At 37.3% G+C, this 261773-nt stretch overlaps 19 protein-coding genes, 1 long non-coding RNA gene and 7 other non-coding genes across 45 annotated transcripts; 11 read left to right on the forward strand and 16 right to left on the reverse strand.

Annotated features, from left to right (window-relative positions):
• Positions 1–2060: 2060 nt before the first annotated feature.
• On the reverse strand, positions 2061–2153 carry trnai-uau (transfer RNA isoleucine (anticodon UAU)). The gene is given in 2 exon segments: positions 2061–2096; positions 2116–2153. It is a non-coding gene; the product is annotated as a tRNA-Ile (tRNA).
• A 263-nt stretch (positions 2154–2416) lies between these two features.
• On the forward strand, positions 2417–2509 carry trnai-uau (transfer RNA isoleucine (anticodon UAU)). Its single transcript is given in 2 exon segments — positions 2417–2454; positions 2474–2509. It is a non-coding gene; the product is annotated as a tRNA-Ile (tRNA).
• Positions 2510–3312: 803 nt separating this feature from the next.
• Positions 3313–3405, reverse strand: trnai-uau (transfer RNA isoleucine (anticodon UAU)). The gene is given in 2 exon segments: positions 3313–3348; positions 3368–3405. It is a non-coding gene; the product is annotated as a tRNA-Ile (tRNA).
• A 429-nt stretch (positions 3406–3834) lies between these two features.
• Positions 3835–3927, forward strand: trnai-uau (transfer RNA isoleucine (anticodon UAU)). Its single transcript is given in 2 exon segments — positions 3835–3872; positions 3892–3927. It is a non-coding gene; the product is annotated as a tRNA-Ile (tRNA).
• A 3388-nt stretch (positions 3928–7315) lies between these two features.
• On the reverse strand, positions 7316–7408 carry trnai-uau (transfer RNA isoleucine (anticodon UAU)). The gene is given in 2 exon segments: positions 7316–7351; positions 7371–7408. It is a non-coding gene; the product is annotated as a tRNA-Ile (tRNA).
• A 466-nt stretch (positions 7409–7874) lies between these two features.
• trnai-uau (transfer RNA isoleucine (anticodon UAU)) lies at positions 7875–7967 on the reverse strand. The gene is given in 2 exon segments: positions 7875–7910; positions 7930–7967. It is a non-coding gene; the product is annotated as a tRNA-Ile (tRNA).
• A 1314-nt stretch (positions 7968–9281) lies between these two features.
• Positions 9282–9374, reverse strand: trnai-uau (transfer RNA isoleucine (anticodon UAU)). The gene is given in 2 exon segments: positions 9282–9317; positions 9337–9374. It is a non-coding gene; the product is annotated as a tRNA-Ile (tRNA).
• A 1080-nt stretch (positions 9375–10454) lies between these two features.
• On the reverse strand, positions 10455–18507 carry cdhr5a (cadherin-related family member 5a). 5 transcript variants are annotated; one of them, XM_060886835.1, is made up of 14 exons: positions 18309–18507; positions 17770–17945; positions 17402–17464; positions 17128–17217; positions 16886–16972; positions 16694–16798; positions 15623–15811; positions 14492–14582; positions 14157–14254; positions 12967–13173; positions 12754–12867; positions 12597–12663; positions 12339–12496; positions 10455–12161 (listed from the first exon to the last, which is right to left on the reverse strand). In XM_060886835.1, the coding sequence occupies exons 1-14, from the start codon at positions 18397–18399 to the stop codon at positions 11610–11612; spliced, it is 2088 nt and encodes a 695-aa protein (XP_060742818.1). In that variant the 5' UTR covers positions 18400–18507; the 3' UTR covers positions 10455–11609. The 5 variants fall into 5 exon arrangements, with proteins under 5 accessions (XP_060742818.1, XP_060742801.1, XP_060742811.1 ...); XM_060886818.1 differs by having other exon boundaries at positions 10455–12175; positions 12314–12496; XM_060886828.1 differs by having other exon boundaries at positions 10455–12182; positions 18309–18506.
• Positions 18508–38612: 20105 nt separating this feature from the next.
• drd4b (dopamine receptor D4b) lies at positions 38613–48804 on the forward strand. Of its 3 annotated transcripts, XM_060865392.1 has the most exons (6): positions 38613–39222; positions 42688–42800; positions 43027–43619; positions 47572–47740; positions 48052–48166; positions 48753–48804. In XM_060865392.1, exons 1-6 carry the CDS (start codon positions 38986–38988, stop codon positions 48777–48779), a joined length of 1254 nt encoding a protein of 417 aa, XP_060721375.1. In that variant the 5' UTR covers positions 38613–38985; the 3' UTR covers positions 48780–48804. The 3 variants fall into 3 exon arrangements, with proteins under 3 accessions (XP_060721375.1, XP_060721367.1, XP_060721382.1); XM_060865384.1 differs by lacking the exon at positions 48753–48804 and having other exon boundaries at positions 48052–48332; XM_060865399.1 differs by lacking the exon at positions 48753–48804 and having other exon boundaries at positions 47572–48185.
• A 4608-nt stretch (positions 48805–53412) lies between these two features.
• On the reverse strand, positions 53413–60025 carry sirt3 (sirtuin 3). 3 transcript variants are annotated; one of them, XM_060865412.1, is made up of 8 exons: positions 59802–60025; positions 58965–59067; positions 58085–58246; positions 57757–57989; positions 57127–57227; positions 56834–56995; positions 54856–55060; positions 53413–53649 (listed from the first exon to the last, which is right to left on the reverse strand). In XM_060865412.1, exons 1-8 carry the CDS (start codon positions 59875–59877, stop codon positions 53612–53614), a joined length of 1080 nt encoding a protein of 359 aa, XP_060721395.1. In that variant the 5' UTR covers positions 59878–60025; the 3' UTR covers positions 53413–53611. The 3 variants fall into 3 exon arrangements, with proteins under 3 accessions (XP_060721395.1, XP_060721410.1, XP_060721402.1); XM_060865419.1 differs by having other exon boundaries at positions 53418–53649; positions 54848–55060; positions 59802–60024; XM_060865427.1 differs by lacking the exon at positions 59802–60025 and having other exon boundaries at positions 58978–59068.
• A 675-nt stretch (positions 60026–60700) lies between these two features.
• On the forward strand, positions 60701–69325 carry LOC132856957 (26S proteasome non-ATPase regulatory subunit 13-like). 2 transcript variants are annotated; one of them, XR_009649467.1, is made up of 14 exons: positions 60701–60845; positions 61151–61229; positions 61324–61358; positions 61844–61899; positions 62302–62345; positions 62434–62520; positions 65006–65177; positions 65291–65370; positions 65474–65599; positions 65705–65767; positions 65865–65945; positions 67611–67727; positions 68080–68950; positions 69085–69325. XR_009649467.1 is itself a non-coding variant. In XM_060886861.1 (13 exons), the coding sequence occupies exons 1-13, from the start codon at positions 60745–60747 to the stop codon at positions 68173–68175; spliced, it is 1137 nt and encodes a 378-aa protein (XP_060742844.1). In that variant the 5' UTR covers positions 60701–60744; the 3' UTR covers positions 68176–69324. The 2 variants fall into 2 exon arrangements, 1 of the variants encoding a protein (XP_060742844.1); XM_060886861.1 differs by having other exon boundaries at positions 68080–69324.
• A 1184-nt stretch (positions 69326–70509) lies between these two features.
• On the forward strand, positions 70510–78776 carry jph3a (junctophilin 3a). 2 transcript variants are annotated; one of them, XM_060886884.1, is made up of 6 exons: positions 70510–70893; positions 70984–71723; positions 74447–75209; positions 75389–75513; positions 75609–76936; positions 77189–78776. In XM_060886884.1, the coding sequence occupies exons 2-6, from the start codon at positions 71342–71344 to the stop codon at positions 77267–77269; spliced, it is 2679 nt and encodes an 892-aa protein (XP_060742867.1). In that variant the 5' UTR covers positions 70510–70893; positions 70984–71341; the 3' UTR covers positions 77270–78776. The 2 variants fall into 2 exon arrangements, with proteins under 2 accessions (XP_060742867.1, XP_060742858.1); XM_060886875.1 differs by having other exon boundaries at positions 70510–71723.
• Positions 78777–80474: 1698 nt separating this feature from the next.
• On the forward strand, positions 80475–85176 carry LOC132856980 (zinc finger protein 319). Of its 2 annotated transcripts, none has more exons than XM_060886898.1 (2): positions 80475–80685; positions 81510–85176. In XM_060886898.1, the coding sequence occupies exon 2, from the start codon at positions 81624–81626 to the stop codon at positions 83394–83396; it is 1773 nt and encodes a 590-aa protein (XP_060742881.1). In that variant the 5' UTR covers positions 80475–80685; positions 81510–81623; the 3' UTR covers positions 83397–85176. The 2 variants fall into 2 exon arrangements, with proteins under 2 accessions (XP_060742881.1, XP_060742890.1); XM_060886907.1 differs by lacking the exon at positions 80475–80685 and adding an exon at positions 81122–81212.
• Positions 85177–85481: 305 nt separating this feature from the next.
• On the forward strand, positions 85482–91742 carry csnk2a2a (casein kinase 2, alpha prime polypeptide a). Its single transcript, XM_060886919.1, has 12 exons — positions 85482–86551; positions 87008–87119; positions 87741–87842; positions 87958–88008; positions 88183–88242; positions 88316–88399; positions 89388–89498; positions 89579–89680; positions 89802–89902; positions 90699–90847; positions 91001–91091; positions 91177–91742. Exons 1-11 carry the CDS (start codon positions 86442–86444, stop codon positions 91072–91074), a joined length of 1056 nt encoding a protein of 351 aa, XP_060742902.1. The 5' UTR covers positions 85482–86441; the 3' UTR covers positions 91075–91091; positions 91177–91742.
• Positions 91743–93445: 1703 nt separating this feature from the next.
• kiaa0895l lies at positions 93446–100528 on the reverse strand. The gene is made up of 7 exons (XM_060886931.1): positions 100374–100528; positions 97798–98560; positions 97044–97187; positions 96811–96943; positions 96238–96543; positions 95646–95743; positions 93446–95563 (listed from the first exon to the last, which is right to left on the reverse strand). Exons 2-7 carry the CDS (start codon positions 98521–98523, stop codon positions 95402–95404), a joined length of 1569 nt encoding a protein of 522 aa, XP_060742914.1. The 5' UTR covers positions 98524–98560; positions 100374–100528; the 3' UTR covers positions 93446–95401.
• A 1729-nt stretch (positions 100529–102257) lies between these two features.
• nqo1 (NAD(P)H dehydrogenase, quinone 1) lies at positions 102258–113445 on the reverse strand. The gene is made up of 6 exons (XM_060886938.1): positions 113290–113445; positions 104715–104879; positions 103558–103688; positions 103329–103442; positions 102953–103054; positions 102258–102862 (listed from the first exon to the last, which is right to left on the reverse strand). Exons 1-6 carry the CDS (start codon positions 113291–113293, stop codon positions 102560–102562), a joined length of 819 nt encoding a protein of 272 aa, XP_060742921.1. The 5' UTR covers positions 113294–113445; the 3' UTR covers positions 102258–102559.
• Positions 113446–119257: 5812 nt separating this feature from the next.
• LOC132857008 (beta-1,3-galactosyltransferase 2) lies at positions 119258–122690 on the reverse strand. 2 transcript variants are annotated; one of them, XM_060886953.1, is made up of 2 exons: positions 122547–122690; positions 119258–122276 (listed from the first exon to the last, which is right to left on the reverse strand). In XM_060886953.1, the coding sequence occupies exons 1-2, from the start codon at positions 122579–122581 to the stop codon at positions 121151–121153; spliced, it is 1161 nt and encodes a 386-aa protein (XP_060742936.1). In that variant the 5' UTR covers positions 122582–122690; the 3' UTR covers positions 119258–121150. The 2 variants fall into 2 exon arrangements, with proteins under 2 accessions (XP_060742936.1, XP_060742942.1); XM_060886959.1 differs by having other exon boundaries at positions 119258–122298; positions 122547–122637.
• Positions 122691–124186: 1496 nt separating this feature from the next.
• On the reverse strand, positions 124187–128753 carry kcng4b (potassium voltage-gated channel, subfamily G, member 4b). The gene is made up of 3 exons (XM_060865440.1): positions 128686–128753; positions 126788–127616; positions 124187–125401 (listed from the first exon to the last, which is right to left on the reverse strand). Exons 2-3 carry the CDS (start codon positions 127538–127540, stop codon positions 124580–124582), a joined length of 1575 nt encoding a protein of 524 aa, XP_060721423.1. The 5' UTR covers positions 127541–127616; positions 128686–128753; the 3' UTR covers positions 124187–124579.
• Positions 128754–142108: 13355 nt separating this feature from the next.
• Positions 142109–161078, reverse strand: dpep1 (dipeptidase 1). 4 transcript variants are annotated; one of them, XR_009649473.1, is made up of 12 exons: positions 160891–161077; positions 160660–160786; positions 159493–159625; positions 157717–157867; positions 157437–157506; positions 156731–156907; positions 156448–156532; positions 156283–156358; positions 148425–148560; positions 147429–147634; positions 143130–143186; positions 142109–142923 (listed from the first exon to the last, which is right to left on the reverse strand). XR_009649473.1 is itself a non-coding variant. In XM_060886979.1 (10 exons), exons 1-10 carry the CDS (start codon positions 161004–161006, stop codon positions 146074–146076), a joined length of 1176 nt encoding a protein of 391 aa, XP_060742962.1. In that variant the 5' UTR covers positions 161007–161078; the 3' UTR covers positions 145173–146073. The 4 variants fall into 4 exon arrangements, 2 of the variants coding, with proteins under 2 accessions (XP_060742962.1, XP_060742954.1); XR_009649472.1 differs by lacking the exons at positions 142109–142923; positions 143130–143186 and adding an exon at positions 145173–146178; XM_060886979.1 differs by lacking the exons at positions 142109–142923; positions 143130–143186; positions 147429–147634 and adding an exon at positions 145173–146178 and having other exon boundaries at positions 160891–161078.
• Positions 161079–170211: 9133 nt separating this feature from the next.
• sult5a1 (sulfotransferase family 5A, member 1) lies at positions 170212–174366 on the forward strand. The gene is made up of 6 exons (XM_060886998.1): positions 170212–170440; positions 170549–170757; positions 172566–172692; positions 172786–172883; positions 173242–173422; positions 173536–174366. The coding sequence occupies exons 1-6, from the start codon at positions 170302–170304 to the stop codon at positions 173691–173693; spliced, it is 912 nt and encodes a 303-aa protein (XP_060742981.1). The 5' UTR covers positions 170212–170301; the 3' UTR covers positions 173694–174366.
• A 10218-nt stretch (positions 174367–184584) lies between these two features.
• LOC132855474 (putative nuclease HARBI1) lies at positions 184585–185391 on the reverse strand. The gene has a single exon (XM_060884473.1). The coding sequence runs from the start codon at positions 185389–185391 to the stop codon at positions 184585–184587; it is 807 nt and encodes a 268-aa protein (XP_060740456.1).
• Positions 185392–189263: 3872 nt separating this feature from the next.
• Positions 189264–192810, reverse strand: hp (haptoglobin). Its single transcript, XM_060887006.1, has 4 exons — positions 192681–192810; positions 192441–192526; positions 190655–190923; positions 189264–189842 (listed from the first exon to the last, which is right to left on the reverse strand). Exons 1-4 carry the CDS (start codon positions 192686–192688, stop codon positions 189333–189335), a joined length of 873 nt encoding a protein of 290 aa, XP_060742989.1. The 5' UTR covers positions 192689–192810; the 3' UTR covers positions 189264–189332.
• Positions 192811–203699: 10889 nt separating this feature from the next.
• Positions 203700–206768, forward strand: LOC132842657 (adenosine receptor A3-like). Its single transcript, XM_060865452.1, has 2 exons — positions 203700–204114; positions 205385–206768. The coding sequence occupies exons 1-2, from the start codon at positions 203847–203849 to the stop codon at positions 206248–206250; spliced, it is 1134 nt and encodes a 377-aa protein (XP_060721435.1). The 5' UTR covers positions 203700–203846; the 3' UTR covers positions 206251–206768.
• A 9587-nt stretch (positions 206769–216355) lies between these two features.
• Positions 216356–224561, reverse strand: dhodh (dihydroorotate dehydrogenase). 2 transcript variants are annotated; one of them, XM_060887026.1, is made up of 9 exons: positions 224451–224561; positions 223152–223364; positions 222697–222896; positions 219534–219616; positions 219271–219455; positions 218478–218591; positions 217954–218107; positions 217091–217250; positions 216356–216911 (listed from the first exon to the last, which is right to left on the reverse strand). In XM_060887026.1, exons 1-9 carry the CDS (start codon positions 224466–224468, stop codon positions 216812–216814), a joined length of 1227 nt encoding a protein of 408 aa, XP_060743009.1. In that variant the 5' UTR covers positions 224469–224561; the 3' UTR covers positions 216356–216811. The 2 variants fall into 2 exon arrangements, with proteins under 2 accessions (XP_060743009.1, XP_060743001.1); XM_060887018.1 differs by having other exon boundaries at positions 219271–219458.
• A 3700-nt stretch (positions 224562–228261) lies between these two features.
• Positions 228262–243721, forward strand: LOC132855548 (polycystin-1-like protein 2). The gene is made up of 22 exons (XM_060884605.1): positions 228262–228601; positions 230503–230622; positions 230814–230879; positions 230979–231037; positions 231138–231200; positions 231294–231437; positions 231553–231671; positions 232661–232778; positions 232869–232997; positions 234013–234226; positions 235264–235448; positions 235537–235767; positions 236443–236544; positions 237140–237318; positions 237516–237659; positions 238289–238491; positions 238992–239182; positions 239747–239882; positions 240021–240216; positions 240737–240953; positions 242885–242969; positions 243081–243721. The coding sequence occupies exons 1-22, from the start codon at positions 228262–228264 to the stop codon at positions 243131–243133; spliced, it is 3294 nt and encodes a 1097-aa protein (XP_060740588.1). The 3' UTR covers positions 243134–243721.
• Positions 243722–244205: 484 nt separating this feature from the next.
• On the forward strand, positions 244206–245856 carry LOC132842663 (uncharacterized). Its single transcript, XR_009648059.1, has 3 exons — positions 244206–244292; positions 245624–245708; positions 245820–245856. It is a non-coding gene; the product is annotated as an uncharacterized LOC132842663 (long non-coding RNA).
• Positions 245857–248640: 2784 nt separating this feature from the next.
• On the reverse strand, positions 248641–254153 carry ist1 (IST1 factor associated with ESCRT-III). 3 transcript variants are annotated; one of them, XM_060887036.1, is made up of 10 exons: positions 254027–254153; positions 253177–253277; positions 252902–253082; positions 251838–251925; positions 251662–251745; positions 251458–251568; positions 251198–251371; positions 250981–251094; positions 250185–250233; positions 248641–250103 (listed from the first exon to the last, which is right to left on the reverse strand). In XM_060887036.1, exons 2-10 carry the CDS (start codon positions 253262–253264, stop codon positions 249937–249939), a joined length of 1056 nt encoding a protein of 351 aa, XP_060743019.1. In that variant the 5' UTR covers positions 253265–253277; positions 254027–254153; the 3' UTR covers positions 248641–249936. The 3 variants fall into 3 exon arrangements, with proteins under 3 accessions (XP_060743019.1, XP_060743029.1, XP_060743036.1); XM_060887046.1 differs by having other exon boundaries at positions 253177–253274; positions 254027–254094; XM_060887053.1 differs by lacking the exon at positions 254027–254153 and adding an exon at positions 253613–253682.
• Between the last annotated feature and the right edge of the window lie 7620 nt (positions 254154–261773).

Raw genomic sequence — 261773 nt, forward strand, 5'->3', positions numbered from 1 at the left:
ATCTGAATCCCACCAGAAGTTATTTTTGTGATTTTTTTGAGTTATTTTTATTTTTTTAATAATTGATGTCCGTTTTGTAGCCAATAGTTCAATATTTATGACAAATATTTCCAACAGAGGGCGCCAAAACACTGTCAAACTGTTAATTGTTTGGGGGGGTGGGGGGGTGAAGTAACACTAATGGATCTAATTGAATGAGAGGCTAATTGAATGCAAGAATTGCCAGCAGTACTTAACCTTTTAATCGAACAGCTTAATGTGTAGATATTTAACTCAGTTTTCCTGTAATGTCTGCACGAAACTGAGAGAAACTAAACACACATATTAAATGTGTAAAAAAAAGAAATGTGTAAAAAAAAGAAAATGACTTTTTATATGGGGTTTACCAAAAGGTTTTATTTAAATCCTTAACCTTTAGGTTAACATCTCATGAATAGATTGTAGAAAGTTGTCCTTGTTGGAGTTGTTTCATTGTAATTCTATGATGCACTGATTAAAACATTACTAATGGAAAGACTCTGCAGTTTCTAAACTGTTTGCTCAGTCCTCTGTTTCCTCCTCCATATTTTGTATTTATTCATTGTTATACATTATTAATTTGCATTTTAATCAGACAGTTTGACCTTTAATGCCCCTCTTTTTTTGGTGCCTGTCACCAGAACAATCTGTCTTTTAGAATAATACGATTCTCTCGCTTGTGTTTTTTTTTCCCCTTTTATCCATTACAAAAAAGTGACGTGCTGATGTGAATCAGTTTCTCCTGCGTGGTTATAAAAGATGAACCTCTTCCTGGTTATGTTTTGAAAGGTCAGGTCCAAATGGAGGCAGATAAAGTTATATTTAATTGATCTGAACATTTTGCATTGAATTCTGGGTTTTGGGGCAGAAATGCACAAATCATACACTAAAAAAGTGATCATGGTCTTATGTAGCTTTTACTATTTATAGTGTTATAAACCTCCATTATTTAACTTTTTGTTAAATTTACGTAGTAATACAGTAGTTCAAGTCAAGTCAAGAAGCTTTTATTGTCATTTTGACCATATATTGCTGTTGCAGTATACAGTGAAATGAGACAAAGTTTCTCCAGGATCATGAAGCTACATAAAACAAAGACAGACTTAGTAAGGATTAGGTAAGTTAGTCATAGATACATAAAGTGCATCTGTGCAACCTGGTGCAAAATGTGCAGGACAAGACAGACAAGACAGTGCAGGACAAAAATACAAGACATTACACAAAAGACAATACACAAAAGACAATAAACAGAAACAGTGATCAGTGTAAATACTGTATGTTCAACAATATTGCCTGTGCAGAAATACTGGAATGAACACAGTATTATAGCAGCAGTTACCTGAGATATTGTAAAGTATTGCGCAAAACAGCAAACAGTCCATACTGTTGATGTGCGTGTGTGTGTTGTGCTCAGTAAAGTTCAGTTCAGTCTGATGGCTTGTGGAAAGAAACTGTTACACAGTCTGGTCCTGAGCCATCAACATTTCCCTTACATTTCTGTCACCACGAAACGAGGTGAGCCCGTCTTGAGCTCATCTGGAGGTCATCTAGCTGAATGGCGGCGTCCGGAACTCGCTGAGCCACGTCTCTGTGAAAACAAAGACGCAGCAGTTTCTAAACTCTCACCATGTAGTGCGTTCGAATCGGATGTAGTCCAATTTATTGTCCAGAGAGCAAACATTGGAGAGGTGAATGGACGGGAGAGAACATTTTCCTTGAGGTGGGAATGCAAACTAGATGGGATGCCAGTCCATAACAAGACACCACACACAGTTATTTGTACCTACTCATTAACATAGCCATTCCACCTACAGAACAGAAGCCTTTCTGGAGCCACATATACATTATAGTACAGTGAAATTCTCTCTTCACATATCCCAACTTTGAGTGTTGGGGCCAGAGCACAGGGTCAGCCATGATACCATAACCTGAGAGCAGAAATGGGTAAGGGCCTTGCTCAAGGGCCAAACAGTAACAGGCCTTTAACCACAATCATTAACCCAGACTCTTAACTGTTTGAGTCACCACGGCCCTAAAACTCATGCTCCAGGTGAGGCTCGAACTCACAACCTCGGCATTGCTTCACTTGTACTGCTGTATAAGTACCGCGCGCTAACCGATTGCGCCACTGGAGCACATGTAGACATCTTTTTAGGAGATCTGAAGAAACTGAAGAACCCAGAGACATGCTTGGCCAGTCCATCACCTTGACCCTCATCTTCTGTAGTAAGGCAGTGGTCATCTTGGAGGTGTGTTTGGGGTCCTTACCTTGATGGATTACTGCCCTGCGGCACAGTCTCCGAAGGGAGGGGATTATGCTCTGCTTCAGAAAGATGCTCCTTCACTCCATCTCCATATGTCTGAAATCGGTTACCTTCCTATCTACTTTTCTGGATGTGCTCCAGTGGCGCAATCGGTTAGCGCACGGTACTTATACGACAGTACAGGTGAAGTAATGCCGAGGTTGTGAGTTCAAACCTCACCTGGAGCATTGATTTTAGGACATCACCTTGAGGCTCAAGTGATTGGGATTCAAGCCCTATTATTGCCAAGCTGTCACTGTCCCGACCCATAACCGTCTCTGCTCCAGAGGTACTGTATCAAGCTGACCCTGTGCTCTGACCCCTGTCAAATAAGTTGGGATATGTGAAGAAAGAATTTCACTGTACTGTACTGTAATATACAGGTGCATCTCAATAAATATGAATGTCATGGAAAAGTTTATTTATTTTAGTAATTCAACTCAAATAGTGAAACTTGTGTATTATATAAATCCAGTACACACAGACTGAAGTAGCTTAAGTCTTTGGTTCTTTTAAATGTGATGATTTTGGCTCACATTTTAAAAAATCCCACCAATTCCCTACCTAAAAAAGGGAGGGAAGCTGAGGTTTCAGAAACTGAGCAATTGTTAAATTTGGTTTTATACAATAGTGACACCAAGTGTTTAAATGAAGAATAAAAAAAGTTCTTACCAAATTTCATTCATTTATAATCATTATGCTCTTCACCCTGGTCAGGGTCATGGTGGATCCAGATCTTGTCCCAGGGACATTTTGCTTAAGGTGGGAATGCAAACTAGATGGGATGGCAGTCCATAACAAGACATACTGTACAGTGAAATCTTCTCTTCACATATCCCAACTTTGGAGGTTGGGGTCAGAGCACAGGGTCAGCCATGATAGGGCACAGGGCTCAACAGTGACAACTTGGCAGTGAAAGGCCTTTAACCCCAATCTTTCAATCAACAACCCAGAGCCTTAACTGTTTGTGTCACCACTGCCCTAAAACCTATGCTCCAGGTGAGGCTCGAACTCACAACCTCGGCATTGCTTCACCTTTACTGCCATATAAGTACCGCGCGCTAACCGATTGTGCCACTGGAGCACAAAGATACAGTTTTTTGGGAGATGTGAAGAAACTGAATAAAAGAAACTGAATAAAAGAACAAAGGTGAATTCTGATAGTTAGGAAGTGTTGGCATAACTATCTATCTATTATATATAACTATCCATATATATATATAGTATATATATATATATATATACTATATATATATAGTATATATATATATATATATAGTATATATATATATATATATATATATATATATATATATATATATATATATGTATATATGAAATATTAGGATAGTTATGCCAACACTTGTGTTTTTATCATTCCTATTTATCAGAATTCACCTTTGTTCTTTTATTCATTCAGGATTTAAATTAATGGCAGAACTACTACAAACATGATGGATAAAGTGTAGAGTACTTCAGTTTCTTCACATCTCCCAAAAACCCGTATCATTGTGCTCCAGTGGCACAATCGGTTAGCGCGCGGTACTTATATGGCAGTAAAGGTGAAGCAATGCCGAGGTTGTGAGTTCGAGCCTCACCTGGAGCATAGGTTTTAGGGCAGTGGTGACACTATATATATATAATGATTGTTTAAGTCATATAAGGCTGAGAAAACCTATTTGGTTTACTCAGTATGACAGTCTGGAATGCCTGGTTGTGTTTATATAATGATGCTCCTTCTCTCTAACTCCATATGTCTGAAATCGGTTAGCGCCCAGCTATGTCAAATACTTATGCGGAAAAAAAATCGCAGTGTGCTTCAAAAAACATACAGTCAAGGAACACAATAAAACTAGAAAGCTGCAATTCATATACATATACACGCCTTTCTGTAAGTGCTCCAGTTGCGCAATCGCTTAGCACATGGTACTTATACAGCAGTACATGTGAAGCCATGCCGAGTTTGTGAGTTTGAGCTTCACCTGGAGCAGAGCTTTTAAGACAGTGGTGGTTATGGCTCTGGGTTATTGATTGTGGTTCTAGCCCTATCACTAGCAAACTGTAACTATTAGGCCCTTAACGATCTCTGCTCCAGAGGAACTGTAGCATGTCCCTGTGCTCTGACCCCAACCTCAAAAACTGGTAGTTCCCAGAATTTCAAAGTCTGCTAAAGGCAGCAGAGGGTTCTCGTGTATGCTCCCAAACATTGGAATGTCCTTCCTGACAGTGTTGGGGCTCAGACACATTCTACCAGTATAAATGTAGATTAAGGACATATATCTTGAGCCAGATATACACGTTATACATCCTGAAACCGTGTGCTCCAGTACATCTGATCAAATGTACATTATCATGTAGTGCTGGTTATTATTATGATCAGCAGCTACATTAATTCCTCTCCACTTGCTTCTCTTTTTCTACCCATTCGTGCCTTGAGCAATTCACCGAACCCCCCCAAATGCTCCCAGGCTGCCACAGCACAAATGGTTGCCCACTGCTCCGGGTGTGTGTTCACGGTGTGTGTGTTCACTGCTGTGTGTGTGCACTTTGGATAGGTTAAATGCAGAGAACGAATTCTGAGCATGGGTCACCATACTTAGCCGTATGTCACGTCACTTACACTTTCACTTTCTGAGGCATCCGGAGGTTGTTCCAGCTCAGGGGCGTAGATTATGCGGGGGACACGGGGGACATGTCCCCCGCTCTTTTTATAAAAAGTAAATTCATCCCCCTCACTTTTTTAGTGGAGAGTTGTGTTCACGACATGTTGAGGTTTTAATGGAGCCATGTATATAAATGCAGAGTGATTTAAAATTCAAAGAGACAAGAAAGTTTAAGATAGTCTATACATGACGATCACGGCAATCAGTCACTCACTTGTCACGTCATCATCACGCGCCCCCAGTACTGTAGCTCGAGTCGCATCCGCGGTCCAGCATTCGGTTACGGATGAGCTCAAAGCGGCAAAAAACGCTTCACTCCTTTTTTATAAAAATGTGAAGCAGTGTAAGTTGGCATATGGTATCCGAATTGTGTTGCTCTTGTTGAATAATTAGCAAGTTTTAATTTAAAGGATTATAAGGAAAAATAGCTGCTTTGACAAACGTTATATAAACTCTTTTATAACGTCTTTTGTTTTAACAAGTGTGTTATCAAAACCCTTCAAATAAGAATAAAGATAATGTTGAACTGAGATTTTACAGCATGTTTAACTGCCAATTCCACATAATATCAAGTGTGTGTCACTGTATGTACACGAAAGAGACGTGGACGACGAATAGTGACATTAAAGATGTCATTTTAATAATAAGGAGCAGGTAAATCACACATACATACAACGTAGTAAAGGCGATAACCGACAATGAGTGAAGACAGTGGTGATGAGAATAAATAGAGTCCGGGTGAACAGACGGGAAACAAACATGGTGGATGACGGGGTGCAAAGGATGATGGATAATGTAAAAAATGTAAATAAGGTACAAAGATGTCCTTTTATGGGTACTGTCCCAGTGGCAAGCTGTTCTATTTCTTTCTTTCTGTTTTATAATCATATATAATCATAAAAATCATATAAATCATATAAAGCATGATTAAAAAAAATCATGATTAAAAATAAAACCTGTCATTTACACAAGGGTTAACTGAAAAAAAAAAACAACAGATAACAGTAGACGTTTCATCCCCCCCCCACTTTTTAAATGATGGCTACGCCCCTGTTCCAGCTCCAGTTGTGTTCCGCTCCATGAATACTTTCAGAACTTCAGTGAGAAGAAGCCAACGTGGTGAAGCATCTAGAGATGTGCCAGCTCCATTTGGATTCTGCTTTATAATTTCATACATTCAAATGGAAGATTTGTGGTTGTGATTACATGTGGTCTTTGAGAACAACAACATGCTTATCAATACACAACTGTCTGACTGTATCAGACTCTAGAAAGGATATTATTCATAATAACACTCTCCAATGTTTATAACAGTTTATATTTAAACCTTCCAGTGTCACCCAAATGGGAATGAGGTTCCCTTTTGAGTCTGGTTCCTCTTCTTCGGTCACCTCAGCCTTGTTTATTAGAGATAATTACAAACACATTTAAATATAAGTCTAATAATAATCTTGAACTTTTGTATAATATTAATCTTTGTTTAATTAACTTTTTGTACTATACTTATTATGTTCTGTAAAGCTGCCTTGAGAAATTGTCACTATGTACTGTGTCAGCTGTATATGGTCGAAATGACAATAAAAGTTTCTTGACTTAACTTGACTTAACTTCAAATACCCCCTTATGAAGAATTCGAAAACAAGGTCAGTGACGTCGGGGTATGGCGCAACCGGGGCCCCACCCTGGAGCCAGGCCCAGGGTTGGGGCTCGCATGCGAGCGCCTGGTGGCCGGGTCTTACCCCACCACCTGCAGGAGGAACCGTAAGGGGCCGGTGCATTGTGGATTGGGTGGCAGTCGAAGGCGGGGGCCTCGGCAACCCAATCCCCGGACACGGAATCTGGCTCTAGGGACATGGAATGTCACCTCGCTGGGGGGGAAGGAGCCTGAGCTGGTGCGGGAGGCTGAGAGATACCGACTAGAGATAGTTGGGCTCACCTCCACGCACAGCTTGGGCTCTGGAACCCAACTCCTTGAGAGAAGCTGGACTCTCTACTACTCTGGAGTTGCCCGCGGTGAGAGGAGGCGGGCTGGTGTGGGCTTGCTCATAACCCCCCAACTCAACCGCCATGTGTTGGAGTTTACCCCGGTGAACGAGAGGGTCGTTTCCCTGCGCCTTCTGGTCGGGGATAGGTCTCTCACTGTTATTTGCGTTTATGGGCCAAATGGCAGTGTAGAGTACCCGACCTTCTTCTACTGGGGGACTTCAACGCTCACGTGGGCAGCGACAATGACACCTTGAGGGGCGTGAAGAGTGATAGGCCTTTAACCCCAATCTTTCAATCAACAACACAGAGCCTTAACTGTTTGTGTCACCACTGCCCTAAAACCTATGCTCCAGGTGAGGCTTGAACTCACAACCTCGGCATTGCTTCACCTTTACTGCCATATAAGTACCGCGCGCTAACCGATTGTGCCACTGGAGCACAAGGATGCAGGTTTTTGGGAGATGTGAAGAAACTGAAGTACTCTACACTTTATCCATCATGTTTGTAGTAGTTCTGCCCTTAACTTAAATCCTGAATGAATAAAAGAACAAAGGTGAATTCTGATAAATAGGAATGATAAAAACACAAGTGTTGGATGCCAGTCCATAACAAGACACCACACACAGTTATTTGTACCTACTCATTAACATAGCCAGTCCACCTACAGAAAAGAAGCCTTTCTGAAGCCACATATACATTACAGTAGAGTGAAAGACTCTTTTCACATATCCCAACTTTGGAGGTTGGGGTCAGAGCACAGGGCCAGCCTGTGGAGCAGAGATGTGTAAGTGCCTTGCTCAAGGGCTCAACGGTGGCAACTTGGCAGTGATAGGCCTTTAACCCCAATCTTTCAATCAAAAACCCAGAGCCTTAACTGTTTGTGTCACCACTGCCCTAAAACCTATGCTCCAGGTGAGGCTCGAACTCACAACCTCGGCATTGCTTCATCTTTACTGCCATATAAGTACCGCGCGCTAACCGATTGTGCCACTGGAGCACAAAGATGCAGGTTTTTGGGAGATGTGAAGAAACTGAAGTACTCTACACTTTATCCATCATGTTTGTAGTAGTATATATACGATTATTTAAGTCGTATAAGGCTGAGAAAACCTATTTGGATTACTCAGTATGACAGTCTGGAATGCTTTTTTGTTTATAAAGATGCTCCTTCTCTCCACCTCCATACTGTATGTCTGAAATCGGTTAGCGCCCAGCTATGTCAAATACTTATCCAAAAAAAAAATCGCAGTGTGCTTCAAAAAACATACAGTCAAGGAACACAATAAAACTAGAATAACCATAAACTGTATTGAATTTAGATCTTCAATTTCATGTCATTTGACTTTAATAGAGAATTATCTCTGAAAGCTGCAATTCATAGAGGTACCTTTCTGTAACCGCTCCAGTGGCGCAATCGGTTAGGATACAGTACTTATACAGCAGTACAGGTGAAGCCATGAGTGGGTGGTGAGTTTGAGCCTCCTGTGGAGCATAGCCTTTAGGGCAGTGGTTGTTAAGGCTCTGGGATATTGATTGGGGTTCAAGCCCTATCATTGCCAAGCTGTCACTGTTAGGCCCTTAACCATTTCCAGACAGAGGAACTGTATCATGTCCCTGTGCTCTGACCCCAACCACAAAAACTGGTAGTTCTTATAATATCAAAGTCTACTAAAAGTGGTAGAGTGTTTTCGTGTATGCTGTAGAAAGGACATTATTCATAATAACACTCTCTGGTGTTTATAACAGTTTATAATCACACCCTCCCGTGTCACCCAAATGAGGATGAGGTTCCCTTTTGAGTCTGGTTCCTCTCAAGGTTTCTTCCTCTTCCATCTAAGGTAGTTTTTCCTCACCACAGTCACCTCAGTCACCTCAGACTTGTTTATTAGAGAAAATTACAAACACATTTAAATATAAGTCTAATATTAATCTTGAACTTTTGTATAATATTAACCTTTGTTTAATTAACTTTTTGTACTATACTGCCTTGAGAAATTGTCACTATGTACTGTGTCAGCTATATATGGTCGAAATGACAATTAAAAGTTTCTTGACTTAACTTGATATCCATTATTACCATGGTTATACAAATAAAATTGAATTGAATTGAAAATCATTAAAAAAAATTCTGCACTATTTAACCTCCAGAAACCGAATCTTGATATCAAAATTTTGTTACTTCTTCCTGAACGTTCTTTTATTAGGTTATATAATATGGTTATTATTTTTGGGATCGTTTAAGAAACTAGCTTGAACCTAAATCAATAACCCAGAGACTTAACTACATGAGTCACCACTGCCCTAAAACTCATGCTCCAGGTGAGGTTTGAACTCACAACCTCGGCATTGCTTCACCTGTACTGCTGTATAAGTACCGCGCGCTAACCGATTGCGCCACTGGAGCACATGCAAGCTTGGTATTGGGAGATGTGAAGAAACCGGACAACCCTGCAGAACGCTACACAGTGATGTAAGGATTCTAACACAAATATTAATCTGCTGAGTGTTTAGAGAAAAAAATAGTTTTTACCATTGTTACGCATATTATTAATTGTTTCCGGGAATGGTATTTTGTTTTTGTTTTCTTCCCTTTGTTCATTCTGTGGCAAGGTGATGCGACTACCTGCATGGTCAATATGTGTCTGCCAATCACCGTGACGACAACGCGCGGATTCACCAATGAGGGCGCCCTACTGTTGATTAAAAGGCGCACCTGTTCAGGAGGCGGGAGCTCTCTGGCATGCCACACATGTTTTATTGGTTGTTTGGTCGTTGACTCGCGTGCTTGTTTTGCCCTGTACCATCCTTGCATTCATTTGTTTGTTAAGTCGGTGTTCTTTGATGAGTCAGTGGTTCGTGGCTCAGTTTTGGTCTTGTCTCTCTGGTGTTTCCTGCCGTTTGTTATCTGGTTGATCAAATGACAGTACTAAACGGGGGAAGAAACAAAGACCAGGTAGGACGTCACGTGACATACATGTGCAACACTGAGCCATTGATTGCTGTCTAGTACACTAGGTTAGTGACACGTGCCCCTCTTTGTATTTTTGTTTCTAGTAAGTGTAGTGTATTTAGGGCGTCTTGGACGCAGAGGATTTTTCTTTTTGTTTAATGGATGGGTTATCGTGATGGTTGAGTTAGAATAGAAGTTTTGTTTCCTGTTTTGTAAGTTTGGTTATGTTTTGTTTCTTTCTTTGATTTGGCACGGTCTTGTTCTTTTCTCTTGTCCCCGTTCTTTTGAGAGTTATTTTTGGGTTTTGTTATCGACTGTATATAGTTTGTAAATTTATGTACACAATATGTTTTGAGGTAATTGGTAATGGTTCACCAAAATAAAAGACATCAAGGTTGACTTTATGGTTTCCAATTATTTTTCCAGTACACATTCAGTGTTTTAATGTTGCACCCTTGTTCCCTAGACAACAAAAGGGTTGTAACAACCATCATGATCTGTGACAAAAGTCAAGATACAACACATTCTCTTCTTTTTTATTTTTCATTTTTGCACTTCCAAGATAACAGATTCACATTTATATAAAATATTCTTAGAGTCTTTATCTGTATCCGTGTATACAAAATGTTATTCACAGCAATGAACAAATTATTCTGACTGGACAGAAAAAAAACACCAAGCATTAAGCTACCGGATAATTATTCATAATTAGTCCTTAGTGCAAATGTTATGTTTAGTGCAGTTATAATATGATTCAAAATAGAAATGTTGATTTTTGTTGTTCACATTAGTATCTCATTTAAAAAATATACATAGTCAAGATGTAAATTGGCCATTTTTTTTTTCAGCATATTTATCACAGATAAAAGATTTTCAGTACCCTACTGTACCATGTGAGGACACCAGTGAATTGGGTTTGTAAGGCAATGCACCTCATCATAATTAAGCAATGCTTGAGTTTTTGGTGATTCCATGATTGTGGTGCCATGTGTGCTTTAATTTTTTGTCATTTTTCAACAATGAATTCCAAAAAATTTAAACTAAAAACTGATCTCTGATCAACTTCAAGATTTCTTGACTGTCAATGGCTCATTTTGCTCTTAAACAATCAACAGGGTTGAATTTTCATGTATCATAGCAGATTCAAATTAGCAGATTCTCAAAATATAATTAGTATAATATTATAATATCATTTTTAATAATGATATAATAATTTATGTTGTGCTCTCAAAGCGACTTTCAATATCGAGGCAGTATCACAATATAATTGGAAATAAAGCAAAAATAGCGAGAGAATGTATTTCACTTCTTTCCATGATCCCCAGGAAATTTGTATTTACCCAACTGAAACATGTGACTTCTGAAAAATTCCAAATATATTTAAAGGGAGGGAAGATGTTCAGAATGTAACTGAAATGTAAAGAAACTAAAATTTGCTGATTTGTCAGACATAAGACGTTAAATGGATTCACAAATAAATGAAAAAAGTGTTGGCTAGGACATATTAAAACATTTTTTTAAAGCTTTTATAAAGGTTATTTATTTTTAATTTACATTCAAATTTGTAAATGTAATATCACTGGGAAATCAATGGCACCTAAATCATGGAAACATTCTGATATCAGCTCAGGAAAGACTGATTTAAGTCTTATAGGGATTTGGTTCACTGATTTGAAGCCCCCGTAGCACTCACTGGCCTGTTTTATTTGGTTCTGGTGGCTCTTGGTGGTCAGAACCGTTTTCCTTCTGCTTGTCAAAGTCCTGGATGTTCATCATAGTCAGCTCACTCAGTTCCATATCGCTGGCATTTAGAGCAAGAGAAGATGATTTGACATCCTCTTCCTCTTTATGTTTAAGCCCTATGTCATCAGGAATGATCTCTACTTCGATATCTGAGGAATCCTCGCTCTCTTTAAACCACACCGTCTTCTGTTTGTCCTTTCTTCTCTCTTTAGCCAGAATGGATCTGACTTCATCTTTAGATCCTTGGGCTTTGGGGTGGAGAGCTGGGCTGCTGCGGTGCACGTGGTTCGAGTGGACTCGCATGCCACAGGAATCGCAGCGTCCTTGCCTCTCACGCGGTGTCACTCTCACTCTCCATTTTGACACCAATTCCTGCTTCCTGTCTCTCTTTTCTGGTCTCCTCATCGCCAACCTTCCCATGTCTGCTTCGTTCATGAAGCCATCATTGGTGAACTGCATGCTGTCTCTTGGTCTTAACCCGTCAGTAGGCTGAGTTTGCTGCAAGCATGGACCTAAACACTGAATTGGGTGTCAGATCAATGCCACTTTTTTCCTATTACAACTACATCTAAACACATAATACAATGCTGCATTTATTTTATTTGCCACTTTGATGCCTCTAGAATATGATCATTCAGAGCTGAACTCACACAGCGATGATGAGAAGATGCTGACCTCTGATAACTTGAGCGTGTCTGGGTTCCTTTTCTTCAGACGTGAGATGAGATAGCCAATCACGATGAGGGAGAGAACCAGCAAGGCGGCCATTATGAAGCCCAGCAAGGCCATATCTCCGGCACGGTATCCCTCTGAGGGCGACCGGACACCTACGGCTGTGAAGAAGAACGGAGGGGCATTAAAATCCATGAAACAGCAATGAGAGCTATGAAAGACAGTTATTGAAATCATAGCAGCCATAGAGAAAGCACTCACGTGGTAGGACGATCACAGAGAGAGCCGCCGTCCCCGACTCACCAGTTGACACATCAACAGCTCGAACCTGCAAGCAACAAAATACATACAGTATTATTTACTGAATAATAGTCCTGTATATGAGAAAGAAAATGTTTGCAGAAGATTGTGTACTTACTTGTAAAGCAAAAGATTCGGTCCGCACAGATTTCTTCAGAAGCACAAATCCGTCTGTGGTAACGTTGACATAACTGCTGTACTGTACTTCATATCTTATGTCAGGATTTATTCCCTGTCCGTGCAAACACATTCAATTCACATAATATACTGTAAGTCCACATATACCATTTATAATGCTCTACATTGATAATAACAATACATTAGAACATACACTGGCAAAGTCATCATCCCTGGCTCTGACTCTGAAGGGTTTATTAGAAGTCCTGTCCTTGAGCACCATGTTCTCAGGGCCTGAGTTGCTGTAAACATACGCCTCATATCGCTCCCTCTCGAATTTTGGTGGGTTCCTGCTCTTTTTCATCACTTCGATGTTGACTGAAGTGGCAGCGTACTGGTCACGGTTTGACACCTGGGAAGCCTGGATAAAAACACCACTTGTATTACAATGTAGTGCAGTATACAGTATGTTGCTCAAAGTAACCCGAGATGTGCATTGCCGTCTTGCTCGCAGGAATATGTTCTGGATCCATGGAAGATGGATGGATGCATGGATGGATAGATGGATAAACAGCTTATTCCAAAAGTCACTATCTGCTAAGTTTTAGTCTTTGACAGATGATTAACTGCTTCATGCTAACTAGCTAATTGTTAAACTAGCCTTAATCATCGGCTAGTTTATATGTGCAAGCAATAATGTTCTCATAGCATGAACTCAGAGCGTACTGAGTGTTCATCTACCTATTTCAATGTTACTACAATTTAGTAACATTGGAGAAATTAGATTCATTCCAAGTGCAAAGAAGAGACCAGTTTACACCAAATTCAATGACTGTTGATATATCAGTGCAGTAAGCTACAGCTTCACTTAATAATATTGTAAGTAGTAAGTAAGTAAGTAAAGTTTATTTATATAGCACCTTTCACAGATAAAATCACAAAGTGCTTTACAAAATATAACAATAAAACTTAAATGTACAATAAAACATTCTTGCAAAGTATAAAAAGAGAAATTATTAGAGACAGTAAACTTCAACTCTAAAATAATAAAACACGCTACAACAGGGATGAAACCATAAAATATTGCTAACTTCATGTCATAGCAGTAGAGAATCATACTGAAGGTACCAACAGCTGGTTAGTTAACTGCTAATAAACTAGCTTTCTTTTACACCTATCAGAAAAAAACATAGGCATTTATGGTCTAAGTTTCACTTTACAACCCAAATTCAATTTAGATTGAGAAATATCTTCACACATTGAACTCACACTTCAAGAGTTGGAAAATGGAAAAATTCTTATTTATCGATGAGAAGTTTTTTACCAAATCGCAATTTCAATTAGTGAACACAAATTGTATTATTTTGCAAATAATAATTAATAGTAATAATAATGGCAATTTACCAAAACTGTGAGAAATACTGGGCCTGCAATATCCGCTGGCTTTAGCATGGTTATGTTTCCTGTGCCTTCATCTATTTTAAATATGTTGTCTTCATTTCCTACAAAAAAAAACAACAAGAGAGTAGGAAAGAATTATTTCGTACACTGGTAACCTACAAGAAAGTTAATCTGGATCTATCTATCCTTCTACAGATAGATCCATATAAACTTTCTTGTAAATAGCCGATAGATAGATAGATAGATAGATAGATAGATAGATAGATAGATAGATAGATAGATAGATAGATAGATAGATAGATAGATAGATAAAGAGGAAATTACCAAAAATGTTTTACCTCTAACAATTTTATAGCTAATCTCTTCATTTCTGCTTTTGTCTCCATCTCTTGCATAAATCGGCCCAGGTTGTAACTGCAGCGGTCCTTCCTAAAGGTTTATTATATTAAATTATTTTAGATGCAGTTTGGAAACACAAAATGTTAGAAAAATAATTTTGTGAAAAGGTGAATGAGGAATATGGATGATCATAATAAAGAACTAAACCGCAGACATTCCTATGGCAGAAAACGTACTGCTCGTGACCACTGGAGACTCAAATAAATGACAGAAAATTGAATCAAATCCACAAACATTTTTCTTTGTTCAATACCTACATGCTTTTAAACGACTAGTCTTAGTGTACTCGGTTCATCTGTTATTTAAATCCAAAGAAATGAGTTGTTACTATAGAAATGACAAAGCTTTAGAACTTGTACATTCATACAATTGTGATTCACATTATAATAGCATTTAATTCTGGCCAATCAGAACCAAAGGCCGTAGTATAACATTTTTACAATATGTTATGAGACACAACACATTGTAAACATTTCTATAAGGTGATCGTATAAAGTATATCAAAAGCATGCCTAAAAGTTTTGTCAGGTTTCAATCTTAGAGTTTGATGTAAAAGTTTGTACACCCTTAGGATGAAGTTAAAATAAATAAATAAATAAATAAATATATATTTATATATATATATATATGTATGTATGTGCGTGTATATATATATATATATATATATATATACATATACACACACACATACATACATATATATATAAATAAATAAATATATATTTATATATATATGTATGTATATGTGTGTGTGTGTATATGTATATATATATATATATATATATATATATATATATATATATATATATAATTTTATCAAGAAGTCCTTTAATGGTTATATAGTGTATGTTAAGTCCTATGTCTGGCAATTTGATCCTCATGGTTGGAATATTCACCCCACATTCTTTTCCTTTATATTATTATTATTACTACTTTGCTTTATATTTCCATTGCAATGCTGCCTGATGATTACAACAAAACATTTTGTTCCAACTACTTTTTCTACTACAAAGTCTGTTGACGTTCTTTTTCTTCAAAGGAGAGGAGGATTTGAAGGATAAATCCTTTACCTGTTTTTCTGTTAAGGTGACTCTACCCTTATACCCAACACTCAGGCATATTTTGGCAGTACCAATAGTTATTCTCGTGCATGGCTGGAACCAGGGTGGACGGTTGTCAATGTCTTTTATGTTGATTACAATCGTCGTGGTGGCTGTGTAGGTGATTTGGCCTGGCAATGGTGACAATGGTGGAGTATCCTGTAAAAAAAAAAAAAAGACCAGTTAGGTTTTCTAATTGTAAGTGTATTAGCATGTCAGCAGTGGAGTACAGAAAATAGAAGGCTTTGTTTTTGTCATATATACATATACAGCATTGTGAAATTCTTTCTTCACATATCCCAACTTTGGAGGTTAGGGTCAGAGCACAGGGACAGCCATGATACTCAAGAGCCCCAACAGTGGCAGCTTGAACCTTAACCTGCCAAGCCACAACCCAGAGCCCTCTACCATTTTACTCACCAAGATTCAAGATTCTGTTATTGTCACTATACTGAGTACAGTGAAATTAAAGCAGTCCTTACAGTGTAATACACATGCAATTTGATATTTGAATTAAAATAATGTAAACATTAATACAAAATAAATAAATAACAAATAAAACACAATTGCAGTCAAGGTTATAGTTATAAATAAGTCGATTATTGTAAATTATGTATTGAGTTATAAATAAGTATGTAAATATTTCATATACATAGAAGTATATAGATATAAATAACTTTATATATATATATATATAAATATATATATATATATATATATATATATATATATATATATATATATTTTATATAAATAACATATACTAGAAAAATATGTAGCAACTCATTTTTCAGAATGTCTACTTTAAGCCAGAAGTATAATGTATAATTAATTTTTTCATTCATTTTCTACCGCTTGTCCGAACTCCACACACACAAGGCGGAGGCGGGAATCAAACCCCCAACTCTGGAGGTGTGAGGCGAACGTGCTAACCACTAAGCCACCATGCCCCCTAATGTATAATTTAATAAAGAAAATGATTTCCTTGCTATTAATAATCCATGCTTAATCAGGTCTTCAAACTCTTCTGTCCTTGCATACCTGCACATATAAGGTCAGTGTCACCTGCTGGACGACTTCGTAATCCAAGGTCTTGTTGACGAGAATATTTGGCTTGTACATATTTTCCAGTCTGAAATATGGGTTCTGCAAAAAGAGACAGGATTCATAAATCATTCCTGCATTAAGATCAGAGAAAGACAATAATACAAGATAACCTAGTTAACTGCCTACCAGAGCTGGTTCCAAAGCGTAATATAAAACTCCTGAATCATCATCTTTTGCTTCGATCTGGGCCACGCTGGTGTTAACAGGTGTGAGCTGTGAATGAGGATAAAATGAAAATTCCTGAGCTCATGCATAGATATTTTGCAGGACATTAATGCTCTATGTTCCTATAAGTAATGACATCACACTAACTTTAATATAAATGGAAAAGTTCTCAGTAGCTTTAGAGAGGCACAAAAAGTTCTCACCTCATTAACATCTAGAGTGTATTTACTCTGGGCAAACAAAGGAGGGTTGTCATTAATGTTTTTGACTTGAACAAGCACCGTCAAAGTAATCTGTGGATTTAAACAAATAAATAAGGTCAGATATACTCCAAGACAGCTTTTGGGAGAAAAAAAAATGCTGCAAATAGAACAAACCCCGAAATAGAAATTCAAGCTGTTCCTTGTGCTAAATTGATTAACAAAGAATTAATTCTGTTGTAAGTGTGAGAAATGAAGCACCATGTGAGACACTTACACTTTTGGATCCTGTTTTATTACAGCGGATTTGAACCGTGAGCTCCTCAGGATTTAACAGAGTCTGAAAAAGGAAATTAACATATTGATGTCACAGGCGTTCGTCAAAACCTCTTCAAGTTTGCTGTTAATTTATTTAGAGTAGCTCAAGATATTTTATTTTTCAAGATCTTATATCTGAGGTGGTGGAAGGTTCGAAAGGGTGGAAAGATTTCGAGAAATGTTCTGGGAGCTGTGACCTTTATCGTAATTGTGGGTGTAAGTTCAGACATGCAGAATTCAAACTCAATGTGTTGCTGTGTCACTGGTCAATAAGAGGAAAGGATAGTTAGAGTCACATTTTGAAAAGACGAACCAAAGGAACCATACTTCAAAATCCAGGCGTTTTTTCAGGATCAGATCCAAGCCCCTCAGGTCAAAAGCATTGTCTGGATTCTCGGTGAGAGTCAGTGTGACGTTCTTTGTTGATGTGTTAATACGGACAACAACGGCATCGATTGTGTTGTTCTCTTTAATAGTCACAGGCTCTGAGGGAACTGAACAAACTGAAGAGAGAAGGCAAATATCATCGTGTTTAATGAACCACAACCCGGCCTATGAGTAAACAACGAAAATAAACAACACAACAGAATTAGTTCAGAATTAGATTTGAACATTTACAGTATGAGCATCAGTACACAAGATCGTGTTGCATTTCTGAATTACTGAACAGTCAGTTTAGTACATTTTCTACAGCCTGACATGTTTTTAACATCCAGTTCAATAAGACATCAGTTAGAACCCAGATACAGCCATTTATTATTTATTCAAATACACCAAACCAATATGTAAACCAATAAGCATTATACAGTCCAAGTCAAACACGTCAACAGCTGACTCGAACAAACTCAAAAATAAGCCGTACTTACTTTTTTCAGCAAGGCAGAATTTATGAAGAAGGAACGCTAGAATGCAGCTGACGGCTGTGTTCAGGGATTTTAGCTTATATTTCCTTTCCATGTCCCAATATGTGATGAAGACAAATAAGTATGGAGGACTAGAAGGGACCGTGGCACCAGCTGGTACTTCTTCACATAAAGCACTGTCTGTGTTAGGGGATGAGTGGGAGTCAACTCTTGTCGCAATGTTTGTGACTTCATCTTACGGTCATATATTGCCTAAAGAGCTTGCCAACAACGGACTGCTCCCTCCTACAAAAAATACTTGCATTTGCTTTTGAGGGGGGAATTTTGTATTAGTGCTCAGCATAGCAAGAGCACAAGAATGTGCCTGCAGAAAGAAGGATTTGAGCCGTGCTGTTTTTGTGAGGAACACACTAGATTTGTCCCACTTTGCAAACTGCTTTTCAGAATGTAGATTAGACCTGATCAGGAATCCAAGTGATATATTTCAAAGATATTAGAGCACAGAATTCTTAAATCTGATTGCTGTTGGATCATTTTGCTTAACCGCAACCCTGAGTGTAGCGTGTTAATGTTAATGTTTCGATACGTTATCCGTAAGTTCAGGTCATTTATCGTGTAAACAAATAATAACAACAAAAAAACAAATGGAACTATGGATACGAACGGAGGCAAGAAATACAGATTCAGGAATAAGAATATGGCAAATATATAAACAGCTAACAAAAACAAGATTATAACTGAGACAGAGAAATACTAGAACTTAAATAATGGTTCTAACAAGACACAGGTGAGGAACGTGTGACTAGATCGTGTGACATGCGGACACTGGTGGTTACTGTAGTCCTGCCATCATTTGGCACTACCATGACGTTACAATAACTACTATGGAACCTTCACAGGGACTTGCGTATATGGAGCTTGATCTACATAATTTAAGTATAAATTATAATATAATATATAAGGAGTTTCCAGTGTCAGTGCTCAGGCAAGTTTTTGGCCAGAAATCCCCAAGATAAAATGTAACTGTAAACCGAAAAATAATGCAAAAATACAGTGTGATGATAAATGAGTCATAAACAAATAAAATCGTCATTGTTGGCAAATCGCTGCAGTATTAAAGGTTTTATTTATATGTTATTGAAAACTTCAGTATGGAAACAGTCAGAGACTCTGCTTTGTGTTGGCCTGTGTGGCAGCACCTGCTTTTTGATTCATTTCCTGTAACAGCGTTTTCACAGTTATGTTATAAAGGTGCTAGAAAAGATCCCATACAGCAACCTTTAATTGGATGAGACTCAGTTATGTTAGACACGCTTAGAGATAAGGAGAGTCTCACTATGTGATGCCGCCTCGCTCGCATCCCCCCTCCCACTCCTTATCCTGCTGCCCTGCTGCTGTGTGTGGGAACAACGGATACACACATACACAAGAAACACACATTGTGCATCCATGTAGATGCCTGCTAATGTCATGTGTTCAAGACCCGCATGCTGCATTGTTTCTTGAGATTGCTTCTGTTGAAGAATAATCCTGATACTAGCCTTCATTATTTACAGCGATGTTGGAGTATAATTGGTCAAAAGGTGTTGATTATTTTTCTATAACAGCAACTCGGACAGTAGTGCTGCCGGTGAGCCTAGAATAACAGCTTACAAATGGTTTTGGTAGATGTGTCATATAATCAAATCTAATAATGAACAGAATTAAAGTGTCTTGTTATTTGCAATTGATTTATTGATAAGGTGAAGTGCTGTGCTGAAGTGCAAAGTCAGCACTTTGTACCCATCCTGAGGTCATTTAAATTCAATTTATTTGTATAGTAGCTTTACGTAAGTATGGAAACGGGGAAAAAAAAGGTTTAAAACCTTTAAATATCTCTAACAGTTTTCCCTAATGATCAAGCCTGAGGTGACAGTGGCAAGAAAAAACTCCCTGAGATGATACGAGGAAGAAACCTTGAGAGGAACCAGACTCAGAAGGGAACCTCATCCTCACTTGGGTGACACTGGACACTGGAAAAATGTAAATGTAAATAATGTCCTTTTTACAACAGTTTGTAGTATTGTGGAATTAAGCAACCACAGACCCAAGTTCACCACAGACCCAACACTAATTCGTTTTTCTGCTGAAATCTTCATAGTTGAAATGACAATAAATACTTCATGACTAAACCTGTGACTTGATTTGGCAGGTTTGGCATCAGAGGAAAGTTTCAGGTCGAGGATGTTGTGTTTTATGGTTTCTCAAGATGTACCAAGAACAAGGACATTTGGTTTTTTAGAGTGTGTGTGTGTGTGTGTGTGTATGGGGTTGTCTGTATGAGAGAGCGAGTGTCTGTAGCTGTTATAAAACAAATGAAAAATTAAACTCAGTAATGATCCTGATGCCCTACTTCTGGTTGTAGTCTCGTCGCTTGCTGCTGATGGCCCACATGGACAGTCTGGATGTACAGAGGATTGCTTTGGATGTTACCACTTAGAGACCATGAAGACAGCGTTGCAATGCAGTTGATACCAAAAATGTTGCACTACATTAGTGAACAGTTGATTTTGTTGAAATTGACTTCATGTTAAAGCTTTTTGACCATATAGTACACAGTTATAGAAGGGAAATGATTTATAAAACCATTCAGTGTCACCCAGACAAGGATGTTTCTCAATGTTTCATCCAGCTCTGGCTTGCTCATTATATATACATTAGAATGTATACATTTCTAAAAAAAAATGAAGGTCATAGCACATCACACCACCCTGTTGGTTATTTTACAATAGCATCATGTCATGCTTTAATCCTTGCTTGACTTAGTCCCATGTAATACAGAATATATGCCAAATAATTCAACAAGTCAGAAAAAGGTTTGACATGAAAGTGATATATTTTTTTCCCAGCTCCTTTCTATTTGGGGTCACCACATCAGATCTCAGAAGCAGCACTGAGAGCTCTTCGGTGGCTGGTATAGTACCCAGGAACCAAACCCAGGTCATGCCAATGAGAGCACAGGATCCTGCCACTGGACCGCCTTTCTTTGCACAACCTCGCTTCGGAGGTTGGGGTTGGAGCACAGTGTCAGCTATGATGCAGCAAGATGCTCCTGGAGCAAAGAGGGTTGATGGCCTTGCTCACAGGCCCCACAGTGGCAGTTTCGTAGTCCCAGGGCTTAAACATTAACCACTTGAGCTACCACTGCCCCTCAGTAATGATGTCTTTAAAATATGTGTTATTTCACAAGAAAATATGTAGCATCTGTATTGTAGGAACGTTTACAAATGGTTTTATTACAGAATCTAATTTGGATATCATACTGTATGAATCAGCACAAAGAGGAGTTAACATTGTTAAGGAAAACCTGTTCAGGGATTCATCAGGACATAAGGGAGTGAATGGACTAAATGAGGCAGGTTATTCTGAGATACTGTAGCAGATTTGGAAATATGTGCTTTAATACACTGATTATTGTATAGGTTTATCTGAGATGGTCAGGAGTTCTAGTAAAGGCTTTTGTAACGAGGCAAATCTGCAGCTTTTGCAGTATTTACACCAGCAGACGGCAGCATTGTCCCTTAGATGGAAGAGGAGGAAACCTTGAGAGGAACCAGACTCAAAAGGGAAGCACATCCTCAAAATATAAATTATTATAAACACCAGACTGTGTTATTATGAATAATGTCTTTTCTAGAGTCATATACAGTCCAACAATTGTGTATTGAATAGGAGGTTGTTATCCAAGACTACATGTAGTTACATGTACTACATGTAGTCTCTGGATGCCTCAGAATGGGTAGAAAAAGAGAAGCAAGTGGAGAGGAATTAATGTAGCTGCTGTTCATAATATTAAACAGCACTACATGATATTGTGCATTTGATCAGATGTACTGGCGCACACGGTTACAGGATGTATTATGTGTATGTCTGGCTAAAGAGATATGTCCTTAATCTACATTTAATCTAGGAGATTATTAAATACACCTATACACCTGTTTATTCGTGCAGTTATCCAAGCAGCCAATCATGCGGCAGCAATAAAGTGTGTAAATTCATTCTTCGAGACATCTCTCAAACATTTTTCATTGTTATATAACCACACATATTTTGTTCATGACTGAGAGAAACCATTTGAATGGAAACCATTTAAAAATATTGTATAAGTACAAAAGTTCAACACATACGTTCTAGTCTACATGTTTTACTGTCCAAACAAAAACAGAAAATATTACTACTATGAATTACATTTAACAAACACAAAACTCCTCCTAACTAATGAAAAGTGTGAATTTCTGACAGAAATCATCTATCAGAAATTTTTTAAATATAGTGGGAGTGAAATGGACTTATTCTCCAATATTACTGGTATAGAATTGATATATTATACACTCACCGTCCAATTTATTAGGTACACCTTACTAGTACCGGTGTGGTCTTCTGCTGCTGAAGCCCATCCGCCTCAAGGTTCGAAGTGTTGTGTGTTCAGAGATGCTAAGTAACGAGTAACGAGTGGTTATTTGAGTTACTGTTGCCTTTCTATCAGCTCAAACCAGTCTGGCCATTCTCCTCTGACCTCTGGCATCAACAAGGCATTTGCACCCACAGAACTGCCGCTCACTGGATATTTTCTCTTTTTCGGACCATTCTCTGTAAACCCTAGAGATGGTTGTGTGTGAAAATCCCAGTAGATCAGCAGTTTCTGAAATACTCAGACCAGCCCGTCTGGCACCAACAACCATGCCACGTTCAAAGTCACTTAAATCACCTTTCTTCCCCATTCTGACACTCGTTTTGAACTGCAGCAGATCGTCTTGACCATGTCTACATGCCTAAATGTATTGAGTTGCTGCCATGTGATTGACTGATTAGAAATTTGCATTAACGAGCAGTTGGACAGGTGTACCTAATAAAGTGGCCGGCGAGTGTATATGATAATTCATCTACATTTTTTTTTAACTTTTTTTTTTTTACAGAAAATAAAAGGTTGCATTTTGAGATGGGAAGTGCCCGATGGCTCAGTGGTTAGCAAATTTGCTTTGTTTCTCTGGGCTTGGTGGCTCAGTTCCTCACCTCTGCTCCGGGTGTGTGGAGTTTGCATGGTCTCTCTGTGCTTCTGGGGTTTCTTCACGGTATCTCAGTCTTCCTCCCCCAGTTTAATAGACTTGTGTTATAGGCTTTAGAGATTGGCATCTCTAAATTGTCTTTACTGTATGTGTGATTGTCCAGGGTGTTTCCACCTTGGTAAAGTCTGTAACCTAGTAAACCAGCGTTAAAGTATTCATTGATAGAGACTTAAAAGCATTTGTGTACATTGCTCTGGATAATGCATCTGCCAAATAAGGTATTTGTAAATGTTTCCACCTTTGTGTCACATGTCTCCTGTGACCCTGTATAGGATAAACAGTATAGGAAATTGATAGATGGATAGATGGATAGATAGATGAATGGGTGGATGGATAGATGGACTCTATTTTGAGGTTCAGGGTTCAAAATAATCAACTGGAAATTTCTAATAAAGACTGGTGGAGCATTTAGAAAATTTTAATCTTCTCACTGTAGGGACAAAGGAGACAGTTTTATTGCTTTTATTTTCTTTTCTCCTATTCACCTCAAACAGAAGGTGAAAAAATCCCCATGTGTTTCAAGTCATTCACTATTTTTAGATCGCAGTTTTACCCTTCAATTTACTTTAAGGAACCATTTGCCCGTTCTGCTGTCTTGACACACTTTTTTTTCACTTTGGTCATTTTAAGTTAAGAATAAGGGTACAATTCTGGCCCAGTTTCAAATATTAAAGTGACATTGACATTGCTGGTGAATTGTCTGTGATTTGTCTGAAGGCCTACGTTTAATATGATGATCTTTGTATAAGCGGGCTTTGAATACAGATAGCATTAGACGAGAGTTTATGAACAATATACAGTAGTTGTACTTTGTGTGTGAAAGTGGGATGAGGATAAATTATCTGGCCGTTTCTTTGATAAAAACCATTAAGCAAAGGTCCTAACTGGACAAAAACATGAAGCTACATAAAAAGCCTTAAACCACATGCTGCATTTGGGAAATTATCTGCTAGAATGCAAATTTCAAAAAGATTTCCAATGCACTGATTGTGATGGACATGTCTGATTGTTTTGGTTTCGCAGAACCAAAGGTGACTAATGATTTCAGTTACAGGGTCTTTATGTCATGGCGACATCATTTAAACCCTAAATTAGATCCTATGATTGGCTTGATTGCAAACACATACCCGTATTGATTGTCCTGTAATGAGCAATGACTTCCTTGATTCGCTATGTTATTATAGCAAACACATGCATTCCCGGTTTTGGCAAAAGCAGCAGAAATATCCATTCTTTAAAGTTCCAATGAATGATTGAGATAACAGAAAATTAAGAGCAGCTGTTCAATCTTTTTTTTGCATTATACAACCATTATTATGTTGGCTTTGTAGAAGCCAACATTCTGTTTTCCTATTTAAGCTTAGACAAAAGTTTATAAAATTTAATGTGGCCTAGGGCTTTCAAGCCACATGCACCAAATTTGGATATGTTGTAGACCCTGGTCTGAAGTTTGTTGCTATTACTTTTTTAAGTGATCCGAGTACCGGTACTTCCGGTACCGGGTCTCAAATTGGCCTTTTTTCCCATAGACTCCCATTATAAATTTTGGAGGTTTATAACTTGGCAAGCTTCCGAACTATCTACACCAAACTCGGCCAGCTAATTTAAGGGTGATACTCTGAACAAACTTTAAAATTGGTGTACCGACTGGCCTTCCGGTTGTCCCGCAGCCCCGCCCCCAAAATATGCAAAATCAAAAACATTTTTACAACATGGACATGTGACACTCAGAACAATGAGGGGAACTTCCTCACGGGTATTCTAATGATGTCACATGACGTCACGTGAAAATAAAAATTTTTGCACAACATGGGCATGTGATATATCAAAACACTCAGCCCAATGAGGGGAACTTCCTCAGGAGTATTCAGATGACGTCACATGCTCATGTCCATCTTTCTGTCCACTTGCCTAACACTGTAACACTGACCCTTATGTCCCCTTTGCGAATACTTGCCTCATCAAAGCCAACATCAAAGTTTGTCGCGACGAACTTTGCAAATCTAGTTTTTAAAATCCAATACAGTAGTTAAAGCAGTTCATACAGTACGATCTGATTTTGGACTATAGTAATATAGTAATAGACTGACATCAAATGGGTTGCTAAAGATCGTTGGTGTAAATAAAGCTGAAACATCACAAGGGTCAGCCATGATAAAGCACCACTTGGCAGTGCTGTGGCTTGAACCCAGATACTCTGATTAACAACCCAGAGATTTAACTGCTTTAGAAAGCGATAGAGCTATAGACAATTGGATACAGACAGAAAAACAGATCAACAAAACCTAACTCATCCCTTAACAACCTAAACACTCCATTTTCCATTCTCAGCTCAGTGGATTAAATAAAACAGCAACTTCAAACACATACAATTTCTTTCCTAAGCCTGAAACCCTTCTCAGCAACAGGACATGTCTTATTTTCAATCCACTAAGGTTTCTGTGTCCTGTACAGTGTGTGAAAGATGCTGATGTAATGACAGCATGTACTGCAATCTGTACATGTCTGTACTGCATATTCTGTATTGTACATACTGCAATAACCAGTATAGTAATATGAGTCAATACTTTTAATGCTTGCACTCGTATTCACTGTAAAGTCTTGCCAATACTCTCTTGTAACGGCTATTACTCACTCTCACTCATTTTCTACCGCTTATCCGAACTACCTCGGGTCACGGGGAGCCTGTGCCTATCTCAGGCGTCATCAGGCATCAAGGGCACACATACACTCTCATTCACTCCCGCAATCACACACTACGGACAATTTTCCAAAGATGCCAATCAACCTACCATGCATGTCTTTGGACCGGGGGAGGAAAACGGAGTACCCGGAGGAAACCCCCGAGGCACAGGGAGAACATGCAAACTCCACACACACAAGGCGGAGTCGGGAATCGAACCCCCAACCCTGGAGGTGTGAGGCGAACGTGCTGACCACTAAACGGCTATTACTGTGATCTCATAATCTTTAGCCTTGCCTTTCGTTGTTTGAATAATCTTCTGATCTGCCCTTTGTCTAGCATTTTTGCTGTTCCTGTGTTTGACCTGCTTCAATATTATTCTTGGGCTGTTGTTATTAAACCCTCTGTGCATGGATTCACAATAAGTCCTGTTCCTTACAAACAGATAATTCATAGGGGCTTGTATGGTGGACTCTACATCATCTGGATTCATCCTCCTAATCAATACACAATTAATTATCAGACTGTATCTGATTGTGGAAAGGACATTATTTATAATAACACTCTCCGGTGTTTATAACAGGTTTATTATCACACTCTTCAGTGACATCCAAATGAGGATGAGGTTTCCTTTTGCATCTGGTTCCTCTCAAGGTTTCTACCTCTTCCATCTAAGGGAGTTTTTCCTCCCCACAGTCACCTCTATCACCTCAGGCTTGATCATTAGGGATAAATACAAACACACTTAAATATAAGTCTGATATCAGAATCAGAATCAGATTTACTAGCCAAGTGTGTTGACAAACACAAGGAATTTGGTTCCAGCCGTTTGTGACTCTCAAAATTACAGACATAAATAACATTATAATATACAAACTATACAAGAAAACAATGCAGACGATGAGATACAATATAGACAGAATGAGTATTAAATATGAATAAAGAATATGAACGATCAGTTATGTACAGTACATACTGTATATTGAGTAATATTATTCAATTCAATTAAATTCAAGTTTATTTGTATAGCGCTTTTTACAATGGACATTGTCACAAAGCAGCTTTACAGAACATAAACATAGAACAAAAGATAAACATAAGGAGAAGTATAAAGAATTAATATAATAAAAATTCAAGATATATACAGTTCACAGTGTGTATGTATGTATGTATGTGTGTATGTGTATTTGTCCCCAATGAGCAAGTCTGAGGAGGCTCAGGCAACAGTGGCAAGGAAAAACTCCCTTAGATTGGTAAAGGAAGAAACCTTGAGAGGAACCAGACTCAAGGGGAACCCATCCTCATATGGGTGACTCTAGATGGTGTGGTTACAAATATACAAGTATCACAGAGTCCAACTGGAGCCGGTAAATCTGTAGATGTCTCAGGGTTCTCACAGAGTCAGCCTTGTCTCAGTGGAGGTCCAAAAATTTCAACGCACGGAAGACGATCATAGCATGGGTGTCTCAGCATGGGTAGAAAAAGAGAAGAGAAGAGCAGTGCAGAGGGATTAACATATCTGCTGTTCATAAGAATGTGCAAGTCTAGTGTGATAGTGCACAATATTTATGGGATGTATTATGTGTACGGCTGACTAAAGAGATGAGTTTTCAATCTACATTTAAACTGTGAAAGTGTGTCTGAGCCCCGAACACTATCAGGAAGACTATTCCAAAGTTTGGGAGCTAAATAAGAGAACGCTCTACCACCTTTAGTAGACTTAGATATTCTGGGGACTACCAGGAGTCCTGAGTTTTGTGATCTCAGAGAGCGTGAAGGATTGTAACGTGTTCGAAGACTAGTTAGATACATGGGAGCTAAACCATTAAGAGCCTTGTACGTAAGTAGCAGCAGTTTGTAATCAATTCTAAACTTAACAGGTAGCCAGTGTAGAGATGATAAAATTGGGGTTATATGGTCATACTTTCTTGTCCTAGTGAGAACTCTGCCCGCTGCATTTTGGACTAACTGTAGCCTATTTATTAAAGATGCAGGACAACCACCTAGTAATGATTTACAATAGTCCAGTCTAGAGGTCATGAAAGCATGAACTAGCTTCTCAGCATCAGATACAGACAGGATGTTTCTCAGCTTGGCAATATTTCTAAGGTGGAAGAAGGCTGTTTTTGTGGTTTGGGTGACGTGATTTTCAAAAGACAAGTTACTGTCTAATATAACACCCAGGTCTTTCACTGTCGAGCTACTAGTAACAGTACATCCCTCTAATTGGAAATTAAGTTGTGAGAGTTTCTGTGTACTAGTTTTTGGGCCTATAAGTAGTGTTTCTGTCTTATCAGAGTTTAACAACAGAAAGTTACAGCTCATCCAGTCTTTTATCTCTCTAAGGCATTGAGTTAATTTCGACAATTTAGTTATTTCATCTGGTTTTGATGAGATGTATAACTGTGTGTCGTCAGCATAGCAATGGAAGCTAATCCCATGTCTTCTAATAATGTTCCCTAATGGAAGCATGTATATCGAGAAAAGCAGAGGTCCTAGAACTGATCCTTGAGGGACCCCATAATTAACTGGTAATAAACTGGAGGATTCACCATTTAATTCTACAAAATGGTATCGATCAGACAGGTAGGATCTAAACCAACTTAAAGCCTGTCCATGAATACCTGTGTAATTTTGTAAGCGATCTAGGAGAATGTTGTGATCTATAGTGTCGAATGCAGCACTAAGGTCAAGTAGAACTAATAGTGACATACAGTCTTTGTCCGAAGCTAAGAACAAGTCATTTGTAACTTTAACAAGTACAGTTTCTGTGCTATGATGGGGCCTGAAACCTGACTGAAACTCTTCGAGGATATTGTTCTCCTGTAAGAAGGAGCTCAGTTGAACAGACACAACCTTTTCTAGTATTTTAGACATAAACGGGAGGTGTGAAATCGGTCTGTAATTTGAAAGTCCATTAGGATCTAAATTAGGTTTCTTAATGAGTGGCCTAATAACTGCCAACTTGAAGGATTTAGGGACGTGACCTAAAGATAACGAGGAGTTAATAATATTAAGAAGAGGCTCACCGGCTTTATATAACACTTCTTTCAGTAGTTTAGTTGGAATGGGGTCTAGTGAACAAGTTGTTGATTTAGCTGTAGTAATAAGTTTAACTAACTCTTCCTGACCTGTACTTGTAAAGCAATGTAGTTGTGTGTTTAGAACCTTAGGTGAGACCGGGATGCTAGTTGCTCTCATATGTTGAGCGTCACCTATTTTATTCCTGATACTTTCGATTTTATCAGTGAAGAATCTCATAAAATCGTCACTACTGAACTGTGATGGAATTGTGTGTTCAGATTTTTGGTTTTTTGTTAGTCTAGCCACTGTGCTAAATAAAAACACTGTGTCTGGCAGTTTTAGTAAGTAAAGTTTTGTAGCGCCTGCCAGAAGGGAGGAGCTGAAAGAATCTTGAACCTTTGTATAATAAACTGTTTGCACTCTATTTCTTATGTTCTGTAAAGCTGCTTTGAGACAATGTCCATTGTTAAAAGGGCTATACAAATAAAATCAAATTTTTAGTTTTTAGTTTTTAGTTTTTTTAGTTAAAATTTTAAGACAAAAAGATAAAACAAGGTGATAACAGAAACAAACTTACCAAGAGAATGTTACACAATATTAAATGTAACTGTGAATGATTAAAAAGAAATGAGTCGTTCATTAATAAATTAAAAATGAAAATAGTGGTTGCAAATTGCTATGGTGTAAAGCAAAGAAATGCTTCAGGACCAACTGTTATTGGAAAATTATAATAACTCCTTTGTGTTTTGTTTCATGCAAAATCTCAAGATCAAATATTCTGATGTAAGATATGAGGAGGTGAGCAAGTGATTTGGTACTTTTACACATTTTAAACAGCCACATGATTAAATTATCCCATTAATATTTCAGGAACTTACACTAAAATTTAATACATCTCAATTATAACACCACATACTGTCATGGTGGATTAACCTCTCAGGTTATTGTGCAGTTATTCAGCATATTATTTGGTAACTACTATGAAATATTGAGCAACTAGAGTTGTAATATAAATTCGGTTCTGCTGAATGTTTCTGAGAGTCTAACAGCTTGCACAATTCCCACATATTCCATATCACTGTCTTACAAGTCCATTCATTTGCAGCTGATTTGAAATAAAGTTCTAGACTTGCTGTTGTTACTATAATAAATCCACTTGAGTTATAAGCCCAGAATAGCATGGGTAGGAGAACCTGTCATATGCTGTGAACAGTTTTTACTAATTGTGCCATAAACTATTTTTGTTATTCAGCAATTAACATCAAGCAGAGACACAAGTGTAGGAAAATGCAGCTGTGAAAAGGAAGCAGTAATACATTTAACTCCTTAAACTCCTTGCTTATTATTCTGTTGTTGTCTTAAGTATTTTATTCTGTAACTACAATGAATTATTCAGGAACTACAACATAATTAACGTCTTTTGATCCTCACACAGAAGAAGAACATTAACACATCAAAGATTTTTTTTATCTGGATTTCCTTATGATTGTGAGCAGATGGACTACCTGTAGGAACATGGCTTTAAATAAAACTTCTACAACCGTCTTGATCGTATTAAACGTCGGCCCTTTAATATCCTGTAGAGTACCTAAGAGATTTAAAAAGCCTTGAAGGAAAAGTCAAATATGAGAGGATAAACGTAGGCCGAGTGTCTACTCAGTGGGATTCTTCTGTGTCTCATTATTGCATTACTGTTGTCCTTACGTTTCTCTGAAAGCATGTGTAAGAGCAATATTTATAAAAAAAATTATTTTAACAGAGATGTTCTAATGGTACTCTTTGTTAAAATCCAGAAGATTGTTCCAAGTACAAAATGATGCTGATTACAGGGGTCAGTGTTTACCTGAGCTGAAAGCACAGTCTGATATCTAAATGAACATACATCACAAAAGAAACATCTGACTACAGCAGCTGTGTTCATTACACAGGACCAGCTGGTTTAACAGGGTTCCACTCAAATATATAAGAGAAGACAAAACATACATTAATGATGTTTTACATTTTACTGTAGTTACAGTAGAACAGTTTTCTTTCTGTGATGGAGAGGAAACATAGTTTGTCTATAGAAAAAAATCACATGAAAAAGTCATTTTTTCACACACATACTGTACATAAAAACTTTCACATGAAAGAATAGGGCCAGGACTTTATTATAGATAGTTCTTTAAGCTAGATCATGAACCCAGACATATCTCCCAATGAACACTAAAATATATATAGGACACAAAATTTAAATTTCAGGCAACATGCCCTCCATGCATTCAACCCTCTTGGTTTCGTCCCACTTTGTGTCCCACAATTCAATTCATTTTCTACGCTTATCCGAACTACCTCGGGTCACAGGGAGCCTGTGCCTATCTCAGGCGTCATCGGGCATCAAGGCAGGATACACCCTGGACGGAGTGCCAACCCATCACAGGGCACACACACCCTCTCATTCACTCACGCAATCACACACTACGGACAATTTTTCCAGAGATGCCAATCAACCTACCATGCATGTCTTTGGACCAGGGGAGGAAACCAGAGTACCCGGAGGAAACCCCAGAGGCACGGGGAGAACATGCAAACTCCACACACACAAGGCGGAGGCAGGAATCGAACCCCCAACCCTGGAGGTGTGAGGCGAACGTGCTAACCACTAAGCCACCGTGCCCCCCAATTCAATTCAGTTTTATTTAAATAGCTCTTTTAACAAAGGAGCTTTACAGATATCCAAGATACTGTATAGATATAGATTTATCCCCAATGAGCCAGCCAGAGGCCTATAAATGAATGACCGAACAAACAAATAAACAAACAAAAATATTATGCAGTTATCTTTGGTATATCAGTTTCTGGAAATCACTATCCGTTGCATTGTAAGACCTATCATTCTTTCAAGGTTCAAATATTTAATGTAAAAGTGTCAGTCATAGTGAAATTTACAAATAAACGATTGGACTAATTATGGGGTTATAAAAATAGTTTTAAAAGAAAACTATAACTATACACTATTTCAATGTGTTTCCTATTTGTTAAACTTAAAACATCACTTATTGCTGTTTACTGCAGCTTAGTGGCTAAGGCTCTGTTTTGCTGATCTGAAGGTCAGAGGTTCAAGCTGCCACTGTTACGCTCTTGAGCAAGGCCATTACATGCTTATGCTTCAGGTGTGCTGTATCATGCCTTATCCTGTGCTCTGAAGCTGGGATATGCAAGGAAAATAATTTTACTCTATTGTAATGTATACTCTATATGTGACAAATAATGGCTTTCTCACAGTATATTAATTTTTTTCTTATTTAGTTTTCACATAGGGGGAATTTTGACAGATTATTTCACTATTTTAATTACCCACATACAGATTATGACAACAGCATCAGGTGGTTTTTACATGACTTCCCAGATCATTACAATCCTGTCTATGGCTCATATGACCTCTTAACATCATTGGGACCATGTCTATGGCTCATATGACCACCGCACATCATCCTAATTGTGTCTAAGCTGTTATCACAGAGGTATTATCTTTAGACAACACACACTGTAATTACACAAGATGTGCTGACCAGCTGTCTTGCAGTACCAGCTGTACAGTGTGTGATGTCCATCCTGAGAGAAGTAAAATAAATTGGACAATTATACTGATTTTTATGTAGTGCTGGAATCACTTTGTAGAGCCATTTGATGTGTAAAATGTCAACGTAATCATGATTTATGTAAAATACATCCTATATGAATATGCATTTAGACCCCCCTCTCAACTTCTTTCCATGATTAGCTTCTGACAATTATCCTGCTCCTGTGGTGAAACTGCAAAAGAATGACAAGTCATCATTACTTTGTCATAAGTGCAGGTCAGAATTTGTACAAAGTAAGGGAATATTTAACGTTTTAAATTTTTGTACATTTTTTGCTGTTTTCTTCTGCCCCGATTGGATTAGATGTGACTTTGTTGTAAGTAGGTGACATTGGATAATATCATGCAGGAATTAGGTCTCAAAAATAGTTATCTGTGCAACAGAAAGACGTTCACAGGTTACTAGGTCTTGATGACGCATGTGAGAGTAAAAGAAGTAAGTTATTTAGAGCAACATTAGCCAATTGTGGGGTTGTGTAAGGTCATGTTTGAACTAGTGGGCAGTTAGTATCTCCAAGTGTGGTGATGAGCAGTGCTTTCAAAAAAGGAAGGAAGTTAATATTTAGCTTTCAGTTTTTTTCCTTGGTAGCTTTGTGTGCAAGAAATCACCTAGTGTGTGCGAATTGCCAATAAAATGAGAAAACAGTGTAAAAATCTAACTAATTATATATTACTATAGCATGCTCAGAACCTAAAAACTGAATTCGAAGACATCTCTCCTGCTCAGCCTCTTTGTGTCTTTGCTTCTACTAGCCCATACATGATTTTTAGTGTTACATCTTTTTGTTATGTTAAGAACTGTGTGCTGAAAGAATAAAAGGAGTGAGAACAGTGACTGGATGACAAAGAGATAATGATTTTCATCAGTAAAGCTGTTACATTTATGGCATTTGTCAGACAATTAATTGTCAGATAATTATCCAGAGCAACTTACATTTGTCTGAATTATACAGCTGAGCAATTGACGGTTAAGGGCCTTGCTCAGGGGCCCAGGAGAGGCAGCTTTGTGGCTCTCGGGATCAAACTCACAACTTTACAATCAGCAGGCCAACACTGTAACCACTGTAACCTAGTGTAGTCTCAATATACATGCTATAGACTTTTCTGGCAACAAGCTTCAGGATCTTGATGTTTGTAATCTGACTGGCTTCAATATTAAATAAAAATGTGGGATACTTTTTGGTGGATGATTATAATCACTGGATTGGTAAAAAAAAAAAAAAAAAGCCTCATAGTGACACATTCTCTAAAAGTTATTCAAAATAACTTTTTCATTTAAAACCCATTTGTTTGTGGATAAATAAGATATCCAAGCATTTTTTGTTTACATACTATGAAAAAAAGACTAGTCGCCTTACTATGAAAATAGGCAGATATTAATATCCATTAATGACTACAGACTGACAGTTTTGCTAGAAAGTCTGATACATTTTGAAACAAAGCCAAGAAACACATGTTTTCATAGGAAGTGGCCATTTGCCTGGCCTATTCCACAGCATGTCAACAATATGCTAATATATCTTATTGACCCAGTAAAAACAAATGGTTTTCAAGCAAAATGGACCAGACATTTGATAATATGCAAATGCACTAAAGCTTTGCGGGAAAACATACTGTCTCTCTTTTCCATCGATGACACAAGGGTGCTTACACGGCCAAAGAGACGCTGCAGCCAATCGTTACGTTAGCCGAAATTCCCTCACAGAAAATACATTTTATTACCTTTTAGAAAAAAAACAGACTTTTATATTTAGTCCACAGCAATCTGCCAGCACAAGCACTTCACCATCTCTACCACTACTCTTCTTTTTTTTCTAAATTTGTTCATAGAGGATGTTCGCCTGAAAGTTACGAAGATACTTATGGATACGATCATGTATAAGAAACAACATGTTAATATAAAGATTATATATTTCACAGCAACTGACAAAGCAGCTGTTAGAGAAAATGAATCATCGCCTTCTGAGAATTCAGCAGCATTTTGGTATAACGCTCTTTAATCTTATCATCACAAATAACTGAAAACATGTTGGAAAAAAAAGTCTATTTGTGTTGTTAACCCATTAACAACAACGACTCCAATTAATTAAACCTTTTTAATTCAAATTTATCAGAGCATAGACGGTGAACAGCACTTATGCCCATAAACACTCTTCACACCATCTTTTTAAATCTTAAAACAAATGTCAGCGTGTTTTGCTTGTGTACTCTTGGCGTGTATATGATTACAATGACATTAGTAGCAATCAGTCTCCCACAGGCCCCAGGCGAGGCGGATAGACAGAAGCATCTGCCGGGTCCCGAAGCAAGCAGAGGAGAACGACAAATGCAAATGAACAATAGCGCAGATGTTCAGCTGGCAAAGCTCTCACAGGCGTAAGGGGGTAAATGAAAACTGTGCTCGGGATTTGTAAAACCCGATCTGCCTCATCACTCATGACAGTCGTACATAAACATGACAAGTTTTTTTTGTTTTTTGATTTTTAAAGCAGTTATTAGTAATGCAGTAATACAGTTATTAGTCCAACAATGTCTGTCTAAGTGAAGAATGAATTTTCCAGGCTTTAACAGTGTATTTCAACAAGTTTTATACTGAACGCACTACAGTTGTGCACTACAGTTATTTATCTGAGAAACCACATGTGAATGTAAGATTGCTATGAAAAAACTGAACGGATCCTAGCAATGCCCAAGGCATCATTTGGTAAAAATACCCTTATTTGTATACAACTGAGCTTAATTGAACTTTTAAAACATTTCAGATGCTATCCATAGTGTTTTGAATTATTCGATAAACACAGGCATACCTTCATATACGGTGTGTTCAATAATCCATAGCGCAGTCACTGAGTTTGATCCTTGTTGAATATAATGAACAGGAGCTTTGTCTTACTCTTGCTCAATCGACACACGAATTGCTGGAGGTTAATACTTCACCATGAAGTTTATTTCCAAAATGAACTCATTCAAAACCGGCAAATTAAAGTTTGAAATTATAATCATAGTGCTCGATCAACAAAATACATATTAAATAAAGAAAAAATAAATATAAAATAAATTTTTTTTTTTATAAAAATAAAAATAAAAAATATAGAAAATTAAATACAGCGTTTAAGAATAAATATCAGAAATTTGTATATGACTCTTACAAGCCTTGCTCAAGGGCCCACAGTCAGCTGGACATAGTGAGATTTGAACATGGTGCAGTCCAGCAGCCTCAGCACTGTATTACTGAGCGATGGCTCACTTCTCGGGTCAGCCAGTGACACTAGCCGATTGAGAGCGTCTGTGATTGATATGTTGAGCGATTAAAAGCCTCTCCCTCGGCGGTTACCGAGTTGCTGTAGTGATGAACGAGCTATAATTAGCATTTGACTGAAACAAGAGCAGACAAGCATAACTATTCAAATGTGACTTATGCGTTTAGCTCGAAGCATTTCTAACTAACAGCGATCAATTTTTTGAGTCGGATGAGCGAAGATGCTGCAATAAAAAAGAGGTTATATTCTGTAAGACTACTTGAAAAACCTGTAGCACTCTTGAGTCACAGATCACTGGGACAATTTGAGGCTAGAAGTTACCTTGCTTGGAGAAAAAAGGGTTGGAGGAAAAAAACAGATCAAACCGTACTACTTCACAGTATAAATGTGTATCACTGATGCAGTACAATCATTACAGTACAACACAGTCTTTTTTTAAACTTTGGTCTGAATAATAAAATCTATCGTTCACCCCGAGAAAGCGGCCTTTAAAGGTCATTTAAGGAATATAATTAGAAATCATTTTTGAAGGATACATTTACAATGTACATAACCTGAGCAACTAAAATGTCCTTTATTTCTGACAGTGCTGGACATAATCATACTATACTATTCATCATAATTTCATGTAATTAGATCACAATAGGCTCACCATAGGCTCACGCTTTGTGACCCCTTCCAACTTAAAATTATGAACAGACGGCAACCATATATATATATATATATATATATATATATATATATATATATATATATATATATATATATATATATATATACATACTGTATATGTACAGTGGATATAGAAAGTCTACACATCCCTGTTCAAATTGTAAGGTTTCATTCTAAAGTGAGATCGTTGTCCGCATTTCATTTGAGACCTGTAGTATTCTTTGTGTAGATCCATTTCAATCCATGATAATGTATATAATAAAATGTGTGTTATTTCAGTACTGATGTTAATTCCAGGCTCTGTGGATTTTGAACAGCTGATTCACTTTAATTACCATGTGAAAATGTAGGTAGAATGCAAATACTGGAAGAGTTGGAACAGTAATGTGTTAATTAAAGGTTAGAAGAAGTAGCATTGTAGATTCGACACTGAAATAAGTAGCACAGATGTGTAGGTATTCATTAAATCTGTTTAGGCTTAATTCAATCTGTGTGCACTAATTAAATGCTGGAAAAGATAACTTAATGTGTTCATTTCATTTAGATTTTTCAATATGAAAAGAAGTGGGGGGCACGGTGGCTTAGTGGTTGGCACGATAGCCTCACACATCCAGGGTTGGGGGTTCGATTCCCGCCTCCGCCTTGTGTGTGTGGAGTTTGCATGTTCTCCCCGTGCCTCAGGGGTTTCCTCCGGGTACTCCGGTTTCCTCCCCCGGTCCAAAGACATGCATGGTAGGTTGATTGGCATCTCTGGAAAATTGTCCGTAGTGTGTGAGTGCGTGAGTGAATGAGAGTGTGTGTGTGCCCTGCGATGGGTTGGCACTCCATCCAGGGTGTATCCTGCCTTGATGCCTGAGATAGGCACAGGCTCCCCGTGACCCGAGGTAGTTCGGATAAGCAGTAGAAAATGAGTGAGTGAGAGAGAATATGAAAAGAATGGATGCAGTAGTTGAATGCAGGAAGATTTCATTCATTTAAACACTAGTAATTCAACTATTAATTCAGGTCGTAATTCTCCACTGGAAGAAGTAATCAAGTTATCTACTATGGGTTAATTCAGCACATGTTTTAATTATGTGTACGAAATGTCAAGGACAGTTGTATATACTGAAATGCTTTTTGTGAGACTAATACAAAATATATACATAAGAAGATAATGGAAGAAGGAGAAGAGTGAAGATTATGTAAAAATGTTCAATATACATGCAGCGTACACTTGAGGAATCATTGTGAGGAACCTGCATATTCAAGCACGTATTTTATCAGCCAATCATGTAGCAGCAGTGCAATGCATACAATCATAGAGATACAGGGCAATTGCTTTAGTTAATTTTTGAATCAAACTTGAGATTAAAAGAAAAATCTGGTCTCTATGACTTTGATCATGGCATGATTGTAGGTACCAGATAGGCTGGTTTAAGTATTTTATAAACTGCTGAGCTTCTGGGATTTTCACACATAACATTCTTTAGAGTTTACACAGAATGGTGAAGAAAAAAAAAAAACATCCTGCAAATGAGCGAAAGAGAGATCTGAAAAATGGCCAGACTGGTTTGAACTGCCAGAAAAGATTCATTATCATAATTTACAATCCTGGTGAGTAGAAATACATCTCGCTATGCAGAAAATCTCGAGATGGATGGGCTACAACAGCAAAAGATAACACCATGCTTTACTCCTGTCAGCCAAGTACAGATATCTGAAGCCATCATGGTTGCAGAAACTGAACAGTTAAAGAAAGATTAAGGAAAATCATCTAATGCTTAATTAATGCATGTAGACAATCTTCTCCCCTCAAAGGGCTCTCTATCCACTTCACATGAAATCACCATCATCAGCATCATCACCTGCTTCTTTTTCTTCTTCTTCTTCACAACGTCATCACCGGATCACATGGAACCGTTAAATGATGTAAAGCTGTTCCTCCCACGCGGCGCACCTGAGCAGGATGTCTGAAAGCACTCACAACTTAGTGTGAGGGCGCAGAGTCTTCACAGCCCTCAGTGCGAAGCTTCTACGTGGTTCATCCAGCAAAAAAAAATCGCTTGCCTTTCACTGGACCAGCATATTCAAAATATAAAAGCGCGAGCAACGATTATATGTGACTTTACGCAGCAGTGCGTCAGGAGACATGGAGACATGGAGATCTGCTCATGAGCTGCAACGTTAGACATGGGGTAGTTCTTTCCTCCCCTCCCCCCAAAAAAGCGCGTCAGAAAGATGGTTGCGGATGTACCAAATGAACCTGATGTTTGGGTGAAGAAGACGCACTGGTTTGGATAAGAAAAGTTGTCCATGTCGATGAGGTTTCAGGATGAAGAACCTGAGCGAGCTGAATATCACCGCGCCGCACATCACGGTGCGCAACTTCCCGGCGCTTATATTCGGCATTTTTCTCATCGTAGTCATCATTTGCGGCAATGTCCTGGTCTGTCTTAGTGTTTACAGGGAAAAAGCTTTAAAGACCACGACCAATTACTTTATCGTAAGCCTGGCTGCGGCTGATCTTCTGCTGGCTGTCTTAGTGTTGCCGCTGTTCGTGTACGCCGAGGTAAGAGGCAAACGAGCAAATATATGTATATATGTGTGGACCTGGAATGCACAGGGTGAAGATAGTAAAAGTTTGAGTAAATTGTCGATAATATATCACCCAAAACAACTGCATAATATCCTAACTAAATGGCAGGGCTCCAGTCATTTTCAGTTATGTATTTTAAAAGCAAAGTGGTTTCTTTCTTTTTTATTTTAATAGAGAATTTTAAAACTGATAAGTGCCCATTTCTGGCCCCGCTTGTCCATTAGTCCATTAGCACTCTAAATGCAGAAGATTACTGGAAGATCTTTTAGAAATTCTTCACAATACCTTCATGAGGGAAGCATTAAAGCCAACCTTATCTTCTTAAAATATTAATGTGATTAAAAAGGCTATACTTTAATGAGAAATATTATTCGCTTATAAACTCTATGGCCTTTTTTTATTCTGTTCATACTTTCTTTGGGATAAGAATACATTTGGAATACTGAAAAATCTGAGAATGGAAAGAACATTCTTTAGTATGCTTAGTCCATTGGTTACCGTCATATCCGGCCTGACTGTTATGAGACCTTGAACATGTGCATGAAGGGGATTCATGCTCTGCTGGTTTCATGTTCCTAGTAACTGCAAAAGAGCCACTGTTGGGCCCTTTCCTGGGTTGTGTCCTATCTCACCTGTATTGCAAAAATGCCAGTCAGGTGAATAAACATAAACGTGTATAGGCACACAAAGTGGATATTGCATGTCTGGTGCTTTAACACCAAAATGTTTCAGACATTACTACAATTTCTGTATCATGACTCATAAAGAGTGGATTTTCAAGCAAAGTAATATTTATAGAGCATTTAGTTAATTTATGAATCATGGTCAAGATGAATCTGTAACCTACCCCAAGAACACGCGTACGTGGTGGTGACACACATTCTGAATATTATAGCAGTCTATTGCTGAACACACTCATACACGCACACACACACACACACACACACACACACAAACACACACACACATTCATGTACTCTTTCACACCTACTTGCATGGTTTTGAAGGAAACCGGAGAACCAGAACAAAACCACACAAAAACTAGGAAAACATCCAAAACTCCAAATAGACAGTTCCCCACACTCGGGATCAAACTAAGGACCATGGAGCTTAAAGTGTAATCTTATTTTACCTCATTTTATCCCATTTACCGTTTTGTATTGTTCTTTCTAAACTGAACTCTTACAGTAATGTGTTATAGTTTACACATAAAGATCCATACATGTCCTATAACCCTTCAATCTTGGACAAATGTTACAAGATTGACTCATTCGTTCAGTAAATGCTTTAAACCTGGTCAGGATCATGAGATCATATTCCGGGAGGCCAGGCTATCGCACATCATCATGTGCACCCATTTGTACACACATTGATGTAGGGGAAATTTAGAATAGCTACATGCATGTATTTGGGATTGGATATGAGGTGAACCTGCAGAAATCTGTAAAGACAGTAACCTGAGCCTGGCAAAATGTTTCCCTTGAAATTACCAATCCTTCATCGAGAATCTTCAATCCATTCTAATTTTATCATATTCACCTGCAAATAATCTTATTCTCAGTTACCAAGTTAGGCTTAAAGAACAGACATGAGCAAAGTATTTTAAAAAAACGGTATTATTACTTTACCTGAATTCACTCAAACTACGTGAAAAGTGTTAAAAAGGTTCAATAATGTTATAATTTTTCATTTTATTATAATAAATTGGACTGCATAGGTAACATTTTTTGACAAAGGACCAAGAGCGAGCATCTTAGTAATTTAAAAATAATATACATGGTAAAATAGTGACAATGGTGAAACGGTGACCACTCAAAATGCCTATATTGAACCTAAATAGCATCTAATATACGGTGCAAAATTTTGCATACACTTGGGACAAAAGACAAGAAATTTGATACAATGTTCAATTTCAGTACAGTTTCAGAGATGTTTCATCCAATCTCACAAATAAAAGATTTTTTTTTTATTCTTAAATTATTTCTATTTTTAACAGTCACAATAACATGTTTAAAAATTGATCTCCTCTGACCAGCTTCAAAGTAAAACGGGAAGTAAACTTTACTTTTGTTATTTCCTTATATTTTGGATTGTTTCATGTTTCACCATGCACCCATATTGTATTTTTTTATTTGTAAATTGTATAACAGAGTCCAGAATCCATGTGTACAAACTTTTGCATTCAACTATACAAATGACTAGAGACAGACATACAGAGAGAGATGCCTGGAAATACCTCTGTCCTGTTACGTGTTTATAATTTAATCCATTTATCTGATCCCATTAACCTTGGGTCACTAGCACAGATTTAATCTGTCTGCCCTGTTGCATAAAACAGGAGTTTAGTAATGCCTTAACAGACAAGATGAAAGTCAACCCTACTTTGAGGCTCCTTACAGTCATTCCACACACCTTTATGTATTACAAGGATTTCAGACAAAAACCGAGAAAATCCCTTAAATGGGGCATGAATGAAAAGATTAACCTTCACCCACTTGGTGTTTGTACACAGACAAATCCCTTGAGTGGCGCCGATACCTGCAAGTTTTATATAGCTAGGTTCCTAGAGTGAGAAAAATAAACACAGCAGGACTTAATAACACATTGTCTTAAACAAGTTGTTCAGGGGGAAAGAAAAAATATACAGATTTGACCTTTACCTCAGAGATATGTAAAAATTGAAGATAAAGAGCATCCAAAAGGAGTTAAGACACCAACATTAGACACAACAATATGTAGGATAATGAAAGCTTATGAGAAACTGCAGGCAGATGTGATCAAACACTTTTCCTAAACCATGCTGAGGTGTTCAGTATAAATGAACCAGTAGTATATAACTTAACTGAAGCCTATAGCAGAAGCCCAGTTTAAACTTGGAAACTGTTGATGTATAGTATATAGTATATTATACAGTAGATTGTATACTCTGTATATTATAGGTAACTGTTGGGCCTTATCCCAGTAAAAAGTATTTGATCAACTCCAACTGAGTACCTTGAAAAATATACTGTAGCCTAGTTGACTAAAATATGACAAAATGTTCCATGGTTCCGGCTGTTTCTCCAGCAGATCCTATATTTTAGCTATTCATAGGCACTCAGCTCAACGCAGCTCTTCGGACCTCAGAGGATGGCACAAAGAGTTTTATTTTTTTCACCTAATTTGGTCTGATTAGAAAATTCACAACATGGCTTAGTAAATATAAGGTGACAATGAAAACAGAGTGTTCAAATGATTGGACAGAGAATGGAGTATGGGTTCATTCTCTGCTAATCGAAATGGAACGATACCACCAAAGTGTTTACCTATAGCCATGGTCTAGTCACTATTTGTTAAGCTTTAAAATGATAAAGACGTACCCCTGTTGTAGATGAATGCATTGAGGTGTGCTTATGGCAAATAAGGAACTAGTTTTAGATTAGACTATATTCTGTCTAGTTTCAGGGTGGTGTCTGGTCCTTGAACACGGTCATCTGTGATGGGTTGATGGCTATGGATGTGATGCTTTGCACAGCCTCTATATTCAACCTATGTGCAATCAGCGTTGACAGGTTTGCATTTTCATTTTATGTATATCTAACATATCCAGGAACATATTTTCTTAGTGTTTATGAATAGCTTAATTGGCCATGGAAAGGTTCTGTAAAATGTAGCAAAATAGCACTTTTTAGAAGTTGAACTGTATAGAAAAAATTGGAATTTGTCATCATGACCCCAAACAGCTCTCTATATGTGTATATTGAAAGTTCTGGTTTAACATCTGTGCATTATTGACAGGTTCATCGCAGTGTCTGTCCCACTGAACTATAACCGAAGGCATGTGGACCATCGGCAAATCGTTTTACTTTCGGGCACTTGGCTCCTTGCCTTAGCTGTGGCCTCCCCCATAATTTTTGGCATAAACAATGTCCCAAACCGTGACCCAACAGTGTGCAAGTTGGAGGATGACAACTATGTAGTGTACTCTTCTGTCTGCTCTTTTTTCATCCCGTGCCCCATTATGCTCCTGCTGTACTGTGGGATGTTCTATGGCCTCCGTCGCTGGGAGGAGGCCCGGAAGGCCAAGCTGAGGAAGAGTATCCAGGCCTGCTGTAAGCTTCAGCATGCCGCTGCTGCTGCCGCTCTTCCGCCGCTGGCAGCCTTGCCAACCCCTATGCCTGCGTTGCCTCGCGTCATCCAGCAAGACTTGGCTCAGTGTAACGTGGATGAGCTTGATGACGACATGCGGCCAAGCTGCCCCTTACCACCAGAGTACAGCACCATTCATACTGTTGCCTACGCTGAGTTTCAAAGCACAGCCCAAAGAAAGAAGAGGGCCAAGATCAATGGCAGAGAGCGGAAAGCCATGAAGGTCCTACCTGTCGTTGTGGGTAAGTGTTCAAGGATAATCAAGGATGGCTTTAAACAAATATGGGTAATGCAGTATGTATGCATGTCTTTCAGTAGAGCAGATATAGCCCATATATAGATTCAGGGACCTACCAATAAAGCAGGGATCTTCAAACTTATCCACAAATCCTATGGCTATAGGCTTTCATTCCAGCCAAATAGGAGGCACATTTGACAGCTGATTGTAGACCAAGATGAGCTGAATATACAAGTGGAATTGGCTGAAACCTCTTCATAAATAGCAATACTTTTAAGATTGTACTTTCCCCACAAATGTTTCCTTTTTAGAACTATTTTGTCATGTTAGCTTATCCTAAATGTCTAGCTGACATACATAGTATTTAAAACACAATATTATTTTTAACATTCTAACCATTAATAACAAAAAATCCTTTAAGATATCCTACCAGGTTAGCATATATTAGCTAGCTGGCAATTTTAGCCCCAATATTTATGAATATGGCTTAAAATCCAATCTGATTACCTCTTTTTTGCCAGCTGGATTTTTACTAGCAAATATTATGAACATTTATTATGAATCAAAAATCCAGTTAGCAGTTATTTCATGTTAGCTAGTGCTAGCAGTAAAGAACATTCTCATCTGTGAGTATGAATTAAAAAATTGTATTTGAAATCCTGTCACTTGACTCACTTTATTTCATGTTAGCTATTGCAGTAAATATCAGTTCTGAATATAATTTTTAAAATCTCCTGCAACCCCTTTCAAAATGGTGCATGTTACCTAACATCCTACTAGTGAAGATTATATATAGTTTATATTCATAATTAGGTAGCTGGTTAGGTGTAGCATTGACCTTGAACATTTATTATCATTTAGCTCAGGTTAGCTAGTTTAAATGGGTGTCTTAGCAGTGATAAGCATGAATATTTAAAAATATGGCAAACATCCTGTCAAGTAGGAGTTATCTCATGTTACATAGTGAAGGTTATAAACATTTATGAATGAATAATTAATTGAATATAATCGTAAATTCTGTCAGAATTTTCTTGAAAGCTCTCGAAGCCTGAAGCTCTTGAAAGTTATCTAGATACAAAATATGTGGAAAATAAATAGCAGCATTTATCTAATAGAAGTTATCCATATATGGACAGAGCTGCATACCCTTTACCATATATGGATTTAATGGCACATTCACATTTCCATATATGGACTCAAAGACATGACTGCTTTGGTCTACAGTCTAAAGAAAGATACTGTTTTTGTTGTTGTTGTGGTTTTTTTGTACTGTACCATGCAACATAATTTTTTAATAAGTCTTTAATAAAGATGTCAGCTGACAATCATTTCTTAATAAACTTAAAAAAATATCTTGATAAACTACCAGAGGCAATGCGCAATTTTGTATAATGTAATCGTGAAGCTATATGCAGATACTGTGATGGGCTGGAAACCCGGAAACTCTCTGCATAAATAATTTGAGTCATTCTGTGACTCATGTCGGCAAGATAGATTAAATTTTTTATGAATACTGCTTTGAGCAGATTTTGTATACAAGCATATTAGTCTTTCACAAAAATATATATATATATATATATCCACACACACAAATATAACTTACTGTAGAACCCAGATGTTAAATGTCACATTATTTCTATTTCTAAATGGATTAAACTACGAACTATGCTAAATAGACTAAACTACCTGCACCCTGTAAATTCTTAATCTTTTAAATGCATACCTCAATCTTACCTATTACCTTCATTATATTTGTTTGGGTTTAAAAGGTAAAAATTCACATCATCACTATCCAGCCATCACTCACTCGCAATATTAACCCAATAGCAAGGATAAACAAAGATAAATAACAGGTTACATAATGCCCCAGTTGGATTAAGTAGGTTACTCAGTTTGGTATCATTTCAGTGAAAAACTCAAATATTCACTCATCTCTAATTCTGATCCTGGAAACGTTGGCTGTGTCTAAAGAGAAGCTGAGTGATGTTCACTGTAGAGAGAATAATAAACACACTTAATGAAGACAAACCTGAAAAAAAAACAAAAAACAAACTGACACATACACCTCAGTGTACTCCTGTTATTTTCTTTATATTAAACCCGTCTCGTGGCTTAGTGGTTAGCACGTTCGCCTCACACCTCCAGGGTTGGGGGTTCGGTTCCCGCCTTGTGTGTGGAGTTTTCATGTTCTCCCTGTGCCTCGGGGGTTTCCTCCGGGTACTCCGGTTTCCTCCCCCTGTCCAAAGACATGCATGGTAGGTTGATTGGCATGTCTGGAAAATTGTCCGTAGTGTGTGATTGCGTGAGTGAATGAGAGTGTGTGTGTGCCCTGCGATGGGTTGGCACTCCGTCCAAGGTGTATCCTGCCTTGATGCCCGATGAAGCTTGAGATAGGCACAGGCTCCCCGTGACCCGAGGTGGTTCAGATAAGCGGTAGAAAATGAATGAATGAATGAATGAACCCGTCTCCTGACCCATGTCTTCCCACAGTTCAAATCATCTCATGATTCAGAATGAAAAATAATTGTAATCACACCTATGATAGAGGTGACACCTTTAAATGAAACACAGACCAAGCTGTCAGATTCAGATAGCGTGTTCTGCATTCACACTCCTCACCATTTTCTACTTAAAGCTATGTTTTCACGGTGTGTCAAACTTTTTACAACCTGGAGTCATTTAAACAGCTTTTTCATTTTTACCTTATTCATTTTTTAATAAGTAAATTACCTGATTATATCTAACACTTAATTTTTCCTCATAGGTCACAATGATGAAGTTTTTTATAATAAGAAATTAATACTTGGGCCTGAGGTTATTGAGGTCTCCCTCTACACAAGCTCTCGAGTCTGTTTTACACACTATAGTTAGTCAGTGCATTGTAGTGCCATGCAATACAGAGTCCAATATTACTTTACTTTCAGTATACCTAAAAAAAAAATCATGTCACTGGATGCAGGATGTATAAGATACTTCTCCATATTTCGAAACATGATCTTACCTTTTATACAACCTGGGCCAATAAATATGAGACAGATAGCATTTGAATCTTTGATTTAGCATGAATTATTTGAATAATTCCCCGAAAAGGCCTGAAGCAATTCTTCCTTATAATACATGATACCAGATATATACAGCATGCATTACATCAAAATGGGCATCCATCCAGTTTAATCAACAATTTCATTTACAGGTCATATACAAAAGATGAGACCAACTGAATGCTAATAATTCGTGTCCGAACCCTGGAGATTACTTAAAATACGTCATATTTCAACGTCACATTTGCTGTATCAGAGTCCAACCCCATTAGTGGATATTTATAGGAATCCCATCATCATTTTTTTAAATAATTTAGCATGACATACATAAGACTCATTCATAAATCCAATTTATGCATACGGACCATGCTTTTCATGACATTATTTGAATTTGGACACTAAGGTCATGTTCACAATGGGCTCATGTGCCGCAGTTGCATAATGCAGAATAAAAATGTGTGTCGCCAGTGGCATTACTGAATTATCTAAAGCTTTTTGTGCAAACTGTGCTGTAATGCGGGCTAATTCTAAGACTCAGACTTCTCATCCTTTATAAGAAGGGAAGGGGGGCATACTGCGGTCAAAGCATGCTGCCTTTTCGTGTTTTGCTCCACGATTATGAAATGACATAATGTGTATCTCTTTCCTGATGCTTGACTAAATAAACACTCAGAGTCTTTCCATGACTTCAACTGAACACAAATAAACGCTGTGTATTCAAAGTTTAGGGATTAAGTCTAAAAGATACAGTACATCAGTATTAGTGAGAGGAAAATTTTACACACAAATCAATGGAAGTACGACTGGCTGAATCAGTGTTATGAAATCATGATGTAAGTTATTTTACTTTATATTCACATTTCCATATATGGACTCAAAGTGAATCACATTTCATTTAATTCTCTTTGTCTCCAGGTGCCTTCCTTTTCTGTTGGACTCCATTCTTCGTGGTCCATACCACACGGGCCCTGTGTGAGACATGTGAAATCTCACACTACCTAATGAGCACAGTGACATGGCTGGGATATGTGAACAGTGCGCTCAACCCCATCATCTATACCGTCTTCAACACTGAGTTCCGCAGGTTTTTCCAAAAGTTTCTACAAAGCACCTGCTGTTACTCGGCTAGCAGAATGGATGAGACTATAATGATGCCATGAACTATTGTAAAGAACGTGCATACTGTAAAAGATTTTAAAAAAACAAAAAACACACATTTGTATGCACGTTTATAAAGCGGTGCCAATTATCATGTACACACGACTATGAAGCTATACACACTGGTCATTTTATCAGGACCTACAACAAATTCCAATAATAACCAATTATATTGTATCTGATGGTATGCAGAATTAGTCAGCTGACCTTTACTCTGCCTATAAATATTATTCTCAGTGCTGCAGTGGTGATGGTCATGTGGTGGTTCTTCACTGATGCAACAAAGTATAAAAAGGGAGCTGACAACTATTCAAATATACAGAAGGTTTCTATGATAAAATCGATAAAGACGGTAAGAACTAAAAAACAGAGCGGTTGCTGTATTAAGCATCAGCTTGCTGTAGCTAATCCCATTTTGTTGCTTTTTTTTTTTTTACAGTATATCAGACTGTTGCCAATACTTTATATGCCTTCGAAAACAAACTGTATATTTGGCCATTGAATTAAATGTGCCTAATATTTACCAGATCCACATTTCCTGTGGAGATCATTTTAAGTAAATATACATATGATGTATACTCATCTGATGACTGAGATTTGTTTTATTCGATTTTTGTTGTGCTTGACTAGCTGATTTTAATTAAATAAGCATTGCGGCACTTTTATTAGATATCCTTGAAGGATAGTATATAAGGAATACAATACTTGAAGCCATGCTGCTACAGAAAAATAAAAATACATATATATTTTATATATATATATATATATATATATAAATATAATTAAAAAAAAAAATAACAGTAGCTCAATACAAAGCAGTGTAATCAAATATATGTCATGTTGCATTAAATGTTAGATTAGAAATTTAGTCACTTACATTATATCAGCTGTAAACAATCAGTTCCTCACCAGTCTCCTTTTTTTTCTCTCTCTTGAAGATAACATGCAACTGGTCATGTTACTGAGAAGCCCTTCTGAAGATTTTCCATCGGTGCTAAAACTTACTGACTTTTAACAAAGCGCTGACACTGGAGACTCCTTCCCTCTGGCATGTTACCTAAATGTCTTTTTTAAAAAGAGCTTATTGATGACAATACAATTTCCTGTTAAATAACTTTGTTTTTGTATTAGTATTGGTATTATTAGCATTATATAATGTGCCATACACTTGTTGCTCTAGAAACAATAGCATATTAGAATGAGCGCATTAATATAAAGCTGAGATTTGAAATAAAGTCAGAGCTGGTTTTATAATCAAATGAAACCCCCTTTGGACCAATCGGAATGGAGAATTCGGCAGCGTTTTCGTATATCACAAAAATATTTTAAATATTTATGTATAGAACCTGAATAAAAAACAGTTACATGACTGAATAGAATACTAACAGTTTTTAGCTGTTCATACTGTGAAATGAAAAAGGTGAAAAGGTATGAAAAGATATTTGGACAGTTCTGACTGGTTACAACTCTGTAATGAAGTTTAAAATCTGTTACGTGCGTTCCAAGACAAGGCTTAACATGCAGTATGGATGTAGTAAAACATCAGAAACTGTCTAATTAACTACTCTAAAAGTCTGTCACATTTCCAGTGGAATGTATTAAATGGCATATCGTATTCTGAGACCGGGAACCTTTACAGAAGCCACACTTTTTCATTTCTTGTTGAATAATAGATCAAATGTCTGATCAAGTGAAGCAATGTCAGTTTGCTGAACTGGCTGGTTGGAGAAAATGTGACCTTCGAACCACGTTTAACAGTTTCTTTGTGAAGTGAGGAGCTTAATCATATCCCAGAAGACATTTGTATATAACCTTCAACTATTTACTACAATTCTACACTATTATTACTTTAATGAGTGCTGAATAAAGCTATTTATTAAACCCTGCTATTACTCAAATTTCCAACTGAGAGACCGTTTGGTATCAGCTTAGCATGTGTTACTTACTCACTTCCCAGACTGGTATAAAAGACACCAAAGTGGAGTGAAAACCAGGCTAAGATCTGGTTAGACAAGCTAATCAACATGCTAAATCTTAGCAAACACTTTCACTGATCGTCCTTTAAGGTTACTTAATGAATGATTATGAATAATTAAGGTTACATGTATCCAAATATGACAATATATCCAATACATGAACATGTTTAATATGAAATGTCACACTAATGTTAGCTTCTCTCTTCTTGCACTAACTTTGCATCTAACGCTAGAACCAGCGATACTTTAATAGACTAGTGAAAAAAAGCTGTATTGTAAGTGTAAAATTTGTGTAAGAATTGTGAATTAGCAACAACTAGCAACTTCTTTACAAGTGAAGTTAGCACGCTGGTGTATCTTGAGCTTTTTCCTTACATGAAACAGATTTTAATCTCATAAACAACATGAACCACAAACTGAGTTTTTACTAAACTGAAGTAGAGCATTAGCAGAATATTGCCTTCCTGGAATGCAGTTTAATGTACTTTAAAGAGTACTTACTGTACTCGATGAGCAGACTGTTTAGGCATGTGCATTAAGATGGCTGGACTTCGTAATGATCATCAGTTACTGGATGTTTGTACCTATTTTAAGCCCAAGATCCAGCTTTGCCAGCTGCATTTGGGCTATTTGTGTGAATCCTTCTACCATTATGTCACCGTATAACAGCTTTAACAGTTAATATCTTGGTTCATGGAGAAGACAGATGTAAACGATTCTGTACAAAGGTTGTGTTACATCCTGGATATCTTTTTTTTTTGGCTGTTTTTTACTTATCCATCCACCCATGTGTAATGACACAAAGTTTTCAAGCTTCCCACTGAAGTGTGAAGGGAGCAGGTCATGCTTTTGTAGCTCATTAAAACCTGACATATCTGTGAGTCAGTTATCTGTGAATAGATAAACACAGATTTCTCACTTCCCAAAGCTCAGCTGCTCCATCTTAAGTGCTTCGGATAAATTTAGAGTGTTGGCTTGTGAAGTGCAAAATCTTTATAACAACTTGTCAGTGTATGATGTCAATGGTTTATAAGGTTTAAATGGGTCTTTGTAGTCAGTAACAGTCTACAGACTTTGTGCCTGTGGTAATCAGTTTGTGTTTATGTTGCTCAGTGAAAATTTCAGAGAATGTGTGTCAATAACAATCAATAAAGGTTAGAGACTTATTGTCTTTAGTCGCCAGTGGTAGTCTAGAGACGTTGTATCAATGGAAGGAAAATGGAAAATAGAGAGATTTGTGTCTGTTTCTCAATGAAAATGGATAGAATTTGTATATATGGTAGTCAGTAACAATCTAGAGGCTTTGTGTATGTGTTTCTCAATTCAATTTTAGAGATTTATTTTCTTTAGTAGTCAGTGATAGTCTAGAGTCTTTGGGTCTAGGTTAATCCATATAGAGACTTTGTGTCTATGGTAGTGAGTGAGAGAAGATGATAAGGTATCAGAATAACAATAAGACCTCTCTCACTTTCTTCAAAGTAGACTTCAAAGTAAAAAAATAAATCACAGACAGGTTGGTGTGGTGTGGTGCAATCTGATGAAAAGTGGAGTAAATGCTAACATGGTAACCTGCGACCATTTCTCTTATAACACAGCATTTCGCCAACAGTGACACTGTATATTAATGAAGGACTGGCATGAAATCTAATGTAACCTTTATTCCTTTTCGAGGTACATTTAATGTTGTGGAACATCTGTTAGACCCACAAGTTAGTCCCTGTTTTTACTTACGGTATATTTGGTTTCCTCACCAACTTTTGCTTTCTTGAAGATAATAAGACAAAAATACATTCTAAACTCTAAACTCTTCTCTCCTGAAGTCTTTCTATTGGTTGAAATATTTTACCTCAAATCTTTACCTCTGACTGTTAGAAATCACCGAAAATGGAGCCTCTTTCAGACTGTTGCGTCTCATTCAGCTCAATCGTGTACACAAGCTGGCACACTGGTAAGGACCCTGGCTCATGATACATTGGGACACTCATGACTCATGACCATGTAGTGCATGTATTTTCTGACATGTATGAAGTACATTTAGAGCTTCAGCAACAATAACAATCTACTTAGATTTGTAGAGTCAGTTAGCTGAGATTCTTCAGAAAATATGAAGTCACTTCTAGTAGTGAACACAGCAGTGCATTGTGTGATTTTCTGTGTGGGATCTGTTCACTGGATGGATTTCGTAATTGAGAGACACAAGCTTTAAAACGTCCGATTCCTTGAACAGTGCCCTGGTGACTGAACTACTCATTGAAAATATGTTTATTATTAGCTGTGTATTATACATCCGCCAAGTATAAGTAGTATAGAAGTGATAACGTATCCGAATGAACGCATTAATATACAGCTGTCAGTTGAAGTCAGTTTGTGTTTAGATCAACACCTTCTCATTCAGCATTGAGAATTCAGTTTAAGTAAAAATGATTGTTTTTTCAACAATCCTTTAGATTTTGTTTTTTACTGGGCAATCTAAGCAAGAGATACATTTTCCCTCAAACTACAAGCTCACCGAATGGAGACTCAGAAGATGGTGAAAGCACGTTATGGCAGCACTCCTGACAGCTTAAGCTGCCTTCCTCAAATCTGGAGTGGTGACTAAGGAGCTTTATCTCAAAGCAACAGAGAGAAGAAGGGGTGATATTTATCTGTGTTCGGTCCACTCAAGTGCGATTTAGCTTAGGTGCTCAAAGACCCCGAGTCAGAGGTGGGTAAAAGTTTGTCATCTGATGATATTTTTGGTGTATACTGTTGAAATGAACCAAAGAGCTTTAATACCAGTTCCATTTTACAGAAAATCATTTTAATGAGTAATTAATAAAAGAATCAAAAAGTCGATAATAAGATTATCAAAGGCAAACTTACATCTAACTTTAATCCTCTAAAATCTTATAATTTTTTATAAACAGAAGTTTTGTCTTGGATTTCTGCATAATCCCGTTTTCCTGTTTTTTTTCTATTCCCAAATGACACTTCTTAAGATCTTTCAGTCTTCTTTAAATGAATGAATTATTGAAAGATTTTGAACTGTATGACCTTTTTCATGCCTTGGGTCTGACTTAACAAAGCAAACAAATGTGTTTGAAATTATTAGATACAGTACCTTAAATGAGGTACATTCAAATCAACTAACTAGAACAGGCCCACTTCCAAAGAAATAACAGTTATTATGGCTATTATTAATTGCTTTCACGTTTAAACTCTATGCAGTAATGTTTGCTTCTCAGTAGGAAAACAATTAAATGAACACAGAGGTCTATTTTTCATGCAAAAACCATTATATCCACACAGACCCAGATGAAAATGGTGAAAATGTGATGCAATGAAGTAACAAACATGTGCACAGTCTACACATATATATATATATATATTACACCCTACTCGCTTCATTGCACGACTTTATTATTTTGCTTCTCGGAGTGACAGAAGTAGAGCTCCTATTTTGGTATATTTTAGTTTTTTAGGGCAGCGCTGTGGATTTTGCTGATATTCAGATCTTTTCTTAGTCCACCCTAAATATAGGCCAGAATTCCGCTTTGGGAAGGAAGACAACAGGAAAGTGACAACTTCCAGAGATTTTAATATTAATATATAGGAATAAAAACATTTCCTGAAAACAATGTCACATTTAAAACAGCTCATCGTGCACACCATTATCCATATGAACATAGTACCCATAGTTCCATATGAACGCCGAGGCTGTAAAACATTAGTGTTCATTAAACTTCGACTCTGTAGAGGTTGTCATGGTGCCTTGGACGTCGAGCTGAGACACATCACAGCCACGAAATGACTGAGAGGATGCGACAAATGAAGCTAGTCTCTCACATCCGCGTAGTCATTCCTCTCTCGTCTTTGAAGCCTGCAGAAGAAATGGAAAGCACTGTAGGTTCTGTGATGTCTGATAGTTCTCTCTCATTTCCTGCCTTTTTCACACCAGAGAAGCTTCACCTCCACTACGTTCTTTACAAGCATCCATCCTGAGTGTGGTGAAGCTGAGCCTTATTATTATTATTTTATTTTTATTTTGTTTGTATAATAAGTGTTTCTCAAGATGCATTGTGATGTTAAAGCTATAAAATTGGGTTTATTGTACACAGATAATTTCAATTAATTAACTATTTAAAGTTAATCCCTGGCTTTGTTGTTTTCCTCATATTATTATTTAACTAATTATAGCTAAAATAAATTAAGTGAATGATGAACACATGAATACTATTATTGTTACTTTACTTTATTGTATCTATCTTTACTTTCTACAAGTATACTGTGGATAGATAGATAGATAGATAGATAGATAGATAGATAGATAGATAGATAGATAGATAGATAGATAGATCTGAATTTAATTTAATTTAATGTTATAAAGATAAACAATAATTGTAAATACAATGCAAAACCAGTGTTGTTGTTGGCGTTCGTATGGTTAATGATTTATTAAATACTTTATTAAAAAATGTAAATATTGCAAGTGCCATGAAATTAAAATAATGACTCTGATGGGGAAAATCCAGAAATCTCAGAAACCTGCTTTTCTTTTTCATTCATTTCAGATTTAAATACAAAATTGTTCATTAGGAATTATATTTAATTATATTAGCAACTACTATCTAAAAAAAGTAGAATTTTTGACATATTTACATAAAATTTAGATGGTGTAAGTATTTGTTCCATTCCATTTGTGCTGTACATTTGAACACCTACAGGCTCCATAGGTTTGTGCCGAATTAATTTTCATTTAATTTATTTATTATGTGTTTGATTAAAAATTCCATCTGAACATGTGCTTCAATGAAAGGGATATAGTTCTATATTGTTTTATTACACAATTGGCATGGGAACAAGAAATCTTGAATACTATAAATTTAAGTTATTGAACATTTCTTATTTTGTTGTTAAATTTATTTATTTCTTACTCAATGACCCACTGGTATTTCTATAGTACGTCTTGGATTAACATAGACCTGTGTTAAACCACTGGCATACCACTGTCTACATATACTTCAAATCTGCACATGTAAATTTGGATATAGATCTCAAAATTATTCAGCATCACTGACCTTCTGACCTTCATCAGCCATAAGAGTTTCCAGCTCAGGCATCCAGCCCAAAGCGTCTGCCAGGTTCCTGACGCCACTCACTACATCACCCAGCTCTACCACGTCACTGTGCCGTGAAGGGCCCCAGGCAAAGGGTCCCACCAGATCACGGTTTATAAGGAGGCGAGACACAGAATCTCGCACAGCTCCGGATAAGCTGGCAAACGGTTCCACCTGCAGAGAAGCAGCAGTTAGAAAGAACTAAACAGTGACATCTGCTAGCCAAACTGGGTAACTACACGGCATGGCCCTTAGGGCCAAAAAAGATTATACAACAGAAGCATAAAGAGTACGTTTGCTCCTTAAATCAAGTTTGTATACATGACTGTTTTTATCTGTTTTTACAGTTAGTGGAATTGTGGATTGATCCAGATTCTACTGTGTATCTGTATTTTAAACAAATAGTTTATTTGAATAGTATATTTAATTTACTCACTCACTCTCACTCATTTTCTACCGCTTATCCGAACTACCTCGGGTCACGGGGAGCCTGTGTCATCTCAGGCGTCATCGGGCATCAAGGCAGGATACACCCTGGACGGAGTGCCAAGCCATCGCAGGGCACACCCACTCTCATTCACTCACACAACCACACACTACGGACAATTTTCCAGAGATGCCAATCAACCTACCATGCATGTCTTTGGACCGGGGAAGGAAACCGGAGTACCCGGAGGAAACCCCCAAGGCACGGGAGAACATGCAAACTCCACACACACAAGGCGGAGGCGGGAATCGAACCCCCTATATTTAATTTATATATATATTTTTAAAATTTTATTTATTTATTTATTTTTTTAAATGCACATACAATCGTCTCAGAAAACAACAAAAAAAATTTAATTTTAAATATTGTGCTACTACATGATGAGAGGGAATGAATAAAATGTGTTATTTTAAATGAAATATACTATACAAATAAACTGTTTGTTTAAAATACAGATACACAGTATGGATAAATCCAGATATATATATATTTGGTTCAGACAAAATTGTTTTACCTTTCTGTCATTTCCTGCTACGTCTTACTACTTACAAGTAGCACTTGGTGATAAGTTCCTTTTTATGTGACCCTAAATATTGTTAAATTATATTATACAGGATATTATACTATAGTATATTTAAACAAAATTTAGATATATAAAAAGTGTTAAAAAATAGACCTATATAAACAGAAAAACAAACAAATAAATACAAACAAATAGAATGAAAAGGAATGTCAGAATTTGGTTTAGAAAAATGTACAATAAATTATATTACTATGTTTAGTATTAAAAACAATACATAATACTAATAATACTAATATTACAATGAGTGCTAATAATAGTATATATGCAAAATAAATGATATATTAATTAATTAATATGAAATAAAAATATTTTAATAAAATTAAGGCAAAAAAACCTACAATTATACCATCAGAGTAAGATAAAAAAAAAAATAGAATTACAAAATATAACAAAAACAGAATCCAGTATTATTAAATGAAGCATCGATAAATAAAAATGAACATTTCAAATAAAACATAATAAAACAAAGTAAATCAAAATATAAGATTAATGCCATGCAAAACAAATCAATAAATGAAATAATACATTTTATAAATGAATAAATAATAAATTAAATCTCAAATAAAATGAAATCAAACCAAGAATCAACATAGGAAAAAAAGGAAAAGAATATATATTTTATAAAAGAAAATAGAAAGATCAGTGGAGTACCAAAATAGATAGATAATTTAAAAAGATGGTTCAACTGCCAAATACTGTAAATAAAAATATCTAAAAAAAAAAAAAGATATTAATTTAAATATTGTTAAAATATTTGATTTTGTATGTGATTAAATTAAAATAAGCTCTTATTGGTATTTACAAGCTCCAGCAACAGTTTCCCTGTAAACTCAGAAGGATGGAGTGGTGATAACATGATCACAGAGTCTTCGCTCACCTCTAAAGATGTTCCCATTACAATCAGTAAGTCTGCCATGGGGAAGTCGGTGAGGTAGAAGAAAAAGTTCTGCGGCAGTTCTTCACCAAAAAACACGATGTCAGGCTTGATGACTCCTCTACACTGAGAGCAGTGAGGAACTGTTCCTTCCATTATATCACTCTAGAAAAGACAATATTTCACACAACCTTCAAACGTGATTCGGTACGAAAGAGGAAAGACGTCAAATTATCTGTCTTTCTCTTTATAACCTGATGAGTTTACAAAGTAATACGATGTAATACGACACTCACGCGTAGCTCTTCACCTTGGTATTCTCGTAGGCAAACCGTGCACGTGGCTGTCGCAAAGGTCCCATGTGCTTCCACTAACTTCTCAGCTGGGATTCCTGCCACTATAGATAGATAGATAGATAGATAGATAGATAGATAGATAGATAGATAGATAGATAGATAGATAGATAGATAGATAGATAGATAGATAGATAGATAGATAGATAGATAGATAGATAGATAGATAGATAGAGCTATGTGTCTGTCTGTCTTTCTTTCTGTCTATCTATCTATCTGTCTGTCTGTCTGTCTATCTATCTATCTATCTATCTATCTATCTATCTATCTATCTATCTATCTGGCTGTCCATCTATCTGCCTATCATCCATCCACCCATCCATGTATCAATCCATCCATCCCTCCATCCATCCATCCATCCATCCATCCATCTATCTATCTATCTATCTATCTATCTATCTATCTATCTATCTATCTATCTATCTATCTATCTATCTATCTATCTATATCTAGCCCTGTGTTTACATCGATCAGTGGAGGTGTTTATCACTGTATGGATTTATATTGTCTCAATTTCATAAAGAGTGTTAATAATTCTGGAGCTGACTGTTTATTTAAAGTCTAGAAACTCACTCCTCTCTAGTCCATCAATGTTCTGAGTGTACATCCTGAGCAGCTGGCCTTTGTCATGAAGCAGCCGGATGAAGTAGTGTGTCAGATTGGGACGATAATTCCCTGGATACAACTCTTTAGCCAAGGCAAAGAAAGGTTGAGGGTTGTGATGGAAATAGTTAATCTCAAATATGGCCTCTGCATAGGGAAGGTTATACTTTTGAAGGTTGTCGTAAAGGCCACTTCCAGGTGACCTGTCAGAAGAGATGGATGAAGGAAATTAGTAAAAAATAAGAGTAATTGGACTTGCTGTAATCATGTTATAATCAGTGCTTCTTCACATGGTTACCTGAAATCTGGAATTCCACTTGGAGTACTAATCCCTGCTCCGGCCATCACCACAATCCGTTTGAACTCTCGTTCTCTGATTCCTTTCGCAATGTCCTCTAAAGTCATAATCTGTTTCGAACCGTCATGGCCTCCTCCAAAAAAACTTCTAAGGAAGCTTTTCCTACACCAAAACAATAATAAAGGAAAGGAATGATATTTACATTTACAAGCTACACATTATGAACAAACATTTGTGGACACCTGACCTTCACCTTCATATGTAGTTCTTCCCCAAACTGAAGCACACAGCTATATAGAATGTATATGATTGCTGTAGATGTACAATTCCCCTTCATTGAAGATAAGAGGCCCAAACTGAATCTGTTATAGTATGACAATGTTCCTGTGCACAAAGCACAAATCTCCATGAAGACACTGTATGTTAATGTTGGAGTGGAAGAACTCGAGTGTCCTGCACAGAACCCTGACTCTGACTCAACCCCACTGAACTGAACACCTTTGGGATGAACTGGAACACTTGAGTGAACACCAGACCTCCTCACTCTTTTACAACATCAGTGTCTGATCTCACTAACGCTCTTGTAGATGCATGAAAACAAATCCACACAGACACGCTCCAACATCTAGTGAAAAACCTTCTCGGAAGAGAAGAGTGGAGCTGATTATAATAACAACTCTAGAATGAGCTGTTCATCAAGCACATATGAGTGTGAGGGTCCTTATAAAAGCTTAGTGGGTAAGGCGTTAGACTACAGATCGGAAGGTCATAAGTTCAAATCCCAGGTCCACCCAGCTGCTCAGTTGTATAAATGGAAATAAATTGTAAGTCACTCTGGATAATGGTGTCTGCTAAATGACAGAAATGTACATGTATTTACCAACATCCCAAACCTGGGTGTACATGTCCTTCCTGGTCCAGCTTTTGAACACCGAGAAATTTGTCTGAAACCTTCCTGTGGTCAAGATGAATCCATGATAGACCTAAAAGTTGAGCAGCCAGTAAACACAGAACATTTCCCAACAGGAGGTTTACCTTACAAATGAATTATGAAAATATTTAATTATTATAAATTTTTACATTTATAATAAATTAAATTATTATTTATATATAAATATTATAAATTATTTATAATAAATAAATTATTAAATTTATTATCATTTGTGCCATGTCTGAGAAGACAGTCTAGGTGCAGAAGATGTTATAAACACAGTCTATGTGTTGAAGATGTTATAAACACAGTCTAGGTGCAGAAGATGTTATAAACACAGTCTAGGTGCAGAAGATGTTATAAACACAGTCTAGGTGCAGAAGATGTTATAAACACAGTCTATGTGTTGAAGATGTTATAAACACAGTCTAGGTGCAGAAGATGTTATAAACACAGTCTAGGTGCAGAAGATGTTATAAACACAGTCTAGGTGCAGAAGATGTTATAAACACAGTCTAGGTGCAGAAGATGTTATAAACACAGTCTAGGTGCAGAAGATATTATAAACACAGTCTAGGTGCAGAAGATGTTATAAACACAGTCTAGGTGCAGAAGATGTTATAAACACAGTCTATGTGTTGAAGATGTTATAAACACAGTCTAGGTGCAGAAGATGTTATAAACACAGTCTAGGTGCAGAAGATGTTATAAACACAGTCTACAGTATGTGTTGAAGATGTTATAAACACAGTCTAGGTGCAGATGTTCACTTATTTATAACTTTACCTTTGCCTGTAAATATTCCTCCATTATTTTTGATATTTATAGTACACCGTCTCAGTAAAATCAGCAATGAGGTCATGTTGTTGGGATTAACAAAATAACGCTGATAATCCAGATTATTACAGTGTATACATAATATGTCACACAGTATTTAATATATTACAAAAATATAAATCGAGTCCAACAGAACTGTTGTGGTTATTCTAATGACGCTTAATGGCGCTTTACCGTAATACCTGAAATAAATACACAGCTAATGCTAAGAATAGGCCTAAAACATCGACAATAAACAACATTACGTTTCTTTTGGTATTTCAAAATTATGTTCTATTTCGACAATTTAATTTTACAATAAGTTATATCATTATACAGTAGAAATTACTATCATTTAATGCGAATGCGCACGTATTACACTGTTATAGGTAGGTGTAAAGAGTCCGGCATTACATTTATAATCTGTATTAAATAATATAATATATATCGTATATATTATTTTATATAAATATTTAATTTATAATTGTATACGTTTATATTAATTTTAATTGTTTTTTTAGTATTTCCTACGTCGCTGCTCCGTATCATTAAATGACTTTTATTATGCAAAAAATCTCATGTGACTGGCTGTGTTTCATTCCGCGTGCTACAGAACTAAAGAGAACTAGATATTTCAGCTAGTGTCCTTACTACGTGGTGCTGTTTGTAACAGAGCCCTTTTTTGCAATTCGTTAACAGAATCTTCTTTCCTGTGCTGTGATTGGCTAATAGGTATCTCCTTACGAGCGATTGGATCGTGACAGTGATTGACAAACAACCAACCAATCCCACAGCCGGAGGCGGGATTTGTCTTAACACTAGGGGGAAACAAACTAACGCCGGTGACAGCTAGGGATACAGTGTCAAGTGCATCAAATTCCAACACTAGTTTAAATTAAATACCGGTTAAAAAATGAAAGATGTTCAGGGTTATTTGGTTCTTCAGCAAAGCACGAGCGCCAGCCCTGAAATGGCGGCACAGTGGCACGCGCTTGAAGATTTGTACAACAGAAAGTAAGGCTGCTGTTAGCGTTTAGCATTAGCCAAATATTGTCATTGTCATTTCCCCCCTCAACATTTCACACGAAAATAAAACTACTTGGTCTTTACACATGATTAAAGTGTTTTACATCATATCGATACTATTATATTAGACAATATTATTACTGCAGCCTGTAAAATAGATTTAATAAGCAATATCAAGTTACCATGGCAATAAAATTAATAAAAACAATCCTTTTGATGCTTATGTTATCAATATCTTCATGGCATGTGTATTTTATTTATTTTTTTTATTTATTTATTTTATAAATTATTAGATTGTGGCATCAGTTAACTTTGAAGTTGACTGAGTTTGTGAAAGACCCTTATTTTCAATCTGGAGACACTCTCATCCAGGTGAGGCTGTTACCATGGTGACCAGGTTTGTTTGTTAGTTTGTTTGTTTGTTTAATGCCTTAGTGATTCAGATCAGACTATTTTTCCTCTGCAGCTTTATGAAAACTTTCTCTGCGATTTTGAGCACAGGTAGGACGAACACGTAGATAATTCCTGTAAAGAGTCTGTAATCCTTTTGTCCCTGATAGACTCTCTATGGAACATACATTTTTATTTGATTCAGGCTTAATCAAAATACAAGGTGACCCAAACATATATGAGATATATAAGAGAAATAAACCAGTTTGACTAAAATGCTGTGCTTGCTATCTTTCTTGTTCAAGTTCAACACCGACCACCACAAAACCTTCCTGATCCACCACCAGAATGATTTCAATACACGAGGCTCATAAAAAATATTTAAGGATTTGACAAAATAATAGTAATAATAATAATAATTTCCCCATTTTACGTAGACTTTTTGGAAATAATAATTATAATTATTTTTAGTTATAAAAGAGCATTTTATGAGATAAAAATTTTTAAAAACTCTTGTTACATTTTTAAATAATTTGAATACTGTTACTTAATTGATTTCCTTGATTATTTCTCATTGCACTCATTTATATTTACAGAATAAACCCTCTCTCTCTGGTGGAAATTGTTCTCTATGTTATCAGTCAAATCACAGGTGAGCATAAAGCACACACAACACCACCTCAAATGATTTTTTTGTCCTCCGTTTTATTGTGCATGATACTGATATTGTGCAAGTTAGGCAGTATTAAGTCCAAGCTGGTTTATATATATGCTTTTGGATAATTACAGCTAATAATAATTATTATGATATTAATGAAAAAAATCAATCATTGGAAGAAATGTGGCCGATACACACTCAGAGAAAATGTTTGATTATTATTATTATTATTATTATTATTATTATTATTATTATTATTATTATTATTATTATTATTTAATATGATGGGGGAAATATTTATAAGTTTGGATCATCAACATAAATTGAGTTCATCAATGTTTGTAACAGTAATACAAATGCTAATATTCCCTTATATTTACACTTCATCCTCGACAGACCCAAACGATGCGATTACCTTTCTTGAAAAGACAAAAGAAAAGGTAAGAATCAAATTTCTAAAGGTTTTGTAGACCAGCAGAAATCTCCATTTGTTACTGGTTCATGCTGTATGCTCTAATTTGTCGACAGGTGAAGTGCAGCGACGAAGCAGTGATCTTGTGTAAAACGGCTATTGGGTGTCTGAAACTAGAGGTCAATGAGCTCATTGCGACAAAGGTACATTATAACCAGAAGAGATGGAGGAAGGAATGTGAAAGCTATTCACTAGATATGATTAGGATACTGATGGATACCCATTTGTGAATATTTAAATAGGCTTTTGTCAGACACCCTACATTTTATCTCATTTATACAACTGCAACTGAGGCTTGCTCAGGGGCCAAGCTTGATTAGACACTGTTTAGCATCTGGGGGCGGAGCTTTGGATACATGACATAGTTTGTAATCTATGAATGGGGGTGGGGCTAAAGGAGTCAAGAAGTTTACTTTTTTTTAATCAGCTAACTCTTAGAGAGCTAATCTTGAAAAAAGTGGAATAATCTATCCTGATACATATTTAAGTGTAGCACCATGGTGTTGGACCTGAGTGTGGGCGGGGCTTATTTAAAAAATAAAATACGCTTAGTCCAGGGTTTGTCCGAAATGAACAATCATCCAAACAACTAATGTATTGTCTTAATATGTAACTTGCAAAGCATCAGTATGTATAATATTTTTTCTGTAGGTTTATATTATTTTCCTGAATGTAGCTCACAGAAACCAGGAACTAGCTTAACTGGAATAGCTTCATTTGTTCAACAGTATTTAAGATTATATTATATCACTATACCATCTGTAATAACAGTATGTCTTCATCACTAATTAGAAAAAACATCTGGCTTAAATAATCAGACATTACTGAAAGCAGCAGTTAGCCAGATCAGATGTTTAATCCTACACAGTTATGAAACTGAGCTCAGCAGGTAGGCATCACACGCTGGCACAGAGGGTAGCGCTTCTGCCTCAACGCTCCAGGGTTTGTTCCTGATCCCAGGATACTGCCTGATGTTCTACCCATGCCTCTGTGGGTGATAGACGATACACAGCGTATATCATAGTACATATTTTTTTTGCAAACAAACCGCAAATGAAACTGCAGTATAAAAAAATTTATATCAATCATACTGTATTTTAAGGTCTAAAGAAATAAATTAACTCATATAAATAAAAAAAATGACAAAAAAGACAAACAAAATTTTTTTTATATATTTATGTGCTTGTGATATCTAAGAATTGTGTAAATTTTTTTACCACATAAATATATATTGCACTGTACACATGATCAGCATTGTGAAACCTTTTTTATTTCTATAATAATTTTTTAATGACTAAGTTAAAAATAAATTGCAAACAGAATGGAGAAAGCTGATTTTGATGTTTAAAATGTTTATACTGAATCTTTACATTTGTTTTTTAACAATTAAAAGGATTTTGCACATTTAAACATAAGATACATTTAGATTTTAATCATCAAGTAGGATTTATTTTTTTTTTAAGTTTGTTCAGAGATCTATTTTTTATATTGTGGATCGAAATTCCTTCAAGGTATCATGATAGGATTTTTTTTTAAATTTTGTCCACTTCTTAAAGGTGGGGTCTCCGTTGTTTGAGAAATGCTTCAGAAAACTGCGTTGGGCCGCCAAACAAAACAAAAACAAAACTAACGTGTAGCTTTCCAATGTGAATATGCGACCAACTTTACTTAAGACGCCGAGGCGCTTTTTTCCTTCTCGATAGGTGAGTAACGTTGGTTTTGCTTTGTTACACAGAACTAATATATGCCTTTGTCCTTTACATGATTATGCTTGTGTGTCATTTTTGCTTGTTTGTTTATCTGCAATCGTATTGTTCTTCCCTTCAGCTATGATAAAGACACATATCTTTCAATTAGTTGCGTATGTATGTGTGGGTTACGTATTAGGTTACGTATGTATGTGTGGGTGGAGCTATCAATACAGGGGTTGGACCCATTTGGGTTGGGGGAGTGTGTTTGTTTTGGTGATTTCAAATGTCAACATTGGCTTTCAAACAACAGAGACCCTACCTTTAAACTTCTGGTGGATCTTTTTGTTTTTGGCTACACAAAAAAAATATTCCCAGTCAAGCCACATCAGCACAAAAGACATATATATGTGACACATTAAGTTTTTTCCCCCACATTTCTAGACAGACACTTTATTGAAATTCAAGCATCTATTACCAACATACAGAGAAAAAAGTTTTCACTAACACAGTAAACCTATCCCACCTTCTCACACTAACATGCAAATGAGCTAATAATAATAATTCAGTTACTTTTTTTTAAATATTTTTAAAAAATATATATATATAAAATATAAAAATGTATAATGTCTAGTAGCAGCAAATAGACAAGTAAGTACAGATGAAATAAAATGTAGTCACTCCTCAGTTTGTGTGTTTCCAGCCTGCCGTACCTGAAACACACAAACTGAGGAGTGACTTTTGCAATTTTTTTTATTTTATTAGGCATGTCGATGTACTTCATAACCATTGATCAGTGAGATCATTTTTCTAAAGCATTATGAAGATTATCTGAGCTTCAGTAGAAATCCTGACAGGTAAATGTTACTTTGAAGATGGAGTGTTTTACAGATAAGAGCCTGACTTATCATACATTGATTCAGCGTTTCATTGTTTGCAGAAACTGGTAGAGGAAGTGGAGGAGATGCTGAATAATTTGCCTGGTGTAACATCAGTCCACGGGCGTTTTTATGATTTATCCAGCAAATACTATCGATTTGTGGGAAACCACGCTCTGTACTACAAGGACGCGCTGCGATATCTCGGCTGCATAGATGTAAAAGATTTATCTGGTGAGCCGTGTAATTATTTTTGCATTGCGGACATGTGCAACCTGATGCCATTTGACATCCTTTCGTATGCGTACTATCACCTGGCCATGCCTCAAGTCATTTCTCTTTTTCAGAGACGGAGAAACAGGAGAGAGCGTTTACACTGGGGCTTGCTGGACTACTCGGTGAGGGAGTGTATAATTTTGGAGAGCTCGTAAGTCCCTTGGGCTGTTTTCACCGTGCCTCTGTTCCACGGAAAACGTTCAGTCTCATGGTTTGTCACAGTGATCGGTGTATAACACTTTTTTCTTTGTCAGCTGATGCATCCGGTGTTGGAGTCTTTAAGAAACACAGACAAGCAGTGGCTTAGAGAAACGCTGTATGCTTTCAACAGTGGTAACGTCATCAAGTTCCAGGCTTTAAAGTCAGCCTGGGGTCAGCAGGTCAGCATGAAAGAAAAAAAAGATAAAAACCATGGATTAGTTCATAAGAGCAGTGATGGACTAATATTTTGTTAAAGTAACACAGCTGGAACGTTTGCATTGCAGCCAGATCTTGCAGCTCATGAGGTCAAACTGATGCAAAAGATTCAGCTACTCTGCATAATGGAGGTGATTTTATTGTTTGTTTGTTTTTTTTTAATTAAAATACATTTCTGTTTTAATTTCTGCCCACACATGAGTTGCTTGTGTTTTTTTATCCTTCTAGATGACTTTTGCACGGCCCACTAATAACAGACAGCTCTCATTCCAGGAAATTGCACAGAGCGCCCAAATCCCAGTGAACGAGGTGATCAGCGTTAACACGCAAATACACTTGGGGGGGAAAAAAGGACGTTGAATTTACTCGATTCAAATCCTTACATCAGGTCTACAGGATTTAATTGTGTAGCATGAACACGATTAGTTTTCATACATCAATGTAATTCGAGGGTGTATTTTTAAAACCCTGAATAAAGGCAAACACAGAGCTATGTTAATACTACACGAATTGATCATTATTATGTAATTATGTAAACTATAAATAATATATTCTCCTAAATTCATCCTTGAATCTCACTTGGCATTCTTATCTAAATGTAATCTATGTAAGTCAAACAGCACTGTACAATGTTCATATCAAATGAAATGTGAATGAAAGGCAGGACTTGGAAGGATTTTTTTTTAATTACATGCCAGATATTATATAGGATTGTCTCTTGCCTTCATCTTTCATTTACAGTTAAAGTTGGACTGGCAGCTGGGCGTCACAGTGTAACGTTAGCTAGGAGGTTATTATTTAATAGTAATATATATATATATATATATATATATATATATATATATATATATATATATATATATAGATAGATAGACTCACTACTGCTGACATTTAACTCCATTAAGAAACTTGTATAACACTGCGGGCTCATTGGACTCACAATATACACTAGTCACATAAGAAAAACAAAATTTTATTTTCTGTCAATCTTTATTTACTCTGATTATAACATGATTAAGAAAAAAAAACAAGTATTTTCTAGTAATTCATTCAAATTTAACACTTAAATTGAACATTGAGATATTTTAAGCATTGCTCCAAACCTGGCATATATAAACTGTTAAATAATGTTGTGATTTTATTCTTAATAATTGGTTACTTTCCAGCATCTGGCAGATGCCCTTATCCAGAGCAAATGTTTTATTTTACTTTATACAACAGAGTAATTGAGGGTTAATGGCCTTGCTTAGGGGCCCAGCAGTGGCAGCCTGGTGGACCTGGGATTCGAGCTCGCAACCTTCCGATCTTTAGTCCAACACCTTAAACTCTTAAGTCACCACATCCCACATTGGTTCATTAATAATTATATTATAAGGTGTCCCAGGCCCAGTAAGCTACCACTGCTGGGCCCCTGAGCAAGGCCCCTATATCTCAACGCTTATATTGTATAAAATAAAGTAAAATGAAGCTCACCCAAATAAACATCTGTTGTGGTGATTTGGTAGCTTAGTGGTTAAGGTGTTGGACTACTGATCAGACAGATGGTTGTGAGTTTGAATCCCAGGTCCACCAAGCTGCCACTGCTGGGCCCCTGAGCAAATCCCTTAACCCTTAATTGTTCAGATGTTTAAAATGTAAGTCGCTCTGAATAAGGGCATCTGCAAAATGTAATGCATTGTTTGTATAGTTACAGCATTTACAGGGCAGTCCATATAATAAGAATGTAATACTAGAGAAAAACGTTGATATGGTGTATCTTTGTCTAAGAAAATGTTTATTTAACATGTACGGAAGGAGTCTCCAGTGTCGGTGCTTTGTAATCTAAGTCATAACAGGAACTGGAAAATGAAAATAGGATAGTAACAGTAGCTGTGCTTCATGTCAGGACACATCACACCATCTTGTTGTCGATTTTTATTCTTCCTTTAATTGCATTTACCTATAATGGACTTGGATTATGGATGATGTGTGCAGGTGGAGCTGCTTGTGATGAAAGCACTCTCAGTTGGATTGATAAAAGGCAGCATTGATGAAGTGGATCAGACAGTTCAGATGACATGGGTTCAGCCAAGAGTACTCGATTTACACCAGGTACTGCACCACTTAATTTTTTTTTCATCATTTGTCAGAATCATAGGATTTTCTATGTACACACGGTGACCAAAAGTGTGTGGACACTTGACAACCATTTTCAAAAGCATAGGCATTAACACAGTTTGTCTTGCCTTTGCTGTTATAATAAACTCCACTCTTCTGGAAAGGCTTTCCACTAGATTTTGGGGATTTGTTTTTATTCGACGGCTACATGAGCATTAGTGAGACCAGACACTGATGTCAAGTGAGAAGGCAAGGTATTTGATGAACCACATATGAGACTGACGGTCAGGTGTCCGCATACTTTTGACCATATTGTGTATATGAGGGCTGATTTTGTTTCTCTCAGATTAAGGGCATGAACGAACGGCTGGACTCGTGGTGTAAAGACGTGAAGAACATGGTGGTGCTAGTGGAGCAGCAAGCACAGGACATCCTAACTTAATGCATCAATCCAACACAAATCATTCTACTATTACTTTTTTCTCTGTTTACTCTATATGTCGTCATTGAGGACTTTTATTTCCATGCTTCATGTGAGCAAATATTTATTATGATGTTCTGTAATATTTGAGCTTCATGGGTTTTTTCCATAATGTATTTTACTAGATGTATTCAATTAATCGAATAACATGTGACCTAAATATATGTATTTATTATTCCTGAAAATACACATTTAATCCAATCAAATAAATATTTTATATTAATTTACGAAATTAATGTGGAGAAAATACAGGTCAAGAAAAAAATCCTTCCATACTCAGAAATATTCCTATGGATTAAAGGACCATATGGACCATATTAAATGTTATTGTCAGGAATTTCAGTTCTAATATCATTTAAAGTACAGTATTTAATTTAAACCAGCATATGGATACATAAGTAATATGTCTTATACGTACCGTGTTTATTTAAAGTTTGTCCAGGACAGGGTAATATTTCCATAAAAACAACTTGCTATCTGAGACTTAGAAACTGTTGCTTGTGACAATATATTGTGATAAATTTAAAAACGAGGTGTTAATATATTATTGACATCACACATCCCTACATTGCTTTAGTGAGTGAAATAATTTGTAGTTTGTTGCTGTGCAAGTCAAAATTATTATGCTGCTAATTCTAAATATCTCGTATTATTACAGAATAAAAAAATCTAGCAAATATGCTGAACAGAAATTACACTGCTGAAATACAGATGGGAGCTCTGTTATGCACTAGGGGTATTTATTTTTTTTATTTCACTGGCATGGTTTGGCTTTGTTTAAAAATGGTATCACTGCATTTATATTCTAATGGATGTTTTTTTTTCCTGGATGACCCGCTGCCTGTTCACATGGCTCATGGAATGCTGAAGATGAAGATTAAGGCTATTGGCTCAACACCTGATTAACACCCGTTTTTAAAAATGTTCATTTAATTAATTTGTCACCTGCCTGTATGCATGCTGTATGCATATTGCACACCACCTGCATTAGTGACTAAAGTGTAACTTACAACCTGAAAGTCTCTGTATGTTTTTTTTTTTATTTCAGTTTACACTTTATGTGGAACAAATATAAAACTTAATATTCTGCTTCATGTTTTTGTAAATTATTATTTTGATGATTTCTGCATTTTGGTGATGATGATGATGATGATGATGATGATGGTAGTATGCCAGTGTAAAGTCAGATTAAATCACTGAACTGTTTTCTGCTTTTTGGGATTGATGTTTATTTTTTTGTTTGTTTTGTTTTTTTTTACTTAAGCCAGAATTGTATGACCAAAATAAAACAAAACAAAAGATCAACATCGACATCATTTAAATATCAATGCAAAATAATTTGAGAATGTGAGCTAAAGTATTGAACGGTTAAAGGAAGAAATTAAAATAAGCTTACTTTTCACAAAATCATTCTCATTCTTATTTTAAATATTTTACATTTACTAAATAAACTGAAAAAAAAACTAATTCAAATGCAACAGTACAGTAGTTCCTAGCTATCAGTAACAAACAGTCTTTGTTTGTCTTACACTGTATTAGTTGATATATTAATCTTAGTGTGTTCTTGACTGAGTTTTCTTCCGATAATGTTGTCAAGGTGAAACTAACCCTAGGTTTTGCTCGGTCAGTCAATGTGACCTTTGTTGCGTTTGACTCTGTGACCTCTGGGGTCGTTTGCAGTTAAAGGTTTGTTTGTTTTTATTGAATAATGCTAGGTTATAGTGCTAAAAGAGCACTGTTGTGTTTGCACATTCATTGCTGTTGATATATATATATATATATATATATATATATATATATATATATATATATATATATATATATATATATATATATTCAAAATATTAGAATGCATTCTTATTTTACAGTGTGGATGAACCAATGAACCAGCTCCTTTAGTATCTTAATTTTTCTTTAATAACTAAATTGACTCTAATCTTGTGCCAATTTAAATTTTATTTTTTTAAACCACTTAAAAGGATTCAAATGACTTGTTTTTGATGCTGTTGATATGAAGTGCAAAAATGAAATAGTGAGTCTACGCCTCAAAAAAAAAATCTATGAACTCAAAGAATTCATATAACAACATGAAGGAATGACTGTTTTTTTTGTTGTTGTGTGGTGTTACTTGATGGATAGGTGACTACTGAATTTTAAAATTCATAAGATGTCTGGCTGTGTGGATGCTGCGTGCATCTCAGCATCTTTCCCTTTAAGAACAAGGACAAGAGGAGCATCAGTGGGGGAGGGGTGTCGTTCTGGGTGGAACAGTCCAGTAATGAGCACATTCTGAGCATCATATGGCTTAAGACAATATATAACATCCGTTCCTTTATATGTCTTTATAACCCCCCTCCCGCACACAAAAAAGACAGGGGTGTTGGGGAGGGAGAAAAGATCACTTGGACGTTTTTATCTTCTTTTTTTTAATCAGTCTTCCAGGGAAGGAGCTTCACCTCTACATCACAGCAGGAGCGCACAGAGAGAGAGAGAGAGAGAGAGAGAGAGAGAGAAGCAACGGGAGAAATGCTGTGCCAGATAGGTCTTGATAGGTGCATGCCTAATGATATGCTGCGTTTTTGGATTTAACGCATGATCTAGAACAGAGGCCTTCCTCTGTGCCATAGGTTCAGGTTCCTAATATACTGTTGCCATCACCGGTGCGGCACATTAGTGGTGGTGAGTGGGGTGCGATGTAATGTCTGGTTGAGCTTCTGTGTGGATTTCTGTGAAGGAAAAAAAAAACAGGCCTTGTTTGCCTCCACGCAGGGAAAGCAGAGCGCCGATGCGATCCTCTGGCCGGCGGGGCCGTGTGGAGAGAGACAGAGAAGTACACCATCTGCATGCCCATGGGAAGACGCGTGCGTAATAAAGGCATCCATTACATCCACAGGCCCGACACAGACAGCGAGGAGCTTTAACATTGGGATAAGAGCCTGATTAGTTGGTTTGCATATCTTTTTCCCTTTTTCCATTTTGCCTCGAAAGATCTTTTTTGTCTCTCTGATGAGATTCGAGATACGGAGAGGGAAGCGGCTTTAGCGTTACTGTTCGTACATCACGGTCTTCCTCGCTCGTTTCGTGCTTTCTCTAACATTCTGAGGATTTGCCAAAACCTGTTTCATGCATGTCCACTGGAGGCAGGTTTGACTTTGATGATGGGGGGTCGTACTGTGGAGGGTGGGAGCAGGGCAAGGCTCACGGCCGAGGGGTCTGCACAGGGCCCCAGGGCCAGGGGGAATACGCAGGGGCCTGGAGCCATGGATTTGAGGTTCTTGGAGTGTACACCTGGCCCAGTGGGAACAGTTATAAAGGAACCTGGGCACAGGGGAAGAGGCATGGCATTGGCGTGGAGACCAAAGGCAAGTGGGAGTACAAGGGGGAGTGGACGCAAGGATTCAAGGGCCGCTATGGGAGGCTGGAAAGCATCGGCAGTGGAGCTCGTTATGAAGGGACCTGGAGTAATGGCTTACAGGATGGTTATGGGTCTGAGACATACTCTGATGGAGGTGAGAAAATAAACCTTACATGTATTTCTTGCTAATCCAAAGTTGCTTATAAAACTCATATTCACATGTGTATATGTTTCAAGGTGTGTCATTTTTCTATGACTGCACGCTGAGTAAGCGAGTGGGTAGGTGGGTGGGGGTGTTCATATACATAAGTGTGTGTGTGTGTGTGTGTAACATAGTAGGAAACTGCTCTTCCCAATTATATAACACTGCAGTCTGAATGGTTATGTGATTTTCTAATACAAAATGCACATTTCCCCCCAGCGTTTAATCATGTATTTAAAAGAGGATAAATGCACTTGGCTTACGTTTGAAGTGGTCTATCACCACTCTATGAATACATCCTATTTCTCCAGCACAATCCACAGCACACACGCCTCTGTACAGTCAGTCACCATGGAAACCAAAAGGCAGCGGGTCATTGGGTCACCAGAGACTCCAGTCTTCTGAAAACTGATTGGACGAGCTGTCACTTTTCGTGATTCACTCCCTCGTGGGCCACAATTTCCGTTCATACGTGAATGCGGAAAATAATAACTACATTTAGGATTACATTAAGGCAGGAATGGAATATAAACATGTACTTGCTGCACATACATGACAGTTAATCCATACAATTACATGTCTTACGTTACTGTTACTGTGTATTCAACTACAACACGGATCGAGAGAAAAAGAATAATGCATTTTTTTTGGGGGGGAGTAAGACGGTAGTTTAATGCATATTAGAGAGTGTATCACATTATTGTATTTCTCAATTATTTCATGGAATTCTTGAACTCATTATGAGTATCAGATTATGCAAAATGTAATTGCAACCTGATTTATTTTGGGTGTAAGAATACTTCCAGTAGCACCTCAGACAGCTTCTAGTTTTACGTAGTTGACATCACACAAAACAAGAATTTTCTTGTTTTATGGCTGACTCACATAGTGCTTTCTTATCCGTTAATTAAATAGAAAAATCAATATAGAGAAATCCACACTATTGATTGGTAAGGTTCATGATTTTGACTTGTTCAAGCATTAAAATTGTGAATTGGAAACTATCTACAGTACATGAATTAGCAGCTTTTAGAAAAATTGTAATTTTTACATTAATAATAATAATAAAAGTAAACCAAGCAGTTGTATTTGTTGTATGTTTATTAAAAGACAACTGGTAAGTAAATTAATTTGTTAAGATAATTAGCAAAACCAAAGAATTATTTACCACTTGACAATAATTCCATATTCACCATAAAACGTAAAATTATTCAGCAACTGCTATAAATTACTTTGTAGGTTTATTCATGGCATTCATTTATTTATTTATTTATTTTCTTATTTGTTTGTTTATTTGTCTGATTTCAATATGGAGAAATTTATATCACCAATTTATATCACCAATGTGTAAGGTTCACGATTTGGCTTTATTTCAACTTCTTAATTAAGAGACTATGGAAATAAAGTAAAAAATAGCTGCTTTAGAGAAACTACAGATTTCACATTAAGAATAATAAAAAGTAACCCGACCAAGCTAATTTATTGTTCAGTGAATTAAGGTTAATTAACTTTAAGATGTTTGTAAATGCCAGAGAGATTCTACATAACTGCTATATCATTATATCGATGTCATTTAAATGCATCAAATATACATTAAATATATCAATTGAGGATAATCTAATATGCAGAATTTATAAATGGTATTCAGCTGCTTCTATGAATTGCTTTGTGATTTCACTGACTGCATTTGATTTTATTTTTTTATTAATATGGAGAATCCCCAATATCGGTTTCTGAAGTTCATGCTTTTGTCTTGTTCCAGCTTCTCAACTGTAAATTGAAAATTATGTATACAAATTTGATGCTTTTAATGTTATTTTAAAGATGACATTAATAATAATGAAAGTAAACCAACTTCTAACAGTCTAATGTTTTGTTAAATGAATTATGTTATTAAGATTAAAAAACAATAGAGAAAGCATAATGAACTGCAGAATTTTAAAAACCAAAGATGCCATTTGATGCTAAATTTATACCCATTCTCATTATACAGCAAGTTTATTGACTGAACGCATTTTTGATTATTTAAAAGAAATCAATATGGAGAAATCCACACCATTGATTCGTAAAGTGAAGATAAACTGATTGAATACATATGATCTAGTGCTGCTTTAAAATTGTATTTATTTACTAAGAACAATAAGAATAATAGAAAAAAATATCAATCAATGATTATATAGTAGATTATTATTACAAGGTAGTAATTTGGTAAATAAACTGGTAATTTTAAAAGCACAATACACCATATAGCGAAAATATCTATCTATCTATCTATCAATCTATCTATCTATCTATCTATCTATCTATCTATCTATCTATCTATCTATATATATATATATATATATATATATATTTGCACAATACACAATATGGTGTATTGTGCTTTTAAAATTACCAGTATTAATAATATATATATATATATAGATAGAGAGAGAGAGAGAGAGAGAGAGAGAGAGAGAGAGAGAGAGAAAATACTAGGAAATTTAAGAGAATGAGGAATTGGGCCTGCCTGCTCCTAGGATTAGAGAACAAGCTATATAGTACCTGGTAGTGATGAATAAAAACAGGATTTAATATAATTAAATAAAATAAACCCTTGAAAGATTACTGTATAAAGACAAACAAGCTGTGAATGTATTGTTTTGTGGCTTACTGCATTATGTCTTCTTTGAAAGGTACCTACCAGGGACAGTGGTTGAGTGGCATGCGACATGGCTATGGGGTGCGTCAGAGTGTGCCTTATGGCATGGCCGCTGTCATCTTCTCCCCTCTGCGCACTTCCATAAATTCGCTTCGCTCTGAACACAGCGAGGGAGCTCCAACACCTGATGATGGCTCTGCTGTGAGTGGGGTGGCTGGGAGTCCGGTGGGGCGTGGAGGCTTTGTGCTTTGTGCCCAAAGCGATGCTGACCGGCAACGGAAGAGGAAAGGGCGTTTCCGGCAGTCCATCCTGAGTGGCCTGAAATTACGCCGTTCTGAGTCCAAGAGCTCCCTGGCAAGCCAGCTAAGCAAACAAAGCTCCTTCTGCAGTGAGGCAGGTATGAGTACAGTCAGCTCAGCTGCTTCCGACATCAACTCTAATGTCAGCCTTGGGGATGGTGAGACAGGAGCCAGTGTGGATGCAACAGTCACTGAGACATATGTGGGGGAATGGAGGAATGACATGCGAACAGGTTGGGGGATCAGTCATCGCTCTGACGGGCTGCGCTATGAGGGTGAGTGGTTTGGGAACAAACGGCATGGTTATGGCTGCACTACCTTTCCTGATGGAACAAAAGAGGAAGGCAAATACAAGCAGAATGTTCTGGTGAGTGGCAAGAGGAAGAATATAATACCACTGCGCACCAGCAAAATTCGTGAGAAAGTGGATCGTGCCATGGAAGCTGCTGAGAAGGCTGCAGAAATTGCTAAACAGAAGGCAGAGATTGCATTGTCAAGGTATGTGCTCACTGGGTTCTAAATATCATGTGTCATCTTTACCCCCTAACCAAGTTTATATTAAGAATAAACATGTTGATTGTGATTTTTTTTATATGGTTTTAACCAATGAGAGATTTTAAACTACTTGAAAAATGAAGTAGAATCTTGTGCTGAATATAATTTTTTCTTAATGCCAGAACGAGCCATGCTCGAGGAAAAGCTGAGGCAGCTGAGGGAGTTGCACAGAGGGCCCAGGAGGAGTGTCGTCTAGCCAGAATTATTGCCAAAGAACTATCCCCTTCCTTCCATCATTATGGAAATGGTCAGTAAATAGAGTTTTTTAAATACTGTATTCTTATTTAAGTCTATTCTTTTGCATCACATGCTTACTAACAAAATGTCATTGCCATACACCAGGGCTGGAATGCCAGAGACCAAAGCGCCAAGACAGAAAAGAGAAAGAGGTAGAAGTGATCTCAACTGGGACAGACAGCCCAGAGCTCTGCACACCAGACACAACTCCTCCTGCCCAGACACCAGACCTGAGTCCTGTCCTGAGCAATCCGCCATCACCTCCACGCACTCCACCATCTCACCGTGCCAGGAGCACCTGCTTCATGCGTCAGAGTGCTGTGGACGAACAGGGAGGGGCCGAGATCCAGGTCCTGGTTGAAGGAAGAGGCATGGACAATGGAAGAGGGGGAGCACACAGTTGGACTGCAGACATGTATCCAAACCGACGGGGAAGCAAAGGAGACAGTAGCCGTTCTACCACACCATCCCTACTGGAGGAAGAGATTAGCCACATCAATGGACATGAGCAAAACTCCTCAACACATCACTCATGGGAGAATGGCTCCTCCAATCACAAGCCCATTGAGCACATCTCCTCAGATAAAGGATGGGATCACATGCCGTCCAATAAGAAGTCCTGGAAGCATGCATCCTCGAATCACAAGTCCAGGGAATACACAATTTCCAAACATAGAGAATGGGAGCATATTCCATCCAGTCACAACTCTATGGACCACAACTCTTCCAAGATCAAACCGCAAGTGCACACATACTCCAATCACAAGACCTCGGGTCATAATTTGTCCAATCACAAAACCAATGAGAATTCTTCCTCCAATCACAAGCCAAAGGAGTACATCTCCACACATGCAAAACCACAAGACCGCGCATCCTCCCACTACAACCCTAGAGAGCATGTACCTTCCTATCGCAAATCACATGAGCATGTCCACTCCAATCACAAAGCAAGCCAATCCTTTACCAATCATACAGCTGGTGAATCCAGTCTGAATGACTACCAGCCACCAGAACATGGAGCCAAGAGCTCCAGTCTGGGATGGACTGTTGAGAACTCTTCCCAGTGGATCCCCTGCCACTCCCAGCTGCCTGAGAAAGACAAGGAAAAGCTGGATGACTACCGGGTGGAAATGAGGTTTCAGCCCCTTGACTCTGTTTCACAGCAGCACTTTGGCTCAGGCATGGAATGTCCAAGTCTCCAAGGACACAATTCGCAGACACTCCGTCAGCGGAATCACGAAGGTAAAGAGTGGAGTCTCGCAGCTAGGGAAGGATCCATGGACTCTGTGCAGATGCTGGACAGCCTGAATGTTGGGGTGGATTTGGAGGAATGGCCGTTGCACAGGGATGTCACCCTTTCTCCCCCTTTATCATCCTCTCCAATCACTCTAGAAAACGACGGAGAGCATCTGAACCTGGTCAAAACAAACTCAGTAAGTATGGCTGAATTAAAAAAAATAATAATAATGTAAATTGGTTAAAAATAATATTCTGTTTGTGAGCATGAAGTTGCATTACGGGACTTAGATAGATATGTAAGTGGAACTAGCTGTAGAACTAGAATTAGTCTGAATCATCATCGATAAGCTCATTCTGCTGATGTCAAATGAGTCAGTTGTGGTGATATGATAACACCATGCTTCAAGGAAATGCTTATCTGTATCACTTTCTTTCTCTTTCCACAGGGCTCCAGCTCTGTCCTGGTGGTCATGGTGATTTTACTCAACATTGGTGTAGCCATTTTATTCATTCATTTCTTTATTTAAACACAATGGCCTAGAGAATGTTAATAACAGCACTTACTATTATGAGAAAGTAAGATATGCACATGCTGCACACTTAGCATCACTTCTTTATGTAAGGAACCCAAAATTTTCATTAGTCAAAGCCCATGTACACTGAAAAACACCATGTAAATTGTAAGTTTAGTTTGTGGTTCAATTAATGATATATTTCCATTATTATCCATTAGGTATCTTTGCTTACTTTTTTTCCTTCTCCATTATAAAGGCCCAGTAACAGTATTCTTTAGGAATAAAAGTATTGCACATATTTAGGTTTTGAAGATACAATATTGCCTGATATAATTTGTCATGTCTTTCTGCTCGTTAACAGCGTTATTTGATTTCCTTTTGAGTGCACATCTGGCCTGATTTTTCTTTTCTGAACATTATGATTGTATAGCTTAGTGAGATGGTCTTGTGGTCTTATGTACAAAGATGTTCTAGCGCATGTGAGGTGGTCAAGTGCACATGGCACTGATATGTAAGAAGTCAGTCCAAGAATACACACCCCTCAAATATCCCAGGGTACTGCCCTATAGGACCGCTGCAACGACTCATCAGTTCATCCATACAAAATCTCTCGTCTCCATACTCTGTACGTCAGAGGTAAAGGCTATCTTAAAGGGCTTCATCATGATACGTTTTTCATCTGAATCCAAATTCACAAGTGTGTAGTGAATGGGGTAACCCCACAACGTTCTTCCGTCCTTCTCTAATACAAGCCCCTTTAGCACCGTCACTGAATGTCAGCACAATTCAGTCCATTGCTTCGTTTGTTTTACTTCACACCAAAATACTACATAGACTACTATGCCAAACATGCATTGTACTTCCTGTATGACCTGAACCACAACAGAGGTACATTGATGGTTGAGTATTCTGGCTCATGCTTTGTAAAGTTTGAGACTGTTACCTTTTGACCACTGCTTTCAATATATCTATATATTATATATTATTGACAAGTTAGTATCTTTTAACTGTTTGCAAGATATCATTGATAATGCTGAGTGCCTTTTTTTAATTGAAGAAAAAAAAATCATCCCAGCAAGCAGGCTTTGTACAAAGTGATGACATATACAGAAGTCGCGTAAGGAGGCATGGAACCATCTGTCTCTCTCTTTCTCTCTCTACTCACCTTTGAACTGAATGGGTTGGCTTTAGAACACTGAGCCCCTGGAAATTTTTACAGCATGTTCGTTGGCCTGTATTCTTCTGCTGTTATTCTGTGTGATTTTTCTGCCTGTCTCTCTGTCCAGCAAATTTAGGTGACAATAGGGACTGTCCAGCTTGTTTCTCAGTGGGACCTGATTGAAATCATCTCAATTAATGAATGATAAAACTGCAACTGTATATTTTATACTACTCATCCAGTGACATCATCATGTTGTGGAATCATTGCATGCCCGAGCATGCCCTTTCTTACGCAATGATTTATGAGATGTTTCCAAGTTATGTGGAAAAATTAATAAAATGTTTGAGGTTATGATAATTTCTACAGTTTTCTTTAAAAAGAAAGAAAAAAGTAAATAAGAAATAAACAATGAAAAAAAACAAGCAATTCACATGGATGTTCACATACAGTAATGAAGGAAGTGAGGTGGTAAGAATTCTGAGAATAGTTTCTGATAGCGACCTGATTTTGACATCTTAATAACAAAGCATGATTTATGCAATATTCTGCTGCATTATGAAAACCTGATATTATGCTGGTAAGCCGTTGATGTAAATTATAGACAGGTGGCAAAATTAAGAGAAGAAAAAATATAGTGTCTTTCTAAGTCATATTTTGGTCACTACAAGCCTCCAGATCTGTTTCAATGCAGTTTTTCATCAATTTTACAAGTATGCTGAACTCCGCTAGAGCAATGAAGACTTGTTCTAAATGATATCTCTTTGGTGATTAGATAATTTGGTAGTGTCTAACACATCAAAAAGGTTCAAGAAGTTCAATTATCATATGTTTTACATAATTTTCATCTTCATTAAACCATTGTCCTTTGGATGGGGTAGGGTTTTCCTGGAAGATGTTACATGATATCCGTACCAACCCATAGCATGGCACCATCTCACACACACTCAATCACATGCTATGGACAATTTATAAATGACAATCAGCCTACAAGGTATTTCTTGGACTGGGGAGGAAACCGGAGTACCTGGAGGAAACCCCCAAAGCATGGTTAGGACATGCAAAGTCAAAGCACACAGGGCGGAGGCTAGAATCAAATCCCTCAAACATGAAGGTGCGAACCTTAAATCCTAATCTTAAATCCAAATCTAGTACATCTAGTAATTGCCTAATTGAGTGTGCCAAGATAAACAAAGGAGAACAAAAATAAAACAGATTTGTTGGTTTTGATTCAACCCTGTTACATTTTCAGATCTCAAGTCAAGTCAAGAAGCTTTTAATTGTCATTTCAACCATATATAGCTTTTGCAAAACACAGTGAAATGAGACAACATTTCTCCAGGATCATGGTGCTACATAGAACAAAGACAGAGCTAAGGACTTAGTAAGTAGTCCTAGTCACATAAAGTGCAACTGGGCAACCTGGTGCAAACGGTGCAGGACAAGACAAACAAGACAGTGCAGGACAAGACAAACAAGACAGACAAGACAGTGCAGGACAAGACAAAGAAGACAGTGCAGGACAAGACAGGAAGACAGTGCAGGACAAGACAGACAAGATAGTGCAGGACAAGACAAACAAGACAGACAAGATAGTGCAGGACAAGACAAACAAGACAGATCCTTTGGTTTACTTTGCTGATAATTGGAATTTTTCTGTAAATCAGAAATGTTTTTTTTTTATTTTTTTTCAGTTCACCATGCATCTTTAGATGGTGTTGAGAAATATCTTCAAGCCCAAGAACGCCCCAAGGTTGAACACTTTAATGATTCAAAACCATTTGTAATGCCATGATTAGAACCCTAACACATGGCACACATGGTCTACCATCATATCTTGTGCTGTATTCATCATATTCTTGAGGCTCTGCTAGAGAACATCAAGTATGATTGATCCAACCTTAACCAAATCAAAAAAAAAACAACCAAAAAAAAACAAAAAACGGGAAGATCACACTGATGCAGGTTCAGCTGACATTTTCAGCCCCCCTGCCGCTTTGAATCCGCCCATATTATTTGGGTGTCAGCCTTGTTCTGTTTGGAGGGAGGGAAGGGAGGAAAGGAAAGGAAAGGAAGGAGGGGGACTGGTCATAGAGGTCCGATGCGTCACGTTCATTTGGGCCTTGTGGAGCCCCGCCGGCTGCGCGTCGTCCGAATGTGTGTTTGTTTTCTTTTCTTTTCTTTTTTTTTTTTGCAGAACCGGAACCGCTTTTTTTTTTACACTCCTTTAACTCTAGTGCATTCAGGATTCAACCGGGAAATAAATAAGGTATGGGAATCGATGTACGAGGAGGGAAAAAACAGCATGCATGGTGTCGGTTTTGCCTTTAGCAGCCGCGGTGTAGCCCAGCCAGCGTACTGAAGTGCACTGAGCTTAAGGGAAGGAGGCTGTGCGTTATGCTGCTCGGATGCCATTGTGCAGAGGGATTTTTTTTTCTCCCCTCCCTTCGAGCTTCGAGTTTCCTCTCCGCGGTTTTTTTTTTTTCTTTTTTTTTTCATCCCGCATTCCTGATTTCTTGCCCCTTTTTTTGCATGCACTGTTTACTGTTTACTGTTTGTTTGTTAGCCAGACGGTTAAAAGCAAGGACATTAGCCAAGCTGGTGTATAATAAAACGAGCTGCTCCCGGTGTCTAATGCTATCAGCAGCTAGCTAAAGTTGCTAAAAAAAAAAACCCAAAAAAAACGCCTATTTTTTTGACCAGGAATACAATATATATATAAATATTAGTACATTTGACTTTTTTTTTTGCATGCGTCGTGTTTCCTTTTGTGTAGTAGCTTAGCATCGTGCAGAGGTTTGTTTTTGTTTATTTTCTTTTTTCTTTCCTCTGTCGGTTTGTAGCATTTTAGCTTAAGCTTAAAACGACCGTTCAGAGCAGTGATGAATCCAGAATGGACACTAAATCACGGTGTCTGTTTTGATTTGTGATGTTTTATGCCGTGCATATTGGAAAAAAACAAAACAATATTTTGTTTATTTTTCTTTTGTTTTTGTTTTTTTTTTTAATCTTGGCTTCTTTGTATTAAAATGCATCCTTGAAGAGTTGAAGCACTTCTGACTAAAGTAAGCTGATGTTGTCTCTGTCTTGCAGGTGAAGTTCTTCATATAATGTAACAAGACTCCTTGTCAGTCCTTGAATCCGATAAAGACCCGACGTACCGGGACGTTTTGAATAACCGAGGTCCTGTGACAGCTGAATCCATACATGTACAGCGGAAGGATGACCGAGGCATGGCAGCAGCAGCATGCAGTGGCCCCTCCTCCTGTTGCACATCCTCTTCTTCAAGGGGCCGAAAATCCCCTTGGTAGTGCCGTGTATGGGATCGTCCTTCCGACAGACCCTGCTTTACAACAGTCGCAGCACGGTCAGCACAGCCAGCAGCACCCCGTGCCCGCTCAACAGCCGTCCCTGCAAGTTGGGAGCGAGGGCGGGCACAAATGTGGAGCGTGCGGCCATGATATATCGCACCTGGCGAACCCGCATGAGCACCAGTGCATGGTGAGCCAGGACCGTTCTTTCCAGTGCACACAGTGTATGAAGATCTTCAGTCAGGCCACTGATTTGCTGGAGCATCAGTGTGTCCAGGTAGAGCAGAAACCGTTTGTTTGCGGTGTGTGCAAAATGGGATTCTCTCTTCTCACTTCTTTGGCACAGCATCACAACGAGCATTCGAATGGCAACAACCCTATGAAATGCTCAATCTGTGAGAAAACCTACAGGCCAGATTCTTCCTCATCAAACCCCCAGCAGCCATCTACCGGCGAGACCTCCAGCAGCGGTGCTGCAATGGGCTCCTCTTCGTCCACGGCTTTTCAAAACTCAGACAGGCCCTACAAGTGTTCGGTGTGTTCGAAGGCTTTCCGACACCTCTCCGAGCTCTCTCGACACGAGCGAGTGCACACAGGGGAGAAGCCGTACAAATGCAACACCTGTGACAAGAGCTTCAGCCAGGCATCACACCTGGCGCATCACCAGCGCACTCATAGTTCTGACCGCCCTTATAAATGCGCCGTCTGCGATAAGACCTTCAAGCACCGGCAGCACCTCGTGCGTCACATGTACGCCCACTCCGGTGAGCACCTGTTCAAGTGCAACTTGTGTGAACTGCACTTCAAGGAATCGTCTGAGTTGCTGCACCACCAGTGCCAGCCTGCAGGTGAACGACCCTTCCGTTGTGCGACGTGTGGGAAGACCTTCAAACGGCCGTCGGACCTCCGGCAGCACGAGCGCACCCACTCTGAAGAAAGGCCGTTCCAATGTGAAGAGTGCCAGATGAGTTTCAAGCAGCAGTACGCCCTCGTGCGACACCGCCGCACTCACAAAAACCCAGCGGAGCGCCCTTTCAAGTGCAACCAGTGCGACAAGGGCTTCCTTCAGCCATCCCACCTTCTGTACCACCAGCATGTCCATGGAATCGAAAACTTGTTCAAGTGCGCCGCTTGCCAAAAGGGCTTCAGACAGTCTGGCGAACTACTCAGGCACAAGTGTGGAGAATCCGGGTCAGGCTCCAACGCACCCGAGAAACCGTACAAATGCGACGTGTGCGGCAAGGGCTATAAAAAATCCTCCACTCTTCAGCGACACCAGAATTCCCACTGCACCGAGAAGCCGCTCAAATGCTCCTTGTGTGGTCGTCGCTTTCAGTCATCGTCCGATTTCGTACAGCATCACTGTGATCCTGCTCGCGAGAAACCAATGAAGTGCTCGGACTGCGAGAGGCGCTTTAAATATTCCTCTGAGCTCCAGAGACATCGCCGCGTCCACACGGGAGAGAAACCTTTCAAGTGCCCAACCTGCGACAAGGGATTCAAGCAGCGAGAGCACCTGGCCAAGCATGGCATTGTCCATTCACGGGAAGCCCAGTTTAAATGCGTGTGGTGTGGGGAGTGCTTCGGGGAGCTAGGGGCTCTTCAGGAGCACACAGTTCAACACACTGCAGAAGGAGGGGGGTATCCAGTAGCCCCGTGCATACAGTAATGGTGCTCCAGCAGCGTTAGTCTCCCATCTTGTTTAACAAAGCCACGAATATAGCGCTTAGATGAGAAACACCCCAGTATTCTAAATGTGCTATAATTTATTGAGGTTCATTTCAAGACTCACAGCCTGTGATTATACTTTTCAATTCTGTGTACCAGTATTTTCCAGCCAGGCCTTAAAAAAAGCTTAGATGCAGAATACAAAAAAAATGTCCAAAAACTATTAAAAAGTTTATAGGATATAAACCCGACGATGACTATTCTAGATTTTTAGCTCCCTGATATTTGAAATTGAAATTCAAATACAGTGCTGTTGTAAGTGTTGTAGGTGTGACCGATTTGTGTTTTCACGGTTTTAATATTAACAAGCTTAATTCAGTCATTTTGTTAGGAGCACTTCCCAAAAACGAGAAAATCAAAAGGATTTCGCTGGCTGGACTAATTATTGAGGCATGTGACAGAAAGTGTTAAATTTCCCCCCATCTTGTACAGTACATGTACAACCTCATGCTTTTTACCTGCCATAGTACTTGTATATATCTTAAGGCAAACTGCTCCGTATAGTAACTCGACCATATAAACTCCAATGCCTAACCCATGATGTAACAGGGTATGTGTATGCATGAATAATCTAAAATCTCTATGTTAGTATTTTATGTTGTAAACTGTACCTGGTGCTTATTTGTATGTTGTCTTCTAGGCAAAAGAACAAAGATAGTTATTTTGAAGTGATGCAGTTGTATGGTGACGAGTGTAAGTGGTCGACTCATCCCTGCAGTTATCATGGTTATTTAGACAATGATCAGTAACAATCATACATTTATACAGTTTACAGTTTGGACTTGCATTTCAACTGCCCAGTAACAGCATGTCTGACAACAATTTAAAACATACACGCACACACGAGCTGGTGTTACCGCTTTATCGACGCTCTAATATCTTTAGTACTATTCAGAAATTGATGTTTTGTAATGATTTAGTACAATAGTACAATTTAGTGTCTGTGTATAAACCATACTGTAAACTATATGTCCATGATCATTCCTCTCTAAGGACACTTATTACTTTATTACAGTGGATGTAGTAGGCTTATTTTACCTTTTATGAGATATTTCTATTTTATTTTGTCCGTTTATACATGCCTGTGATGTCCCTTTAAACTTTAGGTTTGCATTCTAATATTTAAAAAAAAAAAAAAGAGAGAGAAAAAAGTAGGAGTCGGAAGCACCTTGGTCGTATTCAGCAGTATCACAAGGTTTGTTAGGTCTAGTTTGACAAAATTGCACCTTAATCAACCTTAATCAGAATATCAATCACCCTTGTATGCTGATCAAGATTAAACGGATGACGAATACAGGCAAGCGTCCTGTATAGATGTTCTAGAAAACGATAGAAATATATTAAATGTTTGTTAACTCTAACAAAATACTCCTTTAAAATGTTCAGGCACCCTATACATTTTTCCCCCTTCATTTCAATGTCCATTTAATGTCACAGTTACACTACATAATTAACGCAGGTCATTAAGATGAAATAGGGATGTAGCCTGATCATCCACAGGTGTAGTACCTATAAACCATTCAATAGTTTTTTTTTTTTTAATTATTTTTATTTTATTTTTATTTTTTTTCTTTTGCTCACTTTAACGTTTTTAAGTGTTTTTAAACAGTGGGGCGTTTGAAATATGTAAATATCTATATGTAATAATTTGTCCATTCTTTGCACTTGTATGTATTGTGACCTTAGGCTACATGACATTAACCAATAAATGTTTGCAAATATGTGTTTTTGAATTTCTATTTTTACTTATATATATAATATATAAATTTTTAGTCATTTAATTTTCAATTGACGCCAAAAAAAATAAATAAAACGTAGTCGGGCTTTTTTTTTTTTTAAATTTATTTATTTTATAAACGTCGCCTGGAAGCTTATTGAGCGCTTCCGGTTCTCAAGTGAAACTAACGTCAATCTAAACGTCCAAATCTCTTACTGTTTCCTACGCAAGTGCACTAAATGTAGTTAGAAACAACGGGCTCGTGCGCCCTACAAAGTGCACTAAGTTTCCATCCGAGAGAAAGTGGTTTGGGATACGGTACGTATTCTGCGGTTTGAAACAGAAGGGGTGTGAGTGAGCTAACTGAGCGGTGTTGGGGATTCCTCCATCCCCTCAAGGCGACGGTCTGAATGTTTAGAGAAAATGTCAACACTTTATTGTTATTATTTTAATTTTCCTAATAGCGGTCAGTGGAGTTAAAAAAAAAAAAAAACGCTGCTCAATCGAGCTAGCTTGTTAGCTATCGGTCTCCATAACGTTAGCTTAGCTTAGCATAGCTTAGCTTGTAACGATTACCATGATTATAATAATGTTAAATAATAATAATAATAATATCGATTCACGTTCTGTTTAAAGAAATATCAGACCGACCGGTTTGCATGGTAACGTTATAATATAATTAATTATTTTTATTTAATTAATTCCTCTTAGCTAGCAATGATAGCTAAGTGCTATCGTTAGCCAGCCTCGTCGTTCGTTCGACGTTAACGAGCTGAATTAATTTTCCGTTCATTCAGCATCATAGCTAGATAAGTTAAGCTGTAAGTCTTTTGTGATGGTTTATAAGCAGGACTAGTTAGTTATTACATGCGTAGCGAGCTATGCACTAAGCTGACTAGCGGGCTTCACAGGTAAGTGACATGTTTATGCATGTCGCTTAGCGATCCTGCTATTAATCACGCATCGGTAAATCAAATCTGTGCTATGAGATCTTGGCGAAATTCCTCCTAACCGACACGGTTATTTAAGCTGGCGCTGTGTCAGAAAGCGTGCAGGCTGCTTTCCGACACATTCGGACACTCCGTATCGGGTTTGAAGAAGAGGTCATGGTCCCAGCTGCATTGCGGCCCTGTTTCACTGAAAAGATCAGTCGTACATTGCTACAGTGAACCAGGCCTTTCCCAGAGTTGCCAGAAGACAAGGCCGGCTTTGCGGTGTCGTGTTTGGAGTGCTGTGGTCGGTGGGGAAAAGGCAGATCCATCATCGCCCATGCCCGCCATGCCTGGTCCGGCGGCCAGCAAAGCGCGGGTGTACGCTGATGTGAACACTCTGAAAAGCAAGGATTACTGGGACTATGAAGCACATGTGCCTAGCTGGAGGTACAAATCTTTCCGTTGTATTTATATACCCGTTTGCTATAAAGGTTCCCACTCTGCTCCTCTCCAACCCACAGTCCTATAGCTAAAACACCTGTTTCAACAAATCAGCCCCTTTTCAGACTCGAAAGGGTTTGAAGGGAAAACACTAAAATGTACAGGACAGAGGGTTCTCCAGGACCAGGGTTCTGAAAGTGGGCTCCAAGAATCCCTAGGGTTCTTTCAAGGCTTAATTTTGGACACACCGCTGTCAATGTCTTGTAAATAATGCCAAGTATAATCTAATACAAATTTAATAAGTAGGTTATGTAGTTATAAGCTTCAAAAATAACATATATCTGACTTCAATCAGTAATAAACGTAAGACTTTGTAAAATTAGTTTGTACTTGTTTCACTTGGACTGTATAAAGTATCTAGTTTGTTCTTATTTGCTTCTGTCATTTCTCACGTTCTTTCAGCAACCAAGATGATTACCAGTTAGTCCGGAAGCTTGGAAGAGGCAAATATAGCGAAGTGTTTGAAGCCATCAATATCAACAGCAATGACAGAGTGGTGGTGAAAATACTCAAGGTGATTCTTAAAATAAGCTTGAGATTTTCTTTAATGGGGTGAGAAGATTTCCATAAGGAATTATGGATCGCTGTGTAAGGGATAAAATACTTGTAGTTGTGCTGTTTTAGGAAGAATAATCCAGCAAGGTGGTGAGCCCCAAAGCAGCCTTACTGTTACCATCTCGAAGTTATTTATCTATAACCGCTTTCCCTGAAGTATCTTGTTTCTTGTCTTTTTATGTAGATCATCCACCAAACACTAAAAAGTCCCTGTGAATGAGTTGTTACTAGAGACCTGCTAATGTATTAGAATGAGTGCATCAGCTTTAACGTGATATGACTTGAGCCAGCACTATCCTTAAAGCTGCTGATCAACCAGAGTCAAGGATTTAACACAGCTGTGGTATAATCATTGTTATTTAGTTATTAAAGATAGTTCTAATCATTAAGCTCTGATCGTTTCTGGTCACTCTATAGGAAGTTGTTCATTTCCCAAGTTAATGTTCAGGTATAAATAGTTGTACATTTCTAAGACTTTTCAAGGGATGCTTTCCTTAAAAAAAAAAAAAAAATCTTTCTGATGTTCTGGTCTATATAAATATACCCAAGGGATTTCTCTTTCACTCTTGTGCTGTCATAGCCTGTCAAGAAGAAGAAGATCAAACGTGAGATCAAAATCCTGGAAAACTTAAGAGGAGGAACCAACATAATTCGCCTTGTGGACACAGTTAAGGATCCTGTGGTAGGTTTCTGACACATCTTTCTATCTGTGTGCAAAGTCTGAACGTGGACTATCGTCAAAATAGATAAATCAAAATGAATCATTGATGAGCTAAGATTCCCTGTACTTATTTCAGTCCAGAACACCAGCTCTTGTCTTTGAGTGCATCAATAACACAGATTTCAAGGTACCATTTTATTTCTTTATTTATTTTACTAAAATGTATTTATGACTGATGGCATCTGAGATGTTTAAACTGAGAACTACACAACAAACACTAATACTAAACAATACTAAAAGTGTTTAAACTAAACATCGTTTTAACATCTAAACATCTTATATACTTCATTCTTATTTATAGGATCTCTACCAGAGATTAACAGATTTTGACATTCGCTTCTACTTGTATGAACTTCTAAAGGTAAACGTATTTAAGTGCCCTATTGCCAGCTCTATACCGACCCTTGCTAAATGCACGTTTCTTTTTTCTGCAGGCGCTGGATTACTCTCACAGCATGGGAATCATGCATCGGGATGTAAAGCCACATAACGTAATGATAGATCACCAAATGCGAAAGGTAATTTGTTCAGTGTATTTTCTTTAAGCGGACCAGCAGTAAGAATGCAACTTAGTTACAGGATGTACGATTTTGTCAATTCAGCTAGGAAATATAAGTTGGCAAGGTTGAAGACCATTTTGTAACATGGGTTATGGTGCACTGTTCTCCACCAAGCATAATACGGTAATGTGTAATTTAGCCCATGGCCCAAGTATTGGAGGCCAGTTATTGTGCACATCAATCAGAGCTCATCTTTAAGCTTAGTGTTCTTGGTGTGTAAATCTTGGTGTCCTTTTTCCCATCTTGTAAGAAATGTTAGGCATGAACTGGATAGTATGCTAGCTAAAACCCAGACCAGAGGATAAAGAGAGACTGAGCAGGAAGGCACAGGGTTTGAATCAATCACTATATAAAAGGCCTTATATAGGCAGGTTTGAAAGGCAAAATTTCAAAGGAAATTTATGTAGTACTTTCCCTTAGATTACTAGCCAGCTGTTATGAGTTCTCTAGTTAACATAACTTCAAACCATACATATATACATATATGTATGTATGTATGTGTGTATATAGTTCCACAAGATGGATAAATTGGACTTCTGCCATCTAGCATTTTCACAAGCTTTCCACCAAATTAGATTGTTACCTGTTAGAGAAATCGGAGACTTACCCCGCAAGAGAAATGCTGACACGCCACGCCACCAGCATGAGAATCTCTCATGCAATCACACATCAGTTTTCAGCAGTCAGGCTCATTTCATGCCTAAAGCTGAGGAGTCATCATGATGAATTTATCTGATTCTCAGGCTGATTCATAGCAGCCTAGGAACATTAGATTATACATCAGAGTATTTTGTTATCCAATGATCCAAGAATCATGTGTTTGGTTTTATTTATAGCAAACAAATCCCACGCACTATAGCTTTAAATAGTGAACTGTGTGTGTGTGTGTGTGTGTGTGTGTGTGTGTGTGTGTGTGTGTGTATGTGTGTGTGTGTGCACATTTTAGTTGCGCCTGATAGACTGGGGTCTTGCTGAGTTCTATCATCCTTCACAAGAATATAATGTAAGGGTGGCCTCGAGATCATACAAGGGACCAGAGCTCCTGGTTGATTATCAGGTATAATGTTTATATGCATTCAATTATAATTTTGTTCTATTTCACCAATATCCTAAACACACTTATTTTCTGCTTTGCAGATGTATGATTACAGTTTAGACATGTGGAGCCTGGGCTGCATGCTGGCCAGTATGATTTTTCAGAAAGAACCCTTTTTCCATGGCCAGGACAATTATGACCAGGTAGTTACAGTTTATAAGACAGTGTTTATACATTATAGAATAAAATAGCTCTTAATAAAAAATCACAAGTAAATAAAGACCAAACTGTTTTTGTTTTTTTTGTTTTTTTTTTCGCCCACAGCTTGTTCGTATTGCTAAAGTCCTCGGGACCGAAGAACTTTACAGCTACCTTAACAAGTATCACATTGAACTGGACACACGTTTCAAAGACCTGCTTGGACAGTGAGTTCAAGTCCAGTTCTTTAATATGCTGTAGGCTAATCATCTAATAGTAGATTTCACAATGGAAAAAAATTATTCAATTATAAGCAAAAATAAATAAAGGGGAAAATACCCAGAAAGTCTTTCAACTAATTCAGATGTTAAAGATGTTATAGTTCTTTTTAAGTTTTTACGAGTTAAATATTTTTCCTTTTCATTCAGAAAGTTATTAAAATTGTTATTATAACAATGTACAGTCAGATAAGTGTTGACCTTGTTAAATACTTTTGCTCCGTGCAAATATCAAGATGGATCTACAGCATCATCCTGCAATACAAGTAACCTGATTAAACATCTTAAACATAAAAGGCATCCAAAGGACTTCAACATTGTCATTAGTGTTGCAACAAACGCTATATCGTTTTATATGACTAGTCATGATCTGCCTTTTTTAAGGAACTGATAAACAAACAAAAAAACAAGCAACACTTCACTATTGGCTGTAAAGAATGCTTTTAGAAGGGAAAGAAAACCTTTGCAAGCCTACTTGATCCAAGGTAACTAATGTAGCCAGTAACATTTAGCCAGTCAAAGTAAACATGTTCTGTGGCGTCCCTGATTACTTGATATAATGTAGGTTACTTATTTTGGTTCCAATGATGATGAGCACCAATAGTGTGTACTCATCCCTGGTGGAAAGTGTCAAATCTTCATAAATTCTCACCAAAGATTGAATAGTAACTCCATTTCTGTATCTGCACTGTATACAGTATGGGTACTGATTGATCACTCATTTCTCATTTGTAAAACCTTCCAGGCAAACACGAAAGCGTTGGGAGCACTTTGTTCAGCAGGAGAATCAGCACTTGGTGAGCCCCGAAGCTCTAGATTTGCTGGATAAGCTGCTGCGTTATGACCATCAACAGAGATTGACTGCCCAGGAGGCCATGGAACACCCCTACTTCTGTGAGTGGTTGATAGACGTTCTTTATTTCTTCTTTATTTATTTTTCCAAAGCATTCACACCAACGTGTGTTTTATTTTTTTTTTTTTTTTTTTTACCCGGCTCTTTCTTTGCAAGTCCGGGTCTCACAGCGGTGCCATTTTTGTGTATCGCAGATCCTGTGCTGAAGGGACAGTCACTCTCAAACTCAGATGGCACCCTGGCAATAAGCAGTTCAACTGCGACATGATGAGCTAAAAGTAAAAGGTACAATTATTTCCATCCAACAGTTTAAATCTGAATACATGTGAATATAAATAAATATAACCAGATCGTTGTTTTTCTCCTCCAGGAAAACCTTTTTACCTCAGTGTTTGGCAGAGACCCTGCGTTTCAGGTGTAAAGCTTCACTCGACTGAAGCAAGAAGTAATTTAGTATTACAAGACTTGTACAGAAAACCCAAACGCACCGGGCTGGCCGACTCCCTCTCCTTTATTCACTTTGTATTAGTGCTGCTTGCCACAGTTACTTAGATACCAAAAAAAGTGGTATTCTGTATGTCCCCTTCGTTCCTGTTTTAAGTTCAACATCTCTCTTTAAAGGAAAAAAAAAAAAAAGAGAAAAAAAACCCCTACAGAATTATAAGTGATTATGTATTGTGGTTGGGAAAGAATGCCTGCTCTTTCCCTGTGACTCTCAGGCTCTACATGACTGCTGTGGGCTCAGGATCCAGGTTGCATTCTATACTGGAAGGATTGTAATGGTCAGTTAATTTGCCCTGCTGAAATGAGTGCAAATTGTAAATTATAGCATTATTATTATTATTATTATTATTATTATTATTATTATTATTGGGTATGGAAGCTTTTCTGTAATCTGTTGAAAATATGATATATTAAATAAGAGATACTTTTTAACCAGTCTGACATGTTGGTGTGTATTTTTAACTCAGGTTAAATAACGACAGCTGTGATACTATTGAGAGAACGGATCATTTATGGGACCTAATTTAAGCCTAGTCATGCGCCTGATGTAGGCCAGCGATCTAAATTAAACCAAATTTAACAAAACATGGTGCATACACATAGGATGGTGGTGTTATTTTAAGAAATATTCAATAATGGGTTGGTGTGACATGAAGAAAACTGCAACATGAAATGGAACTACTGGTACTGCTGCTTCTCTAAAGGCACTTAGAGGCACTGTGAAGTGTTTTATTCTTCTTATGCCACCGTTTAAAACACACACTGGTTCTGAGATGTATTTTAGCCAGATGTTCAAAAGTAATACATGTTCAGACACCAAAGCCTTCAAAACCAGCTTCAACTACAAATGAGTGCAAATGTTTGCATCCCCAAGACCAAAAAGAAGAGGACAGGGAAAGAATAAAATGGATTGTACATACTGTATTTTCCTTCATTTTCACAGGAAACACCCACAATTAATTAGTCTTATAATTTGATTTGTTGTAGGTTAATTATAAAACTGTTTGCAGGTCATTGCACTTCTCATTACATTACATGTACATTACACAAATCTAGAATTTACTCCAGGATCAATAAAGTATCTATCTGTCTGTCTGTCTGTCTGTCTGTATCTAGATTATTCACAAGAAAGCTCATCTGGATCTCTGTCTGTCTATCTGTCATTCTAACTTTCTATCTGCCTGTCTATCTATAGATTATTTACAAGAAAGTTCATTTGAATCTAGCTAGCTAGCTAGCTAACTGTCTGTCTGTCTATCTAGCTAGCTAGCTAGCTATCTGTCTGTCTGTCTGTCTAATCTAATCTAATCTAATCTTAACATATATTTCTCAAGGCTACTCTTGAGAAAACTATATTGTGTCCAAAGCTTTAAATGCCAATTGCAGCACATTTTTTAATAACGTATTTAAGCAAAGTAAAAAGTATAAACAACTCTTCATTTTACGTTTACATTTCAGTTTTTTCTTCATAAAAATACTGTGTACTGTTTACTGTCAAGTGTAAAAAATAAAAAAGGTTGGTACCCTTGTAGGACACAATTAAGAATTTAAATACCAACAATCGTATAGTGTTTTAGGGTTCATACCTGTTTTCAACTGATATGTTGTATGTAATAAAAGTTATTTTCTAATAACTCATACAGTTATGCTGTCTTTAGAATTCCTTTTAACCTGATATCCTGATTTTTACCATCAAAATGTACACCGACTTCCAAAAATATTGGCACTAAAAGTAAACGAAAATTAATCCTTGGTATAATCATAATCTTAAAGATTATGATTATACCAAGGATTAATTTTCGTTTACTTTAATGGTTTAAAACACTGGTTTAATCATTTATTATCCCTTTTATATACAAGATATTTAGTATTATATTATTATTAGATTATAATATTAGGTTATTAGAAAAATAGAATCATGTCATAAAGAATTTACTGTATATATAGAGATTTTCTTGAAAAATATTTTCTTTTCATTTTTTTCCCGCTTCAGTGGATTTAGGATATGGTGGATATTTATTACTTTGGAAATTATTTATTTTGTACCAAACTACTTAAAGATGTTTTTTTTTCTCTCTGGTTCAAAGCTGCCACGGGGGTGTAAACTTTTGAACTCAGTACTTCTCACGCAGTAAGACTGCTCCCATCTTTATTACTATAAAACAGACACAGGCCTTTAGGTTAAGTGTAGCATTTTAATAAATAATCTGAAAATCGCAGATTATTTAATGATCATGAAATGTGCAATATTCATGCAATACAGAAGATGATGAGTACTACAGAGTTTGTACTTGAACATGATTTCGAACTTTTTACAAACACACGATCACTACAGATGAGTTCGGAACCCATCGAAGGCACATCCACATCACTTTGCTGCCTCTCGTCCTGAGTCCGTCACGTGCCTTTGTGTGAATGTACGGCAGTGATGGAGCTGCAGGTTAGCCGACTCGTGGACAGGATTAAGAGACGGATGCTGCAGTCGTATCGACCTACATGTGCGCACGAGTCTCAATGGACTTAAAATACAGTGGATTTTCAATATTTATCCATAATGCAAGTTTTTTGTCTTGATATAAAACTCAAGTTAACTGCACTGTTTTTAATGCACGTGACCACTTGATATCATTTGATGCTTTCATCAAATGATATCATTGGTACCTTTTTTTTGCAATACTGTGTAAGGTGTATGATAACTAGGGATGCATCGATACTGATATTAAATCGACTATCGGTCAATACCGTGCTCATTTGCTGGTAAAAAAAAGTCAATATCCGATACTGTGTGCTACAATGTGACGTAAAGTGTACAGTAGTGTACATTAGTCATGCTAACGATGTAGCAGATGTTAAAAAATGACAGCGATCGGGATGTGTTTCATGATTAATGATAGCAATTAAAAGCAGACTGCAAACTGTGCTCTGTGAAACAACAAGGGAAGCATCATCTTCTAACCTGATAAAACAGCACGTAAACAGCATCCTATTAGAAAGCGTAAGTTCGGGCAATCTGAGTGCACTGAGCAGCGAGCGTGGTCGATAAAATGAGGTCAAGGAGCCATGAATTATGCACACACAAAAGTATTTGCGAGCATGGAGCAGTGAAAATGTGTGCACGTGAGCTCACACTTCTGTTAAGCAAGCTCTTTCGCCAGGGTCGAGGCACAATTCAATGCACCTTGAACTCATCTGTGATGGCCAGGCTCACTGATACGGCTCTCAACGCTTGACCCATGCACCCTCCCTCTAATAAAAACACTATTTAAACACAATTAGATGTTCATAACCAAACTCAGCATGACAGTAGCAACCAACATTAACAGAGATACGTTTGACTAATTTAATTACATAACACAAAGTACTCGCGGTGACTCTTTTTGGTATCTGTATCCGTATCAGTATCAACTAGCGAGTCCAAAAAAAAATATGTTTATCGATGCATCCCTATTTATAATAGAATTACTTGGTTAAAATCACAAACATTCAGTTTTCATTATGAATATACGAGGTAAAAAAAAAAAAGGAATAAATACTTGCATAAATACTGACAGTGGTTTAAAAAGCTCTAGCAGTGACTAAAACAGCATCACAGGACTAACAGTAAAATGCAGTGCTTTATAGCAGAACATGAGGTAAAGGAAGTGTGATTTTTTTTTTTTTTTTTTTTTAAATCTGCAAATCGCTACTCGGGTGCTTGTGTACGTCGTTTCATCAAACTTAATTAGAAAAAAATTATGAAAAACCCTTGAGCTTTCATTCACTTCCAATGATTAGGCTACAGCATTGATGTCAGGTTTCAGAGTTTCCAGATGTTTGATATTTTATCGGTTTAGAGATGTTGGCAAGCGAGAATCTCTGCAAACTGTAAACTCAGTTCAAGTGGCACTTTAAAGAAAAAAATATTAACACTGAAACAATGAGTATGATTAAGTGATGAGTAAATCACTCGATGTGAATTTTCACAGATGGTGATATAATCCAGGCTGTCGAACCTTGTTGTTTTTTTTTAAAATGGGGTAGCCTTTGGAAATGACCAAACAATCAAACTTGATACAGAAAAAAAGTCCTGTATAACCAAACCCTCATCCTCATCATGGAATGAGCTCTTGTAACTCAGCATCGTTCAGTTCGTTCGTCACAACGATGTGATCCAGCTGTTGCAGGTAACGGTCTTGGTCTTGCATGAAGTGAGGGATCCTGGTTCTCTGCAGGACCGCAAGATGACGAAGCCTTTCCACATCTTCATAGGAAACCTACAGGTGAGAATTTTTAAACGTTAGCGATTTGTATTTTGCGTACATACGTTTTAATGAATTCAGGGAAATCGAAAATGACCTTGCCCAGCGAGGCTAACATCCTGAAATCGATGTTTCTCCTGTGGCGTAAAATCTTTAGGATTCCGTCCAGGTAGACTTGATCTTTACTGAAACAGCCTGAAGAACAGCAACATAGTCTTTAACAACATAGTCCATATTCTGTTGGTTTATTGCAGTGTTTAAAATTAAAGTCTGTGGCAAAAAGTAGCAAGGAAAAGTTCCCTGAGATGATATGAAGAAACCTTGAGAGAGCGATTATAAATCACTTCACTAGATCTTTGTATGATAGGAAGCTCTGCTGTACAACAGGATTATATTTTCAGTCAGATGTTTATTTATCATTATTAGAAAGAGTCTCCAGTGTCAGTTTTTTTTTGACTCTTTAACTCAAGGTATATGATAATGTAATCTTTAATATAAGCGATAACAGAAAGATTGTTTTGTGGACATTATGCAACATAGCAATTCAGAAAATATTGAATAGAATTGTATATAATAATAATAATAATAATAATAATAATAATAATAATAATAATAATAATACTCTTTAACCAGAAGAACCATTTCTGCGATATGGAGAATTCAGTAAGCAGTAGTCTTTGATCCTCTACCTGGTTTTGAGGTGTCCGTTTGTCCCCGTTTGGCACGGAGACAGTACTCCCAGCGTACCGCAGGGTCCTGGACGAAGCGCGCAATATAACTGAACAGTTGGCTAAAGCTCATGTTGGCTGCATGGTACACGGTGTAGTAGAGAAGAGCAGCTCGCCACAAGAAGGGCTGTTTCCGCAACAGCACACTATGAATGCTGGCCAGTCCCTCCTCTGTCGGATTGGCTGGCTTCAATCCAAACTGCTTCCTTCCGGTGGCAGTGGCCCACGGCTGCATGCTGTTATTCACGCCGCGTAAGTAATGAGTACCTGAGAGCAAGAATTATAGCAGATCAGCAAGAACGTTACAAAGTGAGTCAGAACTTAATACTAAAAAATAAACAGGAGAACATTTTCAGCTCCACATGCCTTTAAAAAACTTATTCAAAGTTTAAATAATATAGTGAACACTTTTACTGTATGTACTGTAATACTGTGTTACAACGAAGGCCAATTAGTAGCAGACTTAATATTTAGGTATGTAGGTAAATATTGTAAATAAAGTACGTGAGCTTTGGAAATCATTTCGTTTCATACCAATCTCATGTCTCAGCATCCCTTCCAGCCAGTGCTGCCGCGCTCCGGACAGGTTTATGGTTAAGGTCGGCCTGCAGCTCTCCACCATCATGACAGCCTGAGACAGGAGCTCATCAGACAGTGACACCACCACCTGCACAGATCATATCACACACGATGACTAAAACTGTGTTGTGAATATAAGAAATAGTGCAGGTATGCTCAGGAAATGTGGATAACAAAAACACACACACCTCACCCACGCATCCCTCTTTCTGTAAGTACTTGCGCACCGTCGCCCACACTCGACTCTTGGGCAGCACGCTTCCTCCGGTGATTTCTTCAAAGTTCTCGTAGGTACCAAACTTCCTCAGGACGCACTCCATGATATTAACTGCCTGTGAAAAAAGCGAGCGGGATCGGAATCGTATTGTTTTATATCTTTCTCGTATGTCAAGGTATTTGGATATAAGTATAAAATTATTTAATTATTTTTTTAAATTATTTTTTTCGCTGCAAGTTCTAGGAGGTGGAATTTTTATGCAAGACACTGCATTCTTTTTGCTTTCTCACTGATTTCTTTTGACAGTTTAACTTATTCTTGAGAAGTGAAATAAACAGAAGTCTTAGAGCAGCTGCTGACTTCTATCAAAACAAAAGGAAAAAAGTTTACGCACCCTTAATTTAATTTATAGCAACAAAACTTGTATGATCGCTGTTTTTTTTATTTACCACAGGATTTTTCAGGACAGGGATCCCTTAACATATTTCATAATTATTAGATCAGTAATGCTTTCTGTTTCAAAACCTTCCGCCATCCACAACAAATCAGGTCCAATTTAAAGGACTACGTGTTTTTGAGTTACTGAGATTTAGATTTTGGATTAGATTGACTGGAGTTCTTCTAGAACTAACATTATTTACACCATTTCAGGGTTAATTACATAGCATTACAGTGTAATACTGTCATACTGCTATACCATGACAAGAATATCTGTGTTGACATACCTGGGAAAGAAAGAGTCCAGATCCTTCTTTATACTTCTCCAGGACACTAACAGGCTCCGGCGATGTGTACTCAAACTGGGGCTCGTACTTATAGTCTGACTGGAAAAAATGCTGACGCTCCTGTTCGAGATTTATAGGCCTCAGAGCCACAAGTAAACAGGGCCCACGTGGTGTAGAAGGTATAGGTACGGGTGCAGCCACAAGCCCCCGGGCAATATGCGGCAGGGATGTAGCTGGCCGCATTCGCCCTCTGCTGGCTCTGGGTTGCGCCGTGGAGTTTACAGTACAAGTACTTTCACTACGCCGCATCCAGCCTCCTGGTCCCAAACTGGGACTCGTGAGGCTTCGCGTGGGTGGAGAAGGAGCACCGTAACGCCATGGAGGCTGCACCACTTTCTTTTCACACTGATTATTCGTCTTACGCTGCGGTTTGATCTCCAGGCTGACTGGCCTTCGAAGTTCTGTCCTCTTCACAGATACGTCCAGTTTCTCAGCTTTTCCACTATTTCCACCTTCAGCTCCCTTAACACTCTGATCCACTGAAGGGCTACAGGGCCCGTTGTGATGCAGCCTGTCCCTTTGGTTGATAGCGTTGATTTTTGCTCTTACAGGGACAGGGTTGGGTTTCTCTATATTGGTATCTGCTTCTTCAAAATCTCCCCGAGTGGCCTCCATGTCCTCCCCATTAGCCCTCTCCACACAGTTCTCACTCAGATCCAGCACCATCGCAGCAAGCGCTCCTCACTCAGGACACGCTGCACACCTAGACACAAAAGGATGCGCACTTAACAACTTTTCACTATTAATGAAAACTGAAGAGTAAACCCAGACACGACTATTCAGACTCCAGGATTTCCAACAACTTTGACTTTTTGCTTCATTGACATGTGACGTGCCAGGATTATTTTATGACCATGAATAACAGCAATGCCATTGAAAAAAGTGAAGATGCCTAGAAAAGCCATACTAGTTGTTTTTGGTGAATTTTGCTCATATTTGGAAAGTCTTTGATTTTGAAGACACTGGATCTAATTGTAGCTTTTCTCATTGAAAATAATAAGAAGCAATTTCTGGAAACTGTCTATAGATTCAGATTAAAACTCTAGAACAAAATAAGTGATTACGTTGACATTTTTCTTGTATCCGTCTTCATTACAAAAAAAAAAAAAAAAAACGGTAAAAAGTGCTTAACTAATATAGACACACTTACAAAATCTCTTCACTTAATGCTATTCTAGAGGCTGTCTAGGTGTTTTTTTAGAGGCTGTCTGTTAATCAGTCAAACAGGCTAACAACATATCGTTAAGAAGATACGTTATTATTATGGTTACAATAAGTGAGCAGTAAATCGAATTGCTTTGAAATTAGTTTAACAAAGTTACAAACAATTGTGCGTCGGCTTTATGGACCCACGGAGTCCGTATTGCTCTACAAAGCTACCTCTAATTTGAACGATTTAATGCAAAGGATTAATTATCATAGATGACTTCAGAGTTACTGTCTGAGTGGAGTTTCACATATTTTCCCAGGAAATTGATATTGGTATTGATACAGTATGTGTCTGCATGATACCTAGAGATGGACCGGTTTCCCATCCAGGGTGTATTCCTGCCTCACATGGTACAGCTTCTGGATCCACCCTGATCCTGACCACTAAATAATATGTTTACTGAAGATAATTGAAGAATGATGGATAAATTTGGGATACAATTCTTTTACATGTTAATGGGACATTTAAAAAGAGTGTTGGCGTCAATTTGCAAATCCATTTCTAAAAGGAGAAACTGCACCTTGCTTCCGTGCAACAAACTTGGTTTCATTATCCGTGCAATCTTGAAACTGATGTCTCATTAAACTGACTCGGTTGAATATTAACACACATAGGATATGACCGCACAACCTTCTAATTACTAGGACAGAACCTTGCACAAAGCTGTGACTCCTTCAGCACCAGTTTATTGTGATTTTATTGCTAAACTTTTCATTCCAGCCAGAACTTTAAATCATTAAAGTTGCAGAAGGGCTTAAACCGCGTAGAATTATGCGCTGTACATTAGGATTTATAAGAAAGTGTCCCTTTTGGGTTTATCTCTTTATCAGAGATCAGCACTATGAAGTATCACAGGAAGAGAAAGGCTACTGATTACAAAGGGACACAAACAGAGAGAGAGAGAGAGAGAGAGAGAGATGCTCTTTGTCACTATGTACTCGGGGCAGCATAAATAGAAATGTAAGAAATTAGAATCGAGTTGTGAATTCGATTTCCAACAAGAGACTGAAAGAACTGTACAATATCAGGTGTAAACTCAAGAGACCTGAACATTATAATAGACAGGTTGGAACTATAAGATCTATAAGTAGGTTTATTATTATTATTATTATTATTATTATTATTATTATTATTATATTTTTTTGGATTAAATCATGATAAAGATCCAGGCATTTTTATATAATAGAAGCATTAAAAAAGACATAGCTAAGGCAAAATCCATCAAATCTCTTCTAATGATCTCGGGTGTCCAACATTTAAGCCATGCATGAGAATAAAGAATAAAACAGTGATTATTGTGACATACCGAGCAGCGTTTTCTTGATACGGCCAATGACTAAAGCTCGCTTAATTCATGGTCCGTTGCCATGAATAGATATCAACAGCGGACGCTTAAACTTCCGGTATGGAGGAAAAAATAACGGGACGGAACAGAAAGCGCGAGCTGCGCTTTAGCGGATGGCTGTGATTGCGTTGGAACAAATGACGCGCTGTTGGCGCAGCTCGGGCACGAGCACGGCGTTAAGGCGTAATGACGTGACTCTGCGTGCACTCGTCGAGCCCCGCCCTCTCTGTTTCTGTAAACACTTATGGAGTTTGTTCATGTAGGAATGTTCATGAACACTGTATTGATCAGTTATTCATCCATTTATTATAGATAGATAGATAGATAGATAGATAGATAGATAGACAATCTTAAATATCTCAGATAGATAGATAGATAGATAGATAGATAGATAGATAGATAATCTTAAATATCTGAGATAGATAGATAGATAGATAGATAGATAGATAGATAGATAGATAGATAGATAGATAGACAATCTTAAATATCTCAGATAGATAGATAGATAGATAGATAGATAGATAGATAGATAGATAGATAGATAGATAGATAATCTTAAATATCTCAGCTAGATAGATAGATAGATAGATAGATAGATAGATAGATAGATAGATAGATAGATAGATAGATAGACAATCTTAAATATCTCAGATAGATAGATAGATAGATAGATAGATAGATAGATAAATAGATAATCTTAAATATCTCAGCTAGATAGATAGATAGATAGATAGATAGATAGATAGATAGACAATCTTAAATATCTCAGATAGATAGATAGATAGATAGATAGATAGATAGATAGATAGATAATCTTAAATATCTCAGCTAGATAGATAGATAGATAGATAGATAGATAGATAGATAGATAGATAGATAGATAGATAGATAGATAGATAGATAATCTTAAATATCTGAGATCGATAGATATACAGATAGATAGATAGATAGATAGATAGACAATCTTAAATATCTCAGATAGATAGATATACAGATAGATATACAGATAGATAAATCTTAAAAATACAATTGATTATTAACTTAAACCAAAATAATTTTGTAAAGATTACAGAATATTTATATTTTTGTTCTCTGGTATTTTAAGTTATTAAATTATTATTATTATTATTATTATTATTATTATTATTATTATTAGTAGTAGTAGTAGTAGTAGTAGTAGTAGTAATTTTCAGAAATAGTATCATTCAATGAACGGCTTTTTATTGGTCATTTTATAGTATCTGTTCCTAAATATTAAATTCTATTTTGTATTTAATAAAATAAACGCGTTTAAAACAAAGGAATTAATCACTTAATCAAAGAAGGAAATATAAAAGCAGAGCTAGGACTACAGTCTTGTAACTCTTTATAAAGACGCTAGGGGGCGAGTGAGAGCTGTAACAAATCAAATATTTCTGAAGTAAGTTATTTATATTTTAATTCAGAACTGTTCATATGGACTGAATTCACTAAACTAGCATTTGATAAATACCTAGATTAATTTAAAAAATTAATTATTTTGAAATATATTTAAAGCAATTGCTTAACCCTATTAAAAATATAATAGGGTTAATTTATTAAAGGTTCAAAGAACCTTTACAACCTTTACTGAGTGTAATAATTAAAAATATATGATTGCAGCATATTTTTTAAAAATATATTACTTTTTTACTTTCTCTCTACATATTTTCTTTTCACTTGGAAATACCTGTAATAGCTGAGCGTGTGAGAGGTGTTTGTATTTCAAATCCTTGACTGAAGCAAAGGAACTTTGCCCCAGCATTGACAGAAATTTTTGATTCCTGAAGTAGATTTACACTATACACAAGATGACAAAACATTCAGTTTGGTCAAAGGTTTACTGTGTTACTGATCAAAGATCAGAGAGGTCAAAACAATGACATGTATACTGATGAACCCATGGAAAATCTACAGTACATCTACAGACACAAATGCTGCATTACAGTAGTACATTTATAGCCCTTACTATTTTTAGAAATTTTACATTAATATATTAGCAGTAGTTTAATATAATAAATTTCAAACTAAAATCTTCACATTTAAGTTTAATTTTGTGCATCTTTCTGCAAATTTATGACTCTGGAGAAAAACTGGAGTTTGTTTTATCAGACGGTGTGGACGGCTTCTTATTCAGCCTTGGTCTGGTTGTTTGGAGGAAGAGGTTTTCCCAGGTGATGTGCTGTGGTCAGGCCATATGGTTTAGATGCAAACTCCTCCTTCACCTCTGGCCGGAGTCTGAACCCTGCCTGGAAGCTAAGATCAAACAGCTCAGTGGGTGCAAAGGACAGAGGCTTTTCATCCAGCAGTCCTCCCAGTCTAGCCTTCCATGCCTCCAGCAAGGCCACTCTGGCTTCATTAGGAGCATGTGCAGGACTCCAGAAGATCTGAGGGGCCAGTACCTGAAAACCACAGAAGCGCAGAACTCCACTCTGCACAAAAGATGTTAATTACTTAGTTGTTCTGTTACAAGAACGACTGAATACTAAGTCTAATATCTACACAAAAAATACATATTTCACCTGTAAGGGCCACAGTGCAACATTGATGTCTCCGTTAAGGCCGTCTGGCAGGTACATGGACTCCATTCCTCCAGTAGTGAACGACAGGATGGCCTTTTTATTCTATAATATACATTAAACAGGATTAAATATGATTTTGATCTGCAAAATAAGTTCATTAATCCCAATGAAATATATATAAAATTAATAAATAAAAACACAATAAATAAAGAAACAAAGAAAAAAAGAAAAAGGAAAATTAAAAAGAAAAAAGAAACATAAAATGACAACAAATTAAATTATTTTTTTTACTAAAGATATTTTTGCAAAATTGAATAAAACTTATATAAAACTTTAAAACTTTATAGAAATGTCTTTTAGCATGTACATTTCAGACCTTGAAAAAGCCGTTGTCGTAGAGGTTCTGTAAACTGTAGGCGAATCCCTGAGTCAGCACTCGGTCTATCCACCCTTTCATTATAGCAGGGACATTGAACCAGTAAAGAGGAAACTGCAATGATCCAAAAACTATTCATGATTTTGTCTGACATTAGGAATATAGCTAAAATGAGGGGACAAAACTGGGAGTGAGAATTGAAGAAAAAAGCTGGGGTACATGAAGAGACCTGGAAGATGACGAGGTCAGCCTGCTGCACTTTACGCTGCTCTTCTACAATGTCGTCACTCAGCCTGCCCTCCTTCCAGGCGAGTGCGGTCTCCTCATTGTAGCGGAAGTGCTCAGGGGTCTTCAGCTTCCCTGCGAGCAGGAAAACAATGTAGTTACAAAGCAGGCTGTGCAGATTCTTCTCCTTTTCAGGACTAACATAACGTCAACTCATTCACTGATAAACCTCAAACAGGAAGTGGTCATAAAATGGCTGAAAAACCTTTTTTTCCCCAGGAAAACAATAGAAGTGTTGAATTCTGTCTCAACTGTAAGCCACTTTGGACCAAAGCATCAAACAAATGATGGAAAAATTAATGTAAAAATGTATACATTAGGTGCTTTTTTGAATCTTTTAAACATGGAGGGTAAAAACATGGTGGGTAATTTTTATTTTTTTAAATAACAACAGATTAAATATTAACATTAAATGTAACAATAAAAACAAAAAGTCAGCTTCGTTCTTTAACTGGTGCAAATGTAATTAATTATTAAAAATATTTATTTAAAACATCGAAGATGGTGCATCTTATAAATGACTAAATATATTTATTTTTTAAATATAAATAAAAGATAAATATTCCATTGCCAATATTCCAACATCAAACTGTAACTTGATATTTTTGGCACTTTCACTAGTTCGTCTTTTGACATCCTAGTTTTGACAAACCAGTCTCTATTTTCTAGAGCGCGAGCTGGATTAGTTAGATAGTAGTCGATAGTCGATACTAGCTAGCTGGAAAGAGAGCTGGTGCAATTGTTACAGAATGAATTTGCTCATGTCATTTTCTGTAAACAAACAAACAAACAAGCAAAAAACCCAATGCTTAGAGTGAAGGCACTCTTTCAATTCAATATATTCGAAGCAATAAGTAAATAAATCATAAATTTATTATTTATTGCTTCTGACGATTCATGCACCCATCAACAGATATAATTTATATTTCTTAGAAGTAAATTGTACTTTAGCTTTTTTACATGACCAGACCTCACCAGACCTCATATCCTAGGTATAGCGTTATATATTAAATATTTAAGCAAAAAAGTGTTCATTTCTCTCCCTCAGCCCCTGATTTACAAACACTACAGCACCTTTATTGATCTCAAACGTTTACTGACCTTTGACATCATCCGCTGTAGCTACAGCTCGGAAATTCATGGCGTAGAGATCTGACACGAGGACCTTACAGCCCTGGTCGGCAAAAGCCTTCACAGCCGCATCCTTTACCGCACAGTTAAAAGATTTAGGGCTCTGGTGTGCATAAACAATCAGAACCGTCTTTTCTGTGAAACACAAAGAACACAGAGACATGAATCAAACCTGAAGCAGGTTTTCAGACCTCCTGAGTGTTTGGATCTGTACATCTTTTTGCACCTAGTATATTATATATATATATATATATATCTTCTTCTTCTTTCGGCTTTTCCCTTCAGGGGTCGCCACAGCGAATCATCTCTCTCCACCTAACCCTATCTTCTGCATCCTCAACACTTGCACCCACTAGCTTCAAATCCTCATTAATTACATCCATATACCTCCTCTTTGGCCTTCCTCTTTGCCTCCTGCCTGGCAGCTCCATGTCCAACATTCTCCTACCAATATACTCACTCTCCCTCCTCTGAACATGTCCAAACCATCTTAATCTCGCCTCCCTAACTTTGTCCCCCAAACGTCCAACATGGGCTGTCCCTCTGATGTACTCGTTCCTAATCCTGTCCAATCTTGTCACACCCAAAGAGAACCTCAACATCTTCAGTTCGGCTACCTCAAGCTCTGACTCCTGTCTCTTCTTCAGTGACACTGTCTCTAAACCATACAGCACGGCCGGTCTCACCACTGTCCTGTACACCTTCCCCTTGATTCTTGCTGATATTTTCCTATCACACAGAACTCCTGACACCTTTCTCCACCCACTCCAACCTGCCTGCACTCGCTTCTTTACTTCTTTCCCACTCTCTCCATTACTCTGGACTGTTGACCCCAAGTACTTAAACTCCTGTACCTTCTTCACCTCTTCACCCTGTAACCTTACTATTCCACTTCCCTCCCTTTCATTCACACACATGTACTCAGTCTTACTACGACTGACTTTCATTCCTCTTCTCTCCAGCACAAACCTCCACCTCTCCAGGTTTTCCTCCACCTGCTCCCTGCTCTCACTACAGATCACAATGTCATCTGCAAACATCATCGTCCAAGGATACTCCTGTCTGACCTCCTCTGACAACTGGTCCATCACTATAGCAAACAGGAAGGGGCTCAGAGCCGATCCCTGATGCAGTCCCACCTCCACTGTGAACTCCTCTGTCTGACCTACAGCACACCTCACCACTGTCCTGCTCCTCTCATACATGTCCTGCACCACTCTGACATACTTCTCTGCTACTCCTGACTTCCTCATACAGTACCACAGCTCTTCTCTTGGCACCCTGTCATACGCTTTCTCTAAGTCTACAAACACACAGTGCAACTCCCTCTGACCATCCCTATACTTCTCCATCAACATTCTCAGAGCAAAAATTGCATCTGTTGTGCTCTTTCTCGGCATGAAGCCATACTGCTGCTCACAAATTTCCACCACCTTCCTTAACCTAGCTTCCACTACTCTTTCCCACAACTTCATTGTATGGCTCATCAACTTTATCCCCCTATAGTTGCTGCAACTCTGCACGTCACCCTTATTCTTAAAGATCGGCACTAACACACTCCTTCTCCATTCCTCAGGCATCCTCTCACTTTCTAATACCCTGTTGAACAAACTAGTTAAAAATTCCACTGCTGCCTCTCCTAGACACTTCCAGACCTCTACCGGGATGTCGTCAGGACCAACTGCCTTTCCACTTTTCATCCTCTTCAAAGCCTTCCTGACTTCATCCTTTCTAATCTTATCTACTTCCTGTTCCACAGAGTTCACCCCTTCTACTCTTTTTTCCCTATTTTCCTCATTCATCAGCTCCTCAAAGTATTCCTTCCATCTCCTCTGTACACTCTCCTCACTTGTGAGCACCCTTCCATCTCTATCCTTAATAATTCTAACTTGCTGCACATCCTTCCCATCTCGATCCCTCTGTCTAGCTAACCTGTACAAGTCCTTCTCTCCTTCTCTAGTGTCTAACCTAGTGTACAACTCATCATATGCCTTCTGCTTGGCCTTAGACACCTCCCTCTTCACTCTGCGCTGTAACTCCTTGTAATCCTGTCTATTCTCTTCAGTCCTGTCCATATCCCACTTCTTCTTGGCTAATCTCTTCCTCTGGATACTATCCTGAACTTCCTCATTCCACCACCAAGTCTCCTTATCTTCTTTCCTCCTTCCAGATGACACACCCAGCACCTTTCTCCCTGTCTCCCTGATCACTTCTGCTGTAGTTTCCCAGTCATCCGGCAGCACTACCTGACCACCCAGAGCCTGCCTCAACTTCTGTCTAAATTCCTCACAACATTCCTCCTTTTTCAGCTTCCACCACTTAGTTTTCTTCTCTATCTTTGACCTCGTCCTCTTACAGACCATCAGAGTCATCCTACACACCACCATCCTATGCTGTCTGGCTACACTCTCTCCCACTACCACTTTACAGTCACTAATCTCTTTCAGATTGCCTCTTCTACAAAGGATGTAGTCTACCTGTGTTCTCCTACCTCCACTCTTGTAAGTCACTCTATGTTCCTCCCTCTTATGAAAATAAGTGTTAACCACAGCCATGTCCATCCTCTTAGCAAAGTCTACTACCATCTGTCCTTCAAGGTTCCTTTCCTTAACTCCAAACTTGCCCATCACCTCCTCATCACCTGTGTTCCCCTCACCAACATGTCCATTAAAATCCGCTCCTATCACCACTCTCTCACCCTTGGGAATACTCTCAATCACCTCATCGAATTCACACCAGAATCTCTCTTTCTCCTCTGACTCACAACCTACCTGCGGGGCATAACCACTAACAACATTCAACATCACCCCTTCAATCTCTAACTTCAGACTCATCACCCTGTCTGACACTCTCTTCACCTCCAGAACATTCCTCACAAACTCCTCCTTCAGGACCACACCTACCCCATTTCTCTTACTATCCACACCATAATAAAACAGCTTGAATCCTGCTCCTATACTACGAGCCTTGCTACCCTTCCACTTGGTCTCCTGTACACACAGTATATCCACCTTCCTTCTCTCCATCATATCAGCCAGCTCTCTACCTTTCCCTGTCATAGTACCAACATTCAGAGTCCCTATTCTCAGTCCTACACTCTTACCTTTCCTCTTCTCTCTCTGTCTGTTCACTCTCCTCCCTCCTCTACTCCTTCGACCAACAGTAGCCCAATTTCCACCGGCGCCCTGTAGGTCAACGGCGCCGATGGCGGTCGTTGTTAACCCGGGCCTCGACCGATCCGATATGAAATTCTTACTGACAATTCGCATGGTTAGATTTGGCAATGTTTTATGCCGGATGCCCTTCCTGACGCAACCCTCTCTATTTATCCGGGCTTGGGACCGGCACAGAAGTCACTGGACTGTGACCCCCATGGCTAGATTTTATATATATATATATATAGTGATGCCTCGAGATACGAGTTTAATTCGTTTCGTGACTGCTCGTATCTCAAAACAATTTTCCCCGTTTAAATGAATTGAAATCCCATTAATCCGTTCCAGCTCGCAAAATTCCACTCCAGTTGTTTTGTTTGTGTTTTGAATATGAAAAATGTACAGTACCTGTATTTATAAATGACAAATATTGTATAAAAACATACAGTAATAAAAGAGAATGTTAAAAAAAATAAACTGGTTTTACTTTACGGAAGATGGCACGGAGGTTGAGGGAGGAGTAAACAGGAGGAATTTTGTCTTGTAGGTACACTTTCGCTTTCGTTCACTTACTCGCTACTGTGCACTCTTAATGCTACTTTACACTTAAATGGAACTTAACTAAACTTCACTAAAATTAACAAACTCAAGCATCGCGTTAGTTCTGGCAGGCCATGTCGTCAAGCGTGCATCAGCTGTTAATCAGCTGTCCACGACGCGCACCAATCCGGTTACGACATCCATATTACCCGACCATTTAAATTCCCATTCATAGAGCCGCTCTAGCGCTTCGTTGCTGCCGCGATCTAAACTCCCTCCTCCAACCCCGACTCCACCATGCCGGAACCTGTGTTTGTTGTACCAGTTTACGTCATAAATCTCCACATATTTTTCTCTCTCTCTCCCTCCCTCTAATTATTTAATTATTTATTTATCCATTCATTCATTTATTACTTTCCAAAAACACGTAAGCGAGCAAATCTAATACTATGCATGCTTAGTGGTTCTTTTATACGGGGGTTTATTCTATTTTCTAGTTGCTGCTCCCCGCGCTCTGACCATGCATGCGCACGGATAGGCGCGTGGATTTTTGTCCAGAACAGAACCATAACCGCGGGGCATGGTAGCTTAGTGGTTAGCATGTTTACCTCACAGGGTTGGGGGTTCGATTCCCGCCTCCGCCTTGAGTGTGTGGAGTTTGCATGTTCTCCCCGTGCCTCGGGGGTTTCCTCCGTGTACTCCGGTTTCCTCCCCCAGTCCAAAGACATGCATGGTAGGTTCATTGACATCTCTGGAAAATTGTCCGTAGTGTGTGAGTGTGTGAGTGAATGAGAGTGTGTGTGTGCCCTGCGATGGGTTGGCACTCCGTCCAGGGTGTATCCTGCGTTGATGCCTGATGACGCCTGAGATAGGCACAGGCTCCCCGTGACCCGAGGTAGTTCGGATAAGCGGTAGAAAATGAGTGAGAGTGAGAACCATACCGCCAACACTAACTGTATGCATATCATCTAATAAATTCTCATTTGACAAAGTGGTCCTGACAGAACTGAAATTCTCTTAACTTACCTGAACTTAATTGCTACAATTTCTGTTTTCTTTACATTAATTTTGCTTAATTTTCTTCATCGCTTTTCTCTTCACTTGTTTTTGCCTTTTTTCCCTTTCCTCACTAACATCTGCCGGTTGTTTTAATAAAAACCTGTCCGGTCGGCATATCAGATGCGGTGTAGTCGCACAAGTTCAATTTATTTAACGGATCCAACGCTTAAAACGGATCCGAAAATTACGGATCTGCAGATGGTCGGCACCTCATGCAGTGCCTTTGCAACTCTCCATAGGAAATGAATGACTTCCTGTTTATCGGCTGTCGTTTGTCGTGTGCAGTGGAAAGGCGGCTTTAACCAAGTGAGACGCGGGAAGCTGAGGCGGGGGAAACAGAGCACAAGTGGTTGTTGGGGATCTTTGTTGCGGCGGCGGCAGCTCGGATGCTCGTATGTCAAAAATTTGCTCGTATAAATCGTATGTCAAAGCACTCGTATCTCGAGGCATCACTGTATTTATAAACATCCACTGACCCTGAATGATGATCTCAGTATAGATTCGTTCAAAGATCTTATTCATCTTATATATTTCAAGATTTGAGAGGCTTATTATCATGTCGAGAGGTTTATTTTCATTATAGCTTCTGAAAAATTCCACAAAAGATTTATAATAAATCATTGAATGATTGACCTAACAATACACAAATTTAAAATTTGATGAGATATAGCGGTGTTTCGCTAGGATATAAAAAAATTCATAAAAGAATAAGAATTAATACATAATGATGACAAAAGGGAAAAAACAAGACTTGTATGAAAAGACACATTTAAATTAATTTTAATAAATAAATAACTGAGTGAAGACAAAAAAGGAACTAAAATAAAAAAAGACAACTACTTTAAATAAAATAAATAAATAAAAGCAAAACAAATCACAAAATAGCTAAAAACAGTAAAAAACTAAAAACTAAATAAATAAATAAATAAATAAATAAATAAATAAAAGAAAGAAACATAAAATGACAACAAATGAAAAAAATGACTTTTTTTAATAATAAATCATTGAATGTTTGTGACGTAACAATACACAAATTTAAAATTTGATGTGATATAGCGGTGTCCCGCTACGCTACAAAAAAAAATTCAGAAAAGAATAAGAACTAATACATAATGATGAGGAGGTGTTCAAAATGTGTGCATCTGATTTATAAAATGACAAGACTAGATAAGCATTAGCTCTCTGCCCAGGCTTTCACTGGTGTGGTGTAACCCTTGGGGCATTTTATATTACAATATGCATTTAGCTAGGTGTTGTTCTCTGTAAATGTTTTGGAATCTGACTAAGTCTGAGGTAAGTGTTTTAAGTGCTCCCTTAAACCAGGGCTTAAAGATGTATATTAATATAATCATATGCTAGCTCAAGAAAAAATGAAAAAGAAGTGCATACTAATTATATTTTTAGACATGTTGTACTGTCTATACAAATAGCACGTATTAACATATCCCTGTGTGTATACTATTCTTATGCACGCAACACCTGCAATAACTTTATTTATTTATTGTACTTATATCTATATATTTATTTGAACTTGTTCCTTTGTACATTTTTCTTCTATGTGCACTTCCGGTAGATGCTAAAGGCCATTTCGTCCCTGTATATGTCCCTGTACTATACAACGACAAAGTTCTGTCTATCTTAGAAGAGATTTTTATTTTTTTTTAAATTCTGGCAGCATCTACTAATTCAACATATTACGATACACTGGCGTACCAAATCGAGAGCCTCATATCGAACAATACCCCATTCTGATACACATCTAATATAATAATAATGTTGTGGACTGCTTGGCTATACGTCACATGGTTCCTCATTGTCTTTTGCCTTTGAATGCAGAAGAGTCACCACAGATATTGAAAAATATGGATTTAATATTAAGTTGGTAGAAAGATGCATTAGAGGATTTGATTTATTATTTTTTTCTATGAAAATTTTAAAACACAATTTAATAAAGACTCTGATGCTGTGCCTATTGTTCTGAATAGTGCATACAGTGCAACGTGTATTTTTATACCACATCACTATTGAATTCTCAAATCTGATTGAACATGATAATTCAAACAGACTTAAACAACAGATGCAACTTTGAGTCATAAACAAGTACACGTAGGAGTATTATTAATTTGGACCTAATGGGGTCTGTCAGTGGAATGTTCAGGAATAAAAGACTCTGGACTGAAGTACCAGGAAGAGCAGCACAGGGGGAACATGCAAACCAGACAAATGTAGGAATCAAACCCTCAACCCAGGAAGCAAACATGTTAACCACCATGCCACCATGCAAACCAGAGCTCCATATGGCTCTCATGAATATTTAAATACTAACTTTAATATTAGGAATACCTTTCTGTAAATACATAACCTATAATCCTAATTAAGATCTATTTAATTCCAGATGACAGAGTCAAAATTTTCACCCTTGAACTCTTTCATCTCATTTGTGTAGCATGAGCAGACTAATCTCCATGAGACTCCAGATCACGTGTTGTCGGAAATTTTACCTAGAAAACACATTCGAGACAAACTGAGGCATCCATAGAGGCAAACATACAGACTTTTACAAATGGTATTAATTTCTAGAGTCAGACTAGTCAGAAAGTGATTATTGCATTTCTTTAAACATTTCTATATCGTTTCTATAGCAACAACATACACAGGAACCCGTAAGGTAGCTGACACGTATAAACATAACTGATTAAACAGGTAATTTGTGAGGAGCTGAAGTTTTCTGTGAGAAGATCTTGAAATTAGCATACATAGAAGGAGTCTCCATTGTCAGCACTTTGTATTTTCCAGTTTCTCAGTAAAATGATGAGCTGAATTTTCTTTTTGAGTAGAACTAAGAACTAACGTTTTGTAGACGTTCCACAATGTCAAACAATTATTTTACTCAACAATATTATTAGTAAAACGTATGACATATCGCTCTTTAGTTTAATCTTAAAATATTCTTGATATGAAGAAATTTACTACCAGTAGCAACAGCAACTCTATTTTGAACCATGCTGCATCACACCAATCCCTTGATAATTTTCCCATAAAAACATGTCTACTGAGTGTTTTGTCCCTTACAAATCGAATGACCAAGTTGTGTGTATGTAACATATAAAGACCCTTGAAAAAATGTTATATTTATAAAAAAAAAAAAAAAGTGTTGAAAAATTTTGAAGGTTACTATTCGCTATTATATACTATTACTATACATGTGTCCTTTACCTACAAGTATAGATGATACACAAAAACATTTTCATGATATACAACATAAGTAAGAACCTTAATGTTTCGTAACTGGATGGAAGCAGCATAAAACACTCTTGCATTTGGGATGGATTTAATTAATGTTACTAAAACACTGTAACATCTAATCAGCTACTTAATACTATACAAGTACCTATAATATGCCGATTATTAATGGGAGGTGTTTGGAGTTATGGAGTCAGGGCAATCTCCTTGGATGCAAGTGGGGAAAAATAGGAGAACACAAATACTGGGGGTGGGGAAGAGAGAGAGAGAGAGAGAGAGAGAGAGAGAGAGAGAGAGAGAGAGAGAGAGAGAGAGAGAGAGAGAAGACCCTTGAGCATTTTCAGGTGAGGAAAACAGATGCGCGCGCGCACACACACACACAATTCCAAATGCAATTAACTATATATATAAATAAATAAACTAACAGTTGTGTTTTCATGCATATTAGAATGCAAAGCTCAGAACTAACGTGATCAGAATAATCTAATCAGAATAAATCAAACCAACGCATTTTAAAGGCTTTTAAGCTTTTAGACTAAATAACTCACCCATTGTTGTTGTTCTTGTTAAGAGGTGTGTGGAGATCTTGTTGAGAGGTGTGTACTGCAGTCCTAGCAGGATGGAGAACTAGATTGAAAGTGGTTTGAGGAGATTGCAAACTTGTTCTTGAACAGGGATCGCGTGAGAAGTGCGTTCGAGATGTTGCGCAATCGGCGGACAGGAACAATGGAGAGGCGGGCGCTCGCTTGCAGGACACTGGGTTTGTAAATGGAGCTTTAAATCTAGGCAACAGTGTAAAGCTATCTCATTTATCACGAGCCTCCCTGAACACACACAAGTGTAGTTAAATCAACAAAGTGGGGAAGTAGTGACGCATGCAGTTGGTGAATTATTACAACTAATCCAAAGATTTAAAACAACGACGGCTTGATAGAGCTGTAGGTTACAAGGCATTAATGAAGAAACCTCACTCTCTGGCACACATATGGTCACGTTTGACTGGACGGCGTGTAGTCAGAAGATGGTCACGTGACATCATACCATCTTGTCCTGTTGGGACTCCTTTTAAAGTAAAACTTCCTATAAATGACCAGAGTGCTATTTGTACACTATATTTCCATAAGTATGTGGACACCTGACCATCACACCCAAATGTGGGTCTTCTACAAAATGTTGAAGCCATACAATTGTCAAGAACGTCTTTGTATGCTATGGAATTATGCAGAATTGTTCTTCGCTGGAACTGAAGGAACTAGGTCAAACACAAAGCAAGGTCCTGTAAGACGTTGTTGTTCAAGATTGGACTGGCCTGTCCAGAGCCCTGACCTCAACATTACTGTCCACTTCTGAGATGAAGTGGAATCCTAATTGTTAGCCAGACCTTCTCATCCAACATCAATATCTGACCTCTTTAATGCTCCTGAATGAATCACTGAATGATTATAAATCTCCATAGCCACACTTCAAAATGTAGTGAAAAACTATCTTAGAAAAGTGAAAATTATTATCAGGTGTCCACATACTTTGTCATACAGTGTTTAATTCTCTAAATATCTGTATATGTAGTTCATTTGCTGTGTAAACACCTCAATGACACAACACAAAAAATTCAGAACATTGAATGGACAAGGACAAAAAAAAACACAGCTGTTATGCACTATGAAATGCAAGTATTAGGAAGTGTGCCATCTAATTAACCCATAGCAACAAATTGTTAGTGTTTCTATGTAATAAAATATACCTCATTACTTATTTATATTCTCTAAAAAGCTTCTGTCATTATGGATGTGTGTGTGTGTGTTTGTGTGTGCGTGCATGCGTGCATGTTTGTGTGTATGAGAGAGAGAGAGAGAGAGAGAGAGAGAGAGAGAGTTCAACTAAAAACACTCAACTAGGAAACTAGAATGTAAATGGCATCAAACTATTATCAGTATTATTTTAATTAGCGTGGAAGGAAAATCTTCTGATTCTCTTAGTGCTGCTAGATCAGTATATCTCACCACCCTCATTGAAGATAATAAAAATAATCCTACATTTTTATTTAATATTGTAGCAAAATTAACTAGGAGTAAAACTACTATGGGGGGCACGGTGGCTTAGTGATTAGCACGTTCATCTCACATCTCCAGGGTTGGGGGTTCAATTCCCGCCTCCGCCTCCCCGAGGCACGGGGAGAACATGCAAACTCCACACACCCCGAACCCCGACCCTGGGGGTGTAGGCGAACGTGCTAACCGCTAAGCCACCGTGCACCCCTTGATTATTTCTTCAATATCACTATTCAGTGTGTTTAATGTTTCTCCTCGTATTGTGTCTCTATGTTGCCTTAATGCAGAACCACTTAACATTACATGAACTCAACATCAACAATTATATAAATGATTTTCTTCCTTCACTATGTCAGTTGCATAAAGCCCTCAGAGCTAGTTCCAAGTATGTGCTGAGCCCATAAACGCCTTTACCATGGCTGCCAACTTTTGAGTTCAGAAGTGTATTAAGTATATACTGATTGTCAAAGTATTTGGTATCTGTACAGAATTTCTTGGGAGATTTACATTACATTTAATGTTCACAAACATTTTACAGAAATAGGATTAACATGTTCACAGATAAACATGTGCTCTATTGTTAGTGCTGGTGGCTGATTTTGCAGACTTAATCATTGATTGGGATGTCGTTGACTTGACATTCTGTTCTTAGAAAACAATAATTAACATTAACTACTAGGCATGTCCAGATATTTGTCATCTGGAAATGCTTTTGTACTGTTTTTTATGATAAAGTTATGTAAAATAACTGCTCAGTGCTGCAAAACAAACAACTCTGCTAATGCTAACTTAATTCTATATAAACTATATAACAGCATAGGCCTATTAGTTACTAGCCTAAACTGGACTTAAGTAAAGTTGGCCGCATAGTCACAGATTGGAGTTTCCCGAGTCAATAACTCCTGAGCTAAACGCTCTTATTACACAAATAACACCTCTTTTCTATTGTAGTAATGTAGAGAGGCAGCTACAACCCAATTTTCCTCAATATCTGCTTTCCTCGTTGGTGGACAAAATATATAAGTCTCTATATCCGGACGACTGAGAGACAGATTCCAAGGGACCGTCTGCAAAGTGCAAAACCCGAAAAGGGAATACTAAAAAACAGTCAATAACTTCACTGTAATACACTTCACTGTCACCAGCTCACACATCAACACAACTCTACTACACAGTTTATGGGAATAAATTGTGTATTTCCCCCACAATTGTCACAAAAACTCACTACACTGTCTCTCTGTGCGTTGCTTTGCGAGATCATGCGGCGCGATTTATTTTTCCTCCCTGCTACACGAGTCTGCATGAGAATATGGGTTGTGGCGTGAGAACGTGAGATATGAGTCAATTGCGTGAGTCTCACGCTGAATACGTGAGAGTTGGCAGCCATGCCTTTACATATCCTGCATACTAAGCATATTTTCATGGCACGCCAATGCTACTAGCTACTGAACTCGCTTCTGGCTTCTCTCAGCTTCTCAAAATACCTACTTACTGTTAGAGGTACAATAGTTAGGTATATTTTATTTATTAGATATTTTAATCTATATTTTACAATTATATTTACGATTAATATTTATTTGTATTAGATAATCTAAACTAAATCCCCGACCACTAGTCAAATGGTAGAACACACTCTTGATGGAGAACCTCTTTTACACACATTGACACACCTCCATCTACGGGTGTGTGTTTTTAGAGGCTAGATGAAGCCAGAGCACCAGAATGATATTTGCATATTTGCATGCAAATTGTAAAAAGAGTTCAGGTATGAACCCAAACCCTGCTTCAACACCATACTGCCCTGATTAAGACTGTAAATTTTATATTTTCATATCGTGGGTTTGGGTAACTTTATGCACTGAAGAGATCATTCAGAGTTGCAAGGCTAACATTCCAAGGCTAGATAAGAAAAAATATGTGGTGAAACAGGAATGAACACCTTCTGGGTTGAGTTGGAACAATATGGGCAAGAATCTTTTAGCAAAAAAGAAAAAACAGTTGACAAATTTAAACAAGAAATGATTTAATATCAAAAGACGAATATAATAGCTCAGAATTAAATTATTTTCCCTGACATTTCTATCTAGGTGTGTTAAAACACTGTTATAACAAATTGCCTTAAAGGAAATAACTGACGGGGATCACGGTGGCTTAGTGGTTAGCATGTTCGCCTCATAGGGTTGGGGGTTCGATTCCCGCCACCGCCTTGTGTGTGTGGAGTTTGTATGTTCTCCCCGTGCCTAGGGGGTTTCCTCTGGGTACTCCGGTTTCCTCCCCCGGTCCAAAGACATGCATGGTAGGTTGATTGGCATCTCTGGAAAATTGTCCGTAGTGTGTGATTGCGTGAGTGAATGAGAGAGTGTGTGTGCCCTGCGATGGGTTGGCACTCCGTCCAGGGTGTATCCTGCCTTGATGCCCGATGACGCCTGAGATAGGCACAGGCTCCCTGTGACCCGAGGTAGTTCGGATAAGCGGTAGAAAATGAATGAATGAATGAAATAACCGACATCACCAAAGTGTTGTTTTCTGTATTTGTGATGCAGTAGATCTGATCGAATGCACATTATTATCTAGTGCTGGTTAATATTATGAAACTCAGCAACATGTGGTAGCCTAGTGGTTAAGGCAATGGATTACTGATCGGAGGGTCATAAGTTTGAATCCCAGATCCATCAAGCTGCCACTGCTGGGCCCCTGAGCAAGACCCTTAATGCTGAGTTGTATAAATTGAAATAAAATGTGTCACTCTGCACAAGGCTTTACTCTTTTCAAAAATGAGCTTTTTTTTATAGAATACAAACTTTTTGCTCATTTTAGCATAAAGACCATTAACATGACAGAAGAGGTTTGAGCTTTTTATTATTATTTTTTAATTTGTTTACCCAGCAATTCTTTAGGAAATGAAAATGCTTTAGATGAAAGTTTTACAAAAAACTGACTAACGTTACAACAATACCGTAAAATGATCTTAATAATGAGTATTTGGTATGAATTCAGCTGAAATCTTTCAGGCTCATGTTCATGCTGTGAAAAAGTGTTGTAATGCCATTAGAAGATGGTAAATTGTGGCCATGAAGGGAGGCACATGATCAGCAACAATACTCAAATAAGATGTGGTCTTTAAGAGATGATTGACTGACCACCTCTACCAAGCTGGACTGTTCACACAAGACAGGTTGGGTTGAGAAGCACATCAGGGCACAACTTCATTCTAGTAGCCATTAATAGGTAGAATGTCTTATTATTAAGTATTTTTTTCATTTTTTGTCATTGTTAAAATTCTAAGACATTATCTAACTAAGGCGTTGATGGTATGAGATAATCGTTCCAGTTTAATCAATGTTTCCAACATAAACAAAGCTGGAAACAAATCTCATTTTTAATACAACTGAGGGTTAAGGGCCTTGCTCAGGAGCCCAACAGTGGCAGCTCCGTGAACCTGGGATTCAAACTCACAACCTTACAATTGATAGCCCAACACCGTAACCACTAGGCTACCACATGCAGGGTTGTTACTTTTTTTGGTTGTTTTTCAGCCACAGGAATACAGCTGACCCCTTATTTATTTATTTATTTATTTATTTATTTATTTATTATTGTTAAATTTAAATTTTCGATTAAAAAAAGTTTCTCGTTTCTCCTGACTGTAATTAAACAACCATCACACACACACACACACACACACACACACACACACACACACACACACACACACTGCAGTTCAGGCTTTTCGTTTTATCACTCGTTCACCACTAGGTGGCATAATCGATTTTCTTTTAATACCTAACTAGCCTTACAAGTAATCTGACAAGAAGGTAATTTTATTGAGCAAAAGTACATAAGGGTTGAACTGATTGGTTAAGTTTATATACAAAGGTCATTGTAACAGCCCACAAACCAGTATTGTTCTGGTACAGTGTGCCGTACCTTCTGATTTTCCATTGTTGTTCAATTCAAATGAATTGAAGTTCATGCCAATTACAATGTACTGGTTCATGTCCTGTAGCTACTGTATTTAGTTCCTCATTCAACAACAATGTTTAATCAATTGGAATGTGATATGTTTTGAAATAGCATAAAATTTCCTTAGCTTTTGTATCAGACTGGTTTGAAATATTTTTTCTTCCTGGAAAAAAGTATGAATTAGATGACTCACCATAGTCGCACGGTACAACTGCTTAAATATTTATACAACTTGCTCTTTTCACCTGGGCAAAGCCAGTGAAATAATTCTTTGATTAACTAATGTAGTTTGGTATTAAGAATGATTAATGCTGGGAAATTAAAGCTATGTTGGAATCTGTCCAGGAACCTTATGATTTATTTTGGCGCTTTATGAAAGGCCACCTCTGTACACACATACACACACTGTTGAACAGGTTTTATGTACAGAACAAAGGTTATGTAAACTCGTATATTTGGCAGGCATATAAACTGAAAATCAACAACTTTTCAACTTTGTTCAAGAAAGAGATTTTAATGACACATAGCACAGTTTTACATCTCTTAAAAAAACTCTATTTTATTTACAATTATTTCCCTGATTTTCTGTTATTCATACATGGTTTATCTAATATAGATAAAGTCCCATCAGATGTCGACAAATTACACCACAAAATGCATTATTTGCAGTGTTTTAGGTCACCAGTCAAGTTTAAATTAAAAAAATGCAGAGCTTATTCCATAGCCTCGGATTTTCATGTATTTGTGTTTGTCAGAGTGAAGGATTGTTTTTTTTTTGCATGTGCGGGTGGTGATGCAAAATAAAACATAAGAAAACTTTACATGTTCATGTTCATTTTCTTACACGTTTCATTTCAAATGCATGAGGTAAAAAAATTAAATATTGCATCTTTGGTGTTAATCACAATAGTTATATATATATTATACATATACTCTTAGTGCTCTCTCAGACCCATATATCTCCTTCCCTTAATTCCACAGAATTGCTAATTAAAATGCAAATAGTAGATAAATGTCTGTTGCCTCACCGTGAAATACTTATACGTGCTCAGTTCGGTGCTGCTCAGTTTAATTCAAACATTCCATATGACTCCAGGGGTGCTGTATCATGGCTGACCCTGTGCTCTGACCCCAACTATGCTTAACTATGGAATTGCACTATGTTTAACATTTCACTGAGGTCCAAGTTTTTTGTGTTTTCAGTGTAGCGAGTTAATTTTTACAAAATGCAAATATGTATAGTGCAATTTTCATATGCAAAATCCATTTGCTACCATTTTACACTGCTCACAGTGATTGGGATTTTGTTAACAACAAAAAAAAGTATTATTAATAATAATAATAATAATAATAATAATAATAATAATAATAATAATAATATTAACAACAACACAACTATTTACAGACAGGTGACAAATGAAAGAAAAAACTCAAAACAAAACACCAGCCCTGTTTGCTGTGAAGGGATTTTACTTATTTTCCTAGTGAGGGTTGAGCTGACTAATCCCCTTTGTGTTACTGTAGATCAACAGTGCAAATTAAAATATCTTAAATCTAGTAAAAATATATATATGTTTCCTTCTACTAAGATTACAATAAATCTAAGAGTGTTACACTTACATCTAGATATATTCGACTATTTTAAATGACTTTTTCTCTAAATTGTTCTATTATTATTATTATTATTATTATTATTATTATTATTATTATTATTATTTTGTTAATTTTAAGTAATAATTTCTATAAACAAGCAATACTTGAAAAATAGAAAAAAGGTTTAGTAATCTTAGAATTGGTTTATTGTAATCTTATAGTAAGTAATAAGATCATTTTGACTACATTCAAGATATTTTAAATTGTTAAGATATACGGAGAACACAAAGTTTTTATGTCTGTTCACCTTTATCCTATGATAAAACAGCTCTATCCTGATGGCAAAGTTCTCTTCCAGGATGAATCATATACACTGGGCTTCACCCTCACCAAACCAAAATAAATCAAACACCTATAGTAAAATTATGGAGTAACAGATTGTGGAGAAGTGCTCTCCAGTAAAAACATCGAAACATACACTGATCATATATTTTTTGGGAAGGTAGCATTCCTTTCACCAGTACAGTTCTACAGACTTAGCTATAAACCTTTATATACTAAATCACTGCATTCTTAATTTGTCACCAGCCTGTATATTTAAAAATGTTCACATTTAAAACATATATTAATATAACTTATCCAATGTACTCAAGTGTCCTCAGGTATCACTGCTATTCTAATTTTTGTGTTTCACTTACTTTCTTTCTTGCACAAACCCCTAGATTGCACCGAATATTCAATACACCTTCATCTTCTTATAATCCGTCTCAATTCCTTCTAAATTCTTATATATAATAATCCAAGGTTAACAAGTTGGTCCTGGTTTCTTTAAGTCTATCCAAGAGTTAACTTGTTCCTGTAAGCTATGTGTTGTTGTAGCAATGAGTTTTGAGTAACGACAGCGGTTGTAAGGAACTGGGAAGACATTGAAGAGGCTCTGATCAGCCTGACTGGTGTAGTGTATTCCCATATACCTCATACATAATCCTAAATATACGTCTTCGATATAAACAGGTTTGACGTGCTTGGAGCCTTCAAGGAGCTTTTCTGGAATGTCCATGGAGAGCACGTAGCCCAAGCCCAGAGCGTATGGAGGATAAAAGTCTTCAGGAAACACATCTTTTGGCAGAAACCATTTGGATTGGGGGTTTCTCAAAACAATAGCCCCCCTAGCAACAAGTCCTGTCATGTAGTTCTCCCTGGGTGCATTTAGAAGCATATTCATTAAAACATTCACATTTAGGAACATGTCTGAGTCAATCTTCATGGCGTAAGAGGCGTTTTGACAGTAGGTTGTCAACCAGTTCATAATCACCATGGTTTTGATGGTCAGATTTTTATAGCTGTCTAGAAAATCGCTCTGAATGATGTCATGGTATTCCTTGCTCTCATGCAAGATCTTCTGCTGTAGCTCCTCTCTCCCTTCAGGTCCAGGCTGACCAAGTATGAAGAAAACCCTCACTATTTTGTCCATAACCATCTTCTCAGAACCCCAGGTGTTTCTTACGGCATCGCGAGCTTCCCTGTTGTATGGTGCCACAGGTACCATCAAGACCAAGAAGGGCTTTTCATTCTCACACCTTTTTGATTCATTTATAATGAAATGATACACACAGGGATATGCCACATGGTATGTAGTTTCAGGTGTACACTGCTCACCTGGTAATGCAGAAGTTGAGACAGATATCTCACTTACTTGAAAGAAGGCAGATGTCCAGTCTAGTGAAGATGCACTGATGGTAGTTTTTGCAACTCTTTTTGAATTGTTGTATGTAGTGTTGTATATCCTCTGAATCGTATCAGACCAAAGGTCTCCCACTTCTGTTAAATTCACATAGTAGATGACTAACATGACCGAGGCGATAAGCAGGAAGAAGCCAATTCGGAGTCGAGAACACCGACATTCAGATACTGCTTCTGGGATATCCAGGCTGAAATAAAATCAGTAGATTACTTTATTAAATTTGTCGTAACAAATTCAATAAAGTAATTAATTATTTTTATCATAAATATATAGGCTAATACAGCATAACTAAACTAGAAAAAAATTCTAAAGCAACATTTTACTTCTTTTTTTATTAGCAGTACTATAAGCCGTGCTGTATCTTCAGACTGACAAACAAAAAAAAGGGGCATGCAAAATTAATCACACCACAAACATTGTTAAATAAAGCCAGGTAAAACAAGGATAAATGACATACCTTCTTTCCCTAGTTTTGCTGGTGGTTTCGACCATTTTATATTGCTGCTAAAAGTGCTGGTTTGTTCTTTGTCATCTGGCACGCCTTAGTTCCTCAAGCAACTGAGAGACACAGCAGCTTACAGACTTAAAGCAGAGAAAAACTACCTGGTTTCCTCAATTGGCCACACCCCATACGCATGTTCCTAGTTTCCCACTTCAGGGGAAAATAGGTGGTAGAGACAATTAGAATTGAATATATTTAATACTGAAAAAAAAAGGAAATGATAAAAATGTTTCCATCCCTCACAAAATACAGCCTTTCAAAAGCAGTTAAAAATGCACTATATGTTAGTCAGGTATGAGAGGTGCCATGCCCGAGATTATATTTTCTCTCCGTAGCCATAGAGCTAGTCGTAATCATTTCCTCAGGGCATACACATGGTGTTTCAAAAAGAAGGTGTCATCATAAGCCATAGTAATATGTTTTAATAAACCTTGATCTGCCTTGATTACCGAGAATTCCTATGTAAACCTAAACATAAGAAAGTCTTTTTTCTCTAGATCAGATTTAACTACCTATTGCAAGTTAATAGCTACGACTTAAAGGTAATTGAAATTTCTTTTCATAAATATTTAGAACTTGAATACGTTGACATGGTCAAACGGAGTGGATCAAGACATGGATGTATGTTTACAACCTTTACTTTGCGTTGTAACCTGAAACCGTGAACTCAAGGAGGTGAACAAAGGATGGAATATCTAAGAGGTGTGACATGTGGCAGCCTATTTACCTGAACACTGTCAAGCTTACAATGTCAGGTGATAACTTGTCCAACCTGGGGCCAAAACATAAATGATTTATTACCTGTTTTTTTTACTAAGCTTTCTAACGTTTCAGATTTGAATGAGTGTTAAAAGTGAAGAGCTGTGGAGAAAATAAAACAATGTAAAAGGTGTTTGTGTGTGTGTGTGTGTGGGGGTAGTTTATTACAGTACAAAGTACAAAACCCATAAGGAGCTAACACAGACGGTTCTGCATTCTCCCATGTCACTGTTTACTATTTTTAAATATACACAGTTGAGGTTTCATCTCAGATTTCTTTATTTTGAGATTAAATAACAAAAACTGCATGTAACCCCAATCTGTCTCCTTCTGTCACTAGCTTTATAGCATTTATTCATTTCTTTTATCTCTCTATTTTTGTTGCTTAATCGATATATCACACAGACTTTGACAGTAAATCAATCAATAAATAAAGCAGAATAAGAATGCCTTTTATTCAAGAGCATTTGTCAAGCACAGGAATTAATTTTGTTATGATTGAAACTGTCCGAGTATTGCACAAAAGCAAGACTTACAAGTGTTTAGAAAGTGTTACAACACCCGAAGGAAGGACGCAAAAACAACAGATCTAAAAATGTGCAAAAATAACAACAAATGTGTAATGCTATATTAATCTCTATTAGAACTAAGTAAATATTATGACATTACTGATGAGACATAGTGGAATTAAACAAAGAATTTATTTAATTTACCATCTCAGGATTAATTTGTTTAAAAGTGAATGGTAGTGTGCCAAACATGAATTTTTTTTTTAAGCACAAATAAAAAGATGATGTTTTGTAACAGATATTTTTGGAAATATACATGCCCAGGAAAATAATTCAGGTTAATTCAGTTCAAGAAGATTATTTCCATGCCCAAGCAAAGCAGAACAGTCTAATTCTAAAATAGCCTAATCCACAGTGGTTACTGTTACTCTTATTATTGTACCCGTATCCGTTGTTACTGTTGTACAGTGTAATCAGAATATTTTAGACATATATAATCACTATTAGCACACTCATCCAAATATTATGAAGAAATAACTTCAATCAAGTACTTCGCTTTTATTATTAGTCATGATATGCAGATGAGGCCAAACAAACAAGACAAATCCTGAACACATTTAAAGCCAAAGCTCCTATATTGAGGTTCCTGTTTTTAGTGGGTGAAGATTCACTCACCATTACAAGTGTTTCTGCAAACCCCATGATCACTAGTTCCAGCATCTATGGCAAGCCCGAGCATGATGTGTCTACTAAAACAATTTTTTCAGGCCCGTCCTTATTCTCACCCTCATGCAGTTTGTTAGAATATCCTTGAGTCCAACAGTAGGTGTTCATCTCAGATTCTACCCAGACCTCATCTGCAGCTAATAAGGCAGCTCTTTCATCTTTGCATATCATTTCATGTTCCTGTCTCAGATCACGGTAGGAACGTGAGAACACGTGGAAAATAGAGGTAGCTGGGAAGGCCATGATAAGGATTCCACTCAGGATGCTGCTAAAGGCCACCACCTGACCAGGAATGGTGCGTGGGACCATGTCGCCGTAGCCCACAGTGGTCATGGAAATAATCGCCCACCAGAAGCACGCAGGGATGCTACTGAAACCGTGGCGCTCGCTCTCAGCCAAGTGTACAAGAGGCGAGAACAATGTGACAGCCACGCAAACAAACAGGAGCAGGAGACCAAAATCATGCAGGCTTCTTTGCACCGTAAGTCCGAGAGTCTGCAGTCCAAGGGAGTGCCTCACCAACCGCATGACATACAGGATGCGCAGGGCACGCAAGAGCCTCAGGATCAGACCCAGCTTATCCAAATATCCCCCACCAACATTCTTATGATCGCCCAGCCTCAGATCTCTCTCGTCCACCAGCAGGGAGATGTAGTATGGCAAAATGGCCACAGCGTCAATAATGTTCAGTGGCCCGCATGCAAATTGTAGCTTGCTACGTGCCTGAAGAAAACGTAGCGCAAGCTCAAGGGTAAACCAGGCCACACACACGGTCTCCACGATGAATATCTGTTGACACTTCTGGGAGCATTCGCCCTGTTCGAAAAGAAAGTTGCGATTAACCTTAAGCTTATCTGTAATTATTAATGTGAGTATCTGTGAGTATTAATGATTACTACAAACATATTAACTGTAGATTCCCTGGAATATGTAACGTCTCAGATTCTTCAAAACTATTGGGTAAAAAAAATGGGTAATGAATATATGGGTAAGGTCACTTAAACATTTATGAGGAATGTGTATTTTTGTAGAAGATTTTATTTGGTTTGTGTAGCACTTTTAACAATTTTCATACAAGGAAACTTTGCAGAAATCACTAGAAAATCCCTCATTAACAAAACAGACAAGATGAAGAAACGTGCAGAGGAATTAGACTCAAACAGGAAAAACATCCTTTTCTGCATACCTAAACAGAATTTGGTTGTAATCCTATCATAGGTGCATCTATGCTGCTGTTGCAGAACTGTGCCTTATTTGCTGCTAATCAGTCAGAGATACTGCAAGACCTTTCAGCATTACATAATTAGAATAACTTTTACAGTAGATTCACATCTCATAAATGTAATAGTTTTGAAAATGTTTAACAGATATTACATATTAACAGATTATAAAATGCTTGTTGGCGTGCACATGCTTAGACATCACTGGGATTTCTCAAGATTTTTGTTGTTTTCTGTGTACAGGGAAACATGTTGGTTCTTGTCTAGGGGCAATCACTCTCTCTCTCTCTCTCTCTCCCACACACACACACACACACACACACACACACACACACACACACACACACACACACTCACTCCAGCCATGCCTGCTTTGTGTTGCTTTGTGCTGCTCTGCTGCTCCTCCCCTCCTCTCTCTCTCTCTCTCTCTCTCTCTCTCTCTCTCTCTCTCTTTCTCTCTCTCTTTCTCTCACTCTCTCTCTTACACACACACAAGCCAGATGCAGGAAACAGAGATTAAGCCTACATAGATTACATGTACATAGGTTATGTGTGACTATAGTTCAGTTATTAATCTAAAACTGAATGGAAGTAAAAAAAAATCTCAGTCAAAATCTGATTCAAATTCAATCATATTTGTTTCTTTAAAACCTTTAAAATTCATCATCAAATCTAAAGAATTTAAAGATAACTTTATCTTTGGTATATCAACTAATTAATTTGTAATTTAGCTAGTTAAATTAGAATGCTTGTTAAGTTTTATATATTAGCTTGTTAAGTTGTGTAAATTATATTAGCTTGTTAAATTAGTTATCCAGGACTAATAGGGGTTAATAAATATAACCAGCAAACCAGGTTTTGTGTGAATTTGTAGAATATTTTACTTATGACTGATTTCTAGCAAACTAGCTAGTCATACATGAAGTACTTATGTTCTGTGGTTGTTCATAAGGACAAAGGTGTCATGTACTGATGCACCTACCCTGCTTTCCTCTTCTCTGAGCTCAGGCATGGTGCTGATGCACAAGCTAACCACGGTCACAACGATCATTGCCACGGAGATGTAGGCAAAGCTCTTGCCCATCCAGCCAGAGTGTGGGTTATCCACCATGTCCCTCAGACGGTTCAAGAAGCCATGGAACCCTTCCCCCTTCTCTTGTATTGGTTGTTTCTTTAGCCACTTCTGCCTCCGGGCCTCCTCTTTCTGCTTCTTCTCAGCCATCTCCTCCATGCAGGTGATCATAACGCGCCTACAGCAGCGCTCCATCCCGGTGGGCTCGATGCCCCAGTAAGCAAGCTCGTCTGAGAGAAATACGGAACACGCCTGCCTCAGCAGCCTCAGCTTTCCAGCCGCCAAGAAGTTGAGGATGACGCGGAATGCGGTGGCACTTCGATCGAAGAAGTACTCACGGCTCACCTCGTCGTAATCATCACACAGTCGAGCGATGTCTTCAAGACTGCTGCAGTAACGTAGCTGGCCCAAACGGGAGAGAGGGAAGTCATCCAGGGTGCTCCAGGCAAACGTGTAACGATCCCCACCAACATTCACAAGGGCCTGTTTGCTGTGGTCGACGTTTGAGAGCGCAGAGGGGTCACGTAGCAGCTGAGCTCGCTGAAAGTATACTCCTTTAATGGTTTCAGTCTCAGGGATCTCGGTAAAAAAACGGTCGAGGCTGCTGTCATCTGTGCTGATGGAGAAATTGCTGAAGTCATTTGTATTGCTTATGATAGGCATGATGTCAGGCCAGACAAATGCAGGGGCTGCAGTGGAAGCTGTGCTTTTGTTGTATACAGTTTACAAATGAGGGAGTCTGTAATGAGAAGAAACAGAATTAAGAAAACCAGAGAGAAGAGTAAAAGAAGTTATAGGCTTTCCAGGGCTTGTTAAATCTGTGAACACTGGTGTCTTTGACAGCACTGGTGTTTATATTCTTGTGAGTTCCTCTGATTTAACAATAAAATATTAAATGATTTAAAAAAAAAAAAAAACACTAAATACCAAAGCTGCACAAATATCCACATCAGATGTACAGAATTGTTTCTGTTGTGTTACTTGGACTGTTACAAATATCAGAAATGTCAGGAACATCCTGGACAGTTGAAAATTGAAAAAAGACTAAGCAACATTTTTCCAATCTACACCTCACTTGGCGAGCCTGTGTCCACTGTAGCCTCAGATTAAAGTTCTTGTCTGACAACATCGGGACCTGTTTTCTTCTTTTTATGTTGTAGCGCATCCATCTCGTGGTTCAACATGCTGTGCATTCGGAGATGCTTTTCAGCTGGCCATTTGAGTGACTGTAGACTTCAAGTCTGATTTAAACTGTCTGAGCAGGTATTCAGGTTTCTATTAAAGACTATATTTAATGTATTCAAAACGAGTATGAAAGCAAATGGCCTTTGAGACTCACGATGCAACCATTAGTGTCTGCTTTTTAGTGTGAACAAAAAACCTTTTGATATGAAAACATTTCTAAATGGATCCATAATAAAGTTGGCAAATCACCAGAGAGAGAGAGAGAAAGAGAGAGAGAAAGAGAGAGAGAGAGAGAGAGAGAGAGAGAGAGAGAGCGCACCCACAGTACCACAGGGGATAGTTTTTCCATCACCGCAGCAAAGTCATAAGCAGAACTGTTTACAAGCTGCAAACTCTATATGCCGAAGACTGATATCAGTTTAATCCTTCATTTATTTCTTTACCCCGACTTTCTGCAGCTTTTGCTCCATAAATGCTTATTTTACCTCATTTCCATATATCACCATTCTACACGTGATTCTAATCTGTTTATTCAAATTCTATTCGTCTCCAGCACCGCACAGCTCGTCCAACCCCTATCCCTCTCCAAAACAGTCTCAAAATACCTTCTCTTTGGCACTTACCTGATGTACATATATGGTGCTCTTTCCTCCCAAACACGTCACTCTTCAGCTCGAATGCACCATCAATCACTTCCAACAACAAATAACGAAGAAGAGATTTTTTATTTCTATCACTCAGAAAAGCTCATACTCTTTATATACATAGTTTTTTAGCTGGATGCGCGGTTAAGACGCATTGTAAAGTGTGGCCGCGCGCCCTGACGTCCAGCATCTCTGAGCTTGCTGGAGTTAAGCGCCGGTGTGTTCATGCGCCCCGGCACGTGCTGACTCCTGTTGTTTCTGTTCACGATGCAAGAAGTAATCCGCCAATCCCAGCCACATCAGCAGGAAGGCCTTGGTAAACCCCGGGAGAAAAAAAAATATACACACACTCTTTTTAAGTCTCAGAATAAAACCGATTATCTGCGGATATCAGGTGATACCTGGAGCGCGCACGTGTCATTGTGCGTTTTAATGTTTTTAAAAGTGCAGTCAGTTTCAACGAGTCAACTTTTTGTTTTAAATTTATTATAATATACCGTGTACTCTTATAAACAACCCGAAATAAAGTGTCTTAATAAGATTCTGAGCAATTACAAGCCACCAGAACAGCATCCTTGCTGTGGATTCTGCATGTCTATGGACCAACGCGTAAAATTCAATCTAAAGACATTCCCTTATTTGCTCTTATTGATGGTGATAAAGAGTACTATCTGACACACTGCTCATACGCTTTCATTATTGTCCTGCAGGATTGAGCTTTTTGTGCCTAGAAGTCTTTGCATATGATTTTCATAATTTACATGCTCATAACAACTACAGTACTGAGCTCTTGTGGAACTATGAAGATAGAAATGAACACACAGTGTTTCATCAAACTAAATTATGCAGTGTTGTTATGAAATCTAAAGAGAAAGATAACCTTTTAATGTAACCATTAACAAACAATGGGAACCAAGAAAATACCTAGGAAAGGCAATTATCTGGACTGGTGTTGAATCTAATGTTGCTTGGCTCCTGATCCTGGAGAGTATCAAGGATTAACTTTAATCCTGGCAAAACATTTCCTTAAATTTTATGTTATGGGAAAAGAAACATGTTTGCTGAATCAGGGAGAAAATGAGTTTATACAGTAGTTTGATGTGTTTGAGCTGCCTTAGGTCATCCTTGATTATCTTGTATTAGTAATTCAGACTAGCAGAGTGTAATGGGTGTCAGGTTGGCACTGGTGAGAAATCTGTATGCAAATGTCTTATGTCAGCTCAGGCGTCTTAATGTCTTAAGGCACAACAGATGTCTGACTAGTCAAAGAATAAAAGAATTCAAAAAAAGGAGCTCTGAAAATTTGTTTTATTTTATGTGAAAGAAGGAACATTTAGTTTATTTAGTGGGATGGTGGTGAATGGTTATAATCTAATAGTTCTTTGTTTCTGGAATTTCTATATTTTATAATTTCATATGCCAAAACCAGATGAAATAGCTAAATTGTCAAAATTAACTCGTTAGAGAGATAAAAGATTGTCTGAGCTGTAATTTTCTGTTGTTAAACTCTGATAAGATATATTATACTATATCTTATAATATACTTATATTATACTATATCTTATCTATATATAATACTACTTATCAGTCCAAAAAGCAGTACACGAAGCTCTCACAATTCAACTTCCATTTAGAGGGATGTTCTGACACACTGCTCATGAACTTCATTAGTGTGAGATAAAAGAGTCAGTGAAAGGCCGCATATTAGACAGTAACTTGTCTTTTGAAAATCATATCGCCCATACTACAAAAACAGCCTTCTTCCACCTTAGAAATATTGCCAAGCTGAGAAACATCCTATCTGCATCTGATGCTGAGAAGCTAGTTCATGCATTCATGACCTCTAGACTGGACTGTTGTAATGCATTACAAGGTGGTTGTCCTGCATTTTTAATAAATAGGCTACAGTTAGTCCAAAATGCAGCTGCCAGAGTTCTTACCAGGACAAGAAAGTATGATCATATAACCCCAATTTTATCGTCTCTACACTGGCTATCTGTTAAGTTTAGAACGGATTACAAGCTCCACTGAGATGAGGCCGACTCTGAGAATCCTGAGACATCTAGAGATCTACCAGCTCCAGTTGGACTCTGCGATACTATAGAGGAGATGTGAACTCCATGTGAACTTTTGCATCAATACAACATTTGTCAGACTGTATATTTATAATCACACCCTCCAGTGTCACCCATATGAGGATAAGGTTCCCCTTTGAGTCTGGTTCCTCTCAAGGTTTCTTCCTTTACCGTCTAAGGGAGTTTTTCTTTGCCACTGCTGCCTGAGTCACCTCAGACTTGCTAAGGACTTGTAAGTAGTCTTAGCCACATAAAGTGCAACTGTGCAACCTGGTGCAAACAGTGCAGGACAAGACAGACAAGACAGACAAGAGAGTGCAGGACAAAAGACAGTGCAAGACAAAAGACAGTGCAGACAAAAAGTTACAAGACAATACAAAAAGTACAAAAAATACAATACACAAAAGACAATAAACAGTAAACAGAAACAGCGCCGACCGACCAGTGTAAATACTGTATCTAATATTAATCTTGAATTTTGTATCTTTATATTATTCTTTATTTGAACCTTTTGCTCTATGTTTATGTTCTGTAAAGCTGCTTTGAGACAATGTCAATTGTAAAAAGCGCTATACAAATAAACTTGAATTGAATTGAATTGAATTGAATCAAAGGAGCTTTAGCTAAATCGTTCCCCAACAATCCCAAGTGCAACACATTCCCGTTAAGGTCAAACTATGTGAATATGATCATATAACCCCAATTCTATCATCTCTACACTGGCTACCTGTTAAGTTTAGAATTGATTACAAACTGCTGCTACTTACCTACAAGGCTCTTAATGGTTTAGCTCCCATGTATCTAACTAGTCTTCTAACACTTTAAAATCCTTCGCGCTCTCTGAGATCACAAAACTCAGGACTTCTGGTAGTTCCCAGAATATCAAAGGCTACTAAAGGTGGCAGAGCGTTTTCGTATTTAGTAGTCTTCCTGATAGTGTCCGGGGCTCAGACACACATTTCCCAGTTTAAATGTAGATTAAAAACTCATCACTTTAGTCAGGCGAACACATAATACATCCCATAATATTGTGCTCTAATACATCAGACCAAATGCGCAATATCATCTATTGCTTGCTAATATTATGAACAGCAGCTACGTTAATCCCTCTCCACTGCTTCTCTCTTTCTACCCATACAGAGGCATACAAAATTGTACCAGCTCCGATTGTCTTCTGTGCCATGAAAATTTTGGACCTCCACTGAGATGAGGCTGACGCTGTGAGGATCCTGAGGCATCTTGAGATTTACCAGCTCCAGTTGTACTCTGATATACTAAAGAGGAGATGCCAACTCCATGTGGTTTTTGAGGACAACAATCTCCTAATCGATACAACATTTTTTCAACCTCCAAAGAATTTCACTGTGCTCTAATGTATATGTGGTGATAATAAAGGCTTCCATTCTAGAAGGTCTGAGGGAGTGTGGTGCAGTGAGAGATGTGATAAGAGCTTTTAGGTAAGATGGTGCTAGTCTGTTTTTGGCTTTGTATGCAAGAATCGGTGCTTTATATCTGATGCAGACAGGAAACCAGTGGAGGGAACACAGCAACATACTGCCAATTCCAGAGCCCAACTACCTCCGCTGTTTGATACGGAAACTCAGCGGTGAGAGCAGAAAAAAAATGAAAAAGATGAAGTTTGCGCTATTGAGGGGAAGGATAAAGATGCTCTCAGTATAGTCCCCGTAAATTGGATCGCAGACTTCACTCCTGAAAACTCTAAAAAGGAGTATCTTATCAAGTATCGATACCGATCGAGTACCGATTACCAGCATCGGTGGCAAGAGGCCTACTAATGGGTGGACGGTTGAAACAGCACACATTTTGCAGTTGGCAGGCAAGTACAGTGCTTTTTTTTATATATTCTTTTTACTTGGTTAGTCATGCAACATTATTGATAGCAATTATCCTGTTGAGGTTTTTGCATTATTGGCCAAGTAACGTTCACTGTAGGCTATTAGCTTCGGGACAGTGACGAGCTACAGTAGCTAACGGCCGTCACGACGCTTCATTTGAACTTTTAGCTAGCTTAAGGGCCATTAGTCACATGAGTATGAATTTTTATCAGAAGTAAAACATTAATTAAACACTTACTTTAAAAGTCCTAAATTGAAGATTGTCAGCTGGTTAACCATTAACAGTGGTTAGCACTGTTTCCTCACAGCAAGAGCCCAGCAAGCAATTTTGCATTTAAAAGACGCAACGTACATTATGGAATCATCTCGCAAGTTATTTTGGCAGAAGCAACATGTAACCAAATTCAAGGTTATTTTGCCTAGAAGTGTTAATCATTGCCGGACTATATTGGGTCTATAGTTAACCTAGACAGTGAAATGACGGCTATTGCTTGCTGGGAGGGTTCTGGGTTCAAACCCGCTGGCAACAAAAAATAAAAAATAAAAATAAATAAAAAAAGGAACTATAGTACTACAGCTATAAATTTAATCAGAGCCTAGCCATGGAACCTGTTAAACTTAATGGTTCATTTTAATCAGTTTTTGGTTTAATTTTTCTAATGTTTGTGTGTATTGTTTCATACATAATTGATTTTATCATTTTTACCCATTAGAAAAACTACAGACTCATAGCTGCAAGTCCCCAAGAAGAACCTAACCTCAGCCCAGTGGGGACTGCTTTAGAGGCACTTGAGGAGGAGATCAGGGCCCTCAGGGAAGAGAATGAAACACTGCAGGACCAGCAGAGTGTAGGATCTTCTGCAGCCAGTAAAGATCTTGAGACCCAAGCCAAGGCTTTACATAAGGAGAACACCAGGCTGTGCAAAATGGCAGTCAAAGGAAACTATCTCTTGTAGATTAAAATAGTGATTCTTTCAGATTGAATAAATTACGTCTCCTTATTTTTGGTGTTATTGTTAGATCTGTGACTACATTTTTAGGGGATATCTACTGATGTAGTATAGGGTTTCCTGTAGGAAAAAATTAGCCTAGGGCTAAACACTGTAGCGCCACTGAGGCAAAATTGGTCTGGCAGAAACGCTGTAATGCTTTCAGAACCCCTTACCACCACGTTTTGCTACACTTTGAGACACCAAAAAAATGAGCAGCGGTGTATTTTGTTTTTTACATGTTATGTATTTACAACTTGTTTGGAGTCCTGTTGTGGTAAATTCGGTGGGCCATATTTTCCAGAAATTCCATCACTCTTAGCAGCTGTGAGGACCCTCATTTCGGACAAGATCACAGAGAGCTCAAGCAATGGAGATGAAACCGAATATGAGGCCAGTGTTGTTCTACCATCACCTCCTCAACCCACATCTTCCAAACCAACATCAGTAAGTACATTTTTGTAATGGTCAATTAAAAACATAAAACATTCTGTGGTGATTTTATTTGTTTTTATTCTGGTTTGTCTTTCCTTCTTACAATTAATTAGGCGCCACTAGAGAATGATGACTCCACCAGAGTGTTTGCCCATTGTTGGGAGACTGCAGAAGCACAACCTACAGTGAAAGGAATGGCCTGAACCCTCCTGCTGGGCCTGTTCAGCATTGATGTCCTACTGAAGTCCAACCTGACGGGAGGGGTCAACAAGGTCGATCCATCTGCAGAGATACGCCAACCTCTGGACCCCAAGAAGCTTACAGCTTTACTCAGTAAGACAAGAATTTATTTTTAATGGATTAATATATTTTGCAAAGTTATTGTAAATGGTAAAGGGTAACAAACACTTTAGGACTGAAATGTACACAACTAATAGCGAAACAGATGGACGAATAAAAAGCTTTAACAGCTTTGATATTCTTTTAGATATAAAGCGATTTCTCTATCTAGTCAGAATACAACAAACATTTTTTAGCATTAAAATAGATCCCCTGTAGCAGGTTTAAAATCCCAGCACCAGCACCAATTCACCTCCCATAGGCATACGCTTCGCTGCGGCAAAGTAGCTACAGTTGCTTTCACTGACCACAATACTTCCTGGAACACAAAGTGGATACAGTAGTGTAACCTCCTCGCTCTAAAAGCCCCTTGGAGAACCTTCCAACTCCTTCCTTGGTTCCTTGAGATGCCAATTCTGATTTCGGACTGAACTATTTACAGGTAACCCCCGAAAAAGCAAGGACTAGGCATATAAGAAAAATATTACCAGTATTAGGATCCACCTCATCTTTTGCAACAATCAACATTGGATGTCTTTCTTATTTTATTTTCTTTTACAGATGCAGTTGTTCAGCAACACCCAGGGGCGAAGATTCCAGATATACAAATGGCCATAACAAAAAGGATCTGTGAGTTAAGACACCAGGAGAAGAAAAAGTCAATGGACAACTGAAGGACTGGCCAAGGCTGGCCAATCAGAGTGGGTCTTGATAAGTTAGCATGCAGGATCCATAACACTGCACTAAAGGATTGTCCTGTTTTTTCCACTGGGGATTGTTCTGTTTTTGTTGCACTGAAGACTGTTTTTATTTATTTATTTATTTTTTATTTATTTATTTATTTATTTATTTTATTAAATTTTTTTTTTTTATTTATTACAATTTCGGAAATGTTTTATTAATTCTTTTGAGTATTTTTGTTCATTTATAGTTGTTGCCATCAGTTTGGATCACATAAAAATTATCACGTTAAAAAGAAGAAAAAAAAAGATTTTATAGCATTGAACTAATTGTGATCTGGCATATACGGCACATCCCTACCAGCAAACCAGCCATTTGCCGAGCACATTATGTACATTATGTGGACATAAGCGTTAGATGGAACCAGGTGACATGCCTTTCATTCTGTTTGCTCTCAGGTCACTGTCGCTTCAGCTGCTGCTTTTGAAATAAACCTCATTCAGTTACTGTGAACTATATTGATGTCTCATTCAATCTATTATATTTTAAAATATATGACAGACATTGTACATTAGATTATTTCATATTTACCATGTATACAATATATAATATAATTATATATAATATATTATGTAATATAAATCAATATATTTAAGATATATGTTCCCATATAAATCTGATTACATTATCTTGTATATTGAGGTATATTATCACATATAATTTTACATATATATTTACATACATATACAATGGCTCAATATATAATTTCATATATTTTGGGACATATTTCAATATACATAACAATATATTAAATAGTATATTGTGTATTTATTCAATATATGAAAACGGCAATAATTGCAGTATTTTCCGATATATTGCAATATATCACTTACATGTATAATATATTATTAGTAATATATTATGATATATATGTAAATGTCACAATATATGGAGACGCATGGAATATATTGTCACGTAATATATTGAGAAATATATTTTTGTTGCGTAAGGGTATTATAGTGTCTCGATTTGACCTGACTTGATGCATCTCTCTCTCTCTCTCTCTCTCTCTCTCTCTCTCTCTCTCTCTCTCTCTCTCTTTCTCTCTTTCTCTCTTGCTTTCTCTTTCAGATTTTTTCCATTAAAGGAAATGTCTAGCAGATCCTGTCTAGCAGATTTTTTTCTAAAAATCTTATCATGTACTGTGAATTAGGGTTGAAATGCCCATATTTATGCAGTGTAGTACATTTATTGCTTCAAATATTCATGTCTGAATTTGAATTTAAACCTAAAATAGCAGTGACATTTTTGTGTATTTTTTTTGTACCATTCTATATATATATGTGTGTGTGTGTGTGTGTGTGTGTGTGTGTGTGTGTGTGTGTGTGTGTGTCTTTGTAATCACTTTCTGTATACCTGCCTGTAAAATTCACTTGGTTCTGTTTCACAAAATTTGAACAAAAATGCAGCCTATTTGAAATCACTGTGACCCTGACCAGGCGCTTACTAAGGATGAACAAATTTACTCTCAATAAAAAGTACACCAGTCTTAATGTTAATGAATGGTGTCTTTCCCCAGCAAACATATATCTAAAAATCATGTATTTCATCTTGTAATATTCTCATGTTTTCAAGAAAGAAATTTAAACCTAGAGAAGACAGAAGACAAACTGTAAACAAATGAATGAACAAACGAACGAACGAATGAATGAATGAATGAATGAATAAGCCATTACACATTTTAAGATTCAAGACTTTTGTCATGTACACAGTTGTATTCAGTTATATACATATGTTTTATGTACATTTCAGTGGTCTCACAGATGCTATGACTATCACTGGATATCGGGTTCCCCCGCTTGTACACAATTTCCGCCTTAATATCAATATGATCCTATTCTTATTGCCATGAAACATTATCACCTGATTAAAAACGGCAGCCTGTTATTGAGAACTTTGAGAGGCAGAGGACATTACACAGCCTAAACCTTTATTAAATGGAATGCATTCTGGGTGTGTAATCTAGGGGCATTCCAGAGATAATAATGCACATTGTGTGGTGATCTTAACAAGGCAAACAGTAAAAGATGAACTAATATCAAGCTACATACCTCCCAGGTCACTACTCCCTATTGAATTCTTAGTTGGAGTCAAGTGAAAACACATATCAAAGTAAACATATTTTAATCAAATAAAGTGATCTGTTATTTCACTTTGTTATTTTGATGATATGCTTCCATGCATACCACAGCATAGGTTAATAGAAAACTAAACTGGCATTTCTAAAGCATTTTTAAAGCATTTCTAATATACACAATAAATACCACCATACTGTAATTTGGGAGAATGCTTGATAATGTTTAGATGTATTTTTTTCCGATTTATCTGTGTTCGTATGGACTTGATAATAAGCTGATGTTGGAAACTATAACTGGAAACTGGAAAGACAACCCAAAGTGACTTACTGTGTAAAACACACCCCGGTTTCATATTACCTGCAGTTCAGATGCTTGCATTTGTAGAGATAATCCTCAAGTGAGTTGTCTCCTCAGATAAGTCTATTTTGTTGAGACTCATTACAAGGTTAGTGTATTCTGTAGAGAGGTAGCTCAGTGTGAATAAAATATTGTACTGTACTACTGATCTGAAGGATATGAGTTTAAGTTCCATCTTCCTGGAACTGTTGGGCCTTTGAGCATGCAGATAGGCCACAACTGGTTAAATATAACCTGTCTCAAATGTAGGTTGCTTTAAATAAACAAGGATCAACCAAATCAGATAAATGTAAATGTCCTTGTTTTAACTGAGAAGAGTATTACAGTATGGCAGAGAGAAGCTGAGCTGAGCTTCTCTCCCTGGTGATGCACTGGGTTGTTTTTTTTAACTCTCACAAGCTATTTTTGGATTATGGTGGTTTTGAAAAATGATCCAGGAAACTTTAAAGTCAGAAACATTCTCATATATTACCCAAATTTCTTATATTCTCCAAAAAGAATACCTATGGATATTGCATATGAGGTCAAGTTTAATTACATATATATATATATATATATATATATATATATATATATATATATATATATATATATATATATATATAATGGAATGAAAACCAATCTAGTATGCAAGACTACACAACACATGATAAAGAAGTGCAACATAAAGATAAAAGAAGCTTTAATGAAAATTCTAGAAGATCAAACAATGCATGCGGTCATGTTGGCATAAGTAGGAAACATTGCTTTTGGCAGAAAGGTATTATATTAACATGTCTAAAAGAAATATGCACGAGAGCATCTGAGCACATGTTCATGTTCTTGTTAAGCAAATGTGTACATATTAAATAACTTGCAAATACAACAGGACTTGAGCTTCACCAACCACAGGCAGCAAAGTGTCAGCTATCTAGTGCATCTCATTGAAAGTTATAAAAAACTAGGACTCCTTTAAAAAGTTCACCTGAGGCATTTAATGTATACTCGTATACTTTAATGGCAATATGAGCGCAAAGTTAGTACCCATTTGGGAGATGATTACCAGTCTATGGTCTCATCAGTTTGAGAGACTGAAAGGCCAGCAGGAAAAAGCTCCTCCTTTTCTCTGTGTTTGCTTTCACGGACTGAAAGTGCTTCCCTAACCACAACAGATAAAAGAGTTCATTGATCAGATGGCTGAGGCTCTTCACTAACTTCCTTGCCTTGGTCCAGCACCACTTGTTTTAGATCGACTGCAGGTCAGGAAGCTAATTACACCACCTCTGGAGAGCTTTTCTGTGCTGTTTAGTGCGGTTCCCCATCTAGCTTGTGATGCTTCCTTCTAGATAGGTCGTCTCGTCATATTTAGAGATTGGTGATGCCAAAATTATGAGCTCCAGTCTCCACCACTGAACAATGGATAACTTCAACAGAAAAGACTTCAAGTTACAACTATAATGAATTCAGAAATTACACAACAATTACAATATGGTCTACAATTCTAAAATCAAAATGATTTATAATCACACTCTCTGGTGTCACCCAGATGGGGATGGGTTTATTTTGATTCTGGTTCCTCTCAAGGTCTAAGGGAGTTTTTTTTCTCACCACCGTCACCTCTGTTTACTCATTAGAAATGTAAAATTTTATCATTTTTATTTTGATTTTTATGTACCTATAAAAATTATATATAAATATATAGCTGCTGTCTATTGTTAAAAGCACAATACAACAAAAGTTTCACTGAAGTACATTTTGTCTTCAAGATTAGCTCTGTGCGTGTTTGTGTCTCTTTACACTGTCTGAAAGGAAGTGATCGTGGTTAATTTCGTGGTTAACCTCATCTTCTCTCATGCAGCACACACAGACATGGTTTTTGTCATGTCAAAACTAGTTGTCTACAGCTGCCACCCGTACACATACAGTTGCTAGTATTCACTAGCATGGAACAATTGCATATTAGATTTCTCACATTGTTCTGTTTTAATTCCTGTGTCTGAACATGTCAAAATTAAGCCCAGCCTGCACATCAAGTCTCGTCCAGTTAAATTTACCGGACAGCAACTGGACAACAAAAAAGAATTTTTAAAACCTTTGTTTTCCCTGAGTATTTTCATCAGAACTGTATAATGTTTCTTCATAGTGTTACCTGTAGCACTGACGGTGTATAAGTACTCCTTTGTGCAGTGAAAACTAAATCTGTAATATTTATTAGTGATTCTTCTACACCTGATTCAACCAAGAACATCTGGCCTGACACCTGTAGTAGCACAGTGCGCATACTTCTAGGTGTCATGTGCCAAACTACTGACAGCGTTATTGTAGTTTTCCCCTTGGGTTTAATCAAATGTGTCCTTTCCTGTGTGAGAAGAATCTCCCACTACTTTCGATTACATCAGTGCCAGGACAGGTTGCATTATGAATTACCATGGTCAGGGTAACAGGTCTAATTCGTAACAAACTCTGTTTCTCAATTCTGGGCAGTTTCGGTTTTTTATGTCCGTCACAATCCATAGCCTGTACAGGTGTTGCATTTGTCCCTGGACATCTGTGATGTCTATCATGGGCGTGCTGACCACAAAGAAATTGTTCCCTTGATCTGTAGTTTTCTCCTTTGGTGCAGGTGCACTCACTGAGGCTGCTTTTTCTATGGAGCACAGGTCCAAACTATGGAGCACAGGTTCCAAACCTACCCCGCATAGACATCCATATACAGACCTCATTCTGTCCAACAGGGAAGTCCCTGGTTATCCAGTAAAATTGAAATCTAGTAACATTATTGCTTACATAATAAGCAAATGTATTTAGACAAAAACCATAAATATAAACCAAAAGTAAATGAATAACATAGAAACCTTTATCTTGACACATATGCATTACAGCACAGTGAAATTCTTTCTTTGCATGTACAACTTTGGAAGTTGGGGTCAGAGTGCAGGGTCAGTGGTCATGATACAGCAACCCTGAAGAAGAGAAGGTTAAGGGCCTTAACTGCTTGAGCCACCACTGCCCTAGAACTATAAAGTATAGATAGATAGCATTTCTGTGCTGTGCCTGAGATGTTATCTCTAATGTGATTGGTCACATAAATAAATCCTACAAGTCCTCCTCACTACTCCTAAAACTTTTTTTTCTTATGAGTCATTTTAAGGTTTAAGATGCTTTATGAATAATTTTTTTCTTTTCTAGGATTGTCTCTTTAATTTTAAGTGGAAATGGCCACAAAAAATTTTAATTACAAGAATTGCATGAACTTTAAGTATTTACACAGACCAAAAACACTTGGATATCCTCTTGCTGGGTTACGCTGAGAGTTTGGAGGTCATGAGTTTGGCCCCATGAGTCTCAGTTCCTGAGAACTTGCACGGAGAGTATTTTAAATCTCATGTCTGTTTGCTCAAATTCTAAGATACCAGAATGTATTGTCCATTGTTTTCTGTTTTGCTCTTACTGCTTCGCACAATATTCATTGTACTGTGACATGCAAGAAAGTGTTGTGATGGAAATTTTGATTAGTAGGTTAGAGGTATTTCTCTAACCATACAGTATGTGTAAAGCCTAGTTTATTTCAGTTGGTTTGCATGAGGAAGTGCAACTGACATTTTCACACACGGGTGGTTAACCTCTGAACCCCTGTCCGTGTGAGAGATTGTCTGACAACTGTGTGTTAGCATTTTGGCAAAAGCTAACATTTTAGCAAGGCTGGAAAGATCAAATGGATGAGAAGAGATTTATATTTCTGAGCTACCTATGTCTTTGTGACCTTCTCTGTAAAATGGTGGTGAGTTGAAACTGGAAAAACAATCTCAACAAGTCTCTTAAAATGCTTTGGTATTGGTAGCATTGGTAACCAAAACACCCTCTGGTTTGTTTTAACTGCAGTTCAGATATTTGCATATTTCAAAGACAATCCTGAGACAGAGAATGGTGAGGTGCTTGTTCAACCTGCTGAACCGTTCTCATATTTGCCCAGTTGAAGTACTCCAAAAAAATTAAAATTAGGTTTCAATCATGACCTTCAGTCTGAAGAGGCCAACCCCATGAGGATTATGATTCACCAAGTGAAGAACCAGCTCCACCAGTAGGCTTCTTCTTCCTGAGGATGTCGGGCATTCAAAGAGAATATGCCAACGACATGCGATCTTTAATAACAACAACCTCCTAATCAATACACAATTGTCAGACTGTATATGACTCTAGAAAGGACATTATTCATAACACAGAATAATGTTCTGTGTTATGAATAGCAGTCACCTCAGGCTTGCTCATTAGGGATAAAAACAAACACATTTAAATACAAGTCTAATACTAATCTTGAACTTTTTTATTATATTTCTTATGTTCTGTAAAGATGCTTTGAGACAATGTCCAATTTAATAAATAAATAATATGATTCAAACAAATAAAATTTAATTGAATCATAACATGTTGCATATCAGGTAAGTGAGTTTTGCTGTCATTCCTCTATACAGCTTATATAGCTTGGAATCATGGTGCAACACATAACACAGTAGTAGTGTACACAAGACTACACAAAGTGCAAATACACAACATTAAGATAGAACACAATAAGAAGGACGTTTATTGCTTTTTGCAGAAAGGTGTCAAGTACAGTACACATGTCTGACTATAATTGTGTGAGACACATTTGAGCAACTAATGTCTGCTGACAGAATTCTTGCATTTGTGGTTTACCAGAATCATGTGACAAAAATGTGTCAGCTCTCAAAACTTGGCTTTGACACTGAAAGAAACGAGAAATAGGTTTCCATGTCATCTCATCTCTTGTACGTGGTCCAATCAGCACAAAGAAGTCAGCAAGAAAATGGCAGAGAAATATTGTTTGTGAGCTACTGTACCTTATCAGACAAGAAGGCCTTTAAGAAGGCCTAAATAAAACCGTATGAGTTACTATTAAATATATCGCAGTAGGTCAGAGTTTGACAGTATTTCAGTGATAAATAGTCAGTTCTGGTGCTATGCCTTTACTTGGTATTGTGTCCGGTATATCATAATAGTTGAAGTTCAGGTACAATTTTATACATTAAGACATATTAAAAAAACACAGGAGAAGACTCACGGAAATATTTTCACATTTACATTTCTAATGCAGTAAATGAGCAGTGGAGGACTTTTTACAGCATGGTGGAAGCAAATATGGTGGGCTTTAAAACAAATAACAGATTCTTTATCTGGACGATAGGCAAGCACCATTCGCTGCTCTCCTGCACCGGCACTTGTATGTAGTATATATTCCCAAGGAGAATGTTAAAGTATTTCAAGTGCTGAGCAACAAAGAAAATGAAGGTCAATCTTCCTTCTGTGTGTAATCAACTGTTAGTGTGCTGATTTAAGTCATAGAGGAACGCTGTAAAGAACATGTGCAATAATTATATAATCTAACATACATCTAATTAAATGTATTGTAATTGTTATCAAATATTGACCCACCATTAAACTAGATAAATAAAATACTTTTATATTATCATATGATATCATTGTATGGCTTTGTGCTTTGTCAAGTAAGGCTGTGTATAGTCCTAAACCTTTTCATGATAAGAAACGTCTGCTTACCTGATTTCTTAGATACTTGTATATGCTTTGCTTGTGCTTGCTTTGGTTCCCTGTTGACTAAACAAATAGGGGGATGACATCAGAGTCATTGAAACAAGTTGTGTGGTTCATTTTTTTCTTTACTGACTCACCAGACACCGTGTTATCTTTGTCCTCCATCTTGCCACCCAGTTCAGTTTTCATCATTTTTACTAGGCTGTGTTAACAAGTTCAGCATGTTCACTGGCACTTACAGACCACATGTGAACAGATGAACACATCTGCCACTTTCTATCAACACCTCCCAACATAGCTAATGACCCATGCCAAACACATAGACATCGTCCGAAATATTTTACAGGAATGGTAAATATCGATCAAGCCTGTAGAGAGAATAAACTTTACAGGACCATCTATTAAAAAGAAGGACAATCTTAAGAAAACCAGAACATTTGGCAGCTCTACTAATAAATGGTCTTAAAAACATATTGTTTAACAAGATCATTGTTGTCCCATTTTTGACATGGACCTTTATGAAAGGAGTCTTGGGTGTCATGTTGTTGTGTGCAACATGATCTAACAACGGAACATTTTTAAGACATGGGTATTTTTCTCAGGGAACTGAGACGCTTTTGAAAACATTTTCCAGAACAAATGATAGATAGAAAAAAGAGGGGGAAGGTAAAGGAAAAGTCATAAAAGGTATTAAAAGTATTATTTTTGTTAACCCACGTCTGCTTTTAGACAATTCCTTCTAAACCTGTTCCTCAAAAAAATATTTTAGAAACCTGAAGAACCTGAATTAGAAAAATTGGTACAGTTTTAATGAGTTAGCAAGCAGGTTTGTCAGTCCTTACAATGCAAACGTTGTTATTCTGCAAAAACAAGAAACAACGTTTGCCTTCCCCCACAACTTGTCTCAATAGGAAGAGGTGACCACAGGATGACTGCACGCTTCTGTGTGTGTGTGTGTGTGTGTGTGTGTGTGTGTATTACAACACAGAATTTTATTTTTGAAATGTAAGCCATAATAAGTGCATTTTGGTCTGTTTAAAACCAAAACAAATAGAACATCGCTGATCGAAACCTATCTATTGAGCTCTGAAGCAGAAGTTGAGGCAACATTTTAACTGGAAATAAAGCACAAATGTCGGTGTAAATCACTACAGCATGGGACTAGTGCTTCTTGAAAGCACCTGCAAAGATCTTTGCACTGTGATCTGGAGCATCAGTCACTTGACTACATTCTCACCCCAATGTGTACAGTATTCTCTAAATGTACGGTAAACTATAACTCTGCACTCTGATGGCCAGAATGTGCAATTGCACCAGATGCATAATGAATAGGAAGATGATTTCCATGATGAGAATTGCACAGATGCACAGCTACACCCTTAAAGTACACCCTCAAGACTTATGACATAATCATAAATCACGTATTAGTCAAAAACAAATATAATAATAAAAAAGTAAATGTTGCTCTGCATAGTATAGAAAGCAATTCATTTGATGAATTTAAACATTTTTATTTAAAACAATGCTTTAATGCATGTTTTAACCTATTATTAGTAATTCGGTGAAGTAAACAGCTGAAATGCTTTCATTACCTACTCAATGTTTTTCTCCATATACTTAATTGAGTATTTATATAAAACGACAGAAATACAGTTTTGTTCCATTGAGTTCTATAAAAAAAAATAATGAATTCAAAATTTAAGACCAAAATTTGAGAAAATACAATGATTAGAAATTAAAACAAACTTTAATGTCTTTAATTTGAAATTTTTATCAGACATCCACCAAGCTAGGCATTAAGTTGTAATTATGCCTCCTTTCTTTCTTTTTTTTTTTTTAGCACTGATCATAATTATTCAATTGAATAAATAGTAAAATAGAGTGCATTTTCTTCCATTGAGCATTTCAGGCTAGAATACTTCCTTCTATTTAAATCAAACTAAAAATGTTGTTGTTAACCTATCTTCTGCTAGGCGTCTCCTACAGTCAGTTTGCATACCTTTAAGGACAAAACAAAGAAGGCAAAGTAGTAGGAAACATTTGTTAGGGTTAGGTTTCACAAAGGCTGCTTTATTAATGAAATGATTAAATAGTAAATGTCAGATTATTTATTATAGCAAAATAAAAAAAATTTTTAAAGGATAGGTTACCAAAGATAATTGTCATTTACTCACCAACATGCCACTCCAAACACTCACTCACTCACTCACTCATTTTCTACCGCTTATCCGAACTACCTCGGGTCACGGGGAGCCTGTGCCTATCTCAGGCGTCATCGGGCATCAAGGCAGGATACACCCTGGACGGAGTGCCAACCCATCACAGGGCACACACACACACTCTCATTCACTCACGCAATCACACACTACGGACAATTTTCCAGAGATGCCAATCAACCTACCATGCATGTCTTTGGACCGGGGGAGGAAACCAGAGTACCTGGAGGAAACCCCCGAGGCACGGGGAGAACATGCAAACTCCACACACACAAGGCAGAGGCGGGAATCAAACCCCCAACTCTGGAGGTGTGAGGCGAACATGCTAACCACTAAGCCACCTTGTGTCACATCTTGTGTCACAACATTTGATCAAAAGAACCAATGAGGTTTGATATTAATCTAGTAGCTAATACAAACTTTACTCTAAACAAAGACTGAAATTTTTATGTTTTCATCATACAAAGAGAATGTATGTTTTCAGAAGACTTGGAATATGACACACAAATCGTGTAGGTTACTTTTTAGACACTTAGTCATTGTATGAAAAGATGTCACTCACTACTTTTATGATTCATAGAAGAAAAAAGGTCACAGAGGTTTGGACAAACATGAAAGTGAGTAAATGATCACAGAATTGTCATTTTGGGGAGAGAAAGACTACTTTGAAATAGACTTACATCCTTATGAAGGCTCTGCAGTATTGACATCATTTCTGGACTGTCCTCATAACACTATGACCTGAATAACTGTATAAGCTTTGAGAGATGACGATCTAGGCCTTCAAAAAAGGACTTGCTCAGGTCTTTTGACACAAGCCTGGTGAATTCTTTGCTCAACTATAAGAACAAAAATACATTTACAAATTTAACAAAGATGCCAGGGTCTCAGTGGCAGTCTTCAACAGTACTAAATTAAAACATCATGCAGGATGTTAAAACATTTTCATGTTACTCAACATGACAGAAGTGGTCATGTAATCTTAGGATTTTAAGTTTGCCCATATATTCTGAGCAAACTTATATTATATTATATATTCATATAACAGAACAGCACAACTTATATAGCCCAAGATTTAAATTTCATGATTCTTCAGGGCTTCATAAATAACACAAATGACAAAAGTTTTAATGATGCGATTATTAAACTACAAAAAGTTGTGCTCAAATGTATGTATGTTTCTTAAACGATAAAGCATTTTTATAATATAAAAACAAATTAGATGCCCATAAAAACAAATTAGATGTCCAACTCTATGTCATAAAGATGTAGAGTTTCTAGCACATGCGCATTACACAGAAAATTGATAGAACCTATGATTTGTTGATATATGAACTTGTTATTTAAAGTTTTCCATTTCCCATCAAGTCGAGGTTGTTAGAACTCATCCAATTGTGTAGTGAGGCACTGCAAGTTGACAGGACATGATTTTACTTGTTCACCTGAATAAAACGCTAAATCATTTTTTACAGTGTGTATGGACTGCACAGACCTACACCAAACACACACACACGTCCAATATATATCCATCAAACTGTTTACATGCTGTTTTTGCACACTTTTTTGCTCTTTGCACATGCTGTCTCACATTTCAGTCATTTGCTGTTTTGCACAATCCTTTACAATATCTCAGGTAACTGCTGCTATAACATGGTGTTCATTCCAGTATTTCTGCACACGCAATATTGCTTGAATATATTGCTGTCTTGTCTGTCTTGTTTGTCTTGTCTGTCTTGTTTGTCTTGTCTTGCACTGTTTGCACCAGGTCACACAGATGCACTTTATATGTCTATGACTATCTTAAGTCCTTAGCTCTGTCTTTGTTTTACATAGCACCCTGGTCCTGGAGAAACATTGTCTCATTTCACTGTGTACTGCAACAGCTATATATGTTTGAAATGACAATAAAAGCTTCTTGACTTGACTTGACTTGTTATGGTCCCATCAATTATAGCAAGTCATAAAGGTTCTGAAGCTGAATAGCAGCCCAAACCCATCACACTACCACCACCCGGTTTGACTGTTGGTATGATGTTCTCTTTAAAAAAATGCTGTGTTAGTTTTACACCAGATTTAACGGGACACACACCTTCAGTTCACCTTTATTCTCATCGGTCAGATGTTTTTTGGCAAATGTGAGACGGGCCTTTGTGTTATTTTCGGTCAGCAGTGGCTTTCACCTTGGAACTCTCCCATGGATTTAATTTTCCTTTCGTTGGATCATCAGGCTTTAGATGTTCTTCTAGGTTCTTTTATTGGATCTTGGACGAGTCGTTGTTAGTTAAATTGAACTTCCTAAAAAATGTAATTAATCACAGTTTATTCATGATTTAGCAGGGGACTAAATCAACTGCTTTAAATTTAAAACGTTTTGGTCTTTGTGACTTTTTGAGTTATTGACAGTTTAATTATGGCACTCAGATCTACAGTTTATGTTGATGTGTTTGCATGTTACACAATGTAGTGCTCTTCCTGTGTAGACCCAGACTTGCTGACAAACTTAACACATACCGTACGTGTTAGATCTCACTCTAGCAGGATTACTGAGCGCTGACAGGAAGTCAAGAACACAAGGGTGCATTTTCTTCTGCTATACTCCTCTATACTGTAGTTGTACATATGTATATGCTCATAGACTATGGTTGAACATGGTTGTGTTAGTACACTTATTAAATCTATTTGTACTATGAGTGATAGTACAAATAGATTTAATAAGTGTACTAACACAACCATGTGTTTCCACAGTCCCTCACCTGACAAAGCATTTTTTTCTTATTGCCTAGAGGGCTTAAACAATCTTAAAAACGCCTGTAAAGTGTAAACACTCTAAATGAACTGCATTGTATCGCATGACAAAATATTTCTTGATTATGGCGGTCCAAGACACAGGAAGATGACGTCTAGACTATTGCTGTCTGGAGTGATTTTACCATTGCATTGCATAATGGACTCTGTCCTGCTAACTGACTGAGTTTAAAGCCAACAAAGTGAAAGATGTTGATGCAGGACAATAAGTGTTTGAGTGTGTGTGTGTGTGTGTGTGTGTGTGTGTGTGTGTGTGTGTGTGTGTGTGCTCTGTTCTTACTGTTTCCACAGCTTTGAACACTCGAATCAGGTTTCTTCCAAGAGCGTCTTTGACCTCGTCGTCTGTCCAGCCACGTCTTAGCAGTTCTGCTACCAGATCAGGATACTTGGAAACATCCTCCAGACCAGTTGGTACCCTACACAAAGACACGCATTTTTTAAATGTATTTTTATTGTTTGTGTGTGTGTATATGTTTGTGTGTGTGTTTGTTTTGTATGTGTGTGTGTGTGTTTGTGTGTGTGTGTGTGGGTATGTGTTTGTGTGTGTGTGTGTAAGTGTGTGTGTGCAAATGCAGTACTATTAAACATGAAAAACAAGATGAACTGATGTGGCTGTCTGTGTGTGTAATATTCACCAAATGAAGTGTTATTTTCAGTCAAGACCTTAGCAAGGAAAAACAATGAAGTCTGACACAAAGAGCCTATTCTTTTTCTTTCGCTCACACATAGTAAAAGCTGAACTCTTCGAGTCAAATTTAGCAGATTCAATCTTCAGAGATTCAGGGTTTTCCCATGCATATATTGTGCAAATTGATGCTGATGTTTTGTTCAGAGTATCAAGAGCGTTGGCTGTTGATCTGTTGTTTTTTTTTACAGTCACATTGTACCAACTAGAAGTATGATTATGGATTAAACACACAGGCCTGTTTTTTTTTTTTGACCAGTACATGTTCCACCAACGATGAAACCCGACTAATCAGACATTTTTAATTAGGATAAACAAACTCATTATTTTATAACTGCAAATCTGATATAAACACTGAACATGAACTGAATCATGACGGAAAACCTTACACAATGTTTTTAGTAGTTGAAGGTAAACAACAATATGGGTTTAAACAGATGGGTTTGATATCACCATTTACTTTGAAAATAGAAACATTTGTGTTAATGTGCTCATTTGTGTTAATGTGCTCATGTGCTCATATAAGCTTCATATTAACACCACTGTGGAGTGAAGCACGACAAAGACATCCAATACTAAACATGGACATAACAAAACAGGAGCAAATAAAATTCTTTGGCCTGTGATAAAAAGAGGTAAAGAAAGAATTTTTTATTTATGTTCATTTAAGTATGACCTGACTGATATTGAAGTGACCTCTGACCCTGCATTGACATTTGAGCTTGAGAAAGCAGTGATGATTCAGTGCATGTGCAGGTTTATTGATCTAAAGGGCAAATCCAAAAGGTGCTGATGATGTTATTGTGGACACCAGAGCTTTAATATCTTGTTTCCTTGTCTATAATAATGTCAAAGCCGGGTTCACTACAAAGTTAAAGTTAAAGGGAGGGGCAATTACTTTTTCACATAAAGCCTGGTAGGTTTGAGCAGCTTTTTCCCTTAATGGTGCAGATATCTATGCCAAATGCTTCGCAAAATGATTCACTGTTTCGAAGCTTTCGAATCACCACACGCTGGCGACACCTGCTGGTCAAAATAGTGTAAAGGCAACGAGAACTAACCCCAAACATAAACGACGCCATTTACAAAACATGTGCTTTCACGAAATCACGTGACTTGCTCAATTTGATACACGATCCGAATCAATGATTCGAAACAAACGATTCGTAAAAGTTTTTTTTATCTCGTTATCTGCAATCTAGCAGGCTAAATGTGATGTTCTGAGTGCTGCATATTCAAACACGACAAAACAGAAACTACTATATTGTCAGTTTTGAAGACTTACCAAGCAAACGTGTGTATGTTGATTGATCTAAAGCAAGTACTAGTGCTTTGTTTACTGTTACGGCTCTGAGCGGCCATCTTGGTGAGGTCGTGTGCTCTACTCAGGGAAGACCAATTTCCAGGTTGATAGTGTTTTTTGTTATTTAAAAAAAAAAATACATACATAAAACACATAATCATAGAAAAGCCCAATACCAAGTGTTGCTGGAGAGACAAAAACATAGTTACTTAAATATGTAGTGGTTTGTAAATATTTATTAAAAATGATTTCTTTTATTTTTATAATTATTGTAAATATTTATTTTTATTTATATTTAAGATTTATTACCCATAAAAAAACTCTTCTAGCAATCAGTTTTTTACATAAGGTATTATAACAACCCAGTAGGTGTACAGTTACATAAAATTGGGAATCAGTAAGAATGTGATCAGTGTTAATGATAAAATAAATAAGCTGTGAGATGGCACGGTTGCAGCATTGGGCTGAACTAGATAGCCGTAATCTGTCCTGCAAGGGTTCTGGACTAGCTCCAGAGGGATGGGGATGTCATCAGGAGACTTAATCTTCAGGCTGTCTCGTACCTGTTATAACAAACATTGAGCCAGTAGGTTAGGGATTAAGACAGGCTTTAATTCAACTCTTTACAGAGAACTCACACAAACTTCACATTGAAATAATTACATTATTACATGAATACATGGGTTTTAGACACCTCACTTTTATGATTTACACATTTTCACATAGTGTTATTGTTATTTTTTTTCTTATCCTACTGATTTAAAAAAAATCTAGTTTATTATTTAATTTGTTATTATTATTACATATTATGCATTTGTTATTTAATGTGATTCACAATTAATGTTATATAATTATAAATTTACTTATTATAATTTATAATTTATAGTATAAATTTATCATTTATATTTTTTTTACATGATCTCATTTTTAAAAGCAAACACTGTTTCATAAAACAAAAAGTTTTTCCCATGTTTTTTTCTCCAACATGACTCATTTATATTTTACTACTGATTAAAAAAATTGTTGTCTCATTTTCACATGTGACTGTTTCATGTCATTCATTTTTCACATAATTTTTTAACATGATTTGTTTATTTTTTGCATCTGACTTTTTTCGATTAATTTATTTTCATTTTAATTTAGATTAAATTATTTATTTATTTATTTATTTATTTATTTTATTTTTTTTAGCTGGAGTTCACATGTGCAAGGGATCAAGGCATAACAGTTTATCCATTTAGACACTTTTTTTTAACCTAGAATCACATTAATCACGTGAAAAAAACATTTCAAATGACTTACATGTGAAATGTGTTTTTTTCTTTGGTTATTACTAGAGCTACAGATAAAAACAGATCATTGTTATTGCTTTATTATTTTATTCTTATTCCTCTTGCAGTTCTGATATTTCACCTGCAGAGGGCACTGTTTCTTTTGTCTTTTTTAAATTGCTGTGTCATAAGGCAGCTTTGAAATGAACCTAAAAAGATCTTTTTATATTTTTATCGTTTTTGCTAAAACGTTTCAATTTGACTTCAACACATTTTACCTCACTAGAACATGAGTTAAACAACTGCTTGAAATTTAAAACGTTTTGGTCTTTGTGACATTTTTGAGTTATTGACAGTTTAATTATGGCACTCAGATCTACAGTTAGTTTATGTTGATGTGTTTGCATGTTACACAATGTAGTGCTCTTCCTGTGTAGACCCAGATTTGCTGACAAACTTAACACATACCGTACGTGTTAGATCTCACTCTAGCAGGATTACTGAGCGCTTTATCCCTGACAGGAAGTCAAGAACACAAGGGTGCATTTTCTTCTGCTATTTCCTCTATACTGTAGTTGTACATATGTATATGCTCATAGACTATGGTTGAACATAGTTGTGTTAGTACACTTATTAAATCTATTTGTACTATGAGTGATAGTACAAATAGATTTAATAAGTGTACTAACACAACCATGTGTTTCCACAGTCCCTCACCTGACAAAGCATTTTTTTCTTTATTGCCTAGAGGGCTTAAATAATCTTAAAAACGCCTGTAAAGTGTAAACACTCTAAATGAACTGCATTGTATCACATGACAAAATATTTCTTGATTATGGCGGTCCAAGACACAGGAAGATGACGTCTAGACTATTGCTGTCTGGAGTGATTTTACCATTGCATTGCATAATGGACTCTATCTGTCCTGCTAACTGACTGAGTTTAAAGCCAACAAAGTGAAAGATGTTGATGCAGGACAATAAGTGTTTGAGTGTGTGTGTGTGTGTGTGTGTGTGTGTGTGTGTGTGTGTGTGTGTGTGTGTGTGCTCTGTTCTTACTGTTTCCACAGCTTTGAACACTCGAATCAGGTTTCTTCCAAGAGCGTCTTTGACCTCGTCGTCTGTCCAGCCACGTCTTAGCAGTTCTGTTACCAGATCAGGATACTTGGAAACATCCTCCAGACCAGTTGGTACCCTACACAAAGACACGCATTTTTTAAATGTATTTTTATTGTTTGTGTGTGTGTATATGTTTGTGTGTGTGTTTGTTTTGTGTGTGTGTGTGTGTGTGTTTGTGTGTGTGTGTGTGTGGGTATGTGTTTGTGTGTGTGTGTTTGTGTGTAAGTGTGTGTGTGCAAATGCAGTACTATTAAACATGAAAAACAAGATGAACTGATGTGGCTGTCTGTGTGTGTAATATTCACCAAATGAAGTGTTATTTTCAGTCAAGACCTTAGCAAGGAAAAACAATGAAGTCTGACACAAAGAGCCTATTCTTTTTCTCTCGCTCACACATAGTAAAAGCTGAACTCTTCGAGTCAAATTTAGCAGATTCAATCTTCAGAGATTCAGGGTTTTCCCATGCATATATTGTGCAAATTGATGCTGATGTTTTGTTCAGAGTATCAAGAGCGTTGGCTGTTGATCTGTTGTTTTTTTTTACAGTCACATTGTACCAACTAGAAGTATGATTATGGATTAAACACACAGGCCTGTTTTTTTTTTTGACCAGTACATGTTCCACCAACGATGAAACCCGACTAATCAGACATTTTTAATTAGGATAAACAAACTCATTATTTTATAACTGAAAATCTGATATAAACACTGAACACTTTTGGTTTTGTTTGTGTGATACCTTTGTTTTTACCTCATGACGGAAAACCTTACACAATTTTTTTAGTAGCTGAAGGTAAACAACAATATGGGTTTAAACAGATGGGTTTGATATCACCATTTACTTTGAAAATAGAAACATTTGTGTTAATGTGCTCATTTGTGTTAATGTGCTCATGTGCTCATATAAGCTTCATATTAACACCACTGTGGAGTGAAACACGACAAAGACATCCAATACTAAACATGGACATAACAAAACAGGAGCAAATAAAATTCTTTGGCCTGTGATAAAAAGAGGTAAAGAAAGAATTTTTTATTTATGTTCATTTAAGTATGAACTGACTGATATTGAAGTGCTTGAGAAAGCAGTGATGATTCAGTGCATGTGCAGGTTTATTGATCTAAAGGGCAAATCCAAAAGGTGCTGATGATGTTATTGTGGACACCAGAGCTTTAATATCTTGTTTCCTTGTCTATAATAATGTCAAAGCCGGGTTCACTACAAAGTTAAAGAAACACTGTGACTGTCCAGGTAAAGCATGCAGTTTTTTGCGTGTTTTATTCTTAATTACTTGCCATTTTAATTTATAGCGACATTTATGGACATTTACACCACACGCTGCATCCGCAAAGCCAACAGCATTGTGGATGACCCCACACACCCCTTACACACACTCTTCACCCTCCTGCCATCTGGAAAAAGGTACTGAAGCATTCGGGCCATCAGACTCCTTAATAACTAAACTGAACTGTACTGAGCACAATACATACACGCACATCAACTGTATGGATGGCACAGACCCACACCAAAGACACACACTTCCAATATATATCCATCAAACTGTTTACATGCTGTTTTGAACACTGTTTTTTGCTCTTTGCACATGCTGTCTCACATTTCAGTAAATTGCTGTTTTGTGCAATACAATATCTCAGGTACTGTAACTGCTGCTATAACACTAATGTGTTCATTCCAGTATTTCTGCACACGTAATAATGATTGAGTACAGCACTGGTCGGTGCTGTTTCTGTTTATTGTCTTTTGTGTACTGTCTTGTAATTTTTTGTCTGCACTGTCTTGTTTGACTTGTCTTGCAGTGTTTGCACCAGGTCACACAGATGCACTTTATGTGACTAGGACTACTTACTAAGTCCTTAGCTCTGTCTTTGTTCTATGTAGCACCATGATCCTGGAGAAATGTTGTCTCATTTCACTGTGTACTGCAAAAGCTATATATGGTTGAAATGACAATAAAAGCTTCTTGACTTGACTTGACTTGACTTACACATGATACTGTAGCTAAACTTAATGTGTACACTCACTGAAGATTTCAATTAGTTAGCATGACTTGAATTATCAATTTTTAACGTTATATCTTTTTGGCATTTATCAGTCCAAGGTCTAATTTTCTTCCCAAGAGAAGTAAGAAAGCAGCACATAAGGTTTCTTCATGAAACTGGCCTAATGGTTAGAGAGTCTGACTCGTAATCCTAAGGTTGTGGGTTCGAGTCTTGGGCTGGCCACGACTGAGGTGCCCTTGAGCAAGGCACTGAACCCCCCAACTGCTCCCCGGGCGCCGCAGCATAAAAAAATGGCTGCCCACTGCTCCGTGTGTGTGTTCACTGCTGTGTGTATGCACTTTGGATGAGTTAAATGCAGAGAACGAATTCTGAGTATGGGTCACCATACTTAGCTGTATGTTATGTCACTTTTCACTTTTTCACTATAAAACACTCTCAAAAGAGATGGCTTGGAAAATTTCCCTGGTTTTTGGTGTGTATTTGCTTACAAAGTTAACCATTTACTATGAACAGGTGTGCAACTCAAAGTCTGGGGCATGACGACTAGGTTAACGATCATGTGACAAATTTTATATTCTATTTATTGACAGAGACTACAAAGCACTTTTGTAAGTCACTCTGGATAAAAGTGCTGACTAAATGCTGTAAATGCAGCTGTACTGAAAAATGAAGGTCTCTGTTGGAGATAAAACAATAGGCCTGTGTACCATTCATTCCTTCTACAGTAATTGCTTTATCCCAGACGACTGAATGGTGGATCCAGAGCATGAGATATGTGTGTGTTAGACAATTTGCTGTGAACAGATCATGTGAAATTCCACACTGAGTAACCTGAGTAACTGCAATCAGGGACAGAATGAAGACCGTGTGAGCTGTAATGTGACAGTGTTTCACACTGACCCTCCATGACACCTAACTCTGTACCACAGTCATGGGAAAAAGAAAGTACACCTTCCTCTGTACCAGATGTTTCAGATAAAATAACAGTTTTTGTTATTTTATCTGAAATTTTTGTAACAGGCCCAGTGTCAATTAAAGGAATCTTAGCATAATATTAGTCTAAACATGATCTTTAAATAATATGTGGATCATTTTGTATGTTGGAAATACTTATAATGCTATTAGCTCGACCTAGAATTTAAGAATATATGACATAACAAACAGCCTGCCAACAAAGGACCCAAATGAGGCCCTAAATGAGGCTAAATGTGGCTTTGATGGTTGCACTAAAACAATGGCAAAATAAAAAACAGAAAAGAATTACTATTTAAATGTGAGTAAAACAAAATTGCCTTTCAAAACAGAAATATCAGGTTTTCAGTTAAATTTCCATTTTAGTTACAAATGGAAAAACCCAATGCTGAACTTTAAAACAAGTGGGGAAAAAATACTTAAAAATGTCCTGGCAAAAAGAGAGTAGAAAGAAATTCTAGCTAAATAATAAAGATATTTTTTATTATTATTTTGCAATTAAATAAAAAGAAAATAATTAAAGAATTAAAATTCAATACCAAGTGGAACTTTTTATGTTGTTTCAAATTTAAACAAATGTATAATACAAGAAAAAAAAACAGCATTAGATGATCTTGAAGCATGATTTTAGAAATCTAACCTAAAGAACTTCTGCTTATTCACAACCAGCTTTTTGTGTCAGAATGTCACGTTGTTTGTGTTTATGGCTCATCTAAATATAGGCAATGGATCAGATGTTAAAGGAAACTCTACTGACTCATGCTTACCTACTCACACCATCATAATCACCACCAAAACCCACACTGCTGGAACCAGCTACTTTCTTGATGTGGTCAAAGTGATCTTTACATGCAAAGAGAGAGGAAGTGGAGGACAAAATGAAACCGCTGAGAGTTTTAATAAGTTAGATCCTCATTTTGTGTCTGACTCACCTGCCACATGTGAGAGGCTGGCCTTTGGGCTACAGGTGACATAGTCATTATAGAAATTCACCATTACAATCCCGTTTTTAGCTTTCTGGAAAAATGATATCACGGCACAATAATCAGAAGTTTGTAAACCTCAGCATACAGTTACAAAGAACTGCATTAACTAGATTAACAGCAACAACAACATCCATCAGCTGATTGCTGACTCATTGCAGCTCATTGCTGTGCCAGATGAAATAATCACAGGCATTTTAATAAAATCTTCTACATCAAGTTTAAAGCTCACCACTTTCTCCAGGATGTAATCTGGGACATTCCTCTTGTGAGGACAAATGCTGTATGCAGAAGAGTGGCTGAAGATAACAGGGGCCTGGGAGATCTCCAGGACTTGGCTCATCACCTGTTCTGAGACGTGAGCCAGGTCCACCAGCATGCCCATGCGGTTCATTTCACCAATCAGACGCTGGAAAAAAGTTTTATAAAGTGTTGCTTTATCTGGGATTTATAATAAAAATAAACTTTACTTATACTAAATTGTTAAGCTTCAAAGAAGTGAAATGTAGTAAAAATAAATAAATAAATAAATATCTGTAAAAAAAAGTAAAAAATAGGCTAAATAATTAAGTTGCAAAAAAGAATTACAATAATAATAATAATAATAATAATAATAATAATAATAATAATAATAATCCACCTTTTTTAATGCTGCAATTAGAATCAATGATGAAATCAAATAAAATGTTTAAAAAAGTATTTAAATAATGTAGCTGAATAATGAAACAACTGTTTTTATTGTTGCTGAAATCAATGGCAATCACTGGCAAGTGGTAATAAAATGTCAGTTGAAAAAAATTATAGCTAAATATGTAAAACAAGAAATAGTGAGTAGAAATAAATTTTAAAAAATGCTATTAAACAAACACACAAAAAATTAAAAAATGTGCCACAATATGAGTGAGGAAAAAAATAGTGTTAATGTGTCACATGCTAACCTTTCCAAAGTCACTCAGGCCATTGTGCTCCACAGGATCTGAGCCTGTATCCACCTTCCAGTTATCCACCCTGAAAGATTAATCGTCTTTTCATGAGTATAATGCTTTTTTTTTCTCAACATAGCATACATTCAGGAGAACCTGTTCCTCTTCATTGAAAAAATAACCGGCACTAACCAGTTAAGGCCAGAAAGAAATCTCAAGTGGAAGTAAATTTAAATCCCAAGATATTATCATTGATAAAATCTTGATTGTTACAACAACACATTAATCCGCTCACCAAGGTGTGTTGCAGCTGTGTGTGAGAGTCAGATAACGGACTCCCAGTTGATACATGGTGCGTAACGTTCCCATACTGCTATCTACTGAGTGACCTCCTTCCACCCCGATCAAGCTCGCTGTCTTATTGTTGACAAAGGCATCCAATATGTCTAGGAGTGGAAAACAAAAATTGTAATATTATAGGCCGGTGTTATAAAGCTTCACTTCGATTCTGTTTGTAGATTCACATTGCACCACAGTACTGTTCAATTCGCAAATCAGAAAGTGATGATTCTTTTATATTAATAGACTTCTTTCAGTATGTTATAGTTTTTCACTGGCTCCATATTAAACACTGTAGATTTTAAGATTCTCTCAGATCTTATACAATTCTACTCTCCCTCACTTCTGTACTCTCCACTATTCTTCATCGAGGCTCCTCATTACACCCCCTGCCTGTTTATCCATCATGGGCGCTAGAGCATTTAGTCGCACTGCTCCTCGTTTCTGGAATTATCTCCTGGAAAACCCTTTCAACCAACACAGTCTCTCTCGCAACATAAAAAACATGACTCAAAACTTTATTCATAAGTGCTTAGTCCATATGATCTTAAGCTGCACTTAAATCTCCTTATGTTTAAGTATTAGTTTAATATTGTTTAATTGTTTTAATTTACTATTATTTTATTATTTATTATTTTTTGAATTTGTATGGTGACCTTGAGTGACTAGAAAGGCACCTATAAGTAAAATGTATTATTATTATTATTATTATCATTCATTCATTCATTTTCTACCGCTTATCCGAACTACCTCGGGTCACGGGGAGCCTGTGCCTATCTCAGGCGTCATCGGGCATCAAGGCAGGATACACCCTGGACGGAGTGCCAACCCTTCGCAGGGCACACACACACTCTCATTCACTCACGCAATCACACACTACGGACAATTTTCCAGAGATGCCAATCAACCTACCATGCATGTCTTTGGACCGGGGAGGAAACCGGAGTACCCGGAGGAAACCCCCGAGGCACGGGGAGAACATGCAAACTCCACACACACAAGGCGGAGGCAGGAATCGAACCCCCAACCCTGGAGGTGTGAGGCAAACGTGCTAACCACTAAGCCACCATGCCCCCCTATTATTATTATTATTATTATTATTATTATTATTATTATTATTATTATTATTATTATTATTATTATTATTATGTGATGTACAGTGCTCCATGTATAATCATGAATATGGTGAAATAAGGAGATGTTTATTGAATATTTATGGAAGCATCAGTGCTTTGGAACAGTCAGGTCAAAGGACCATGTGCTGTCCAGTCTCAAAGCATGACAACCTGCTTTTTTTTTTGGCAGAATCCCTTATCCTGAATCTATTACATTTATCTCTTTTTTCTCAGGTTTAAGGGCCTTGCTCAAGGGCCCAGCAGTGGCAGTTTGTAAATGCAGGGATTTAAACTCATGACCTTCTGCTCAGTAAACTCTTAGCTACCACAACCCCAAGATATCAGCAAGATTAAACATCAAGATTTAACTATAAACGTACTTTATGAAGAATAAAACATGTTTAGTGACGTCATTGGAAACAAATAGTGCTAACGGTAACTCGGCTTCAGGTTACTGAGTTTGCACAATGAAGTTATGATTATGTAGCTACCGGTTTTGCCAAAGGTAAAAATAAACAAATGGATTTTCTGTACAAATACAGAAACAAACATAATTGCAAATACAATTAAAATACAGAAACAGTGAGTAATTATTTGGGAAGGGAATGTTATGCTACCTTGACTGCTGGAAGCAAACACAAAGTCCTCAGGATATTTGTTAGACATTCTGTGTATAATATCGATTTGCTCCAAGGTGTGTCTAACGGCATCTTTATACTGAGTGTCACATGGGACGTATGCAGCCCAGAACTGAGAAACAAGAACAAACATGTTTGTGTAGATGTTTGCATGAGTATACGTGAAGAGATGGGAATTACAAGAGCACAGCAGAATTACAGCACTTACGTGATTTACGTATCTGTACCTGAGTTTTTTTTCCTCACATACCTTTGATATTTTAAAAGAAAAATTCTCTACTTTCTACTCACGACGTGTCCATAATTTTATTGTTGCAAATCATTGTGTTCATTGGATAGCTGATGATAGTTAAGAATGAAACCTATTGACCATACTGCATGCAATCTGATCATTTCTATAATCTAATCTAATCTAATCTAATCTAATCTAATCTAATCTAATAATAAAGTTATATATAATAAAGTTCTAATAAAGTTAATTCTCTCAGCATTCAGCTAGTTTGTGTAATCAGCATTATTATCATGGTAGTTAACATGCAAGACATAATGAGATATAAATACATAATGAAATAAATAATGAAATTTAAAATAAAAAAAATATTACAAATTATAAATGAAAAAAAGACACATTATAAAATATAAAAGTATTATAAAAGTATATTAGCTGTAGATGTTTCTGCATGTTGGTTGTTCATTATAAGTTCATTATGCCAGCTTGCTAGCTTACAGTTTAGGATACCTGATATATTTGGCCAAAGTGTGGACTTTCATAAGGTTTTATCTTGACTGGGTCTCTAATTATTTAAAAATGAATAATAAGGGGAAGAAATGTAGTAATTTTTTTTATTTTTTATTAAAATAGCCATATAATTTGAGTATACTCACAGTACCTATACAGGGAACCAAGAACTGTAACAAGCCTTATCTAAAGTTTTCCTTTGCTCTTTACTTTGTCCTTGGTGAAACAGGTACATCTTTTTCTTTTGTGGATCTTACTTACTTTTATTTTCACACTAATTCAATTTAAAAGTTCATAATTTTTTTTAAATTAAATAGCAGGATTTCAAGCTATACTTCAAGTTTTCCCGGCACTTTGAGTAACAAATGGAGTTCTTTTTCCACCTTTGTACATGAGAATTCACATACCTGTGCTGCTAAGTACCCCCGTTTGATTTTATCGATGTTGGTGTGCGTTGAATTGAGTGTGTGCAGGTCCACTGCGTTTATCTGATTGTTAAACTGCATCCTCAGTTGCCATGGCAAATCATTGTGTCTATATGATGTCAGAATATACATTTGGATTATAATGTTGTACTTTTTTGACTTTGGACTGATCTGATTTTGTGAAAATTGTATGTACTGGTGATCTTTTCTTACCCATCGATTAGTGGTGTCTCAGACATCAGCCTCAGCGCTCGGTCCTTGTATATGTCGGCTCTGGAGGTAAACGTAAAGGCCAAGAGGACTAAACATACATCCCAGATGCACCTCATGTCGTCCAGTTACTCCTGTGTCCTGCTTAACCACCGCTTTCCCTTTTTATGTGTGTGTGGACATCAGGACAGGGTTGTTACCTTTAATTGCCTTTGGGTATATTATGTAAAGTGCATTTTTCATTTTATGACAGTCATAGATTTATGGTCAGATACTTGTAAAAATGCCCCATAAACAAGCATAATAGTGCCATAGGGCAGAGTCTATAATAATACATTGTGGGAGATGAAACACAATGCTTTTTATAGTGGTTTCATATATATATACTTGATTTTTAAAAATGCCTCAGTCAAATTCACCTAAGAAGACAAAAATATTTGTCATATTACAGCTAAGGGTGCCAAAACTGTTTTGAATTTTCCAAGAACTATTAAGCACACAAAAGGGAGCACTTCACTATCCAACCAAATGATTTTATAACGATGAGTCAATAATGGTGCTATGTTTTGGGAATGCTTCTTGGGCTGGTTAATACCAATGAAGCATTGTTCAAATGACAAACCCAGACAATCTTAGTATTGTTATTGACCATGTGCATCTATTCATGGCCACAAATTATCCTTATATTGACTACTCCCAGCATGATAATGTATCATGCCACATGCCACAAGACATCTCAAACTGGTTTAATGAACCTGACACCTGCTGTCTGCAGGAATCCAGTAACGCTTCTTCTCTTGTGGTAAAACTGGAGATTTGGAACCTGAATGTGCAACTGATGAGTCTGCAGCAATTATTAGACAGAAGCCTAGTAGTGGTGGCTTAAGTGGTTAAGTCTCTGGGTTGAAAGATGGGTTTTAAGTCTCAACTCTGCCAAGCTGCCATTGTGGGGCAATTGAGCAAGGCCCTTAACCCTCCGTGCTCCAGGGAAACTGTATCATAGCTGCCCCTGTGCTCTGACCCCAACCTTCCCAGTTGGGATATGCGAAGATAAGAATTCAACTGTGCTGTGATGTATATGTGGCAATAATAACAGCTTCTATGCCCCAATTTCATTTCATTTACTGTAAGTACTTCAAAAATTCCATTTAATTGTATAGCACTTTTAACAATTGACATCGTCTCAAAGCAGCATTACAGAAGCATAGAAACAGAATAAAATTGTTTAAAAACATTCTATTAAAATTACTATTTATCTCCAACATCTATCAGTAATAATCTATTGAGAAAAGTCCTTAAAAGTCATGTACGGTCGCATTACTATTATTGTCCTATACATGATATATCACTTTGCTTGTAATTCCTCTTGAATGAATAAATGTAAATGTATTCAATGCCGTAATATCAACATGGACCACGTTCTCATAGACATTCTCATAGAAAATCCAACATGGTATGCAATCTCATAACTTACATCTACACACCCGTAACTGGTTAATATTTAATTATTACTGTTAATGGTTAGTCATACATGACCCAGTATCAATTATTTCCTCATAAGTTAAGCATTAGCATGTGTGTTCATTCATTGCTCTAAAAGAATTATGTATTAATAAATGTTCATTTTTGGATGGATTGTATAAAATTTTTTATTTCAACACATCCACATATTTATTAATTAGATAGAAACATTTAGTTGTTACGGATACATTACAGCACAGTGAAATTCTTTCTTTACATATTCTTAACTTTAGAAGTTAAGAGCCTTGCTCAAGGGCTTAACAATGGCAGCGTTGCAGTGCTGGAGCTTGAACCCTGATCCTCAACCCAGAGCCTTAAGCACTTGAACCACCAATGCCCTATTAATGCATAATTTTTTTCAGGGTCATGGTGGGTCATGAAGGATCCTGAGAACAACTTTCTAAACTTTTTTCTGCACAAGACCAGAGACCCTGGAGCAATGAAGCAGCAACACTACATCCTTCAGCTACATTTTTACATTTCACTGACCAAAGTTAACTAAAAAGAAAACATCCAGTCTCCACCACATTGAGTATAAAACGATGTAAAATTCAGAGTAGGGACAAAGTGTTATCATTTCTCTTCATCTTCACAGCTCAAGGGGAAAATAAATGCATAAATTCCTGCTGCCACCCCATCATGACATCAATCCTAAACAAGCTTGTGGTCATTAAGCTGTGATTGTTGGACTTAGTTCTTTATAACAGTACAACTTTTATGTGATGTAGAAATTGTATAAACGAATGACGACAGAACATTTTACGTTACTACATAATAAAATTGCTAAATGAACATTATATAACCATTACAGTATGTTATATAACTGAGACATAATAGTTTGTTACTGAACAAACCATCACTGGTGTTAATTGGGTGGAAAAAGTATTACGGTTTCTTCATCCTTTAAACCTATCCTACAATAGCCCCACAATAAAACCATGGTTACAACAAATAAGCGATAAAAAACTTACAAGAAAAAAAAAATTCCATGGATGGTGTATTGGAGCCTAATGTTACTGTTTCATATGAAAAGCACATCATTCTTCATGTGCTTCATTCTATTTCTAACACTGCGATTTTCCAACATTTATTTTGTTGATAAAAATTTCGTGACACGTTCTAGTTACAGTTAATAATGTGCCTGTGAAAAGAGATATCAGATAGCTTATTACTTTCGTTATGGTTTTGAACGGCTTTCTCATCACTGCAATTCATTTCTCTTGAAATATATAAGAGAAAAAAAGTGACAGCTTGTCACGTAACAGAGAAAAACTTTCCTAATGTCTCAAAACTGAAATTTACAGATTTCATTTTGATTTTTAGTAAAATGCAAAACAAACATCTCACAGAACACTTCAACATGTTAACAATTTTACACTTTTTTAAATTCACGTATCCGGAACGTTAATTAATCGTCCTGTTAGAACTTGATGAATGTTTACTGAATGTTTAATTAATAACATCGAACTAATAGTAATCAATAGGTCTGTTACTAGCACTTTTTACTATCCAGCTGAATGAGCACATGACTAACCATGAGAAATTCTGGTACACGAGAAACCATCATTTCCTCTACTAGTCTGGTAATATAAAAAAATGAGGAAGATAAATAGTTATTATTAGTGTACTCAGAAAAACACCTGACAATGTAATGATTATATGATATGGGGAACAAAAATGACTTCCTTATTTCCAATAAGACAATTAAAATGAATGAGTTATAACATAAATGGTCATTAAAGTTTCAAACCTGATTAGTAGATTTTTTTGCAGCAGCAAAGAAGATTTCTATTTTGGAAGTAGTAGATATGTAGAACTGATCGAATGTACATTATCATCTAATGCTGGTTAATATTATGAACAGCAGCTACACTGATTTCTCTTCACTTGCTTCTCTTTTTCTTCCTGTCCCGAGGCATCCAGAGGTTATAGCAGCTCCAGTTGGATTCCGCTACATGAGGATTTCGGACATTCAAAGAGGAGATGCCAACTACATGTGGTGTTTGAATACAACAATCTCCTACTCAGTACATATAGTACACCTCAGTAATTGTGGGACTGTAGAAAGGGCATTACTCATAATAACACTCTCTGGTGTTTATAACAGTTTACATTCACACCCTCCAGTGTCTCCCCAATGAGTATGAGGTTCACTTTTGAGTCTGGTTCCTCTCAAGGTTTCTTCCTCCTCCATCACACAGGAGGAGTTTTTCCTCGCCACAGTCACCTCAGACTTGATCATTAGGGATAAATACAAACACATTTAAATATAAGTCTGATATTAATCTTGAACTTTTCTATAATATTAACCTTTGTATAATAAACCTTTTACATTTCTTATGTTCTGTAAAGCTAGTTAACTTTGCTTAGCTTTCTGTAAAGCTAACTGACAATGTCAATTGTTAAAAGTGCAATACAAATAAAATTGAAATGAATTGAAGTAGTAATATAAGCTTATTAATAAATGAATGTTAAACAACATCATTATTTAAGAAAGAAAAAATTCTAATCATTGATATGGTTAAACCTTTACTAAACAATTATTTAACATGTATGGAAGGAGGAAGGAGTCGCAGGTGTTAGTGCTTTCTACATGCTGGGAAAGGGGTTTACAGTGGTATTTGATATCAGCATTTAACTTGAAGTATATATATATATATATATATATATATATATATATATATATATATATATATATACTGTATGTGTGTGTGTGTATGTGTCTGTATATATATATATATTTTGTGAATATATAAAAAAAAAAACAAAAAAAAAAACAGAAGTACAAATTCTACAAAAACAAATTGTTAAAGCCCTAAGTGTCTCCTTTCATATAAAGTGTATAGAGTGTTAACTACCATTGTGGAGTGTGACATGAACAAAGAAGTTCAATACTAAATATGGACACCACCTTTGATGAGTCTGTCTGTGTTTTTGCCCTGTTTCTGTCTGCTGTCTTTCCCTGTTGTTAATTGTTTGCTCCGCCCACTCGTTTGTTCCCACAGACACTGATTGAACTCATTCATCTCCTCAGGTGTGTTGTCTTTGTCTCTGATTGTCTCTGCTTTGTCATTGGTTCCTGTCAGCTATATATACTCTGTTTGTCCACTTCCCTGGTGTTGGTCGTTGTTACATGTTGGAAGTTTGTTTCTATGTTCCTGTTCCCTGTTAGCTCTGTGTTCTGCTTGTCTGTTTCTTGTGTTTTGGATAATTAAACTATAGACTGCATTTGGATCCTCGCTCGCCTCTGTCCGGCATCACGACACCACCAAACAGTTGCACACTTTATTTTTGGTCTCTGTTAACACAAAAGATGAGTGTGGTTTACACTTGTTAGAAGAGAATATCATGAGAGAATATCCTTGAAGGCCAATGGTTTCCTTAAATGGTTCATTTTCAGTGCACAATATGGCTTGTTACCACATGACTAAACACTATGTTAATCGAAGCATACTAAAGCGTATCAAAACAGCACGCACGATCAGTAATCAGGACTAATCTATCTCTGGCTCTACAAAAGTCAAAACAACATAATGTTCTCCATCACACGTCTTGCACGTCTAACTGCAACTAAATGTTTGTTCTGGATAATGAAAATGTACAGCCATGTTTACTCTGGTATGCCACATGTTGCTGTTCATCATTTTGTCAACTTGGCCAACAATTATCCATGTATTTTGTCTCCTATGATAACAGCTTTAAAGGACAAAATGAGAGAGGGAAAGCTCTTGACTGAGTAATAAAACTGAAGTCAACAACAGGCTGTGTGTTTCTCATTATAGTAACAGATGAGTGCAGAGTGGGTCATGGAGTAAATACCTCTGTTTTTCTGCATTAAATGATATTGATTATTCAGTTGTCAGTACTGATCTTATGATAACAGTGTTTTATCTTGTATAATTATTGTCTTAACTGCGTATAAAAAAGGCAGTGACTGGTTGATTATTAAGATCATTTCTCTACTTACTTACATTTCAACCTTTCTTACTAGTTCACGGTTTCTTTCCAAGGGCATTTTCAATCAGTATAAACAAATGGATGATTTTCTAGCTACAAATCTGATCTAAAATGAGTTGTTTTTCAGCGTGAGACATGTTTTTCTTTCTGTTTATAACCTTAAACTGAATTGTATTGGTTCATGATAAACCCCTTCACATCTGTGATGCTTAAGATCAAACACTTGGGGCTAATCTCAGAGAGCAGAAATGGGTTTGACAAAGACATTCAATACTGAACATGGACATAATAAAAACAATTTTTTTGGTTAATTCTGCCACAAATGTGTTTTTGAATGAGCTCAGACAAGCAAGTAGTTGTTTGCAGTCTTCCTGACATTTGTCCTAATTTCTATCTCGGTGCTACTTTGTTTCTGGACTTTTCACCTCATTACTACTTTTGCTACTTCACTAGAGTAAATGTAAACTTGTATTTTTTCAAGCTCTTATTTTAATCTCCTTCAACTCCCTCACGACAGCCATAAAACTCCACATTGGTCTTCATCTTCTCCTTTTACCCTCCAGCTCCATCCTCAGCATTTTTCTCCCAATATACAGCTCTACAGCTCTGACTCCTGTCTTTTAGTCAGCAGCATCATCTCCTAGCCATACAACATAGATGTTGTTCACCAGGGTCTTGTAGTTTTTCCTTTTCTCTCCTGCAGAAACCTTTGTATCGCAAATCACTCCTGGCCCTTTTCGTCAACCACTCCACCCTGCCTGCACTCTCTTCTTCACTTCTCTACACACAGGCCTGAAAATTAGGCCTATCAGACTTGAGTCATGTGTTGGACATTGCATCTTGTGCTTGCAAAGATGCATTTCATGTGGCTAGGACTAACTTACTTTAGGTCCTTAGCTCTGGGTTGTTCTATGTAGATCATGGTCCTGGAGAAATGTTGTCTTATAGCAGTCTTATGTACTGCATGAGCTATATATGGTTGAAATGACAATAAAAGCTACTTGACTTGACTTGACTTGATTTGAATAAATACAGTCTTAATCTCAATAAAAGGCTAATGGTCCTTGTTTACCAAGGTGAACCAATGTAAATTGCTCATAGGAACCTTAATCCACAAGAGATTTCAGGACAAAAATGTTCGTACCATCCTCAAGCTCTTGAGTATGTTTTATAGAAACCTTAACTAATCGATATTTTAATCATGTTATTTGCATGTATTACTGCACTACCATATACTGATTATTCAACTTTGTAATAAAAAAAAATAAATAATAATAATAATACATCGTGGGGGGCACGGTGGCTTAGTGGTTAGCACGTTCGCCTCACACCTCCAGGGTCGGGGTTCGATTCCCGCCTCCACCTTGTGTGTGTGGAGTTTGCATGTTCTCCCCGTGCCTCGGGGGTTTCCTCTGGGTACTCCGGTTTCCTCCCCTGGTCCAAAGACATGCATGGTAGGTTGATTGGCATCTCTGGAAAATTGTCTGTAGTGTGTGATTGCGTGAGTGAATGAGAGTGTGTGTGTGCCCTGCGATGGGTTGGCACTCCGTCCAGGGTGTATCCTGACTTGATGCCCGATGACGCCTGAGATAGGCACAGGCTCCCCGTGACCCGAGGTAGTTCGGATAAGCGGTAGAAGATGAATGAATGAATGAATGAACTTGTCATTCGATTATGATAAAAGAAATGCCACTGAGGGGCTTAGTGGTTCATATGTTTTCCTCACACCTCATGGTTTGATGGTGTGATTCTCACTTCCACATTTGTGTGCGTACTTGTGTGTTTGTGGTGTGTGTGTGTGTGTGTGAGAGAGCGCGTGTGTGTGTGTTTGTACAACATCCAGAGTGTCCCACGCCTTGTGCCCTGAGGCCCCTAGGATACGAGTCACTTGTGCACAGCAATTCTGTGTAAGATAAGCGGTACAAATAGATGGATGGATAATCTTAAAAGACTTGTCTCTAGCTTTTCAACTATTCAGACACACACACACTTTCCACAGACATATCCTGTATAGACCGACATGACCTTTAGGACATTTACACATCATGGACTAAACAGTGGAGAAACAGCAAGAAAACCCATTGCATGTTAAAACCTAGGGACCTTTTGGCAATTCATTAAAAAACATTCAAACATTGTTTTGTGGTAATAAATAAAATTTTTGTTTTTTTTTCTTTTCAAAATAGATTCTAAAAAGCACTGGACAAAACCAAACCAATGTTTCGTTGTTTCTTTTGCCAGATTACAGCCTCAGATTTTTCTAGATTGGCAAAAAATTAAGCACAATATTTATCGACATGCTGTACCTGCGCAGTGAACTTGCCTACTCATGCTCATGTCTTCATCTTCCTGTTGTTTGTCTACAAACCGCATGTGATAAATCCTGTTTCATACTCATCTGTTTTAAGAGCTGTGGATAGTTGACTATTTAGTTGAATAAATAGATCTATCTATTTATCTATTTATATATCAGTTCTTGAGAAGTTCAGTTCACCAAGTTGAAGTGATGCTTAGAAATGTTTTCATCAGGTTTTAAAGGTTTGTATGATTAAAGGTCAACTAACCTGACAGCTTCTCGAGCAGACAGCCGGAAATGACTGCTTTCAGATTGTTTGGTTGATATAAACATGCAGTTCAAAAATACTGTGTGTCCTGTCATGTGACAGGAAATTAGGAGATGTATATCTTTTAAGACCCAAAAAGCATAAAAGAAGTTATTGTTTTCAAGTTGTTCTTTGATTTTCTCAGCGACCTTGTTCTCATTTTTAGCTTCAAGTCATTTTTAGCTTCACAAGTTAATGAATAATTCTTTGTAGTTACTATACAGTTACTATAATTTACTATAATAACAATCTGGGACTTATACAACCACATATACAACCACAGTACATTTCTAGAGCTGAGTATTCAGGAGTTAGACATAAACTTTGGTAGGATTTAGATATTGGGAGTTAGACTACAACCAGTGTTTAAGGTAACTTTAAAGCTTTTTAATTCCCCCTCGGTTTTGTTTGGTCTACATCTTTCCCAGCTGCATTATCTTGGACTTTGTCATTTTAATAAAGGAAAAAGTCATTTTCCTTTATTAAACAATTTTTTTATGCTGTAAAGGATTTTCAGAGATTATGGCTCTAGTTTGGAAGTAGTAGCTTGCTGGTTAAGGTGTTGGGTTGTGAGTTTGAATCCCAGGTCCACCAAGCTGGGCCCCTGAGCAAGGCCCTTAACCCTAAATTGGTCACTTGTATAAATGTAAGTCACACTGGATGAGAATGTCTTCCAAATGCTGTAAATGTGTTTGTGTTGGGATTTTTGTAATTATTTTCAACTGAAACCATTTAAGTGTTTTAGATTGTTAAAGACTTAAGTCTTTTTTTAAAGGGTTATTATTTAAATAAACTCTAATTAGGAGTTAAATTTAACTATATATGTTAGTAGAAGTTTTAAGATTTAACTGCCAGAAAAGAGTTCATTTAACTCAAATGTAGTTGGAATAAACTCACAGAGAATGTATTCCAAAGACCAGAATTTGCTGTGTAAAAGAGTGTAGAAGTAGGCCATTCGGAAACCACATTCATGCATGTTTTTTTTTAAATAGTCCAACCATTGCGTAATTGTGTTTGGCATTACAGAAGCTGAATTATTTGAAACTTCTAATTCCCCAAACTAAAGTTGAAATGTCTGGTTTCTCAGGTAGATCAGGTAAAGGTTAAGCTCTGTATCAGTTTCAAGCTGCTATTCCAGTTCAGAACTGTTTGAGGTTACTTTACTCTCATCTGTCTCTTCCCACTCAGAAAAGTATTTAAAGCTGCCTCGACTCAGACTTCCTCTCAGAGACATGCACACATGCTGAGAACCAGCACATACTGACTCATAGAGAGAGAGAGTCTGTGTGTGTGTGTGTGTGTGTGTGAGAGAGAGAGAGAGAGAGAGAGAGAGATGGCTCGGCTGGATGTTACAGAAACTTTTCAGGGCATCACTTTTCCTGGACACTTGCATACTCAGGAATCCTTACACTATGCTACTGAATTCAAATTTCAGGATACGGACATTTTGATTGTCACCTATCCCAAATCAGGTAGGTTTAAACTTAAAATTAATTGTGTTTGTGTGTATGAGAGAGGGATTTAGTTTTAGTTACTGTTTTTTACACATCTCACTTCAAAATTATTTCTCTTTACTGTAGGGACGACATGGATGCAGGAAATTGTCACACTGGTATCATGCAAAGGAGATCCAGTAAAATCTCAAACCCAGCCGAACTGGGCACGAGCCCCATGGATCGAGCAGTACTACATCTCCGATGTCCTGAAGGCTTCACAAGGACCTCGGCTCCTAACCACTCATCTTCCTTACAAACTACTTTCTCCTGCACTCCAAGGCTCCAAAGCAAAGGTAACTCAATCCTGCTGAAATATTTTTGTATTGTCACCATTTAAACATGTAAGAAAATGATTAGTTTATGACTCATGTTAAAATTACTGTAAAGTGGAATGTAAAATCAGGTGTGGTTCCTTTCATTTTGCTATTTATATTACTATTAGGAGTGACTCCTGTTTGACTGGTTGATTACACTGCCTCTTGTCAAAGCTGTTCTTGTAGAATGCGTTGCCTGAAAATGTTTCTGAAATAAGTCACCAAAAGTGTCTTTGTTTTAAAGCAAATAGACCGTAAAAATATTTTGAGTTTTTTATGATTTTTGTGCCCAAAATGCTTGATTTTTCTTTTTTATGTGTTTTTCCCTTAAATTAGAGAAATCACAAGCACATCATTCTTCTCTTAAACTCCAGACACATATGCAATGACTTTCTATGATAGCCGTACTCAACCTGAATGAGGGGATTTGTCTGAATGTGTGTCGTGATGATGTCACACAATGCATCTTGGCCCAAATCTACAGAAAATTTACAAGGTCTTCTGAATATTACGGAATTTATTTGTTTTTGTGTTCATTTCTGTGGTTGCAAAAAACCTGTAATCTTTTAGAGACTTAAATAAGGAAACATAAATGTGAATGCAGCATATCTATGATCTTTACAACCATTTCTAAAGTGAACGTAATGCCAAAGGAGAGGCAAAAGTGGATTATGGATCAGAAATGCTTGTGGACTATGATGAACCCTTTCCCATGCAAAGTCTGCAAAGGATTTTGATAAAAGTTTATTTATCCGTTTTTTCCTATCCATGTAGAATCAAACCAAACCTTCAGTAGTAACCTTTACTGCTCAAGCAGTTCCTCTTAGGTCTATGGTGTCAAACCAAAAATGTTGCTCCATGTTTTGTATAGCATATTGTCAACTGAAGGGCATAGGATAAAGGTTAAGGTTATAGAAAACGTTGAGTCGGGTCCAGCTCAACCACTTGGTATTTTGTTTCTGCATCTGCTTGTTTCTGGAAAAACAGTAGAAACCTCATGTGGAATTCTGTGTAAAGTGTAGTCTCATGTAGCCAGACCTGACAGCAGTAGAACTGGACACCACACCAGACAAGACGTGGTAAAGCAACCAATTACTGTTTGTTTTGTTCAGCGCCGTGTGTAGGGGCGTAAAAATGTCCCTACAATGTCAAAGTCAGTACAAAAAAAGACTGGCATGCAATCAGAAAGCATTCATTTAAGATTCATTTTAACCTAAGGAGTCTCTACCCTGGGGGGCACGGTGGCTTAGTGATTAGCACGTTTGCCTCACACCTCCAGGGTTGGGGGTTCGATTCCCGCCTCCGCCTTGTGTGTGTGGAGTTTGCATGTTCTTGCCGTGCCTCGGGGGTTTCCTCCGGGTACTCCGGTTTCCTCCCCCCGGTCCAAAGACATGCATGGTAGGTTGATTGGCATCTCTGGAAAATTGTCCGTAGTGTGTGATTGCATGAGTGAAGGAAAGTGTGTGTGTGCCCTGTGATGGGTTGGCACTCCATCCAGGGTGTATCCTGCCTTGATGCCCGATGACGCCTGAGATAGTTAGAGGTAGTTCGGATAAAGCGGTAGAAAATGAATGAATGAGTCTCTACCCTGAACTTTACACCAGTTGGAAAACTCCCTGAAATTCTATAGAATCAGATGACGACTTCGAAACTCCAAGAGGTGTCAATTTAGTGTGCTATATACCTCAGAATATGGCTGAGACTGTATAAAGTATAACTCTCTTTATGTAATTGTCCATTTGAATTACATTCCACCTTCTTATAACTTCAGAAATGTTTGGTTTCAGGTCATATATGTGGCAAGAAACCCTAAAGATGTCATAGTATCTTATTACTACTTCCACAAAATGGCCAATTTCCTAAAAGACCCAGGCCCGTTCTCAGAGTTTCTGAGCGATTTTCTGGAAGGAACAGGTCTGCAAGCTTAATATTTTTTATAATTACAACTAATCAACTCAATAAATTACAATCTCTTTTGGTCTAAATGTGATCTTCATTTCTTTGTAGTGTATTATGGGTCTTGGTTTGATCATGTGAAAGGTTGGACCGGCAATTCAAGAAACATCGAAAACTTTCTGTACATCACATATGAAGAAATGTGGGAGGTAAGATAACTGTGTAGAGTTACTTGTACTTGGCTGGTCAGGATATGGAATGAGACGATTAAAACAAACACATATTGATATTAGGGTTATTAAGCCTTTATAGGTGATCCATATATTATGGGGTCTCATTGCAGGAATAAAAATATTATAGTGGAATTTATTTTTTCTTGTTGTTAAATAAACTATACTGCTGGGGAAATGTACTGATATACATGTCATGTACTGATATACATGTCATGAAGAGTGTTAACTTCTTAAAAAATCTCTGATGCTTGATGATATTTGGAAATTTAGTTCTAGATAACTGGCATGGATTCTTTTGATGTGTATGTAGTAATGTGGCATTGATTTGGAACAGGACCTGCGTGGTTCTCTGGAGAAAGTGAGCTTGTTCTTAGAGTACCACCTGCTGGAGAACGAATTGAACAGCGCCCAGAAGAGCTGCAGCTTCTCCACCATGAGAGAGAATTGCATGGTGAACTACACCCTGATTCCTCAGGAAATCATGGATCACAAAAAGGGGAAGTTCATGAGGAAAGGTGAGGCCTTGATGAAAATGTCATTTTTAAAAAAAAGAAAAAAAACAACAACATTTCAGTGTAATGGGTTGAGAGATTTGAGAGATTTTTTTTTTATTTATTTTGTTTTGCAGGTCAAATCGGAGACTGGGTCAACACTTTCTCCAAGGAGCAAAGTCACAACTTTGATGTAGTGTATGCTTCCAAGATGGCAGACTCTGCGCTGACATTTGTGTGGGACACAAAAAAATCCCATGTAGACACAGAGATCTTACCACTCTGCACCACTTGAAACAGCACCTTCATTTTTAATTAACACTTGTAGTGTTTTCCTTTCAATCATCCGATTCCTTATTGCTTTCATTAATATTACATTATTTTGTACAGCTGTCAAAAATTTGGTTAAGAAGCATAGCAACCACTTTGCACCCAAGAAAAATATCAACTTTTAACTATGTTCAAGAGATTTGATAAATATTCAGACTTGGGTGCCACAGTACATAATATTGCAAAGTCCCTGGTTTGATCCTAAGCTTTTGTTACTCTCTGTCTGGAGCTTCACATGTGGGTTTGCTTCCACCTCCCATAAACATTGCCAGTAGGTGGATACACTAAACTGTCCTAAGGAATGAGCGAGTGTGTGGAGGTTGCATCCATGCTGTATTCAAATACACGCTTTTTTCCAGGACAAATTCCACACACAACAACTGTAAAAATGATAAAACAATGACAGAAGATGAATGAATGAACATTCAAACGTCAATTGTACACAGCTTGCCATTTTCACATTTGTGTGGCTTTGGCAGCCACAACATTTTCGCTTTCACAGCCAGAAATCTTCTGTTTAATGTACAAATTTATTATTACAGGAAAATGACTCCTCAACTCTTGTCACCATGTATCATATGTATCCTTGCTAGAAGAAAAGAGACGGGAGAAAAAATAAAATGTGTAGCATGACTAAGGATATATTGTTTTTTTTTTAGATTGTTTTGTGAAATCCTTTTCATGGTTCATGGGCATGTAGAAATTATTGTAATAATTGTATATAGGAGGCAAACACATCTTTGGACAATTGCAAAATGACATGATCACATGATTATCTTACTCCAACAAATAAACACAGTCTGTTATCAGTGAGACACCAGAAGAGTGTCTTTTTCTAAGAAGGGGGATCTGCTCGGAAATTTAAAGTAGTCTCCATGCATGTCACCAGTCTCTTTAAGTACCTTGACTGCCAGATACATCAATAAACAGCACCAGCTTGATGACGAATTATATATAATCATCTGAGAACAACCTGATACATTTAAATGACAAACTGAATACAAGCATGACCTGCAACTACAAAGGGATGTGGTAGCTTATTGGTTAAGGTGGTTGGACCACTAATTGGAAGGTTGTGAGTTTGAATCCCAGGTCCTGCTTGGCCCTTTAGCAAGGCCATTAACCCTCAATTGTTTAGTTGTATAAAATGTAAGTTTCTCTGGAAAAGGGTGTCTGCCAAAATGCCATAAATGTAAAAGTGTAATGATAAAGGACACAGCTTGTCTTAATGTGATTCACTAGGATGCCTCAAAAAAAAAAAAAGCTTGCACCATGTCATGCAAGAAGATGTCAGTATTGGATAAGTATTTTGTATTGGCTTATAGTAAGATCAAGAGATCCCAAAACCAATCGTAGGAGTGTTAGGAATACATAATGTGATCAATTTCAATATTGCAAACAAGGGCAGGGTCAGCAAACAGGCACAGTTTAGGTGGTTTTGCATTAAACACAAGGTGGCTAGACAATGAAATAGAGAAGATTAATACATTAATGTGGTTAATACATTATTAGAAAGACACAAAAAAAAAAAAAAAAAAAAAGGATGTGATGGTCCAGCAGTCCAGGCGCTGGATTCCTAATCAGAAGGTCAGGGTTGAAGCCCACAAGCTACAGAGATATCTACATTGGGCCCTTAACCTCACCTGCTCCAGGGGCGCCGCACAATGGCTGACTTCCCCTAGACAGTAGAAAACCAAATGATCTATAAACAAAGTGTAAGGCTTGCCAAGGTCATGAACACAGTGTGTGTGTGTGTGTGTGTGTGTGTGTGTGTGTGTGTGTGTGTGTGTGTGTGTGTGTGATTGACTACAGGTGTGTTCAGCCACTAGCTGAGTGACCGAATGGGGAAGTAATGTGTGTTCTGGGAAGTTTTGTAGTTATCTGAACACATTCTTCTGTGGAAAGCGATATGACTCATGAAAACTCTGACATGTTGTGGATAATCTAACCAGCTCTTTGAAAAAAAGGCTCTTTTAAGTATTTTAACAAATTGTGTTAACACATCCTGCTGCCACTCTATCACACGTCCTAATGCAGAAACTGTGGACAAGTTAATATCAGTCCAGCTTCCTCTCATCTTACAGAAGTAAAGAAAGAATATATTCACATGGCTTTCCATTGGGTCATGTGATCCCACAACCGAGCAAGCCGGGTTGTGTCGAAACATGAAAGATACAAAAATTCTGGAGATGCCAATTCTGCTAATGAGCTTAAATGATAATAATAATAATAATAATAATAATAATAATAATAATAATAATAATTTTCGAGGACACCAATATTGATTATAAGTACTCAAGGACAGTGATCATCAATATTAGGAACTGGTATACACATACCATCAATAAACAGATTTCACAAATTTGTTGTTGTGAAAACTTTAAACTTAGAACGTTAGAAAAAGTCACTGAAGACAGTCATCATCTCAAGGTGTGTGTGAGAGATTGGGTGTTTAAATGTATCCCTAATGAGTAAGCCAGAGGTGAAGGTAGCAAAGAAAATCTCCTGAGACTACATGAGGAAGAAACCTTGAGAGAAACCAGAATGAAAACGGAACATAAATATTTACATAATATTTTATTTTAATAATATTAATATTTAAAAAAAAAGTTTTAACTTTAAATGTATTTTTTATTAATCAATTGATTAATTAATTGATCGATTGATTGATACTCAATCAATCAATCGATCAATTAATTAATTTGTTTATTTATTTCTTTATTTGTTTGTTTGTTTGTTTATTTATTCTCTGTTTCTCTACTTCTGTTAAGCTGCTTTGAGACCATGTGAATTGTTAAAGAGCTATACAAATAAATTGAAAAACAAACAAACAAACAAAATAACATAGTGGTCATATATACAGTATATGGTCATGTTATATATGCTTGTACAAACTTCATACTTTAATCTTGACATGTTCTGTAACTTTTCTCTCATTCCAGTCGGTTTTCTGACAGAAAAACGTATTGTGATTGTAGTTGGTCGACACATCTACCAATCAAATCGTGCTGTGGGCGGGACATTGGGCCTGGCAACAAAAATGTGTGCACATAAATAACCAAACAAAATAAATACTTAGTCTGGATCCGATTTCTAATAACAATCGAATTAATGTGTGAGTGAGAGGAACAATAATTGCTCTAAAGGATAAAGAATAATATAATGTATTACACCAACCACTCATTTAAGTCTGTAGTGGTATATAGCATGAAGCATGTTATAGATGTAATGCTTCAAATTGTTTTTTTCCTTCTTAGATGCTTATGGTATTTCATTTCAACTGTTCAGATTTTGTGTTGATCTTCTTTATTACTATAAATGTTTTTGTTACAGTTTGTAAATGAAGCAGGAAGCATTGTGTCACTCTGCAAATCAACTGAGAACTTAAACCATAGACAATGGAAGTGCATCCAGTCGTGGAGAGGAAATGAATTTTGTAATACAATGCTCTTTAAAGAGTCTGATAGCAGGCGACATTAGAACAATCTGAAACGTGTGTCAGCTTGTGGATAAAGCATCGTTTTAGTTCTTCATTGTCTCATGACCTTGTGATCCTTTTTGTGCAGCTGTGCAGAAAATTTGTCTTCTGGTGAAGAAAGAAAATGTTACCGTAAACATGCGCCATCAAATTTAGTCAACAAAGCTTGTCATTCATGATTTATTTTGGTTTCGATAAACTAAAAATGTAGGTCTAAAAAAGTCTTGGAACACTGCAGTTGCTTTCATGACACACATTTCTGACTCCATTTGAAACCTGTTTATTTCAATAAGGCAGTAACAGAGGTTTAAGACACAAATTGCATAATAACCACAATATTTACAACAACTGTAGTCAAAAGACATTTATAATATTATAAAGACATTATTATTATTACATAGTTTCAAACATGGCACTTAAAGTCTCAAGCCTTCATATAATGTGACATGTTCACAAGACTCATGAGTATGGAATCAGTGATTGTCTGCAGGCTGGGTATGAAAGACTTGTTCATTAGCCAAAAATGGACCAGCTCCCTCTTACCTCAAAGCCCTCATCACTCCTCGCACTGGACCCCGCACCCTCCGATCTACCAGCACTGCTCGACTGGTTCCACCATCTCTCAGGGTAAGAGGCAAGTATACTACAAGACTCTTCTCTGTACTGGCAACAAGGTGGTGGAAAGAACTTCCCCTAGAGGTCCGGACAGCTGAGTCACTGGCTATTTTCAAGCGGCGGTTGAAGACCTACTTATTCAGGAAACACTTCAACTAGCACTTCCTTCCTTATCTTTTGCATTTAAAAAAAAAAAAAAAAAAAAAAAAAACACACCTTTGACACCTTTTCATTGTAACTTTGAACAAATGTTTTAAACTCATGGCATCTTAAGTATGTAACTTAGTGAGCCAGCATTAATGTATTCAATGTTAGAGATTTAAGCACTTATGTACGTCGCTCTGGATAAGGGCGTCTGCCAAATGCTGTAAATGTAAATGTAAATGTAATAATCTACACGGGAGTAACATCATGACAAATGCTAAATATCTGGCTTTGTCCTGAATATCAGAATCAGAATAGTTTTATTCACTGTATACATTTACATGGATTTTTCTTGGTGTTTGGTCACAACATGATACACTCATTTAGCATCATAATTCATATTATATTTTAATAAAACACATTGTGGCTAGACAAATGCTAATATTGTTTTTCTGTTAATTTCTGTTATTGGTAGAACATAAAATCAGGAAGAGACTAAATATCTCAAACAAACAAACAAACAAACAAACAAATAAATAAATAAATATTTAAGATTTTTAATGCTCTTCTTTCTGGAGATGTAGAAGTGATTCACTTTGCCAGTATGACTAGTCAAACATTTCAAGTTGTAAGATAATATAGGAGTGTTGTTCTCTCTCTCTCTCTCTCTCTCTCTCTCTCTCTCTCTCTCTCTCTCTCTCTCTCTCAAAACTAAATGACTGAGAGATATTGAGTTCCAGGCAGTCAGCCTTCTTTCTGCCTGTAATAACATTTTCAGTAAGGAAAAAATCCTTCCCTAAATCATGGGTGCCTCCCAGAGAACAGAGTACAGACCCAAATGCATGATAAAGCATCAGGGGGATTTATTAACAAACACAACAGGCTAACAAAGCAAAGAAAACACTAACAATAAAACGGAAACAGAAATATAGGAATTAAAGACATCATGGATCTCAGGGACACGGAAACAAGAAGTACAAAACCAGGAGCATGAACAGGATGCAGAAAACAGGAAAAAAAAAAAAAATGTCTAAGCAAAAGACAAAAACAACATAACGGGTATATTTAGAGGAGGCAATCATGGGAATCTAGGTGTGCAAAGCACAAATGGAAACAAAAGCACATGGCACAAAACAATACAGGGTTATAGAAAAAACCCTGCCAGGTCACGCCCTCTGGTGGTCCAAAAGGGAACTGTATAAGCAGTCCATGTGTCTCTGATCATAGGGTTGCTAGTGATATATATGATATAAAGCTCCCCATAAACATATTATTATCATTATTATTATTATTATTATTTTTATTATTATTACATAGTTTCAAACATGGCACTTAAAGTCTCAAGCCTTCATATAATGTGACATGTTCACAAGTCTCATGAGTATGGAATCAGTGATTGTCTGCAGGCTGGGTATGAAAGACTTGTTCATTAGAAATGTCTATGTGGAGCTTATCAATTCTGATGAGGAGAGCAGTATTTACTGATGAAAAGCTGCACCTACAGATCACGAGTACATGCACTTGACATTTGTGTTAAAGTGGAAATGAGAAAAGAGCTGAAAGAAGTTGCACTCAGTAATGTGTGTAAAAAAAAAAATATACCAGGCTGGTGTCATTGCTAATCGGATTCATTTGGCGTCCTCAATGTGATTCGCTAAGCTTGAAACTTGGGAATAGAGATCAAGTGTGCAAATTAGTAGGACCTAAGTGCAGGTATTAAAGGTATTAAACCTTTTTCAGGCATCTCTCTCTCTCTCTCTCTCTCTCTCTCTCTCTCTCTCTCTCTCTCCCCTCTTTTATTTTACCTCTTCATCTTTCTCTCTCGCACTTTTGCATGCTCTCTATTTCTTCGAGTGCCCGAAGCACTCGGGTGTTCCATACACTTTATCTCAGCTCTGTGTACAGAGACAGGACTGCAGTGATCAATTTGTGAATATGACACACACACACACACACACACAATTGCAGCTTTGAAAGTAAGTGCTAAATGACTGAGGTGCAGCGGAAGTCAATGAACTTTAGGCATGCACACATGGATACACACACACACACACACCTTATTTATGCAAATGCCTGCAGCATGACAGAGTAAATTATTAGAGCGGCATTCTTTATGCAACAAAAATCATAGACTTGTCATTCCCATGAACGTTAAGGACCCTATAATTCTGTTATATAAAGCTGTTCCCAATAGAAGAACTTTTAAATAATTAAAAAAAGACAATGCGTGGATGCAATCGAGAAACTCCAATTAAAAAACTATTACCCAAACAATGAGTGAGAACAATTCCATAATATTCTCCAGACTAAAGCTGAATTTTATTTCACAGATTCTTCTAATAGCATATACTTAGGAGGAAAAAATTATCTAAAGAAAAGAAGCTCTAAGATCTAAAATAGAAAAAAAAACTGAATTGTGGAGGTGTATTTTTATTTAATACTTTATTTTATTTTTAAACACAATATTGACTCTGAAAGAACTGGAACTGCTTTTCTAATCTGTCTTCACACATTAAAAATGTTTTTATCGCTCAGTGAGCTGTTTTAGGGTACACACAGTATGTCGACAATCAATGCTGTATCAGTGTGAGATGGGAAAACCATAGCGGTGTAGCGGGAACTGTGGATGGAGGATGAGACACTAATGTGTGCTCAGCTGTAACCCTGACTCATGTTCTCGGGGAAGACTTAATACTAAATCCTTAGTCACTGCTGCTCTATGTACACATGATATATACACAGTTATTAAAACACTCACAAACAAATAGCAATGTGTCAATAAATGAGTCTTGTTGACTAGGTGTTGACTAGCATGTACTAGCAAGAAATTAAAAAAAAAAGAGCTAGGTATTCCTAAACGTTTGAAAATGGACTAAGGGACATGTAAAGCCAAACTCTACGAGGCGGTTTCCTGGACAGGGATTAACACTAATCTTAGAATTAAATGCACATTTAAACTGGATTAACTGAAAAAGCATTTCTCAGACATGGTTTAAAATAGCCTCAGACTTTCCTTAGTCTTAAACTATAAAGTCAGATTTCCTAAAGGACGATCAGAGGTAGTCTAGGTTTAAGTGATGGCATAATTTAAACCTGGCCAGAGGCAGGTTTAACTTCAGATTAACTGATTTTGGCCTCCAGGTTGACATCAGCAAACGAAGAAAATGGTTTACTTGGACTATTTTAATGATGATGAAAGGGTACCACCAAGACCAGATCGGCGGGCAATTATAGACAGGAGCAACCCACTGAATGAGTTTGATGAAATTAACTTTCGTGACCGTTTTCGTATGTACAAACAAAATGTAGCTGACATAATTATTTTGCTTGAACCAAGGCTTTCATCTCACTCTTTAAGGGGAAGGCCTATCCCTCCTTCCTTACAAATTCTGATTACCTTGAGGTTTTTGGCATGTGGAACATTCCATCGTGAAACAGGAGATTTGTGTGGCGTGAGTGAACCAACAGTGTGTAAAATAGTCCACCAAGTCTGCAATGCTATATATAAACTAAAAGATGACTACATCAAGTTCCCTGATGCTGCTACCCAAGCCATCTACAAGGTGCAGTTCTATGAATATGGCAATTTCCCTGGAGTCATTGGCTGCATTGATGGGTGTCATACTCCCATAAAGCGTCCCTCGACACCAGATGCTGAAGAGTACAGGAATCGTAAAAACTGGTTCTCAATAAATGTGCAAAGTGTGTGCACTCCAACTAGGCAGTTCTCCAACATTGTTGCACACTGGAAAGGTGCAACTCATGACTCAAGGACTTTCCAAAACTCATTTGGAAGGAGGACAACATAGTGGAATCATACTTGGTGACAGTGGGTATGCACAGAACAACTTCTTGTTCACCCCCTATCTTCATGCAGTCACACCAGAGCAACAGAGGTACAACCAAGCACACATCCACAATAGAGGTATAGTGGAGCGCATGTTTGGTGTGTGGAAGAGTCGTTTCCAGTGTCTCAGACGCACACTGCGCTTTGAACCAAGAAGATGCTGAATTGTGATAATTGCTGCAGCAGTGCTTCACAATTACATTAAACAACATGGCTGGCCAGATCCTGAAATGGAAGATGACAGTGACCTAGATATTCCCATTGTTGAAGCCAACAAAGACAGATATGGACTAGCCTGCAGAGATGTTTTTGCTTTGCTGCATTTTTCATAAAGACAATGAATGAAGAAAACAATTGCCCTGTATTGTTTTCAAGATTATTTTTATTTAAACAAACGAAATTTCAGAACCCAGAACTGGACAGCATTTGTTGCTGCTTCATGTTTCTCTCCTCTTTCAAAGCCAACTCAATATGAAGGATTTTCATCTTTATTTCATGTTCTTCTTTTAAATACTTTAATTTGTGCTCAACGTTCGCCTCACATCTCCAGGCTTGGGGGTTCGATTCCCGCCTCCACCTTGTGTGTGTGGAGTTTGCATGTTCTCCCCGTGCCTCGGGGGTTTCCTCCGGGTACTCCAGTTTCCTCCCCCGGTCCAAAGACATGCATGGTAGGTTGATTGGCATCTCTGGAAAATTGTCCGTAGTGTGTGATTGCGTGAGTGAATGAGAGTGTGCGTGTGCCCTGCGATGGGTTGGCACTCCATCCAGGGTGTATCCTGCCTTGATGCCCGATGACGCCTGAGATAGGCACAGGCTCCCCGTGACCCGAGGTAGTTCGGATAAGCGGTAGAAGATGAGTGAATGAGTGAATTTGTGCTCATGATAGTCCATGGCCAGTTTCTCATGTATGGTCTGTTTCTTGGTCTTTCGGCCCAGATTAGCGACACCATCTTCCCTCCTGGCTGCCTCAGATGTAGTTGGCTGACATGTACCCTCTCTTGGGCCCTCCAAGCTTACGTGGTCATCTGAAAAACATTGTACTGATGATGCATCAGAGAACAATACTTGAGTTGAGTTCTTTGCTTACTTTTGTTTTGGGGATATAAGAGATGACGGACAGCATTACATATTCACTGAAGTCTGAGGATGGCACATGGTCACAGTAAAGAGATGATAGCTTGACGCATAGATACCGGAAGTGACAAGGTTACAGAGGACTTGTTGAAAACGAGTTTCCCAGACAGGGATTAAATAAAGTCAGAACTAGCCTAATTCTTCTTAAATTAATTCAGAATTAAAAAAAGGCTTTTTGAGACACTACTTAAGTTGAGATTAATTAGTTGTAGACTAGAGAGTCACAGACTAAGCTAAATTAGGACTAACAGGCTACTCTTTGTGAAGCCTGATTATATTAATGACTAGCACATAGTGATTACCTGAGGACACTTCAAAAACCAGGGATGGAATCTTAAAACACATTAGCGTTGTGTGGAACTGGAGTAAATCATCCAACCAAACAATGGACAAAGGTAAAAGGAAACGTTCAAAAAATTTCTGTGAATTTGAAAAACATTTGTTGAAGCAAATTGTGTCAAACCACCCAATTATTGAGAAGAAACAGCATGATTCATCAACAGAAAGCAAGAAAAAGAATGCCTGGAGTAAAATTTGCACTGAATTTAACTCAAATGAAAAAGTAAGCCAAGGACAGTCCAGCAACTTCAGGTAAGAGTGTATTTATTAAAGTTTGTTTTGTGTTGCACACACAGTGGAACCTAAACATACCTGTAATTCAGAAATTAAAGAAACCGTATAATAATTACTAACATAATTTCTAAATTGTCATCTTTCCAAGATCCTCTGGAAAAACATTCAATTAAAGAAGACAAATGCTGCTGCTCGTAGGGAGCATTTCAAGACTGGTGGCGGACCCCCGGAAAGACCAGAGACAGATGACATGGGAGACTTGTTGAGTGCCCATTGATAGCCAGCAACCCCTGGAAGGTATCCTAGATGATGACCATATGGACAGTTCAGATGGGGCACCTGTCCAATCTTCATTTGGTAGGCAACATGTGCCATCCTCAACAGTGAATATGTAATGCTGTTCGTCATCTCTTATATCCCCAAAACAAAAATAAGCAAAGAACTCAACTCAAGTATTGTTCTCTGATGCATCATCAATACAATGTTTTTCAGATGACCATGTAAGCTTGGAAGGCCCGAGAGAGGGTACATGTCAGCCCATTACATCTGAGGCAGCCAGGAGGGAAGATGGTGTCGCTAATCTGGGCCGAAAGACCAAGAAACAGACCATACATGAGAAACTGGCCATGGACTATTATGAGCACAAATTAAAGTATTTAAAAGAAGAACATGAAATAAAGATGAAAATCCTTCATATTGAGTTGGCTTTGAAGGAGGAGGAGAGAAACATGAAGCAGCAACAAATGCTGTCCAGTTCTGGGTTCTGAAATTTTGTTTGTTTAAATAAAAATAATCTTGAAAACAATACAGGGCAATTGTTGTCATAATTCATTGTCTTTGTGAAAAATGCAGCAAAGCAAAAACATCTCTGCAGGCTAGTCCATATCTGTCTTTGTCTTGCTTCAACAATGGGAATATCTAGGTCACTGTCATCTTCCATTTCAGGATCTGGCCAGCCATGTTGTTTAATGTACAGTAATTGTGAAGCACTGCTGCAGCAATTATCACAATACAGCATCTTCTTGGTTCAAAGCACAGTGTGCGTCTGAGACACTGGAAACGACTCTACCACACACCAAACATGTGCTCCACTATACCTCTAGTGCGGATGTGTGCTTGGTTGTACCTCTGTTGCTCTGGTGTGACTGCATGAAGATAGGGGGTGAACAAGAAGTTGTTCTGTGCATACCCACTGTCACCAAGTATGATTCCACTATGTTGTCCTCCTTCCAAATGAGCATACAAAGAGGAGTTTTGGAAAGTCCTTGAGTCATGAATTGCACCTTTCCAGTGTGCAACAATGTTGGAGAACTGCCTAGTTGGAGTGCACACACTTTGCACATTTATTGAGAACCAGTTTTTATGATTCCTGTACTCTTCAGCATCTGGTGTCGAGGGACGCTTTATGGGAGTATGACACCCATCAATGCAGCCAATGACTCCAGGGAAATTGCCATATTCATAGAACTGCACCTTGTAGATGGCTTGGGTAGCAGCATCAGGGAACTTGATGTAGTCATCTTTTAGTTTACATATAGCATTGCAGACTTGGTGGACTATTTTACACACTGTTGGTTCACTCACGCCACACAAATCTCCTGTTTCACGATGGAATGTTCCACATGCCAAAAACCTCAAGGTAATCAGAATTTGTAAGGAAGGAGGGATAGGCCTTCCCCTTAAAGAGTGAGATGAAAGCCTTGGTTCAAGCAAAATAATTATGTCAGCTACATTTTGTTTGTACATACGAAAACGGTCACGAAAGTTAATTTCATCAAACTCATTCAGTGGGTTGCTCCTGTCTATAATTGCCCGCCGATCTGGTCTTGGTGGTACCCTTTCATCATCATTAAAATAGTCCAAGTAAACCATTTTCTTCGTTTGCTGATGTCAACCTGGAGGCCAAAAACAGTTAATCTTAAGTTAAACCTGCCTCTGGCCAGGTTTAAATTATGCCATCACTTAAACCTAGACTACCTCTGATCATCCTTTAGGAAATCTGACTTTATAGTTTAAGACTAAGGAAAGTCTGAGACTTTAAATGTGTTTAAATGTCCAGTTTAAATGTGCATTTAATTCTAAGATTAGTGTTAATCCCTGTCCGGGAAACCGCCCCGTAGTGTCTGCGGTGTGATTTGCTAAATTTGAGAGTCACTTGGGAATGGAGATCGAGTAAGCAATGCAGTAATCAGAATGCTTCTCAAGCATTGTGGTGAGATAAAACATCTCAGATTTCAACTGAATTTCCTCTTCATTTATTAGTAAACACAACACACACCCATGAGCAAACTCTTTTATTCTGGGTTTATATTATAACTATTTTTCAATGTACCTCCTCACCTTTAGATAAAAAAAATTTTACTCAAAAGGACAATTTCTGGTCTCTCGACTCCCGGCACATGCAGACTGTGACATCGTTGGGATTTGAATTCCTGATTATAAAGCAACCGCTTTTCTGTTACAACAGCAAACACGTTGTGTGTCGGTTCACAGGATACAGAAAAAGAACTTAAAACACAGCAACACTCCTCTCCCTAAACCTTTCTATCCTAGCTACTGCTGTACTGTCTCTCGGAGTCATAGGGTTTTGATGCCAAATTAGCCTATACTGAGAATAAACAAAGCTGAGCCTTTCCATGGAGCAACAGTTGAACTTTCTCAGCAGGCCCTTATATACTGCTTCATGACGTTTATCTTCTCTTTGCAAAAACATCCACCCACTTCAGCTGCCCATCACCTTATCTCTTGATTTACAATTTCCTTCCTGTCCCATTGATTTAAGCCTTATGCATTTACACACACACACACACACACACACACACACACATTCTTGATAGTGAAACACATCATGCACAACTGCTTTAAAATATTATGAGTAAATTTGTTGTTTTTTTTAGTTCTATAAAATATTTCAATTCACTCATCCTACCTAATTTGGGTGACACTGGACAGTAAATAATGTAAACGTAAATAATGTCCATTCTGCAACAGTTTGTAGTTGAGTGAAGTAATGAGTCAACACAAATTCTGAGTTCACCACAAACACAACACTCATTTCTTCCTGCTGAAGTAAAAATCAGGAAAGCTGGCTGACGCAACAGTGGTTCAAAGAAGGCGTGAGAGTCTCTGGGTGGCCCGGAAGATATTGGGAGAGAAGGTGACAGACATGAGGGCACCTGAGTGACTTGCAGACAGCATCCAGACATCTCAGTTCACCAAACACTCTATGACCATAAACCCTCCAGTTCTGGGGTCTCATTTATAAAGCATGCGTACGCACAAAACGGGGCTGGAAACGTACGTACGCCGGTTCCCACGCAAAGGTTGTGATCTATAAAAAACAAACTTGACGGAAGAATGTGCGCACCTACAGTATAAGCAAAATTTGAGCTGTGCGTACGCACATTCTGGAGACAAAGGGAATTGGCGACACGGATGGTGAGATCGTGAACTGAAGTTAGATTGTAGAAAATAAATGAGGGAAGAACGATTATAAGAACATTTAATTTTCACTCCATTTCATACGTTATATCCACATTATCATGAAGATTAAATCCAACGGTGTTATTTGTGCCGATTGTTTTAGGCTATATACATCTAGTAAAATCCAAACGTAATTCAAAATGGATTTAAAAAAAAGTATGATAATGATCAGCTCTGCCTTACAGTCACATTGTCCACAACAGGAGCGCAGGAGGAGATGGTGCGACTACATGTGATACAGAATAGCATGAAATACCCTTTTATTAGGGAACTGCAGAACACAGTGTAAAAACGAAATATTTTCCTTAATGTACATATATCATAAAATGTCAAGGTCTGCAAATACAGTCATGAAACACAATCGGTGTTCACACAAACTATTACGGTGTTCATTACAAAACCCTTAGATTCCCTAGAGCTGTGCTCTTGGATCTATGTGCTGAATTGGGTCCAGTATTAGAGAGGGCAACACGCCGGAACCATGCCATCCCAGTCCAAATACAAGTCCTCACCACTCTGGGGTTCTTGGCAACCGGCTGTTTCCAGTGGGAATTGGCAGACAGGTAAATTATTTATATAAAAAAAACTATAAGTAATCCTCAACTTTGTCTCTAAGAACTTTTTGTATAATGAAATAATTCTATTGGAATGTATCATCTCACCCTATAGGTCTGGTATATCACAGCCGTCCCTGAGTGCCATAATATCTGTCGTTTTGAATGGTATACTTAATATGGGTAGTCGATACATCAGGTTACATAAGTCGATACAGCAGAGCGCAGAGGAAACGAGGTCCCGTGTAATGGGCGTGTAAAAATGGGCGTGTACAGGGCGGGATATGAGGCTGGTTCACGTATACACATCTGCGGGAACATTGCTTACAGGTGTGCGTACGCACGGTTTTATAAATCGGAATATTTTTTGGCGTACACCATTTTTGGCTTTTGGCCGCACGTAAACTTTTAGTAGGGATCCTACGCACAGTTTTATAAATGAAACCCCTGGTCTTTACCTAAGAAAAGCTATGCATAAAAAGCTACACTAAACAAATGTTTTCAGTCTGGACTGAAAACTGACAACAATGAGACTGTGTCTGGGTCCTGAGCATTAATTGGAAGGCTATTCCATAACTGTGGGGGCTCTGTAGGAAAAAGCCATGCCCCCTGCTGTAGCCTTTTGTACTTGAGGTAATACCAAATAGCCTGCACCGTTTTATAGGTGTGACAAATAATGAAAAACCAAACGGGTACAAACGATCAGGTACTGTGGCACAAGACCATTGTCTGAAAATATTCTATAACCAATATTCTATGGTATGAAACAATTAACTCGGTCTGGTGCTGTGCATGAGGCATGAGGGTGGTGTGAACATAGCACTTACAACAGGATTGGTTGTGATGGAGTGCTGACACATTTTATATTAGAATTGCAGGCATAAAATAATTCATTTGTTTATACTGACTGAAAATGTCCGATAAGTCAATTTCCATCGCTGATGGAACGGACATGTACTAATGCCAATGTACTGGTCAAAAGGGTTAATAAAAAAACAGGCTTGTATTTTACACTGGTGCTTGACATCCATAATAATAGTGGTCCAATTTAACTGTGAAAATCAAATGTTTCCAGCCAACCCTCTTGATACTGGATTGGAAGCCTAGTTTTTTCTTGGAAAACAGGTTACTAAAAGTTTTTTGAAAGTTTTACAATGCAGAATATGGTTCTGATTCTGAATGTACTGAATCCACTCTAAGTACTTCACAACATATCATAAGCGCTTGGATGTTAGGGACATCAAAATGACATCAAAATGTGTTGAACTGATGACTGGCCATGAATCAGACGGTAACTCATTCATATTAACCATGACCCATATGTAGGCCTGGTCCTGATAACTTGATACTCCTAGTAGTGGGAATTCGAGGCCTAATGGTTAGAGAGTTTGACTCCTAACCCTAAGGTTGTGGGTTCGAGTCTCGGGCCGGCCACGACTGAGGTGCCCTTGAGCAAGGCACCGACCCCCCCCAACTGCTCACCGGGCGCCGCAGCATAAATGTCTGCCCACTGCTCCGGGTGTGTGTTCACGGTGTGTGTGTGTGTTCACTGCTGTGTGTGTGCACTTTGGATGGGTTAACGAATTCTGAGTATGGGTCACCATACTTAGCTGTATGTCACGTCACTTTCACTTTCACATAGTAGCAGGAAAGAATACGCTGACTGAACTAAAGTATTTTTATAATAAAAGAGCAACTTAACAACTCTTTATCTATTATATTTCTTTATTGATAAACAAATAATAAATTTTACACAGAACTGTACAGAGTCTATAGTTACTTTGAAAGCAGATTATTCATGATGGAAGTACGGAGAGATAAGAACCTGTCAGAGTCACCCCTCATCACACTGTGAATCCATGGCAGATACGCTGAGACCTTCACAAAGATAGCTTCCATGTGTCTAGTACACGGCTCATCGTAGGAAAGGATTCCTGCAGCATATACTTGTTTGGTATCGGGGTTAAGGAGTGCCAGAGCTCCACCTGCGTCGCCATAACAAACGTTCTCCTGGAATTCAGTGCGGTTCGTCCAAATCTTATCGTGGTTACTCTTGAAAATTGGAAGGGCGAGGAACTTGAGGCTTTCAGAGAACGTTAAAAGCGGTCCCCAACCCCATCCAGCAATGATGCCTCTCTGTCCCTCGCTCTCTTCCAGACTGTCCTCTTTCTCAGGTAGAGGGATGGGGAAAAGTGTATCGCTGAAGCTCACTGGCTCTTTCAGCTTGATCAGCGCCAGGTCGTTATCTACATCTGAGGCATTCTGGAAAGCTGGATGTAGAAACACCTGGAGTGAAGGAAAAGAAGTTTAAAATAAGAATGAACGCAAATTTAGGAAACAGAAGCAATAATTTGATAATTAAAGTAAAAACATGAACAATATGAGGCAATAAATTAGGAAGGATGGGGTAGATACAGCAGTAGTTACAATCCTGTGGAAATTTAAATAAAAAATTGTGGCCTTAACAAAAAAATATCGAGGTAATAAGTTGGGGTAAAAATAAAGAATATTGATAAGGTAAAATATTGAGGCACTGATTAAGTAGTAAAGGGTTGAAGAAATGGATGGATGGATGGATGGATGGATGAGTGGACAGATAGATGAATGGATGGACAGATAGATGAATGGATGGACAGATAGATGGATGGATGAATGGACAGATGGATGGATAGAGGTATTTCCTTCTTCTTTTTTATCACCACTGGCCCCTCCAGCACCATACTGTATAATTTTGTTCACATAACTTTATTTTTTAATACATAGATATATATATAAGATAGAATCAGTGGCTTGTTCTGGGCATAATATGATAATAAATGAAGAATAATAATCAGATCACAATTCAAAGACTGCACTGAGATAATAAAAAATATTATTTAGTCCAGTCCATTCCCTTTTCCTACCCGGTAGATGCTAAATGTTTGGTTCAAAACTGGCAAAAACTAATTTATCGTACTTGAAAACTCAGAAATTTGGATAAAGGAATTTGGATTCTGGAAGTTTACAAAATGGAAAAAAGCTAAATTAAGTAGTTCAGTCCTCATTTCTTAAATCAACAAGCATCTACAATAGACTTGTTTATAGAGAGAAGCTTTCACCTTCTCCACCGCCACCTCAGTAGCGGCATCAGCTTTGGAACGCTGGACGATACCCAGATAGACTTTTGGGATCAAGGGTTCTTTTCCTCTAGTATCTTTTTGTGTCTTCCTCACAAATAGATTCCTGCCAGCGGTCAGAATCCACTGAGGGGCGATCAGAGCTCCTCCACCGATACCTCCGTCCAGCTTACTGTCACTGAGGTACACCAAAGCCTGCCAGGGAACATGGCCAGGGGTGAGGAGACCTCCCACCATACGCCTGCTCCGTCCTGGTATTAAAAAGATAAGCTGTGAGTGCATCTGTAAGAGAGATAATCACTGGAAATGTTGACATTTTAGTTGTCCCATATATGCAAGCAATAAATATTAAGACTAGTGTGAATATGAATAATTGAAGAACAAAAATTGGTCCTATAAGAAGTATTATAAGAGTGTAAATCATGCAAATCTTGAAATAGTTAATGCTTTGGGTTAATGAACAGAAGGTTATGTTTTAATTCTACGACCAGGTTGCCCTTATTAGGCTTTTAACCTTCTCTACTCCAGGGACATGGTATCATGTCTGACCCTGTTCTCTGACCCCAACTTCCTAAAAATCTGTAACGCATTTGTTAGAAATAAAGGCTTTGTCTTATATTGCGCTAATGTTAGAGTTTGTTTCTTTGGCATTCTACAGTTATTCTTTAGACATGTGGTTATTCTTTGCTGGAAATCATTCATTCATTCATTTTCTACCGCTTATCCAAACTACCTCGGGTCACAGGGAGCCTGTGCCTATCTCAGGCGTCATTGGGCATAAAGGAGTTCCAACCCATCGCAGGGCGCACACACACACACACACACACACACACACTCTCATTCACTCACTCTCATTCACTCACGCAATCACACACTACGGACAATTTTCTCCACACACACAAGGTGGAGGCGGGAATCAAACCCCCAACCCTGGAGGTGTGAGGCAAACGTGCTAACCACTAAGCCACCATCCGTCCGTGTCCCCCGTCCCCCCCACTGGAAATCATACCAAGTGAAAATAAATACTGTTACAGCGGTACAAAATTCCCTATAAGTAACTAACATGATTGTCCCACAATGAAGTGTTTTTGATTTGCACTAGTGCTTCACATTACCATTAGTGATAATTGCTAACTGATGAGATGTCTGTTTTTAACTTAAAGCAAGAGAATGAGACACACTTCTGCATCCAATTGTCTTTAAATGTTTTTTTTTTTTTCATGTTTAACCAGGCATGTTGGTACTTTGGGAATGAGACTAGAGAGAATAATTTAAAAATAATTTGTGAGAATGTAAGTGCAGAAGAGCTTCACTTCATTAAATACAAACAAACAGATGCAAAATTGGCAAAGGGAAAAAACAACAGGGTCAAAACACAAATTAATGTCTCAACAAGGAAAAAGCAGGGCTATAAGGCTAGGCTAAGACAGAATCGGGAAACAGGCTAACATCTAAATACGAGGTGATCTGAACACGAGTGTACTGTAGGACTCAAAGTAATGGAGCGTGTACTTAGCAAAGGAGATATCATACAAGGGTTTAAATATATGCAACATGCAAGAATGATGCTGTAACCGTGTAAGCTTAATCATTACACATGTGAGAAACAGACAATGACAAGACTTAAGTGAAGTCAGATTTAAAAAGTTAACACCACTGTGTTATTTATTATATTGTTATCATAGGAATTTCTTAATCTGTTAAAAACATTTCCAGACTTTTACACATTCCTCACACTCATTAATAAATACTGAACTAAAAATCATACCTGTAATGTGTTCTACTTTCCTGTCCAACTCACGTCCCGTCGCTAGACAGATCATTAACCCGAAGAGGAAAACAGCTCCAGAGAACCTGTGAACAAGAACATGAAAACTTTTGCACTGTGTAGCATCGAATCTTTCTTGCAATACTAAAAAACCTGTCCTGTCATCATGATTCATCCCTAAATAAGGTTTTAACTCTGGAATAATCTCTAAGGTACTAAAGAAGAAAATTAGAAACGTACCAATTCATGATCTTTTCTTTAAGAGGAAACTTTTTGTACAGAGAATATATGCAGATTGAGATTGATCTGTGAGATTGGCTTCTACATATTTATACCTGTTGAGCTGTGTACTCTTGTTGAATGGATAATGCTGATTCAGACATTTCACAATTTGAGAAGTTCCAGCTTGGCATAGTCTAGTGTTTTGAACTTTAGGGAACAGAAGCAGGTGAAAAATTTAAAGAAAGATTGCAGTTTTTAATCAGAAGGGACCGGAAAAGCACAAAAAGTACTGAGCAATTAGCTAATAATTCATTACTACTGTATTTATTTCATATTCATTATTATTTCTGCATAAATAGGACAAGAGCTTTCTTGACAGTACTTGAGCAAAATGATATGTACGTAATGTATTAATATATTTATGTATTTATGATTTATCTTCAGGAAATGTCATTTTATTCACTTTTTATTTAAGTTATTTAAAATGAATACTGCAAAAAATGGCTCATATTGGATATAATTAGGAGAATGTATGACTACATTAATACCAAGTTAATAAGAAACACCTTCAGTGTCCTTTTGCCAGCCCATTATTGGGGTACCACTTATGTCCACTGTACATATGTCCACATGTACACTTATGTCCACTATACTGTGTAAAGGGGGCACGGTGGCTTAGTGGTTAGTGGCCTCCACCTTGTGTGTGTGGAGTTTGCATGTTCTCCCCGTGCCTCGGGGGTTTCCTCCAGGTACTCCGGTTTCCTCCCCCGGTCCAAAGACATGCATGGTAGGTTGATTGGCATCTCTGGAAAATTGTCCCTAGTGTCCATAAAACCACCACAGATTTATTAACTAACTAGCTAACGGACCTCACAGTTTCTGTTCCCTAAAAGTTTCCACTTTATTGGTCTGAAGTGTTTTTGTCTGTTTGTTTTTTGAAGCTTATTTATTTTCATCACTTTAACTAAGCTCATAAACAACACTCTTTTTTCAGTTTAATGCAAAATTACTGGAAAAATCTGTTAAAATTTACTGGAAAAATCTGATTTGCTGCTTTATGAACAAGAGCCAAACAGTGATGTCTAAAGAAGCATGTAGAAAAAATAAATAATAATAATGAAGAAAAAACCATGGGCATTTTTATGAATTAAACTATGTTGCTCTTCTGGTGAATTATCATTTTTTAAAAATGTTTTGCATTTTCACAAAAATAAATACAATATACTAATAAAGTACATACTGATTTTTTTTTTCTTTTTTAAAGAAAAATACAACCAGTTGTATTTAACCATAATTTAAAAGATACTACATTTGCACAATACCATAAAAGTCCATGTTTGGTTGATAAATAGTGATGGTGAGGGACATGATTGTGTGTGTAGATTAGTCATGGACACTGTGTCAGAGAGTCCAGGTTTTTTCCCCACTGTGCTTGAAACATTGCAGGACAAAGTCCAAAGATTTGTCGACTCACAGAAAGCCAATAAATAATCATCCTCTTGTTATCCATGAACTCAACATACCTCATCCAGATCAATTCCCTGAATTAGCTGGATTACCCACATTTATGATTCATTATTGGTGTTACATGTGGCAACCTGATGTTTTATTGACATTACTGACTATATAGTTCTCAAAACTACACGCATCCTGAAACATGTTCCTTATTTATAAACTATAAATGTCTAGCATTTTTAATGTTTCAAACATTTCATTAGGGTCTTCAGAGCTTTTTTAACAACTTGATCAATAACTACTGTAGCTAACGCACCTCACAGTTTCTGTTTGCTGAAAGTTTCCACTTTATGGAAACACAACTGAGTAGCTAGCAAACTTTTGAATCTCTTCAGGCTGACTGACCTCATTAAACATATCGAGCATAATCATTGCCAGAAGACAGACTAAGTAAGGTTTAAAAGTAAATAAAATCCATTGTTGTAGTGAAATAAAGTTCTTAATTCAGGTGTTAAAACATTTACTAAAGGTCCCGATGTTATTTTTCATTTTCACCCAGATTCAGCCATTTAGAGATCTAGTGGGTTTTCTCAGACCACCATATATATGAGCATTTTGTAGCTAAAAGAAAATTCAAGTCAAGTCAAGAAACTTTTATTGTCATTTCAACCATATATAGCTGACGCAATACAAAGTGAAATGAGACAACGTTTCTCCAGGACCTTGATGCTTCATAAAACAAAACAGAGCTACATAGAACACCACAGAGGCAAGTTATTCCTAGCCACATAAAGTCCATCTGTGCAACCTGGTACAAACAGTGCAAGGCAAAAAACAATACAGTGTACATACTACAATAAACCAGTGTACATACTGTATATTCTGCAGTACATGTGAAAAAATACAGACTGAACAATTAGTGGATGAACGTGTAGATTATTCATGAATTAAAGTGCTAACAAAACAGCAAAAGACAACACTGAAAATAATGCTCATAAACATAAACTACAGTATGAATCAATAGCATACAGACTGACATTGGGCAAAATATTGGTGTGCACACACAACAACACAAGAATATTATAACAAGAAAAGCTTAACAAAGAAACACACAATTTAAATAGGGATGATAATGAAGAATAACATAAATCAGGTGTGAGTGATTAGGACATCTGGCATGCTGGGGGTAATGGTAAATTAGCCTAATCTAGCCTTCTTTGGGTGCTAGATGTGACATTATAAATGAATATAAAGTATACATTTAAATGAATCAATTTTAAGTTACATTAATCTGTAAACATATCCTCATAAAGGAGAAAAAACTTTTCTGTTCTCTGATATCTGATCCACCATTTTTTGTTATTAGATTGATGCCATCTCTCCTTTGTCATTAATTAACATTGAACAAAGTCAAAATTATTTTGCATATATGACATGAAAAGAAATTGAGTGTATTTCTATGAAGCTCACATGCACTCAGTACACAGAATCCAAATAACAGCCTATAACATGTCCTAATCTGAATAGCGCACACTGGACTGGTGTGTCAGAGAGTTCACATTATTTATGCTGATTATCTCTGACTGAGATCTGCTCTCTAAACACGTCCTTTTCATTGAAAAAGCTGCAGGGCATTGCCTATATTTCATTCTGCTGAACTACGTAATTGGTATCCTCCAACAAAGCCTTGCATGTAAATCAATAAGTAAAAAGTAGAAAAAGGGAAATAATTTTACTTTAATGAGTTACATTTGCTTTCACAGATAGAAAAGTATTCATTATAAAAAGTTAACAAAAACGTGATAATTGACGTCACTAATATCCCTATAATTCCCCTTTTCTTAGATTTACATAAATTGGCACAAGAACTTATCCAGAGTGACTTACATTGTATAGAACTAAGCATTTGACGGTTAAGGTCCTTGCTCTAGGGCCCAGTAGTGGCAGTATGATGGACCAGGGATTCAAACTCACGACCTTCCGATTGGTAGTCCTACACCTTAATCACTAAGCTACCACATCCCACATAGATTATAACATAAATAGTTCTGTACACATTTTTTACACACTTTCTGCAGTTTGGCTTTTGTGGAAAATTGTTTAAAGTTTAATTCTGTTTATTGGTATTAAACAAGCTATTGTTGGGTCCAGATCTTGGAAAGGGTCAATTAAAGTCAAGTCACAAAGCTTTTATTGTCATTTCAACCATATATAGCTGACGCAGTACATAGTGAAATAAAACATCACAGAGCTAAGGACATAAAATAAGTTGTCCTAGCCACATAAAGTGCATTGTGTTCAAACTAGTGCAAACAGTGCAAGACAATAGACAGTGCAAACAGACAATACAGAACACTACAGGACAAATACACAAAATAGTGCCAAACAGTGTGCATACTCTATATTACAATGTGTAATTGTAAACAAAGATGGTTTTGTAAACAAATACGGTTCATGCAAATATATATACCGTTACATAACTTGGTGCCAACTCATCACATGGCACAATCACAAACTAAAGACAATTTTGAGATGTCAGTCTGTCTACAATACTTGTCTTTAGACTGGGTCATGGAAACCAAAGAACCCAGAGGAAACCCACAGGAGGAAGCACAGGAAGAACATAAAACTCACAACCCTCGAGGTGTGAGGCAAACATAATAACCACTAAACCAGTGTTTCCCCCACATCTGGGAAATAAATAAATAAATAAAATCTTGGTCTTGGTGCCACAAGTTGGGAGGAAATACTGTAGACTGACAGTATGTGACGAAGTTTTTTTCCCCCAATTCAATTGTGTTTCAGATTTACAACTATAGAATATTTATAGCATTTTTTTTTTATTCCTCTCAGGTTAAAATGAGCTGATTCCATTATTCCGGTTCATTTTGTAGTTTGTATATTTTAAAAAACCTTTCCCACCTTCAGACACACTCTAAAATAAAGCATTTTGACCTAAATAGCACCACACTGATTAAATGTTCTCCAGTTTTCTTGCTGTCAGTGAAAAACCGATGAAGCTCCCTGACTTCCTCAGCATGGAGCAGTCCAATGTCTGCCTCGTGTGGACGTCCATTTATTCAGCTTATCATGGATGTTAGGGAACAGCATGCTTTTTTTTCTTGGCTGAATATTTCTCTGATTTCCTCTCCAGTGGAGTTTCGAATTGATGGACTATATTTATTTTTGTCCACCACAAAACTCTCCCATTGCCTGGATAATTTCAGTTCAAAAAATGGAGTTTGCTCCAGGTTTTGTGTCCATGTTCAGTATTTAATATCTTTGTCATGGTTAATATGAAGCTCATATGAAAGTAGACACTCGGGGCTTTAAGAATTTGTAGTTTTTCATAAGTATTTTTCTTTTTCCTTACAATACTAGGGGAAATATATTCATAGAAAAGTAAAAAAAAAAATTAAAAATGGTTTGTTTAATCCACCCAAATGATTCTATCTTCAAATTAAACAACAATATTAAACCCATTTCAGCTCTCTGAGATGCCCCAAGTTCTTTTGTTATGTGTGACCAAGTTATCCATGAATGTAATAAGATTACAGATTTAGCAAATCAATTGAATTACAAATTTAGTACACCAACTGAGCCGACTACACCACCCTGTTAGGTACAGGGAACCCTTACAAGACAAGCAAATAAACACACAGGTTCATTAGTCCAAAAGAAGAGACTGAAACGTGAAGTAGAGATATAAAATATTAAATATTTTATGAACAGCAAACAGAATCAATTACATATGCATTTATTCAATTCATTAAAATAGCCAGGGCAGATCAATCACCATAATACAATTAAAAAAAGAAGTGGCAGTCATCCTACTTGTCTTCACACACAAATTCACAAATAAACGACTATAACACCTCACTAGGAGTCAAGTCGACTCTTGTTTCTCATTTTCCTCTTGACAATAGACCATACGTAGATTCTCTATGGTGGTCAGGTCTGGTGAGTTTGCTGGCCAGTCAAGCACACCAACACCACCATGGTCATTTAACCAACCTTTGGTGCTTTTGGCAGTGTGGGCATGTGCGAAATCCTGCTGGAAAATGAAATCAGCATCTTTAAAAAGCTGGTCAGCAGAAGGAAGCATGAAGTGCTCTAAAATTTCTTGGTAACCTGGTGCAGTGACTTTACAGTGGTTTTCAAAAAACACAGTGGACCAACACCAGCAGATGACATCGCACCCCAGATCATCACAGACTGTGGAAACTTAACACTAGACTTCAATCAACTTGGGCTATGAGCTTCTTCACCCTTCCTCCAGACTCTAGGACCTTGGTTTTCAAATGAAATACAAAACTTGCTCTCATCTGAAAAGTGGACCACTTGGTAACAGTCCAGGACTTCTCCTTAGTTCAGCTAAGATGCCTCTGACATTGTGTGTGGTTCAGGAGTGGCTTAACAAGAGGAATAAGACGACTGTAGCCAAATTCCTTGACACGTCTGTGTGTGGTGGCTCTTGATGCCTTGACCCCAGCCTCAGTCCATTCCTTGTGAAGTTCACGCATATTCTTGAATCGATTTTGCTTGACAAGGTTGCGCTTCTCTCGGTTTGTTGTACATCTTTTTCTTACACACTTTTTCCTTCCACTCTACTTTCTGTTAACATGCTTGTATACAGCACTCTGTGAACAGCTTCTTTAGCAATGAATGTTTGTGGCTTACCCTCCTTGTGAAGGGTGTCGATGATTGTTTTATACCATGATTGTGTAGCCTAGTGAACCAAATTGAGAGACCATTTTGATGGCTCAGAAAACTTTTTGTAGGTGTTTTGAGTTGATTAGCTGATAACCAACTAATTAGCTGATAACCAAAATAATTTTTTGAGATGGTGGGTTTTTTAGATTGGTGGGTTTTTTGTTAAATGTGAGCCAAAATCACCACAATTAAAAGTAGCAAAGACTTAAACTACTTCAGTTTGTGTGTACTGAATTTATATAATACACAAGTTTCAATATTTGAGTTGAATCACTGAAATAAATGAACTTTTCCATGACATTCTAATTTATTGAGATGCTCCTGTACATACGCTTGTCAATCATGCAGTAATTAATCCACACCCAACTATTTACAGCCCAATCAGTGACAATTATGTGTGGATTGATCGCCCCTACTGCATGACTCACCGCATATGCATATAAAATTTGAAGGCATTATTTTAACCACTAAAATTCTGTGTAAGGTTATCAACAGAGTTAAAAACATACGTCTCACACTGAAAGTCCTGTTGACTCATTTAAATCAGACTTGTGGAAAGAAAACCATTCATTTGTTTACTGTGATTGAAAATGTCCGATAAGCTGTATCACTTTCGATAGCCAAATGTAAGATAGTCTTACAGTATATGGACACAAAAAAGAAACTTTATATGGATGCCTTTTAATTTCTACAGACACTAAAACTCATTTATCTGACGCTTGGCTTTTTAAGATGTCTTGCAACATGTCTTGTAAAATGTCCATAAAACATAAAGTACATTGACTTATTATTTAGTGTCCCCATGCAAGCTTTAATTCTTATGCCGTGTTCTGGTTTTTCTTCTATTCATAAAAGAGCGTTATCTAACATGTCCAGCATGTTGTGTATATTGTATATATTTCTTATTGTTATGCAAAGATGCATAGCTTTTATTGCTTTTACTGCACATTAGCCTGCCGTTTCATGATATACTGCATACAAATGTAGATGGAGGCATTCATGTGTATGCTTTTAAATAGGTAATTACAGATAACAGTGGCAGCTCTGGCTGAAAGGAAATGACCCATATTATGGACTATACTGTATACTGTGCGTGTTTGTATGAGTGTAAGTGCGTACGAGATGAAGAGAAGGCGTATGAATGAAGAAGCTGTGACTGAGCTCTATGAGAACCACCCCGTGATTATAGGGTAACTGGAGGAAACACATCGGAAAAGATGGTACAGCGTAAGAATCAGGGACATGAGATGAGATGATTAAAGAGAACAGAAATACTATTGGATGAAGTGATTCAGGGGAGGAGTGTGCAAAAGAGAGAGAGTTAGAGAGAGATAGAGAAATTGAAAAATGAGAGAGAGGGAGAAAGGGAGTGTTAGAAAAGCAAGCGAAGTGAGGAGGGAGCAGAAACCTCTCCTGTGAGCAAGTTTGGAGGATGTATTTCAATGGATTTGATGCTCCACACCTGTTGATGTGTGGATTGATCCTGGACTTAACACAATGTAACTCCTGAACTTTTACATGCAGCTCGCTGGACAATAGACGCTATTCTGTCTTTTTATATGTCAGGATCTTGAAAACTATGAAAGAAAATGAAGGTAAGAATGAACTGAACATATACGTCCTACACTAGGGAAATTCAATTAAATGTGCATATTAAGCTTTAAAATATATTTTATTGGAGCTTGGTGTAATTTGGATAGGATTATTAAGGTGCTGAATAATTAAACGGGGTTCTACATTTCTTGATAAACATGCTGTGTGAAGTTCTACTGTACCTGGAAGCTTTAATACTGTAGTTACTTGATTTCAGATTCTCAAAATGCTTCTTGAGTTAATTTTTTCTTCTGTTTCTCATTATCACTATTATTATTGTTGTTGTTGTAGTTCATTATATATTTTTCATTCATTCATTCATTTTATAAAAGAGATTAAATTGATTCTTTTCTTGGCATTCTTATCTCCTGCAAGAAAAAAAAAGAGCTGTACCAAAGAACTCAAAAAGCACACCTTGACTGAACATCTACTGTAGCAACACGTTCAAGAACATTACATTCTGTATCAAGGTACACTGTATTAAGAAATCAATGTGACATGCAGCAAAGGGAAGAAGGTGCAAATAAACCACAAAAGGATCATGCAATTCTGAGTGAGGTGGAGGGGGATGAGGAAGGCTGGAGGAAAGAGAGACAGCATTTGTTTTCTTAAGTGTAGATCATGAGCACGATGACACTCTAAGACAGACAATCCATGGTATAAACCATCCAGTTTTTTCAGGGGACCTTTGGTTCTAGCTCACAGCCTGAATATTGATGGGGCAATACTGAATTTCTTGCAGTGTAAATGCAGTGTAAATATAAACCCTTTTACCCAAAGGTCATATCAAAACCTCAAGGTCTCCTAAGATGTAAATGTAAAATACATCTTGAAATCATCTGCATAACAGTGAATGTCCATACCCATGAAAATAATTCTACAGAGAAGACCGAGGACTCATCCTTGTGGGACACCTTATGTTTACTAATTATACTATTACTATTATATTACAGCACTTTTTAATGCTTCATAGGTCTGATAGGTCAGAAAATATTGATAAATTGCAATATTGGGCAAACTGCAAGGTGTCTTTTAACAGTCTTGGTCTGATACGTTGCTCCACAGAATAAATGCATTCTAAACACATTTAAAAACTTTTTTATTATTTATTTCTTTTAGTATTCATTAATATTGTTAATTTGTTAAGATATTTACATACCATTTATGGAAGGAGTATCTGGTGTCGATGCTTTATAACAATTTGTCATACGGCGTATGTGCTTTGTGGGTTCTTAGCAATATGACAAGCTCTGGAAATGTTTGTTTTTTATTTTTTTTCTTTGTATCAGAGTTAAAAATACCATCGGAAGAAACAGTAACAGCAGAATGTTGTGTCAAAAGCTGTAGTGAGATCTAACAGATCTAACCAAAGAGAAGCATCTCCAAGTTTACATTAGAAATTGGTCTTTAATCCTGATGTTTATTAGGGACTAGGATTGTGTTTTTGTTTTGTGAGAGAAACAGTTTTGTGTTTCCAAGGGACTTCTTAGTAAGGTGGAAGAAACTGAAGAGCAGTCTTTAACCTGAGTCTTCACTCACACTCAGAGAAGTATTATACAAAAAGCACAGTGCAAAGGCACAGGCTTCATGAAAACCTTTTATGGAAATGAAAGGAGTCTGTGTTGATATTTTTACTTATAATCCTATTGAGTGAGGTTCGGTTACTCGAGATGACGTTCAGTTCTAACACATTACCAGGCAGCGATGTTTTTACCTCAGGTAGTGGTGTACCTTAGCTTTCAGAAGGTGTATAAGTGACGGTGTAACCTGATAAAATGTAATCATAGAGCATTTGGCCACTGGGTGGAGTTACTGTTTTACAAAATGGATGCAATCTGGATAATACAGTACAAAGATAAAACTGCTTTGCTTGTTTATTAGATTTTGTTATTCACATTTTTCTTTGAATAACAACAACTTGGAGAATCTATAGCAGACAGATTTTTAGATCGGTTTAGTGCATGAGAAGTCCATTTAAAACTGGTGGGCATCAACCAGTTACTTGGTATTGGTGCTTGGAAGCCAAGAAATGCTATATTATTAATATGGTATATTAATTGTAAGAATATCTGAAAGAATTGCCACATTCAATTTAATTAAATTATTTTTTCTATAGCAGTTTTAACAAGACATTGTCTCGAAGCAGCATTACAGAAGCAAAGAAACAGAAATGTAAAAAAAATAAATAAATTACTATTTATCTTTAATATCTATCACTAATGAGCAAGCCTGAGGCAACGGTGATAATTAAAAACTCCCTGAGATGATATGAGGAAGAAACTTTGAGATCAGCTTCAGAAGGGAACCTCATCCTCATTTCCATGTCCTTTCTACAACTGTATAATTATGTGTAATTGTGCAACCAAGAGCTACTGAGGAACTTATAGGCCAGAGTAATTTCTGAGTTCATTATAGACTAGTTTCTGAGTTCATCATAGACTAGTAATGACATTAATTCCTTCCTGCAATGTCTTCAAATGTTCACTAATGAAAACCTGAGCAAAAAGCTGACCAATGCAATGGGGTTCTATCCAGAACAGTTTTGTGGGTCACAGGCTGTCCATGCAGATTGATCCCTAACAGAGTGCACCACCAAGCTGCACATTCAAGTGGACAAATTAGGACATTTTTACATTTGCATTTGCTAATTCATTAGAGAGTTTGTAGAAAGTTTAAAACCTTCAGACAGTGAGAAACCAAGGTAGTGTGACAGCACTGATGTGTGTGCGTGAGAGAGACTGCTGGGATCTGAGAAACAGCCACAGCTGGGCTTCTGCTTAACCCTTAACATTTAGCATGCTAAGTCTAAGGTTAGCGCAAGGACCGCCTGAGGGTATGTGTCCAGTGAGGACAGATTAGCAGCACTGACAGAGGCAGCAGCTGGAGTGTGGGGATTGGTGAGCGAAGTGGAAATGACAAGCTTTTTCCCTCGCAGATTAAGACACACACACACACACACACACACACACACACACACACACACACACACACACACACACACACATTCATGCACAGACACTCATTAACACATTTACAAGTACATTACAGAATCTAACACACTCAATCATAATTAATGCATTTTCTTTGACAAGCTACAATTAGCTAGATGCTATTAGCTAGATTCACTATGCTAGATCTTGTAAGGACAATTAATGGAATACATTAAGGGTCTTATATCATGTGAGTGCTGCTTTTGGGTACTTTTATGAGGATGTTCATTAAAATTGTTTATACATTTTAAAATGTCACAACATGAAGCAATAAAGGTCACAAAAATAAGAAGAATGATTTTTCCATATTGAATGACTGAGATACCTCATTGTATTTTCTCCCTTTCTGCCATTCTATAGGATTGTGGTGAATCTAATCACAGCAACAAATTCACTTCACCTTGACCTTTCACAAAGGTGTAAACAGTACAGAATGGGCTCAGTGACAGCAAACTTCAGCTTACCCTGGGGCACTGGTGTGCTAATCGATGTTTCTAATCACACATCTGCTGGATCAACTCCTGGAGTGACTTCTTCTTCAGAGCATCTCTGCACCATGTGTTGCTGCCGATTACTGAACCATACGCTGACAGTGGCGTTCATGGTTGGCCTGGCCTTCGCCATTGTTGTCGGCAATGTGGTGACGCTCACAGTGTTTATGCAGACACGCCAATCCCGCTCACCACAGGGTTATCTCAAAGGTACCCACAAACATATACATGCTATGATAATAAATAAATTAAAAATGAATAAATCAAATTAAGACCGTCTACTTACTAAGCTCAGATTAGCTTGAATCTTTCACTAGCATTCATTATCTAGAAAGGAGAGATTTTTCTTTCAAGCCTAAAATTATTAGTAAAAAAAACTTAGTACATATCATGCAAAGTCAAAATTATCATATCTTATTACATCAAATTGTGCTTTGTGTGTTGTTACTTCAAAGTAATTGTAAAGCTATCATACTTTGTTATTTCAAAATACTCATTTTTTACTTCTAAGTAATTCAATTTGATTCAGTTGTATTTGTATAACACTTTTAGCAATGGATATTTCCACAAAACAGATATACATCAATATATAAGTTCAGGATAGAAATTTAATGTTCAAGCCAGTGAGGAAAAACTTAGTATGAGGAAGGAAACTTGAAAGGAACTAGTCTCAAAAAGGAACCCATCCTCATCTGGGTGACACCGAATAGTGTTATTATGAATCATTTCCCTTTTATAACTGTTTTCTAAAAGACCTGTAATCGGGATATTTATTCTAGTTTTAACCTGATGTCAATTGTGTTGAAGTTAGCAACCGTTCACTGATGGAGACTTGAGTGCAAAAAAAGTTTGTTGCAATTGCAGTCCAAAGCCATCATAGCACTTGTAGTCCTATTACATTAGAGCAAAACTGTTCATATCATATGCATTCCAATACCTTCTTCATGGTTTCTGAGGGGTTCCATCCACAATAATCTCATGTATCTTTAGGCTGTGTGCCATCCTCATGATGGATCAGTTAATAAAAATTGTGTGCATTGTGCAAGCATGGTCCCTCCATGTCAGCACCTTTACTGAAGAAAAATCTATTTAAAAAAGACTTGACTAAACAAATATTACATATTATATATTTATATATAATATATATAAGCCAGGAGAGGACTTTTTTATATAACACTTAACTCCATCAACATTTTCAAGGAGAATTAGTATGATCAGTGGTGTCAAAAGCTGCGTTAAAGTAAGGCAACAAAAGGAGACACAACCCTGATCAGGTCACAATATTAGGTCATTTACCACTTTAACCAGCGCTTTCTCTGTGCTATGATGAGGCCTAAATGTAATTTAATTGAATTTTTTACTTCCCATCTCTAAAATGAATGGCAAAAACTTTTATGGTTTATAAGCTGTTATGACATATGTGTGAACATTTCACTTAAGTAAAGTACTATCATCTATTTGTGCTTTGTGTTTTTTGCAGTGTCTCTGGCCATTGCTGACATGATGGTTGGGATAGTGGTTGTGCCATTCTCTGTTTATACTGAAATCTCCATCATGGTGGGCAACACTCCTCCTATGTGGTACCAGACTGGATCTACGGTCTCAGCACTAGAACTTTCCAGCTCGTGGCAGCCCTGTATGGTGATCGGCCCAATGTTTGCTGGCTGCACTTTTGTCTCTATCAGCACTATATTCATGATGACAGTGGAGCGCAGTGTGGCAATCATATGGCCATTACAGAAAGATACACTTGTGACACGGAGGCGGACTTTGCTCCTGATTCTTGCTTCATGGACCGGCAGCTTTCTGATTGCAATGGCACCTCTAATCTTGAGTGACAGCTTTACTCTGGAGTACAATGAGTGCAGCCGGATGTGTAACTATGTCCCACACCTGGTGGGTCTTCAGTTGCCGGCTGACACCCAAATTATGCTGCTATTTCCAGCATTCGACTTCACACTCCTGGGCATCACTTTGATAGTTAACATCCTGTCCTTCACTAGCATCTGCCGCTACACCCGCAAGCGCAAACTCCTCTCAGAGGGGCTTGAGGGAGGTGCTAGCACTTGCTCCCTTAGACCCTCCTTTTCGGACATCAAGGCAGCCAAAACTATTGGTATCCTTACCTTTGCTTTTGCAGCCTCGTTCTCTCCCATTGCCGTATTTGTATTGGGCAATGTGGTCGGTTACACTTGGTGCAGCTTTTCCTTTTTTGCCTTCTGGATCCTGACAGGAAACAGCTGCTGTAATGTTATTATCTACAGCGTCAGGGATCATCGCTTTAGGAAAGGAGTATCGCTTCTTTTTCATAGGGACCGCTCGCCACCACACTCTGAGAAGAGCTAACATTTCCAGATATAGACCTATATCTAGATTTAATCCTAAGGCTACACCAGCATCACCAACAATTTTAATTGTTAAGCATTTCATAAGGATAGCTGGGACTTTTTTCACCTGGCTTTTGAAAAGCCATAAAAAAAAAAAAAAACACAGAACAACTTCACAGAATGTGTCTGGATTTGTGTTTTGTATATATTGCTGTTATTATAGTTTGTCAGATTTGTCATGACATCATTGTTTAGAGGAATATTTATTATAATTTAACCTTGATATTTAATTGATCTCTGAACACATGCTTCAGTAGGCGTTATAAGGCATGATAAGGCTCATGGAGAAGTGAGATCTTTAGCGTTAACATGGTCAATATCACAAATTTGTGTGCATTTACATATACATAATGTACATAACCTAGACTTGAAAAATTGAATAGTCAAGATATTGCACATTTTCCTAATCTTAATTTAAGCCTAATTTAAGCCTAAACCTTATTAGTTTAACTATTCATCACTTAGTGAGAACAAGCTACCTGTAAATAAATGTTCAATGTCTTTGATTTGATTAAAAATAAATAAATAAATAAATATTCTGGTATATTATGTCCATGTCAGTCCAATCCCAAGAGTGACTGGATTAATGTATTAGTAATGTATTTATATTTATCTATAATTGTCCTTATTTGACATTTTTATTTACAAGTAATGTCTAAACCTCATGATATGATGTTGATGTACTGTTGTGTAGTTTCAACTGTAAGTCAGCACACATGTCTTAAAAAATATATGTACATGTAGTTTCTAAAAGGTTCTCAGAGAAATAGAGAAAAAGGTTTTGGTTAAAGTTTTGGATTTTCAGTCAGTATCTTTGCAGTGGTTCTTAATCAGAACATTTCATGACTTGAAGGCTGTGTGCACTTGATGAAGGTAATGTCAGGAGACAGGCCTAGACATCTAGGACTTTGCTTAAATGTTCTCTGCCAGCAGAAGTTTACTGGTTCATTGTTTTACTTTTTACTTTTTTTTTTTACTTAAAGAGTTTTGAAGATGTTCATAGCTCAAGAAATAATAAACCCAGATGCTGTTTGTACCCGACGAATGCTCAACTGTAGCTCAGTCACTCTCTGTTAATAGCCACCAAACTACATGTATAAAGGTTAATACTTACGAGCACATTTGGCTACAAAACAGCTTAACCTAATGCTAGCTAGATTTCCATAAAACACTTAAAGTTAGCCTAATGTTGATAGCAAACAAATGTGGCTATTGGTTTACATAATAAAATTATCAATATTAGCAAGCTTGACATCAAACACTTTTAATGACTTTAAAATTCACCTAATGTTGGTAGCTAGAAAAATAGCATGGCTACCGGATTACACTGAATACAATAATGTAATTATTGGTAATAAGTTATTCCTAAAATATTAGCTGACAAGTTCTTTATTTGCATAAAAATATTTACTATACTGATGTGAGTTAGGAAACTTCAATTTTTTAAGAACTACTGCTAATCTAACTACGTAACGGGTTTGTCCACAATGGCTAATTAGCTAAAGTTTTTGTGCTGTATTTTTAGTGTTAAAGCTGTACTCTGCAGCTAATATTATTTTATCCTTGCCCTTGCTGCAAATGTCCTCTTTTTACAAGATACAGACATATGGAACATATCTGATCTAAAACAAGTCAAGACTCTTTTGGCTCATCTTACAGTGTGAGATGAGTTTTTCTCTCTATTGATAACCTTACACAGAATTTTAGTGGGTGATGATAAACACTTTCAAATTTTAGATGATTATGAACAAGCACTTAGGGCTTCTCAAAGAGCAGAAATGGGTTTGATATAACTGTTCACTTTAAGGATAGAAACATTCATTCTTTCACTCATTTTCTACCGCTTATCCGAACTATTCTCGGGTCACGGGGAGCCTGTGCCTATCTCAGGCGTCATCGGGCATCAAGGCAGGATACACCCTGGACGGAGTGCCAAACCCATGGCAGGGCACACACACACTCTCATTCACTCACGCAATCACACACTACGGGCGATTTTCCAGAGATGTCAGTCAACCTACCATGCATGTCTTTGGACCGGGGGAGGAAACCGGAGTACCCGGAGGAAACCCCCGAGGCACGGGGAGAACATGCAAACTCCACACACACAAGGTGGAGGCGGGAATCAAACCCCGACCCTGGAGGCGTGAGGCGAACGTGCTAACCACTAAGCCACCATGCCCCCGGATAGAAACATATGTGTAAAAAAAAATTAAAAAAACATTTTTTTTGGAACTTTTCTATGAATATAGGCACATGGACACAAAACAGTGGCAAACTTGAGGTCCATATATTTACAAAACTAAAAGACCAAAGACACTTGCTAATTTGTGAGTTAGTTCATCAGTAATGAAAAAATGTCATTTCACACCTATGTGAATAAATAAAATAATTAACCATAATCATTGTCACTTTCACCTGCAGTTATTAAGCCAAAAATACATAAACAAAATAAAAAAGGCTTGTTACAGAGAAGCTGTAACACATGATCATCTGTCCTGAAAAGTTCATCAGGATATAAAACATAACTGACATTACCAGTGAACATACTTTTTAATTAAATGTAACCTTTGGCGCAAAATATCAACACGTCAGATTGAGTAGAAGCCTTTATTTTGTCACTTATACATAACAGCACCATGAAATTCTTTTGTCTGCATATCCCAACATTGGAGGCTGGGGTCAGGGCACAGGGTCAGCCATTATACAGTGCCCCTGGAGCAGTGAGGGTTAAGGGCATTGCTCAAGGCAGCTTGGCAGTGCTGTGGCTTGAACTGTACTAATTTTTTATCAGACTTGTGGCCATAAAATAATTTATTTGTTTATGCTACACAAGCTACTCCAGAATCCCCAGTGTTCTGAGTTCCCACTGTTACCTGTCCGATCTATCCTGGCACCCTACCTCTGGTCTTGAAGTCTTCAACCTTGTGGTGAACACTGCTGCGGCTCCACGTGGACAGCCCAGAAATGCTGGGGACCACTTGGAGACTATGGCGCTATCTTTGTATCCTAACTGCTCTTGCAGTGGGTGGTTTTGTGCTCGAGTCTTCATCAGTGAACAACTTCAGCAGGAAGAAATTAGAGTTAAGTCTATTATAAACTCAGACATAATTACATTATGAATGTAATTTACAGACAAATTACAGACATATTGGTTGCTCAGGAGCTCTTTGCACAATTGCACAATTCCGCTTAACTATAAACAGTTGTAGAAAGGACATTATTTACAATCTCACTCTTTGGTATCCGGTATGGGTTTCCATCTGAGCTTGGTTCCTCTGAAGGTTTCTTCCTCATACAATTGCTTCAGGCTTGCTCATTAAAGATAAATATAAATTGAATTGAAAATATTTAATAAGTCAGTTTCAATTACAGAATGAAACACCAGAGACTTAGTAAAAAAGGTTAAATGTTTGTGCTGAGATTAATCTCACCCTGCAGCTTGAAAATGTACAGCTCTTTATTCTAGTACACTACCATAGCTGCATTTGCTAATCCTAGCTCACTGACTTTGGTTTAAATCTCTCACCTTCTAGAATTACACAAATGTAAATGAAGGCTTTCTTTAGGAGAGAATAAATAAGAACACCGATGAAAAACAGAAAGTTTTCAGTCTTTTGCATAAATCACAGATTTGAATGAGCTCTCGCTGAGTCAAATTTTAGGTTATTCAAGGTGACTTCAGAGGGAGCTTTTTAACTACAGGTATGTCCTATTAGCACCAATCAATTGATGATTATTAGAGTTTACACCCACTTTTTATGTTCCACTCCAGTTCATTTATATATCATATTATATAAGTCCTTAAACCTTAATGTATCATATAACAAAATTAACACTGGGAATTTAAGACAGAGTAATACATGCTTTTGGCTCATTCAAGTTAACCAACATCAATTTGCGCTCCATTAACACAGTGTCAAAGATCAGTTTTGTAATTTCATGCAGCTGGTCACAGAAGCGTTGCTTAATGGCTGCGGCTTTCACCTGGTCACACTCCTTCTCTAGGGAAATATGGAAATCAGGTCTTTAAAAACAATACTGTTGGCAAGGTGACAGGCAAAGGCAGCTTGCGCCATCAAGTTGTCCATTGTATTCAAGGAAATCTTTACCTTTCTGAGCTGAGGTACAATTTTAATCAAAATACAGTGGGTGGAAAACAACTGAATGGGGTCTTTAAACCATAATCTAACTCCATTTCCAGGTACTGTTTATTTTTCGGAGATGACAGAAGCCTTAATTGCTGACTCATATAGTAATAAACAAGTCACTTAAGCAAAATTGGTTAGTGCACGCTGGGCTGAAAATGAATGAGACCACGTTGAGCCTTCATTCATTCCTCAGAATAATGGCACACTATAACACATACTTCCACAAGTTGATTACTGACATACAGAAAGAGCTACCTGGTATACAGTCCCTAGCATTATCCCATAAAATCAATATAATCTGTCAATTTACGAATAAAATAATTAAATGTTGCTGTGATAACAGCAGTGATTTTACTCATATAATAGTTTTACCAATCTTTACCAATCCATTAATTCCACACTCCATTGAAATCTGCCGATTTGGACCTATTCTTTCTTCACAAATCCCAACTTGGAAATGTTAGGGTTAAAGTACAGGGTCAGCCATAATACAGCACCCCTGGAACAGAGATGGTTAAGGGCCTAGTTCAAGGGACCAAAACTAGCAGCTTGGCAGTGCCAGGGGTTGAACCCTGATTCTCTGATCAACAATCCAGAACCATTGAGCCAACACTGCCCCACTATGGACAGTAGTATCAGGGATCAATCTGTTTACGTACACATACTCCGATACTTTGAGATGACAGCACTCAGTAATGCAGCTGTGTTGGCAGCCGATATAAGCAGAGAAATATTGTTGACTGTGACCGTTAAAAATAAGTTCAGTGAAGCGAGCACTAAGCACCCAGAGACAGATCCTGTCCACTTGTTTGCCAAGCCTTAAAGTTTCTTTTATGCTCTTTTTCCTTTTATTTTATTTCTTTTTTCTTATTATATATTATTCATATTAACATGGTTTATTTATACACACACTCGTAGAATGTGTGTGTATAAATAAACAGGCCAAGGTTTCATTTGATCAATTTATATGTTGTATATAAGTGTATACATGTGACGAATAAAATCTTGAATACTGAAATAACTTCTGCAGGCACAGATCACTTGTCTTTGAGCCAAGTAAATTAAATTAACGGTCTTAACACCAAACTCAGGACAAGGAGTTTGTTAATAGCAGCGCATGGCAACAATCAATCTAAAGAGCCAAATAAGATGTTCTGTGAAATCCATAATTAATACCTGATCGTTCACTCATTTCAGAATCGATCTTTGGTATCGGTCTCTGGCTCTAAAAAAAATTGCATCAGTAAAGCTGTCCTTAGATAGAAATTGTGCTCCTGATATAACGCAGCTAAATGATGCAGTGCAATTAGGCAATTGAGGCGAAGTTGCTTGCATCTGCACCAGAGTCCTCAGGCTGTGTTCTCCTGCTACAGATCAACATCTGAGACACAAATCACGCAACTGCTAGCCTCAGCACAATCATTTACAAATACTACTGTACAGACACAGAACCACTTCAAATTGCTCAATAATATACAGTGCACGACAACAGCCAGGATGCAGTAAACAATAATGAGAGTTAGGTGTGAGAGTTGACAACTGTCACTGTCTCCGTGGACGATGATGTTTGTGGATGACGTGCTCCGTAGAAAGCAGGTGGAGGAACAAATGGAAAAGTGGAGGACTGCTCTGGAGAGAAGAGGAATGAAAGTCAGTCACAGTAAGACAGAATACATGTGTACAAGAGTGAGGCAAGTAGAACAGTGATATTACAGGGGACTGAGGTCAAGAAGGTGCAGAAGTTTAAGTATTTGTGTTCAACCGTACAGTGTGATGGGAAGTATGGAAAATAGGAGAAGAGGCGAGTTGGACTGGGTGGAGAAAAGTGTCAGGAGTGTTGTGTGATGTCAGCAAGAATCAAAGGAAAGGTGTAAAAGACAGTAGTCTCATCAGCTATGCTGTATAGGATAGAGACTTTAGAAATGAGGAAAAGACATGAGGCAGAGATGGAGGTAGCAGAGAGGAGGATGTTGATGTTCTCTTTAAGAGTGACGAGGATGGACAGGATTAGGAGCGAGCACATCAGAGGGACAGATCAGGCTGGTTGTTTTGGGGACAAGGTCAGAGAGGCTAGATTGAGATGGTTTGGACATGTACAGAGGAGCGAGATGGTTATATTGGTAAGAGTTCCAATAAGTACTTATAAGAGTAAGGTTAAAGAGGAGATGAAGTTAATTGGTGCGAGAGTAGAGGATGCCGAGCAACCCAAAAGTAGAAGAGGTGTGAGAGTAATTCAATAAGTGTCTTTGAATAAGCATAAGATAGTGGTTATGATTCCAGCTGCAGGTATCATGTACAAATTTATTGGTGATGATAAACTAAAGTTGATAAACTTAAAGTTGCAAATCAGTAGAGTAATTCCTATAGTTCTGTAAATCTTTCATATTTCATCATCTTCTTTCTTGTTGTCTTAAACCCAGGTGAATAAACCCAGATGGATGACATTTAACATCCCCGGTCCTAGGGTCTGAGAATGCCATGCCAGATGAGGCCAGTGCACATTTCAGTCATGAGGAAACAGCAGGTGTAAATGTTGCCTTAGGCTTTATATAGGACTCATGAATAAACCAGCTAGCATGATTTCATCTGGTTCACTTCACTCCACAATCTCAACAAACAGTACAACAATAATAATGTTTCATAGCTGCCCCTAAAGAAGGTTCGGATCAGAGCGCAAGTAGATACTCTATGTGAAAATATGCAATGAAAAGTATTCCACCACGCTGTAATGTGTGTGTGGCATTAATAAAAGGTGTCTTTTATAGAACTGATATATTAGAAGAAGACCATTCAGTATGAACCTTGGCTTAAATTACAGCCAGTATCTTCTATAGCAGCTGTTCTAGAAAACGATTCAACACCTTCTGACCAATCAGAATTGAGTATTCAAAAAGACGACTGCCGGACGGAAGGTCGAATGTGTTCATGTGGGTTGGATGTAGAAGTACGGGTTAAACGACGCCTACCTGTCGTTGTCAGCATTTTTTCTTTCAGATACAGATTAGTCAAGGCCCAGGGACAGAGTAAGAGCCTGACAGCTGATGTACACTGTAATGTATTTAGAGAACATAAGTGTCAGTCACAGTCAGCCAGAAACACTGACGCCCCAGGAAATATCTCAGTATGGCCGCAAAACAAGTCACCGCTAACTGCATGCAATGACATGAAGAATACCAACAAAATTCCAGTGAAAAATCCTAAGAGTAGAAATCAGTAGACAGCCTCCTTGCCAACAGCCCAATGATGAACTGTACACACTCGGTCCTGCTCTTTTAACTATTTATAAAGAACACAAACATATCGATAGATAGATAGATAGATAGATAGATAGATAGATAGATAGATAGATAGATAGATTTGATGCAAAGTGAAACAAAATATAAGCAGATGCAAAAATATTTATACACATTTTACCAGAAAAGTCCCATTGAGATAAAATGTGTCTTCTTCTAGAGATTCTTGGTAAAGACACAAAAGTCTTTCACTTAATGTGAGCCAGCATTAATGTATTCAGTGTTAGAGATTTAAGCACTTATGTACGTCGCTCTGGATAAGGGCGTCTGCCAAATGCTGTAAATGTAAATGTAAATGTACTTAATGTAAAAAATACATATTAAAAACCAGAAGCTTCATTTTCAGGTGTTTCTCTCATGTATCACCATAGGCAAGGGGTCAAAAATAAAAATCACAGCTACAATGAAAACTAGCCAGATTTTATATACAATTTCTTTATTGTTTTGTTTTTTTTCAGACAAAACAAAGGATTTTTAAAACGTTGTTGATGTTAGTGCTATACCAATACACCAAACTGCATAATTGTTCATCTTTATTTATGAATCTTATAAGCCAAAAACTAATTGAGGGACAAGGTAGCTCAGCAGTTTAGCTGGTTGCTTAGTAATAAAACAGTTGAGTTCAAATCCCAGGACGACCAACTTGCTACCACTGGGTCTGTGGGAAAGGCCCATAACTCTGTATAACTGAGATAAATGTAAGACACTCAAGATAAGAACATAATGACTTACATTTTGCAGACATCTTTATCCATTATATATAGCGCATTCATGCAAGTGAGAAGATGAGGGTTAAGGACCTTGCTCAAGAGCTCCAAATTGGTGCGGGGATTTGAACACGAGAGCCTCTGATCAGTAGACTCATACCTTACATTTGCAGCATTTGGCAGATGCCCTTATCCTGAGCAACTTACATTTACCTTAATTTATGCAACTGTGCAATTGAGGGTTAAGGGCCTCGCTCAGGGACCCAGCAGTAGAAGCTTGGTGGAGGACTCACAAACTCAAAAACTGGTAGTCCAATACCTTAACCACTAGGCTACCACATCTCCCTAGGCTACCTTAAAGGCAGACCATTTAAACCAAGTGCAGAAAAAGGGAGGAATGCTTTTTGAGATCAATGAAGTTACTTTGAAATTTTCACATATCACTCTATGTGGAGCAGGTGTGATGGTAAACGAGTGTTATAAGAGGTAGGAGAACGCTACATCCGTGTGGGAGGAGGAGGGTGTCCTCAATCTGTCAATCTAAACCATGGAATATAAACAGCTGGACTCAAGAAGGCAGACATTCTTCAGTAAAGTACTCCATGAAGGGACTATTTGACCAAAGTGCTCTCTAAAGCTAAGAGAAGAAAAGAATGGACAAGACGCAGTCTTCAAAACGAGAGAGAAAAAAGAGAGAGAGAGAGAGAGAGAGAGACAGATTACTACTATGTATAGGAACTATAAACCTTGCGAATGACTCTCTGGCATCTTCAAGATCCTCTGAGCTAACTTCAAAAGACGCTGAATCAAATTTAAAAGCGATTCACTTTCACAAGCTCACTCACCATCACACCCGCCTCATACGGAGGAGTTGGATGTTAAGGGGTTTTTTTAAATCGCGTTTTGGATCTGTTTAAGGAAAGCTGTTGTAAACAATGTTTTAAACATCATTGAGGCAGCTGTTTAGTTTCTGAAATGTCATAATATTTTGAACGAGCATGCTGTTGTGTTCTTTAAAACGTGTATAATAAACTGATGGAACCTTAAATATATACCTTGTATTTCTATCTGCTGCAGTATTACAGGAGATAGAACCCATATAAATGCTAAGTATGTATGTATGTATGTATGTATGTATGTATGTATGTATGTATATATATATATATATATATATATATATATATATATATATATATATATATATATATATATATATATATATATATATATATACACACACACACACACACACATCACATACACATACGAGCCATTATGAGCACCCACAGCCTGGAGTAATGACTGGCTTTCGGTTAGAGGTGTTTGGTGTCAGAATGGGAAAAGCTGGTGATTTATCAAATCGTGATGGCACGGCACATAGGAATTACAATCTCGGAAATGGCATGCCTTGTGGGTTGTTCACGTGCCTCTGTACTGAATACATATAAAAATTTGTGCACATATGGCCCAATGTCGAACCATCATCCAAACGTGTTTGGTCTGCTGCTCTCTGATGCCAGAGTGGAGCGGAACCTGTCGCTCATTGTTCACAGCAACCGCAGGGACAAAGTGCAAGAAATCGCCGCCAGCTACAACAGCCTTTTGCGTATGGTACTGCGGAGCTGACGACCCAGCCAGGTCCCAGATGCTAACTGCCCACCATCGCCAACACCACTTTGAATTGGGCCCAAAATCATCGAGATTTAAAGTGACTTGGTCTGACGAATCAAGGTTCCTGGTGCATCACGTCAATGGCTGGATATGAGTATAATGCAAATGGATGCACTGTTGGGCAGATACAGGCCGGTGGTGGCGGTGTTATGATGTGGGAAATGTTTTCTTGGGACACTTTAGGACCCATTGCCCCAATTGTACAATCTCTGACAACTGTGTTCATTAAACTGACAACTGTGAACTCTATTAAAGTGAATTTTATTTCAAAATAAATCTTCAAGAGATTGATATTTATGTTGTTCAGTATTTAGTTTTTCTTTTAATTACACATTTAAACTGGACCTGGCAACCCTACTGAATTATTTTATTCCAAAAATTATCCGTTTTTGGTGACTGTTTAGAAATTCAGGGATTAAGTCTCTGTCCGTCACAACGCTGTTTGTGCTTCATCTCGAGCCGCAGCGCTGATGCTTGGCTTGACTTGACTTTCTTCATGTCACCTTGTATACCCTCAACTTTCCAGTTCCGCTGTCCAACATCCAAAAAGCAGCTCCGGGTCATATGACAGTTCTCTGAAGCCCCAAATCAGATCATGTAAAGAAGAAGATCTGATGCTGGAAACCAGACTCCACCATCTAACACCAGTTTGAGGCTCGGCCTGGAACCGGAGAGTTGCACGTGAGCTGTTTTTGGGCCTAACTCACCGTAGATCCTTCTGTGTGGGACGACGCCACACCATCAGACGTCCTGTGATCAGCACCTACTGCTTCTGATACGCTGCTGAATCCTTGTTCCCTTTAAGAGACACGGTATATTTACACTTATTATAGATATTAAATTATAACTTACATAATATTAAAACAATACTACTAACATTAATAATAATACTACTAATAATACTAATAAAAATACAAATAATTACTATAAATCTTACACAAGATAAACATTTTAAATAATAATAAGTGTGTGCTCACGTTAAGAGCTCGTGCAGTTCCCTTTTGATCTTGGTAACGATCGGAGGACCCTGGTACACCAGCGCTGTGTAGAGCTGAACCAGAGACGCTCCGGCACGGATCTTATCCAGGGCGTCCTGTCCGCTAGCCACGCCGCCTACACCGACAATGGGCACCTTCCCTAGGACACACATAGGAGTACACTGCCAAAAAAAAGCACCATCACAAGAACCTCAAAGAAAACATTAAACATCCGTTACAGTCAATACAGTCAAATCTGTCTAAAGTATTTACAGGTATAAGATCACAACAAACCAAATCTAAAAGGATTAAAACATTTCTTGGCGTTGGTATTAATTCCAGGCTTAGAAGTTCAAGCACTATTTTATATTCTGTTCTATAGGCTACTGTAATGTATATTAAATAACACACACATGCACACATAAAATCTATTTAAAAATAACAAAAAAATAAAAAATAAAAGGAATCTTTATCCAATTTAAATCAAGATGAAGAGAGAATTTTTGGTCTTGAAACTTGATGTTTGAACAACTTGATGTTTCGTGACTTTGCACTGTTTGTGTTGTAAATAGGTTTTTTCTGACATGACTTGAACGCTTCATAAGTTCAATCTGGTATCAAGAATGCTTCGCTAAATGTTCACAGATTAAAAAAAAAGCAGATGAATGATGCTGACGTGTTGATCTTTCAGCATGATGTCAGTCAAATATGGAGCAAGGCATTTATTTTTGTCTCAGACAAAATAAAAAAAATAAAGGAAAAAGCATAAATGGACGACGTGTTATTGGTGTGCACAAGTTTTCGTCTATAAGCAGAAAGTGTCTTTATTGCTGATGGGTGTGTTTATTTATTTATTTACCTACCTCTGGTTAAGGTGTACATCTCCCGTACTGTGCGAGTGGACAGCTCTTTAAGCGGCTGCCCACTCAGACCCCCCGTCTCGTTCCTGTTGTTGTCCTGCAGGGTCTCTGGCCTGGACACCGTAGTGTTGGAGACTATTAATCCATCCACACCGAGCTAACACACAAACAAACACAAATACAGTGTGTTAATACAGTAAGAATCCAGGATTTATGTTTCTGTAACAGGACACGTGCTTTATTAGTCTTCCTCTCTCTACGAGGAGCTTTATAGTGTTCCAAAGCTAACAAATTGTTTAGAATTATATTCAGTATTTTTATTGCCGTCACTTCTGTTGCGTGTTGTTCCCGTCTCAGCATCTTTTTTTCTTTCTCTTGAAGTAAATAAGACAAAAAAAAACCCAAGTTACAGTTTTGTAACTAACTCTATGCACACAATCGCACGCACGCACACAGTCGCGCCCACAAACAATAATTCATATTATAAAATGACAGTTCTTAATGAAGTGGAAAAGAAAGAAATTGACCTCTGTGATGACCTCTGCAATGTCCTGCTTGTCCTGCTGGGAGAGATCTGGAGCAATCTTAACCATTATTGGTGGCCGATTCGCCGCTTGCAGAGTGTCTCTCGCTTTCAGTACCTGAGTTTGCAATCGAAACACACAACCACACACACAACCACACACACAACCACACACACAACCACACACACAACCACACACACAGTATAATCCTACAGTAAATCCCAGCTGCCACACGACATAATCTCAATTTTATAACCAGACTATGTTCACACAGCAGGATAAATCTGATTGATCTAATTTTCCTAATCTGAATTGTTTGGTTTGTATGTGGACGATTCTGCGATGTTTGCTTATATATTGATTCTGCCATGGATTTGTTTTACGTAAGAGCAAGGTCCAGGCGCAGTTCTGAGAATACTTGACGCAGACTTTTCTAGTTTCTAAGCAAAGGTGCAAGAACATTTATTTTTCAGCTCCAGCCTTACGTACACACCGACTTTGTCATTGTCCTTTTTTGTTGTCTGTGTTGTTCTAGTTGCAAATTACTGAGGTCACTGCACGACAAAATATAAAAATAAAAAACCATGTACAAGTAAGAAAATTCAGTAAAGTCAGTTTTAAAGGATAAAAATATGGACAGAACTGAATGTACATATTTGCAGTATATGCTACATAGTAATCTGTTCTGCTGGAACATACCACAGTTTAGACTTAGTCACGCCAAGGTTTAAACGTGTAAAACCTTCACAGACAAGGAAAATCACTTTTGCATCCGGTAACCTAAGCTGTGTTCTACCTGCTCCAGTAGATGGTGCAGTTCTTTCTTCCCCTGCAGGTCTCTGAGGCCTGGAGTGTTTGGGCTGCTCACGTTCACGACCAGGTAGTCAGCGAGGGGGCCGAGCATCCTCACTCCCTCTAAGTAATCAGCCACGGCATCAGCGGACAGCTTGTTCTTCCCCAGGTTGATGCCTAGCGGTTTGCCTGCTGAGATAGTAACAGAACACCTTATTGCTTATAGAAACTTTAACAGAGTTTGCTTTGGGACTGGATGTCCTATACCTTTTGTAAGCTCAGACTGAACTCCTTCCCTGGCTTTTAACCTTTCCTGAACAGCTACAATGCCGCAGCTGTTAAAACCGTATCTGAAACACACACAAACATCATCATCATACCATCATCACTAATTTAAAACACGGAAACAAGTTAATTGTTTGCACTTGTGTCTTTTCACATCACGGTGAAGATGTTGTCTAATTCTCTTTAACAGCAGTTCTTATCAACAAATTTATCCCAGGTTTCTATCAAAGTACTTGTTCTAGTCTATTCTAGTTTCTATAGTAACAGCTTATTCACAGGGACTTGCATTGTGCACTGATCAGGCAAAAATATTATAACTTTGTCGGGTTGCCAGATTGGGTGTGAATAAACAAAAGAAATAAAACAACACTTTCTAAGTTATATTTTCTACTGTATAAAAACAGTTGACATGTTTAATTATATTTCAAGATATTTAGTTGTGCTAATAATGCAGGGAAGAAATGAGAAATGAATAATGAAATGGTAGCTGTGGACTCTTTTTGTCTAAATGTATAATCGCTGATTTAGTGTCTGATCAATCGCTAATTATTTTCAAATTTTTTCTCTCGTGTATTTTATTGCTAATTTAATATATCGTATTAAATTATGTAATGTAGAGAAAACAAGCCACACTGATACAGTACATAATCATATCTAAAATAAGACTATAACTGACTATTTTCCTGTGAATATTTCTCAAAGTAATCATTTCTGCTCATAAATATCCCTCGTTCCCCACTCCTGCGCACGTGAGAATCTGACTCGACACGTCATCAAAATGTAACGTGTACTAATCAATAGACCAGCTGATGTCTTTTCCTTTCAGCTCCTTTCAGAAAGCGATATTATTTCCAAATCTGAGCAAAGCAAACAGACCGGCAACCTTTTGCTCAGTCATTAAGACTCATGGAGTACTGGTTTCCATAGCAACAAATACAATGCAAAGTACTCCACACCCCCCCGCCGACTGAGTCGAGGCAAATAAACTGTAAAGCTGGAGGTAATATTTAATGTCAGGAAGGACTGTGAAGAAGGAGGCTGTATAGATGTGTTACTATTGGGCTTTGAATGTTTTTTTTTTTTGTGAGACAATTTTCCACACCATGGCTAAAGAAGGGAGCCAATATTTTTACAGCTGTTTAATTCTCTACACAATTTTAAACACATTTATGTTGACTCACAGATTCTCATCTAATACACGCAGACAAATAAACGAAACACGAAACTAAGAACAGTCGATACGATCGGTTTAATAAAATATAATCTGGCAACCGTGTATAATATTTCATGAGTATTTCGTTTAGCTAATGATGCAAAGCTGAATAATCAAACAAGAGGTAGTGAACTTTGGTAGGGTATTTGGTCCTTTTTAATTTAAATAAATCAACACAAATATCATAAAAAAAATTCTAACTTTAACCAAGAGTCAAATTCTTTCAAAAGTCCATTTAAATTTTTGAATATTTTTGATTTTATGTATATATGCAAATTGAAATGCTTTGTATTATTTGCTCAATGTGTCTCCAACTATAACCTTCATTTATAAATGTAGTAAACTAAATAAACTAAATAAGTACTCACACAAATGACCTGCTAATTAAAATATTACCCAACAATGGTGTTTTTTTCGTGATCGTCATCACTTGAGAATTCATGACTGCCGCAAGTCTAAGGGCACCTTTTTCCAGTCTTATGCAGTATGCGTACCAAAGCAAGGATTTGCCATTCAAAACCAGGAGTGTGTACACATTGCACTGGTTTACGTCAAGAACACAGGCTCTGACACTTTGTCTATGTCTATAAGATACAAAAATACACGATTTTGGGGTGGTGTGTAACAAAGCTAGTCACAAATCAGGGAGATGTGAAGATTTTAATTGCTTTTGTATTCCAGGACGTGTCTGCGCGTCAGATTTTCCGACGTATGCGCATTTCTCAGTGACTTGTGTGACTATTCAAATAGCCTGCATCTCATTTACATAAATCCTACACTCATTTTCTTTATAAATGTGTTTGTGAGCAGATAAAATTGGACAACCTGTCTTTAGAAAAACTTTCAGACCATTTTTTAAGACAGGGTTCTGCACCTGAATCGATACGCGTCCCAGATCAACTCAAAGACTAAAAACAAAAATCTATGAAATTTCAAATAAATTTAAACCCCAGGTTTCCTCGTCCTCTTCACCTTTCTACATATTCTACATATTTCAAATTCAGCATGTCCTCCACCTACTCCTTCTCACACTTTTACACTTTTACCCAAAGCGTCTTAAAGGTGTGGCAGAAACCAACCCGAGCGTCCCAAGGCAGCCGCTCACATCTACATGAAAAAACATTTTGTTTGTCTGTTTATCGAAATTATCTATATACATTCTGTGTAAAATTATGACTTAAACATGCCTCTCCTTCAGCTATAGTTTAAAAACTAGCATTGGACTTTGTTCCTTTAGAGTTTTCAAATAGAAACCTTTCTGTCCGTGTCAAAAAGAACAAAAACAGAATTTACCTAGACAGGTAGGAAATTTAAAAAAAGATATATATATGAAGAAAATCTAAAAATATAATATATAAAAGTAGATCACTGGCAAAACAGTATGACTAAGTAAGAATTAATCCAAAAAAATCCAAGCTCTATGTTTATATGAATTTAGATTAGAAAGACTGATTCATAGATTAAAGGGAATCAAGTATCCTTAATATTTTTATTAAAAGCTCAGAGCAAGAACAAAGGTATCTTTATTATATTCCTATACTAGATCAGATTATTTTTTTGGTCTTTGAAAATCAAATAAGGAATAAAAGACTCATCCTGCCTCCATTTTTCTCCCCCAAATCTCTTCTAAAAGGAGAAATATTAGGCTTTACATTTACATGGAGTGTGTTCAATGCAGGTGAATGAACTATAACGTATTCGATTGAGTGTATTAATATGAACCTGAACAGTACTTTAGCTACTACTGTCACAGTTAGTCAACACCTCCTGACCAATCAGATTCAATTCAGTAGCAAAGTGGAAAACAGGGTTGTGTTTTGGTTGATTGAAGGGTATCAGACACCCTTTGGAACATCTGGATTATCTAGTTAGAGAGCTGTATAAATAGATAGTCTCAGATAATTGTGCAGTGCTGCTCGACGCTACTCGTACCTGTTAATAACCGCCTGGTCAGCCTCGAGTCTGAACACACGGGGTTTTGGATTTCCCTCCTGAGGTTTTGGGGTGACCGTGCCTACCTCGACAAAACCGAAGCCGAGGCGATACAGACCATCCACGGCCTCGCCGTGCTTATCGAAGCCTGCTGCGATTCCAAGAGGATTCCTGAACCTTCGTCCCAGCACATTTACCTCCTGGATTAACACAGGATTAAGATCTAGATTAATAACACCCTGTGTAACATCGTTTAGTTCTCACCAAAATATGAAAAAAAAAAGGAAATTGTTTACATTAGACAAATATTTAATCCAGTGATAAGTGACACAGAATATGATCTAAGCATTAGGCTGTTAAAAGTACATCAGACAGCTAGTCTAACATTAGTCATTTACAGCAATAGACAATAGCTAATGTGAATAGAGATATGTATGAACATTTTGTACACTCACCAGTGATGCCGGATCCTTGTAGCCATTTCTAGGCACCAAGCCCAAGCTGAGGAAGCGCACAGCCATAACATGAGCTGTTTCTGCTCCAACGAGTCTTTGCAGCACCGGCATGAGGGCAGTAGAATAGAATCGCTCATCCCCGGTCGCAGTGAGGTATCCCAGGAATAAGGTGCTGCCACATCCCAGGATCTTTACAGCGTCCTTCAGACGCTCCTGTGGTGGAAAAAATGATTTATTGTGACTAAACTGAAATGAAGATGAAACCTTTTTGATCATTTATTACCTTGGTTTGTAAACTGGTAACAGGTAAAATTGAGAAAGGAAGCAGTGAAAGTAACAAGCAGGAAGTTAGACACTATCCTGCAATATGGAGTTTTAAAGGAATTCCTTTCTACATCTCTACGGCCTGAGGTGTGCGTCACTGCGTCATTCGAGTCAAGAAGCTTTTATTGTATTTTCAACCATATATAGCCCTTGCCGTACACAACGAGACAACGTTTCTCCAGGATCATGGTGCTACATAAAACAAAGACAGAGCTAAGGACTTAGTAAGTTAGTCCTAGCCACATAAAGTGCATCTGTGTGACCTGGTGCAAACAGTGCAGGACAAAAAAAACAAGACAAAAGACTGTGCAAACAAACAATACAAGACATTACACAAAAGACAATAAATAGAAAGAGCACCGGTGTAAATACTGTATGTTCAATCAATATTGCGTTTGCAGAAATACTGGAATGAACACAGTGTTATAGCAGCAGTTACATGAGATATTGTAAAGTATTGTGCAAAACAGCAAACGACTGAAATGTGAGACAACATTTGCAAAGAGCAAAAACAGCATGTAAACAGTTTGGTGGATATATATTGGAATCATATTCATCAGTGACATCCTTTATCCTGGTCAAGGTCATGAAGGTCATGTTGGAACCTGTGCATCCTGGGAAAACTGGGCATGAGACAGCTAGGAAATACACCCTGGATCTGCCATCTTAACACCATCCAGGCGACAAGACTACATTTACATCTCTTTGAAAAGTTAAATGTTATGATTGATCAGGAACATTTGGTCCTAATCAGAGTTATCTCCTAATATCACAAAGGCGAATCACACACTGCGCATGCGTACAATATAAACCTCACAGAAGAGGCGCGTTCACGTGGCTGAAGGAATCAGCTCACTATTGTCTGCGTTTGTCAGAATACATGGTTTAAACACCGTAATTATTAGGCTTTAAATTGATTAAAATAAGTGATTAATTGTAGTGTTGTGGTTGTTTTAATGCTACATGCTAAGTTACCTTCAGCTGTCCCGCCATAACCACTCACGTGAAGCGCGTCCACGTGATTTATTCCAACTCTCGCAAGGTCTCGCGATGTTTAGAGCCTCTTAATAAGGCGTTCAAAATAATGGAGCAGAGAATATTTTATTATACACTTGGTATTAATCAGCATTACAGTGATCAACTTTATTTCATATTTTATATATAAAGTGGCGTTTTGCAAGCAAGTGTGATTAAAGAAGCAAACTAATAAGGGATATATATATATAGTATTTATAATTTTCAGTTAATCTTTTTTAAATTCATTTTAAACTTTAATTTTATATATTCATTTATTTATTTTATCCTTATTTATTAATATTATTATTATTATATGTATTTCTTTTTTCTCTCTCTTCTGTTTCCATGTAAAGCTGCTTTGAGACAATAGAAATTGTTAAAATTGCTATAGAAATAAATTGAATTGCATTGAAATTGAATTTGAATTTGAATTTGAATTTGAATTTGAATTAGGGGGCATGGTGGCTCAGTGGTTAGCACGTTTGCCTCACACCTCCAGGGTCGGGGTTCGATTCCCGCCTCCACCTTGTGTGTGGAGTTTGCATGTTCTCCCCGTGCCTCGGGGGTTTCCTCCGGGTACTCCGGTTTCCTCCCCTGGTCCAAAGACATGCATGGTAGGTTGATTGGCATCTCTGGAAAATTGTCCCTAGTGAATGAGAGTGTGTGTGTGTGCCCTGCGATGGGTTGGCACTCCGTCCAGGGTGTATCCTGCCTTGATGCTCAATGACGGCTCCCCGTGACCCGAGGTAGTTCAGATAAGCGGTAGAAGATGAATGAATGAATGAAATTGAATTAATAATGCGATATGTAAATATTAGTCTTTCTTTATAAGACTCTAAACAAATTGTTGGATTTTTTTAAACTTCATACATAACTTCATACATAATGTCATACAGACACAGGAAAAAGAAAGTACACCTTTATTCAATTTTGTTTTTATTAATCAGTTACTAAAAAGCTATTTAAATATATAGTCGTTGTATCCTGAAAAAAACAACATTCAGAAAGCAGGTAGGGGAAAATTTTTGCATCTTTATTTCAATAACATGTAAATCCACCTTTAACATCAATAACTGGAAGTAAACATTTTCTATAAGAGTTCGTCAGTCTCTCGAATCATTTGAGAACTTTTTCTCTGTTGTTCCTTATAAATCGCTTCAGTTCATTAATGTTTGGGTAATTTGTTTATGGACAGCTCTCTTAAGATCCCACCACAGTATCTCAGTGTGGTTTGGTCTGGATTTTGACCTGGTCAATCCAAAACCATGATTTTTTCCTTCTTTAGTCAATCAGATGACATTTTGCTGGCGTTCTTGGGCTCATTGTCCTGTCACATCACCCGATTTTGGCTCATATTAACCAGAATTATTGTTCTTTCAATGACTGCAGGTTTCCCAGGTTATATAGCTGTGAAACCAACCCAATTCATCACCTTTTCACCACCATGCTTGACAGTTAGTACGAAGTGGTTGTGGTGATAGGCTGCATGTGGTTTTTCACTAAACACAAAACTGTGCAAGATGACCAAACTTTTACACCTTATTCTCCTCAATCCAAAAGGATATTGTTCCAGCCCTTTTGTGGTCTTCATGGTTACTGTGAGGCCTGAAGATCATATAATATAGCACTTGTTTTTTCTTCAGAAAAAAAAACAAGAATCACTTTTTAAATTAAAAAGAATTAAATGATGAATTTGCTGGAAAGCAACTGTCTTAAACTTTCTCACTGTAAAATGATTTGTTTCAAATTGTTTGGAGTTGGGTTTTATAACCCTTCCCAGATCCCAACAACAGTTGCTTCACCGAGGTCACGGCTAATGTCCTTTTCTCTTGTTATGATTCTCTTGTTATGATCAGGTGTCACACACCTGATCTCTTCAGAACACAGAAGTGCCGAAGGTTCTTCTTTATAGAAGTAGTCACACTTCATGATTAACTAAGTCTTTTACATTTCATTAGTAAAAGCTGGCTGCTAATTTCACTGTGTAGAATAATTACTCTCTTAATGACTGAACATGTAGGAAGATGTTACAGATATGTAGTTGCGTGTCAGTGAAGAGATGCATAACAAACAAACAAAAATGTAATAAAAAACAAGTAGTTTTTTAGTAATTTGTTACTGACGAATGCTGACAGTAAATACGATGGTGATGAATCTGGATTTTTTTCACAAAGAAGTTTGATTTAATGCCATCGAGGATAAGTATGCTACAAATGAATTATGTTTGAAGATGAAAATAAAGACCAAATCTAATCGAAATCTGCCGTCTCAAATGACCAAACATTAAAAAAATGGTTTTTAGTCAGTCTTGGAAAAAAAGGATAGGTTTAGAATACAAGAAAATACGTTTTCTTTCCCTGTAAATAAACAGCTCAAGGATTTCAATAATGTCTCATGTGTCAGTAGTTTGTTATATTAATGGAAAAAAAAAAAGCTTAAACAATGTGGAAGATCAAAAATATGACTTTCCTGATAGATCTGAATTCACCGTGTATACAAGTTGTGTTCCTACGCAAGAAACCAAAAAATACACGTTAGAACGTCGAACTTATAATAGGGTCAAATCACAAGACAGACACCACAAACACAAGCACATACACGCACACAAAATTTAACTTTAAAATGGAACTTCCTGTTTAGACGTGCGCACTACCAACGTCACATGCCATGCAGTCAAGGAGGGAAAAAAATAAAAAAAACATCAATTGATCTTTTGTTTTCATTGTGACATACACTATGTATACTGTGATGTAAAAAAAAAGTGTGATATTTTAGTTTGTGCCTCAAAATGGTCTTTATAGTAGCTTTAAAATAAGATAAGATAAGATATATTTTATAGTCATCGTATACAATACAAAGAAATTTAGCAAACTCTCTCAAAGCAACAAGGACATTTAAAAATGGCACTTATAAAATTAATTTAAGTTTAAAAAGTTTAAATACAAAATAATAAAAAATAAATAAACAAAGAGTCCACTATAAAATATATGGATTATTATTATGAAAAATATAATATATACATATTTTTATATATATATTATAAAGCCATTAGAGGTATAAAGCACATTGTATAGAGGATAAAGTGGCAAGAGTGAACTGTAGAGCATACAAACTGTACTATAGTGCATATTTCACGTACAAATTATATTCTAAGGTTGAAAAAAAATCCAGAGATGATATGAGTTTATATAATTATTTAAATCCAGTCTTTATTGTAACATAGTGATGTATTATAGTGATATGATAATGTACTGAACGTTCATATGTCCCAGTCTTAATTCAGACACACGAAATCACTGACTCTTAAATCACTGACAGCTTAAAAACGAGGCCTACACACTGATGTATTATGTGTATCACATACTTTCCGTGTTAATGCAAAGGATCGGTAGTTTTTTTTTTTTTGGTATGTAATTAGGTTTATTGGTTGTTTGTGAAATCATTATATTTTTGGCACAAGTAGGCCAATATTCTGTGGTTTATTTACTTTTCTCCACTTAAATTCAGGTATGTCATTTTGTTTGTAGCACACAGTCTGAACAATAAAAAAACCCAGTCTTTGAAGCAAAGTTCAGCTAAAATCGGACTTTGCATGTAGTTTGAGTGTCTCCTGTCATTTTCCTAATGAAAATGAGGAAGTTAGCTCACTTCCACTGTTTTCAGTCAGAGAGTTGCCTTGATTTGCCTAAGGTGGACTGAAGCTCCCTGTATTCCAGTCTGCTGAATCTTGACAGAAAGTGAAGTTTGCTCATTTTCAGCTCTTTCCACGATGCCTTTCTTAAGGCAGCTCTGCATTTATTGTTGGATTTCAGGATCTTTGCTCTTATCTGCTCATGCCAGCTCTCCTAAGACCTTCAGAGATGTATCAAAATACCCAAATATCGACAAAGTCACTTTTCGGGATGTGTCGTATGAATTTGTCATGAAGCCACAGTCATGGGGACTGGCGAGCGAAATCTGCGAGATTCAAGGTAGCAATCTCCTGAAGTATCTGGACTGTGATATCAAGGATTTCTTTTCCAAAGTTTTCGAGAATCCTGAGATCAAGTCTCTAGGCTGGTGGATCGGCAAGGGTTTGATGGGATCTTACGATGAATGTGATATTCAGGGTGAGTACAGGAAAAAAAATCTTGTTCAGTTTGTCTTTCCTCTTTTAGTTTTTATTAACCTAAGATCTCGAAATGTGGAACAAATATTGAAGAGATAAAAGTGTTAAAGCTGCTAGGATTATTATAAGAATGACTTGATATATGAAGTCCTTTTTTTTTTAAGACATGATAATGATATTAGCCGATATTTATCTGTGATTTATTAGGAAAAACACAAGCCTGTGATGTTTAATGAGATGTTTTAATAATCCATGTGGATTCGGCTGCCCTTTATCTATCTATCAAGCTAGTTAACTGATTAAAATAAATTATATTAATTGACAAAAGCAGAGTAGATGACTTTTAATTTGAACCTAGTTGCTTGAAGTTTAAAGAAAAAAAAAAAATTTTACTATTAAAAGCTTTTTACTATTATACTAGAGGTAGTGAGTGACTCAGTTATGAAGCTGATGGGAAAACAAAAATGACTGATTTGTTTCTATTCAGGGTTTATTATTAGATTATTACATTACATTCATATCACAATAAAATAATCACAGTGAGACTTTGGGATTGGTCCAGTGTGTCTGAGAAGCAGGCATACATGAGAGAAACAACACACAAGCACACACTACAGATCTATTACAGATGACATCATTTTGAGAAAATGACATATTAAAGATTTGTAATCTGATCATAAGGACAGATCTTGCAGTAATGTGTAGTATATGGTAGTTGGTTCTTATTGATAAAACAGCTCGAGTAATTTTGTTGTACAGGTTTAAAGGTTCTGAACCGTCAAGTGCGTCACATCTAGTGTTAGAGCTGAGTGCAAAAGTTTGAACCCCCCATGTTTTTGGAATAGAAAACAATTTAAAAAAAAATATGATATATATGTACATGTGCAATAACCTTAAAAACAATAAGAATTGGGCCACTTTTTTTTAAATGTGGGTTGAGCTTCCAATAAATCTAAAATTAAAATTAATTGGAAAAACTGTGTGCGCGTATGTGTGCCTGTGTATGCTTGTGTGTGTGTGTCTGTGTGTGTGTCTGTGTGTGTGTGTGTGTGTCTGTGTGTGTGTGTTTGTGTGTGTGTCTGTGTGTGTGTGTTTGTGTGTATGAGTGTGTGTGCTGTGGGATTAATTTGAAAAACGCCGCATAACAAATCTAACAGGAGTAACAATTCATTTGATATTTGTGGCAATGATATCTAGATTAATTTGTGGCAGTTGTGTTGAGTGACATGGCACGAATATCTAATACAATTCAATACATTTCTAAAGTATTTGATACGAATCACAATATATCGGTTTGCAAACAACTGCATTATAGTAGTAGCATTGCTTAAAAAAAATCTATTAATTTTTTTATGTTTATAAATAACATCTTTATTTATATAAAAACCTAATGGGTTTTTAAAACCTGTATATATTTTTTAACATTTTGAAGATTACGTACAAAATGTAAACATTGCCTCAGCTGTCTGTTTAGAAATATAAAAGCAAATTAAAATGTTACAATTAAATAATTTTAAAAATAATTAAAATTATAAAATTATAAATAAAATGATTATACACAATAAAAAGTGTATCGTGACTTGATTTATCACGATACTGATAATACGTCATCACGTCTCCCAGCCCTTAAAAAAAACCTGACATTTTCACTATGTTCTAAATATATGGAAATGTTTGTGGTTACTGGACTAAGCAACTCCAATTCCTCTGGATATTCTCCTGTTCGTTTCACTTTACGTCTAAATATGTACTGAATAATACGCTTTAAGATGAACTGATTAACCAGAAGCTGTAAGGAACTGAACCTAAATATGTATTGACTGTTTCTGCCATGAAAGTTTTTCTGATTTATTCTCTGTAAATTAAAAAGTAAACATATTTCTTCTTATGCTCTCTATACAGAAATACCCTCTAAAGAAGTTGCTGATAGTCCATATTTGTGTACCTACCTCATAATGGATCCATTCCAGCTGGTGACCACACCCTACTGCAACATGACCTTGGGTTACCTGTGCACGAAAGGTAAGTAAATAAATAAATAAGTAAATAAATAAGTAAATAAATAAATAAATAAATAAGTAAATTAATTTGTTTTTGCATAGCACGTTTTCATGTCTTCGGTGGAGTCAGTGGAAATACCAACAGTGTGCCTATAAAAATATATCTAGTTTTTTAAACTGAACTAAAGCTAATACAATGATGTGCTTTTACAGATCCAAACGCTGAACATAAACGAGAGCAGAGGAGCCTTCGGGTCCGGAGGGACACAGACAGCGAGAGTAAATCTATGTGACGTGACAATAGAATAACATTTGATGTGTTCTGTATACAGATCTTTAAAAAACATATCTTTAAAAAAATTTTCTTTTTCTTTTCAGTAACTCAATGGATAAAGCTAATGCTTACACCAGGAACAGCTTTAACGGACGTCCTTTCGGTCAGTGTTTACGTTTTTTAAACCGCTTTGTCATTGCATATATACTGTATATACATATCAGGTAATTGTTTGACATTATTCTCCTTATGTTTTTTTGTAGAATGCTCAGAAAATATTAAAAAAAATTGCAAATGAACCGGTGGAGATGTTGTCTACTGAAAAGGTGACGCACATTCATGACTCAATAACTCTTGTGATTTCTTGACTCAGTTCGAGGCAATCGTTTATCAGCTCTGACTTTTTTCTCTTTTCACAGAAATCATATCTAAGTGCCATACTACAAACCCTAAAGACACTTAAAACAATAGATCCCACGAGCAAGGATCTGACTTTGAATTGTACTGGAGGCCTTATTTTGTACAACATAGAGCAGTGTGAATCAGATGACAGCGCAGAAAATGTAAGCAATACATTTTTTTTGTGGGGAAAAAAGAATTTCTGGTTGATGCATATTATATTTCATAACCACCGATATGTTCTGTTCTTGTTTGTGTGTGTGTCTTTGATTCAAACAGCTTGAGGCGGTGATCATTCTGGCTGTCCAGATTTATCAGCAAATAAACATACTGACAAATCAAAACCTTAATCAAATATTCACCTGGGATTTCGTATCGGGCACGCTGTTTGCAACCCAGTAGGTTTATTTTGAGTTAATGCTCATGAATTAAACCAATTCACACTTTAATATGTAATAAACTGGGATAAAGTTTTCTTGTTGGTGTTTCCTGGGTACCAAATAGTAAGTAATCCTAAGTACCATATGGTAAGTAAAGACATGTTTGTATCACTCAAGGTATTGCTCATCTACATAAACCTTTTATGACATCTTATATAAACCTGCATAGCATTTACAAAAGGCTTATTTAACATTAAAAACTGCCTTGTACGGTGTACACTTTGGCATTCAGGACACCTGCATAAACCTCTCATGATAAATGACATAAGATTATATAATCACATATTAAAGGCTATAATCATAAGGCTACATGTCACCTTCATAAGCTCTTTCCAGCAACAGACATAAACCTTAGTTTTTACAATTCTAATATATCAGCTGAAGTAAGTCGACTTTAACCATCGTAAGTCCTTTACGACAACTGACTTAAATCTGTATAACCATTTATAATAGCTTATTCTTTTAAATGTCACATGATATAAATATACCTTTAATATTTGCTCAAAAGTAGTGTTCATGAACCTGCATAAGCCCTTTATGCCAATTGTCATAAAGACTATGTATAAATAATGCCTTCTACAAATTTTTCTTTAAGGTAGTGTCCATAGGGTTTATACGACACCTTCATAAGCCTTTAAACTCTTACATGAAAAGGTTTACATCAGTTGTCACAAAGAGATTATGCCAGTGTCATTTAGCCTTATAAACTCTATCTTAAATAAAGATTAAAGTAGGCAGGCTGTATGTCAGCTGGTGTTTACTGCAATAAGCGTTTATATAAATTATTATATAGGTTTAGGTCAGTTGTCATAAAGGGTTTACAAAGGGATTATGCAGATGTTATGAAGCCATATGAACACTACTATACATGGTTAATAAAAACATTAAAAAGAAGTAGGTTTGTAATTTCATATCATATTCAGGTTGTTTTTTTCTCTCTATTAAAGACAGCCACCACAGAATATGAACAACATGACCATTGGGAATGTAGAAACAGGATATGTCCAGTTTCCCAGTTATGATACGTTGAAGTCACAGCTGCCAACTAACCCTGTGGACATTCAGGTTTGTTCAGACTTTTACAGTAAAAGCATAGTTTTTATTCCAAGCTCTTGTATTGTTTTTGTGTATTTGTCTTTTCTCATCTCTGTTCAGATGTTCAGTTATAAATCGAACCCAATGAGTGAGGAATCAAACTTTAGCATCAGTGGCTCGGTTTGCAGCCTGTCACTCTCAGACAAATCATCGAATGTCAAACTCAGCAATCTCTCAAGTTTCATCGAGGTGAGTTTTGGTGACCGCTTTATACTGATCCGTCATTTCACATTATAAGCCCCTCTAATGCTTAGAGAAACGTCACAAACATTTCACAGGTGATGATACGTCATGTCGTGAACTGAACTTACATGTCAACTCCAGAAATAATGTGGCATTATGTGAATAATGAATCATGTAAAAAAATATTTCAGGTAATATGAAGGAATCATCTGTAAAAACAAATTGGATGCAAATAAACATAAGTAAAATAGTAGAAATTATAAGTAATAACATAATAAATAGTAGAAAAAAAGATAATTGACTCATAAAAATTAATAAGAAAATTAAATCTTATTAAAAAAAGTAACAAATGAATTATTTATAGGTGAAACGTTATGTTCAAAATTCACAAATTATTATTTTTATTCTTTTTATGTTTATTACTATTACTGTAGTTATTAAAAAGAATTTACAAGTGAAACATGAATTTTGTGAGAATAAAAATGGCAAGAAAAATTATTTGTGAAAAATGAATCGTGAACAAAAATCATGTGGTGTAAAATGGAGAAAAATCACCTGAAAATAATAGAATAAAATAAAATAGAATAAAAAATATATTAACAATAAATGAAATGTGTGAAAAAACTGTAATTAAATTATTTTTAGGTAACATGCAATATGTAAAAAGAACTTTTTTTTAATGAATTCATTACTAGAACATTTGAGGTGAAAAAACTATTTTGGAGAGAAAGTGATTTTATTTATTTGTTTATTTATTTAATTCCATACACATAAATGAATTTTAAAAAATGAACTGAAACAAAGAATTATAAATTATGTGGAAAAAAATTGGAAAAGATTAAATTGTGAATCGAAAAATGTGATGTGAAAAAAAATTTTTAAAAACAATTTTCCTGGGGAAAGAAATATCACATAACACAAAACAGATCAAACATATATGTTCCATGTGTGAGGATGTAATGGCCATATTTACTATGAATGGTGGACTGATGTTACATATCGTTCTCTCGTCTCTGTGCAGATATTCCTGCCACGTCCAGATGCTCCTGAGCCATCATATACAAACATCTCTTTGAAATATGGCTATGCTATCATCACATCCTTCAATGTCACTGATCCAAACTCAACTGTCATTGTTACTGCGATACCAAGTACAAACGTCTCTCTTCAGTTGCTCCTGTCTCCCACTTACAAATCAAACAATCGGAGTCTACGTGCTATCCTGACTGGCAGAAGTAAGCAGTGTTATGAAAAATATCTGTGAAAAACTGTGAAATAATTTAACCATCAGGCTCAAAAAAACATCACAATAAAAAAATAATAAATTAATTAAATTTTTCAATTAATGGACTGTGTAATATTTCCATGTACTTGCAAAAAGTTATTAGGTTTCTTTGACGCACATGCATAAAACATGCAAAAATAAAAGTAAATCTTCTGGTTGCCAGATTCTCCTTTATCTCCACCTCCTTTATACGCAAGAGAAACTGCAGACTGAAAATGCAGACTGAAGAAGGAAATTATTAGTTTGTGTTTGCATTGTCAAATGTACTATGATACAACCGCAGAGTCTTGTACATTGCCTGTAAATTGCTGCAAATGTCACAGGGTATTACAGACCAACATGGCTTCCATTCTTGCTATTGGAAGCTAATAAAATAGCACTTGATGCAGCACATCCTATTCATTTGGGTTAATTTTTTTTTTTTTAATTCCCAAAGGCTTAAATGATGTTTAACTTGCAGTGAATGTCACCAAATACAATTAGTGCTATAGCTATAATCCCTAAGTAACTGTGTTTGTGTAAATAGTATTTTTATAAGATATTTTCATAGATATTTTAGGAGCATTAATAAATCCCTTAAAGGATTAGTGTGCTTATAGAGACAGTGTGTGTCTAGAGATTTTGTAAAGATAAAGTGAATTAAATCCCACTGTATTTCCTCAAACAACAGGTCATCAAACAACATTAAGAGAAATTTAGGAAAATAAAATAAGCCAAATGTGAAATGTTGGCCTAAGGAGAATTTCATTATTTCATTATATGTAAATTAAAGATTGATATGTAAATTGTTTAGGGTGGATTTTTCCTTTTAGGGAAGCAGATCAGTGATTTTAGGTTTATTTAAAAGGATAATGTACATAAATAAATAATTACTATACAAACTTGCGAAGAATGTTTCATAATCCTCATAGAAACAGTTATCAGCTGTGATTTTTAATTTTTAATTTTTTTATCCTTTCATTTCTTCTCTCACTGCTACACGTGAAGATGATTATTACCGCTGGATCATCCACCCTGAGATGGTTAACAGTACAAACGGCACCATGTATATCAACATAACACTGTACAACTACACATCAAGCGTTCCAGTGAGCATCAACGTCTCTCTTATGAACTTTAAGTGTGTTTACTGGGATGTAGGCCTAAATGAATGGAGCAGAGATGGCTGCTGGGTAAGTGTGTAATTAAATGCACTGAATTACAAACTGAGTAACAATATAATATCATTAGAGATAACAATGTGGAATTTCTTTCTCACAGGTTGGTCCTAAAACAGTACCCAGCATGACTCACTGCTTATGTAACCATAACACCTTCTACGGGAGCTCCTTCTTCGTCATGCCCAATCCGATAGATCTGTCCCAAACAGCTGCACTCTTCGCCACCATCAATCAAAATTACGTGGTCGTCTCTGTCCTGAGTGGATTCTTTTTCCTCTATCTACTCCTTGTGTTATGGGCATGGTATGCTGACAAAAAAGCCATGAGAACGGTATGGACCACTTCCATCCTGATATGATCTGCTAGTATGATAATGATAACCAGAGAGAGATAGAGCGAGAGACAGAGAGAGAGAGCGAGAGAGAGAGAGAGAGAGAGAGAGAGAGAGAGATGGGAATATGTCATGCCAATCAGACCCACGTGCAGGATACATTCCTCACCATTTCAAGTCAAGTCAAGTCACTTTTATTGTCACATCACCACAGCACATGTGCCTTGGTGAGTGAAATTCTTGGGAGCGAGCTCCAGAAATTGCACAAACAATTTACATACAGGTGAAATTAAGAAACAATTTACATACAGGTGAAAATGTGCAAATGTGAAAATGTGCAAATGTGAAAATGTGCAATATGCTCATACATAGTCAGTATTATATACAATATTAATAGATTTTTTTAAGCAATGCTGCTACTATAATGCAGTTGTTTGCAAACCGATATATTGTGATTCGTATCAAATACTTTAGAAATGTATTGTATTAGATATTCGTGCCATGTCACTCAACACAACTGTCACAAATTAATCTAGATATCATTGCCACAAATATCAAATTACTTGTTACAATATGTACAGGTGGAAGAACATGTGACCTTAAACGAGCAAAAACGAAGGAATTGTCCCAGTAGTTCTTAACAGAATACTTTCTTTATGTCTCTTCTTTTTTCAGCGCAAGATAATGCTGCTGGAGGACAATCATCCATGTGCTCATTATAACTACCTGCTGAATGTACAGACAGGAAACCGGAAACACGGAGGAACCACAGCCAAGGTGTGTGCCAATCATTTAAAGGCCAAAAATCTATTACTATTATGGCATCTCCTCTAAAAAAAATTTAAAATAGTATTTGGGGCAAGTGACATTTTACGTGTTTTACCTTAAGCCAGACCTAAGCTTCTTTTTCTCCTTTAGTACTTTATCATCTGTCACCTGGACATCCCTGAGTCTAGCGCAGAAAAATGCATGATCCTGATTGGTCAATCTTCTTTCTCACCATAGCACCTGATAGCCAGTAATATGTGATGTGAACAATGTTCATTTTGATATATGAGCTGATTCCTTGTGGTGAAAACGTAATGCAGACTTCATTTAATAAGAGACAAATTAGATAAAATAAAGTAAAAAGAGAACATATATGGCATATAGGGGAAATATGGCGAATTAAAATAGATTAAAAATAGAGACAGTTGTATCAGAATACATATAAGTAGTACAGGGGGTACAAACTTATGCCATATTGTCATACAATGGGATTATGGGATTTCCCATCAGACCTCTACACATTTTTCATAGGTGACATTGAGATTGTGTGTGTGTGTGTGTGTGTGTGTGTGTGTGTGTGTGTGTGTGTGTGTGTGTGGTACAGGTTATGATGACTGTAGAGGGCACCGATGGCGAGAGCGACACCCATGTCCTCGGTTACCCAGACCAGCCTGCGTTTGAGAAAGGAGGAGTGGACATGTTCATACTCAGCACCCCATTCCCTCTGGGAGAACTGAAGGACATAAAACTTTGGCATGACAACACAGGAGGAGATCCAGACTGGTGAACATGTCTTCCTTCCTCATTCCAGATTATACCTTTAATATATTGAATAGCTCAGAAATGTATACAGATTAAAGCTCCTCTAAAGCACCGTACATTTATTGTCCCTTAACTTTCTTTTTTTTTTTTTTTTTGGAAAACAAAAGGAAATGATGCTAAATTATGGTGGTTAACTAAATCAAATGGTCTCCCATCAGGTTTCTGCAGAAAGTGACAGTACAGGACTTGCAGACACGGCAGGTCTGGCATTTCCTTTGCAACTCCTGGCTAAAGGGCAGTGGAGATACACCTTGTAAAAGAACCTTCAATCCAGCAAAGAAGAACGAGATCACCAGTTTTGGGTAATGAGATTACATTTTAAAATAGAGATGTTTAAATTTTAGAGATGTTGGTTGGGATTTCTAGCTAAACCGAAGGACCCCAGTGGAATCTGTTTTTTCTAACATGAATCTTATTAACATTGTGTGCTTGTGTCATTCAATAGCTTATTATGTTTTTATAATTGATGGTTCATTAATGGATAAATGGATTCTTTAATACATTCCTCAGTCTCATACTTATGGTTTTAAAATGTAGTTAAAACCATAATATGCTTTAAAGCCAATACATTTACATTTAGGACATTTGGCAGAGGCCCTTTTACAGAGCGATGAAAGTGCATTGAAGTCTCAAATCATTGAATACATCAACACTGGTTCACTAGTTCACAGACTTAGGAAACCATCACCCTAAAAACTCTGTTGGAGAAATTATAGCACTTTTTTTAAAATGTCAATAAATAATGAGCTGAAATTTTAAGGAGTTAATAATCCTACTACTTGGAAATAGGAAAATTCTTTGCTGTAATCTTCTACATGCAGTTTTTATGTCTATGTTTTTTTTAGACTGAAAAACATTTGATAGTTCTGTATTTAAACTTTATTTCTAAAAAAAAGAAACTCACACTCTCGTTCCTTGTGTCCCACCCCAGCAACTTATTCCATGCTCGGACGTCCACTGGGTTCCGAGACGAGCACATTTGGATGTCTATTGTGAATCCTCCACGCCACAGCCCCTTCACCCGAGTGCAACGAGTCTCCTGTTGTATGTGCCTGCTGCTATGTACCATGGTCATCAACATCATGTTCTGGAACATTCCCAAAGACGGAGAGTCTCCTGTCATCATAAAATTAGGTCAGAGTTTTACCTCGTTCACATTTTTTCATTTTCTCAGTGCGCTAATATGTCGTCCATATACAGGTATGTGTCTTGGATTGCAATGGCCTGATTTACAAGCCCAGCACAGTTAACGTTATACGTGATTATAAATAGAAAAAAAATGACCATTTGTCATTCTTTAATCCATTAAAAATGGTAATCACTGGCAAATTGCTGAAGTTTGTTTCTCAGAATTTGTCATTGATTTATAACAGCATGCGGAATGTTTTACTGCTCACAAAGTAAATAGTTATCCGTCCCTCCAGGATTTCCCAAAAAAATCACAAACATTTACACATCAAGCAAAGACATAGGAACAATATTCCTAGGAGCTTACAAGTTTTCAATATAGTCGCAGATTTTCTACAGATTTGGGCCAAGATACCTCACAGCATGCATTGAGCTAAAGCCCTCTTTCATTCACATTCATCAAACACGAGCACAGCTCTCATTACATCGTGTCTTTGCTTCCACAGGATCCTTTGAGCTCACCTGGCAGCAGATCATGGTTGCGGTGGAAAGCGCTCTGCTCATGTTCCCGATTAACATCCTCATTGTCACCATATTCCGCAGCATACAACCACGCGTTAAAAACGAGGACGAGGTCAAGGCCAAGACCAACAGTGGCGACAAATCATCTGTTGTTTCCATGCAGACTATCCTCAAGGTCCTCGAGTTTGATTATTGGTTATAAGATTCAAATTTAGTAATACAACTAATGAATGCAAGAGTTTTCATTCCCCCAGACACCATGGGGTGGATTAAGGAAAAATGTAACCTTGGAGTAGTGACCTTTATTTAAGCAGGATTAAAAACTGAGTGACCTAGCCAAGAAGGGAAAACATAGCACCCGTAGAGCAGAGAGGGTAAAGGGCCTTGTTCTTACTCAAAGTCAGAAGTCAGAACAGATGCAACTTAGCCACCTTCTGATCAACAATCCAGAGCATTAATCATTTAAATCACTACCACCCTTTGCACTAGGGTGGAACCTAGAACCATGAGACAGGAACTCGACCCCAAGCCTAATATCCACAAACAATGTTTTAACTATGATATGAAAAATACAGTGTGGAATTGGAGAAATATTAGACCTGGAGATGCAAACTTTTGAGCTGATTTAATTTTCTTTTCTTTAAATTAAATAGCTTTGCCTTCATTTCATCCGAAAGGGATTAAAAAAATTTGCATTGCACCTGTATCATATGTAAATGTCTTATATCATTATTTTCAGGACACTCAGGATATTGTGACCCTCCTTAGCAGAAGCCCCAAAAACTGCGTGATTTCACTGCAGCATAATCTCGAGACCACCGCTGATCTGTTCGCTGCTCTTAATCAAATGCATGACGTCATTGTGAATATACAAGGTAGGCATGACACAAACCTGTTCAGTCAACGTCTCTCTTTTACAGCACGTCATTAAGTTTTTGAGGTACTGTATGTTACCTGCTTTCTTTCTTCTGAGCATAAAACTAAAAGCATTTCCTGAATTTCCACCCACACAGGCCAGACTGTCGGGGATCAGCACTGGGCTCACTGCAGCCGCTTTGTCTTCCACACTTTATGCCATATCTCATCGTTACTGGATCGTGCCGGAGAAAAAGTGTTTCCTCACCCTGAGGACCTCAAACTGGCCAAGGACACGGTGAACATGATGCTAAAGAAGGCTGAGGCGTTGACCAGCACTCATCCAGTGCAGAGGTCAGTATTCTGATTTATTTACAAACCATGAATTATCCAACAATCCAACAAAGTTTGATTAAAAAAATATTTAAAGTAGCAAGAGAGTTTATATTCTAAATTAAAAGTTTTGGTTCTAAATAGTAAGAAAATAATGACCATATTTGGCGTTGGTGTCACAAATGTATTCAATGAAAAAGGATCCTTCAGAGGTTACTTCAGGGTTCATTAGGGGATAATTAAGGGATCTTATCTAAAAGCAGCTTTACTTTACAATAGCAGTGCAACAAAAAAAATTCTAGGAAGGTTCTCTGTTTTCTTTTCTCTTCTTTCTCGATGTCATTTTCTTTATTTCCCCCCCATTTTCCCCCATACTTTCACTGTAGTTCCTGTGTAATAAAGATAAAAATAACAAACATAATAGTTTACTGTGTTAAATGAAATATATTGGACTATTAATGAACTGAGATTTGAAAAATGTGGGAGACTTTTGTACTAGTAAAAATATAACTTTTTATTTATTGTTCTTTTTTATTGACAGCTTTGTGCCTGTGCAAGAGAAGAAGAAAAAATCTGGCTGCAAGCTGCCCTGGTGGTTTGTCTTTGTTGGCTGGAGTCTTCTCATTGCCATAAGTGGCATCTCCACCTTCTTTACTTTGCTCTACGGCTTTCAGTATGGAAGGGATTCATCCATTCGATGGGTTATCACCCTGACTTTGTCCATGTTCCAGAGCATCTTCATCATCCAGCCTCTGAAGGTGAACATGAACGCTTTTGTCACTTGTTAACTAATGACTACATCAGAGATGACTTAAGTATATGTAGTAATATACAATAATGACATCAGTATATGAAGTAATCAAAGCAGCACTGATGTTAGGAAATCAATAATGACACCTTTACATGCATACTAATGACATCAGTATGTGCAGTTACGTCATTATTACATGCTGTAATATTAGTACATTGACAATGACAATACTGCTTGCAGTATATATGCAGTAATGACATCAGTACTTCATTACTGACATCAGTATATGCGGTAATGACATCAGTACATCACTAATGACATTAGTATACAGTAATGACATCAGTACATCATTAATGACATCAGTATATGCAGTAATGACATCAGTACATCATTAATGACATCAGTATATCCAGTAATGACATCAGTACATCATTAATGACATCAGTATATGCAGTAATGACATCAGTACATCATTAATGACATCAGTATATGCAGTAATGACATCAGTACTTCATTACTGACATCAGTATATGCGGTAATGACATCAGTACATCACTAATGACATTAGTATACAGTAATGACATCAGTACATCATTATTGACATCAGTATATGCAATAATGACATCAGTACATCATTAATGACATCAGTATATCCAGTAATGACATCAGTACATCATTAATGACATCAGTATATGCAGTAATGACATCAGTACATCATTAATGACATCAGTATATGCAGTAATGACATCAGTACATCATTAATGACATCAGTATATGCAGTAATGACATCAGTACATCATTAATGACATCAGTATATGCAGTAATGACATCAGTACATCACTAATGACATTAGTATATGCAGTAATGACATCAGTACTTTATTATTGACATCAGTATATGCAGTAATGACATCAGTACATCATTAATGACATCAGTATATGCAGTAATGACATCAGTACATCATTAATGACATCAGTATATGCAGTAATGACATCAGTACATCATTAATGACATCAGTATATGCAGTAATGACATCAGTACATCATTAATGACATCAGTATATGCAGTAATGACATCAGTACATCACTAATGACATTAGTATATGCAGTAATGACATCAGTACTTTATTATTGACATCAGTATATGCGGTATTGACATCAGTACATCACTAATGACATTAGTATACAGTAATGACATCAGTATATGCAGTAATGACATCAGTACATCATTAATGACATCAGTATATGCAGTAATGACATCAGTACATCATTAATGACATCAGTACATCATTAATGACATTAGTATATGCAGTAATGGCATCAGTACATCATTAATGACATCAGTACATCACTAATGACATTAGTATATGCAGTAATGACATCAGTACATCATTAATGACATTAGTATTATCAGTAATGACATCAGTACATCACTAATGACATTAGTATATGCAGTAATGACATCAGTACATCATTAATGACATCGGTACATCACTAATGACATTAGTATATGCAGTAATGACATCAGTACATCATTAATGACATCAATATATGCAGTAATGACATCAGTACATCGTACAGTACAATTTACATTGTCTCAAAGCAGCTTTACAGAAGTATGGAAACAGAAGAGAGAGAAAAAGAAATAAATATATGATAATAAGAAAAAAAAATTAGGATAAAAATAAATAAATAAATAAATAAATAAATAAATATATACAATTAAAGATTAAAATTACTTTTAAAAAGATTAACTTAAAATTTAAAATACTATATATGTATCCCTATCCCTAATGCCATCAGTACACCATTAATGACATTATTATATACATTAATGACATCAGCACATCATTACTGATATCAGTATATGCAGTGTGCATTTTGAACATGTAGATGTAGATTTGAAGATGTAACTCACGTATGCTGGTTGAAATGACAGGTTGTTGGTCTGGCCATCTTCTTTGCACTCATTCTGAGGCCGGTGGCAGTCGAGGACAACCAGGAGGTTGAGATTTTGCTAGACGGTAGGAACTTAAACAATGTGCATGTGACTGATCATTTATGATTCCTTGATTTATTAAGCTTCAAAAGAAATTTATTAAAGTCATATTAATAAATCATGTTTCTTTTTGCAGAACAACGTGAAAAATGCGAGTCATACTGTGGACGGCACATGCACGGATGCTAATACTGCGATGGACCCTCTTTGAAAATGTGATTTTGACCAACGCAGAAATCTTAAACTGACTTTTGAAGATTTTAATGTAAACAATGTTCAGGGTGGAGGTTTCATCTTTTGTATCATAAAAGTGCACTCACTATACGTGTCTTTATTTTCCCTCTAAAATCCCATAATGCATGCAATAGTACAATGCAACCTGTAAGTAACTGTAAAGTGACACAATGTGAAATAAATACGTTTAGAGTGCAACATGTCATCTTTAAGATATTTGCATCCAAAATGGAGCAAACTTTTACTACTGCAGCCCTCCACACTAAAGTAGGTTGTGTTACTGATTGATTGCTTACATAGAGCTCTGATCTTTGCAATTTATTTACAAGATATTATTTTAGAAAAACTTTACAAACTGCAAATTATTATACTCTTAGCAGTAGAATATGTAAAAAAAATGTAAACACTGCATCACAGCTTTGCGGGAATTTCTAAGCAGAAAAAGTGGTCTGGTATTCCCATTCCAAAGCGTTGGGTGTACCTGTAAATATATCCTTATTCATACGCTTATTTCAGTCATCCTACATGTATGATCCCAGAGGAAATGACACGTTACCAGATCAGTTTAATTTCTTTCTGTTTTTGTTCATTTATCTGTATGAAAATTCTGAAATAAATATCTCCTTATATCTTATTTTGAGTCTTGTTTATGATTTAAAAGTGCACTACAGGCATTCACAAATGAAAAAAAAATATTTAGATGGAATCTCAAAATGATCATTTATGTGATCACTGTGGTGGTTTGTACTAACACTGGAGTTTAGTTTGAGTAAAAGACTTGTTTACTCCATTTGTTCAATTTAGACTTGAGTTTTGTTGCAGCACTTGATCTTAATCATGGCTTAAGAAATCAGAAGAAATCAGATTAAAACTGAATCTGAACATTTACATCATGTGGCAGATGCCCTTATCCAGAGCGACATACAAAAGTGTTTAATTCCATATCATTAACTCTGGTTCACTAGGGTACATACTTAAGATACTATGAGTCTAAAACACTGTTCAAAGATATATATATATATATATACAGTATGGAAGGGATTCATCCATTCGATGGGTTAACACCCTGACTTTGTCCATGTTCCAGAGCATCTTCATCATCCAGCCTCTGAAGGTGAACATGAACGCTTTTGTCACTTGTTAACTAATGACTACATCAGAGATGACTTAAGTATATGTAGTAATATACAATAATGACATCAGTATATGAAGTAATCAAAGCAGCACTGATGTTAGGAAATCAATAATGACACCTTTACATGCATACTAATGACATCAGTATGTGCAGTTACGTCATTATTACATGCTGTAATATTAGTACATTGACAATGACAATACTGCTTGCAGTATATATGCAGTAATGACATCAGTACTTCATTACTGACATCAGTATATGCGGTAATGACATCAGTACATCACTAATGACATTAGTATACAGTAATGACATCAGTACATCATTATTGACATCAGTATATGCAATAATGACATCAGTACATCATTAATGACATCAGTATATCCAGTAATGACATCAGTACATCGTTAATGACATCAGTATATGCAGTAATGACATCAGTACATCATTAATGACATCAGTATATGCAGTAATGACATCAGTACATCATTAATGACATCAGTATATGCAGTAATGACATCAGTACATCATTAATGACATCAGTATATGCAGTAATGACATCAGTACATCACTAATGACATCAGTATATGCAGTAATGACATCAGTACTTCATTATTGACATCAGTATATGCGGTATTGACATCAGTACATCACTAATGACATTAGTATACAGTAATGACATCAGTACATCATTATTGACATCAGTATATGCAGTAATGACATCAGTACATCATTAATGACATCAGTACATCATTAATGACATCAGTATATGCAGTAATGACATCAGTACATCATTAATGACATCAGTACATCATTAATGACATTAGTATATGCAGTAATGGCATCAGTACATCATTAATGACATCAGTACATCACTAATGACATTAGTATATGCAGTAATGACATCAGTACATCATTAATGACATCAATATATGCAGTAATGACATCAGTACATCGTACAGTACAATTTACATTGTCTCAAAGCAGCTTTACAGAAGTATGGAAACAGAAGAGAGAGAAAAAGAAAAAAATATATGATAAGAAAAAAAAATTAGGATAAAAATAAATAAATAAATAAATAAATAAATATATACAATTAAAGATTAAAATTACTTTAAAAAAGATTAACTTAAAATTTGAAATACTATATATGTATCCCTATCCCTAATGCCATCAGTACACCATTAATGACATTATTATATACATTAATGACATCAGCACATCATTACTGATATCAGTATATGCAGTGTGCATTTTGAACATGTAGATGTAGATTTGAAGATGTAACTCACGTATGCTGGTTGAAATGACAGGTTGTTGGTCTGGCCATCTTCTTTGCACTCATTCTGAGGCCGGTGGCAGTCGAGGACAACCAGGAGGTTGAGATTTTGCTAGACGGTAGGAACTTAAACAATGTGCATGTGACTGATCATTTATGATTCCTTGATTTATTAAGCTTCAAAAGAAATTTATTAAAGTCATATTAATAAATCATGTTTCTTTTTGCAGAACAACGTGAAAAATGCGAGTCATACTGTGGACGGCACATGCACGGATGCTAATACTGCGATGGACCCTCTTTGAAAATGTGATTTTGACCAACGCAGAAATCTTAAACTGACTTTTGAAGATTTTAATGTAAACAATGTTCAGGGTGGAGGTTTCATCTTTTGTATCATAAAAGTGCACTCACTATACGTGTCTTTATTTTCCCTCTAAAATCCCATAATGCATGCAATAGTACAATGCAACCTGTAAGTAACTGTAAAGTGACACAATGTGAAATAAATACGTTTAGAGTGCAACATGTCATCTTTAAGATATTTGCATCCAAAATGGAGCAAACTTTTACTACTGCAGCCCTCCACACTAAAGTAGGTTGTGTTACTGATTGATTGCTTACATAGAGCTCTGATCTTTGCAATTTATTTACAAGATATTATTTTAGAAAAACTTTACAAACTGCAAATTATTATACTCTTAGCAGTAGAATATGTAAAAAAAATGTAAACACTGCATCACAGCTTTGCGGGAATTTCTAAGCAGAAAAAGTGGTCTGGTATTCCCATTCCAAAGCGTTGGGTGTACCTGTAAATATATCCTTATTCATACGCTTATTTCAGTCATCCTACATGTATGATCCCAGAGGAAATGACACGTTACCAGATCAGTTTAATTTCTTTCTGTTTTTGTTCATTTATCTGTATGAAAATTCTGAAATAAATATCTCCTTATATCTTATTTTGAGTCTTGTTTATGATTTAAAAGTGCACTACAGGCATTCACAAATGAAAAAAAAATATTTAGATGGAATCTCAAAATGATCATTTATGTGATCACTGTGGTGGTTTGTACTAACACTGGAGTTTAGTTTGAGTAAAAGACTTGTTTACTCCATTTGTTCAATTTAGACTTGAGTTTTGTTGCAGCACTTGATCTTAATCATGGCTTAAGAAATCAGAAGAAATCAGATTAAAACTGAATCTGAACATTTACATCATGTGGCAGATGCCCTTATCCAGAGCGACATACAAAAGTGTTTAATTCCATATCATTAACTCTGGTTCACTAGGGTACATACTTAAGATACTATGAGTCTAAAACACTGTTCAAAGACATATATATATATATATATATATATATATATATATATATATATATATATATATATATATTTATATATACACACATACATACAACAAACAGGGAGGAAGTGCTAGTTGAAGTGTTTCATGAATAAGTAGGTCTTCGACCGTCCTTTGAAAATAGCCAGTGACTCAGCTGTCCGGACCTCTAGAGGAAGTTCATTCCACCACCTTGGTGCCAGATCAGAAGAGTCTTGTAGTATACTTACCTCTTACCCCGAGAGATGGTGGGACCAGTTGATCTAAGGGTGCGAGGTGCAGTGCGAGCAGTGATGAGGGCTTTGAGGTAAAAGGAAGCTGGTCTGTTTTTGGCTTTGTAGGCAAGCATCAGTGTATTGAATCTGATGCGTTCAGCTACCGGAAGCCAGTGGAGGATCGCGGCAGCGGTGTGGTGTGTGAGAACTTAGGCAGGTTGAAAACGAGCCGTGTGGCTGCATTTTTGATCATTTACAGAGGAAGAATTGCGTTCATGGGTAGACCTGCCAGCAGTGAGGTGCAGTAATCCAGTCTTGAGATGACAAGAGACTGAACAAGTACCTGAGCAGCCTGTGTGGACAAAAATGGCCGAATCCTTCTAATGTTGAAGAGAAGGAACCGACATGAGTGTGTCACATCAGCAACATGAGAGGAAAAGGACAGTTGATTGTCCATGGTTACCCCGAGGTTACGAGCTGTGACTGAAGGGGAGATGAGTTTTGCTACGATTGTGAATTAACTGATGAGCCATCATCCATGATGACTACACAGTGCGATACTGGAACAAAACTGAAACAAACCATTTATGGAATTTAGAAGACACAATTATCCAGAGTGACTTACAATTTATTCAACTGAGCAATTGAGGGATAAGGGCCTTTCTCAGGGGCCCAGCAGTCTCAGTTTCGTGGACCTGGGATTCGAAACTCATAACCTTCCGGTCAGTAGTCCAGGCTACCACATCCCACAATAAATGTGGCATACCACAAACCACATACTGTCATGTATAGCGAAGACAAAAATAGTTGATGTGACAGTTTCTGCACCAGTTTGGACCTGTTTTGTTCAGTCTATATTCAGCATTGAATGTCTTTATCGTCTCACACTCCACAGTGGTGTTTAGTGGATAATATAGTAGTCGTCTCATATGTAGTTTTTATAAGTATTGTTGTTTCTATCTAGCTTACTAGGGGTGATAAATATATACAAATGTTTCACCTCCAAATTAAATGGTTATTTATTATCAAACTCATTTCTGGCCCCAAGTCATTATCTTCAACCACTATAATTCTGTGTAAGGTTATAAAAGCAGGAAAATAATCTGCTTTTGAATCACACCACATGCCGTTGTATTTTAATCTGTACCTAATGCAATAAATAACACTAGAATATTCATGGAAATCGGCTCTAATCTCTAATCTGTGTTATTATATGCTCCTAACCATGAGTTTTGACCACCAAGCAACAGATCGTTAGAGCGCCCTCTGGTGTAGACTTTCTGTGATAACAGCCCATAAGTATTTTTGTGTTTATTAATAATTGATTCTTTTTTTTTTTTAAATGTATACACCGTACTTATATAAATGATCTAAATAAATTAAAGATAGCAAATCGATAGTATGTGACACGACATGTCTTAAACGAAGAAACACAGCTTCAAAAACAGAACTCAAATCAGTCATTTAATAAAATTCTTAGTATGAGAAACGTTATGAGCAAATATACTTTATTAGATGACTGTTCTATGTTTCCAGTACATGTTATAACGAGTAACAAACATTGCTAAAGCTACCATATTGCTCCTGTAGCTGAGCAGAAGGGAAACATTGCTGCGCCGTAGTGTTACAGGGGAAAAACAGAAGGAAAAAAAAAACAAAAAAAAAAGAATTTGGAACAAAATAGTTTTGTATATTTTGAAAATACTATGAATAACACTCTCCAGAAGCCAAGAAAATAACTAAAAAAGGTAATCCTTCACCAAAAATGAACATACATTAAGAAACTGGACCTAAATGACAAGACAAGGCCACAGATCAGAAGACGATAATATTATGATGAACGGCTAAAACTATTAGGAGTGTTTGCTTTTAAGATAAAGACCAGTGAGTCAGTTTGTCGTTTGATAATAAGGTGTACTTATGTGAAAGCGTTCGTCTGGACAAAAGAAAGAAAAGCTAAATAAATTACTTTTAGAATTCAGTATTCTAATAATCAAAATCAAATCAAAAAATAATCAAAACTGTTGCCAATTAATATTAATATCATTCACTTAGTATCAGTGGAAAAAAAAAAAAAAGCTGTGTCATTCTGGTCACATGACGAACAAGATCAGCCCTGTTGAGCGGTGACGTAGGTCACATGGTCACTTAAGTCATTTGAAAAAGTCCCTGCCTCATTACTGGGCGTAATCGGAGACAACGGGTCAAACCAGTCTGTTGTGTTAGTACGAAAAACATCAGCTGACTCATTTACCACGTCCCACATGGCATGCACACTCAAGGAATATTAACATCTTAAGTCTTTATTATTATTATTATTATTAATTTTTAACTCATATTCTTGTGGTATTCATTGGAAAGAAAAAAATCCATATGAATGACAGTAAAGTTAAGTTAAAAGTTAAGTTACGTTGTGTGTGGTGATGACATCACAGCATCTGGGCATGGCAATGCTGTAGCTATAATACATTACATTACATAGCAGAAAGGCCATATATGGAAAGTGATTAAAAAAGGGATTATAGAAATAGTCTAGGGAAAGTCTGGACTTATTGTCTTCAAATTCAATCTGATCCTTTACGTTGTGATGTTATGAGTAAAATAACCTCCACCAGAAAGACAGCAGCGCATTTCTTTTTTCGCATGAGGTAAATCTTACACTGATGTCTGAAGTAATCAAAAATCATTGCTTCGGATGAAGAAGTCGTGTGTATAATCTGACCAGGGCTTTTTTTCTTCTCCTGAAGATTCCATCACACGGATTTCCAGATGTGAGCGTTTGAGAGATTAGGTCTTCTTCTTGAGCTCCTCAAAGCGCCGTGACAGGTCGTCAAAGTCAATGTCGTCAGACGGACCGGGATTGCCGCCCAAGGACGAGTTGGGTAGCGTGTCGGGGACCGAGGGAAGCTCAGGAAGGACGTTGTTGTCGTAGCCGTGAGCAGACGGGCCAGGGCCTGCACAGGGAAACGCACAGTGAGGTGACCGGCGGTAAACTACTACAACCACAATGTGAGACAGAGGATACTCATACATACCTGGAACAACCTGGGGAGAAGCAGAGGGTCTGAGAGACAACTCATCAATCTTCAATAAAAACAAAATACATGTTAGAGAGAATTAAAAACATCATACTGGTTTGTAAATTATTGGTGAGATTGTGGGGTTAATGTGTTATTCCTTAAAGGAAAAAAAAAAAATCTCATTCCAGCTCTGTTTTTTTCTAATAGTAGGCAAAAAGTAGAGCATGTAAACTGCTGGATTGTTAATCACCTGATTTAAAGATCGGACCTAGACACTAGATACGAGTGAGTGGAAGATTTTGTACCCGTGTGCCTGTAAATAAGGTTTAGTTTCTTTATCCACACACAGACACAATATCAGAAGAGGGAGAGAGGAAGGATGGAAGGATGAAAGGAAGGAACGGAGGAAGGTCGGAAGGAAAAATGGAAGGCGAGAACAAACAAATCAAGTCAGGAAGGAAGCAACTCAGGAAATCCTGAGACTCAGCAGGAAGGGAGAGGAGCAGGATGTCAAGGAAGTTCAAACTTTTACACTTGACTCTAGAGCAGTGATTCAGGCTAAAAATGAACGTGTCCATGCACCACACCACTTACTCCAGCATCCAAACCTTGTTTTCTCTCCAAACGATCAGATTTGGTAAATATTAAGACGCAGGGATTAGATATAAAAAAAAATAAAAAATAAAGGACGCAAAGCAGCGATAAGACACATTGCACATGAACTAAAATAAACTCCTCTTTCCTGAAAGGCCAAAAGGACGTCCTGGGTCTGCTGGAATGGTGAGGAGGGGGCAGGGGTACTTGCACTTACAGACTCATAGGTTGGGGGGCAGCTGGGGAGCTGAGGTGGCTGCCCTCCCCTCACTGGAGGCTGGAAGTTGTTAAAGCCAACATCATAGGTTCCAGCAGGAGCACCGAAGGGCTCCTATACATAGAGTGATATAAAAGCATGCTGGCTAAATTAGCAGTAATTTACTATGTGATTGATAAAGAGGCATGACTGTGACTCATATAGAGGCGTGACTCACAACTCCTTTGGGTGTAGGGTAGCTGAAGGCTGTAGGTGTTGGCATGGGCATGGGCATAGGCATGGGCATAGCAGCGGCCGGAGCAGTAAACCCTCCACCGCCTCCTCCTCCACCGCCACGCTTCTTAAAGTCACTGTCCACATCTATAAGGTCTGCTTCCTCTCCGACCTCCGGCTAGAAAAACAACACTGAATTATACACTATTGCTTAAATAAACCTCGGCATGAAGTGACACCTAGAGAAGTATTGGTGCAACTTACCCGCACCATGGCGTCCGGCTCGTACGGGACGTTGTAGTTTTTGGCTATTTCAATGAGGTAACGTTCCACCAGGATTTTTGGTGGGGCTTCCACACTGAGTTTGTGCATGAGCTGGGAAAATACAATAAACATAGTGGTTAAGCCTAAAAGTGTACGTTTTATACAGCAACGAATGAATGATATCTTGAACAAACTCTGTCGTACTCGGTCGTTGACCGTTCCGATCTGGTTTGTCCTACAGAGCTTGCCGTACTCCTTGCTGTATTTGGCACACAGCTGGTCTGAAACCTGATCAAGAAACAAAATCACGATGAAAAGGGGAAAAAAAAAGGTGAACTATCACAATCTTGTGTTACGTGTGTGTTTGTGAAGCCACTCACGAGTTTGAGCTCAGTGATTTCTGACTGCAGGCGAGGAGCCGCCCAGATCAGAGTGGACACTGCTTCCTGAAGCCCAGGATCGAGCTCTCTGTGAGGAAGAAGACAAAACTCAATTTTCTCCATTCACTTGGATTTGTCTCTCAAACCGGCTACGGCCAAATTCGTTCAGAAAGCCGACACAAGATCGTTTCAACATGTGCCATTTGGTGTTCGTGAAAATCCAGATAGTTCTGAGAGTGCGCTTATGTGCACGCAAAACTCACGTCGTTAAATAATTGGGAATTTTATATTAACTTTATTTTAATTACAAACAAAAAATTTCAGAAAAAAAATTAAAACTCGACTGTTTTATTTGAAAGAAAGCAATCCAAAAATCCAAATCCATAAATGAAGGCAAAGTAGTTAGCTAGTCAATTAGAACAAAAATAATGGCACCTCACCAAAGGTAGCTGGATGTAATATCATCTTATATCATTTAGTCAACGTGTTTATTTCTTGTGGGCATCCTTTAATCTAAATCAACTGTATCATGAACTGGGAACGCTCCAGAATTCACAGCATATTTTCAGCATGTGAGGACAAAGAAACTTTCGCAAACCTAGTAGGAGTTTTTACGTTTGGAAAAATACACATTTTCATACAAAGAGGTCTCCTCCCATTATTGCTTGAATGGGCTGCCTCACTTGGTTAACATTCAGTGCGAGAATCTGATTATATTAAATTCTATTAGAGTTCTATTAATGTGGCAATGGAGATAAAATAGATACTGAGTCATTAACTATAACAGCAGCTCTGACAGTAGTTCCAGCTGTAATTCAAATCACAGGTTAATATTTTTCTTCAGCAGAAACACATTTACACAAAATCTTGTATAACAGACCTTCCACACAACCTGATTTTTCCAAAAAAAAAAATATATATTGTTAGATGTTTATGTCTTGTTTATGTTATGTCTCCAGAGCTTTGCTAAACTCAGAGCTACAGCTGTAAATGTACGTATTACGATACTGGATACTCGTTAAAAACCATGACAATAATTAGCTACAATAATCCCTGAAACTCACTTCATAGACTGGATTAGACCGAAGCGGGCCAGCAGCAGATCACAATACAACTCGAGAATCTCCATGGCCTCCACCAAATAATCTTCTCTGATGATGTGCTCCACCCTGATCCGTGCTCGCTCGTCTTTACCTGCCGACAGGTAGTCAGCTATCTCCTTTCGGGCTTTCTGAGCCAATTCAGCTGGAGACAGAGAAAAGAAAAAATGATTTGTAGATTATGTCTTCAGCTTTACAACAAGAAGTAAAAGAGAGAGAGGAATACAACGTCAACTCACTTTTCTTCTTCTCAAGCAGTTTGAGGCGGTTGATGACGAGTCTGAGATTAACTCGTAGTCTCTCTCCTTTAAATCCACCACCGAGCATGATGGACAGACTGCTGTGGATGATTACAAAACACAAAACAACACAATGTTGTATGTTCAGTCCTTGACGCAGCTTCAGAGCTTTATAAGTTCCCAGAATTACTGTCATTTGGTTGATATGGTAACAAATTATTCCTAAATTATAAAAACATAAGAAATAGTATAACTTATACCCTGTCCCTTTTTCATTAAATACGTGTAATGTATTACATAAAACTACTAATTATATACAAACACCACAATACAGTCATATTCAGTCATAATCATCACAACCAGCTAAATTTCACACAAAGACGTTATTATCGAAATGCTTAGAACACTTATTACTAATAAAAGAAAATCCACTAACATTCTGTAACAAATGTATATTTATAAAGTTCACGCGTGTAAATAAACAAGTTAGCCTCCACTAAGCTAGCAAACCAGGAAACGCGTTATTTACACCACCCGTATTCGCAAAGATCCCGCCCCTTCCTACGATTGGTTAGTAATCATATTCTTCAGTCAATCATCGCTTTGAACCAATAGACTGCTCAAACAAAGAACTTCTTAAACAATCACAGCACAGAGCTCGGAAAACGGGTGGGAAAAAGAAAAAAGGCCCAAGAACGCGAGTAACCAGGAAGAAACAACACTAGCCGGTAGACTATTTAAAGAAAGTAAACAAAGACCGTGTATTTGAAACAGAGGCAAATAAATAAATCTGTATGAATCAATAACGAGTTAGAAATATATACATATATTTTATATGTTTAATATTTACCTTGATTCGAGTAAAAAGTAAACACGAAGCCGTTCTCGAAATGCTGGAAATGATATGAAGCTTCTTTTTTTACTTCCGCATTAAACGTAATTCATGACGTCATACGTCACAATATTACTCAACGGCGGAACTCCCCTGTAACAACAATGGGTGTAAAAAAAATTACCATAGCAACCAGAAAGAAAAAATACATTTTTTAATTTTAAAAAATATAAATTATATTGAATAAATAATAACAAGTGATTGAATACTCCTAATAGCAATAATCTGAATATAAGCAAAATAACTACATTTGAGAACACATACTTAGAGAAATTCGATGCATTAATGCATTAGTACGAAAATGATTAAAACATACAGATATAAATTATTTGCGTATAAAAAGACAAAGTTTTTAATTTCCTCTTTCCGTTTCGATGTAGTTTCTGGTGCAGTTCTCATAAGAAACACTAGAGGTCAGTGTAGTCTAGTTTATAACTAGATTTGTAACGTTCGTCGTAACAAACTATGATGTTTGTCCACCATTGTCCCCGTCCCAAAGAAATCTACAGTGTCCTGCCTCAATGACTATTGTTCCGTCGCACTCACACCCATCGTTATGAAGTGCTTCGAGAAGCTCGTCATGAGGCACATCAAGACCCAGTTAACACCCTTACTGGACCCCCTACAATTTGCGTATCGTCCAGACCGCTCCACGGTCCATGCCACTGCCACGGCCCTTCATTTAGCCCTCACCCACCTGGTCAATAAAGACACGTACGTACGAATGCTGCTCATAGACTTTAGTTCGGCATTCAACACAATCATCCCTCAGCACCTGATTGAGAAGCTGAGCCTGCTGGGACTGAACACCTCCCTCTGCAACTGGATCCTGGACTTCCTGACTGGGAGACCTCAGTCAGTCCGGATCAAGAACAGCATCTCCAGCACCAACACACTGAGTACTGGAGCCCCTCAGGGCTGCGTGCTTGGTCCAATGCTGTTCACTCTGCTGACTCACGACTGTGCAGCAATGCACAGATCAAATCATATTATCAAGTTCATTGATGACACGACCTTGGTGGGTCTCATCAGCAAGAACAACAAGTCAGCATACAGAGAGGAGGTGCAACAGCTAACTGCCTGGTGTAGCGCCAACAATCTCTGAATGTTGATAAAAACCAATGAGATGGTTGTTGACTTCAGGAGCGCGCAGAGTGACCACTCTCCGCTGAACATCAACAGATCATCTATAGAGATGGTCAAGAGCACCAAATTTCTTGGTGTTCATCTAGCGGAGAACTTCACCTGGTCACTCAACACCAGCTCCATCACTGAGAAAGCCCAGCAGTGGCTCTATTTCTTACGAAGGCTGAGAAAGGCCCATCTCCTTCCCCCCATTCTGACTACTTTTTACAGAGGGACCATTGGGAGCATTCTGACCAGCTGCATCACTGTCTGGTTTGGGAACTGTACCATCTCGGATCACAAGACCCAGCAGCAGATAGTGAGGACAGCTGAGAAGATTCTGAAGAAGAATCCTGAAGAAAGAGTCTCTCTTTGCTCTATCATAGACATTTACACCACATGCTACATCCGCAAAGCCAACAGCACTGTGGATGACGCCACACACCCCTCACATACACTCTTCACCCTCCTGCCGTCTGGAAAAAGGTACCGAAGCATTCCGACTCTCACAAAAAGACTGTGTAACAGTTTCTTTCCACAAGCCATCAGACTCCTTAATAACTGAACTGAACTTTACTGAGCACAACACACACACATCAACAGAATGGACTGCACAGACCTACACTAAATACACACACTTCCAATATATATCCATCAATATGTTTACAAGCTGCTTTTGCACACTGTTTTTTGCTCTTTGCACATGCTGTCTCACATTTCAGTCATTTGCTGTTTTGCGCAATACTTTACAATATCTCAGGTAACTGCTGCTATAACACTGTGTTCATTCCAATATTTCTGCACATGCAATATTGTTTGAACATACAGTATTTGCACTGGTGTTCTTTCTGATTATTGTCTTTTGTGTATTGTCTTTTGTGTAATGTCTTGTATTTTTTGTTTGCACTGTCTTTTGTCCTGCACTGTCTTGTCTGTCTTGTCCTGCACTGTTTGCACACTTTATGTATCTAGGACTAACTTACTAACGCAGCACCCTGGTCCTGGAGAAACGTTGTCTCATTTCACTGTGTACTGCAACAGCTATAATTGGTTGAAATGAAAAATAAAAGCTTCTTGACTTGACTTGCTTTTTCGGAACAAGTATTCCCAAAGGCTAGGGTGCCAGTACTTTTGGAGGCGAGTGGATACGAACATGCGACGTCACCCGAATCCCTGTGAAGCAGTTTCCCTCATTGTTCTCAGTGTTTTGATATGTCACATGTAAATGTTGTGGAAAGTTTTTTGATTTTGCATATATTGTGGGCCAGTCGGTACAACAATTTAAAGCTTTGTCCAGAGTATCCTAAATATCCTAAAGAAGATGGCCAAGTTTGGTGTAGATAGCTCACAAGCTTGCTGAGTTATAAACCTCTAAATTTTATAATAGGTGTCTATGGCAAAAAAAAAGGGCCACTTTGAGACCCGGTACCATGAGTACTGGAACTCGCATCGCTTAGAAATGGAATCTTCAGACCAGGGTCTATGACATATCCAATTTTGGTTCATGTGGCTCGAAATCCGTAGGAGGAGTTCATTCATTCATCTTCTACTGCTTATCCGAACTACCTCGGGTCACGGGGAGCCTGTGCCTATCTCGGGCGTCATCGGGCATCAAGGCAGGATACACCCTGGAGGGAGTGCCAACCCATCGCAGGGCACACACACTCTCATTCACTCACGCAATCACACACTAGGGACAATTTTCCAGAGATGCCAATCAACCTACCATGCATGTCTTTGGACCGGGGGAGGAAACCGGAGTACCCGGAGGAAACCCCCGAGGCACGGGGAGAACATGCAAACTCCACACACAAGGCGGAGGCGGGAATCGAACCCCGACCCTGGAGGTGTGAGGCGAACGTGCTAACCACTAAGCCACCGTGCACCCCGTAGGAGGAGTTACTCTTGATAAATTTTTATCTAAGAAGAATAAGCAATACACAATATCAACACACTCTACACTATTAAACAATATATACAAATGGTGTACTCAAGGAAAAAAGTACACATGCAATTTGTAATTCCTGAGTTTTTTATTGTGCTCACTAATGAGTCCGTCACTGATACTGAGTTCCAAAAGAAAGATCACAATCTTACATTAGCTTCATTGTTATCATTATGTACTAATGTACTGATGTCTAACTCGAAGGAAGAAAGCTCCCAACTCTAGATATGTGAAATACACCCTAAAGTACAAAAATCTCACCTCTTTTCATCTGCAGTGTGTGTATTTTAATTACAGAGTCTGTTTTTATTTGGGATTCTGTTATCTAATCCGTGTGTTTTCCAGTCTGACCTGTCAAAAACATCAGACACAGTGCATTGTGTTAACTAAAATGCTGCGTTAAAATCAGTGAAATAAATAAATAAATAAATAAATAATACACACCGAGGGCGAGCAGATGCCCCGAATGACTCACTCTCTCCGGATATAACTGAGTCAAAGCACAAAACCCTTTTATTAGTGTCCAGTTGGCTATGACATGAAAAAACGATCCATATTCAACTGCGAGGATTTATTCTCCAGAATAAATACATGCTGTAACTATTCAGCAAAGAAGAGCTAAAACTCAAAGAGGAAATTATTTATGTTTTCTTCTGATATAATATCAGACACTAACACCGTCTTATTTGCCTTGTTTGTTCTCTTCTCAATCTCACTCTGATACCTGATTGGTCCGAATTTTGAGGCTTGACAAAATTTGTGACATGTCTGACGTTTTCCTCCGATATCAGCATTTTAAATTATTATTTATTCTCCCATGATCCAAATAATCATGGGTATTATTATTGTTTTATTTTATTTTATTTTATTTTATTTTATATTATTAATTTTTGTTTAAATCTTTGTTTCAAGAATATATATATATATGTATATATAAAGATCTATTTTTCAGTATAACCATAATATATAATATAATTTTACAATTATACAATTTCACAATAATTTTACCACAATAAAAATAATGGAATAAAAATGCAGTTTTAATCAGATGAATGTATTATTTCATATAATAATACAAAAGTGGTTCCTTCGCTCTCAATTTTTTCGTTTGTTGATTTCTGAATGTCAAATGGATTTATGAGTGTTAAAATAAATTTACCAAAATTTTGATTTTAATTTAATTTGGGAATTTTAATCAACAGCTAGAATGTATCTTGTAAAAACAAACAACCTACAAATCAAACACAAAAACTGTATTTAATTATTTAATTAACAGAGCGATTGTACTTCAAATATTTCTTAAGCAGTCAAGGTGAGAGTGTAAATCGACATAGTCATGCTTTTTTTTTATATTTGTATGGTTTTTGCTAAGAAAAAAAAATCCAAAATGGGCCATTTGCTATTGCCATTGCGGTGTGTGGGCGTGTGTGTGTTTGTGCGTGTGTGTGTTTGTGCGTGTGTGTGTGTGTGTGTGTGCGCGTGTTTGTGTGAATGTGTGTGAGATTGTATGCACGTGTGTGTGTATGTGTGTGTGAGTGTGTGTGGGTGTGTATGTGTGTGTGAGTGTGTGTGCGTGTGTGTGTGTATGTGTGTGTGTGTGTGAGTGTGTGTGCGTGTGTGCGTGTGTGCGTGTGTGCGTGTGTGTGTGTGTGTGAGTGTGTGAGTGTGTGTGTGTGTGTGTGTGTGAGTGTGTGAGTGTGTGTGTGTCTGGCCTGCTGAACCTTCTCTAGGGAAAAGGACATGTTGGGCATTAAGATACAGTATAGAGAAAAATGCCTGTTTTGAACATCCAGGAAATAGATAAGAAGCTCTTTATAGCTGTGGTGGATGAGCTTCAGCAGCAGAAGAAGGAATCAGAGTCCACACCTATCAGCCAAGAACAAGAATCTGAGGCTGTAACATGCATCGACTCAATTCAACCTGGACAAAAAAAAAGCTGTTCTTTTTACAGTGTTCAACTGTTCAAGCCTCAGATTCATGTTCAGAGTGAACCCTGATCCCTGGTCTTCTGCTGTTGTATCTCATCCACCTCGAGGTTTGATGTTTTCTAAGATGCTGTTCTGCTCACCGTGCTTATTTGTGCTGCTATAGACTTCCTGTCTGGACATTCTACTGGGAGAAATGGACTAAACCCTAGTAGCAAAATAAATAAATGCCCTCCACAGTATAAGAAAGCTATTGGGTTTTTTTTCCCCTTTAATTTGTCAAATGTATGTAGATGACGCTCTGCTCAATTACGTGTATTAAAAAAGGATCAGTACAGTCTGAGCATAAAAATCTCGAGCAAGTCTTCTCCTGAGCCTAATGCCATATCATGGGATTTTGGGAAGACTTTCGTTTGCCTGGAAGCATGAGGATAAGTGTGGATGGTGAGGCAGAACTCATGTTCGGGACAGACAGATAAGGACACTGAAGCTTTACTGGATTATACTGGTTTATATTCCAATATTCAAAACATTCACCAGTCCACTGACTCAGAATCGAGTGTTTTTTACTCATGACATTTCATTTGGTTGAGCAAAGATTACGTTGCTGACGTTGTGTTCTTAAGTCACTCAAAAAAACTCACAAAAAATCGAAGCACCACTTCTGTGGCCAGAGGAAACTTTCTGTTGTAGTGCAAATGAAAAAAATCTACTTTATACAGTGTAGGTAATATGTCCAGGGACAAGCCCCAGCCAGAAGGTAGTGGAGAAAAAGCAGAAAGATGGAAAGGCAGAGAGAAGAGAGAACGTGATTGATCTTTTCCACTCCAGCTACTTAACTCAACCTCATGCCTCTCCGGGAAAATCCTGAGGGGCCAAATCAGCTCTGACAAAACTAGGGCACAGTGTTTCAACATGCACACAGGCACAGAGCAAGCAGTAAAGGGTGACGCACACACTGAAATCCATCTCCCCTCGAGCTCTAGACGAGTTCTCAGGAATCTGAAAGTATGAGGATTGTCTGCTTTCGAGCGTGTCGTAGAACATGCTGAAATGGCCGAGCCGTAGCGAACATGGACGGAAAAGCAGGTCACGGTTTAGAACAACACCGGAGGAGAGCTGGTGCACTGACTGGGATGAAGAGTCCGCAGTACTGTGACTGGAAGCAGAATTGAATAGAAGCCTTTTGTGATATTTGTCACATGTATTTTCTATATTTCAGCACAGTGAAATTCTTTCTTCGCATGTCCTAACATAGAAGCTTGGAGTCAGCGCCATGGAGCAGTGACGGTTAAGGGCCTTGCTCAAGGGCCCAACAGTGGCAGCGTGAAATGCTATTTCAAATTTGGTCCAAAGGTTTCTCCTAATACATAGGGGTTAAAGCGTATTTTTTCAAAAAATCTTTTTTTTAACAGTCATAGCGAAAACATTAGGTGACAAATCAGTAATTCAGCATTAAACCAGGTCATTAAACTATTAAGCACACACACTAATTAAATATTTGATACAATACATATTGCTATTTAATATGTTTTTAATTTTTTAGTTGTGTCTGTGTCCCTTCTGAATTATAATTGTAATTTTAATTATAATTCCGGGGGCACGGTGGTTTAGTGGTTAGCACGTTCGCTTCACACCTCCAGGGTCGGGGTTCGATTCCTGTCTCCGCCTTGTGTGTGTGGAGTTTGCATGTTCTCCCCGTGCCTCAGGGGTTTCCTCCGGGTACTCCGGTTTCCTCCCCAGGTCCAAAGACATGCATGGTAGGTTGAATGGCATCTCTGGAAAATTGTCCGTAGTGTGTGAGTGCGTGAGTGAATGAGTGTGTGTGTGTGTGTGCCCTTCCGATGGGTTGACACTCCGTCCAGGGTGTATCCTGCCTTGATGCCCGATGACGCCTGAGATAGGCACAGGCTCCCTGTGACCCGAGAGTTCGGATAAGCGGTAGAAGATGAATGAATTATAATCCCATTTATTTGTATAACGCTTATAACAAGGACATTGTCTCAAAGCAGGTTTACAGAAGCATAGAAACAGTAGAAAAGTTTACATATAAGCTACTATTTATCTCTAAAATCTATCCCTAATGAGCAAGACTGAGGTGACGGTGGAGAGGAAAAACAACCTGAGATGATAGGAGGAAGAAACCTTGAGAGGAACCAGACTCATCCTCATCCTCATTTGGGTGACACAGGACAGTAAATAATGTAAATGTAAATAATGTCCTTTCCACAACAGTTTATAATCGCATGGAATTGTGCAACCACACACACACACACACACACATACAATCTCTCTCTCTCTCAGACTCTTAAGGGAACCCATCTGTGTGACACCAGGGAGTGTGATGATAAATCACTCCTAGAATGAGAAGTATATTTTGTTGAAGTTATCAACTGCTCACTGGTATCTCATTTGAGTGCAAATCTATGGCCAGGAGCCGTCCTAAAGCTATCATAGTAGATGATGTGTTTATGGTTTCTAAATGGTACCATGCACAATAATCTTATGTATCTCCAGGCTGTCCATGTGGAACCATCCTCAGCATCAGTCAGTGATTATCAGTCCTCCAAGTGATAATACTCCAACTAGAAGTATGGCATCAGGGTGACATAGGCCATGTCCACACTAATACGTTTTCGTTTGAAAACGTATATTTTTCTCTCCGTTTTGGCCTTTCGTCCACACTGAGACAGCGTTTTAAGTCAACGAA

Source organism: Tachysurus vachellii, chromosome 1, assembly GCF_030014155.1.
Source record: "Tachysurus vachellii isolate PV-2020 chromosome 1, HZAU_Pvac_v1, whole genome shotgun sequence".
Taxonomy (NCBI): Eukaryota; Metazoa; Chordata; class Actinopteri; order Siluriformes; family Bagridae; genus Tachysurus; species Tachysurus vachellii.

Excerpts from the sequence above, each read along its gene's own strand:
- LOC132857008 (XM_060886953.1), bottom strand. The coding sequence starts at position 122,581 with ATGGTCGAAACCACCAGCAAAACTAGGGAAAGAAG. Across the intron at positions 122,277-122,546 it reads AGCAAAACTAGGGAAAGAAG|CCTGGATATCCCAGAAGCAG; the intron begins GTATGTCATTTA and ends ATTTTATTTCAG.
- LOC132855548 (XM_060884605.1), top strand. The coding sequence starts at position 228,262 with ATGCCTTTCTTAAGGCAGCTCTGCATTTATTGTTGGATTTCAGGATCT. Across the intron at positions 234,227-235,263 it reads TGCTATCCTGACTGGCAGAA|ATGATTATTACCGCTGGATC; the intron begins GTAAGCAGTGTT and ends CTACACGTGAAG. Across the intron at positions 236,545-237,139 it reads ACGGAGGAACCACAGCCAAG|GTTATGATGACTGTAGAGGG; the intron begins GTGTGTGCCAAT and ends TGTGTGGTACAG.
- kcng4b (XM_060865440.1), bottom strand. The coding sequence starts at position 127,540 with ATGCCTATCATAAGCAATACAAATGACTTCAGCAATTTCTCCATCAGC. Across the intron at positions 125,402-126,787 it reads TCAGAGAAGAGGAAAGCAGG|GGCGAATGCTCCCAGAAGTG; the intron begins GTAGGTGCATCA and ends CTTTTCGAACAG.
- sirt3 (XM_060865412.1), bottom strand. The coding sequence starts at position 59,877 with ATGACCTCATTGCTGATTTTACTGAGACGGTGTACTATAAATATCAAA. Across the intron at positions 57,990-58,084 it reads AGTGGAATTCCAGATTTCAG|GTCACCTGGAAGTGGCCTTT; the intron begins GTAACCATGTGA and ends CTCTTCTGACAG. Across the intron at positions 56,996-57,126 it reads ACCAAGGTGAAGAGCTACGC|AGTGATATAATGGAAGGAAC; the intron begins GTGAGTGTCGTA and ends TGTCTTTTCTAG.
- dpep1 (XM_060886971.1), bottom strand. The coding sequence starts at position 161,006 with ATGAGGTGCATCTGGGATGTATGTTTAGTCCTCTTGGCCTTTACGTTT. Across the intron at positions 156,533-156,730 it reads ATTACATCCTGGAGAAAGTG|AAAGCTAAAAACGGGATTGT; the intron begins GTGAGCTTTAAA and ends TCATTTTTCCAG. Across the intron at positions 150,696-152,461 it reads TGTTCAAAGCTGTGGAAACA|GTACGAGACAGCCTGAAGAT; the intron begins GTAAGAACAGAG and ends TTGTTATAACAG.
- nqo1 (XM_060886938.1), bottom strand. Across the intron at positions 103,689-104,714 it reads TACAGCGGATGATGTCAAAG|GGAAGCTGAAGACCCCTGAG; the intron begins GTCAGTAAACGT and ends TCCTGCTCGCAG. Across the intron at positions 103,055-103,328 it reads ACGACAACGGCTTTTTCAAG|AATAAAAAGGCCATCCTGTC; the intron begins GTCTGAAATGTA and ends TGTATATTATAG.
- kiaa0895l (XM_060886931.1), bottom strand. The coding sequence starts at position 98,523 with ATGGTGCTGGATCTGAGTGAGAACTGTGTGGAGAGGGCTAATGGGGAG. Across the intron at positions 97,188-97,797 it reads CTGGACTCTTTCTTTCCCAG|GCAGTTAATATCATGGAGTG; the intron begins GTATGTCAACAC and ends CTTTTTTCACAG. Across the intron at positions 96,544-96,810 it reads GATGCTGAGACATGAGATTG|GTACTCATTACTTACGCGGC; the intron begins GTATGAAACGAA and ends TCTTGCTCTCAG.
- csnk2a2a (XM_060886919.1), top strand. The coding sequence starts at position 86,442 with ATGCCCGCCATGCCTGGTCCGGCGGCCAGCAAAGCGCGGGTGTACGCT. Across the intron at positions 86,552-87,007 it reads GCACATGTGCCTAGCTGGAG|CAACCAAGATGATTACCAGT; the intron begins GTACAAATCTTT and ends ACGTTCTTTCAG. Across the intron at positions 88,400-89,387 it reads TAGATCACCAAATGCGAAAG|TTGCGCCTGATAGACTGGGG; the intron begins GTAATTTGTTCA and ends TGCACATTTTAG.
- LOC132856980 (XM_060886898.1), top strand. The coding sequence starts at position 81,624 with ATGTACAGCGGAAGGATGACCGAGGCATGGCAGCAGCAGCATGCAGTG.
- cdhr5a (XM_060886818.1), bottom strand. The coding sequence starts at position 18,399 with ATGGAAAGGAAATATAAGCTAAAATCCCTGAACACAGCCGTCAGCTGC. Across the intron at positions 16,973-17,127 it reads ACACTCTAGATGTTAATGAG|CTCACACCTGTTAACACCAG; the intron begins GTGAGAACTTTT and ends CCTCATTCACAG. Across the intron at positions 12,176-12,313 it reads CATCTTCTCATCATCGCTGT|GTCCATGCTTGCAGCAAACT; the intron begins GTGAGTTCAGCT and ends TTCAGTGTTTAG.
- sult5a1 (XM_060886998.1), top strand. The coding sequence starts at position 170,302 with ATGGCTCGGCTGGATGTTACAGAAACTTTTCAGGGCATCACTTTTCCT. Across the intron at positions 170,758-172,565 it reads TCCAAGGCTCCAAAGCAAAG|GTCATATATGTGGCAAGAAA; the intron begins GTAACTCAATCC and ends GTTTGGTTTCAG. Across the intron at positions 173,423-173,535 it reads GGGGAAGTTCATGAGGAAAG|GTCAAATCGGAGACTGGGTC; the intron begins GTGAGGCCTTGA and ends TTTGTTTTGCAG.
- drd4b (XM_060865384.1), top strand. The coding sequence starts at position 38,986 with ATGAAGAACCTGAGCGAGCTGAATATCACCGCGCCGCACATCACGGTG. Across the intron at positions 43,620-47,571 it reads GGTCCTACCTGTCGTTGTGG|GTGCCTTCCTTTTCTGTTGG; the intron begins GTAAGTGTTCAA and ends CTTTGTCTCCAG. Across the intron at positions 47,741-48,051 it reads TTCAACACTGAGTTCCGCAG|TGCTGCAGTGGTGATGGTCA; the intron begins GTTTTTCCAAAA and ends TATTATTCTCAG.
- LOC132856957 (XM_060886861.1), top strand. The coding sequence starts at position 60,745 with ATGAAAGATGTTCAGGGTTATTTGGTTCTTCAGCAAAGCACGAGCGCC. Across the intron at positions 61,900-62,301 it reads TGTTATCAGTCAAATCACAG|ACCCAAACGATGCGATTACC; the intron begins GTGAGCATAAAG and ends CATCCTCGACAG. Across the intron at positions 65,600-65,704 it reads AGTCAGCCTGGGGTCAGCAG|CCAGATCTTGCAGCTCATGA; the intron begins GTCAGCATGAAA and ends TTTGCATTGCAG.
- dhodh (XM_060887018.1), bottom strand. Across the intron at positions 218,592-219,270 it reads TGCACCATCTACTGGAGCAG|GTACTGAAAGCGAGAGACAC; the intron begins GTAGAACACAGC and ends TTGCAAACTCAG. Across the intron at positions 218,108-218,477 it reads TTGCAGAGGTCATCACAGAG|CTCGGTGTGGATGGATTAAT; the intron begins GTCAATTTCTTT and ends TTTGTGTGTTAG.
- LOC132842657 (XM_060865452.1), top strand. The coding sequence starts at position 203,847 with ATGGGCTCAGTGACAGCAAACTTCAGCTTACCCTGGGGCACTGGTGTG. Across the intron at positions 204,115-205,384 it reads ACCACAGGGTTATCTCAAAG|TGTCTCTGGCCATTGCTGAC; the intron begins GTACCCACAAAC and ends TGTTTTTTGCAG.
- hp (XM_060887006.1), bottom strand. Across the intron at positions 190,924-192,440 it reads GAAAGTAGAACACATTACAG|GACGGAGCAGGCGTATGGTG; the intron begins GTATGATTTTTA and ends TTTTAATACCAG. Across the intron at positions 189,843-190,654 it reads CTGAGGTGGCGGTGGAGAAG|GTGTTTCTACATCCAGCTTT; the intron begins GTGAAAGCTTCT and ends CCTTCACTCCAG.
- LOC132855474 (XM_060884473.1), bottom strand. The coding sequence starts at position 185,391 with ATGGTTTACTTGGACTATTTTAATGATGATGAAAGGGTACCACCAAGA.
- jph3a (XM_060886875.1), top strand. The coding sequence starts at position 71,342 with ATGTCCACTGGAGGCAGGTTTGACTTTGATGATGGGGGGTCGTACTGT. Across the intron at positions 71,724-74,446 it reads TGAGACATACTCTGATGGAG|GTACCTACCAGGGACAGTGG; the intron begins GTGAGAAAATAA and ends CTTCTTTGAAAG. Across the intron at positions 75,514-75,608 it reads CTTCCATCATTATGGAAATG|GGCTGGAATGCCAGAGACCA; the intron begins GTCAGTAAATAG and ends GCCATACACCAG.
- ist1 (XM_060887036.1), bottom strand. The coding sequence starts at position 253,264 with ATGCTCGGTGGTGGATTTAAAGGAGAGAGACTACGAGTTAATCTCAGA. Across the intron at positions 251,746-251,837 it reads AAATCACTGAGCTCAAACTC|GTTTCAGACCAGCTGTGTGC; the intron begins GTGAGTGGCTTC and ends TTTCTTGATCAG. Across the intron at positions 251,372-251,457 it reads AGCCGGACGCCATGGTGCGG|CCGGAGGTCGGAGAGGAAGC; the intron begins GTAAGTTGCACC and ends TTGTTTTTCTAG.